General features: G+C 39.7%; 3 protein-coding genes, 1 long non-coding RNA gene and 3 other non-coding genes across 16 annotated transcripts; 5 read left to right on the top strand and 2 right to left on the bottom strand.

The window, feature by feature from the left end:
• Positions 1-16,654: 16,654 nt before the first annotated feature.
• Positions 16,655-130,296, top strand: MTHFD2L (methylenetetrahydrofolate dehydrogenase (NADP+ dependent) 2 like). Of its 6 annotated transcripts, XM_059668568.1 has the most exons (10): positions 17,324-17,375; positions 17,412-17,443; positions 19,539-19,627; positions 32,914-33,098; positions 34,293-34,415; positions 51,138-51,290; positions 53,188-53,295; positions 70,394-70,486; positions 107,808-107,933; positions 128,958-130,296. In XM_059668568.1, the coding sequence occupies exons 4-10, from the start codon at positions 32,945-32,947 to the stop codon at positions 129,068-129,070; spliced, it is 870 nt and encodes a 289-aa protein (XP_059524551.1). In that variant the 5' UTR covers positions 17,324-17,375; positions 17,412-17,443; positions 19,539-19,627; positions 32,914-32,944; the 3' UTR covers positions 129,071-130,296. The 6 variants fall into 6 exon arrangements, with proteins under 6 accessions (XP_059524537.1, XP_059524545.1, XP_059524520.1 ...); XM_059668576.1 differs by lacking the exons at positions 17,324-17,375; positions 17,412-17,443 and adding an exon at positions 16,942-17,224 and having other exon boundaries at positions 19,539-19,572; XM_059668545.1 differs by lacking the exon at positions 17,324-17,375 and having other exon boundaries at positions 17,426-17,443; positions 19,539-19,572.
• Positions 130,297-135,623: 5,327 nt separating this feature from the next.
• On the top strand, positions 135,624-144,208 carry EPGN (epithelial mitogen). 4 transcript variants are annotated; one of them, XM_059668602.1, is made up of 5 exons: positions 135,730-135,846; positions 136,359-136,448; positions 139,337-139,451; positions 140,126-140,278; positions 141,695-144,205. In XM_059668602.1, exons 1-5 carry the CDS (start codon positions 135,804-135,806, stop codon positions 141,747-141,749), a joined length of 456 nt encoding a protein of 151 aa, XP_059524585.1. In that variant the 5' UTR covers positions 135,730-135,803; the 3' UTR covers positions 141,750-144,205. The 4 variants fall into 4 exon arrangements, with proteins under 4 accessions (XP_059524601.1, XP_059524609.1, XP_059524585.1 ...); XM_059668610.1 differs by having other exon boundaries at positions 135,753-135,846; positions 136,316-136,448; positions 141,695-144,206; XM_059668618.1 differs by lacking the exon at positions 136,359-136,448 and having other exon boundaries at positions 135,624-135,846; positions 141,695-144,208.
• A 15,208-nt stretch (positions 144,209-159,416) lies between these two features.
• Positions 159,417-185,952, bottom strand: LOC132218019 (uncharacterized). 2 transcript variants are annotated; one of them, XR_009449078.1, is made up of 4 exons: positions 185,753-185,952; positions 173,584-173,688; positions 163,319-163,554; positions 159,417-160,465 (listed from the first exon to the last, which is right to left on the bottom strand). It is a non-coding gene; the product is annotated as an uncharacterized LOC132218019 (long non-coding RNA). The 2 variants fall into 2 exon arrangements; XR_009449077.1 differs by lacking the exon at positions 163,319-163,554.
• Positions 184,808-202,427, top strand: EREG (epiregulin). The gene is made up of 6 exons (XM_059668588.1): positions 184,808-184,986; positions 185,096-185,223; positions 196,764-196,850; positions 198,669-198,792; positions 199,414-199,563; positions 201,582-202,427. The coding sequence occupies exons 2-6, from the start codon at positions 185,169-185,171 to the stop codon at positions 201,661-201,663; spliced, it is 498 nt and encodes a 165-aa protein (XP_059524571.1). The 5' UTR covers positions 184,808-184,986; positions 185,096-185,168; the 3' UTR covers positions 201,664-202,427.
• LOC132224800 (U1 spliceosomal RNA) lies at positions 188,854-189,017 on the top strand. The gene has a single exon (XR_009450734.1). It is a non-coding gene; the product is annotated as a U1 spliceosomal RNA (small nuclear RNA).
• Positions 202,428-213,869: 11,442 nt separating the features above from the next.
• LOC132224750 (small nucleolar RNA SNORA28) lies at positions 213,870-213,994 on the top strand. The gene has a single exon (XR_009450724.1). It is a non-coding gene; the product is annotated as a small nucleolar RNA SNORA28 (small nucleolar RNA).
• A 24,331-nt stretch (positions 213,995-238,325) lies between these two features.
• On the bottom strand, positions 238,326-238,444 carry LOC132222937 (5S ribosomal RNA). The gene has a single exon (XR_009450338.1). It is a non-coding gene; the product is annotated as a 5S ribosomal RNA (ribosomal RNA).
• Positions 238,445-249,789: the final 11,345 nt, after the last annotated feature.

Raw genomic sequence — 249,789 nt, 5'->3', positions numbered from 1 at the left:
TTAGAATTGTATTTCAACCAATAGGATGGAGACATTCCTTGTTCAGTCAGAGCTGCGCAGCTCCAGCCCCATCAGCATCTTCACCAATCAATTGGAGCAGCTCCGTTATGACCAATCAGGACCGTGCTTTTTGGGCCAAACAGTGAGGATTTGGAGACTTTATTTGCAATCAGGTCCAAGGGTGAATACTTCTGTCTTGATTAGTTAGGTCCCCTCTAGCTCCAGAAACACACTTTTCCTTTCCATAGAAGACAGAAGATTGCTTTTCCCTTGCCAGAGAGGAGCAGTCCAGCACCAAACTGGAGCAGGTGGATCAGAGCAAAGCTCTATAGCTGAACAGGAGTCCCAATCCCAGGGCCATCACAGCCCCAGGACCCCTCACAATCATTCTGTGCTGCTTCATAATTAAGCTGTGACATTATTGAGCTGCTCCACAGCTGAGCTATTCTCACAGCCCTGCTGTATCATAATTGAGCTGTTTGCACTGAAGAAATTTTCCTTCTTCACCACACCTCAAACTGGGGTTGCTGTTGGTGTTTAAATGGTGCCAAGGACCTTGGTCTTATGTTGACAAATGCTACCTCTCAAAGTATTTACATGTCAAAAAAGATAAAACACAGAATTTAGAAATGTCTAAGGTCATAAAAGTGAGACTGGGGGCTATGTGGCTCTGGTAGAGATTAATTTACTGCAAAGGGTTGGAGTTAGAATTTAGGTCTGTTGTGTTACCAAGGAGACCCTTTCTGGAGAGGAATATAGGGCAAAGGTCTCCTTCTTTCCCCTTTATAAGCAGAGATCACCCCCACTAATTTCCCCCCCACCCCCCATTTGGCTACTGGAATAGGACAGTTGATGTGTCTTTTATTGCATCACCCCAGGGTTAAGACCTGAGGCAAACAGGAAGTGACATACATTCACTGTGAAATGTGTCTTTGTCCAGAACACTTCTTGTGTGGATTCATGATAAAATTTTAAAATACAAATATTAGAAACTTAACATAACTTGGTGAATGCAGAAAAGGATGAAGGAGATGGAGTTATTCATAGAGTGATTAAGAACATAAGCTATGAGGAATTAGACTGATTGGGGAGTTGTTTTCAGTTCCAACACCTTCTAACTGTGTTAATGTGAGGTTATGTTTTTGATTAATTTAAACTTCATTTCTCCTTTTGTTATTGTCATAATTAGCTGGTTTATTATTATTAATAATTGGAAGAGAGCAAAGAGGAGGCCAGGCATTGTAAACATGGTCATCTGGGCAGCTTCACCAGGAAGCTACAGCTTCATTCTCCTCAGGGAACCACCAGTCCATTCCCTGCAGATCACTGGGGAAGGGATTGAACAACGGGGGAGATGGGTGCATACTCAGTGAAGTCAGGGTGACTAAAGAAAGTGTTTGCTTGTCAGTCTAGTCTCGGGAACAATGGATTGGCTAGGAGGTGGACCCAATCAGATGTGAAATTTTATAAAGTTAATTGGCTAATTTGAAAAAGTTCCTATTTAAAATCCCCAAAGTGTTTCTTCTTGCTCATTCCCTTCCTTTCTGTCTTGTTCTCTTGCTCTCTCTGGCTCCGTGGCTGGCACTCTCTCCATAGCCATGTGGGCTTAAGCATCAGCATGGTCCATGGCCATTCGAATCCCACACGCAATGGACGGCAGCTGGGAACAAGCTAAGCTATCCAGATGGTGGACTGGACTGTATTTTAATATGGAACCAAAATTCTGGGAAGTGGCCTTAATTTTGGCCCCGCTGAAGACAAAATTGGACATCTTCCATGGCAAGGTGGACAGAGATGAAGCCTTGGAGGGGAACCCCCTTAATTTTACATCATCAATAACGCTTTCCAAGAAACCTCATACTCCCATGGGGGCCTCAGGCAATTCTTTTCTCAAAGCACCCTAAGAACTCCACTTCCACCGATAACACTTTCATAACAGAGGTGGGTAATAGAATCTCCTTTTTGTACTTTTTCCTAGAATTGTGAGTTATCCTATCTAATAAAAGAGAAACATGGTAATTGGCGTATGACCCCTACCCTTCCCATTGGCTAATCAGCAAGATATGCAAATTAACTGCCAGCCAAGATGGCAGCTGGCAGCCAGGCAGCTTGAAACTAACATGAGGCTTGCTTGCTTCAGTGATGGAGGACTGCAACGTTCCCCACCTGCCTTGCTGGCCTCTGAGCCTGCAGTTTAAGAAACATTGTAAAAAATATAGAAGCTAAACAAAACCCCAGAAACCAGCTTTCAGCAAGCTGGGATCTCAGAGATGGAGTTATACATTGTTTTGATTATAGAACCTAAACAAACCAGATACCTTTTTTCAGCAGCAGAGGCCTCAGAGCTGGAGCCAGAGCTAAAGCTGGCCCAGAATAAAAAAGAAAAAGAAAAAAAGGAGCAGTTGGGAGCTTCAGTTCCAGCCTGAAAAGAGCCCTCGGCCCCTCACCCAGACTGGCCAGGCACCCCAGTGGGGACCCCCACCCTGAAGGGTGTGTGACCAGCTGCAAACAGCCATCATCCCCTCATCCAGGCTGGCCAGGCACCCCAGTGGGGACCCCCACCCTGATCCAGGACACCCTGCAGGGCAAACCAGCCAGCCCCCACCCATGCACCAGGCCTCTATTCTATATAGTAAAAGGGTAATATGCCTCCCAGCACCGGGATCAGCGGAGCCACGAGGCCTCCAGGCACCCGGATCAGCATGACAGGGGGCAGCGCTCAAACCCCCTGATCGCCCTGCAGCTCTGTGTGTGACAGGGGGCGGGGCCACAACCTCCCTATTGGCCTTGCTCTGTTCCTGAAAGGGGAAGGCGCCCCAACCCCCTGATCAGCCCTGCTCTGTGCCTGATAGGGGGGAGTTCCCCAACCCCCTGACCTCCCTGCGGCTCTGTGTGTGACAGGGTGCGGCGCCCCAACCCCCTAATCGACCCTACTCTGTGACAGGGGGGAGCTCCTCAACCCCCTGATGGGCCCTGCTCTGTGAGTGACAGGGGGGAGTTCCCCAACCCCCTGATGGGCCCTGCCCTTTGCTTGACAGGAGGGAGCTCCCCAACCCCCTGATCGGCCCTGCTCTGTGCATGACAGGGGCAGCGCCCCAACCCCCTGATTGGCCCTGCTCTGTGCATGACAGGGGGTGGTGCTGCAACCTCCCCATCGACCCTGCCTTGAGTGTGACAGAGGGCGGTGCCCCAACCCCCCAATTGGCCCTACCCTGAGCGTGACTGAGGGTGGCATCGCAACCTCCCAATCCGCCCTGCTCTGTGCATGACAGGGGGCGGCACCCCAACTCCCCAATCGGCCCTGCTCTGATCCCGACCAGGGGCTGCACCTAGGGATTAGGCCTGCCCTCTTTCACCCGGGAGCAGGCCTAAGCCAGCAGGTGGTCATCCTCCGAGGGGTCCCAGACTGCGAGAGGGCACAGGCCGGGCTGAAGGGTCCCCCCTCCCCCCCCCAGTGCAAAGTTTTGTGCACTGGGCCTCTAGCAATTTGAATAAAGACCTAGACAGTTCCTGAGAGATAATGGTTTGCTCCCTATGAGTAAAATTGTAAACAATTCTTTAGTTTTGTTGGTTTATTTGAATGTGAATAAATGAGATGATATATAAATGACTTAATTATCTCACTGTAGAATATATTTGTAAGTTTAACCTAGGATGTTTTATAGATGGCTGCTATTCCATTTTATGACAACACTAACATTTACTGATCTACTCCACTATTAGGTTGAAATTAGGATGGCTTACAGTTTTGCTATTATGAAAAAATACAGCTCTCAACATTTTTGCACTGGTCTCCTGCTACACATGCCAGAGATAATCTAGGATAAAAAATATAGGAGGGGAATAAATGGCTCTCAGGGTATGCACATCTTTAACTTCACCAAAGAATACTATTGTCCAAGTGGTTGTACTGATTGATTCCTCCCAAAAGCAATTCATGCAAGTTCCTCTTCCTCCACCTATTGGCCAACACTGGAATTGTCAGACTTAAAATTATTGCCAAATTCTATATAATGCTATCTTATTATGGTTTTAATTCAGATTTCCCTTTTTGCTTGCTTAGGAGCCATTTTTATTTTATTCTTTGTGAAATTATACTTATTTTTCCCATATGTTCTGTTATTTGCCATTTCATAAAAGCTTTTTTCAAGACAAACATTTTGTCTATTAATCATTTGTCGTTTACATATGTGGCAAAATGTTGCATCTGTGGTGTTTTTTTAAAATAAAGTTTTATAATTTTTTGATGGCTAGTCTCTTCTCAAAGTAGTACAAATATTTTCTATAGTGTCTCCTAAAAATTGAGTAGTTTGGTCTTTTATATTTAGAACTCAGAATTGATTTTTGTCCTCTAAAATATGAGGTAGAAATAAATTTTTTCACACATAGATAATCAATTGTCCCAGCACCATTTATGAAACTTCATCATTTTTCAATTCCTGCCATAAATTAAGATAAGTATGTATGATTTTGGGACTCTGTTTTCTTCCTCATTGGTCAATACATTGGGACCTACAGTGTCGTACCTTCCTAATTACTACGGGGAGGGGTGGGGGGCAGGAGGGAGGGGGGTAAGTGATCAACCAAAGGACTTGTATGCATGCATATAAGCATAACCAATGGACATAAGACACTGGGGGGTAGGGGAGGCCAGGGGATTGTCAAGGGCGGGGGAAAAAAAGGGACACATATGTAATACACTTTGTAAGACTGTAAGCAATAAAATAAAAGAAAAAAAGAAAAATAAAAAAATAAAAGTAAATAAAAATAAAATTATTGATAAGTGAAAAGGCAAATGTCCTGACATTATTGTCATAGCTCCTCTTAGTTCTTTCATATATACCTTAGAATCAGCTTGTAAATATGAGAATTTTGAATAAAAGTGCCTTGAATTTATAGATCAGTTTTGGTAGGAGTAGTTGATGCATCTCTACAATAGTAAATCTTAAATTTTGTGAACTGAATATAGTTAATAAACTAAGGTCTTTAAATAATATTAATTTTTTTTCTTGTACCTTATTTAAAAAACTTATTTCTAAAGTCTTTTGTAGCTGGATGCCATTATAAATGGCATTTTAAAAACTGCATTTTATGTTTTTTTATTTATTATTATGCATCCATCAGCCCTTTAATTATTAATTATGTAAATTATTTTGCATTTTCTACGTAGACAATTATGTCATCTGCTACTAAGGGCAATTTTGCTTTTCTATTCATTATACATTTTAATATATTTTCTAGCCTTCTTCACTGGATAAAATCTTCAGTATAAGCTTGAATGGAAGTGATAATAGCAGATACTCTTGTTTTGAATTGCATAGACAACTTATAGCCATTTTAAGCACTTACATGGTTAGTGGTAAGTAAAGCAGGTAAATACTACATTACATAAAAGGTACATTTATAATTCATTCAAGTCTTCAGCAGTCTTTTTTTAAATATCAATCTACTTTGGAAGCAAAATTTTGCTTCAAGATACCTTGGCATCTACTGTACCTGTCTTTAGTCTGTTTGATAATGATTATCATTCATAAATCCTCAGGGAAATCCTCAGGGGCAAAGCAAATTAATTTCCCATCTTTCAATGTGGCTCTGAAAGGAAACCATTTGATTAGTAAAAATGGGAGTGCTGCCTTTCCCAAAAAATGGTTTATTTAAAATCCCAAAGTGATTTCATATTATTTACTAGGTTTTAAAAACAGCTACAAAATATATGTATTTCTAAGCAAATTTGTCTGAGATATTTATTACACTAGCCATATATTTAGGATACAATATTCTGTATATACTGCCACAATTTTCTATCATTGTCTGTGAATAATGTCAGTTAAAATGAAAGATAGGACCTTTTCAGCGATAAACCAGTCAGAAAGCATTAATTACTATGTAAATAATATGTACACAATACATGCAATTCTATGTACAAGGTTCTGTAGGTTTGGTAACCTATATGTTATCTCCCAAGCTGCCACCATAGAATATTTGTCATATATTGTTTAGCAATATCCCTGGGCATATTGTTAATCTACTTTTGTTTGTTTGATTTGCTTTCACAATCTTATGAAAAGCTCATTTATTATTGGGTGGGGAGAGAATATGTTGTCCAAATCTCAAGGACAATGTTCAGTGTTCTTGTTTAAGTTCTCAATTAAATTAATTCTGAACTTTTCAACTGCTGTTCCCATACCACAGGGCCCTACCTTCATCTCCAGGACTCCTTAGAAGTTCATTAGGTCCAAGCATGACCATCTCACCATAGTTTGAACTCAGAGTGGAAATTCCAGGATTAAAAAAAAGAAAAGTGTAATGCAAAGAGTATTGTCAATGGTCTGTTGTTGGGAGGTTGTATATGACTAACAGTTTAAATTCAAGTCCTGGTGAAGACATGCTCAATAATGAATAGCATTACTAGCTATGCATCTTGAGATAATTACTTAACAGCTTATAATTTAGGTTTTCTCACTTTGACCCTATGAGACTCTGCTCTAGTCATAATAGATCACTTCTTGGTTCTCTGAAAATACCGTTTTCTGTTTCAGCTCAGAGTCTTATGGAACATCTTTCATCTCCTCCCCACTTCCTAGCTCATTCATCTGGTTAATTTTTACTTATTCTTCAGCGTGTAGTTCATTAATCACCTCCTCCGGGAGGCTTTTCCTGAGCTCTGTAAGTATTAATTATCCAATTAAGTGTCACAATAAGAATCATTTCATTTTCACCCTGTTTTTGCTAGTGAAAGGAAATGAAGCAAAGAGAAAGCAACTGACTTGCCCAAGGTTAAAAAACCTCTTAAAGGCAGATCCAAGGCATGATGCCAAGATTGTTATCTCCATTTTCTTCCAATACTTCCCCTTCAGCCAGCAGGGCCAGCTCCACCCTGGTTGCACCCAGCTTCTGTGGAATGTTCACACATAAAACCTCCAGAAAGGGACCCTCTGTTTATTTCTGGGTGAGGTGCATTTCTTCGCCATGACACGGTAACGCACCAGGCTAAGACATCCTGACTGCCACTCCTTGCCAGCTCTACCAGCCTCCCTTCACTGGGTATCAGATTCTATGATCTTAACCTGGATTTAAGCCTGTCTCTGCATTTTCTCCTTTGTTGCTGATGTTAACATGTAACTAACTACTGAAATTTCATTAGCGCTCCCCAGACTTCAATGGGGACCCATTGTTTCTCTGTTTTTTGTTTTGTTTTTTCCCCCCGTTTTACTTTATAAACAATTCAGTCAGTTGCCTAAGCCAGGGGACTTGGCTTCATTATAGACTGACCCTCTCCTTCTGCTTTGCATCCAACTGGGCTCTAGGTCCTGCCATTACCACACCCTTAACAATTCTCACATGTAACACCTTCTCTCCCTTCCCTGTGAAATTGCCTTAATTATGCTTTTTATCAGCTTTTGTTGCGGAGCGCGAGTGACAGAATGACCAGAATTCCAGACTGATTAAAATTTAGAGAGCCTTTATTGACTGGCCAGTGTCCGCTCCTCCACTCGGGAAGCCCAAGAGAGAAGCGGCCACGACCATCTGCAGAGTCCAATATTTAAAGGGGACAACTGCCCTAACCGGTTTGGCTCAGTGGATAGAGCATCGGCCTGCGGACTCAAGGGTCCCAGGTTCGATTCCGGTCAAGGGCATGTACCTTGGTTGCGGGCACGTCCCCAGTGGGGAGCGTGCAGGTGGCAGCTGATCGATGTTTCTCTCTCGTTGATGTTTCTAACTCTCTATCCCTCTCCCGTCCTCTCTGTAAAAAAATCAATAAAATATATTTTAAAAAAAATAAAGGGGACAAATACATTCGTGTTCAGGTTCCCATACCAAGCAAAGCCAAGTTACAAAAGCTCATTGGGAAGTTTTAGCCAAGCTATTCATCCTCCTCCTGTTGTTCATTTCTGGGTCACTTAAAGGTCAGGACTATTCTTAATTTTGATCTGTCTGCTCTTTGTGGGCCGTGGCTCAGGTGTGTGAGCTCAGTTCCTAGAAACTTTGCACAGGCCGTCAAGCTGCTGAGGTGGCTAGGGAATTAAGCAGGCCTAAAAACATTTTCTACTCTGTAACACTTTCACTAGCCCATTGGCATAACTTTCTACCAGTCCCCCAGACTCCAGACTGTCCCCTCCTGTCAGTCTTATTTACTGCAAAGTGATTGTTCTACAGAGCAGATCTCATCAGGTCATTCTTCTCCTTCAAGGGCTGTCTACCACATAGCCAGTGTCACTGGTTTAGGTGGTGTATTAGTTTGCTTGGGCTGCCGTAACAAAGTACCACAATCTGAGAGGCTTAACAGAAATTTATTTTCTCATAGTTCTGGAGGCTAGAAGAAGTCTAAAGTCGAAGTGTCCTCAGGGCTGGTTTCTTCAGAGACTTTTCTCCTTGGCTTACAGATGATCGTCTTCTCCATGTATGTGCACAGGGTCTTCCCTCTGTGTGTGTCTGTTCCTAATCTCCTTTTCTATAAAAACATCAATGATAGTGGACTAAGGCCCACCCTAGCACCCCATTTTAACTTAATTCCCTTTTAAAATAGCATATCTCCAAATAAGGTCACATGGTGAAGTACTGAGGTTTAGAACTCCAACATATGAACTGGAGGACAAATTCAGACCATAACAAGTGGCTTACACAATTGGGATATTTATAAATTTCTTATTATTTATTCTCCTGGTATGCCTCAAAACATACAAAATACTATTAGTTGGCCCAAGAACTATCCCAGTCTTCCTTGAGCCTTTCAAAGTTTAATAGCCCTTTGACAGAAAGATCCAAACTCCTAACTACCTTTATGGTCATTGCATAAGCACTCTACTCAACAGACTGCTAATCATTCAGAAGCTAAAACATACACCATCAAGTAGGTAAACCAGTTATACTTTTTTATTGAAGGAAAAGTATGTGCACAGTATAAAAATTCAAATGGTAAAAACGGTTATACAGTAAAAAAAAAACAACCCTCAATTCTCTCCCTTCTACTCCAGATCTTCCTTTTTCCTTCCCAGAACCTGTGAGGATTACTAATTTTCTGCATGTGTGTATCATTCTTGGAATAAAATAGTCTACAAATAAATCAGCATATGTTTTTATATGTGTGTGCATGTTGTAGACTGTTGTAGTCTTTTTTATGGTATGCATGGAGAAATACCATGCATATTGTTCTGCACCTTCTGTGCTTTGTGTAAAAATATGTTTTGGTGAATATTCAATTTCAGTGAGTATTTTCATGTATTTCCCTATAGGTAGAGAGATGTGGGGCACAGTATTTTATTGCTGAAATGTATCATTTGTTATTTAAGAAGTTTCATATAAATATAATTAGGGTGCTTTTAATATTTTGTTTCTTTTGCTCTAATCACTATATCTCATTTCTTTTCCTTGTCTAATTCCATTGTCTAGTACTTCCCCAAACCTGTTATATAATAATAGTGGTTCTGGACATCCTGTCTCAGTTTTAGCTTTTTAAGCCCTTCCTTCTATTTTTCTACCATTAGACACCATGCTGACTTTGGGCTCCTGCTATTCATGTAGGTTTGTTAGTGTTGTTATGTTTTTTAAGATATTATATATATATATATATATATATATATATATATATATATATATATTATTGATTTTTTACAGAGAGGAAGGGAGAGGAGATAGAGAGTTAGAAACATCGATGAGAGAGAAACATCGATCAGCTGCCTCCTGCACACCCCCCACTGGGGGTGTGCCCACAACCAAGGTACATGCCCTTGACTGGAATCAAAGGTGGGACCCTTCAGTCCGCAGGGCAAAGCTCTATCCACTGAGCCAAACCGCTTAGGGCAGTGTTGTTATTTTAATAATTTATAAATATCTGTTGGAAGAATACTTTTCCATCACTCATCTTTCTTTTAAAATTGAACTGGTGAAATTAAATAACATTTCTAGTCTTTAATGATTGTCCTTTTAATGGCTCTGATCAGAGGAGAAATAACTTACCTTACTTGGGAAGAATGAATCAGGCATGCTTAATTTAGCACTTCCCTTTTCCCCTTTGGCACCAGGCTCTCCATGTGTGCGAGGCTCCTCTGGTTCAACATTTACCGTGACTTGGTGGCTGTCTGCTTATTTGCGGTATTCAGTGGCAGTCTATTTGACTCACATCTTAAGATATCTTCCAATGTTTATTTTTAGCAATATTAAATTCTGGGTTTAATTTCATTTGCCACTCATCTGACCATTTTTTTCCTGTATTTGTTTTAGTGCTGAGATATTTTCTTGAGTTCTTTCGACATCCCAACAGTAAGTGTGTAGTCATATTTTATTAAAGAGTTTTTAAATCTAGAATGGATGTTTAATGCAGTTAATCCATTACCAGTTTATTAATATAGGCACATAGTATATGCTGAATAAATAGTTATTAAATTAAAAAATCTCTGTATTTGTAAATTTATAAGTAAATGCAAAACTGCCTTTACTGTTATGTGTTTCCAGGTATGATTCTCAAATTTATTCCTTTTTACACCATATCAGTTAAAAACTTCAGTAAAGTATATTATGGGGATGTTATTTATTCTTTTCTAGTTTTAGAGGCTAAGAAAGGACTTCATTTCCACTCAAATATAGTACCAGAAAGGTGTCTTATAAAACCAATCAATATAATATAATAATCTGTGCACATAAATGTTATAGTTACCAAAATATACTAGCCCCTACCAGGGGTGGGCAAACTTTTTGACTCGAGGGCCACAATGGGCTCTTAAACTGCACCGGAGGTCAGGAACAAAAGCATGGATGGAGTGTTTGTATGAACTAATATAAATTCAAAGTAAACATCATTACATAAAAGGGTACGGTCTTTTTTTTTTTTTTTTTTTAGTTTTATTCATTTCAAACGGGCCAGGCCGCATACGGCCTGTGGGCTGTAGTTTGCCCACGGCTGCCCTAGACAATGAAGGAAATAAAGTAATCATAAGCCAGCCACTCCCTACATTGTTATTTGATAAAGTAGTAGAATTAAACCGAGAATATTATCTTTGGTTTGGGTTAGAAATGAAATTGCCCTTTGAAGTTCTTTCCTGGGACTGAAGTAATTATTTCTTTTAAGTTAATTCTTTAGGCTGAGGTTTCTTCAAATACAACATCATGAAGGTGATACATCTTAAAGTGAGATAAAAAAAAAAAAGTTCTGCTTTGAAAGGGTTTTACATACACGGAAGTTCCTGGAAATAGAGTATGTAGATTAAAGGTATGGCTGTGATAGCCAGATGGACTTATCTGTGAACCCTAACTTTGGCACATACTAACTGTGTGACTTTGGAAAAGTTATTTAACCTCTTTGAGCCTCAGATTCTATATCTGTAAAATGAGAGTAATTCCCCTTCATCCCTATAAAACTGTTGTAAGGATTAAATAAAGAAAAGGTAATAATGTAACACAATACCTATTCCAGGAATATAATAATGTTTTCCATAAATATTAATAAATACTATTTATTTTTAACATTGTTAATATGTATGTTAACTTTCTTCCCTTTATCTCCTCTATCAGTTAAAATATACATTTGTGCCAAGTGGATTTTAATAAATGTACAGGTAACTTCCACAAACAAGGCTCAAAACTATTTACTCTTTATTAGCCATTTCATTGTCCTCTCTACTTAAACATGAATATGTTTTTGTTATGTGGCAAGGTACAACTGAGTTAAATGTGTGTAGTTTCTTTTTCCTTGGAAATATATCATAAGCCTAATATGTAAATAATGCAAAACTGTTCTTTTTGTCTGAGATTTTTTTTTTCCTGGTCATAGATTACAATTTCTCCTCTAACAATTTAAGTGGAGATTATTTAGAATAAGAAGAAAAGATTCTGCCATCCACTGCCCACCCCTTTCTAATTGTAATGACTCAATTAGATTTTCCTGCCTAAGAGTTAGTGCCACCAAAGAAATACAAACAATTTAATGTGGCTATTAAATATTAATAAGCTTTTAGTATAACTTTCTTAGGTGAGTACTATTAAAAACACTTCAAAGAAGCATAATTAATATAATTATGAATATTCCACATTATGAACAAATATTAATTTTTACTTTATTTTAGATACCAAATAGTGGTTAAATTCTATCATGGGTTCCCTGTAGTGGCCATGTTATATATGATTACAATCAAGTAAAATTAATGTGTAAATAAAAGCTCTGGGGGCAATACACCTAAATATTGACAGCATTCTTATTTGTGGACTGTGTATCTTATGACAGTGGCTTTTATAATTCTTCTCTTTCTTTTCTTTCATTCAGCTTTTCTACAACTTTCAAATTTTCTATAATGAACACATATAACTTTTGTAACCAAAAGTATGTCCTTATTTAAAAAATATCCCAAGGTACCCTGGGTGGATAGTTCAGCAGTTGATTAGAGCATCATCTGGATACAGCAAGGCTGCAGGTTCAATCCCCAGTCAGAACACATACAAGAATCAACCAATGAATGCATAGATCAGTGGAACAAGTACCCCCGCCCCCTTCATATCTCTCTCTCTCTCTCTCTCTCTCTCTCTCTCTCTCTCTCTCTCTCATCAATAAAAATATTCCAAGATTATGTTCAAATGACTCACAACATTTAGATGAAAGTCAAGATTGGGTTCACTATTTCAATAAACTAATGAAAGGAGCTTCATCCCCTCCACAAGTAACACTTTTATTTTCTGTTTTTAGGGCCAAAAAGAGTTTTATCAAATTTGTTAGTAAATTCTTACAAATCTGTTAATGAAAATTTTCACATATATTATTCTTTTCTGTGCATGTATATCCAGAGATGACATGATATTCAAATCATTGCAAAGCTTTTGGGTTTATGAAACATGGATTCCCTCTAGTGGCCAAATTAATTATGGGAAATAAAAGTGATGTAAACACCTACTCTTAGAAAAGAGGCTTGTGCCCAGAGTGGCTCAGTGAGCATCCATCTATGAACCAGGAAGTCACGGTTCAATTACTGGTCAGGGCACATGCCCGGGTTGCGCCCGGGTTGTGGGCTTGATCCCCAGTGTGGGGTGTACAGGAGGCAGCCGATCAATGATACTCTCTCATCATTGATGTTTCTAGCTTTCCCTCTTCCTTCCTCTCTGAACTCAATAAAAGTTATTTTTTTAAAAAAGAAAAGAGGCTTCTTAGTGAGTGAGGGATGTGCATTACATATGAAGAAAATCAACAATGCTTAACTCTTGTGTTTTATCTATTTTAATTGAGGTATAATTTACATACAATGAAATGTTCTCATTTTAAATGTGTGATTTGATGAGTTTTGACAAATGCATAAATTATGTATCACACCATAATTAAAATTTAGAACATCTTATCACTCCAAAAGTTCTTTTGTACCCTTTTTTAGTCAGCCCCAGATGAACTGTACAATATAAAGTAGAAATGGTGAGAAAATACCATTGTTTTTAATCTTAGGGGTCTTTCACCATGAAGTATGATTTTATTTGTGAGTATTCATAGGAGTCATTTTATCAGCTTGATGAATATTTATAGTTTTGTGAAAGTTTTTATTTTTTTTTTATCATGGATAAATGTTGAATTCTGTCATACTTTTTCTACATCTACTGAGATCAACATTGTTTTTTCTTCTTTAATTTGTTGCTATCGAGAATTACATTAATTTTTGAAGGTTGAACCACATATGTTCCCACTTGTTAATGATATATTACCCTTATAATATATTGCTTTATATTATTTATTATTGTTTTGAAGATTTCTGTTATTATGTTGAGGAATATTGGTCTGTAGTTGTTTTTTCTTGTGATATTTTGATATCAGGGCAATGGTGGCCTCATAAAGTGAGTTGGGAAGTGTTCCTTTCCTTCTATTTTCTGAGAAATTTGAATAGGATCCTTATTATTCTTCTCTTAATGTTTGAGAAAAATCACCAGTGAAGCCCACTATGTCTGGAAATCCTTTGTCAGAGATTATTAATTACTAATTCACTTTTTAAAATTTATATAGTTACAATATTTTAAATTTCTTCTTGGGTTAGTTTTTTATGGTTTCTATTTTAAATTTTTATTTTATTTATGTTGTCAAATATATTGCATTATTATCTTATTAACATGTAAGCTTTTTATAGTATCACTTTATCAACATTATAATGCCTTTAGCATCTATAGTGATATCCCCTTTTTCATTCCTTATAATTTGGGTCTTTATGATGGAGTTAATTTTGTCCTACTTACAATCTAATAAACTAGCCTTCCACAGTTTCATGAAGACTTACAGAAGACAAGAGACTCCTGGACAGAGACAAAGAAATTCATTACAGCAAAAGTAGTTGCAAAAAATGACCACTTGAGAAAGAATACGAACAGAATAATTCCATTTACAATAGCATCAAAAAGTATAAAATACTTAGAAAGAAATCTAACCAAGGAGGATTTATACACTGAAAACTACAAAACATCGCTGAAGAAAGTTAAAGAAGACACAAATAAATGGAAAGACATCCATTTATGAGTTGGGAGACTTAATATTGCTAAGATGTTAATGTGACCCAAAGCAATCTACAGATTTAATGAAATCCCTATTAAAGTCCAAATGGCATTTTTTTTGCAAAAATAGAAAAATCCATTCTAAAATTAATATAGAATTTCAAGGGACCCTGAGTAGCCAAAACCATCTTGAAAAAGTACAAAGTTGGAAGTCTCACACTTTCTGATTTCAAAACTTATTTCAAAGACACAGTTATCAAGAGTATGGTTCTGGCATAAGGCAGACATATAGAACAATGAAATGGAAAAGAGAGCTCAGAAATAAGCCCTCACATACATGGTCAAATGATATGACCAAAAAAACAAAAGAAGTAGTTGCCAGAGTATTAGCATCTTATTAGCATTACAGTTTCTTGAACCCCATGTATCACAGAGTGGTGTGGAGGACCAGATAAAGTCCGCATGTGTAGTGGGTTGGGCCACAGAAGAGGAACTCTGAGTTTAAGGAATCCATCACTTTTATGGCAAGCAGTAAGGAATCATTCATTCCCTTTGTACAGAAGGAATCATTACCTCACCTCTCATACAGAATCTCAAGGGACCCTGTCATCTCTCAGGCTTATCAGCTTCATGAAGACTCCTGAGAAATGGTTCAGGTCAAAAGGGGTTAAGATAGTGCTAGGAGATGATGTCTTTGGTAAAGGTATTCACATGTCTGCACATTAGCAACATTAAAAACCTCTCCAAATAAAAAAAAAATCATTGAGCATCCTTTTAACCAGTGTTTTGAACTCTCTATGATAGAGTGTCCAGAAATCCCTTGTCTGAAGCTCTGTACCTCGCTTGGAAGTAAAGGCTGCTTCTTTGTGTCATCCAGACAAGAGTAGGATGTTTCATTCTTATTGATAGACTTTAAACAGCAAATTTTCTGGCAGTCTATGATTTTAGAGGAGAAGGGTCTTATTCGGCGGTTCTCAACCTGTGGGTCGCAACCCCTTTGGCGGTCAAACGACCCTTTCACAGGGGTCGCCTAAGACCATCCTGCATATCAGATATTTACATTACGATTCATAACAGTAGCAACATTACAGCCATGAAGTAGCAACGAAAATAATTTTATGGTTGGGTCACAACATGAGGAACTGTATTTAAAGGGCCAGAAGGTTGAGAACCACTGGGCTAAGTAGAAAGCGGCGGTCAAAAGGATTGTGATGACACTTCATACCTACAGTCAGACCTTGGGAGAAATATTGTTTCCTTTAACTTTGCAGCTGGTTTTATCTGTGTCTGTTGTTATAAAACAAGACAACATACCCAAAATGGCTTATGCTAAGCCTCATGTCACCAAATGAAGACTTACTTACATTTCTGCTCTACCAGAATCAGACTCTTAAACCAGTCAATCAGGAATCGCTCAGTCATCACTAGTTAGGTAATCTGCCCCACCATCCCCTTAGTAACTGCAATAACCATCCTGCTCTTTTTTTAAAAAAAAAAAATAATTTTTTAAAAATTGATTTCAGACAGGGAGAGGAAAAGGTAGAAACATCAATGATGAGAGAGAATCATCAATCTGCTTGCCTCTTGCATGCCCCCTATTGGGGACTGAGCCCATAACCCAGGCATATGCCCTGACCAGATATCGAACCCTGACCTCCTGGGTTCACGAGTGGATGCTCAACCACTGAGTACAGCAGCTGGGCCCAACCTGCTTTTTGCCGGTATAATTTCCTAGTTCCTTCTCCCTTCTATATAAAAGACTTTTATTTTGTACAGCTCCTTTTTATCTGCTAGATTGAATGTTGCCTGATTCAAGCCAACTTGTGCTCAACTACACACTTAAAATTTTAAAATACATGGCTCAGTTTATCTTTTAACATATCCCAGCGTCATGAATGGCCAGTCTTGATTTTCCAAAGGGAGCTGATAGTTTGCTTTCTCAGTGCAAATGCCCCATACACCACAGCGCGTTCCTAGGCTGTGTTAACTTGATCATAGACTGGAAAACCACACACAGTGTTCAGTTTTGTTTTGTTTCTCTCCCAAGAGTGCAAATGATAAGGTGGAGCCACAGAAACCCTAAAATTAAGGCCGTGTTCAGTCAGGTCCCCCTCTTCTCTCCACACACTCACACCTTTGTTTCTGCCTCCAGCTCCCAAGGTGTCCAAAGGTCGCACTACGGAAGTCAGAAACAAAAGAACCAGTGAGCCCCTCCCTGCTTTAAACCGAGTTCCTCGTGGCCTCTGCGAGGCTGTGGGTTGGAGCCCCAGCTTGGAGAAAGGGGGGTGCTGAGGAGCGGATTCCTGTCGCCGCCGTCCCTGTGTCCCCGCCCCGCGGGAAGATCTGAGGCTTGCGGAGTAGGAGAGAAGCCACGTCGCCAAACCACAGGGCCACCCACCGGGCTTCCAGATGCAACCCCCCAGACCACGTCCAGCTCCAGCCTTGGGTCGCGACCCTGCCCCCTGACGCTGGGGAGATCTCTCAGCCCCGCCCCCCCCCCGATCCCGGCCGGAGCCTGGCTCCTGGCCCCGCCCCTGCACTGCTCCCCGGAACCCGGTGGTGGTGGGAGCTGCTCCCCCGCCGGGCCCGGTGGGGGCGGACCCCGTCCAGCAGCTGCGGGACCGGAGCGGCGGGGGTGAACTCCGTCCGGAAGCCGGGGGTTCGCGGTCATGGCTCAGTCCGCCCGCGCCCTCTCGCTGCTCCGCGGTCTCCTGGGCCGAATGGGGGCGCCGGGAGCGGCCGGGCGCTCGTTCCGGGCCTTTCGGAGCAGTGGCACGAGGTACGAGCACGGCGGGACGCGTGGTGTCCCCGGTGCTGCGCGCTCCGGGTGGAAAGGCGCGGCCGGCGGGAGGGGCCGCTCGGTGCGGGCACTCGTGGCGGGCGGAGCTCCCGCGCTCCGGGCTCGGGGCTTCGGGTGGCAGCGCGGCGCAGTTTAAGGAATCCATCACTTTGATGGCATACAGTAGGTTTAAGGAATCCATCACCTTGATGGCAAACAGTAGGTTTACGGAATCCATCCCTTCAGGGCGGGGCGAGGCCTTTCTGGGCTCCGAACGTGGCCTAGGGACCGCGGGGCCTGTCCGGTTGGCCCGGAGTCGGGCGGCTTGGACGCGTTTGGCTCTGGGCTTCGGCACCACATTGTCCCTTCTTCGCAGCTGGCGCCGGCGAGTTATCTGTGCAGGCATTTGAGTCCCTCGGGAAAGCTACCGTGAAAACGCGTGGTCTGCGCATTTCAAACATTTCTTTTTGTTGGGGTGATTGTAATTTGTCAACAAAGGAGTGGGCTCTGTCCCACGTGGGTTGTTATGCGTGTTTGGATTTCTGAATTCCTTCGTTGGCAATACGGAGTTAGGTCTCTCCCAGCCCTAGCATTCTTAATGACTTTCAAAATCAGACATTCATCTTGAATTCTCCGTCTTTTTCTGCGTGACACTTCCCAAGCCGCGACTGAAGTGATGAGTCCTCTATTCGCTGCATCTCTTCGGACCTCGCGCTGACTAGTTTGGAAGCACAGAACAGCGGGGTTTTCACTCTGCGCCAGGGGCCCCTCAGTCACTGTGGTGGTTGCAAACGCAGACCTCAGGGGTTTAAATTCTATTCTTCTGACCCCAAGCCAGTGAGTTGAGAAGAGATTCCGTTTCCAGGCTTGCAGGGCTTCCAGTGATGCGCCGCTGTCACCGCCGGTTCCGTGGCCAGAGATGGTGTCTCATTAGTCTTTTTGTATCTCCATTGTTCAGCACAATACCTGGGCGACAGCAGTGGTCAGTAATGTGGAAATATAGCTGCTGCTTATTTAGTGTAAGTCCCCATTGCATGCATTTGGACGCAAGTCTTGAGTAGCTGAAACGAAAATGATTTCCTGTAGGGTGTAGTTGGGAAGGCAGTTCTTAGTGACAAGGTCTTCCACAAGAATACGTGAGAAAATAACGGGTTCAGAGTTCTGGTTGTGTAAGCTCTGGTAGTGTCTGGAAGAATTTGCCAGTTGTTTGGAATTACTAACTTTATTACCTAGGAAAAGGAGATTCTGGAGAATTCTATTTGCATTACAATATTGAAGGAATTATCTACTATAGTTATTTTATCTACTTATTTAGATTTCAAAAAATTTTAGTGTTTCAGGGCTTCTTTCCGGGATGAGGATAACTTTTTTCAAATTGTACAAGTTGATTAATTTCTTGTAGCCAGCTTGATGTAAACAACCCCATTCACCATATCCTCTCCGTGTGCATTTAATGGGAGTCACAACAGTTACAACCCAAGTATTTGGTTGTAGCCACTAGGTTTGTACAGATGCCCCCCCCCCCGCCCCCCCACACACGGATAATTTAGATATTTAAAATTTTTTATTTAATAGTCTCTTTATAATTGAAAACTAAAGGCCCAGTGCATGAGATTTGTGCACTGGGTGGTGGTGGTGGGGGGGGGGGTGGTGGTTCCCCTCAGCCTGGCCTGCATCCTCTCACAGTCTGGGAGCCCTGGTCGGGGGGCGGTATGTCCGACTGGCGGCTTAGGCCCGCTCCTGCAAGCCGTCAGTCAGACATCCTTAGCAGTGCGGCAGAGGAAGGAGAGGCTCCTGCCACGCCATCACCCCTGTGCTCGCCAGCCGTGATCCCAGTTTCTGATGGCACTCCCCCTGTGGGAGCACACTGACCAACAGGGGCAGCTCATGCATTGAGTGTCTGCCCCCTGGTGGTCAGTGCACACCATAGCGACCGGTTGTTCTGCCGTTTGGTCGATTTGCATATTAGCCTTTTATAATATAGGATAGGATAATCTAGTGCAATAATTTTAGAAAGCTTTTCTTAATACAGATGAGAACTGTTATTTCAGCCCAGCTGCCTTCTGCCCCATTTGATGCAGATTATAACTGTATAAAAATAAACAATACTTTTGATAGTTTTTATTTTTTTAAGGCAGCGCTAATTAAGTTCAGATAGGGTGGTGTCTTTTATATTCTCCTGTTGGCACTGAATACCACATATAAAGGTGAGGATGGCTGTAAGGTTGAGAAACACCTGTGGACTGGTGGGTCTCTGGTGGGGAGGAATTCGGACAGTGTGTTGATGCTTATTGGTGTCTCTTTTCTCTTCTAGGGCCAGCAGAGAGAAGAGATTCCATCTTCCAGAGGTCGCCACTGTCTGCCTCCCCACTTATCCCCATCCTCAGTCATCATTTTTTAAATGTATAGTGACACATTAGTTGTCTAGTTCTTCATAGTGAATGTGGTCTAAATCTGACACCATTCCCATTGACTTAAAATTTGAACTTTAGTGTTATTCTTATTGAAAATTGTCTTTGAGTGTGATAAACTCTCCACTGAAAGATATTGACTGTTTGATATGAACAGATTTTAGTATCAATTTGAGTTATATAGAGCTTTAAATGAAGGATGAAAATGTATTTTTTATTATTTTTTATATTTTTGAATAATTAGATACCTGCAATAATGGATATGTAAATACAGTTTTGGAGGGTTTTGTTTGTTTTTGTGACAAGTGAAATTTCAAGTGATATGTTTGACAGAATTTGAAAGTTACAAAATCTTGAAGTATCATTTAACATTTTTCTCTCAATGGTTTTTCCTTTAAGATTTGCAGGGTCCCGCCCCCACACCCCATTTATTTGTGAGAAATTACATCTTATTAATTGGAAGAAAATATATTTAATGTCAAAGAAATAAATTAACTCTTCTATTTGTTGCAGCTTATTGTCTCTAAAATGAATTCCCTAAACAGCCCAAAAGTTAAAAAAAAAAAAAATTGTTGGTGATTAGAGTTTTCCTACTTTGTCTTGCTGTGTGAGGAGTTTTTTACAAGTTAAAAATGTCTTTGGGTTGTGAACATCACATAAGTCTGTCTCAGTGCTTTTCAGTATATGGAGCCGGGCAGGAACCGATCCCATTTGAGTGGGAGGTCACACACAGACCTTTCAAATTAAAGTCTTGCTCAAAGCAGATTTGCAGGTATCCTGCAACAGGGACTCCCACAAGCCCTGCTGTAGATAATCCTACGTGAACTAAGTTCAGTAACTAAATGGATATCCCAAGTTGTTGTTTTGTGTTTATCCTGTTGTTCTATTATTCCTAAAATCATTAATTTGGCAGATTTTTTTTCTTCCCCCTGCTATGATTCCTTTTAGCATTTAAAAAATGTGTGTATTGGCCTATAGCTCTTTATAGAAGCCTCACCTTTCTTTATGTCTCATTGCCAATGGCTTTATAATTTTTGCAGCTAGGGTAACATTAAAAAAAACAAACCAAAAACCCTACTTTTTGGACTTAGAAAAAGATACTGGTTTATGTTATTTAAATATTAATGTCTTATAAAGTGGGTAGTTGAATTTAATAATTAAAAATCAAGTTTTATCATGAAGGCTGTTCATTTTTCTTCAGATTCTCCCCTCTGGACTTACTCAATATTTATATCTTTATAGAAGAATTACTTAATTAAAGATCTTTTTATCCTCATGTGAGGCTGAAAGGACCCAGACTTTAAAACCATTACTTAAGTTGATTTTCCACAGACTGACTTCAGCCAAGATAGAGTTAGTTCCAATGACTAGCAAAGACAGTTTCTCAAAATCATATTTTGTTTTGTTGGCAAATATACAGTGTGGTTTTCCCATCTGAATGCTTTACCTAGTCTAATCAAAGTGAGATATGATAGCTATAAGGCTACAGTTTTGATTTCTCAGCAGTTCTTATACCATTTTCAATTTAGAACTTAAATATTTCACCATTTAACATCTTATATCTTAGTTTTATGTCTGTCCCAGTTGTTTGGAGATAATATGTTCTAATGTAATGAGTCCAAAATTAAGTTTTCTGGTTAAAATGAATTAAATGCAAAACATAGACTAATATTAATCTCAGAATTTGTTACTCATGGGTTTAATTTCTATTATATTGTTCTAATTTAAAATCTCCAAATTGTGCCCTACAATTCAAAGCAATTAAACTACCTTAGGACCTGAAGAGAAATTTGACTTGTTAATGATTATATTAGGCTTTTTCATGAAACAGTTCTCATAAAACAATTCCTGCTTTAAAAGCTGGTTTAAAATGAGATTGAAACCTATCTGCTGAAGCAAGATGCTCAGTATTCAAATTGAAGACACTGTTAATCTTGGGTAGATTTTGGCATGGTGAAGGAATTTTTTATATACAAGTTAAGTCATGATTTTTTCTGTTTTCTATTTTGCTATAGTTAATTGACACTTCATTTAGTTCTAATAACCAGAGATTAGAATAGTTACAGTTTATTTTCTGGGAAGTATCTACACTAATAAAAAAGAAAGATGCAAATTGACCATACCTTTGTGGTGCCCACCAGCCTATTAAAAGTATTATGCAAATTAACCCAACAAAGATGGCAGGTTAATTTGCATATGCAGGCACCGAGCGGCCAGGGGTGGGACAGGATGCTTGCGTAGTCGCCATGGTGAAGAAGCAGGCGTTCAGCACTGCCCCAGCCGCTCCAGGCCTCTGGGCAGCATGGGAAGGCGGAAAGGCGGCTCCACCTGAAGCGAAGGCGGTGCTGGCAGCCAGGGGAAGGAAGGCCCATTCTTGCACGAATCTTCGAGCATTGGGCCTCTAGTAGGTAAATAAACAAGCTCATAGAAACAATACTAAATGCTGATGGCTTTCTGGTCCCATATTATATTGCTACTGATTATCTGAATATGTCTCCATCTGTTACTTAACCAAGACTAGGAGAGAGAGAGCCATTTTTGCAAATCAGCCAATCATCTCTTAGCCAAATCTCTTTACTCTTTATGTAAGGTCAACAGAGAACATTCCCATTATACAGTTGAGGAAATTGCATGCCTTTGAGTGCAGTTAAGTCACTTGTTCAAGCTTGTAACTGCTCATTAGGGCTGAAACACAGGACTTCTGGCTTAGGGTGAGTAATTAGTACTGCACTGGGCTGTCCTATACTCCTCTCCCCCATCCCCATGATTTATTGCTTCCTAAGGAATCCACATTTAGTGCTAGCCCAGCAATGTGGGGAGAAAAAGGACTGAGAGAGCCCTTGCTCTGCTTTCTTTGTGGGTAACTTGCAATATGTCTGCCTTTTCAGGAAATGTCACCTGAGCAAGTAATGATAGGGCAGTGATGGCGAACCTGTGACACGCGTGTCAGAGGTGACACGCGAACTCATCTTTTTGGTTGATTTTTCTTTGTTAAATGGCATTTAAATATATAAAATAAACATCAAAAATATAAGTCTTTTTTTTACTATGGTTGCAAATATCAAAAAATTTCTATATGTGACACGGCACCAGAGTTAAGTTAGGGTTTTTCAAAATGCTGACACGCCAAGCTCCAAAGGTTCGCCATCACTGTGATAGGGTAAATTGTGTGAAAGATACCTCAAAGGTCAACTTAACTTGATGTCTATTTAATGGCAACATATCTCAAAAAAGGTCAACTTCACTTTTGATGTCTATTTAATGGTAACGTGACTATGACTTTCTGACCAAACCAGCTCATTTTTTTTTTTTTTAATACTAAAAAGAGATATCCAAGTAATGAAAATGACATTATTTAGAACTAGAGGCCCGGTGCATGGATTTGTGCACCGGGGGTCCCCCGGCCTGGCCTGTGGGGATTGGGCAAAACTGGCTCTCCAAAATCCCCCAAGGGGTCCTGGATTGCAAGAGGGCACAGGCCAGGCTAAGGGACCCCACCAGTGCACAAATTTGTGTACTGGGCCTCTACTTTGCATGTAAGATCTTTGGTTAATCTCTTCCCACCCCCCCCCCCTCCTCCCTTCTTCCCTCTGAGTTTCACCAGTCTCTTCCATGTTTCCCTGCCTATGTATTGAGCATCTGCCCCCTGGTGGTCAGTGCACATCATAGCTACCAGTCGAATGGTTGAACAGTTGAATGGTTGCTTAGGCTTTTATCTATATAGACTAGGGGCCCGGTGCACGAAATTCGTGCACTGGGTGAGGGGTGGGGGGAGTGTCCCTCAGCCCAGCCTGCCCCCTCTCACATACTGGGAGCCCTCAGGCGTTGACTCCCATCACCCTCCAATCGCAGGATCGGCCCCTTGCCCAGGCCTCATTTCCCCCCATCACTGGTTCTGCCCCCAGCCCAGGCCTGATGCCTCTGGCCCAGGCATCAGGCCTGGGCAGGGGACCCCCAGACCCCTCCGATTGCTGGCTCTGCCCCTTGCCCAGGCCTGATGCCTGGGCCAGAGGCGTAGACCCCCATCACCCTCCGATCGCCTGATCGGCTCCTTGCCCAGTCCTGACGCCTCCGCCAGAGGTGTCAGGCTTGGACAGGGGACCCCCATTCCCCCCCCCCGATCACTGGCTCTGGCCCCCGCCCAGGCCTGAGGCCTCTGGCCCAGGAATCATGCCTGGGCAGGGGACCCCCATCTCCCTCTGATCGCTTGCTCCACCCCCCGCCCAAGCCTGATGCCTCTGACCCAGGCTTCAGGCCTGGGTAAGGGGACCATCATATCCCCCCAATCCCCGGCTCCGCCCCCCCACCCAGGCCCGATGCCTCGGCCAGAGGAGTTGACCCTCATCACCCTCCGATCACCAATCACCGGATCGGCCCCTTGACCAGGCCTGAGGCCTCCGGCAGAGGTGTCAGGCCTGGGCAGGGGACCCCCCAGCTCCCCGCGGTTGCAGGCTCCGCCCCTGCCCAGGCCTAACGCCTCTGGCCTAGAGGTCCGGCCCGGGCAGCGGGGACCCGCAGCTGCAGCGGCCCCGCGATCGTGGGCTTCGCTTTAGGCCCAGGCAAGGAACCCCTAGCTCCCGGGACTGCCAGCTTCGACCGTGCCCAGCTCCCATTGCTGGCTCCACCCCTACTTCCTGCTATCACTGGCCAGGGCGGCAAAGGCGCCTGATTCTCCGATCATGGCTGGGGGGCAGGGCAAAGGCGGTCCCAGGGCCGCCTTTGCCCTGCCCCCCAGCTCTTAGCTCCCCCCTGGGTTTCCGATCACTGTCAGTGGCAGGGGGCTTCTTCCTGCTTTCCCTTTTGCCTCCCTGCATTGTGCCTACATATGCAAATTAGCTGCCATCTTGTTGGCAGTTAACTGCCAATCTTAGTTGGCAGTTAATTTGCATATAGCCCTGATTAGCCAATGAAAAGGGTAGCGTCGTACACCAATTACCATTTTTCTCTTTTATTAGTGTAGATATTTATTTGACTAACAAATATATTAGTGGACCTATAAAAAAGTTCTATTCAAAACTATTTTCTAAATTAACATTTTAAAAGTAATTAATTTATATTCTTATACATTAAAACAATTTAAAATTTTAATCTTAATGTTATATTCATATTAATTTTTTGTTATGAACTTTTCATTAAAAGTACAATGGACATAAGACACTGGGGGATAGGGGAGGCTAGGGGACTGTCAAGGGCAGGGAAAAAAAAGGACACATATGTAATACCCTTTGTAATACTTTAAGCAATAAAAAAAAAAAAAAAGAACTTTTCATTAAAAGTAACCATAAAATAAATCCAAAGGAAGCTACGCACTGGTCATATTTGATACACTGATATAAGATTGGTGTTCATAATATATAAATAATGACTACAGATTAGAATAATGATCTATTAGAAAAATGGTCAAAAGAGATGAAAAGTCACTCCATGGAAGAGGAGCTCTGCATGGCCAATAAGCCTTTAAATTGTCCAGCCACTAGTAATTAAGGAAATGCATGTTAACACCACAATAAAATGGCATTTAATTAATTGGTTAAGTTAAAAACTTTGACAATATCAAGGAAGTAGAGCAATAAAAACTTATTATACACCACTGATAGACTTGTGAACTACTTTGGAAAACCACTTTGGAAAACAGGTTAGCATACATTGAACACACATATGTATCCTATAATCCAGCAATTCCATTCCTGGGTATATGCCTTAGAGAAATATTATTATACATGTAGTATATAATGTATGCTACATCTTTAATGTTTAAAATAGAAACAGTAGATTGAATTATAAAGGAAAATAATGGAATTATTAATCAAAATTTCAGGATAGTGTTTAATTATTGGAGAACATAAGGTTATTTGATAGGGGAGAGTTACACAGATGATTTCAGTGATTATAATCTTTTTATTAAACTAAGAGGTAAGGTTAATTGTATTATTTTCCCTTTTCATATGTTTTATAAATATTTTTCATCTACTCATTTTTTTAAAAATATATTTTATTGATTTTTTTACAGAGAGGAAGGGAGAGGGATAGAGAGTTAGAAACATCGATCAGCTGCCTCCTGCACACCCCCTACTGGGGATGTGCCTGCAACCAAGGTGCATGCCCTTGACTAGAATCGAACCTGGGACCCTTCAGTCTGCAGGCTGACGCTCTACCCACTGAGCCGAACCAGTTAGGGCACATCTACTCATTTTTAATATAATTCAGGAAGACCTATTTTGATGACATTGAAAAATATTTTAAAATAGATAAATAGATAGGTAGGTCCAGAATACTACCTATCTCGCCATTTTAGTTTGCATATTTCTTTTAAATCTTTAGCCAGATGCATGCATATTTTAAGAGTCATGATAATCTATATACCTACAATTTTTCATTTCATACCTTCACTTTATACAATGGATATTTTCCCATTTTACTCTTTTTTATAATTATTTTCAGTGGCTACATAATTTTTTAAAATTATAATACAATGAACATTTTAACTCTGATAACTTCACAAATATTTAATAAACACATACGATGTGCACATACTCTGCTAAGTGTTAAGAATATCATAGTAAACATTCACTTGCTGCCCTACCCAGCAATTTTAATAAGGAATTACAATACTACAAAAGAGGGGGAGCTGGGTGCCGTGGGAACTCATAGGGGTAGTTCCCCAGGGTAAAGGGTCAGAGAACATTTCCCAGAGTACCTAAGCTGAGACTTGAGGAATATATGTGGAGGCGAAGGAGGAGCAGATATGGAAGGGAGGTTAGAAAAGTAAGGAAGAGAAGGAAAAGTGTTTCAGGTCAAGGGAACAGGGTATGTGAAGATCCAGAAATAAGAACCTGGTGCAGCAGATACATTGAAATACAGCTGTGAGTAGTGTGGGACTTGGTGAGCTCTGTGTTCTTTAGCAGTGATGCTAAAGAAAGCTCATGCATGGGCTTGAAGGTACAGGAAATTTAGATTTTAGTTAAAACTTCCTTTTCTCAGTTTTTCAGGTTAAAAATTTTGGCATGTAATCTGATTTTTTTTCTCACACGTAACACCCAATCTAAGTAAATCTCAGTGGCTCTATCCTCAAATTCAGAATCATACTGCTTAGCACCCCCATTGCTACCACCCTTGCCCAAGCCACTGTCATCTTTTGCCTGAGATGCCACCCTAGTGCCCCCACTCCCCTTGCTCCCAGAGACTGTCCTCCACCTTTTAACCAGTTATGATTGAATAATAAAAATTGGGTCATGGCACTCCTCGGAATCTCCAAATGGCTTCCTACCTCACTCATAGTGAAAACCAACATCCTTTCAAAGGCCTGAATGGTCTTATGTAATCAGACATCCCTCCTTCTTGACTTCATGCTCTCTCCTGGTCCACGTATTCTTTCCATGGCAGCCACTGACCTTATTATTCATTGAACATGCCAGGCACGCTCTTGCCTAAAGTTCTTTGTACTTGCTGTACAGTTTCCTTGGCTTGGAATTCTCTTCTCCACACAACATTCCCTCATTTCCTTCATTTATGCTCAGATGTCACCTGGATAATCAGAGAAGTGACACTATCTCACCTATATAAAACGATAACCCTGTCCTCTCGATAGGTCCTTTCCCTCCATTTTTCACACATGATATATTCAATATTTGCTTTTTTCTTTTTTAAATTGCTGTTCTTTTTCAACTACAATATGGTTTCCATGAAATCGGAAAATTTATTTTGTCCACTATTACTTATGTTCCTGGTGCATAGAATAGTGCCTTCTATATAAAAGGTCCTTAATACATGTTTGTTAATTTAATAAACAGTGGGCATGTAGTGAAGAGTTTTACCAGGAAATCGACATGATTACATTTGGAAAATCACTGGCTGCAGTATAGAAAATGGATTGGCAGAGATCATTACTTTAACCAGGGAGTTAAATTCTTGCTGATATCAACAATGTGCATGTTGAAAAATTCATTTGTTTATGCACTAAGGATTATGTGAGTTAGATAATGTGTGTGTTTACCAGTTTTTTCAGTACATGGACTGATACAGGCATCATCCCATTGGGTCTCTATTAATTCCAGGTTACTTGATATATTCTTACTAGAGGCCCTGTGCGTGAAATTCGTGCATGGGTAGGGTCCCTAGACCTGGCAACGATCAGGGCCGATCTGTGGGGCGACTGGTGGGGCAATTGGGGGGCCCCTGCTGGCACCCGCCTTGGCTGGCCTAGGGCCTGCAGGCTGGGGCAGCTCCTGTGTTGAGAATCTGCCCCCCGGTGGTCAGTGCATGTCATGGCAACTGGTTGTTCCACCAGTTGTTCTGCCGTTTGGTCAATTTGCATATTACGCTTTTATTATATAGGAGAGTGTGTCTACCACAAAGCCAGGCTTATTGAGGCTCTTCAGTGACTGAGGAAATCAAGAGGATGGCTCAGGTGCTACTGAAAATGCTCAAAGTCTGTACTCATAATTGGGTGGCAGTCTTGTGGATATTACCCATAAACACAAGCTAATTCAGGCTGTATCATCTATATATATGAAAGCTTAAGTGACCGTTAGGACCAGTCAGCCAACTGGTCGACTGGTTGCTATGACACGCACTGACCACAGGGGGAAGACAATGCAGGAGCTGCCCCCTCTGGCCAGTGTGCTCCCACAGCCAACCTCCCGTGGCTGGCCAACCTCCTACGGTCTCTCCCCCAGGGCAGTGGCCCCAATTGGCCCCAGTAGGGACTGGGCAAGATGGCCCCAATTGGCACTGATCGCGGGCCAGGCCGAGGGACCCCACCCTTGCACAAATTCATGCACCGGGCCTCTAATTTTAGCTATAATTAGCAAACTAACTTAGCATCTCAGTGCAATAAAGTAAAGTAGGCACTGTCACTCTCTCAGACCCCAACGTACAAACTGCAGTGAAGTTTAATCTGTATATTGTCTCTTCGGAAGCCAGGAATCAATTTATGCCATTGTTGACTCTGACATTCTCTTTGTAGTTTCTTGACTGTAATTATCCTGAATTATTTTCAGTGATTGTCTGTTTCACAGTAGCCTATGAACAAATTATTCTGTTGAACAGAGAATCAACTATAAGACATATCAACAGCAGCACTGCTATTCATATGCTATAAAATGCAACATGCAGTTTAGGTGGTTTTGTGTTTTAAAATATAAATGTTCTTTACTATAAGAGTGAATTAAAATTTATTAGCATATAAAACTGTTTCTGCAATCCAGTATTTTACCCTAACTGAATATTGCTGACACAATTTAATTTATGGAAAGTATTTATTGTTTAACTATCTTTTATAAATGAGCCATACTGGAATTAGTTGCTGTATCTGCAACCTTAGTATTATTTACTAATATAGAGGTCTTTGTTCTCTTAGTATTAAAAGGCCACTAAATTAATTAATAAAAAATGAGCTCTAGAAATTCATAGTAAATAGTGAAAAAAGTTTGTAACTTAATCTTGAAAAATAAAATTTAAACTCAAAAGTAAGTGTATTTTATCTTAACTTGATTTAGTCTATCATTATAATTATGTACTAATTATTAGGATGTACAAAGACATAAACTATAAAAACTCAAGGAAAAATGAATACCCTGAATAGCACTGTATATTAAAAAGTTAAACTTATAGTTTTAAACCTCCCCATAAAGAAGCCTCAAAGATCAGATATTTTCACAGGTGAATTCTACCAAATATTTAAGGAATAAATAATACCAATTTTGCAGAAACTCTGAAAGAGGATGGAGTACATCCTAACTCATTCTATGAGGGCATTATCACCCTAGTACAAAAACCATATAAAAACATTACAAGAAATGAAAACTACTGACAAATACCTCTTATGCACATAGATGCAAAACAAGTAACAAAATTTTAGATGAGATCCACAATATCTGGAAAGGATAGTTGCATTATGACCAAGTGAGGTTTATCCCAGGAATGCAATGTTGGTTTGACATTTAAAAATCAGTCAATGTAATTCACCATATTAACACACTAAAACCAAAAGTCCATGGGATTATATATGATAATCTCAATAAATTCAGAAAAAAATTAGATAATATTCTGATATAAGCTCTCATCTAACTATGAATAGAGCTAAATCATAGAACTAAATGTATAACCTGAACCCATAAAACTTATAGAAGGGAACACTGGAGAAAACCTCTGTGACCCTGAGTGCGGCAAAGATTCATTATACCAATACCAAAGGCATGATCCATAAAAATAAAATTGATTGAAGTACATAAAAATTTAGAACTGATATTCCAAAGACACAGTTAAGAGAATGAAAAGGTAAAGCACAGACTAGGAGAGGTTATTTTAAATCACAAACCTGATATAGGACTTGAATCTAGGATATTATGAATAACCCTCACAACTTCAATAATAAGGAAATAATCTATTAAACAATGGGCAAAACATTAAATTACACAGTTCAACGAAGAGGATAGGCAGATGGTAAATAAGCACATGAAAAGATGCTTAACATCAGTATTCACTATAGGGATGCAAATTAAAAGCACAAGGAGATACCAACATACAGTATAGGCACTAGTATGTCTACAATGTAAAAGACTGGCAATACCAAGTGATGGCCATTATGTTGAGCAACTGGAACTCTCATATACTGCTTGTGGAAATGTAAAATGCTACAACCACTTTGGAAAGCAGGTTGACAGTTTCTTAAAAATTTAAACATATACTTACCATATGTTTCAGCCATTCTGCTCAAATTTTGTGCAAGAGAAATGAAAGCATATGTGTATACAATGACTTAAAGATGAATGTTCCAGACAGCTTTATTTATCATGACCACAAGCTGGAAACAATCCAAATACCCATCAACAATTGAATGGATAAACAATTTTCTGTATATCCATACAATGGAAAACTACTCAGCAATAAAAAGAAATGAGCTATCGATACATGCAACAACATTAATGAATCTTAATTATGGTGAGTGAAAGTAGATAGATAAAAAGGAGAGTGTAGTGCATAATTTCATTTTTATAAAATTCATGATGATACAAACTAATATGGAGTGATAGAAAGCAAATTAGTGGTTGCCTGGTGATGGGGGGGCGGGGGGGGAGGCGGTGGAGGTACATGGCAGGGACATGTAGAATGGTGAGATTACAAATGGAATACCAGGAAATTTTGGGGGGTGATGGCTATGTTCATTTTCTTAATTGTAATTGTTTCCCAGGTACATACATATATTAAAACATCAAGTTGTATACTTTAAATGTGTGCAGTTTATTGTATTTCAATTATCCTATATAATCAAAGGCTAATATGCAAATTGTCTCTTCGACCAGGAGTTCAACCAGGGGACAGGGCTGGCCAGCCAACTGACCGTGGCCCCACTTCCTGGCTGGCCTAGCCCTATTGGCCCCGATGGGGCAGGCCGGCCAGACCACACCCATTCATGAATTTGTGCACCGGGCCTCTAGTACTTCAATAAAACTGTTATAAATTTAGGACAGTGAGCAAATGTGTCACACTGAATTTTCCATGAACTTCCATGTCTTGAAAGCTATTAAATTTTTAGTGAAAAGTCCACAAAGTTAGAATCAAAAGTAGTTTACTTATAATTATAAGGTCTAGTTTTAATTGTATTGTCTAACCAGTTTATTCTCTCAGTCAATTATTTACCCAGGGTTATGATTATTATTAAAATGTACTTTTGAGTTGAACTGCAGAAGTGGCTTTCAAACACTGTCATGCACAAGAACACTTGTGGGAACTTGTTAGACATGCAGATTCCTAGGCTTTACCCTCTAAGGACTGAATTGTGGATGTGGTCTTGGGGTCTGCAAGTTTAGCAGGCTTCTCAGGCAATTTTAATGTATCTATCCATAGGCCACATTTTGGATTCACTTCTTCCCAGAACAATGTTTACATCAAAATTGTATGAACTTGGATGAGCACCATGGACCACTGGAGCCAGACTGAAATGGAGTATTCTTGATCTGGTTCTACCTGTATTTACACCACCTATTAGAGAAGGCAGCTGACTTATTTGGAAGAGGCAGCAAGTTTGTACTTGTATGTTGGCTGATATTCATTGTGCCCACATTTGTTAGAAAATAAAAAGTGTACAGACATTAGAAAGAATTAAGGTGCTATAAGATTTTTCTTTCCTCCTTTTCTTCTTCTGCTTCCTCCTCTTCCTCTTCACAATATTCATTGGCCTGCATTTGGCATTTTGTGTAATAATAATGGCAGCATGAAGAAGGAACCATCTTATACTTTACTAGAGGCCTGATGCATGAAATTCATGCAAGAGTAGGCCTTCCTTCCCCCGGCTGCTGGTGCCGGCTTCCCTCTGGAACCCCCTACCTAGGCTTCACTCGTAGCTCCGGCTTCATCCGGAAGGCTGTCCGGAAGGACGTCCGGTCTGATTAGCATATTATGCTTTTATTATTATAGATCAGGTACCTTTAAGAAATAAACACACAGTGAGAGTAACAAGATTTATCACTCTTAAGTTTGGCATCATGGTGAGCTGGCAAGCCTTCCCATAATGCATTTCTTTGTGCCGTTCCAGAGACAGATTTATGTTACCTATCAAAGCATAGCATTTCTTACCTTTTAAAGTACTTATATAAACTGGCAGGAAGTAATGTTCTGTGCAGTTTTTTTTTTCATTAGAAATGATGCCATGGTATGGGGAACAATTGGCCATTGTTACTGACCTGGTCCCCACAGTAATCACTGACAAGCATGACAAGACTGGCAGCTGTTGTCATGGAGCTGTCCTAAGGCTGTGGAATAAAGTTAAAAGAGTTGTGCAGTACAGAGCTCATAACTTCAGGTCCTGTATAGGGTACAGTAACTAACAATGAACACACTAGCCTTAGGGTCGCAATACTGTGGGGTCACATACTACATGGCACAAGGCTTTGAAGATGGGTGTCAGTTTTTAACTAGACTGTGCTGATCTGCTGCTTTTAAAAAATAATAGAGCTTTCAACAGAGCCAGTATTATAGTCCAGATCTGGAGTATGTGGTTTGATAATTTGAAAAATCCACATGGTAGTTATAAAGAAATGTATACTATAGATATAATGCAGATGTAAAGCTAAAAAGCAGAGCTAGAATATTTCACAAAATTATAAATATATTTATGAACCTGAAGAATTGGGTGTCATATATACTTGGAAAATCACATTTTGGATGCTCACTTGGAGAACCACGAATGTTTTAGTCGTTCTTGTATCTTAAACGTATGTTGTTGAATACGCCTTACTGTCGTCTTCAGTACTACATTTAATCTTTTATTCCCCATAGACATGATGCCATTATTATCTCAGGAACTGAAATGGCCAAACAAATCCAAAAAGAAATACAAGAGGGTGTGGAGTCCTGGATTTCCCTTGGGAATAGAAGACCACACCTCAGTATCATTTTAGTGGGAGATAACCCAGCAAGCCACACCTACGTCAGGAAGAAGATCCGAGCCGCCTCTGCTGTAGGTAGGGATGCTTTAGTTGTGCTTGTTATTAAAGAATGTTTCTGGTTTTACTTCAAAGTGTAATAATGAATGATCATTGTCAAATAAGTGTTATTTGAATAACATTTATTATTATGATAGATTTTTTTAGTTACCAATGTTTATGTTCATTTCTTACCCCTTGTCTTAAAATTTCTTATTGAATCAATTCAATGTGATTTTAGATGCTATGGTGAGATGTGAGAGGAAGACTTTACATTTAAAAGGACCATTTTTAATACATTTGCTTTAATGAGATAATAAATCTGGCTAGTTCACTCTGTCAAGTTTGACCCGTCAGTGGTGGTGATGCTATTGATGTTTTTACTGTATTCAAATTCACTAATAGTAGCTTATCACAAATAAGGGCAATTTGCCACATAGGATCCTGGGCCAAAGAATGCATGTGAATCCTGTTTGAGAAATCTCTTCTGATGATGCTTAGAACACCATTTTTGTAGAAGGGCCTTTCCTTCCTGTGGGACAGGAGCAGAGAAAATCAGTTACACAAAGCATGTCAAACTTGCGGACTGCATGTGGCCCAACCAATATAATGGTATCTAAGAAACATTTTAATAAAAATTTCATAACTTAACTTTTACAGTATCCTTATATACATAATTATTAATAATGAACTACAGTGTTTGCTAATGACTGATTACTATAATCATGTTGCATTCATTTCCCTTACACGCCTTACGTGCAGGCGCACCATTTCTCTCCACTAATACTAGCAGCGAATATTTTAGCAGCCCATTGCCACTCATTAGCCTTGGACTGACTTGTTTGGTGTGCGCAACAGGAAATAGTTCATTTTCGGAGAACAAGAGAAATAGGTTTATTTGCATTACGCTTATTAATTTGTGCAGTTATTCAGTGTCTGGTAAGTTAATGTTCAAGAAAAAATATTAATTTTGATTAAAATGTTCTATTTTATATTAATGATTACGCGTTTACTTCAGCCCTTTGTATTCAGCATTTCTCTATCAAAATAAACCTACGTTTCAATGAAAATTGAAGCTTTTGTTTTTTTGTGGCCCACATAAACTTAAACCTTGTTTATTTGGTCCATGTTAGCCTTTGAGTTTGACATGCTTGAGTTACACATTGTGTAAGACACCACTAATGAAAAGCACACATCGTTGTTAGCCAGGTGACTGTGCTTGTTTTCTTCTAGGTATCTATAGTGAGATCATTCTAAAGCCTAAGGATGTTTCTCAAGAAGAGCTTTTGGATATAACTGATCAATTGAACATGGACCCGAGAGTCAGTGGCATATTAGTTCAGTTGCCACTGCCAGGTATTTAATGCTTTTCTGTATGTCTGCTTTGGTTAGGATAAAGGGTACCTTTCAGCATTATGTCATGATACTGCAAGTAATTTATATAATTTGTTCAGAAGGGATCAAGCTATTATACTGTCATGTAATAGTGACAATTTCTGAATGACTTATGCTTACAGTGACTGAAAATTGTGAAAGAACAACTTAGACATTGACAATACATGCAATCCTTGCTTTGCACGGTATTACAAGACCGTAAAATGACTGTGTAAGCTGAAATCAGGGGAAGTGATCTTAATAATCAAGGGTAAAAATGACAATTGTTCCATGACTCTAAAATGTTTTCTCAAACCATTATAAATTTACTTACTGTGGTTTATAAATGTATAGGGAAATGAAAAATAGTAAAACTAATATTTATTTAGTACACTGTAGTTTAAAACATTAAAACATTGAGAATGAAAGTATTTCATTTCTTTACAAAAAACTTGTCAAGAGTTTGAACAGAACTTACTGTCTTCTCATTGTATGACTTACAATATGGAACAAGCATCTTTTCTAAGTCTTGGTGACTTGAACTTTCATATTTCTTTTTAAGTTTTGATCAGCTTTCATTTTTTTCTTTGTACTTTTAAAGTTGTAAATATTTCTGAGTTTCTTCAAAGTGAGGTTTTATGTCAGTGTCACTTCCTCTGGGACATTGTCATTCTTTTTGTCATAACTTTCCTCATTGATGTTGGTAAGTTCACCTTCTCTGAATTCCTGTCACTGCCTAGCTAAGTTGCTCCAAAGGGCGCAGTGTCAACATTCCAGTCACCTATTTCTTGTACAGTTATTTATATTCAATTAGCACCCTGTTGAAGCAACCTGAGCTTGTTTAGGTTATAGGTCTTACGTTCACTTTATGAGGGCCTAGATTTTTCATGTCTTTGCTTGGCTGTCACCATTTTCAGATCTATTCAATCCACTTTCAGTTCTAGCAACATCACATTTTGACTCTGCTGTACTTTTCCTCTTCATAGGCTAATTCCCTCTGTTGATTACTCACTTTGGGGAAATGTCATGTGAATTGTGGCATTACACTTGGAGTCAAGGAGGCAACATGCTTTGCTGTCTATGTTTGAACTGAATACAGATGTGCAGTGGGCAATCATCGATGGACTTTGAAAGAAGTGATATGTTGGTCACTGCTCCTGATGCTACATCTATTATTTAAATAGGGATTTACAGATCAAAGAGCCAGCAACTCTGACATAATATAGTTAATATACCATGGTCACTGACATGTGAATTGTGTTATTGGAGGGCTGGTGTTATTTAATTAGTTGTGGCTCTAAAATTTGTGCATTTTCAATGAGCAAAGGAAGGACTGCTGATATAGTATAGGTTACATTAGTTTTGTGCAGTTTCGCACCTTCTGTAGGTTTGGACTTGCAGAAAATAAAGATGCATGATGCTTTGCTTCGCATCTTTATATGGTACTAGGGGCCCGGTGCACGAAATTCGTGCACTGGGTGTGTGTGTGGGGGGGAGTGTCCCTCAGCCCAGCCTGCCCCCTCTCACATACTGGGAGCCCTCAGGCGTTGACCCCCATCACCCTCCAATCGCAGGATCGGCCCCTTGCCCAGGCCTGATGCCTCTGGCTGAGGCATCCGGCCCGGGCAGCGGGGACCCGCAGCTGCAGTGGCCCCACGATCGTGGGCTTCGCTTTAGGCCCAGGCAAGGGGCCCCTAGCTCCTGGGACTGCCAGCTTCGACCGTGCCCAGCTCCCATCGCTGGCTCCACCCCTACTTCCTGCTATCACTGGCCAGGGCGGAAAAGGCACCTGATTCTCTGATCATGGCTGGGGGGCAGGGCAAAGGCTCTTAGCTCCCCCCTGGGTTTCCAATCACTGTCAGTGGCAGGGGGCTTCTTCCTGCTTTCCCTTTGGCCTCCCTGCATTGTGCCTACATATGCAAATTAGCCGCCATCTTGTTGGCAGTTAACTGCCAATCTTAGTTGGCAGTTAATTTGCATATAGCCCTGATTAGCCAATGAAAAGGGTAGCTCTTACGCCAATTACCATTTTTCTCTTTTATTAGTGTTGATTAATATTTTAATTTCTCCAACAATATATCCTAACATCTTAGTATGTTATAACTTATGTGCTGCTCAAATTATACCAAAAATTTATATGTCTAATTACAATACGGCTGCATTTTAAAAAATAATAAAGTTGGAAAGGATCTTGGAAGTTATCAAGTCATCAAGGTTTCCCTCTGAGAAAGTGCTTCTGATAGGTAATACTATGGATTCATCCTGTTAAAATTAGTATAGTAATCCATCACTTACTTTTAGAACTGGAAAGAAATTCAACATGTACAACACCTTCATTTCATATTATAAGAAACTGAGGTCTAGATATTATCAGGGGTTTGTAAGCATCATAAATCTGTCCAAAAATATTGGCAATGGGTTTAAACCCAATTGTTTGGCTCATGCAAAAAAAATAAAATAAAAAACTTTTTTGTACTGTATTTGCCAAGCAATCTATTTATAGTTTGCAGTTTATGTAATTTCTCTCATTTGCTTGTGTACTTCATCCAAATCCTACATAATAAAACCCTAATAGGCAAATTGACCGAACGGCGGAACGACTGTTGCTATGATGCACACTGACCACCAAGGGGCAGACGCTCAATACAGGAGCTGCCCCCTGGTGGTCAATGTGCTCCCACAGGGGGAGTGCTGCTCAGCCAGAAGCTGGGCTCATGGCTGGCGAGCAAAGCAGTGGCAGGTGGGTGGACTGAGAGAGAGATGTCTGCCTGCCACCTTAGGCCCAATTCCCAGGGGGATCGGGCCTAAGCCAGCAGGAAGACATGGGGATTGGGCCTAAGCTGGCAGGCAGACATCCCCCCAGGTGTCCCAGACTGTGAGAGGGCACAGGCCAGGCTGAGGGCCATTACCCCCTCCCACCCCCCCCAGTGCATGAATCTTGTACACTGGGCCTCTAGTAGTTATATAAAATGTTACAAATTTCCAAATAACAACATTCAACTTAGTCTGTCTTAAAAATTAAATTTATATCTGTAGAAATTTTACCCTTTTTTGGGTAATATCACTCATTTGGTGAATTTGTTAGCAATACCACTAGATGGCACTGGTGATCTATCTGTATAGAAATAAATTGAGTCCTGTTTATTTTGGAGGGTGAGAAGCATGGAGCCAAAGGTGGTAACTAACATCTGGATACTTGTAGAAAGAGCAATTTTCAATTAGCTGAAAAGCCAGTAATATACAAAATAGTAGTGGCTAACATTTATTAGATTAAGCAGTTAATCTCAGTCACTAAATTTATTAACTTATTGAAATCCTCACAATAATCTTGTGGGATTGGAGCTTTTATTATGCACATTTTACTGATGAGGAATTTGAGGCCCAAAGAAATTAAACTTTCCTTAAGGTTACAGAGCTGGAAAGTAATTGCACTGAGATGTGAATCCTCGTAGACTGGTCACTCATGGCATTACTTCCAGCAGTTCTCAACCTGTGGGTCATGACCCCTGAAAATACATCCTGCACTTCAGATATTTACATTATGATTCATAACAGTAGCAAAATTACAGTTATGAAGTAACAACAAAAATAATTTTATGGTTGGGGGTCACCACAACATGAGGAACTATATTAAAGGGTCGCGGCATTAGGAAGGTTGAGAACCTTATGTTATCTGGTGAATAATCTGTGCTTACTATGTTGCAGACACTCTTTTATGCAGCTTATTTTATTTAATCTTTAAGACAGCCTTATGCCGAGGAGTTATCGTCTTCATTTCACAGATGAGGAAACAGAGGTTAAATGAATTGTCCAATGTTACTTGATAGTCAAAAGTAGAGCCAGGACCCAAATTCAGGCAGTCTGATTCCAGAGCCTGCTGTTTTCACCTTTATTGACCTACATATGCTGACTCTGAACATTGCAAGCATGTGTTTCAAACATTCACATTCAGGTTCCTAGTGCATGTAACTACCATCTCCTCTAGAATTACCTCAGTGATCTTCCGTCTGTTCTACTTGCTCTCCAGCCCTGTAACCTATATTGTTATGGCTTTGTCCTGCTCAGTAATGATATTTCTATCATTATACATAATTTGTTTTTGGTAAGGGTAAAAAATGATAATAGCAAGAGTAAAAACTATAATATAATTATAAAGACTATAAATATTAAATAGACTATTCATCCTGAAGTGGCCTATGTCTTACGTTAGTAATCGTATACTGAGTGGTATGTTGTTGTCAGCAGAAGATACCATTCAGCTTTGGATATTTGCAGTCTGAGTTTATAATCTGACCTTCTGATTGTTATTTAACTGATGACTCACTTTTTTTCTCTTTGTAAAAAGAGGATTGAAACTATATAACTCATTTGGATCATATACTTTGTTGGTTAATACAGAAAGTTGATTAAAAAGGAAAATCATAAAAAATAATGCATATTTAGCTTAAACATTGTATTATAACATAAAACTTTTAAATAACTCATTTACTCATCAATTTTTTGGTGTGGTCCAAGACTCTTTGGAACCTACTGATTAGAATTTTGTATCATCTTATAGCATTAATAATACCTATGATTTATTGGCTATAATTTTCAGTTGGAGGTGAAGGTGAGAGAAATTTTGTCTAGATTTAGAAAATATCTCCCTAATTTCATAGTTGTCTTGGTTTTATCTAAATTATTACTAATTCTTTTTACTTCTTAAGTCTTTCCAGAACATTCAGCTTAATTTTCATAAATATAACTGTTTTCACAGTCCATTATTATTTGGTTATATCATTTTAAAATTAAATTACATAATTTACTGCAAAATAATTGGCAAAACCAGATTGAGGTAAATGCACAATTATTTCTTGATTATCATGAAATTCAACTGGTAGGAGCAGGAATAATTTATTAACTACTCTCTGATATCCTTTTGGCAAGTCCTGGACATCAGCCTGCATGTTTTACAGAAGCAGTGGAAAACATTAGTCATTTTGGTAGGGGGCTATGTGGAAGTGGGTTGAGATAGCCTCTCCTGTACAAGTCTGATAGGATTGTTATAATGAACCAATGAGTAAATGAACAAATGAAACAATTCTATTCATTACACCTCCAATATTCTATCATTTGGTTAATAATCTGAATTCAAATTATTTCATGATTTAGAAATCTGAGATTAATTTTTACAATTGTGGAAATATCTTAAGTAAAAAAAAATTCAAGTTAGGATTATAATTCTGATGTTGGAGGACAAGTTTGCATAAGGATTAAACAATGTACAAGCAGTTTCCATGGACTCATTTGGATAGAAAGCAAAGAAATGAGGTAGATTTATAGCTAATAACTCAACAAAGGAAATAGAATGGAATTATTAAAGACATTTAATTATTCTAAAGGGGGAAGAAAAAAAGGAAATGACAATAATGAAAGCATATAACAGTTGATAGATTTGGTTAAATAAAATAAAATGTTGTAAATAACTCAAATATCAGACTTTATCAGATTGAATAAAAAGCAAGGCCCAACTATATGCTGCCTATAACACACACACTTCAAGTATAAAGACACAAAGAAGTTAAAAGCAAAATGATGGAAAATACATATTATGCTAACACTAATCAAAAGAAAGTGAAGTGATTATGTTAATACTGGATAAAGTATATTCCAGAGTGATGAATATTACCAGGGAGAAATAAGGTCACTTCAGAGTAATAACGGAATTGTTTATTAAAAATAAATGGCAATTTAAATTATTTATATATCCAAGAAGAAAGCTTCAAAGTAAATTCAATAAAAATTAATAGAATTAAAAGGAAGACTAACTAAAAATTATAATAATAGATTTCAGTACTTCTCTCTCAATAATTGAAAGAACATGTGTACAAAAAATCAGTAAAGATAGAGATTTGAAGTACAGTTTCATCCAATTTGACCTAATTGACATTTATAGAACAGTCTTCTAATAAAGAACAAAGTACACACTTTTTCTAAGTTCACATAGAACCTTTATCAAGATATAGCATTTTCTAGGTCATAAAGCTTTACATTGTTTAAAAGGTTCATGGTACCTAAAGTATGTTTTCTCACCACAATGGAATTAAATGAAAAATATACAATACACTTTAAATAACCCACATGTTAATATACTATAGTCATGGATTGGAAGACTAAATATTGTTAAGGGGTCAGTTATCCTCAAATTGATTTGTAGATTCAAGAGAGTCCTAATTAAAATTCTATTATACTATTTTTGTAGAAATTGACAAATTATAAAATTTATATGGAAATGTAAAGTACTTAGAATAGTAAAATAACTTTAAAAATGAGTGACATAGTTGGAATATTAATACTGCCTGATTTTAAGACTGATTATAAAGCTGTGTAATCAAGGCCATGTGGTATTCCAACCAAGTTAGAAACACAGATCAATGGAACAAGATTGAAAGCCCAGAAATAGAACCACACTTATATCGACAACTGATTTTTGACAAAAGTAGAAAGATAAATAATATGCTTTCAACTTGTGGTGCTGGAACAATTGGATTTTATGTGGATATGAAAGGAGAACTTGATAAATTAGACTTCACTGAAATAGAAAACTATGCTCTTCAAAAGATACTATTAAAAGAATGAAAAGATGGGAGAAACTAAGATGGCGGCATAGATAAACACCGGGAAATTGTCGCCTCACACAACAATTGAAGAATGCCGCAAGGGTCAGAGCAAACATCGTCCAGAACAACAGGAAGGCTGGCTGAGTGTAATTTCTACAACTAGAAGAAAAGAGGGGCACACTGAGAGCCAGCGGAGCTGCAGAGGTGAAGTGCAGAGGTACGGCGGCGGCTCGTGTGCGCGGAAAGGGGGTGGCGCCTGAGGACGCGGCTGTCTTTTTGAATCACAAGCTCCGGACTGCTCTGAACTCCGGTTCCAGCGGGTCTCTGGGGACCCAGGGCTCATACGGGGAGAGGCTGGTCTATCAGGCGGCAGCGGGCGAACTTGAGGGCGGCTTTCCCTCAGAGGCGCTTGCAGCCGTTACCGGGACACTGAGACGCGCGACTCCGGGCACGGAGAATCACCATAGCTGCTTTCACCGCCCTTTGACTCCCTGAGACCCCGCCCCACCCAGGCTGCGGCAGAGGCTTTTGCATGTGAATGTACCTAACTGCAGCCCAGCCAGGCAGACCCGGAACTTCCAAGAGAAGGCCCAAGGCCCCGCAGCGGCTTGCATTGCTTCACAGCTGAGCCTCTTCGTGGCTCCTGCTGTGTGGCCTCAGGCAGGGGCTGAATTGGCACCTCCTTAGATCCAGGAGCCACTGTACCCAGTGGTCAGAGGGGGACCATTCTCCCACTTCAGACACAGCTGATTCCCACAGCCAATTGGCCTGGAGGTCAATTCCTCCCAGTGATCCTACAACAACCAAGGCACCAAGAGTGCACCAAGAGTGTCTACCCCAGGTAACTGGGGAGGCTGAGCCACTGGGCCCTACAGGACACCTGGCGCGCAGGGCCACTCTATCAACACAGGGAAGCAGCCAAAATGCGGAGACAAAGAAAAAGGTCACAAATGGCAGAAACGGAGGAAAGCAAACGACTGGATATAGAGTTCAAGGCCACGTTTATAAGGTTTTTCAAGAATTTTATGGAAACCGCCGATAAATTTAATGAATCCCTCAAGGAGTATAGTGAGACCATGGAAGACATGAAAAAGGACCAACTAGAAATTAAGCATACACTGACTGAAATAAAGAATAATTTACAGAGATCCAACAGCAGACAAGAGGATCCCAAGAATCAAGTCAAAGATTTGAAATACAAAGAAACAAAAAATACCCAACCGAAAAAGAAAAAAGAAAAGAGATTCAAAAAATATGAAGATAGTGTAAGGAACCTCTGGGACAACTTCAAGCGTACCAACATCAGAATTATAGGGGTACCAGAAGGAGAGAGAGGGCAAGATATTGAAAACCTTTTTGAAGAAATAATGACAGAAAACTTCCCCCACCTGGTGAAAGAAATGGACTTACAAGTCCAGGAAGCGCAGAGAACCCCAAACAAAAGGAATCCAAAGAGGACCACACCAAGACACATCATAATTAAAATGCCAAGAGCAAAAGATAAAGAGAGAATCTTAAAAGCAGCAAGAGAAAGACAGTCAGTTACCTACAAGGGAGTACCCATTCGACTGTCAGCTGATTTCTCAACAGAAACCATGCAGGCCAGAAGAGAGTGGCAAGAAATATTCAAAGAGATGAATAGCAAGAACCTGCAACCAAGATTACTTTATCCAGCAAAGCTATCATTCAGAATGGAAGGTCAGATAAAGAGCTTCACGGATAAGAAAAAGCTAAAGGAGTTCATCACCACCAAACCAGCATTATATGAAATGCTGAAAGGTATTCTTTAAGAAGAGGAAGAAGAAAAAGGAACTCTTACCATTTGCCACAGCATGGATGGAACTGGAGAGCGGATAAATACCACAGGATCTCACTCATTTGTGGAATATAATGAACAACATAAACTGATGAACAAGGACTGATCCAGAGACGGAGAGGCATTGATTGGACTGTCGGGCCTTGGAGGGAAGGTAGGGGAGGGTGGGGGCAAGGGGGAAAGATCAACCAAAGGACTTATATGCAAGCATATAGGCCTAACCAATGGACACGGACAACGGGGGGGTGAGGGGATGAGCGGGGGGGGGGGGGGGGGGTAGAGGGTACACATATGTAATATCTTAATCAATAAAAAATATTAAAAAAAAAAGAATGAAAAGATAAGACAGACTGGAGGAGTATATTTGCAAAGCATATTTTGATAACATGTACATACAGAATATACAAAGAGCTCTCAAAAATCAGTAATTTAGTGAAAATAAAAACAACCCAATTAAACAAAGACCACTCCTAGCCAGATTAACATAAATCCTCTTATCCTAACAACAAAGAAAAGTCGATAAAATTAAGAATTAATTTTTTTTCTTGACCCATGAAAGAACTGAGGTTGCAGGGAAAACCACCACTCAAAAATATGGAGAGAGAGAATCAAATTCAGAGTCACAATCAATATCTACTTAGTTGAAAGAGAAATTATGGGAGCCATAGATAGATAAGAACACTTAGATGGTAAATTTGCTGAATTTCTGGAAAACAAATAAATGCAATAAAACTATATGAAAAGGAAGACATGGGAATACTACACACAGGATTCAGGATAAACTTTACATCAGGTTGGAGTAAGAAAGGAGATGGGTTAATGGGCGGACTGTATGGTTAGGTATAGATGACTGTTAAAGCCATAACTTTGTTTGGGGTGGTGGATTTGCATATGCCTACCTTATGAAAAATAGCTATTTATATATTTTGTAATTGGATTGTGCTTAGATCAAAATTGATATTTTATCTCAAGCCATAAATTATGATTCAACCATTTTATGCATTTGAAGTTTGTTCAAAGAAAAAAGGCCAGATTTTGAAAAGAATATTTTATTCCAAATCTTTTCAGACAAAATTTGAGTATTCACATAGAAACAAAGCCATCCTCACAATACCATTCATCCAGTTAAAAAGAAATTCTTAGGTAACATTTTAATCAAAGAATGTATGAGCAAGGGGACAAAAATGCAAGGTGAATCTCCTGCATGTGGAATAGTTAACCACATGATGGCAATGTTGAGAAAGTAGTGATTTTAAAAAATGTTAATGGTTTATACTAGAAGCTGAGTAAATTACTGAGATATAATTGACATATTAGTGAGATTGGCAGGTCTCTGTACCCACTTATGTCTCTTTCCACTCAGACCCAGGTGAAATCCATCTCAAGAGTTTTTTTAGTCACTCAAATCTATATAATTACGTCTTTCTGAGTACTTGCTATCACAAACAGGTTATCCTATATAATAAAAGGCTAATATGCAAATTGACCAAATGGCAGAACCACTGGTTGCTATGATGTGCACTGACCACCAGGTGACACTCAACACAGGAGCTGCCCCCTGGTGGTCAATGTGTTCCCACAGTGGGAGCACTGCTCAGCCAGAAGCCCTGAGCTGGGCTCATAGCTGGGGAGCGCAGCAGCGGTGGCGGGAGACTCCTGCAGTGGCGGTGGCAGGAGAGCGGGCCTAAGCCATCAGTCGGACATTCGCTGAGGGCTCCCGAACTGCAAGAGGGCACAGGCTAGGCTGAGGGACCCCCTGAGTGCATGAATTTTGTGCACCAGGCCTCTAGTATCATAAAACTTGAGATGATATACTTCTCAAAGTATATTTAAAATCTGGAATTCTTGAACTACAGAGGTTACTTCTTTTCTTTTTCACCTTTTTTCTTTTATCATGATATTCTCATATTTTTTCTAGTGTATTCATCTTGGGTCAAGAATTTATCAAAATCAAAAGACCTTTTAAACTTCTGGATTTTTTTTTTTGGTAGAAAGTCTTTTAAAATATACATTTATATGATTTCTTTGTGACCCTCTTCATTCATTTACCAATTCAACAACTATTTATTTAGAGTTCAATCTATATACAACTCTGTGCTAAGCACTAGGGGAAAGTGGTAGTTGGAAAAAAATTTGGACTAGCTGTCCTCGAGATGTTTGCAAGCAAGATCCTTCAAACACAGCATCTCTTCTTTTCCCTTGTGTGTAAAAGAAGCTCCTTAGAATAGACATGCTCACCTACCTATGTGTTTTCTTCTATAGAATATGCACTGCTTCGAGTGCTGTACTATATATTTGATAGGAGTCTCTTAGTGTAGTGCCTAGGAAACTGAGGACTTAACAAACCAAGGTGTCTTCAATACTCCTTCTGAAGAATAAGGCTATTTTTGGAACCCCGTGTACTTTTCAGGTCACTTAAGAGATACATGCAGGGCAGAGGTAGTAACTTTTGCATGATGTGTAGGTTTCCACTCCATTCATCGGTTTTTATAGCCCGTGAAGTAAGCCTGCCTGGGATGTTGCTGCAGCTTCTATGGCCTTATACGAGAGAGAGGGCAAAGAAGGGTGGAGAGCCGTACCTCCCACTCTGCCTCCAGGCTCTACTCTGTTCTCGAATTTGGGGATGTAGAAGTACAGTGAGATGGCAGTTACTCCACATTCTTTTTTCATCCCCTCACTCCTTGATGATGAAACAACTCTTAAATTATATTGTGCAAGTGGTAAGCACCTGGTAAATATTTCCTGTCTTGAAACCTTGATGTAGAACCTATAGGGTGTAACTTAAATATTATTTATTATTATTATTTTTTTAAAATATATTTTATTGATTTTTATAGAGAGGAAGGGAGAGGGATAGAGAGTTAGAAACATCGATGAGAGAGAAACATCGAATAGCTGCCTCCTGCACACCCCCTACTGAGGAGCCAGGCTGCAACCCAGGAATGTGTCCTATCAGAATCAAACCAGTGACCTCTTGGTTCATAGGTCAACACTCAACCAGTGGGCTATCCCAGCCAGGCTAGATATTATTCTTTGTGGTTGGAATACACCAGTGACAAAAAAGTTGAAAATGTCTTCCCTTATGAAGTAGCAGGAGAGACAGCCAATAGAAAATAAACACAGCAAGTAATTATATTTATTAAAAGTTGATATGCTGTGGGGGAAAAAAGAAATGGAGCATGGTAAAGAAGATCGAGATATTGGGGAACAGGTTGTCTTTTTGTTTTCCCCTCAATATTTTATTATGACAAATTTCAAACATTCAGAAAAGTTAAAAGAATGGTACAGTGAACACCACATGCCCCCAACGTAGATTCTAATTATTAACACATCACATTTATCCATTTATCCATCTATCAGTCCATCTTATTTTTGAAGCATTTAAAGGTAAGAACACTGAATGTACTCCTAAACATAAGTGTGCATATTATTATTTACAGTATTTACATTTTCATGTGAAATTTACATGCACTAAAATGAATAAATCTTAAATGTACTTATCTGTAAATTTTGAAAAATACAAACTCTCATGTAACTAGATACTTTCAACTGAGAAACTTTCCTCATTTTTGAGATTGCTTTGGATATTTTTAGTTCTTTGCATAGCCATATAAATTTTAGAATCAGTTTGTCAGCTTCTACCAAAAAACCCTCATAGGATTATGATAGAGATTACATTGAATCTAAAGATCAATTTGGAAGAATTGACATCCTGTGATGTTTTGTAGTTTTCATTATAGAAGTTATCTTCCATACTTTAAAATTTACTTCTACATGTTTTATGATTTGAACACTATTATAAATAGAATTTTTAGAATTTAATTGTCTAGTAGTTGCTGTTTGTATAAAAAATACAATTGATTTATTTGTATGTTGACTTTGTATTCTGTGATCTTGTTAAATTCATTTTATTCTTTTATTTTTTATTTGTAAACTAGAGGCCCAGTGTACAAAATTTGTGCACTTGGGGGATCCCTCAGCCCAGCCTGTGCCCTGTTGCAAACTAGGAGCCCTCAGGGGATATTCAACTGATGGCTTAGGCCTGCTCTTCATGGGGAGAGGGCCTAAGGGGGCAGTCGTACATTCTTAGTGCTGCCGTGGAGGCAGGAGAGTCTCCCTCCACTGTCGCTGTGCTCACCAGCTGTGAGCCTGGCTTCTGGCTGAGCGGCACTTCCCCTGTGGGAGTGCACTGACCACCAGGGGGCAGCTCCTGTTTTGAGCATCTGCCCCCTGGTGGTCAGTGTGTGTCATAGTGACCAGTCATTCCACCATTTGGTCGATTTGCATATTAGCCTTTCATTATATAGGATATTTAGGATATTGTGCATAAGCAACCATGCCATCTGTGACTAGGGTTTTACTTCTTCATTTCTGATCTTCAGGCCTTCCCCCGCCTCATCTAATCACCACCTGGGATCTCCAATAAAACATTGAGTAGAAATGGTGGGAGTGGGTACCCTTACTTACTTCCAATCTTAGGGAAAAGATTCAGTATTTTATTAAATACTAGGGGCCCGGTGCACGAAATTCGTGCACTGGGTGTGTGTGGGGGGGGGGGAGTGTTCCTCAGCCCAGCCTGCCCCCTCTCACATACTGGGAGCCCTCAGGCGTAGACCCCCATCGCCCTCCGATCACCTGATCGGCCCCTTGCCCAAGCCTGACGCCTCCGCCAGAGGTGTCAGGCTTGGACAGGGGACCCCCATCTCCCCCTGATCACTGGCTCTGGCCCCCGCCCAGGCCTGAGGCCTCTGGCCCAGGAATCATGCCTGGGCAGGAGACCCCCATCTCCCTCTGATCGCTTGCTCCACCCCCCGCCCAAGACTGACGCCTCTGACCCAGGCTTCAGGCCTGGGCAAGGGGACCATCATATCCCCCCAATCCCCGGCTCCGCCCCCCGCCCAGGCCTGATGCCTCGGGCAGAGGAGTTGACCCTCATCACCCTCCGATCACCAATCACCGGATCGGCCCCTTGACCAGGCCTGAGGCCTCCGGCAGAGGTGTCAGGCCTGGGCAGGGGACCCCCAGCTCCCCGCGGTTGCAGGCTCCGCCCCTGCCCAGGCCTAACGCCTCTGGCTGAGGCGTCCGGCCCGGGCAGCGGGGACCCGCAGCTGCAGCGGCCCCGCGATCGTGGGCTTCGCTTTAGGCCCAAGCAAGGGACCCCTAGCTCCTGGGACTGCCAGCTTCGACCGTGCCCAGCTCCCATCGCTGGCTCCACCCCTACTTCCTGCTATCACTGGCCAGGGCGGAAAAGGCACCTGATTCTCCGATCATGGCTGGGGGCCAGGGCAAAGGCAGCCCCAGGGCCGCCTTTGCCCTGCCCCCCAGCTCTTAGCTCCCCCCTGGGTTTCTAATCACTGTCAGTGGCAGGGGGCTTCTTCCTGCTTTCCCTTTCGCCTCCCTGCATTGTGCTTACATATGCAAATTAACCGCCATCTTGTTGGCAGTTAACTGCCAATCTTAGTTGGCAGTTAACTGCCAATCATAGTTGGCAGTTAACTGCCAATCATAGTTGGCAGTTAATTTGCATATAGCCCTGAGTAGCCAATGAAAAGGGTATCGTCGTACGCCAATTACCATTTTTCTCTTTTATTAGATAGGACTAGGGGCCCGGTGCACGAAATTCGTGCACTGGGTATGTCTGTCGGGGGGGGGGGCAGTGTCCCTCAGCCCAGCCTGCCCCCTCTCATATACTGGGAGCCCTCAGGCATTGACCCCCATCACCCTTAAATCGCAGGATCGGCCCCTTGCCTAGGCCTGACGCCTCTGGCCTAGGCGTCCGGCCCGGGCAGTGGGGACCCGCAGCTGCAGCGGCCCCGCAATCGTGGGCTTCGCTTTAGGCCCAGGCAAGGGACCCCTAGCTCCTGGGACTGCCAGCTTCGACCGTGCCCAGCTCCCATCCCTGGCTCCACCCCTACTTCCTGCTATCACTGGCCAGGGCGGAAAAGGCACCTGATTCTCCGATCATGGCTGGGGGGCCCCAGGGCCGCCTTTGCCCTGCCCCCCAGCTCTTAGCTCCCCCCTGGGTTTCTGATCACTGTCAGTGGCAGGGGGCTTCTTCCTGCTTTCCCTTTCGCCTCCCTGCATTGTGCCTGCATATGCAAATTAACCACCATCTTGTTGGCAGTTAACTGCCAATCTTAGTTGGCAGTTAATTTGCATATAGCCCTGATTAGCCAATGAAAAGTGTAGCTCGTACGCCAATTACCATTTTTCTCTTTTATTAGTGTAGATAATGTTAGCTGTAAACTTTTTGTAAATGTCTATCATATTGGGGACTTCAAGCTTTTCTTTTTTTTTGGTGGGCCATAGCTGCGGTCTGTTTAGTTCTCTTATTCTTAGGTGGGCTTCTTGCAGTTTGCCTCCCAGGCGTGTTGTCCAGGGGTCAGTCAGAGATTCGGGCAGAGTTTGTAGACAATTTGAATCTCCCCTGTGTCACTCTCTTCTTTCCTGGGTGATATCCCTTCAATTTCCAACTGACATAGTAGCCCCAAACTGTGTCCTTGGATTCCTTATGCAAGCAAGACTGCACATTTCTATCCAAATTCCAGCTGATCTGAAAAGCCTCCAAAATGGGAAACTCTTTCAGTACATTTTTTTCTTTCAGATGTCCACTCTCTTCCAAATCTGTCTACTTCTAGTGACTCTCCAGTGTTTTCAGATAGTTGCTTTTTAATATAAGTTTTCTAATGTTTACAATTATTTCTTTGTGAGAAGTTTGGTCCAGTGTAAATGACTTCAACATTATCAAACATGGAACTTACGTTTTTAAATAATGTGGTCAGAATAGCTTTTATAAGGAATGTGGAATTTAAACAAAGATTTGAAAGAAGTGAGAAATTAACCAAAGTGACAGTTTTTTGTTGTGTTTTTTTTAAAGGATTCAGGCAGACAGAAGAGAGCTAATCAAGACGGGAAAAACCTGATATGTTAGCTCAGGGGTGGGGAACGTCCAACCTGCGGGCCACATAAGGCCCTCGAAATCATTTGGTCTGACCCTGCCTAGGCATTGAGGATGAGTTAATTAAATGTTTAACCAAATATAACAGGCTAATTTTTAAGATGATAATTTTGTATGGCCTATGAATGATGTTATAAATATTCAAATGGCCCCTGGCAGAAAAAAGGTTTCCCATCCCTGTCAGAACAACAGTAAAAAGGGCAGGGTTTTGAAGAGAGTGGTGTGAGCTGACATGCCTTTCAAAACTATAACGTCTGCTATTTTGTGAATAGATTGTATGGATGCAAGAATAGAAACAGGGAATTAATTAGGAGGCTGTTACTAGAATTCACAGGAGAGATAATGGCCTCTCAAACCAAAGCAGTATCAATGGACACAGCGAGAGCAGTGACATGCTCGGTATGTTACGAAGGAAGAGCCAACAGATTTTCCAGTTTATTGGATGTTGTATATGAAAGATAGGGAGGTGTTCAGGATGACGCAAGGTTTTTTTCGGCAAGTTGTACAAAAGGTGGGAACTGTCATCAGCTGAGATGGAAAAGGCAATGGGTGGATCAGTTTAATATGACAAGGTTGTGCCCTAAAACGCTCACACTCATGAGTGAGAGATACAAATAGCTAATGTGATCAACGAAATGAACTAATGTACTGAGAACTTTTTATAGCAGTTTTGTGGGAGAGCAGAGGAGAAAAACTATTTCAATTTGTGATGAGCGAATAGGTAGCAATATATCAATGAATCGAAGCATTAATTTGACCTCATATCTCATTTGATGAGTTCATCCATTACCCAAGTTATGTTCTTTTCCTTTCATACAGGAAACCATGATATTTTGGATTTCAGTGTGCTAGTGCTTCAGGGAAATGGCATGTGCATGTGTGTTTAATATTTTCTTTTTTATGTCATTTGGGATGAAGCTTGGCACTAATGACTATTTTTAACACTAACCAAGCCCTTTTAATCTGTAATGCTAGAAATATTTAATGAAAGCCTATTTGTGAAAATATAGTAAAACATAAATTTAAATATGCAAGCTTATTGAGGCAAAGACTTATCATCTGGGTGTCCCCAGATCTCATTGGTATTGTTTTATTTTATAGACTTTTCCCGTACACCAGGCCAGCCACTCTGGCCCTGTACTTGTCTATTCTCTTACAGCAGTTAAATGCAGCCATTGGTCAAGAGCATTTTGTCTTACTATTTTTGTGTTAAGAAAAAGAAAAGAATAATGATTTATAAGTGATCTGGTTGTAGGTCCTCACATTTCATGTTCCATACCTCCAAATAAAAAAACAATTGTAAAATTAGACCAATTTTATTTACTTTTCAGATCATGTAGATGAGCGAACTGTATGCAATGGAATTGCCCCTGAAAAAGATGTAGATGGATTTCATATTATCAATATTGGAAGACTGTGCCTTGATCAGCATTCTCTCATACCTGCCACTGCCAGTGCTGTTTGGGAAATAATCAAAAGAACAGGTTGGTAATTTGTGCTACAGGACGTGGGTGCTAAGAGCCAAACGGAGAACTTGTGCATTGCCTTGATGGAACCCCTTCAATCCCACTGATTCTGTAGAAAGATATAAAGTTCTGTAAGGCAAGGAATAATCCAAAAATAAGATATACTGGGCTTACAGGTAACCACTCTTGCATCTTTCTTTTTTTTTTTTTAAAATATATATTTTATTGATTTTTTACAGAGAGGAAGGGAGAGAGATAGAGAGTTAGAAACATCGATGAGAGAGAAACATCGATCAGCTGCCTCCTACACATCTTCCTATTGGGGATGTGCCCGCAACCCAGGTACATGCCCTCGACCGGAATCGAACCCAGGACCTTTCAGTCCGCAGGCCGACGCTCTATCCACTGAGCCAAACCGGTTTTGGCCACTCTTGCATCTTGTAGGGAATTTTTTAATAGCAGGCTTGCCTCTCTACTTTTAATCTAAAAATAATGTATTTTGATGTACATTTTCTAAAATGTATTATATTTTTCCCTACCTTTAAAAACAGAATGTGTTGAATATATTTGAATCATCTGTAATGACCTAGGTTTTTATTACAAACATTTACCCTTGAATTGTGCTCTAAATGCCATTTGTAAATTGACCCCTACACCAGTGGTTCTCAACCTTCCTAATGCCGCGACCCTTTAATACAGTTCTTCATGTTGTGGTGACCCCCAACCATAAAATTATTTTCGTTGCTACTTCTTAACTGTAATTTTGCTATTGTTATAAATTGTAATGTAAATATCTGATATGCAGGATGTATTTTCATTGTTACTAATTGAACATAATTAATCACAAAAGCAATATGTAATTATATATGTGTTTTCCGATGGTCTTAGGCGACCCCTGTGAAAGGGTCGTTCGACCCCCAAAGGGGTCGCGACCCACAGGTTGAGAACCGCTGCCCTACATTAACTGACCCCTAAGGCCATGGTCGGCAAACTGCGGCTCGAGAGCCACATGCGGCTCTTTGGCCCCTTGAGTGTGGCTCTTCCTAAGCCTTAGGAGTACCCTAATTAAGTTAATAACAATGTACCTGCCTATATAGTTTAAGTTTAAAAAATTTGGCTCTCAAAAGAAATTTCAATCATTGTACTGTTGATATTTGGCTCTGTTGACTAATGAGCTTGCTAACCACTGCCCTAAGGCAATATGGTGTCAATCAGTGTAGAGGCAAATATCTCTGTACACCTGTGAGAGCTCTGCCACTGTCACTTCCATTTCTGACAGCATCTCCTTTCTAATCTACTGTTTTCCAAACGAAAGAGAAAATTTCCAAAGGAAAGCAAATCCTAGAATTATACTCTGATAATGTTAGTATTTGAGAAAAAACAACACCCTTAATTCTAACTTCTTCATTTTACTTATGAGAAACTATGCCCTAAAGTGGTTAATAGTGTTAAATCTGCAAGTTTTATCTTTCATACCTCTTAAGTCCCTAAGTTTAGTGCTGCTCTCCTGTGAAGTAAAGTGCATGAGCTTTGTGGAAAATACTGCCCCCACTTTATTTTGTTCCAGTTGTGCTCAATGAAACTTGACATTGTTGTACTTTACTTTGTAATTAGCAGTTAATATATTTAAGTCTCAGTTCTTCTAACTCTTCATGTAAACCTTAGTATTTAAAAAACAATTTAATGGCAACTTGAAAATATTTGTGATTTTTTTTCATGAGGACATAATCAGAGAGGAAGTGACAAATCCAAGAGGTATAAAATAAATATTTATAAATAATGAATGTGGACACATTATAGACAAGCCATACAATAATCCAAATTCAATTAGAAAATGTTAAAGAATGTTTCAGTTGGCTGTTCAAATGTGTATTTGCTTCTTGTTGATTATTTAAATCATACTCTGTGTTTTAAGGAATTGAAACATTTGGGAAAAATGTGGTTGTGGCTGGAAGATCCAAGAATGTAGGGATGCCCATTGCCATGCTTCTACATACTGATGGAGAACATGAACGACCAGGAGGTAGGTGGGACCTTTGAGATTCCATATACCTTTACAACTTTTTTACTTCTTAAATTAATAAAAGCTAGATATTTGAAATTGTGACTTAGTGTATTTGTAGGTTTTGCAAATGAAGGTGTCCTTTATTCCTCATCTAATGACATGAGCACATTGAAAGTGAGGAAAGGAATTACTGGAAATATGTGGCCTCTTTGTTTCTATTTTTTCTTTTGGCTATATATACTTTCTTCAGATCATTAACAATGTAGATATTAAGAAAAGTGGGAAGCCAGTAGCTACATAAAATCTCATGATGGACATCTGTATGCTCTCTTTCTCTCTCTCACACACACACACACATACACACATGCACAACAGCAATGCATAGATATATAGATTTCTTATTATTAATCTTAGAGAATTTCAGTTTCCTGATCTCAAATTTTCAAATACTTGTTTTAGGATCTGGATTGACATAATGCATATGAAATAATTTTTTAAGCTACAAAGGCCTCTGAAAAAGTAAGCCCAATGATAATACATTACTTATCTAAAATGGTGAATGATAAAGATTTTAAAATATTGCTTTTTCTTCCTGGTTCTAAGGATTTAAATATTGCCACAAAACAAAATGTGTATGTGGATCACAGTAAATTAGAGCCTGAGAGTGACTCCAGGTAACTTTAAAAAGCCTTAGTTTTGAAAAGCAGAAAGCTCTTCAATAAGAAAGGCCAAATCTTGTGGTATGAACAATTTTCATGATAATTGTCTACAAAGTTACATTTTAGTTTTGCTATTCACTTCTAACTTAATCTATTGGGGCTTATCTATTTTTTTCAGTATAATAAAATATTGATTCATAGTTGCCTTTATGTGATAGTTTCTACATTAAGCAAGGTAAAACAACCAGGAAAGTTCACCTAGGTATACTATTATTGTTGGAAAATCCTGCCCAAGAGCTAATAAGCAGTTTTTCATTTTCAACATTTCATTTGATCTCATCAGTAACATAAAAATTACATAGCTAACATAGCTTAAACTTGCACAGAACCTTCTCATAAACTATCTTATTTAGTTCTCAACAATTCTGGCATCATGTCTAATAAAAGAGCAATATGCAAATTAACCATCACTCCCTCACTCTGGCGCAAAGATGGCGACAGCCACGGAGCTGGAGTGAGCAGAGGCTTGGGTTGCCCCCGGTGATGGAGGAAGCCAAGCTTCCCACCTGCCCTGGCCGGCCCTGAGCTCCGCTTAAGGCTACAGAGTTTCAATTATAGAAGATAAATAAATCCCAGATACCTATTCCAGCTGGTGGTGGCCTCTGCTCAAGGAGGGCCTTGGCAACCCAGGCTTCGAGCCAGACCAAGGCTACAAAGTTTCAATTATAGAAGTTAAATAAATCCCAGATACCTGCTTCTAGCCCCCGGGTGTGGCCAGCCTGAAAACAGCCATCAGCCCCTCACCCAGGCTGGCCACACAATCATGGGGTGAGGGTCCCCACTGGGAGGCTTGACCAGCCTTCAAACAGCCATCAGCCCCTCACCCAGGCTGGCCAGGCACCCCAGTGGGACCCCCACCCTTATCCAGGGCAACCTTCAGGGCAAACCAGCTGGCCCCCACCCATGCACCAGGCCTCTATCCTATATAATAAAAGGACAATTTGCAAATTGACCCTAACAGCAGAACGACTGGGAATGACTGGTCACTATGACACACACTGACCACCAGGGGGCAGACGCTCAATGCAGGAGATGCCCTCTGGTGGTCAGTGCACTCCCACACGGGGAGCTCTGCTCAGCCACAAGCCAGGCTGATGGCTGCCAGCATAGCGGTGGTGATGGGAGCCTCTGCCGCCTCCTCAGCAGCACTAAGGATGCCCTACTGCATCTTAGGCCTGCTCCCTGCTGGCAAGTGGACATCCCCCGAGGGCTCCGGGGCTGCCAGAGGGATGTCTGACTGCCAGCTTAGGCCCGATCCCCTGGAAAGCGGGCCTAAGCCAGTGGGTGGACATCGCCTGAGGGGTCCCAGACTGTGAGAGGACACAGGCTGGGCTGAGGGACCCCTCCCCCCCGAGTGCACAAATTTTTGTGCACTGGGCCTCTAGTATATTAATATAATTTGCATTTTGCAGCTACAGGAAATGAGCTTTAGAGACTTCAGGTGACTTACCCAAGGTCACTCTGGTAGGGAAGAGCTGGGAGCTGAGTACTGACTGTGTGTTTTGGAGGATAGACTTGGAGTCAGACCCTTCTCCTGCCAAGCCCTGTGTCCTTGGACAAGTCATTTAATCTGTGTAAGCCTCTACTTCCTCATCTGTAAAATGTGTATAATATTAATATATCCTTCACTGGATTATTGTGAAAATTAAATAAGATATGAAAGCAAAGCACTAATTACAGTACCTGACACAGTGAGTTAAATAAACCCTTGGTATAAATGAACTGTGGCTATTATGATTATTCCCATTATTATGCTCAAGTTAATGATCTGTGGCCATACTAATCATAAAATTTAGAGTAACATGATCCAAGGTTAATAATGTATTTTTCACCTTCATTTGAAAATTTTTTTTCTCTGTCAAGTTTTATGTTTGCTTTATTTTAGATCAAATCTAGTCTTTGTTATAATAATTTCATAAATGTAGAATGGGAATTTATAAAGCATATAAAGTATTTTATTAGAAATATGACATCATTATACTACAAACCATACTTTGTATACTTTTTCTTATAGATATCAATATATTGTATGCTAATTTCTTTATATATTTTAATTTTTAATTATTTCTTTAAGAAAATCAATTTACCTTTTATTCATTTAATTTTAAATTAGACACTCCTATGTCATAAAACATAGTAAGTTTATAAACATTTTATACTTTGTGTTATGAAATATTCTCACTTGAACGCCTGTTAAAAATTGAATTAAAGTGGAATTAGTTATATAATAGTGGTTACTTACAAACCAGTTGATTGAATTTGCATTTATTATAGTGGCACCTAGGTGCCGTTATAATTACAGTATCTAAAGAGTAATAAATTATATTAAAAATTATGTTGGACAATTTGTAACATGAGTGGTGTTTAAGCGCATGCATATTTAACAGGAGTGTGCTGACATACATGATTAATATACTGAATTTTTGAGAGCTGCTTACTGAAGATTTGGAGTCTGTGGGAAAGTTAATATTTCAAATGCCCGTGTCTGTTAGAGCAGTTATTATATGTAATAACTACGTGTGCATTGTTGGCTAATAGCAATAATGCAGGAGGATTAGCTTGGCCAATTCAGATCTATAGAACTTGTTCTCATGACACTCACGATGTTGAGCATTCAGCTCACACTGTACTTATTTGCCAGAAGAAATTCAGGACCCTAATGACTCATTGTATATTAAAGCCATAGATAATTGCACTAGAAAAATGGCCATACTGCAATTTAGCTTGATATAATATGTGTCTACTCGGGGCTAGTTTTTAGTTCTTGATTATTTAGGACATGGGTTCCTGCTGTTTTGCGAGAAATCGCTGCTTTTAATTTATCAAGGGCTTGAAATATTTAGAGGACTGAGCATGTGCTAAAATTGTGAAATAAATGGGTAGTGCTGGTACTCGATGCAGCAGGGTATTAAAGGTGAATTCCTTCTGCTGAGCATACATTACCACAGAAGGCTTTGCAGACAATATGGCATTGGAGCCACTATGCAGTTTATAGAGAGTAGATGAGAAATAGTTCCTGTCCTCCAAGAGCTTATAGTCTTGATGGTAGTGGTGGGCGTGTTATATAAGTATGGATGATTTAAATTATATTCAGTGGCACAAAATGAAATTTGGCATCCATAAGCGAACATTCCAGTTGCTTAGGGAAGAGTCTGGTTAATTGGGGAACATAAAGAGACTGAGGATGGAGAGTTTCTTCTCATGAGCCCTGTTCCTTATTAGGATGTTTGAGTACCATTGTGACCACGGTATATTCTTTTAACTTTTTTGTATGGAGTAACCTCCTTTCAGAATGAAAACAAAATACCATTGGCTTTAGCATAGTCTTTATTTTTAACTTTACTGTGAGGAAGTGAGAGAGTTCTGCAATTTCTCTAAAACAGTTTTTTTTGCCCTTCAGATAACAAAGAGCCATAATGACCAAAACATTATGATTCTGTCACCAAATGGATACAGAGTATGATTTTATTTCAAATTCTTTTAGAGAATTAGCAATTTTCTTCCTGCATATGTTTATATTTTTATGTAGGACATCTCACCAAATAGATCCCTAAATTGCATGGCCACAACGAGGGTTATATGTGCGTCCTTTAACTAAAAGGTTGTGGTATCATTTGAGTGGCATTGATGCTGGGACTTTTTGAAGGAGCATTTTAAAAGGGCCAGCAACCAATTGCTGTTGCTTACAGTTCTATGGACCCAGGCCTGTTATTGGTTTCATTCAGGCAGCATGCACTTGGTGCTTATTCTCTGTGATGTTTCCTGGACTTGGTAGTCAGCATTTTCAGGGTTCATCTTTGGACACTGTTTTTTCAGACACTGCTTCTGCATTGTTGTTCAGCTTTTGCACTCAAGCTGCCCTTTGGTTGCAACTTTCTGTATATCAGGTACTTTTTATTCAAGGAGCACCCTGTGCCAATGGAAAACCTCAAGATATTTTGCTAGTAGAATACCTTTTCTTTTTGAAAATTGGCTCCAGATGGGAAAATGAACAGTTTTGCCAGCCAAGAGCATTATCTCCGACCTACAGGAGGTGCCTTCAGGCAGCAAGACAGGGGTGGATGTTCAAGGCAGTGCCACATGCTGTGTGTTGTAAGTGTGATTAAGGTCCGTTCAGTGCCAGGTGGGGCCGGGCACTCTAGGGTTTCAAAGAGAGGAGCCAAATAGGATCACCTAGAAATGCAGAGGCCACGCAGAGCGATCACTACTGAGACTCTTAGCCTTGGCAGTGGAGTGGGATGCTGCCTCTGTGGAATGAACCATTGTCAAACTGGGGCAGGGAGGTTGGCAGGCATTTTTCTCTGCTCCCCCCCCATCCCATGATGCTAAGTTAGAAATTCTCATGATGAGATACTAGGATATTATGTTTTGTGATGCTTCTATGTTGATTAGACTTTACTGAATTGTAGCTTTGAGTTTGCATAGTGGAAAGCAATAGAAAAATACAAATACTTGTTCAAGTCTCCTTTTCTGAGCTGCACAGTAAGAGTACTGTCCCATTTCAACATCTCCGGAATTCAGCCAGATAGGATGTGAAAAACACGATACTTGGAAAAAATGTATTCTCACATCAAACAATGGAGACTATTACACTGTTGAAACTAGCTTTAAACATTATTTAAAATGTAGAGTGAAGTCCAAATCTTTCTCTTTCCCTTTCATTTTCTTTTTTGCCATGGCCTCGGAGGCATTTATTATATTGCCAGCACAAACCATCCTTTTTCTAAAATCTGTATGCCTAATTGTTGGAGGCACCACTCATAAGGCTATTGTGGTCTGCTCCAACCTACCTTTTCAGCCATTCCTCCTGTTATTTTCTCTCTGGTACCTTATGCAGAAGCCCCATAGAACTACACATTGTTTCCCAAACACAGTATCTCTTCCATGCCTCTTTGCTATTGCACACTCCATTGCATGCCAATTCCCATTACGCACCAGCTTTCTTCTCACGTCTCACCATCTTTCAACATGTGGCCCAAATCTTCTAAGTTTTGCACATTGTCTATGCTGTAGACACAATACTAGACCTGTTGTATATTAGTTATCTATCTGTTCCCCTTTCTTACACACATGGGAAATGTGAAATTCTCAATTATTTTTTTGTATCTCTGAAATTTAGCACAGGACTTGGTATGTTATAATATAACTAGTCAGTTAATAAAAGTTTATTTAGTGCCTCCTATGTGCCAACAACTGTACCAGCATTATAGAAAATATGACCACAGGCAAGGGTTTTAAAATAAAATATTGTCATTTACTGAAAAAAAATTCCTGTATAGAAGCAAGGAGGGAGAGAAGCTAGGTACTTACCACACACAAATTTCTTAATATTCTAAAATTATAGGCATTTATGTAGAAGTATTACTTAAAATTCCCTTTCCCCAAGAATCAGCTCACAGGGGTGGAGGGTGCCTCATCACCATCAGGAATGGGAGAGGAGATGTCAGGACACTGGGAAGGGAGGGCATGTGGTTGCTGACGGCATTCATTGACAGAGGTCACAGTGTTTTCCAGTAAAACATCTAGAGTCTATCATTTTGTTTAGACTAACTTGTTTTTCCTCGAGCTGCTGACATATAATGCTGTATTCTTATAGATGGACTGATTTCTTGGTGACTAAGCACGGGGCATATTATGGTGACTAAGTCAAATATTGCCCTGTCCTCTTAGGCTTATAATCTATTAGGAAAGACAGCCATTAAACAATTAGCTATGAATGGTTAATCATTGTAATTGTGCAAAGTGCTGCAAAGGAGTAGAATCTATACTAATAAAAGGGTAATATGCTAATTAGGATGGACATCTTCTGGATATCCATCTGGACAAAGCCACAGTGGCTGTGAGGCCTGGGCTCAGGCAGCTGTGGGCTCAGGCAGCTGTGGGCTCAGGCAGCTATGGGCTCAGGCAGCTGTGGGCTCAGGCAGCTATGGGCTCAGGCAGCTATGGGCTCAGGCAGCTGTGGGCTCAGGCAGCTGTGGGCTCAGGAAGCTGTGGGCTCAGGCAGCTGTGGGCTCAGGCAGCTGTGGGCTCAGGCAGCCATGAGCCCCGGCGGCTGTGAGGCCCAGGGCTCAGGCCTAGCAGCCACTGTGGCCTGCAGTGGCAGCAGCAGTGGGGTGATGAAGGTGGCACCTTCCCCTGATCAGCCCAGTCACCTCCCACAGAGGAGTGGGCCTGAGCCATCAGTAGGACATCCCCTGAGGGCTCCTGGACTGTGAGAGGGGGCATGACGGGATGAGGGATTCCCCCCTCCAGTGCACAAATTTTCATGCACCAGGCCTCTAGTTTTCTATAATAAAAAGCTTAGTTGAAGGAAGGGATGAACAATTTCTAATTATAGTTATATATGAAGGTTAGCCCCCTTTTTTGTCTACCTTCTGTTACTGTTGTATTTTTATTATTTACCTTCTGTTACTAATTTTCATTTCTTACCTCACAAGCAAAAATAAAAAATCTCCTACTTGAAGTTATTAAAAATATCGAAAATCTAGAAGAAAAATATGTACTCTCTACCAAAAAAATAACTCATGCCATAATTATAAATGATGATCTGATGACTTAAAATTTTTAGTTAATGCCAAACAGTGTTATTTTATGTTACTAAATGCTAAAAAAAAAGAGTGTAGGCCCCATTTTCTTTGATCAATAAATATCTCTGAAGTTTCTTCTGTTTTATTATTCTTGTAGTTTGTTGCTCTTCTTTCATCTAAGGTCTTTTTCTGTTTCCCCGTGTAAATTTTTCTGTAGATTCTCAGGACTTCCCAGAATTGCTTTCATTTTCTCCTCCCCTCATCACAGTTCTGATTTAACCTCTTAACTACATCATCCTTCAGCATCCCAAATAATCATTGTTCCCTCCTACTCACCCATTATTTCTCAGCTCAGGTGGAACTCCCATTAGCAGGCTTCTCTGATCATCCCTCCCACCCCACCCCACACGCCACTATAGCCATACTGAAGAACTTTTCTTTACAACATTTATCAGTTTGTAATTGTCACTTATTTGTGTCATTATTTGATTAATGTTCACCACACTCACTGGACAATTAATTTCACAAGAGCGAAGACCAGATCTGTGTTTCTTCCCATTTTATCTTCAGCACCTAACTGTCTAAAAAGTCTGTGCAATAAATGAATGAATAATTTACCTTAATTGTAGGCCAAGGATATCATAAAAGGTTTAATACAGCTATTTCTAAGTTGTATTATTAAGAACACTGACATACCACAAGATCTTAAATAGGTTTTAATTTTTAAAAAGAGGAGAGGAATTTGTCAAATTGGTTTGAAAAATCTGTATTAAACAGAACCAAACTTAACTTGGCTGTGGCTGTTCCCAGAGGCTTTGCTATGGTAATATAGGAAGGACTGCATCTCTGAGAGAATAATAATATTTAGTATTGGACCCTGGAAGTATTTGTTTTTTCCCCAAAGTTATATATTTGCTGTGTTTGTACTAGTATGCCCCAGAGGAAGGATGACTGAGAGGGCAGTAACAGCAGAGAGTTCTTGAAGATGTCTGCATTTTCTCTCTCTCAAATGCAAGAGCCTTGGGAATGCTTAGTAGTATTTAGCTTTAGACTATGACCTTGTAAGCATGTTTACAGAATCAGACATTCTAGTAAGATTCCTGAGTTTATTTTCATCAGTTAATCTTGAAAAGCAGGAAATAAATGCAAGAATTAAATAAAACTTTAACAAACAGACCCCATACACACACCTTTTAGTCAGAACTAGAAAAGGAAGAGCAGTACTTTGGCTCATGCTCTCACTTGCCCCCTGTCGCATGGCTGAGCTGGCTGGTTCATTTTGTCTAGGCTTCAGGGGGGTCTGATTGCTTTAAAATTTAGTTGATTTTTTTTTTTTTTTTGTAGCTAAAATCTGTTTCATAATCATGAGTACTGCCCTCAACCCTGACCTGGCAATTTGGTACCATGAGCATTTGGTCACCTGGGGAATTTATTCATTTGGATACCAATACATTTCATTCCTATTAATCGAAGAGAATGATCCTAAAAACATAAGACTTTAAAACTCCTACTTTCATGTATAACTGCCAAGTTGCTCACACCACAGTTGCAGTCCAGAGTGGTGAAGATTGGCGCCTGGGGCATGAAAGCCTGATATGAAGGAGCACAAGTTCTCTGGTCACATTGCCAGAGGTCACATTCTGCTTCTGCATTTTTCTGTTTGATAAGGATATAGGAGGGTCTTGGGAGAATTAAATGAGCTAATATCTTTAAAGATCTTAGTGTTTACATATAGTAAGTACTCAATACATATTCGCTGCTATGGTGCACTTATTCTAAAAAGTATTTAAGGTGGGCCATAGTAATATCTAAAACACAATGCCAATGAGAAATAGGGAAGAAAAATTTAAAGGAAAGCTGGGACTGAAATGGAGCCAAGAATATGGCTACTGCTAAAACTGGACATATCATTAAATCTTCACAGGTAAATTCTTAGTGCAAATCACATTGTTTTTTATATACTGGTGCTGAATATATATTTGGTGAATTTATTTAATTAAATATAAATTATGCTTGCTATATGATTGGATCAGTAATTTTATCCTGAGAGCTTTTTAGCAGGAAAAAAAAATAACTAGTTACTCAATAAAGTGTCTTTAAGATTAAATATAAACACATGCTCAGGACAAATAAAACATATTCTGATATTAAGACAGAAGAGTAATTTCTCCTGAGGGTCCTTTTAATCAGGAAACTATGTAATGGACTGAATAATATGTATAACATGCTTTAAAATTTAATTAAATGGCAAAATTTTATAGAGCTATTTTTTTTTTATTGTTTAAGCACAGATTAAAGCTAACTCTGGCATGAATTTCTCTTATTTCACTAGACATTTCTTCTCATTCTCTGTGTCTGGGTCATTTTCTTTTCCCAACTTCTAAACCAGTGTTTCTCAGCTCCTGCTCCCTATTGGGATCATCTGGGGCCTTTTTAAAAAATATAGCCCCCTGAACCCAACACAGAACAGTTAAATCATAATATTTACAAGTTGGACTTGAAAATTAGTATTTTTTTAAAAAACAGAAGATTCTAATGCTCTCAAGGTTGAGGATGAGTGCTCAGAAGATTGGAATGAGCCCAGAGCTTCCTGTTTCATTCCAGAGCCCTTCCATGATCAAATCTGGGCTTCATCTTCTTCCTCATTTCCTACCACTCTCACCCTCCATCTCTGACCCGCAGCCACTACTGCCTTTTGCATTTCTAGAATATGTCATACCTGCTTGTGTGTTAGTGTGTTTGCACTTGGTTTTCCTTCTACCTGGATGCTCTTTTTGAAGTTATTTACGTAGTTTATTTGCTCACTTCTTTCGAATTTCTGTTCAAATGTCCCTGAACACTTTATTAAAATATCACCCATGTTATTACTCTATTCACATATTCTGCATTATTTTCTTCTTTGCACTTATTACTATGTACAATTTTATTATCTACATACTAGAGGCCCGGTGCACAAAAATTTGTGCACTGGGCGGGGGTGGGGGGGAGGTCCTCAGCACGGCCTGCGCCCATTTGCAGTCCAGGACCCCTTGGGGGATGTCCAACTGTCGACTTAGGCCCATTCCCCAGGGGATCAGGCCTAAGCTTGCAGTCAGACATCCTTCTAGCAGCCAGGGAGCCCTCGGGGATGTCCGACTAAAGGCTTAGGCTCCCATGGGATCAGGTCTAAACAGTTAGTTGGACATTCTTAGTGCTGCCACGGAGGTGGGAGAGGCTCCTGCCACCACCACTGTGCTGGCCAGCCATGAGCCAGCTTCCGGCTGAGTGGAACTCCCTATATGAAAGTGCACTGACCACCAGGGGGCAGCTCCTGCATTGAGCATCTGCCCCCTGGTGGCCAGTACGCATCATAACAACCGGTCATTCTGCCGTTCAGTCAATGTGCATATTAGCCTTTTATTATTATTATTATTATTATTATTATTATTATTATTATTATATAGGATGTCCCTATTTCCCCCCTTTTGCCCCCTCTACCCAGTTCTTGCCCCCCACTTCTCTCTGGCCATCACCATCCTGTTGTCTGTGTCCATGGGTTGTGCATATATTTTCTTTGGCTAATCCCTTCTTTAAATTCACTTATTTAAATTTGTATTTTCAGATAAGTGCTTATAACTGCACTATTATATATTTTCTATTATATCATTTAGAATTAAGATATTTTTTAATTGAACCCTTGTATATTTTAGCGCAATTTAATAAATTATGCTAGAAGCAATTAGGAGATTTTTCATGTAATGCAGATACATTTCAATTAATATTTTATTAATTTTTAATTTTTAAATATTTCAATTTGAAATAATCTCATACATGTAAAAAAACTATAAAATACTACAGCAGGGGTCCTCAAACTATGGCCCGCGGCCCACATGCAAATACAAATATTGTATTGGTTCCCGTTTTGTTTTTTTACTTCAAAATAAGATATGTGCAGTGTGCATAGGAATTTGTTCATAGTTTTTTTTTAAACTATAGTCCAGCCCTCCAACGGTCTGAGGGACAGTGAACTGGCCCCCTGTTTAAAAAGTTTGAGGACCCCTGTACTACAGCATATTATATGTACCCTTCACCCAGTTTCTTAGGTGTTAATAATTTAAACATAACCATTATACAACTAACAAAATTTGGAATATATTTTTCTTATAATCTCTTTAATGTTACTTAATCCATTTACTTTGTTTTTGTTAATCTTCATCCAAGGATATTTTTCCATTGAATTTTAGAGAGAGTGAAGGGAAAGGGAGAGACACATTGATTGGTTGCCTCCTGCACATGCTCTGATAGGGACTGGGGATCAAGCCAGCAACTGAGGTACATGCCCTTGACTGGAATCGAACCTGGGACCCTTCAGTCTACAGGCTAATGCTCTATCCACTGAGCAAAACAGGCTGCAGCTTAATTCATTTACTTTTAATCTATATGTGTCTTTATATTTAAAGTGGGTTATGTTTTTGATTCACCCTCATAATCTGGCCTTTAATTGGTGCATTTATGCCACTGACTTTCAGAGTGCTTACTGATAGAGTTACTGCCATATCAGGCAGCTTCTGGGTCTTCTGGGTCCGGCCCTGCCTTGCCTTTTTTTTTTTTCTTTTTTTCTAAGACATTTCACTTTATTTAAAAGAAGCCAATATACAGGATATAAAGGGTATGATATTTACAACAGTACAGTAAATAGGTTGGTTTCCCGGTAGGATCCGTAGTCTTTCAGTGAGTATAAGCCCCCCTTCCCCTTGATGCTCGACCCAGCTGGCAGACAAACAGCAACAGTGGGGTGGTATGAGACTGCAGGATAGAAAGTCTCCCTGAAGGGATTAAAAATCACGTAGATGCTAAAATGTCCACAAAGGGGTCTTGGGGGTGAGGGGTGCCTCTGCCTCATTCCTTTGAAGGCTTGGCAGCAGGAATGCTGAGGGATTTGCCCCAAACTAACACACGGCCCACCCTGAGCCTGTAAATCTTCCACCTATGGAATATTCCCTTCCTGAGAGAATCAGCCCTAATCCCTCAGCCAGGGCCTGGAGGAGAAGCCCAGGCTATGGGCACAGCCAGGACTGTGGAGATTTCATGGCCTTTCCACTCCCACTCCAGCTGCCTAAGAACTCTGCACTGCTCCCCTCGCCCACCTCCCCCGTCACCCCATCAGGACGCCGTGCACAGGAGGGGACACTGGTTTTCCCATGCCCATTGGGAACTGGCTGTTTCTGTTTTCTGGAGTAAAAAGGTTCCTGTGGGTCGGGTAAGCTCTCTGCTTGGCAGGAAGTTCTGAAATAGAGCCACTGACCACACCCACCTCCTCTGGGCATGGAGCAGCTTGGGCCCTCGAAGCTCATCTCTCCGGCAGAACTGAAGGGAAGACCCGTGTGTACCCTTCTGTCCCTCACCCTTCACATGCCCAGAACCATCAGTGTCACACTTCCTAATTCCTATCACTGTATTTCATTAGTTTCATACTGTTTTACTAATCCTGAATCTAAACAGATTGGTTCAAAAGGAGATCATTCTATTTTTAAAGTAGCTGGGGCTTCTGGGGGTGGGCTTTGCCTTGAGGCCCGGACCCGTCTATGGGTGGGCCCCGGGCCGCAAGGCAAAGCCGGCTGCTGGGGTTTCTGGGGACGGGCCTTGCCTTGCCACCCTGGACCTGCGGATCGGCGGGTCCCAGGCCGCAAGGCAAGGCCGGCTGCTGGGGCTTCTGTGGCCGGCCTGCCCTGGATGGGGGTGCGCCAGCGGCTCGCGCTGTCCCGCCCTGCCTGCAGTATGCAAATTAGCCGCCATCTTTGTTGGTGGTTAATTTGCCTATTGTGCTGATTGGCCAGTGGGAGGCATAGAGAAGGTACGGTCAATTACCATGTTTGTCTATTATTAGATAGGCTATAAAAGCCTAAGCAACCGGATGACCGGCTGGTAGCTATGATGTGCACTGACCACCAGGGGGCAGACTCTCAATGCAGCAGCTCCCACAGCGGGAGTGCTGCTCAGCTGACAGATGGGCGCCAGACACCGGGCTCACGGCTGGTGAGTAGCTGCAGTGGTCTGAGCCTCTCCTGCGGACACTCCCTTTGTATGCCTGAGTAGTGGCAGCTGCGGCAGGTGCAGCGGGGCCAGGATGAGCAGGAGCGGCACAGCGTCCAGCCCAGACTCGGGCTCCTCCCCAGTCACCTTCTGCTTCACACACTACTTTGTGCTGTGTGGGATCAATGTGGACAGCAGGCTGGAGCCCGATGAGCTGGTAAGGCTGGGCTGTGGCAATGTGGAGGTCCACTCATCCCTGCAGGCCAGGCCGAGGGACCCCACGTGTACCGGGCCTCTAGTGTATGTGTGTGTGTGTGTGTGTGTGTGTGTGTGTGTGTGTGTGTGTATGTTTGCTCATTTGTATATTTTCTTTGTTGAATAAATGCATCCACAATTTCAATTCAATAATTTTTGGCCAAAACTAGGGCAGATTTTAAAATATCTACAGACACTGATGGTCAGGATTCAGTCAGTTGTCCATAAAACTCTTTCTCTCCAAGGAACAATAGGTGTTCAAAAGGACTGAGCTTGAAACTGTATTTGACTAGTTAAAAGTGAAACAATTGGCCAAAGTGTTTGGAAAACAACTGGAAGACTGCTAAACAGCAAGTCAAACCAGCCAGGTCTTGACCAGATAAAGACAGCAAAGCCTACCCCATTTAAAACTCGGACAGAAGACTTAGACCTGAGTGTTCTGCAACAATATCTAAAATTTAAACAGTTTAATCCAGAAAAAGCAGCTGAAGATGAGATAGAAAGCATGCAGTAACTGGAATTCAGAGTCAAGAGAGTGCAGTATTATTTTAAGACTCATTGAGTGCTGTTCTGTTGATGAGTACTGAGTTTTCCTCAATGATTTTTTTTCCCTTTAAACCAGACCATAGAGTGAGTTAATGTGTTGGGAATGACTTAGTTTTTCCTTATATAGAGAAAGTGACAAAAGAAACCCTACACATGAGATTCCAGCCCTTACTGGGTTTGCCATTTTGCTGTATTTGCTGATGTAGGCACAGTAGGTATTTGAAGTTTTCTAGGCTACCATGATCTATGCAAAACTGCAGAAACAAATAAGTTCTTAAGACTCTGCTTATAAATTTTTACCTGGGTCTGTGGAATGCTTAGAAATATTAGGTTCTTGCCAAGGCTATTATCATCTGAGCAATAGGACATGAAACTGAGTGAGGGGGAAAAAGTCATCAGAGGGTCAGAGATACACACCATTCTAAGGAGTAACTGTTGCAACTCATTAGTACTGGTTACCTATGGAAAAAGCTGAGGAGATAGAACGGATTAGGTGCAGCAAGCCAGAGGATTTGTTGAAGAAAAGTAGTGGGAAACCAGGACTGGAAATAGGAATGACAAGAGTTTTCACTATGTCAATTAAAACAGGTTAAATGAGAATATAGTTAGCAGGCATCAAAAGTACAGACAAAACATAATCAGTCACTGAAGTAGTAATCAGTAAAAGTTTATTGTTTATACACTAAATAGATAGTTTGCAAACTAGGAGCCGTCAAACCGAAATATGGATGAGGCTCAGGAGTACTGTATATTGTTCTAAGACAGCTTATATTAGTGAGAAAGCAGGGACTGTTTATTCTTCACAGTGATTGGTTATAGGATTAGAATTTTTTTAAATGATAGGGAATTGGTCAATGGTTATCTCATATGAACCTTGGGAAACAGTTCAAATTTTGTTTATGATTTTCAGAGGCATAAGTAAGAAATGATCCAGGTCAAATTAACCTTGTTAAATAAGCTAAGTTAAACTTTGCTTATATGACTAAACTGGTTTTGTCTGCTCAGAGAAATTGCAAGGTTAGTCTCCATTTTTATTTATTATTATTTTTTATTTTATTTTAACACTGGATAGCTAGCCCTCGTGACCAGGAACACGTGTATTTGGTTTCCCATGCCCCACTCCCTCAGTTTGTTCCATGCACCCATGCCTCTGGACCTATTTTGTTTGTGAGTTTATTTTGTTCATTAGGTATCACATATAAATGAGATCATGTCATATTTGTCTTTCTCTGACTGGCTTATTACATTTAGCATATTAATCTCCAGGTCCCTCCATGCTGTTGCAAAGGGTAAAAGAGCCTTCTTTTTTATTGCTGCATAGTAGTCCATGGTGTAAATGTACCATAGCTTTTTTATCCAATCATGTACTGGTGGGCATTTGGGCTGTTTCCAGATCTTAGCTATTGTAAAAAATACTGCTATGAACATAGGGGTGCATATATTCTTTCTGATTGGATTTATTTATTTTGCTTTTTTTCTTGGGCCTGCCAGTTTTATTTTTTTTTTAAATTTCCTTATTGATTAAGTTATTACATATGTGTCCTTATCCCCATATTAACCCCCCATTCCCTCCACTCATGCCCTCACCCCCCTGTTGTCTGTGTCCATTGGTTAGGCCTATATAGGGCCTGCCACTTTTAAAATTTATGCTTTTATTTACTTAAGAAAACTGCATATAGTAAAATTCACTCTTTTAGGTATACAGTTCCACGAGTTTAGACAAATGCATATAGTCATATAACTACCAATAGAACCTTGAACAGTTCTGTCACCATTCAAATTCCCCGGGGCTGATCTTTATATGATATGCGTCCAATGCTTTGTCAAATGCTTTTGTAAATTACTTATTGAAGAGGTGGATGTCTTGGATCTGCTATTTGCAGGATACTTCTGCTAGTGGTTGTAAAGGAGGTACTGGGCAGCCTTCAGATTCCTCCTTCACTTCACAGAATTCAACTACTTCCTTCCTGTTGAAATCCTTCCCTGTGTAAGTCTTTGTGTTTCTTACTGTTGAACTATACTGGGTCTCAGAAGACTTCTCCAGTCTTTCTTCCTATTTTATCTGCTACAAATATTTGCATTTTCATGTGAACTCTTCACCCTCAGGAAGTATATTTTTGCAGTCATTCTCAGAGATCTGTTGTTGCCGAACATCTTGTTATTCTGCCCCTTTCTTTGCTGTCTTTCTCCCTGTGGTATGTCTTCTAGTTTTCCTAAAAATAGAGACTATGCCATTTTTGTTGTATGTTATGCAGAAAAGGAAAAGAGAGAATACTGTCTCACACAGCCATGTTCATATCGGGAGTCCTTCCTTTGACCCATCGTCACTGCCTCTTACTCTTCAATGGCTCTCACTTTAAGCACTGAAATCCCGCAGTCTGCTAACCTCTCTTATTCATACATCACTTTGTTAAAGCATGTATGCATACTTTCCCTTATAGCCTAGACTTCTTCATCATTTCTTAAACACATAATTTCAAAGTTGGTTCATTTTTCCTTGCCATTCTTTTGCCTTGGAATTCCTTTTTTTCCCTTCCCTGATTGGTGTACTACTACTCATGCTTTAAGAACTAACAAAGTATATTACCTCTTTTAGGAACCCTTTTTTGACACCTCCTCAAGATGAATGTGGTACCTGCCAAATGAGGCAGAATTAATCTCTAACCTGTCCTGCTACAAGATGTTGCCCCATTTTTAGTGCACTTGTCTTGCTGTTTTCAGTATTTATAAATTTTATTATCAAGCCAATGAGTGACTGTGTATTAACTTGTTAATGCAGAACTTTCAAGTGCTAGGTTTCTAGGATCCTACTTATAGCTGTCCTATATGATCAGCACATACCCTCATTTGGACTATTTGATTTTCCACTGGTCAGTTGAAGGGTACAGTGATATGGGTCATCTATATTTTCATATCTAGCTTTTGTTTTTAAAGTGATTTAATTATTTCAAAGCAATTTTTCACTCTTAGGATGTAACTGGAACTCCTCTAGAATTGGAGCACTCATAAATTATGAATAAGTTAAGTAATCATTAATGGAATTCTTCTGCATTCCAGGTGATGCAACAGTGACAATAGCTCACAGATATACCCCCAAAGAACAACTGAAGATCCATACTCAGCTGGCAGATATTATCATAGTCGCTGCAGGTAAGCCTTTAGTGGGTGTTACTTGGTGGAGTATCATCAGCAGAGTAATTCCTGCCCTAATTGCCAGCATGCCGGTAAGAACCACTTCTTCAGAGAATTAAGATATGTATGATTAACTTCCGACAACTGGATTCTGTCTCTTGGCAATCATCATATTGGTCATACTGGTCCACTGTGCCTGTGTTAGCATTTGTCACTTCATTATAGAAAACCTGAATAACCTTTCGAATGAAATATTAAGCACAAGAACAGATGTACACTTTGCCAATTCTTTTGACAGTATGATTGCTTCTAAACATGAATGAATTATGGGGAGACTGGTAGGAAATGCTGTTGAAGGGATAGCCATGGCTGGTACATGTCGGAATTCGTAGGCCATGGTAAAAACTTTCATATAAGATATGATGGCTGAGATCAGGTGATTGACATGGTCTGGCATACATTTTTAAAAGATTACTTACACTGGGTCAAGATTTGACTTTAGAGAGACAATAATAGAAACAGAGAGAACAGTTATTATACTTTCATTTAATGGGTCTAGCTTTTCCTAATTTGTTTTACATTTGAACATACCAAATAATTCTACCCTTTACTTCTGCCTTTACCCTTTACTCTTGCCACATAGTATTTCTACGGTGTAGACACTGTGACTGTTCTTTATCCAAGGCTGGAATGAGAGCCCTTTTAATTTTATCAATTAAATATTATTGATAATTTCTACACTTTACAGTTGAATTGCTGAGTATTTACAAATTATGAAGGGAGAGTAAATGTTTCATAATAAATTGAGTTTAATGGAAAATAATGATAATTTAAATTAGTTTTAACAGAATTTAATTCACTTTCTTATTCTATAGGCCCTTTATAGGAACTCAAAATATATATGTGATAACTTTAGATGGAGTAATTTGCCTCTTCATAGAATATAAATAGAAATAGTCCCATTTTAGAATCAACAATAACCTTCTAACTACAGTTCCTATTTTTCTAAAAAATTATATTCAGGGGGTATACCAAACGTAAGAGTTTGAGCTGAGTTGACAGAAGTAAGATGGATGTTTAGAAAGGCAATGCACTTTGTCAGACCACAGATATTAGGTGAAATACTGCTGCAGCAACTGATAGATTCATGTAAGATAACTATTACATTGACTTTTTCTTAGAAACACTTGTAGTCACGCACAAGACTGAGAATTTGGTGAGGAGAAAGGAATTTAAGTGGTCGTCATTGCTAATCTCTAATTTTAGACAAAATGAAATGTTCATTATCATTAAAATTTGATTTGATTCTGATGTTAACAATATATAAAGAATATTTCACAGTTGATCTTAGTTCTCATTTATCAATTATAATATCGAATGCATGTTTTCTTTATTGAATGCATATTTGGAGCAAAATCCCTCAGTATGCATTCATACTCGTGTTTTTCGTATTATGAGAAATGACAAATGGGTAATTACCATCCTCTTTCAAGAACCACTGATATTCTGTTGTGACTAAATCAAACTTTATGTCACAAGTCATTATGCCAACACTGTCATCATCCTTGAGTTTCTCATATAGACTCACTGTATTGGCACTGTGATCAAGGAGTTAAAAAATAAGAAAGGAAGGGGAAAATAAAGGGAAAAGGGACCAATTCTACATAAAGTTAACAAAATAGGAGTCTGGAGGTACCCAGGTCTTTAGGTGATGAAGCAGTATTGAGGCTCTATATCTCAGCCATTCTACTCAGGGTATCCTCTTACCACCAGAGGGCGCCAGTCCCGTATGCAGGCTATTTTAGACAGCCAGTTGGCCATGCACAGTCTTAATCCTGGAAGGAAGACAATTTTGAGTGAAGGCAGTGCAAATAGGTATTGTTCCTTGCTTTGTATTCCAGCTCTAGTGCCTCAAACTAGATACACATGTATGCTGAATTCTGGAATACAGCTCTGTATGTAGCCCTGCAATCATACTTAGGAAATAAACATCTGTGTAATGGGAAATTTCAGGGAAGGAAATTGAGAATTTGTAAGAAATAACTAAAGATTACTACATTTTTACTTCCTTAATAATCACCTGGAGAATTTGAGGATAAAATATGTAGATATTGGTAAATTATAGTGGAATTTTAGGGAAGGCATAAAAAACAACAACAACCCACTAATAATGAATAACCACATCATGCATTCTGTGTGGGAAACAAACACATGCGATTAGCAGTGGGTATTACAAAAGGATATAATGACCTCATGGCAGAGGTATTGATTATTGTCATAACTAGAATGTCAGCATATATGGAAGCAGTACCATCTCAAAGTTAGGAGTAGAGGAGGAGTAGTGGGTGATGTATCAGGCACATTGATAATGTCTGAAATGACAATAAAGAATGTGGTGAAGAAACCTTGGAATGGGTTTACAGAAGAAAGTATAAGAGGAAATGGCATGTGATGATTCTGGTGCATGACTAAAATTAGCTTATGTTCATATTAATCTCACTTCTCCAGTTTCTCAAACTTTCATAGGTTTAACTATATAGGACTTACCTTTAAAGCATCTCACCAAAATTTGAAAAGTAGACTAATATAGAAGTTCAAATTTGAAAACCAAATCCTGTCAAACTATGCTGTTAGAAATAAAAGGCTCTAGGCTCCTACTTAAAGCTATACCCCTCTGCATTCCCAGAGAGAAATAATCTGTTTCTAGGAACTTTGCTGTACCATGGTTATAACACATATATATATAAAAGCCTAAGCTACAGTTATGACCGGCTAACCAGCCGGTAGCTATGATGCACACTGACCACCAGGGGGCAGGTGCTCAATGCAGGAGCTGCCCCCTGGTGGTCAGTGCATTCCCATAGCCAACCTCCTGCAGTTCCTCCCCCCAGCTGGCCCCGATCACCAGCCAGGCCAAGGGACCCCACCCGTGCACAAATTTGTGCACCAGGCCTCTAGTTCAGTGGTTCTCAACCTTCCTAATGCCGCGACCCTTTAATACAGTTCCTCATGTTGTGGTGACCCCCAATTTCATTGTTACAAATTGAACATAATTAAAGCATAGTGATTAATCACAAAAACAATATGTAATTATATATGTGTTTTCCGATGGTCTTAGGCGACCCCTATGAAAGGGTCGTTCGACCCCCGAAGGGGTTGCGACCCACAGGGTGTTTAAAGTTGTCTATACCCTTCTCTTTACAATTGCAGAGACAGAATTTTTTTTTACTGGTGCTCAAAACAGTACCTGATGCATTATGGGTACTCAATAAATGTATGCTGCATTGATTTTGAGACGACAACTGGAACAAATACTTCTTCAAATTATTACAAATTCAGCTGGTAATTTTTTTAAAAAAAATTAAATTTATTTAAGGATGGGGGTTGGAGTATCCAAAGGAAGGGCTGCATAGCAGCAAGCCAAGGGGTCATTGGGTCAATGATGACAGCACCCAGGAGCCAGAGTTTCATCCTTATATGCAGTCACTGGCAGGAAACTTGTCATCAGTGGGTTTGGGGGCTAAGCTGGTGGGCTTGGAATGTGGATGGAATGCAGGTGTGCAATCAGTAGCCTTCAGAACAGTTTCCTTTCCTTGTATGGTCTGACTCCTGGTGTCTAGTGAGTTCTTCTTGGTCTTTTGTTCTCCTGTGGTGGGAAGCTTACAGATGGCTGCTAAGGATTGTATTGTCCTATAGGCCTAATGTTTCCCTCCTCTTTCTGTTTGTTAATAATTATTCTTAATAAACAGTTATGCCGCATATCAGGAACCAATCACCTAGCACCTTAGTGTGACCATTATTATAAGGGAGGGTGAAATTATCAGATACTCAAGGAAACCAGTTGAATGACTTGAGAGGTAAAAGCTGGTCCTGAGGCAGCCACAGCACCACGTGTCTGGTTTTGCTGCTTTTCTGGGCCGGAAGCTGAAATACAACTGAGGCCTAGATGTTAATCTTTAGGGAGGAAAAGGTCAGGGGGTATAAATCGCCTGATTAGAGATATGAAAGATCTGGAGTCCAAATCACACGACCAGTGATATGCTAGGGGAGGATAGGTTACCCTGGGGGCGAGGTTCTTGTTTTCCCAGTTTTGCCCCTTGCTAAGCATCTAGGTCTTTCTGCCCTAGTGAGTTTCTGTACCTGGTCCATCATTCTTGCTCTGGGTTCTGTCTAACATTCCCCCCCGCCCCCCTCAAGTATCTTGTCACTGAATTCTTCAGAGAAAAGAGGGTGTAAGGTCTCTTCGATAGCTGCTTCCTGCTGAAAGGGGCAACATTTTTCTTCAGAGCCAAAAATCCTTGCTCTCTGTTAGGGACAATGAGGCCTGGCCACAAAAGGAGATTGTGATGGTGTTGAGGAGTTGTATTTCCTGAGTACAAGCAGGGCTTATTACCGGATGGAGACAAACTGTGCTATAATCTTACTATTATTGGGACAAAAGCTAGAACAGCAAGAATTATGACAAATGATCTGATGGAAGGAAAGAAAGAATAGTTTGGAGGGTTGTAGCCAAATATTTAAGATTAATTTAGTATCCAATTCAAATCATAAATGAAAAATAAAGCTGTGAGTCTAATATTCATAACTGTGTACTATAAAGTCTATGTAAACATAATTCCCCCTTCCTAAAATCACCCTCATTTTTATTAAAGAGCCAAATTAAGACCAATATATTTACTGTATCACGCTAAGTTTCTATTTGGTCTGATTGTTTGCATGAACACAATAAGAATAGCAATAGATTCTATAGGCTTTTAAAACCCTGCTTTGCTGATAAATTTTTAAGAATATAATTTTATAAAGATGAATTTGTTTAACATGTTAAGCACCCAGCCTGTTTTGTCTTCCGGACGGAAAGTATAGTGTCAGTCACCGGTGACTGACTGGGCATTTAATGTGTTAAAATTTATTGGTCATTGTAAAGTAATTGATAAAGCCATCTAAGTGAATTATATTTTTGAAATAAAAGAGTAGTTTCTATCATTATGTAGAGGAGTAGACTGATCTGAGTAATAAATGTTAAATTAAGAAATTAGCCTGGCCAGTGTGGCTCAGTGGTTGAGCATCGAATCAGGAGGTTCCTGGTCAGGGCACATGTCCAGATTGCAAGCTTGATCCCCAGTGTGGTGCATGCAGGAGGCAACCTATCAGTGTTTCTCCCTCATCATTGATGTTTCTATTTCTCCCTCTCTCTTCCTCTCTGAAATCAATAAAAATATATTTAAAAAAAAGAAACTATGAGAAGAGTGAAGAAAGAGACTACTATAGACAGTTAAAATTGAGGGTATTAAACAGTTGAATAAAGGAGTAGCCACCCCTTGTCTGTGGGGATATATTCTAGGACCCCCAGTGGATGCCTGATACCATAGGTCAGTGGTTCTCAACCTTCTGGCCCTTTAAATACAGTTCCTCATGTTGTGACCCAACCATAAAATTATTTTCGTTGTTACTTCATAACTGTAATGTTGCTACTGTTATGAATCGTCATGTAAATATTTGATATGCAGGATGGTCTTAGGCAGCCCCTGTGAAAGGGTCGTTCGACAGCCAAAGGGGTCGCGACCCACAGGTTGAGAACCGCTGCCATAGGTAGTACTGAGCCCTATGTCTTTCTTATACATACATATTTATGATAAACATTAATTTATAAGTTAGTCACAGTAAGATATTAACAAAATAATTAATAATAAACTAAAGCTTATGTGACTGTGTGCTCTCGCATTCCTTCCCTGTCTCTCTTTCAATATTTTATTGTATTTTATAGCTTCTCTTTAGCATATTCAAATTTCCAGCATGATTACTCTGGTGCTTTGAGACATTATGAAGTAAAAGCTTGAGCACAAACGTTACATTACTGTGACAGGTGATAACTAACATGACTGCTAAGTGACTAAGGGCAGGGGGCGTATACAGAGTGGACACACTGGACAAAGGAATGATTCACATCCCAGGCTGAATAGAGCAGGGTGACACACGGTTTTATCCCATTACTCAGAACAGTGCACAATTTAAAAGTTATGAATTATATATTTATGATTTTTTTATTAACATTTTGGATCTAGGTTGACCACAGGTAACTGAAACCACAGAAGGTGAAGAAACTGAGGATAAAAGGAGACTACTCTAGTTTTGGGGAAGGCTAAATTGGCTTGTGTAAGGCTAATGATAAAAAGGTACTGCTGGCCAGAAGAGAGCACAGATTCTAAGATTGTATTAAAAAGTCCTTTGGTTCTTCCATATCTCATGCTGGGGAAATACTACATTTGTAAAGGGTCTAGGAATTTTCATTATCCAGGCAGGATTGGCAATTTTTTTCCAGACATTGTCTAAAGAACCCTCCACCCATCTGAGTAAACTTTTTGGAACTAGCTTCATTCAGAAGATGAGCTGCTGAATCAATGCCACTTGCCTATTATTATTAACCTCTGGATACAATGTCATAGTTGGGGAAAGCTGGCATTTAGTCCACTAAGCCATCCCTTCCAGCATGATGAATGAACCTTCACAGTCGTAACTCAAGCATCCTACTGCAACACTTTTAAAGATAGACACTGTAATATAAAACAGGATAAATGGGCAATTCAGTAGAGTAATTGGGAATATTTATACTTACTCTTCATAAAATACAAGGTGACCAACCAACTACTTTTCACCACTTCTTCCATCATATTTTCAAGTTTTAGAAACACACCCATCAGACATCATCCTAGGTTCTCAGTACAGTATTTCCTCTTCTTTTGAGCAGGATTAGTAATTTTCAGGATGCCAGGACACTAAGAAGTTCCAAGGGATGGGGCATGAAAATAGTCTATGTCACCATTTAGAGCTCATAGCACTTGGGTGTGGAACTTATTCCTTTACAGCTCTGGGTGCTTCCTGAGCCAATGTCAGCACACCTTATGGTTTCACTAATGCTATTGTTTTTCCCATATTCTTCTTCTCATTCTCCATCTTGTCCCCGTTAGTCTCTGCTTCTCCACTAGAATTCCTTCTGCCTTCCTAAATTTTTTTTTAATTAAATCTTTATTGTTCAGATTATTACATTTGTTCCTTTTTTTCCCCCCCCATAACTCCCCTCCTCCCAATTCCCGCCCCACCCTCCGCCCTCACTCCCCACCCACTGTCCTCATCCATAGGTGCACGATTTTTGTCCAGTCTCTTCCCACATCTCCCACACCCCTTTCCCCCCCAAGAATAGTCAGTCCATTCCCTTTCTATGTCCCTGATTCTATTATAATCAACAGTTCATTCTGTTCATCAGATTATTTATTCACTTGATTCTTAGATTCACTTGTTGATAGATGCATATTTGTTGTTCATAATTTGTATCTTTACCTTTTTCTTCCTCTTCCTCTTCTTAAAGGATACCTTTCAGCATTTCATATAATCCTGGTTTGGTGGTGATGAACTCCTTTAGCTTTTCCTTATCTGTGAAGCTCTTTATCTGACCTTCAATTCTGAATGATAGCTTTGCTGGATAAAGTAATCTTGGTTGTAGGTTCTTGGTATTCATCACTTTGAATATTTCTTGCCACTCCCTTCTGGCCTGCAAAGTTTCTGTTGAGAAATCAGCTGACAGTCGTATGGGTATTCCCTTGTAGGTAACTGAGTTTCTTTCTCTTGCTGTTTTTAAGATTCTCTCTTTGTCTTTTGCTCTTGGCATTTTAATTATGATGTGTCTTGGTGTGGTCCTCTTTGGATTCCTTTTGTTTGGGGTTCTCCGCGCTTCTTGGACCTGTAAGTCCATTTCTTTCACCAGGTGGGGGAAGTTTTCTGTCATTATTTCTTCAAATAGGTTTTCAATATCTTGGTCTCTCTCATCTTCTGGCACCCCTATAATTCTGATGTTGGTACGCTTGAAGCTGTCCCAGAGGCTCCTTACACTATCCTCGCATTTTTGGATTCTTTTTTCATTTTGCTTTTCCGGTTGGATGTTTTTTGCTTCCTCGCATTTCAAATCATTGACTTGATTCTTGCGCTCCTCTGGTCTGCTGTCGGGCGTCTGTATAATATTCGTTATTTCAGTCTGTGTGTGCTTAATTTCTCGTTGGTTCCCCAATATAAGATCGAGGGTCTTATTAGTTTTCGTGTAGATCTCATTAAGTTTATCGGCAGCTTCTAAACAGTTCTTGAGAGACCTTAAAAGTGTGGTTCTGAACTCTATTTCTTCCATTGACAATTTTGTCCTGTTTCTTTGTCTCCGCATTTTGTTATGCTTCCTTGGTGCACCCCCTAGTGGTCTTTGTTCGCAGTCTTATAGATAAATCTTGATTGTTGTAGCTAATTCCAGGGAGGGTTTGACCTCCAGGCCAAGTGGCTATGAGAATCAGCTGTGTCAGCACTGAGAGAACTTCTGTCCTCTAGGGAGGTGCTAATCTAGCCTTTGCCTGAGGCTATCCGGCAAATGCCTCTGTGCAGGGCTTGGGCGGGGCGGGTCGCACAGGATCAACAGGGTGGGCCGGAGAGAGCAGTTATGGCGGCTCTCAGTCCTGTCCCCAGGGGCTCTGCCTCTCTGAGTCCCAGCACCCGCTGCAAAGCTCAGAGAGAAAGCTGCACTCGCTCTGACCGAAGCCAGACAGTCCCGCTTCTCCCGTTTGAGTCTGGGTCCCTAAAGACTCGCCCGGATCTGGTGCTCAGAGTCTGCGACTCCCTCCCGATTGAAAACAACAACCGCGCCCTCTGCCGCCAGCCCGCTCCGCGCACTCCGCACCTCAGAATTTGACTTCAGCACTGCGCCTCCTCTGAGTGTCCATATGCGTTTCTCTTTCCTCCTAGTTGTAGGACTTCCACTCAGCCAGCGTTCCTGTGGTTCTGGGTGATGTCCCTTCCGTTTTTTGGTTTCACTTTTGAAGTAGTTGTTCAAAGCAGCAAACTCCGGCGTTAACCTATGCCGCCATCTTGGTTCTCCCTGCCTTCCTAAATTTGCCATTTATCTTAATTTTGTCAATTATTGTCAATGGTATGGAGTGGTGTAAATACACAGACCTTGCTAGAGTAAGTATTTCAGAATTTAAATCCCATCTCTGCCAATTGTTAATTGTGCAACCTTGGTGAAGTATCCCATCTCTCTGAGCCTCAGTCTCTTCAGTGTGAAGAATTATAATAACCTCTAACATAGGGTTGCTAAGCCAGCCAGTCCATGTAAAGAGCATAGCACAGTCCCAAGCATATTGTAAATACTCCAGTAAGTGATATGCTAATATATGTTAGTCCTTCTTAGGCCACGACATGAATATTTAAACAATAATTTAGAAATAACAAATCAGTTGATTATTAAGCTGCAACTTGATATAATTAAAGGAATATATTTTTGGTTACTTTGATACAGATATAGTATCAAAGTTAACTGATTATCATAAACATAAATAAATTAATCTAAGAAATGAACACTTCATACAAGCTTAGTTTTTATTTAAGATTTGTAGCTTCTCAGGATGATAACAGCCATTGCTAACAGCTGTGTATTCAGTTGTCCCCAGACAAGTCTCTTGTTGCCTCTCCTTTTAAAAAAAAACTTTAATGAATAGACTTATTTTGAGAATGGTTTTAGGTTCCCAGAAAAAATGAGGGGAAGATAGAGATTTCCCATGTACCCCCTGCCTCACACATACACAGTCTCACTCACTCTCAGTATCCCCACCAGAGTGGGACATTTGTTGCATGAATGAACTCCCATTATCACATCATTATCATCCAAGTCCATTGTGTGCATTAGGGTTCATTCTTGGTGCTGTATATTTTATCAGCTTGGACAATGTATAGTGACATGTATCCACCATTACAGTATCCTACAGAGGAGTTTCACTGCCCTAACATCGCTGTGCTCCGCCTGTTTATCCTGTCCTCCCCAAACCCGGGCAACCACTGATCTTTTTATTGTCTCCGTAGTTTTGCTCTTTCAAGAATGCCAAATAGTTGCAAACACACAGAATGTAGCCTGTTCAGATTGGCTTCTCTCACTTAGTAATATGCATTTGAGGTTCCTCTCTGTCTTTTTATGGCTTGATAGCTTATTTATTGTATCACTGAATAATATTTCATTGCCTGATGTACCACAATTTATCTATCCATTCAGTTCCTGAAGGATATGTTGGTTGTTTCCAGGTTTTGGTGAGTCTGAATACTACTATAAGCACCCATTTATAGGTTTTTGTGTGGATATAAGTTTTTAATTCATTTGGGTAAACACCTACGAAGTACAATCGCTGATTGAAAAAGTATTTTTACCATATTGGATTTTTAAAAGTACATGATTAAAATTACTTTTTCTTATTTTTTTCTTGTTTTAAAATATGACTACTAGAAGATTTAAACTCACATCTGTGCATCGCTTATACTTCTACCTGAGAGCACTGGTCTGATGCCAGGGAACCCCTTAGGGCAGTGATGGCGAACCTATGACACACGTGTCAGAGGTGACGTGCGAACTCATTTTTTTGGTTGATTTTTCTTTGTTAAATGGAATTTAAATATATGAAATAAATGTCAAAAATATAAATCTTTGTTTTACTATGGTTGCAAATATAAAAAAATTTCTATATGTGACACGGCACCAGAGTTAAGTTAGGGTTTTTCAAAATGCTGACACGCTGAGCTCAAAAGGTTCGCCATCACTGCCTTAGGGTAAGGTGATGGTGACTGAGACCTGGTACTCACAGGACCCACAACAGGCAGACAAACTGACAGCCCCACTGGCTCCCAACAGCCCATCTCCTCCAAACCAAAGCAACCTCCACAAGCTTCTGACAGATCATTCTTGAACTGTGTGCATATTCTGGAGATGAAGGGGAATCCAGAGAGGACTGCGGTTTAAGGTTTTCCCTAGTGGTAGGTTGGGCGTTTGAAATAAAAAGGAATTAGATAAAATAAAACAAGATCTTGCTATTTCTTGTGTATCTGAGCTGTCACGGAAGATAGATACTAAACACATTCGGGCCTGGGCAAGTCAGGGTCAGGTGCTTTCCTTCTGCCTCACTCCAGGCTGGTTCCCTGTGCGCCTTTATGAGTGAGCACGTTTATAGGAGCACATGATGCATGACCTTGGCACCCACCGATGTGTGAATTTATGGTGGACAAGAATGCTGCCATTTTTTCACCTGCAGTTGTCAGAGCAGGGGCACAATCCATGCTGTTCCACTGGACGTTTTGTTGTGCCTTGTCCGGAAGTGTCCTTCCTATGAAAGGCAGGGCTGTTTAGAACTTGCTGTTGAGCTGTGCTGGTGGGATGCGGGTTGGGAAATCTACAGAGAGACCTGCAGGAGCACCGGGGCAAAGTTGAAGTTCCACAACTTGGAGAACTGCTTAGGATGTCCAGTGAGTGTTTCAATGGTGCCATTTCCAATGGACAAGACATCTGACCCAGGGAAGGGACCCAGGAGAGGGGCAGCTGCTGCCCGGCAGAGAAGCGAGTGTAGACAGGCCGCAGGTGGATGGGGGCACTTCACAACTCTTCAGCCAAGCTGGCCAGTGTTTCACCAGGTTCCTATTGTGAACAGACCTCTGTGTACAGTGTGTGTAGACTGATGTTGTTTCCTGCCTCAGTTTCCTCTTCTGTAATGGAATAATAATAATGGTCCCTAGTATGTAGGGTTGTCGTAAGGCAGGGGTCCTCAAACTTTTTAAACAGGGGGCCAGTTCACTGTCCCTCAGACCGTTGGAGGGCCGGACTATAGTTTAAAAACAAACTATGAACAAATTCTTATGCACACTGCACATATCTTATTTTGAAGTAAAAAAACAAAACGGGAACAAATACAGTATTTGTATTTGCATGTGGCCCGCGGGCCGTAGTTTGAGGACCCCTGTCGTAAGGCCTGGTTATCCTGTGGAGAGAAGTGAGCACACCTCTGGCATATGGTAGGTGCTGTGTAAGCAGTAGCTAAGCAGTCCACTTTTGTTATCTTGATTAAATCTGATTGACTGGAGCCCATCAAGGCAGAGGGCACACATACGTGTAGTTAAGAACCAGATGCCCACGGGGGGCATTTTCATGGAGCAGCCACCGAACGAGGCTTGTGTGTTGTTGCTCGCCCTGCAGAGTGTAATCTTTAGCAGCATTTTTCTTTGGGAGGCTCCTATTTCCAGTGATCATCGACATCCCTAATAGAGTATAAAATAGGCTTTTTTCAGCTCTTTTGCAGGGATTAGTAGGATGTGAGCAAAATGAGAGCAACAAAACCTTTTAAGCTGAAAAGGCTTGTTAGACATGATGTGCCTGAGACCTGTGAATACTAACTGAATTTCTCGCTTTTGGGCAGATATTTTAAGGTTATGCAGTTAGAGGCAGAATGAAAAGAGCTGAGCATCTGTAGTTTGCTTTGCATGCAATGTAGATGCAGGACGGTCATCATCATTGGGGCTAAACAATGTTCTTGATTTCTGCATTAGGAGTCTAAGTTTCTTATATGGTCCTATAGTCCTGACTTGCTTTGCACGTCTGTCCACCCCCTTTTGTGGCTTTAGGCTCCGGGACACATTTGAGATGTAAAAAACAATGTCTTTGATATAATTACTAGGAGCAGAACATGCAATTCTTTGGCAAAAAGAGAAGAGCTCCCTGTTCCGAGGGCTTGAAAGTGCTTTCATGGACCAACACAAAACTCAGCGTGAATCTCTCCTCATTGTCACAAGGCTGGGCTCCTCAACTAGCTTGCTACCCTAGGGGCCTGAGGAACCTCACTTTGCTGTGAACAGTGGGCTTGTATAGATGCTTGACCTTTTCCTTCCCTCTGGGTTAGGGAGTACAGTTAAAACTTTACAAAGCCTTAGGGGAGAGAGGTTACTGGTGAGAGCTTGATCCAAGGCATAGTGGCACTTCCAAATTAGTGAGTGTTGACACGTTGACAGAAGAGTGCAGACAATGAACAAAATAAAAATGTACACAGTCCACCTCTCTTTCTTTTGGAACAATCTGACTTTGTGAAAGGGGAGGGGAGGTAGAGGCACTTAGGTGAAGGGGTTTGTTCTCTCAGACTTTGACCCAATTGCCTCTCTATACTTCCACTCTCCTCCCCATTCCAGCCCCCACAACCCATCCTCCGAGCCTAAGTTACCAAGTAGGCAAAGACTCCCTGACCCACAACAAACAAGGTTTATCAATGTACAAGAGAACACTTAACTATAGGTTTTTTTTCTGATGTTAGTAATATATCCTTACTGTAAAAATATAGAAAAAGTGGACAATAAGAGGGAAATAATTCATATTCCCAGCCAAAGCCAACCAAAGTTAATTTTATGTTTGGTCTTCAACTGTTTTATATTTACTATATGTAAACACAAATATCATACACCTTGTTCATTCGTACGTAGTATTCGTATTTTATAGCTCCACACCATGTACATTGCCTCATAAAATGTGTTCTTCTAAAGCACAACATGTACTGACTCCATAGTACTTATTCTGTGCTGTAGATATACTACAATTTATTTAATCAATTTTTGATTATTGGACAGTTAGATTGTTCTTTTTTTTTTACTATTGTGAATAATGCAATGAAAAACTGTGAACATTACTATAAACACCTAAGATTATTTACACAAGGTCCCTTTAATAATTATTTTATTTGTATTAAGTTCTTTATTAGCTTATGAATGGTTACTTATAGTCTCAAACATAAAATTAACCTGTATAAATTTAAGCTTTATTAATAAATGTTTCTCACAACCTGTATTTTCTGTTCATACTTACATTTCTGCTCTGTTTGTGTTGGATTTGTCATGACCATTTGATGCTTTTATCATCAAATGCATTTTATTTCCTTTATATGACTTTTCCAGGTAACCCAGTTGACCTGCTTTTTCCGCCTTAATTCTCACAGCCTATTATATCTTTGTAGTGGGTTTTTTCTACCATAGAAAGCCTGGTTTCAGTAACCATATATTTCTCATGCCTATTTTTTATTTTTAGTGCTTTACAAAACAAGAAGAAATTGTTTTCTCAGTCTTTTATGATCTGATTATTTGGTTTCTGACCCTGGGTTGCCTAGTTTTTGCTTGAAACATTGGTTTATTCATTCTTATTCTTTAAAAAGTATGACCTAAAAACAAAAGTGTTACATGCTTTGGATGTGCTCGGTAGTTTTTCCTGGCCATCTAGTCTGTTTTTCTGGTAACCCCATCTATTTTTTTCTTTTTATTCTTCCACTCCTGTGCTGTCCGTTCATCTCTCTTGAGGCTTTGATCAAGGCATAGATGGCCATGAGATTCAGGGTCAACATGCTAGTAGGGATTAAAAGTCCACTATTTCTCTGTTAGCAAATGAGTTTATCTACATTAAAAATAGGATAGGATTGCCTAGCCGGTTTGGCTCAGTGGATAGAGCATTGGCCTGCAAACTGAAGCATCCTATGTTCAATTCCTGTCCAGTGCACATGCCGGGGTTGTGGGCTTGATCCCCAGTAGGGGTGTGCAGGAGGCAGCCAATCGATTCTCTCTTATCATTAATATTTCTATCTCTCCCCCTTCCTTCCTCTCTGAAATCAATAAAAATATATTTAAAAAATAGGATGGGATCTAAGATAGCTAATCCATCCTAATATATATAAAGAGCTAGGTGCCGTCATGAAGTGCATGGAGCACCTTTCGGTGCCCCCCCCCCCCTCCGGCCCGGAGCCACTCACCATGAGGGGGACTGGTGGCGGGGTGGGACTGGGGACTGTTGAGCGACTGTGGTGGGCTGGCCATGAGCTTAGTGGAGCAGTCACCGGGTGGCAGCAAGTTTCACGAAGCAGTCGCAAGGGCAGGGGAGTTTCAGGGGGCAGTTACAGAGTGGGGGGAGGAGGAGTTTCGCAGAGTGTCCAGTGGTGAGCTTCCTGGGGCGGCAGCAAGCTTCGCAGAGTGTCCTGGGGCGGGGCAAGCCTCGCGGAGCAGTCGTGGGGTTCTCAGAGGGTCCGGAGGAGGGGAGCTTCGCGTAGTGTAGCAGGGTGGCAGAGGCCAGGCGACAGAGGCCAGGCTAGGGACCCTAACCGTGCACGATTTTGTGTGCGCTGGGCCTCTAGTATCTAATAAAGAGTGTTTCCTACAGCCATTATTTTTTTCCTGGTATATTAGTAGATGATTTAAAATCAAGTGTAAGGCTCTGAGCTCTTTTAAAATACGTATTTTAAATAGTATTACTCATTTCAACTAGTGACTCCAATAAATGTTATCTGGTCTACACTGGAGAGGAGGTTTAAAGCATTGTTTTCTATTATATCTTCACTGGATTTATACCTTTATAGTTTATTAATTTTCAATAGACCTTTCTTTATATGAGGCTTATCAAGTGATAACTTATAGTTGTACAAAATATCTGCCTAGCCCTAGCCAATTTGGCTCAGTGGACAGAGTGTCGGCCTGCAGACAAAAGGGTTCCGGGTTTGATTCTGGTCAAGACACATGCCTCCTTTACAGGCTCCTCTCTGGCCTGGGCCCTGGTCAGCACGTGGGCATGAGGCAACCAATCGATGTGTTTTCTCTCACTTCGATGTTTCTCTCTGTCTTTCCCTCTCTCTTCCACTCTCTCTAAAAATGAATGGGAAAATATCCTTAGGTGAGGATTAAAAAAACAAAATATCTGCTTAACAACACCCATGCAAGTCATAAAATATGCTTTAATATTATGTGAAATTTGGCTACATCACACTAACAGGGGATGGCATTGGGTGCCTTTATTTAAAGTAGAACAGTCCCCTTTTAAGCATCACATTGCTAATTCTGAAATGTAACAAAATAAAAGGGAGGAGAATGGAAATACAGAGGACCTAGGTGAGATATGAGATGAGTCTATAAAGAACAGCAAGAATTATGGTGGGTCAGTATGAAAGGTGACCACGTGGAGGGGGCGGCATTGAAGTGATTCCGAAGGTATTGTGACCTCCAGTACCTAGGACCAGGTTTTATTTATTTTTAAATATCTAGTGAAGAATCTTGTACTGGGGATTAGAAAACTCATTGCTGAATGAATATACTTCCTTGTTTAGAATTCAGGTGTTTATCTTTGTTAAGCTTTTTTCCGAGAAGTTGAGGGGGCCTTTATAAGGGTAGATGATATCTCTAGGATCCATTCAACCTTAATACCTTGTTTGGGCTGTTCCACTTCACGAAGCTTAATATGGCATTGCATCAGCACCCTTGACTCAGCGCTTGCACCTGCAGAGTTCAGAGGTAAGGTAGGGAGGAGGCAGAGAAACAGCTGAGAAATGATGACCATCTTCAATGAAAGAATAAGAAAATACTTTGCTCTACTGTCTAGTGTGGGTAGGCACATGAGCCCTTCTTTGGTGAAGTCATTCCTCTGGTGTATTCTGAGTGTGTGGTATTGCTGAATGACTCTTCCAAACATGTGTTGACTGGAAGAAAGTGAAATGATTCCATTATCTATAGTCAGTTATTATTAGTTGTGGTTTTACAGTAACATTCACACATCTAATTAAAATACAGGAAAATTGAAACTTTAAAAAAATCAGGGATCAAAATACCACACATCAACACTTGCGTAATCCATGTAGAGATAGTGTTTGAAATGGGCTGTGGAGAATCTGACTGTGCACCTGGCCGCCTGCTTCAGGTGTGGTTTTGGTTCTGAAGGACAGTGATGAGAAGAAAGGGATCACTGGTGCCAGCATATATCCCATCAGACAGCTTTGTATGAAAGCCCTTACTTTTTGCCTGTATGCATAGGCAAGGGAAGGTTTCTGTCTCTGTCCCTTCAAATTTCACCTGAGTGCATATCCTCCAAATTTATTTCTGATTTGGTTAATTAATAATTGCCTATTTTATATTTATTTATTTATTTTACATATATTTTTATTGATTTCAGAGAGGAAAGTAGAGGGAGAGAGAGATAGAAACATCAATCATGAAAGAGAATCATTGATCGGCTGCCTCCTGCATGCCCCCTACTGGGGCGTGAGCCTGCAACCCAGGCATGTGCCCTTGACCAGAATCAAACCCAGGACCCTTCAGTTCGTAGGCCGACACTCTAGCCACTGTGCCCTTTAAATCAAGATGGTAATCTATATCAGGGATCAACTATTACATTGCAGAAAAGGCAGGTACATTTCCATAATGTTCTTATTATGTTTTCCCATAACTCATAGCTACACTGACTTTAAAGATAACCAGGAATTTACTCTTTGTAAAACACACACACACACACACACACACACACACACACACACCACATTATGATATACATTCACCCTAGTATAGTTGGTCTGAATGAATATTCTTAAAAATAATGTGGCACACCATATCACAGTAAATGAAATTCCCTTTGTTTTTATTAAGAGTAACAAATTCTTTTAGGTTACTAAGCTATCACCCCAAATTTACTTTTTGGGGGGATTAAAAAACTATTTGAAGGGGTTTTCTCCTTACTTTATAAGTTTTCTGACTTTTTACTGGAAACTCTGCAAAGGAATACTGAATGGCTTGGAAATAACTCAGGACATGGTGTTAGTTTACCTAGGGCACTAGATGAGATAGTAACTTGACTACATTTCTTCAAATAAAAATACATAGATTTAAAAACTTGGATATATGCTGTGAACACACATTATCTCAGTTCCCAAAATACTACATCCAGGAATTTATCCCATTGAGAACTGTAATGAGCTTACAGAGATAACATTCAAGGATATCCACTGCAGATTTACTTATGATAGCAAAGAGTTGGAAACAGTCTAAGCACCCAACAACATGGGAACATTTAAGGAATGATGGCATATCTACACAAAGGGATGCTTACAGCCAATTATATTCTGAAGAATACTTGCATTAGATTACATGTGGTAGAAATCCAAATATGTGTTTAGCTTTGCAGAGCTTGCAGATTGTGAATACAATTCTCTGTCTGCCAATAAGTAGTGTTTCACATTCATCTATTTTAACAGTAAAAGACTTGGCATTTTCTTAGCTGAGTAGAGTATTACTACATTTTTATTCTAGTTCTGCTTTTACAAAACACAGCCTGCCATATGTGTCCCTTTCATAATGTGCGGCAGTTTTAAAGAGCATACCCTCACAGAGTGATGCTTTAGGAATTAATAATTTATTGAAAGGGCCCAAAAAATATTCATTTCCATTCCTTTTTGTCATAGACCCATATTTGTTTCTGCAAAATATGTAGTCCAACTGGAAAAACATAAACTTCTGGGACATTTTTTATATGATTTTGATGGCCAAGGAATTTGTAAATCAAATTAAAACCGCTTTCTACCTGTTACATATTTATTAAATTTATTAAATATTCTTGCATAGTAAGTTATTTTTTCATCATCAAATGCACTTTAGGGATTCTGGCCTATAAACTCTAAGTGGAAGCTAGTTAATCCTAGAATAATTAATCCTATTAATCCTTTTACACCATTAATCCTAGAATAATTATGTAAAGAAAAGACTCCTCTCTCCCCCTACTACCAAAAGACAAAATTAATCACTCACTAGTGACATTATTTTCCTGGAATCAGCTGGAGATCAAAGTCACATAACAATAGTGGCTAACACAGGTAAAATCAGGGCATTTTTAGCTCATTTATGCATGGCCTTTTAAGCTATCTATTTTTTTTAATATACTAGAAGCCCAGTGCACAAAATTCGTGGATGAGGCGGGGGCGTCCCTCAACCTGGCCTGCACCCTCTTCAATCTGGGACATCCCTCTCACAATCTGGGACTGCTGGCTCCTAACTGCTCACCTGCCAGCCTGTCTGCCTGATTGACCCCTAACCACTCCTTTGCTGGCCTGATCACCCCCAACTGCCTCCCCTGGCTGCCTGATCACCCCCAACTTCCCTCCCTTGCCAGCCTGATCGCCCCCAACTGCTCTCCCCTACCAGCCTTATTGCCCACAACTGCCTTCCCTACCAGCCTAATCGCTCACAACTGCCCTCCCCTGCTGCAACCCACCTCCTACGCCGGGACTGGCCTCCTCCACACCCCACAGAGCCACGGGACCCCCAGGCCTCATGGCATGGAGTGGCCACCGGGCCCCGCCTCTGCTGTGAACGTGGCCATTTTGTGGTGGCCATTTTGTGATGACTTCACGCGAGGGTGTGATGCCACCTAGGCTTTTATTATATAGGATTTTTTTTATTGATTTCAGGGAGAGGGAGAGAGAGAAACATCAGTGATGAGAGAGACTCATCAATCAGCTGCCTCCTGTACACCCTTTACTGAGAATTGAGCCCACAACCTAGGCATGTGCCCTGACTGGGGATCAAACCATGACCCTCTGGTTCAGGGCTCAATGCTCAACCAAGCAAGCCATCTTTGTATTTTGTTCTAAAGAAATAATGGGATATTTGCAAAATAAATTGAGTTGCTAAAATTACCCAAAGGTGATTAATGGTGGAATTTTATTTATACTTTGATTTTTTTTTGAAAAAAGAAGTTTGAAGCAACTTACTTAAAAAAAGAGACATTTTGTTACATAGAAAGGCCACTTAAAGTAACTTAATACCACAAAACTGTATATAACACAATATTCATATTGTATTTGACATTTCAATTAGAAAACTAAGAAGCCAAAGGCAACTGTCATTAATTGAATGCTACTGTTTGCCAAGCACCATGCTCTGTGTTTTCATCTACTTAGCATTATTTTTACAGCAAACAGAGGGCAAGGGGTGGGGAGTGTTACTGTGTTTACTTTTATAAATGTGAAATATAGTCTTACCATTAGTATAAGATCACATGAAGCCCAAGTTCTCTCCGTGACTCAGACTGCACGCCTGTGCAGACCTAATGGCAAACCTTATTCCCTACTGGGTGTCTGCTAGTTCTCCACGTAGAGCTGTCAGTGTCATCTGTCTTCCCACATGAAGAATTCCTCAGACCATGCTTTGTCCTATTATGCTACTTGGAACAGAATGACTGCTGTATGTCCATATTCCCCTGGAATCTGTGATTTGGACATTTCTGGAATTTCTGCTCACCTCTCTTTCCCCTCCTGCCAATTCTTGCTACTACTGCCAGGTAAGACACTCCCAAGACTTGCAGAGGCACAGCTGTTTCACCTTCTCGTTTCTTCTTAACAGCCCTACAGTGCCAGCCAAGCTAATTAAATTATAAGGCACAAATGAGAGAAACTACTCAAATAATGTTCTGTCTCTTCTTAGAAGCTCTTTCCTCCTCACTAGCGTGGGGCTAGGGGAGGGGGGAGAGTATGTCACAAGGAAAACTTTGAATTTCTTAGTCAGAATTCTGAGGATTTATTTGTTACCTTAAGATGTCTGACAGGTGCTTACTGAACTGTATTCAATTGCTTTCTCACATGAACACATTTCCAACTTAAAGTATATAGAACAAGAGCCTTGGTGACTCTTGTTTTCATATGGGATGCTTCCTTTTGTCTTTCTCCCCGTTAGACTAACAGTGCCATTTTCCCAGGACTGGCCTATTAAGCTAGTCTAAAGCTACACTCTCCCTCCCTCTCTTCATTTCCTCAACACATTTACTGAGCACCAAGTAGTGCCAGGCAATGGGTTCAGTGCTGGGTGTCCCACAAAACTGACTTAGTTACTGCCCTCATGGAGCTTGTAGTCTACTTTAAACAGGCATTAGTCAAATAGCAACATGCAAACAGAATGCAAAAATTAAAAAAACTTGTGAGAAAGGAAAGTGCAGGGACTGGGTGCATATATAGAGGGGCACTTGGTCTCCTATTGGGTTTGGCGTCACCACAGAAGGCATCTCAGAGGAGTTGAATGGCTGGCATAAGCTTTTCAAGGGTTCATTACTAATAGACAAGAAAGACCTTTGCAGTTTCCTTTCCTTTTATCAGTTTTCACTGGGCACCTTTTGTCCATCTGGTGTGATTTTATTGCAGTGTGTTTCAGTTGCACCAGTCATCTTCCACACAGTAGGGACATTCAAGTTCACCAGGACAGGGCTCTGTCAGCTACCCTCCCACTCCCAATGCCAGCCTACTGTGTTTACACCCCCATTAGGCTACATGGGAAGGGTGAGTTATGGTCAGAGAAGAACTCTACCACAAAGTCTGAAGCTTTCCAATCCACTTTGGTGAATTTTGTTCGTTTTTAAACACAAGTTTTAGCCTTTTATGGTAGCTTTATTGTTTTGTTTTATTTATTTGCTTTTAATAATCATTTTCTTAATTTCAAACAATGTATTCCCTTGATTTCCTTGCTTTTATCTCAGGTCTTTTTAGAGTCCCATGGGTTATTTCAGTGTTTCCAAATGAATATGGATGTGTTGCCCTTATTTTTTGTTTGGTTCTTGTGTCACCAAACATGTAATAAGGAACTAGTAATTCTCACAAAACACAGCTTGTAGGCAAGGTAACAGAGCCAACCATTAAATCCCTGAGAGAACAGAGAGCTTTTCTCATTCTCTCAAAGTGCCCGTTCTTTCCCGACTTTGGCTCATACACTGACCTCATTTATGACAGTGAACTCTGTGAGATTTGGTACCGAAAAATGTTTAATAATATTGTTTTGAATGTTCTACAGAGAACCAAAATTAAAAGTAACACCGCTCATTTTGTTGGTAGGTGTTACTATTTGTTTCAACTGTTGTTACATGATTATTACAGTTCAAGGTTGTGCCACTCCCTGTTTGTGGGGGTGGGGTCTCAAATGAGAGTGAGATTATTCATTATATTTGTCACCACAGTCTCTCCAGTCTGCTGGGAATTGATATTATCCTCAGACCAAAAAGGTGGGGTGTGGGGAGGTCTTTGCTTGGTGGTAGAGATAGATCCTTATTGGCTTTGAAGGAAAGTGTCAGAGTGCCCAATGAACTGCTTTTGTCAGTGGGAAGGAAGATATGAAAACAAAGACTGGTAGTGGCTACAAAAGACATCCAGATGAGTTGTGGTGAACTTGTACTATCACAAGACTATAGTTTGATTCAGCGATCTTAAAATTCTGCAAAAGCAGTGATCCCACTGTGAGCTTGACAGCTTCCCAATACGTTCCCCCCCTGAGATTGATGGTGATATTAACAAGTATGATTTTTAAGTATTGTATAATGATGTGTGACAACATTGGGAAGATGTGTACAGCTCAGTGAAGTGATATTTTTCAAATAAGTAATGCATGATATCACTATATCCACTCAAAATGTAAGGTAGACCAGTATTGGTTTTAATACTATAGACTATGGAAAGCTCATTGAAATGGCTTCAAATTACACATTGCAACTACCCTGTAGAAACGGTTTCTTGTCTAGTTTTGATGTAGATTCAAAGAAAGATGACCACAACTATCTTAGAAGTCTTTTAGAACACTTCTCCCTTTTCCAACTACATGTGAGTATGATGCTGGATGCAAAAGCAGATTGAGAATCTAGCTTCTTCTATTACCTGGACATTAAAAGATTATCCAAATTGTAAAACAGTCCCTCTCTTCTCATAATTTTTTTGTTGTCATCTTGGGATATGTGGTTATTTTAATTAAAATCTATAATTTTAACATGTAATGGGATTATTATTGTCTTTTTTAAAAGAATTAAATAAATATTTAAGCAGTTTGTCAGTTTTGATTGCTTATATGATAAAGTCAATGGACATAAGCCACATAAAAAAAGTTCTTTTGGGTCTTCAATAATTTTTAAGACTGTAAAGTAGGCCTGAAACAAAAAAATTTGAAACCCACTAATTTGCATAATGACACTGTTTTCATTCATGTCTGTACAAATGAACATATGAGAGGCCTATCTAAAAATAGCAGGGTTTTATTTTGTTTTCTGGCACTTATCATTGCCAGACACTGTGTGCAGTATTTTATTTATTTATTTATTTCTTAGCTACCTTCCCTATGAAAAAGTCGACTCCATAAGGAAGAGATTATTGTCTATCTTGTTCATTGTCTTATCCCTTTCACTTTCTCTGATACCTGGCACATAATAGCTATTCTGCAAATATCTGTTGAAATAATGAGAATATTTCACATCTGGATATTTTCCTTATAGTGCTAAAATTTTAGAGATTCTCTGTATAATTCTTTTTAATTATGCCTCACACCTTTGCTGTTATTTTTACATCTCTCATGGATGTTTATACTCCCTAACAAGTCCAGTCAGTTTTCACATAGTGTTCTCTTCTGCTTAAACCCCTCATCACCGTCTCTTCACAACATACACTCATATAGAGATGAGTTTTATTTTTCCTGCCAACAACGCTGACCACTGTGGCCAGATACAGTCTCTTAGCTGCACAGTCCATCCTAGGTGTGCTGGAGCCCACAAGGTAAGAATGAAGTTCTGTTGCAAAATGGGAAAGAATGCCTCTCCATCATGGTAGTCTCTCTTAGAATGGCGCAAAACATAATACAGAATTTTTAAGAGCTGCCAATTCTTTATTTATTGGAGTCTCCGCTCTACATTCCTAAATGGACTCATGGGAGCCTGGAGTAAAGCCCGATCTGAGCTATGAATACTGAGATCTACCTAGACTCACCTCTCCCATATCAATAAATATGATGCTGCCTTCAGCCCATCACATACAACTGGTCCCCTCTTTCTTTAGGGCAGGATCTCAAACTTGGTCACACATTTCAATTAATTGAGGAACTTTAAAAATGCTGATGCGTGAGTCCCACACAGAGAAATTCTGATTTAGTTGATTTGAGATGCAGTCTGGTCATTGAAAGTATTCAAAGTTCCCCTGTGCAGACCGTGGTGAGATGTCCCTTGGAGGCTCCTCTGCCCGCCCCATGGGGACTTCTGTGATGCCCATTCCTCCAGCTCATTCTGGATACACCCAGCCGTGGTGTTTTCAATAACTTAATGCAATGTAAAACTGGCTATTTCCAACATTTTCAATGGAGAAACTATGTCTTTAGTAAATTCAGGATACACATGAACTAGAATGTGATCCATTGAAAGTGAATCGGCCTTTCTCTGAAGTGCATAGTGGGAATTGAGACTCCAGCTTTATCTCCAGCCACTGCCCTAGGCATGCATCCTAGACTCTAACCATCTCAAATTCCTTTCGGTTTCCTTAAACCTACAAAGTTCATTGGAAGTTTCTATTTTTGTTCCTGATGTTGTTTATATACTCTGGTTTTTCTGTTTAGAACAGTTTTTCTGACCTTTTCATCTACTTTTCAAGGCATCTCTTAGAATCAACACAGTCCTTTGGAAAACAAGACCTCTCTGCCGCAGGCTAAGTTAGCACCCCCTCCCTAACTCATCTTCCTCTACATCCTGGACATTTCTACATCACAATGCCATACTGTAGTATAATTGTCTGTCTTTCTGGTTTGACCATGGATTTTAAAAAGTACACTATGTTTTTAAAAAATATATAGCTTTATTGATTTCAGAGAGGAAGGGAGTGGGAGATAGAAACATCAATGATGAGAGAGAATCATTGATCGGCTGCCTCCTGCACACCCCCCACTTTGGATTGAGCCTACAACCTGGGTATGTGTCCTGACTGGGAATTGAACCGTGACCTCTTGGTTCACAGGTCAAGGCTCAACCACTGAGCCGCAATAGCCTATGTTTTGTTGTTGTTGTTAATCCTCACCCAAGGATATTTTTCCATTGATTTTTAGAGAGAGTGGAAGGGAGGAAAGAAGGAGAACAGAGAGGGAGAGAGAGAAACAGAGATATGAGAGAGACACACTGATTGGTTGCCTCCCATATGTGCCTCCACTGGGTCCAGGGATGAACCTGCAGCCCAAATACCTGCCCTTGACCAGGAATCAAACCTGCAATCCTTCAGTACACGGGCCAATGCTCTAAGTGGTTCTCAACCTTCCTAATGCCGCGACCCTTTAATACAGTTCCTCATGTTGTGCTGACCCCCAACCATAAAATTATTTTCGTTGCTACTTCTTAACTGTAATTTTGCTACTGTTATAAATCGTAATGTAAAAATCTGATATGCAGGATATATTTTCATTGTTCGTGATCCACAGGTTGAGAACCGCTGAACCTGCCAGGGGTACTATGTATTTTTTTAAATTTATGAATTATCAGTTATCTAGACAGAGCCAAATATACAATTGAACAATAAGCAAATGAAAGATGACTTGATGTCACTAATAATCAGACAAACATAAACTCAAAATTAGATAATTTTTCATACATTAAATTAGCAAAAAATAAAAAATCTGATGAAATCAAATGTTGGCAGGGTTAGTAAAAGTGTAGGACAAATACGTATGTGTATGATATAACACATACAAAAGAATACTTTAGTATGTCTTGCTCTTTGATTTATGCCATGCTACATCATCATGTTGTGCTATTTCTTTGAAACAAATGCTGATTGCCACTGGATTATTTTATGACCCAGTAATGTATCACAACTAACAGTTTGAAAAATGTCAAATTATAACACAACATACGCGTGCACAGAAATTTTCTTTTCTTCTAAATGTTTTGTCCAGGCTAATATGTAAATAACTTTGCTATATTGTAAGCAAGTATAGGGTAATTTTTATGTGCCAGGCAATGTGCTAAGCACTTTAGCACAATCTTTAATCTTATATAATAAAAGAATAATATGAAAATTAACTGACTCTGCAACAAATAGGGAGCCTCCCATAGTGGCCAGGGCAGGATGCTGGCAGCGGCGCCCCTGCAACATGAGCCCAGCATCCGCGCCCCAGCCACTGGGAGGGAGGGGAGGGGCCTCTGGCCAGAAGCCAGGGTGAAGGACGCTAGTCTGGATGCTTTTATAGAAATAAATTAGAGATTTATTTAAGGGTCTTAGAGTTGCAAACTGAGAACACAGGCAAATACACAGAAGTATTTCAAAGAAGAAAGATTTAAAGTTCTTATAGTATAAATTACATTCTTGAGAATTATTCATCCTGTATTCTTACCGCTAGGATTGGTCTAAGGATATCAGCAGGTGTCAGGCAGTCTGGCTAATGGATGTCAGGTAGATGTATGTGTGAGTCCTTCAGAGGGTAATCAGGTGGCCTGGATACAGGAGTTTGTCAGTGGGTAATTAGAGGGTTAAATGGAAGTCCAGATGTGTATCTAGCATTTATACAGGATGTGGAAAGTTCAAAAAAGCTTAAGTTCCCAGGATAGTTAGAAGGAGAATGAAGTCTTTCCTCATGCCCTAATCTTCATAATGTTAATAATTTTAACAGGTTAGTTAAAATGACTTCATTTCATATATTCCCTATTTTCCTCTCTCTTCAGTCTCTATGGATGGAAAAATCATTCCCTTCTTCCCATCTAGGTTCTTTGGTCTGATAAGCAAATTGACATACATAAACAGGAGAAAAACAAAAGTTTAATAATATGTAACATCCTGTGTACATGGGACAGAACCAGGAAAACTGGGTAACTCCTTAAAATGGCCAAAGCCATCACCTTAAATACTGTTGTTACCAGAGAAATGAGTGGGCCAAATTTACCTGTCATTCGTGGGAGTCGAATTCTTGGGGCACCACTGAAATAAGCATTTTCAGAGGCCCCCACAGGAAAATGAGATATAGTAAAATACTTTATTTGCATGGAGTTACATTCCTAGGGTCCAAGATTCCATGTTCCTTAGTCCAGTCTTAAAAACCAGCAAAACCAGAAGCAGGGCCAATGTCCAGAGTCTCCATTCCATGTTGCAGCCGGGTCCAATTCAGCATCAGACTAATTAAAGTCCATCAGTTTATTGTATGGAGTCCACATGGCCAAGGACCACATGGACAAATGCTGGAGACTGTTCCCCCTGCAACAACAGGAATCCCAAGACAGCTAGAGGGGCAAGATCTAAAAGTCAAGAGCATTCCTTTGTCCAGGAGTTTAAATATTCCGGTTTCGTGCCCTTGTGGTGGCCATGCCTGTTCTGGCCACTGACTTGCTCCCAAGTGTGACTGACCAAAAAGCACCTTCCCATGTCACCCAGACCTTACTGGGCATGTGTCTATTGTCCAAGCCCTTCCCCAACAATATGAGGGGAGAATGTTAATTGCAACTTCTTGGCAAAGCTGTATAAATGGCATTTTTATATTAACTAGTCTTCCCTTTACACCTTTCCTGCTAAATAACCAGATTATTATAACCATATAAATTCAATTTGAGTCTTATACTCTATATACAGTATAGCATGGTGGTTGGTAATATAGATACTTGCCTATTTCCCCCACAGGCGCCTGACCTCCACCCATGCCTTAAATGCACCATTGTCCATTTGAAGGGAGCAAGGTTAAGTTGATGGGAGGAAGAAAAAAGCAGCACACGTCTTGCCCTCACATGTCCACTGGACTTTACAGAGAAAAGGTTCCAGGTAGAAGCTGATGGAAATATTCAAGAGTGATCTCATAACTTTCTGAGAACAAAGGAACCTAGTACTATTCTGGCACCTGATGGATTAGAAGCTTTGGAAGCCTCCAGAAATTGTCCTTGGTGTGGATATTATTCTCATGAGAAACATCATAAACCAAACAGGTATCAGATGGATACTGAGCAACCAGGGAAAGAGAGAAAAGGGGATATGCCCTATGGTCATTGCCACTCACTCACTGGTTTATAAGCACTTCCAGAAGATGTTTAGAAATAGCAGGAAGACCCTTGGGGGAAGACACTTACTACTACTGTAGGTTGTGTTTAGCTAGGTTGCATATAGCTGTTATGTAACTGCTTCCGGAGCAATAATGCTGAAGGAAAAACTTCTAATCTAGAAAGAAACGTGTGCATTAATACAAATTCCATTGCAATTACTCTTGTAATTTATGTAGTCGGACAGCTTCCAGCTGGAGGAGCCAGCCACCTGAATAAGCATTTTCATGGTGTTACTTTTACATCCAAACAGGAGTTCTGGTTTTGTTCCCAGTCTCACCTCTGACTCATCATTGTGAAACTAAGAAATCACTTAGCCTCTCAGCACCTCAAAATCTCTCTTCTGTGAATGAAGATAATGGGTCAACCTTCTCTTGCTTCACTGAATTGTTGTGAAGTTTAATTAGATAATGTTTCCATAGCTCTTTGAACTATACTAATTAAATTTATGTGTAAATATGGAACTTCCTTTTATCAGGATGCCTTGACTGGGCTTAAAGACTTTAAGATGACTATGATAGGAGGATTCATCGGGAAAGGATTAATGTTTTTGTAATTCATGTGAACTTAATTCAGACATTGTCAAATAGGCATATGAATATTGGGTTCTAAATGGTAAGAATAAAGATATAGCCTGACACTTACTCAAGGGCTAATGGTTGTACCTTCCTATCAGTAAATTTAGGTCTTAGGGTGTAGAATCATGTTTGGTGTGTACTTTAGGTATTGGTATTGTTTTTTAAAACATTATATTTATTTAGTTTATTTTGCTAAGATAGCACTGGTGATTAATTTCTTATTTCTCATATAGGAATTATAAAGTAACAGATTTGCAATCACTTAACAAAAAAGTCATAATTTTGAAATAGTGTAATTCTGTGTAGATCATCCATTGGTTAGGCTACTTATCAACCCAAGTAATTTCACCCACAGCAGATAGATCTTAACTGAATCAGAAATCTATTTTACTAAATTTCCTGTTAAGAATACTTCACCCTGAAATATTTATTTTTGAAAATATGCATTCATAAAGGGCTTTTTCTACTGCCAGAAATAAAATCATAAATGGATTGTCTTGAAGAAAAAAAACACCGTAATTCCATAAAATTATGTTGGACTTTAGGGTATAATTATATATATAAGCTAGAATTTTTTAATGTTGATATTATAAGTGTGTAACAACTAAATTTTATATATTACTGGATATCCCTAATTCCTCTGCAAAATTTATTTTTCTAACCTTTGCAAAATGTTCAATGTGGCTTTTGGCTTAGAACAAAGACTAAATCTTAAAACCTAAGAGGTTTTCTCTACTCCAGGGGGAATTTAACTTTCTGAGGTAATTGTGCTTGGAGGTTTTGGGCCAGCCAGGAGGGAAAAGGAACGAGTCAGAAGGAAATGGAGAAACATAGCTGGGGGGGAAGAGGAATAATAAGATAAAGACTATTAGATCTGTGCTAAGATTTGAAAGGAGCTAGATGAGGGAACATTTTTAGTTTCTCTCTCTCTCTCTCTCTCTCTCTCTCTCTCTCTCTCTCTCTCTCTCTCTCTCTCTTTTGCCTTGGCCAAGACATCTTTTAAAGGAATAATTTTGGCATCTGAATACCTTTGGATATGCCCTCAAAATCATTTAATAATACAGACCATTGAATGCTTGGAATTTTATTCCTTTACTAGTGGCCCAGTGCACAAAATTTGTGCACGGGGCAGGAGGGTGTTCCTCAGCCCAGCCTGCACCCTCTCCAATCTGGGACCCCTCAAAGGCTGTCCTACTGCCGGTTTAGAGGGATCAAGCTTAAACCGGCAGACAGATATCCCTCTCGCAATCCAGGACTGCTGGCTCCTAACTGCTCACCTGTCTGCCTGATTGCCCCTAACCACTCTGCCTGCTTGCCTGCTTGCCCCCAACTGGCCCCCCTGCTGGTCTGCTTACCCCCAATGGCCCTTCCCCCCACCAGCCTGATCACCCACAACTTGGCCTCTAACGCCCTCCCCTCTTGGCCTCTAACTGCCTCTACCTCGGCCCCGCCACCATGGCTTTGTCCAGAAGAACATCTGGAAGGTCTCCTGGAAGGTCTTCCAGTCTAATTAGCATATTACCCTTTTATTAGTATAGATAGAGTCCTGGTGCACGGGTGGGGGCCAGCTGGTTTGACCTGAAGGGTGTCCCGGATTAGGGTGGGGGTTCCCTTGGGAAGTGGGGCAGCCTGGGCAAGGGGCCCATGGTGGTTAGCAGGCCAGCCATGCCCCCATGGCGTGAGGGTCCCCAGTGGGGGGTCATGACCAGCCTGGGTGAGGGGATGAGGGCTTTTTTCAATCTAGCCACACCCCCTTCAGGATGGAGGTCCCCACTGGGGAGTCTGGCCAGCCTGGGTTAGGAGCTGATGGCTGTTTGCAGGCTGGCCAAGCCCCCCAGCGGGGACCCTCACCCCATGAGGGTGTGGCCAGCCTTGGTGAGGGGCTGATGGCTGTTTGCAGGCTGGCCACACTCCCTTCAGGAGGGGGTCCCCACTGGGGTGCTTGGCCAGCCTGGATGAGAGACTGATGGCTGTTTGCAGGCTGGCCACGGCCCCGGGCAACCCAGGCTCCCAGACCCTCCTTGAGTGGAGGCCAGAGTGGCTGGAAGCAGGTATCTGGGATTTATTTATCTTCTATAATTGAAACTTTGTAGCCTTGAGCGGAGCCTAGGTCCGGCCAGGGTAGGCGGGAAGCTTGGCTTCCTCCATCTCTGGGGGCAACCCAAGCCTCCTGTTTGCTCCAGCACCATGGCCGCCGGCATCTTGGTTGGGTTTATTTGCATACTCGCTCCTGATTGGCTGGTGGGCATGGCTTGTGAGCGTAGTGGAGGTACAGTCAATTTGCATGTTTCTCTTTTATTAGATAAGATTTTCTAAAAGACCTCTCAAATGAACACTTTTGTGTACATCAAAAGTTCATCAGAATGGCTACTATAGTTCTAAATTATCCTTGGTAAAATGATGCCATTTAGAAGGTAAGTATAAGAATTTGGGATATGGTCTAAAAATACATGTAAGATGCAGTAATCTACCTCAGAGGGGCATAGTCTTAAGTTTAGACTGAGGTAAGGGGAGTCTAGGACTGGTCAATTGAAAGTGCTGCTTGTGTTCCTTGTGCCTCAGCCCTCCCCCGCCCCCCTCCACCCACACACACAACCACCTAATTTCTAGCCCATCTCCAGCTGCCAACCGACTCTACTTATTTGCAGTTCCCAGCAGATAGAAAGGACTGGAGAGATTTCACAGAAAATAAAAGTAAGACAAGACTGAAGAAAGTTCTCATAAAATCTTGCTAAGGGACTTGAGGCAAAATTTTTCTATAGGATTTTCCAAAGTTCAAAAGACACTGAATTCTTTGGTCCTTGGGGTCATTTTGAAGAGTAGATTCATTCAGTTTACCTCCATCCCCTTCCTGTGAAAATGTCCCTTATAGATATGGAATAAAAAATTAGAGCAACAAAACCACATTGTGTTGTAAGTAATAACACCCAATCTCTATCAAGGATAAACATTTTTTAACTGTGTAATTAAAGGATTCCTAAAAGGGACTTCTTATTCAGAGAAACAAAATAAATTCAGCATTTGGGGAGCTGTAATGAAAATAGGTCAGTTCAGACTCAATGCAAAACTCATCTTCCCAATTAGAGAGACCAACAGCTTCCTGTCCCAGCAAGAGGGTCAAGGGGCCACAGAGGGCATCCACGGTTTCCAAGTTGAGGTCTTGGATCATGGACAAGAGAAATTCTTAATTAGATCTTTGTGGATCCCCAATATTGTTGAATACTGGCTCTTCCCAAATATCACCCAAACAATCCATTGATAAGACAGATCTGAGTTTATGGTTACTGAAGTATGAAGGAGCACCTTCGGAGCCGCGGTGTGCTGAGCTAGCTCCGATCAGCTCAGAAGCTGGATCCTGAGCATTTCTTTCCAATTCCCTGTTCAGTGATGTCACCTTGGTAACTTGAAGTTAGCCAATATAGGAATATTTCTACCAAACAAATCATTAAAGTCCACAAATCAGGGATATATTTTTATCTTCAGGGTTCCAGATTGCTTTAGTAGCATCTTAAGTTATAGAAGCAAAGTTGGGATATTTAGGAAATGTTGAAGTTTGCATTAAGGCAAGTCTTTTAATGCAGAGGCTTGATTAAGATTGGGTAAGGATAATAATATACTGTAAAAGTTTAGGATTGGTAGACAAAGAGAGGGTTTTGAAGCAAGGTTTTCTAACAATCTTGGAGAATAGTCATGTGATGCTATCTACTGAAAAGTCAGACAGTTTGATGTTAATTAAAATGAATTTTTCTCTAAGTTCCTGATATAAAATTACTTGCAACTTCTATCTTCTGAGTGAGAGTTTCCTGGAATACTAGTAATAAAGTCATGTTGGTGAAGACAGTGGAATAGTAAAGTCAAGTTAATGTACACAGTAAGCTAATGGGTGTGGATGGTTTCGGTTCTCACATATAATACTTGAGCCTTCAAATTATATAAGAATTAAGGAGAGGCTTCAATGGAATTATCATACATAAACATAAAGCTCATTGGAAATATTCTCTTGAAATAATTTTCAACTTTATAAAAAGAAAGAAAAATCTGACTCCACATCCTAATGATATGTATGTCTTTTCTTTACCAAACATTTAAATAGCTTTTGATGCCCTTTCACTATTATCAAGTGATAAGGATTTAAATATATTGCACTTATATACTTTGGGAACTAACTACATCAATCATTTGCTTCTACAAGACAATAATGTAAGTGGATGACTTAGGATATTTAACATAAAAATCTCTATTTTTATGTCCGTCATCCTTTCAATCATTAAGTGAATTTTTAATATCTTTCTTTTCTTAGTTGGACCTTTTATTTGGTCAGAAGTCTACAAGCGTTCAGAAATGAATTAATTGTGAGAAGAAACATTTTTTTTTCCAGTATGACTAGACAAAAGAGAATGTTTAAATCATAGAGTTGGAAGGAATCACTTACCTTCCCAATTCTATCCCATTTTTACCCTATTGTAAATATTTGTAATGAAGGATAAACACAATATAAAGTTTCTCTTTGTAGCATATTTTATTATTCTTAAGACATGCTGATCTCTATGTTGATCTAAAATCTATTACCTTCCTTTGTTCCCTCCTTTCTTAATTCTTCCCTCTGAAAACATACGGAATAAATATATTTTCTGTTCAGTTTAACATATTGAAGACATTGCCACAATTATTGAGTTTTGAACTTGGTTGCATTTTTTTCCTGAGATAGTCAGCCTGAGTTTATTGAACCGCTCCTCTATTTCAGAGGTAGTCAATATGTGGACTAGGACTGGCCCATGATTATCTCTCACTCTTTGAGAACTATATGTTATAGGTCCTCAGGGAGCTGTGCCAGAATATAAATCAACATCCTCTTGCCTTCATTGAAAAAGTCTTGCTATGGAAAAATAAAGCTAGCTGAATTAAATAGTGCTAAACAGTGTGGTTAATGATATAGTTGCTTTACGTTGTGGCACAAGGTTTTTTATATTGTTGCAGATAAACAGTTGAGCTAGCTCATTTGACAGCATTGGTTCTTATAACATAAGTTCTAGATCCTTTCTAATTATTCTTCTCTAGATTACAGCCAATGCTTCCAGAGAGAGAGTCTGCTAAAAATATAATGGAAAATATTACTTCCTTGTATCTGGACACTATTTTTCTTAGCATCATAGCCTAATAGTTTTTAATGAGTTTTAATCAAGTACAACACCTCAGAATTATATATTTATTTATTTTCAAATTCATGCTACTTATAGTTCACTAGAGGCCCAGTGCACAAAAATGTGTGCACTCAGGTGGGGGGGGGGGGTCCCTCAGCCCAGCCTGTGTCCTCTTACAGCCTGGGACCCCTCGGGGGATGACTACCTGCTAGCTTAGGCCTGCTCCCCGGGGGATTGGGCCTAAGCTGGCAATCAGACATCCCTCTGGCAGCCCAGTAGCCCTTGGGGGATGTCCACTTGCCAGCGGGGAGCAGACCTAAGCTGCAGTCAAACATCCTTAGTGCTGCTGAGGAGGCAGGAGAGGCTCCCACCATCACTGCTGTACTGGCAGCTGTCAGCCTGGCTTGTGGCTGAGCAGAGCTCCCCCATGTGGGAGCACACTGATCACCAGAGGGCATCTCCTGCATTGAATGTCTGCCTCCTGGTGGTCAGTGTGTGTCATAGTGATCAGTCATTCCCAGTCTTTCTGCTGTGAGGGTCAGTTTGCATACTACCCTTCTACTATATAGGATAGAGGCCTGGTGCATGGGAGGGGGCTGGCTGGTTTGCCCTTAAGGGTGTCCCGGATCAGGGTGGGAGTCCCGCTTGCGTGCCTGGCCAGCCTGGGTGAGGGGCTGATGGCTGTTTGCAGCTGGTCACACCCCTTTAAGGGTGGGGTCCCCACTGGGGTGCCTGGCCAGCCTGGATGAGGGGCTGATGGCTGTTTTCAGGCTTGTCAGCGACTGAAGCTCCCAGCCTCTCCTTTTTTTCTTTTCTTTTTTTAATTATGGGATTTATTTACCTTCTATAATTGAAACGTTGTTGCCATCCTGCTTGCTCCAGCTCTGAGACCACGGCCTGCTGAAAGCAGGTATCTGGGGTTTGTTTAGCTTCTATAATTGAAACTTTGTTGCTTTCGGAGCTGTTGCTTTCAGAGCTCAGAACCAGGCCGCGGCAGGTGGGGAACCTTGGCTTCCTCCATCACTGGAGCAAGCAAGCCTCCTGCTCGCTTCAGCTGCGTGGCTGCCGGCCACCATCTTGGTTGGCAGTTAATTTGCTAATCACCCTGAATAGCCAATGGGAAGCGTAGCGAAGGTACGGTCAATCACCCTTTTGTCCTTTATTAGATAGGATTATTTCAAAGTGGCTACCTACAAATTATTCTATCCAATTTTGTATTTGTAAATGTAGGGTATGCAGTTATTGTCCTGTAAAACAAAACAACAACAAAAAAAACCCCACCAACTCAGTCACTTTAAACAATAACATTTAAAAGGAAATTCTCATGAGGCTCTGGTTCAGCAGGTCAGTAATGGTGTCTTTGGCTTGTTCCTCTGATCTTGACTGGGCTCTCAAGCATTGGCTGGGGTCTGACTGGTCTAGGACGGTCTCTGCTGAGACAACTCAGCTCTCTTCCACAGGATTTGTATCCTCCAGTAGACAAGCTGGAGCCTGTTCTCATGGCAGTGACAGGGTCCCAAGAGTGGTAGGAAGCACACAAGACCTCTGTAGGGATCAGCCTCAGCTCTGCATAGAGTAGATCAGAGAAGGGTAGAAAATGGACCTGGAGGTGGACAAGGAGAAAATAACTATCACCATGCCAATGTGTTCTTCAAAGTTCTTTATAAAAAATTTGAAAATGTCACTGACAAATATTTTCCATGGAATACCTAATGGACCTTACGGATGCATTGATCAACAGTTTAGAATATTTTATTTAAACAGCTATGACTGTACCAACAAGAGTTTTCATCCAATCCATGTTTTTCCATGCTGTTAATAAGGGTTCAAATTTGACGCTTCAATTAAGAAATCATCTGTAGTTTCCTGAACATAGGAATGATCATCACTGCATTATTTATAGCAAAAAAATACTGGAACAAATGCAGGGCTGAATAATTTAATATGGTAATCCACATTATAAGTTATTCCATGTGGTTTTTAAATTTTAAATAATTGATGAAATGGGAAAATGCTCACAATTTAATTTTAATGACAAAGTGTTAAGATACATAGTGAAGCACAATATATACAAAATTACAGACATCATATTTGATACCCAATATAGAAATATTTTGAAATCATAGAAAGAAATGCAATAAAAATATACTTATTATCTTTGGATGGCAAGGTTATATTGATTTTTGTTTTTATCTTAACATTTTTAGATATTTTCCAGATTTTCTACAATAAACATACATAACATCATATCAGAAAAAAATAAACATACATTTAATATTTTTGTATTTTGTAATTTTCCTGGGAATTAAAATAAAGCTCACATTTCCCTCTACTTTGAAAATTGTGCATTTGTCCATTGCCAATCTGATATTTTCTGAAAATTGTTATGAACAGTTATAATTGGAAAGGAGAGTATAGTAGCTAGAATTTAATAAGCATTTCAAAAGCATAATAGCAGATTTTAATAAGTATTTTAAAAGCATAATAGTTAGATTTTAATAAGTATTTCATCAACATTTTCATCTTAAAAATATTTCCTGCAGTCATACGAATGCATGGTGTTTTTTTTTCTATTGAATGCCAAAAAGAAACAGGACTTTATTATTATCTTGGAGCAATATTAAATTTCTATTCTAGAACCAGTAAAAAGGAAGAGGTCTGTGGGACAGAATGGGAAAGCAGGAGGAAAATATCTCCATTGATGCTTCATTGGTTATATCATTATGTGACTGAGGGACCTATGAGATAACTATATTTATTTTGACACCGATTATTTCTTTATAGCCTTTAAATTCTTACTAACGCTGAAAATCATATGTCATGAGGCTACATTTAAGCCATCTGGAATACTTAAATGAATGCATTCAGATGCTAGAATAAAGCCTCTGAAAACACAACAGGTAACTCTTTTCCTGCAAAGGATGTAGAATGTGAAGGTGAGTAAATCACCGACCAGACACAATGTCTACCAGAGGCATTGTAGTAAAGTTGTCCACAAATTCTCTGATTCTCCTCCCACTGAGAAGTGGAGTCTCTACCCCTCCTCGTAAATGTAAGTGGATTCTGTAGGGTAGAATATAGCAGAAGTGACACTGCGCCAGTTTTCAGGTTTCAGCCTTAAGTGACTGGCAGCTTCTAATTCCTGATTCTTGGAAAACTCATTCCACGAAGTCACCTGCCAGGCTGTGAGAAGCCTAAGCAACCTGGAGTATTCATACCTGTAGGCCCCAGCTGACAGCCCCAGCTGAGCTCAGCCAACTGTGAGCATCAATGCAGACATGTGAGTGAGCCTTTTTGGAAATCGGCCAGTCACATCTTCAGGTGACCCCAACCTCAGCCACTATGACTCCAATTATATGAAAGACCCTCAGGAAGATTCATGCAGCTGAGCTCAGACAACCCCCAGAACTAAGAAACATAATAAATTGCTGTTTTAAGACACTAAGTTTTAATGGTTTGTTGATTACTAACCAAAAAACTAGAACATTAGCCATTTGCTGGTATAGTACTTGAGATAAAATGTGAAAATACAGAAAATAGATGGTGACATAAGATCTCTGTAAAACTATCTTTCAAGCTGGAATGGAGACATATACTCTAATTAATCAGAGAAACCAAGAACAAATAAAAGGAAAGCTCAAGATAGCATTTCACATTTGGAGTATGTTTATGGCAATTTACAGTTTACCATAACCTTGCGGAATATGAATTATTATCATCATTATTTGTTATACTTTTCTTCCCTCCCTCCCTTTCTTCCCTTTGTCTACCTCCCATTTCCAAGTTGTTTTCACTCCACTAAACCTCAGAAGGAGCCTCATTCATCTTCATATTCTCCCCATGCCATTTATAGTACATGAAATACTAAAGAGTGCTGCTCAAACAGGTACCCATTTGGAGAAGTCTGGTAGGCAATCTTAAAGGTGAAAGGATAAACTCTAGCAGGGTGTTATCCACAGAAACCCACATTTTTTCTGCTTGATCAGAAATGATCAATACAGTTAGGAACAGTTTTTGTTGTTGTTTTAGAAAAAGTTTTTATTATGTATTTTTTTAAAGCCATGACAACAAAAATATTAGATGTGTAAACCTTTTATATACTCATCACCAAGTTTAAGACTTTTCTAGAGTGTTTTATAACTCTGTTTTGCTTCTAGGTATTCCAAAGTTGATCACATCTGATATGATTAAAGAAGGTGCTGCTGTCATTGATGTGGGTATCAACTATGTCCACGACCCAGTAACAGAAAAGATAAAATTAGTTGGAGATGTGGACTTTGAAGGTAATAAATTATATCATTCTTGATAAGTAAAGGTAAAGAAAGATTGTATTCTTCATGTTTTGATAGTAGAAAGAGAAAGCTTCTATTTGATGGCGGCAATATTATTAATCAGTGTGACTCTTTCCTCTGAGGGCAGCATGGTGAATTAGAGCGAAGTACAGTTGGAGCTTATCAAACCGCACACTGTTGCCCTCCTAGGCTGTCCTAGGCTCCCTGCATGGATGGAGCTCCCAGTCCAGTAAGCTGGCTCTCCAAGGGAACATGTGTGTCTGTCTGTGTATGTGTGTGTTATGTGTACCTGTTGATCTCTTGAGGAAATGACCTCATTTCTTTATTTCACTTTTCATGCTCAGTCACTAATGTCAGATAGCAATAATTTATTTGAATGTCTCAACTTGAAAGAATGAGAATATATTTCAAGTCTTGACCCTATTTCCTATTTTTCTTACACTGTCATTCTGCTTCTTGATAACATTACAGTTACCCTGTGTTGATTGTAAAAATCACCACACACTTATGATGCACCAGATGGCATAGACAGCACATGATAACCAGCCTGAGGCAAGAAAAGCTGGGATGTTTTCAGTTCATAACCTTGACTGTGCTTGTGGGATAAACTTACCCAGCTGTTCACCACATCTTATAAGACCCTTCTCTTATATGATAATGTGTTGGTCTCACATCATTTCCATGCATGCTTATGATTAGCTAAGAATATTTTTTTGCTCATGAGGATATTCTGAAAATATTTTAAAATGAGCATTTGGGGGTGAGTGCATATGCTTAGTGCACTTCAGCTGGCAAACTACTCCACTTGGTAGAATCTATTAAATTCAATTGCAGTTGTGTATCGAAGTATATAACGAAATAAAAAAAAAAGAAATGACAATGAGAAACAAGCCATGAAATGGACAGGAAAGAGCATTTGTCTGGGACTCTGAAGAGGTGCTTTTAGACCTGGTATTCTAACCCACTAACTTCGCAACCTCTCTGGGCATTGGTGTTATTATCAGTTAAATGATAGAATGGCTCCTTCTAGTCCTAATGCTTGGTATATATTGTACATTCAACTGAGTGCTACCAAATGATTGTGTAAAACCCCATACACGTTTGTAAGGTCAGATTTTTCTGATCCTAATATAAAATACACCCATCTGATTGAAAAATCTCACTCTTGCTGGTTCATGGAGCTAGAGGCCTAAAGAAGACCTGTACTTACTAAAGAAGACCTTGCCATGTAGGCCATGACTCAGCCACCCAGAGGAGCAGGCAAGTGGTAGGTTTTGACATGTCGTTCTTCATGTTGTTCTTCAGGACTTAACCTGAGGTGAGGGCTGATCCCTTGACTGAGAAGGAGGAACTTTTAACTTGGGTTGTGACACAAAACTTATAAGGTAGCATTTGGCTGCTAATTGCCACAGGGAAAGTGTGGCTGCCTTGTGAGTATTGGTGAAAGTTTCACTAGAACTATAGCCAAGATCAACAAAATGGATGTAGATAAAATCAAGTGCTGAAGGAAATTGTCCTTGCTGAAATCTTTGGCTTACTAATAAAGGAAACAGGACAACTGACGTCAAGTAGATTACTTTGATGGGAATAATTTTTTAAAGAATAATTTCATCAATGACCTATTAGAGGAATATTAAAAGTATATAAATAATTGCAAATTTAATGATTTATAAAACCAGGAATCATTTTATCTATTTTATTTCTAAGAAAATTCAGATGCCTATTTGTAATCATCATTATTAGATGTGTTGGCCTCAGTTTTGAATCACTCTCTCAAAAGAGTGATATTTTATAAAGCTTGTATTAACTATAGTTCTTGACAAAAGGAAACATAAAAATACCCTTTTTTTCTTTTTTACTGTAATGTCAGGTTTGTGTTTTGGTGTAGGTATTATTTTCTCTAGAGCACATCTTTCTTCATCTACGTAGGTTTCCTGTTCTCAATTTTCCTCTGCTTCATTCTCTTCTTCCTTCTTTTATTTTTCTCCTCCTTCTGAGCCCAGAATAGAATAGAATAACCGTTTTTAGGGTAATGGCATTGTATGGTGTTCATGATTAAAGGTGACATTGAGAGAAACAATTTTCCATCTCTCCACTACTGCTCCAACAATTCCCTACCACCTCAATCACAGATTTGCCAATATTCTTGAAGAGGTGACAGGAAAATCTAGAAGAAAATTATATTGAGGGAAAAGAAAATATGAGAGGCTTTTCTACAAATGACCTGAGAAGATGGTGGCACCATCTTCTCAGGTCATTTGTATTGTTCTTCATTTAGTAATAACAGGAGCTACTGTTTGAGATTCTTTCAATGTGTCAGGTACTGTTCTCATCCTCTTACATTAATTATTATTTTTTTATGAACCCCATAAGGTAGGTGTTATCACTATCCCTAGTTTATAGAGGCACACAGACCCTGAGCATCTTGCCTGAGATGACATAGTCATGTAGCACCATTTGTTCACAGCCAGACTCTTGCAATTTCTACCCTCTATTGCAGGAGAGGGGAAACATTTTTCTGTCAAGGGCCATTGGGATATTTATAACATCATTCGAGGGCCATACAAAATTATCAACTTAAAAATTAGCCTGCTATACTGGTATTTGGTCAAACATTAAATTAACTCACCCCTAATGCCTTGGCAGGGCCAGGCCAAATGATTTCACGGGCCTTATACGGCCCACGGGCTGGACATTCCTCACCCCTGCTACATCTCCACTATTTTGTACTTCACATGGTTAATGCATAAAGTCACTTTTTAATTTAACCCTAGGATATGTATATATCAAGTTTCAAATGCGCTTGGACAGTGCTTTGGTGTATAGCAGTCCTCGGTTTGCTTGGTTCTTGTGTGCAGAGATTTCAGTTACCATGATTTAGCTGCATAACACCAGTCTCCCAACAAAGAAGTTTGAATTTTAGTGGTATCCTATCTAATAAAGAGTAAATATGCTAAGTGACCCTCACACCATCACAAAGATGGTGGCACCCACAGCCAATAAGGAGGGAATATGCTAATTGGCTGCCCTTCCTTCAAAGATGGCGGTGCCCACAGCCACAAGATGGCCGGCAGGAGAGGGCAGTTGTGGGCGATCAGGCCAGCAGGAGAGGACAGTTAGGGGCAACCAGGCCTGCAGGGGAGGGCAGTTGGGGGGGACCAGGCCTGCAGGGGAGGGCAGTTAGGGGAGACCGGGCCATCAGGGGAAGCCAGTTGGGGGCAATCCGGCTGGCAGAGGAGGGCAGTTGGGGGCAATCAAGCCGTCAGGGGAACAGTTAGGTGTCAATCAGGCTGGCAGGGGAGTGGTTAGGGGGTGATCAGGCTGGCAGGCAGAAGCAGTTAGGGGCAATCGGGCAGACAGGCAGGCAAGTGGTTGGGAGCCAGCAGTCCCGGATTGTTAGAGGGATGTCTGACTGCCAGTTTAGGCCTAACTGACAACCGGACATCCCCCAAGGGGTCCCAGATTGGAGAGGGTGCAGGCTGGGCTGAGGGACCCCCCCCCCCCCGCCAGGTGCACAAATTTCATGCACTGGGCCTCTAGTGTTAACTATAATTGCATAAAGTGCAAACTTCACTGCTAGGTCCTCAGTCCAAAAAGTATTATGTAAATATCAAATGTGGATTATGACCAATCATGTCACAAGTTTCTAAGTGTGTTGGTGATTGGCTGTGGCACATTTAGTTCAGATAATAAAGTGCACAGTTCTGTTGACTCCTTGTCCCCCAGTGATAGACCTCATGATATTTTACAAACATAGATCATGGAAAGAGGGAATTACTAGGAAATAAATGAACAATGATGATACTGAAGGGGAAATTTGAAATAGCTGATCAGGAGATATTGACAATGTCTGCATTTGCCATTTAAAAGACTCTAAATATACAGCTAGAGAGAGTTACTGAAGGCAAACTTATGAACATGTATAGAATGTCCCAGGACAGGTTAGGGGTGAGGCTGGGATGCCAGACAGATGGGGTAGCAACAGAGGGCAGGCCAACCACAGCTGAATTGGGCCATACTATTTGATAGGTGGGCCACAGAGTGGGAGTCTGCTTTGAATCCAGGACCCCTGGCCTTGGGAGATTGGGCTATTGCCACTGCCATAGTCCACAAAGTCCCCAGTAGTTGGGGCAGTGGTACACTAAGGCAGCCCAAGGCAAGAAGGCCTGAGTCATATTTTCAGGAACCGGGGACAAATCTACAAAAAATGCCTTAGTTTCTATTCCAGAGCCCAGGGTTGCTCTCAAGACTTTGCATATTTCCTGATTCAATGCTAAGGTTCTTGTGCGTATGCCTCCCTGAGTGGGGCAAGTTACCTGCTGTTAGAATACAGCCCATGGATATATCCAGAGTGGGACTGCTGGATTAAATGGTAGTTGTATTTTTAATTTTTTGTGGGACCTCCATACTGTTTTTCATAGTGGCTATACCAATTTGCAATTGTGGCTATACCTCAGACAGTGCACAAGAGTTCCCTTTTCTTTACATCTTGGCCAACATTTATCCTTTGTCTTTTTGGTAGTGGGCATTCTAACAGGTGTGAGGTAATATCGCATTGTGGTTTTGATTTGCATTTTCCTGATGATTGATGATGTTAAGCATCTTTTTATGTTCCTGTTGGCCATTTGGATGCCTTCTTTGGAAAATTCTATTTGGCTTCTTGGCCCATTTTTTAATTGGATTGTTTGGTATTTTGTTATTGACTTGTGTGAGATTTTTATATATTTTGGATATTAACCCCTTATCCATATATGGTTTACAAACCATATTCTCCTATTCTATCAGTTGCTTTTTAATTTTGTTGTTTATTTTTGCTGTGCAGGAACTCATTAGTTTAATGTAATCCCACTTGTTGTTTTTTGCTTTTGTTACTTATGCTTTTGGTGACATATTCAAGAAATCATTGCCAAGACCAATGTCAATGAGCTTTTTTCCTATGTTTTCTTCTAGGAGTTTTATGGTATCTTATGTTTAAATCTTTAATCTACTTTGAGTTAATTTTTGTGAGTGGTGTGAGATAGAGTCCAGTTTCATTTTTCTACGTGGGGTTATCCACTTTTCCCAGCACCATTTATTGAAGAGGCTGTCCTTTTCCTATTGCATATTCTTGGCTCTCTTGTCAAACATTAATTGTCCCTTTATGTAGGGGTTTATTTCTGGGCTTTCTCTTCTGCTCCATTGGTCCATGTGTCTATTTTTATGCCAGTACTATACTGTTTTGATTCCTGTAGCTTTGTAGTTTGAAATCAGGAAGTGTGATGTATCCAGTGTTGTTCTTTGTCTTCAGGATTGCTCTGGCTACTTTGGGTCTTTTATGGTTCCATTCAAACTTTAGGATTGTTTTTTTCAATTTTTGTGGAAAATACCATTGGAATTTTTTATAGGGATTGCATTAAATCTATAGATGGCTTTGGGCAGTATGGACATTTTAACAGTACCACTTCTACCAATCCATGAGCATGAGCTATCTTTCCATTATTTGTGTCTTCGATTGCTTTCATTAAAGTCATGTAGTTTTCACTGTGTAGATCTTTCATTTTCTTAGTTAAATTTATTTCTAAGTATTTTATTGTATTTCATACCATTGTAAATGGGATAGTTTTCTTTATTTCATTTTCATATATTTCATTGTTATTTTACAGAAACACAACATATTCCTATATGTTGAGTGTATGATCCAGCTTTCCTATTTCTTGATTAAATGGTAGTTGTATATCCTATATCCAAAGGAAATGAAAATAGGATATAGGAAAAATATCTGCACTACCATGTTTATTGCAGCCTTGTTCACAATAGCCAAGATATGGAAACACTCTAAGTGTCCTTTGATGGATGAATGAAATAACGAAGATATAAGATAGATAATAGATAGATAGGGAGATAGAGATAGATAAAATGGAATATTATTCAGCAATGAGAAAGAAGGAAATCCTGCCATTTGTGACAACATGGATGGACCCTGAGGGCATTATGCTTAGTGAGAGTAGCCAGAGAAAGATTAATACTGCATGGTCTTATTTATATGTGAAATCTAAAAAAGCTGAAATCATAGAAACAGAATAGAGTGGTGGTTACTAGGGCCTGGAGGTAGGTGGATTTGGGAGATGTTAAATGGTATGAACCTGCAACTAGAAGATAAGTTTTAGAGATATAAAACACAGCATAATGATTGTAGTCAACAATACTATATTATAAACTTCAAATTTGCTGAAAGACTAGATCTCAATTGTTCTCATGATAATTATGTGCCATGATATAATTGCAATATGTAAATGTATCAAATCAATGGGTTATACACCTTAAACTTAACACAGTGTTCTATCTTAATTTTAAAAACCGACACTGCACAGGATTTTAGCTTCATGCTGGGAAAGTGGGGGCAGGGATAAGGACAGAGTCTGTCTCTCCTGGTTCTCTGCTTTTCAATGCCCTGTGTGCCCTTTGGGTCCTCCTGTGAGGCTCTGTGTGCCGCTACTTGCAGGGCACCCTTTCATGGACAGTGCCCTCCTGGAGCTGGCTCACCTCACCCTTTAGGCCTCAGGGGATAGAAGGATGCAGGACCAGGACCAGCTCAACTGAACAACTGGGAAGATCAGTTTTCATGATGGAGTCTGCTTGAACTTGGAGAGGGATGTGTAGATAAAAAGGGGCGGTCCTAGAGAGGGAGGAAAAGAGGGTCCTTAGCCCAGCTTCCCTGGAAAATGAGGGGAAAAGAGAAGGCACAGACCTTGAGCTAGTCTGTCTGTCTACTCACCGTCCTACAACTCACTCTTTTCGGAAACTGTACGAGAAATGAGACACCCCAAGCCTTGGAGGGGACACATAGCTGAGCCCACTCCTATTAGCAAATTCTTCCTGAACCATAATTCCCAGCTCAGTAGAGGCCCAGGGGCTCCTCTGACCTCTCACAACACTCTTTTGCAAATAGAGTTGAGGAAGACAGTGGGAAGAGGAGGGGTTGCCCAAGGCCCTCTCAGGAATCCCTAGAGGCCAGAGCAGGGCTTGTGACTGGAATACTGGAAGGGGTGGGAAGATGCTATGTGTCAGACATTGTTATAGGCACTTGGGACACAATAGTGACCTAAATAGGCAAATCCTTACCCACGGGTAGCTTACCTTCTAATTGGAGGAGACAAATAATAAATACATACATATTAATATAATATCTTAGGCAATGTTTAGTGTTACAAAAATTAAACAAAATGAGGGGGGTTAGAAAATTGTGGAGTGAGGTTGTTTAGAAAGGGTAGTCAGGGAAGGCTTACTGCTGACCTGAACAAAATGAGGGAGAGAGACGTGTGGATATGTGGGAGAGGAGCATGCCAGGCATCTGGAACAACAAGAGTGAAGACCTCGAGGAGCAGCATGCCTGGTGGAGCTCAAGAGGTAGCAGCAGGGGTGCCATATCATGTGGGGCCTGTGGACCATGGAAAAGAATTTGGGTTTTCTAAGTGCAATGGAAAGCCACTAGAGGATTTTTTGAGGGAAAAATAACAGTGGACTTGTGTTTTAGCAGGATCACTGGCTATTGAATAGCAAATAGATGGTAGAGAAGTAAGGGTATAGATAGGGTACCTATTAGGAGGCTATTGTAATTATCCAAATAAGAAATTATCCAAATTGAGCTTGGTAATGGATGCCTGTGTTAAGACGTGGTTAGATGGTATTACAATTTAAAAGGAGAGTTAGAATGATTGGGTAAATGATTAGATAAAAAAGAAAGAGAAGAATCAAGTATGACTCTTAAGAATTTTCAAATACACAAGAGGGAAGGTGGCAATTCTAGAATCCTTTTGAGATGAGTCTGAAAGGATCAGTGAATTTCACCTAAGTATGTGTAATTACGTAAAGAATTGGCAGAGGGAAAAGGGACTCTTTTCAGGTAGAGGGAACAGCAGATCAAAGGCAAGGAAGAAAAAATTACAGAAAGTCTTTCATACTCAATAGTAGGCCCAGCATTGCATGTTAAATGAGTAAAGTATAATATTATAACAATTGTGGCCAGAATAGCTGGAGCCTTACCTTGCATCCTTCCAAAGGATCTCCACTGGACAGGAAACCTCTCCTACAGCAAAAGGGACCCTATAATTTGGGACTTCATTTGGTCATATTTATTCCTCAAATTTGAAACCCAATAGTAGAAACATGAGGACAGAAGAGGATCTAAAATTATGTGGAAGCCTAGTACTATGTTTCTGAGAAAGTACTAGAAATGGAACTAAAGCACCTGGAGTGCTCTTAAAGCAGTTTTCATCTATATTTTCTCTTAGTACAGTTGCTTCTAGCTGTCTTGTATATGCACAGTGCTCCACATTTGAAGCCTAAGCGTTACCTTTCACTCCATGCTTTTTTATATTATGTCCAACCTTTCATAAAAGATTATGGAGTCAGGCTGACTGAGGTTTCAAGCTTAGCTCTGTTGCTTAAAACAATTAGGCAAATCACTTCACCTCTCTGAGACTTGATTTTATCATCTGAAAACTGAGGTAATAATACCTATCTTAAAAAGTTGTTGTGAAGATTAAATGAAATAATCACCTCACATGAGCTGATGTATGCAACTTGCTAAGCATATGGCTGGTAGAAAATAGTTTGTGTGTGTTTATGTATGTACACACTACTCACCTTTTCTCTCCATCCCCACTATAGTACTAATCTAGAAATATATAACTTCACATTTCAGTTACCACCCTGCTCTTCTTTACTTTTCTGGCCTCAGCTCTCTTCTGTGTAATTACATCAAGTCTGTTCTTTACCCAAAAGTCATATGAATCAACTTAAGAGACTCATACTTATCCCCATCTTCTCCTAACTCCTAAGCAGATCCCATCTAACTTACTCATTTTGCTCTTAACCCTTTACTACCTTGAACTTTTACTTAGTTCTTCCCTACTATACGTTATGCCTCTGTAAGGCAAACTTCTTGCCCTGCATTTCTTTTGTATCTCCATCCCACATCAGTTCTCAGTCATCTTAGTCAGATCATTGGTCATTTGTATGACCATCCTCTGCACTTATAAATGTCAAGTATTACTCTTACAGAGATAATTCTTTAAAGTTGCCTTAATGTCAACAAAACTCCTACTCAAGGTAACATTAAACAAAGTATTAATCTATAGCAACCCAGATCTAATAATGATACATACATTGAGTCATTGTTGATTGACTCAACACATATTTCTCATCCAACACACCTTCAAGGTACCAGGCATAGTCCCTGCCTCACAGAATTTATATTCTCTAGATTACATGTTAAAACAAGCTTATTTTGAAGTATTTTCAGCACTATTTACTCCCAAGTGTGTGTTGTACAAGATGGAAAACTAAGAGCCTATTACCAAAATCTAAGGACATGGGACTATTTTTTAACTATATCACTTTTACAGAACTATTAATTTGTGATATTGTAAAAACAAAAAAACACACAACCAAAACAAAACAAAACAAAACAAAACAAAACAAAACCCAAAAATTAAACTTACTCCCTACCAACTCAGTTTTCAGTGTTAATCATTTTATTTGATGACTAGAGGCCCGGTGCAGATTCGTGCATTGGTGGGGTCTCTCAGCCTGGCCTGCGCCCTCTCGCAATCTGGGACCCCTTGGAGGATGTCAGAGAGAAGGTTTCAGCCTAATCCCCGCAGGCCAGGCTGAGGGATCCCACCGGTGCATGAATCCATGCACTGGGCCTCTAGTATGCATATAAGATTTTTGGTTAATCTCTTCCCACCCTCCCCCCTTCCCTCTGAGATTCATCAGTCTGTTCCATGTTTTCATGCCTGTGCATTGAGCATCTGCCCCCTTGTGGTCATTGTGCATCATAAATACTGGCTGCACAGCTGGTCAGCTGGTTGGCCAGTTGCTTAGGCTTTTATATATAGATATATGTCTTAGTCAGTTTGGCCTGATATAGTAAATTACCATAGCCTGAGCAGCATAAACAATAGGTTTTTATTTCTTATAGTTGGGGATGTTGGAAGTCCAAGATCGGGGTGCTACCATAGTCAGGTGGTGGTGAGGAGCCACAACTGGGTTACAGACAGCTAACTTCTCATTCTATCCCCACATGGCACAAAGAGTGAGAGAGCTCCCTAGGGTCTTTAAAAAAAAAGCATTAATCCTTTTCATGAGGGCTCCACCCTCATGGCCTAATCACCACCCAAGGCCCCACCTCCTAATACCATCACATTGGAGATTAGGATTGCAACATATGAATTTTGGAGGGACACAAACATTGAGTTCATAATAATATAGTTGGTCAGTTTGACTCAAAATATCAACTATTTATGGTAGATGATTACAAGGTAGCCCAAAAGTCCAGCTTTGGTATAAGGGAAGACCTAACACTTAAACCCAGAAGTGATCTTGCCCAATCATTTTGAAAAAGTTGATGGAAATTTGCAAATGCCTCTGTTAGAGACGCTGTTACTGACACTGTGGTCATAATACCCATACAGGTCATTTCACAAAACAGGTAGAGCCACTGATAGTCACTACAAGATCCCTGTCATCAGTGAGCAAACTATCTCCATTGTTGCTCATTATGGACAAGATGCTCATTATGAAGTCTAGGTCTTTTTTCTTTTTTTTTTTAAGAATAGTTTATTGATTTTTAGAAAGAGAGGGAGAGGAAGAGAGAGAAACATCAATGTGAGAGTGTAACATCATCCGGCTGCCTCTTGCATGCCCCCTACTGGGGATTGAGCCTGAAACCTGGGTATGTACCTTGAGCTGGAATCAAACCAGCAATCTTTTGGTGCATGGGACAACACCCAACCAGCCGAGCTTCACCTTCCAGAGCAGTATAATATATTTAACATTGACTGATATACTCTTACAGTGAAGAGTTAAAATTGGAGCACAAAAAGGGCATCCACAAGAACAAGAGAAGTGCCTGAGCCCCTGCAGGTCCTTTTATTCTTATACTTTATGATGAGATTTTTTTTGCAGTTGTTTCTCAGGGTCTCATATTAAAATACAAAGATCTATGAGAGGGAAATTTTATGTTGTAGTATCTTGGGTTATGATAACTATTGAGATCAAGGCTCTGCCAGGGGATTTTGAGGATACTCCAAACAGACTATGTAGCTTACAGATTTTCTACCATAGAATAGGAATATTCATTGGCTTGAAGGAAATGGATTAGAGAGAATGATAGGAGTAAATGATGATTTTGTTTTTTTAAGAAAGTAATGAAAGAAAGATATTTGCAGTCATTTTGATAGAGTACTAGAAATATCATAGCAGTGATCACTACTCCTGATTTCCAAAATAGAAACTGGCAGTGATACCCAGCAGCCTCCGTTGTCAGAGAGGAGGTTCCACTAGTGGATCATAGAGTTCATGAAAAGAAATTTCGAACTTCCATGACGTTACTGATTTGTTATTTGGCTCCACTGAACGCCTTCTATGTGGTGTGAGCAGTATTTGTATGTATTCACATCTGTGAAGCAGGTAACTAGATATATATCTATTTGATTTACTATAAAGAGAAAAGTAATTAAAGCAAAAAAAAAAATTGCTTAGCCACCCTACACATACAGATAGCATGGGAACTAGGGGAAGGAACTATTTGTAAGTACAGATCACCAGCCTAATGAGGCCAAAACAATCTATATCCTCCCATCTAATAAAAGAGAAAAATGGTAATTGGTGTACGACGATACCCTTTTCATTGGCTAATCAGGGCTATATGCAAATTAACTGCCAACTATGATTGGCAGTTAACTGCCAACTATGATTGACAGTTAACTGCCAACTAAGATTGGCAGTTAACTGCCAACAAGATGGCGGTTAATTTGCATATGTAGGCACAATGCGGGGAGGTGAAAGGGAAAGCAGGAAGAAGCCCCCTGCCACTGACAGTGATCAGAAACCCAGGGGGGAGCTAAGAGCTGGGGGGCAGGACAAAGGCGGCCCTGGGGCCGCCTTTGTCCTGCCCCCCAGCCATGATCAGAGAATCAGGCGCCTTTGCTGCCCTGGCCAGTGATAGCAGGAAGTAGGGGTGGAGCCAGCGATGGGAGCTGGGCACGGTCAAAGCTGGCAGTCCCGGGAGCTAGGGGTCCCTTGCCTGGGCCTAAAGCGGAGCCCATGATCGCGGGGCCGCTGCAGCTGCGGGTCCCCGCTGCCCGGGCCGGACACCTAGGCCAGAGGGCTCAGGCCTGGTCAAGGGGCCGATCTGGTGATTGGTGATCGGAGGGTGATGAGGGTCAACTCCTCTGGCCGAGGCATCAGGCCTGGGTGGGGGGCGGAGCCAGGGATTGGGGGGATATGATGGTCCCCTTGCCCAGGCCTGAAGCCTGGGTCAGAGGCGTCAGGCTTGGGCTGGGGGTGGAGCAAGCGATCAGAGGGAGATGGGGGTCCCCTGCCCAGGCATGATTCCTGGGCCAGAGGCCTCAGGTCTGGGTGGGGGCCAGAGCCAGTGATCAGGGGGAGATGGGGGTCCCCTGTCCAAGCCTGACACCTCTGTCAGAGGCGTCAGGCCTGGGCAAGGGGCCGATCAGACGATCGGAGGGTGATGGGGGTCTACGCCTCTGGCTGAGGCATCAGGCCTGGGCAAGGGGCCGATCCTGCGATTGGAGGGTGATGGGGGTCAACGCCTGAGGGCTCCCAGTATGTGAGAGGGGGCAGGCTGGGCTGAGGGACACTCCCCCCCACACACACCCAGTGCACGAATTTCGTGCACCGGGCCCCTAGTATATATATAAAAGCCAATATGACCATTCGACCATTCAACCTGTAGCAGTGATGCACATTGACCTTCAGGGGGTATATGTTCAATGTACAGGCATGGAAACATGGAATAGACTGATGAATCTCAGAGGGAAGGAGAGGGGAGAGGGCAGGAAGAGATTAACCAAAGATTGTATATGCATACTAGAGGCCCGGTGCCTGTGCACCGGTGGGGTCCCTCGCCCTGGCCTGTGGGAATCAGGCCAAAACCAGCTCTCCAACATTCCCCAAGGGGTCCCAGATTGCAAGAGGGCACAGGGCAGGCCGAGGGACCCCACTGGTGCACAAATCTGTGCCCTGGGCCTCTAGTTGGTATATAAATGTGGATCCAAATGTCATACTCTTGTACCCCATTAGGGCATTAATCCTGCCAATCCCATTACTGCACCACAGGGGGTCATGATAATGAATGCCTTAATATATGTGGAAATCTTACAGAAACCCCAGGAATCAGGCAATCAGATAAATGCAAGAGAGAGCATAGTAAATTGCCTCTAGGGCACCTGATTCTTGTTGCCTTGCAAGAGTTCAGTGGTGAGCCATTCACTTGTCCAGGAGCTCTTTCCTCCCTCTGGCTTATCATGCTCTTAAGTGTCATTTTTATATCAACCACATGAGAAAGTGGAGTGGTTTCCATATTACCTCCTGAGTCATACTATTTCTGTAGACCTATGCCAGACAGGTTTTTCTGGTTGATATTCATGCACTTCATTCTCCTGAAGCTTGTCTCCCCTTCACTGTACTGGATATGTTTAAGAGGTCATGCCTTAAATGGCCTGCGTTTAGAAGCATGGGAAAATTCTCCAAGCATTTAATTTAGACAATTACACATATATACTAGGAGGCGGAAATTTACATGAGAGGAACAATAAACTTTTCTTCTTCTGCCTTGCCATGGGTAAGGAATCATCCCTTTTCCTTTTGGGGAAGGGAGTTGGTTTTCAAAGGGAGTTGCAGCATTGTTGGAAATCTGACATGGGCCATAGAGAACTTCCTTCAAAGTGACAGCTGGGCAGAATACAAAGGGAAATGAAATGTTCCTATAGAGACTTGAGACATCACTTCCTCCTCCTCCACCCAGAAATAGATGTATGAAGCACAAATATATTCTTTGACTTTGCCAGAATATACAAGTTGTAAATTGTATTAGCAAAATTAATTCTGTTTAGATACACCTGGAAATTCCATTATTTGGGACCTCTGGGTACATACTGTGCTGATGCAGAAATGCACTATCTGTCTGAGAATCAGTGAGTTTTCTTAACAAAGAAAGCACTTTGGTGAGAGTTTGCACTATTAAGCCCAGGCCCTGAGAACTTGGGAACATAAAGTTTCCAGAGAAAATAATGGCATGGAACACACAAGCCAGAGACACCTGTCATGAAGCATGGGTTGTCAGGGCCAAAGGTTCATGATCACATACTTCTTCCTTTTTCTTATCAAAACTGTGAAAGGGCGTTTTAATGTCCCTTATATTTCTGTTAGTGAGTGTTCTTTATGAGTAATATTTCTAAACCTTGTAACCATGTGTCACCCCTGGATTTTGGAGGCACAGATGAACACTGAACACCTAGTTTCTTCCATCATCCTTGCCATCACCTAAAATTAATAACTTCTCCTAAACTATAGTTCTTGTCCTGATATTGAATAGTGCCTGTCATCAAGTAAGAATAATAAAATGATGTCAAGCTAATTCTTTCTTAATTTTTTCCTTTAGAAATCTGAAGTCAATAACATGAAAAAGAATAGCTGTCCACATAGTGGATAAAAGGGAACACAAAGATTAGATATATATTCCAGGCTGAAAAATGATTTCTTGAATAAAAATTTAATAACATACAAGAACCTGAAACTTTACAAAAATGCAGCATGAGTTCTTTATTTTCATTTTCTTCTGAAAGTTGTTTAGTATTCATTTTTCTATTCAATTTCTCATCTTGCAAAACTTGCTATTATTAAATACTAGAGGCCTGATGCACAGGTTTGTGCACTGGTTGGGTCCCTCGGCCTGGCCTGCGGGGATTGGGCCGAAATCAGCTCTCCCTGAGGGGTCCTAAATTGCAAGAAGATGCAGGTCAGGTGGAGGGACCCCACTGGGGTACGATCAGGGCCGAGAAGGGATCACGGGAGGGCTCCAGGTCGTGTCTGGCCCATCTCTCCCAGTCCCGATCTGTTGGACCCCAGCAGCAAGCTAACCTACCAGTCGGAACATTGTCCCCCTGGTGGTTAGTGCACGTCATAGTGACTGGTCAAATGGTCGAACAAACAGTTGAACTAACGGTTGGACACTTAGCATATTAGGCTTTTATTATATAGGATATAAATGACCAAATTCATTCACAGAAGACTTTCTTAAAAATGTATTTACCTTGAACACAGTAATACAGCTGTAGTAACTCCAAAGCCCTCACTTCGGGGTCATGCAGCCATGACCTCATCTCAGCTCCATCTCTTTCTACTCTCTCTTTTCACCGTATTCTTTGGTCATAATGAACTTATTTCAGCTCTTCTATTGCATAAGATTCATTGTTATGTCCAAACCTCCTTCACTTTTACTATTCACTGTGTCTGCATTGCATTCGCTTCTTTCTTACTCCCTCTGGCATCCATGAGATCTTGAAACTTTTCTGTCACTTTACAAATATTTCTCTGACCCATATATCTGATTTCTGTTCCTCTTTGAAGTGCTCATACAAGTGCCAGAACTTATTTCAATCTTAGCACATTTCACTTTATGTTGTGTTCCTCATTCCCTCTACCCCAGATGATAATCTAACTTCATTAAAGAAAGATGCAAAAACAGAACAGGAGTTTAGTTTGATCTTATCCTGCCTTAGAATATTTATAAATATGTAAATACTTTAACCAGTGCTCTTAATATCCAAAATGTTCAACATTATCTGCTAGTCTCTGCATGAACTGGCCTTTCCTTGTCATCTCTTGCAACTCTTCCCCTTCGCTCCTATGTGTCAATCACACTGGCCTTCTTGCGTGTTTCCAGGAGTTCATGCTACCTTCCACCTGCAAGAAGCTTCTTTCCACCTTCATCGCTAACATTGTTCCCTGACCAGAAGCACGGTCTACTCCTCACGTCTCCATTTCACTGGGAAAAGTTTGATTCATCAGATTTCTGAACTTGACATAGATAAACCCCACATGTGTATACAAAGCTCAGGCTCAGTTAGGTCTTCTAACATTTACAATGCAGTGAACATTTCGTTTGTAGCACATTTCATAGCCTAGATCAACTGTTATTTAATTCGTTGTATTTGTAATATGCATCTCCCAACTAGACTAAGTTCTAAGGGACAGTGACTATGGCTGTTCTCAAGGAACCTTTGCTATAAATCTATCTGGGCTGGTTTGTAGCTTGTGTGGGAACAGAGAGTAATTGAGTTAGGAAAATATGCAAGGGTTAGGAAATAATGCAAAACAAGATGCAGGGCCAGGCTATTAAAGATCTTAATTACCATGACAGAGAATTTATATTTTATTCTAGAGACAGTGAAGATTCATCCAATATATATAAACTGAAATGATCTAATCTGTGTTTTAAAGACTAAATCTGGCTGCAGGTTATATGTCTAATATGGTAGAGACTGGAAACCAAGAGACTATTATAATGGATTATAAAAAATGACTGCACATATCTCCAATCTCTACATGAACATCCCATTGGCATTGTGACTTTACTGTTCTTTCTATTCCAAGTCTTCAAATTTGAGTTTGACCATGTGAAATCTATAGAATTTACTTTGCAGGGTCTAAAGTTCACAGAGAGGTCATTCAAATTGTCAAGATAATTATTGCTTTTCCTCAAAATAATCTTTTTTTTCTTCTTCTTCTTCTTTTTTTTGGGGGGAACCTGCTTTAAACATGGCCACGTCATTTCCATCTAAGTCTCATTCCTTAGAGCAAGTTCCAGGCAGATAATAGGATTTGATGATTGTTTTATTTGCTTAAGAGTTTTAGTGACTTTAAAATTATGTTGACTTTATGAAATTGAATTTAACCCTGGTTTTTATAATACTGTTCATGAGTCTCTTATAAAAGTGCTGATATCAATCAAGGTCTAACACCTGATTCACATATAAACAGAACTTTGGGCATTTTCCTTAAAACACACATATACTCCCTTACACCTAGACACACTCACAGGAAGTCTCTGAAGGAAATTACTACCTTAAAATGCTTCTGTATTTCTTTTCAATGGAGCATATAGAACACTTTTGCCCACACATTATAGGATTAATCTTTAAAAGCATCAACTTCTATAAGCAGGTACAAACCCTTGTCTGCCCTCAGGGAGAGACCGGCCAATAAAAGGTTATTCTGGAGAAGTAATGCTTGTTAACTTACTCTCTTGCACATACAATTGGGGAAGATGCTTTTTAGAGTATCAAACATGTATTGAATTTAACTCTTTCTCACATGACTAATTTTAGTCATAAACCACCTCTGATACTTTATAAACTCATCACTTAAGACAGCTATGAAATAGTTATGCAAAATCATTAGACTAGAGAATTTTTTTAAGCATTGGCATCTGTACCTACTGGCATTTGCCCATGATAATCCCCTATCTTTCCTGAGAAATCACTTCCATATCCTACTCCTTATATAAATAGACAAAGAATGCAGTAAGACTAGCCAGCAGCACATCAATTTAAGCAGATGTGGACAAAACTAGGTTTATAGCTGTGAGTATGCAAAACACCAAGTTTATTATTGCATTATTATTTATTAATTATATTATTTTCCATATGAACAACTGTGAACCTATTTTTGCCCATCTCTGTATTTCCTTCTCAGACATAGATTCCCATGAAAATCAAATCCAAAGGAATGAAGACCTTGTATATATTATACTAGAGGCCCAGTGCACGAATTCATGCACAGGTGAGGTCTGGCCATTCGGGCCAGACAGGGGAAGGGGCTGTGGGGAGTTGGCCAGCCAGCCCCGCCCCCTGGTCGAACTCCTAGTTGAACTCCCAATCGAGGAGACAATTTGCATATTAGCCTTTTATTATATAGGATATGTTTTTAATCAAATTCATTACTGTCTGCCTTTCAGGATTATGTACAAATTTCATTTTCATATCTATTCACTTTATTTTAAAGATAAAATACATCTGAAACAAGTATTTGAGTAACCAGGGGTATTCACAGTGATAAAAACTTCTGCCTCATTAATAATCTACAAGGCTCTGTTGTTGCTAAATGCTTATGGATGTCCAGGGAAGCCCTACTCTGGTTCAGGTGAAAACTCATTACCCATCACATAGTCTAATTCTATGAAGTGATAGGTAGGACAGGATAAATGTGTGTTAGTTCCTACCAGTAAATTGTGGGAAAATGCAAAAACCAAGCTACACATTTTGGGCAGGTATTATTTCAGAAAACAGCTCATGTCCATTCCCTCTTCCTTCCCCACAAAGATTACTTTTTGAGCACAAGAATGCGATAGTAACCATGTTATGAAAAATGTAATTTGGTAAAGAAGGGTCATGACACCTAAGCAGACCAGTGCTTTATCTGTCTTGACATCCAGGAAGAAAGCAACGCAGACCGCTGAGCCTGCTGTATAACTTGAAGTGTTAGATATAAGCCAAAGATGATAAGCTATGAGCACCTATAGTAAAAATGCAGGAAAACTACTAGACTAGAATTTTTTCCTCTTATTTCTATTTTCAGGATGTCCTCCTAACCCTTTAAGAAAGCAGTTCATTTTTGGCACATGAGCCTTTCTTGGGACTTTTCCATTTGTTCAGGTCATGGTAATACAATTGTACTGGGAAGGGGTGGAATGATGCAATCATAGAACTTTTCAAACCTGGCTTTGAACAGTGTCTCTACAAGAGAGTAGTAAGTCAGTGACTTCAGTGAACACATTTTCCTCATCTATTAAAATCAAATAATATTTAAATATTATTAAAATAATGTATAGAAAGTTATTGGCAAGTAGTAGGGGCTCAACTGATAGTAGCTATGGTTATTTATTTTTTCAACATATACATAATTTAAAGCCACTTTACTTTTCAAAGTTGAAAATTAAATTATATAAAAATGATTTCATACCCACAATAGATTCCCTGAGATAATCAATTGTATCTACCTTTTTAAAAAATTATTGATTTCAGAGATGAAGGGAGAGGGAGAGAAAGATAGAAACATCAATGATGAGAGAGAATCATTGATCGGCTGCCTCCTGCATTCCCCACACTGGGAATTGAGCCCACAACTCGGGCATATGCCCTGACTGGAAATCAAACTGTGACCTCCTAGTTCATAGATTGGCACTCAACCATGCCAACCTTGCTTTTATTTACCTTTCAATTGTGAAATAAATCATTTTGTTATCTATTGAAGATTTAATTTGTATTTGATTATTAATTTACCATATTATTCAGTATTTTATTTTCATCTATTAATATTTCAAAGTTAGTGTTTTACAAATCAATGATTTTATACACTTTCAGTGTAAATAGTAGTAGTAGTCTATATAGTACTTTTTTGCTACAGACCTGCTAAAATATTTGAAGGCATTGCTTCTTCAATCATATAGAAAGGTCTTGGGTGGCATTATTCATGTCATCACGTCAGTTTATTGGAAAATGAAAAATGCAGTTTGTCACCCTCAGGAAAAATGAGTAGTTTGAATTTTCCAGGAAATTAGCTTGAGCTAAATTATTTTGATATTGCTTGCATCCAATCAACAGCACTGACATATTCCTGCAAATTGATTTTAGATTTTAAATTTCAAGGGCTACTTAGTTCATTTTATCAAAATGTAATGAATACCTAACATGTGCATGAAGTTCGAAGATTGAAATGACAACCTCCACCACCACAAAGACTTGGTTCTGCCTTCTAAGTCCTGGTGTCTAGTGAAGGGAGCGGCAGCAAAGTGTGAATTCCATGATGGGGGTAGCTGTAAAGTTCCTGCAAACGTACATAGTGGAGCTCCATGGTGGAGGGGTGAATTTTTGAGAAAAATTAGAACCAGGTGACATTTTATTGGCTTTTAAAGACTAATAAAGTGTCTCTTAGTTGGATATGGTAGAAGACTATTCCAGATAGAAGGAATAGTGAGAACAAAGGACTCATAATTCATAGCTGTTTATAGAATGGTTCTGGACCTAGTGTAGGGCTTTTACTAGTACAGCATAGGGTGGGATGGAAGTATGGCAAGGGCAGGCTTCATGTAGAGAGTCATTTTGGAAAACTAAAATATTACCTTCCGTATCACAGTATTCTTATCTTTACTTCGTTACATATCATAAGAAGATTTATAATACACACTAGTTGGATTTTTGTGTGTATGTGATGTCTTTAAACTTATTTGGACTTTTCTTCAAGTAACATTATTCCTTTGCTTTTCCTATGATTTTAAAGAATTATTGCCCTCTGATACTATATTTCAAATAAGGTAAATATAAATTTTATAAGCCATATTTCAAGAAGGCAATATAAATTGTACAAAAATAATACTTAAGATCTAGAAAACATCTGCTGATTTTGATTGATGTAGAAGTATATATGAGCCAACTTGTGAAAGGCTATACATCTAAATAGCATGTGTTTAATAATATCAGGTTATGCATTAAAGACGTATTCTTTCCACATTAGATATCGTACACAGGAGTGTTTGTCTAAGTGTGTGTGTGTATTATAGCCTACTTTATTATAAAAATAATTTGAAGTTGTTTTGTTTAAGTTATATGTGTAAAGCAGAAAAATCTACAGTATTCTGTTAAGTTAATTAAATAAGGAGGCCAGTAGGCTGAGGTGGCTCTAATGCCATGGCAGCCCGTGGAAGCAAACACAAATCTAAGCCTATCAATGAACTCAAGTTATGAAGTACAAACCTAAAGACCTCTAATCATAAAAATCCAGCTAGACTCAAAGTTCTATCCATCAATAACTTGCTGAATTTGCTTCCCCCTTTCTCTATGAAGGTCTCTGCCCAATCACTTCATAAGTTATATGAATGTCTAATTACTTTGTGGTATACCTGAAACTAACATAATATTGCATGTCTACTGTAATTGAAAAGTCAAACACAATTTTTTAAACAAACAAAAAGCCTCTCCCGAGTTCCTGTCAGTGGAGCTTCCTAACCACTTCCGGTTTGGCGCTGCCCAATTGCAATCGATAAATGCTCAAATAAACTTACATTGTTTTTTAGTGCCTCAGTTGATCTTTTTAACAGTTCAGTATGTTTAAAAATATAAACTCCCAGAAAATGTAAGAGTAAAGAGTACGTTGTGTTTCCTCCATTAGCTGTGAAGAAGAAGGCTGGCTTCATCACTCCAGTTCCAGGAGGCGTGGGACCCATGACGGTGGCCATGCTTCTAAAGAACACACTCCTGGCGGCTAAGAAAGTCATTGACTAGGTCGCATGAAAGAACGAAGCAAGCTGAAATCATGCTATTTATTTACTCGACAAGGGGGAAATTCCTTTCTATTTTACTACAAAGCTATTTATTTCTACATTGTATTTATTTTTTCATGGATGGAATCACTGTGGATCAGAGGATTCACACAACTTTATGCATTTCCTGCTAACAGATTTTGAGTTTTAGGGAAAAAACAAACAAAACAATTCCAGTGGAAATATTGGTAACATTTATTTTATGAATAGTATTTGTTCATAATGTTAAAACAATAAAGGGCTCATAATAAATAATATATTTTGACACAATTAAATATCACATGCCATATGTTTCAACAAATATTTTGTCAGCCAAATGGACACCCATGTAAAATGTAATTCAGGTTTTGCCATAAGCTTGATCAATTTTTAAATATTTTAGTTCTATATCATATGCTAAAAAAGAACTAAGTTGCTAAAAGAAAGATAAAAAATAAAATATTGATCTTATATATCTCCTAAATGCATCCCATGAGGCATCCTAATAATAAATAATGTTTAATCAAGGAAAGAGAAATATACAAGGAAAACAAAAAATGCAGTGCTGCTTGAGAAGATAATGATTATGTGAAATGATAAATGACTACTTGTTATAGTAAAAATGTAATAAGAATGTATTGGGTTTACATGTAATTTCTTTGTTGTTCTAGAAAAATATGTGGACAGTGCCTTCTTTGAGGAATAATAGAAAATCCAAAAGCAAACAAATGCATAAAACAAAACTAAGGTGGTCTTTCCCCACAAAGATCAGGAAAATATGACATACTATGAGTGAGGCCTTCATTAAAGAACAAATTATGTTTTTTCACAAATGCAGAAATCTATTGGTAAAACACACAGTGTGCCAATGTTAAACATTAGAATATGACTAAAAATCTACTGTTTTCTTTCCCACAGTTCTATCCTCTTCTCTTATAGCATTTCGTTCTCAAAGTAGATGCCATGCTTCTAACACAATTTAAATTTAGGAAATACATGGGACTCTCAGTTGAAGGTATCTTGAGACTGCTCTAGCCACATAATTGTATTGTTTTCATACTCAAATCCCAGTACATTTATGTACCAATAATAATTCTTACCCAATGCATGTTTTTAATGATGTGTATACTTATTATTTATGTGAGAATAGACTAGATGTTTATGATTAATAGTATTTTAACTGTATAATAAAAGCAATTTGAATAAGAATACCTGTCTTCTTTTTTCCTTAAGATATCTATACGTTTCTTTGTTCATAAATTTGTTATCTATTTCTTTACAGCATGCTGAGAAATGTACAAGTTTTCTAAGCAGGAAAGTAAAGGTTCTATGGCCCATTCCACAATCAGCCTAGATCATCATTGTCTGATAACCCTGACAGAAGTTTAAATTCAAAGCTCTCACACAAGCACTTCAGAAATGGGCCTTTTTTAATTTTTAAGGCTGCAAATTCTCAAAACAAAATGACCGAAAATACATGTACACTGAAAAGGTGAAGTCTGTCATGTTGAGCCCATCCTGCTTTCCCCAAAGTGCAGGAGGGGTTATTTTTTAAAGGTTTTTGCCCCTATGGCTAGGCTAAAATTCAGGAGTGAGCCTTTCCAGAAACTAATTAAAATACTGTAAAAGGATAATTATTCTGATCTTTGTTAAAAATGGTAAGAAATATTTAAGGCTATAGCAATAGAGGAGATTGAACGCAATTCCCACTACAGCGACAACAGCTAGGGATTTATAGCCAATGAGCAGAAGGAGGAGGGGATCAGTGGATAGAAAATTATTAAGAGGAACTTGATTGGTGTCAAGGGTTGGGGGACTCTTGCTAAACTAGCTTACTACCATTATTGCTAAAAGACAGGCCAATGACCTATGATATTAAGAAGTGGGGGATGAGCCCTAACTGGTTTGGCTCAGTGGATAGAGCATCAGCCTGCAGCAGACTCAAGGTTCCCAGGTTCGATTCCAGTCAAGGGCTTGTACCTTGGTTGCGGGCACATCCCCAGTAGGGGGTGTGCAGGAGGCAGCTGATCGATGTTTCTCTCTCATCTATGTTTCTGACTTTCTATCCCTCTCCTTTCCTCTCTGTAAAAAACCAATAAAATATATTTTAAAAAAAAGAATTGGGGGATGAGAAACTTGGTCAGATATGGGGGTGGTCCATATACTGACTTAGCAAGATTCTTTTCTAAAACTGGGCCAAGCATGCCAAGTCGAGACCTAGTCAAGAAGAGGACCCACAGGAGACTGATTAAAATGTGGTCAAGGAGGCAACCTTTGTCAACACATAAAGGAGATAAAATTGGTTTGTTGTTATCATGACTTTATTTTTAAATATTTGGAGTCCACAAAAGATAGACATATGATGACTTTGTACAGAAGCTTTGGAAAAGTAAATTGCCTTCTCCAAAAAGTGTCTGTAAAACTGACCATACAGAATTAATTGGGATTGAACAATAATACAAAAATATGGAGGCAAGAATGAGCTTAGCATATCTCTCTCTCTCTCTCTCTCTCTCTCTCTCTATATATATATATATATATATATATATATATATATATATATATATATATACTAGAGGCCCGGTGCACAAAAATTTGTGCACTCGGGGGGGGGGGGGTCCCTCAGCCTGGCCTGTGCCCTCTCGCAGTCTAGGACCCCTCGGGAGATAACGACCTGCTGGCTTAGGCCTGCTCCCGGGTGGCAGAGGGCAGGCCCAATCCCTAGGTGCAGCCCCTGGTCGGGCTCAGAGCAGGGCCAATTGGGGAGTTGGGGCGCCGCCCCCTGTCACACTCAAGGCAGGGTCGATGGGGAGGTTGTGGAGCAACCCCCTGTCACACACAGAGCAGGGCCCATCAGGGGGGTTGGGGCTCTGTACCCTGTCACGCACAGAGCAGGGCCCATCAGGGGGTTGGGGTGCTGCCCTCTATCACCCACAGAGCAGGGCAGATCAGGGGGTTGGGGTGCCGCCACTCTCACACTCAGGGCAGGGCTGATGGGGAGGTTATGGCTCTACCCCATCACACACAGAGCAGGGCCCGTGGGCGGGGGGGAGCTCCCCCCTATCAGGCACAGAGCAGGGTGGATAGGGAGGTTGTGGCCCCGCCCCCTGTCACACACAGAGCCGCAGGGCGATCAGGGGGTTTGGGTGCTGCCCCCTGTCACGCTGATTCCAGTGCCGGGAGGCCTCACGGCTCCGCTGATCCCGGTGCTGGGAGGCATATTACCCTTTTACTATATAGGGTAGAGGCCTGGTGCACGGGTGGGGGCCGGCTGGTTTGCCCTGAAGGGTGTCCTGGATCAGGGTGGGGGTCCCCACTGGGGTGCCTGGCCAGCCTGGGTGAGGGGCTGAGGGCTGTTTTCAGGCTGGGGGTGACTGAACTCCCAAACGCTCCTTTTTTCCTTTTTTTTTTTTTTTTTTTTTTTTTAATTCTGGGCCAGCTTTAGCTTGAGGCTTGGCTCCAGCTCTTAGGCCTCCGGCTGAAAGTAGGTTTCTGGCCTTTGCTTACAATGTTGCCAATCTGCTGGCTGAAGTTGGGCGTATTTGTTACAATGTTTCTTAAACTGCCCGCTCAGAGGCCTGCAGCCGCAGGCGGGGAACGTTGGTTTCCTCCGTCACTGAGGCAACCAAGCCTCATGTTAGTTTCAAGCTGCCTGGCTGCCGGCCGCCATCTTGGCTGACAGTTAATTTGCATATCTCCCTGATTAGCCAATGAAAAGGGTATCGGTCGTACGCCAATTACCATGTTTCTCTTTTATTAGATAGGATATATATATATGATACAGTCATACTAAAAATGAAAAGTGTGTGTTGGAGAGTGGTGGAAATACAACTGGATAAGTATGCAGAAATAGATTAGGGAAAACTTCAATTGAAACTTATCCATGGAAACTGCTGGGAGAGTTTAAGTCCTACCCCTGAGCTCTCATAGTCTATGTAGACGTTCATAGCAGTTATCAGTTCCTACCCTTACAACACCCATGTATGTATTTTCCTTGTCTCCCTTTAGTTCCTTGAGGTCAGAATCCACACATGATTTGTCTATTGTCCTGCATACATCATAACATCCAGCCCAGTACCATGAACGATGCAGACATTCGATATTTCATGAATGAATAAATGAGCGAATGACAACTGAATCCATAAGAATACCATTTCCTGCCAATATCCGGCATCAAATTTTGGTTGAGTTAGTGAAAGAGCAAGAAAAAAAGAAAGGGAAGGAAATAAGAGAAGAAGAGAGAAAAAGGAAGGGGAAAGAAAAGGAAGGGAAATGGAAGGGGAGTGAAGACACTTGCAGAGATGCTTATAACTAGAGGAACAAGATGAATAAATTTAAAAAGGCACAAAGTGGTAGGAAGGGAAAATGGTAGTGGAGTGTTGCAGCTCTTAGCTTTCTCCTTTCTCCCTCCAACCTGCTCTACTGTGTATCAAGAATGAATAGATATCAATGAAGCCACCTTACAACACCCATCTCACCCATTTTTCAGGATTGGAGAAAGGACTTGCTGAAGAGAGGATTGAAGAAGTGAAGATTGGAGTCTCTCCTACAGAGAGTGTAAGTGGGATCCAGCAGGATCCAGAGGAAAAGAAGCATGTGGATGACTCAGAGCTATGTTCTGATATAAACCTTAAGCTGAAGTGGCAGATGAGTTTCTAAATATTATGTGGCCCAACTCACCAGAATAGGGAAACATCTGGAGAGACACTGATCCATTTCTCTAAGCCCAAATGTGTGTGAAAGTCACAGGTAATATTTAGATTCCAATGATAAAGGTAATTATGTAAAGCTTGATTTTAGGAGATAATTAAGAGAATTCTTCTGAGAGCAGTATACCCACTCCTACCAGAGGACACAGCTGGGGAAATGGAAAGTGCATATGTCTGGAATCAGAGCACAGATTCAAGTCTTAACTCTGGGGCATGGCCTTTGGCAAGTCACTTAATTCTTTTGAGCCTTCGTGTCTTATTTGTAATATGAGAGTAAAAACAAGACCTGTTGTTAATTTCTTTATTCACTTAAGACAGATTAACTATATAATGGATGCTGGAATTGTTAGGGCCGGGATTACTAAACAAAGAATTGAAATGTGTGCAAAAAGCTTTAGTAAAATGTAAAGCACTACGGAAGCAGCAGTTCATAGTTATTACAAAGATGGTTGGCTGTGCTTCCATGCCCCAGTCTTAAAAATAAAAATATCTGACATTAATCCTAGCTTCTTCCTCTAAAAACTGCAATAGGTTGTGACAGTTCACTGAATCTCTTGTAAATGATTCCTTCTTAAATTCTCACCAGTGGTTCACAAGATGACAATTTGACTTATAATTCAAATAATATTTTCCCGGGAGAAATATTATCCAAAAATTATCTTAATAAATAGTTGAAAAAAACTCCGCAGAACTAGAAAACAAAATGTAGGCACATCTAAAGTGAGCCAGGGACTATATATTCTTTTAACTTTAAATAATGACGCCTGTGGTAAGTGATTGCCCAAGTTATAATGAGTTCAACAAGCTCATTCTTGTGTGCTTTTTAAAGCCAAATTCATGTTTGAATAGTAATAGGGATCCTTTCTGGTAAATTGAATGTGCTGGGTGGACATGATGCAAATGATAACCTATCTTGACTTAAACAGCTTTTTAAGGTATAGAAAATATGAGCAACTGAAATTCCAGAGAGAAAGTCACGGCAACTCTGCAGAACATATTTATAAATTGTTCACAACAATTGGGGCAAGTAAAAGCTTATGAGAAACTCCTTATAGTCACAATATGTACTAACATTAATTGCATGTTTTGGCCTTTTAAACGGCACTTTAATAATCATAACTAGATTAACAGTGAGAAAATTTTGAACGTTGTGTTAAGTTTTAAAATTTCTATTCATTAAATGTACCAACCTCAATATTTTAATTTTATCTCAATGAAAATTTTATTATATTATTATTGTTGTTGTGATTATTATTATTGTGTTTTCCTGGTCCTCTCTAGTCTACTCATTGGGGCACAAATTTAAGCAATGTAGTTCCCATAACTTAGTAGCCCATTTTATTTATTCAGAAAAATATTAAATGGCAGAATAGCATAATGATAAATGTTATACAATTAAAAATAATTATTTGTGCAAAACTTGTATTAGTAAAACTAGATAGCAAAAACTAAAATGGAATATGAAACCTCTATTATTACACAAAATGAAATTGTTCTCCCATGCCACTAAATGACAAAATATCTTGATTTGCAATGAAACCCAGTTTGTACTGAAAGGCAGTGCAACTGGCAGGAATATTTCTTTTATTAACAGGTTATGCTATTTCCTGGTTTGCAAATATCAAAACTCCCTTTATTGGGATCTGATAGAGGTTGCTAGGAGCATTGGAGCAGGTACAAGTCTCTTTACACCAATGGGGCCTTTTCTGATGTCAGATTCTTTTTTTATTGTTTTAAGCACTTTTACTTTCCCGATTATGCCCACAGGTAACAGGAAATAAGGGTTTCAAAGGAAAACTTGATCATGTTGGGAGATAACACAGGAATCCTCACCCAGTGTGTGAGCGCCTTGAGGCTTTAAGTCGCTGCCAGAAGTACATATTTTTTTGATTGGTAACTGCCAGATGACGCTTCATCAAATATAAATGCAAGAAAGACTCCGAGAGCTCCATAAAAGCCTTCCACCATCAGGAGGAGAGGAGCAGACACTGTCAACAAGGACAGGCGATGGCTTTCAGTGTTTCAGTGTCAGTCTACCTCTTATTCAATGGTAGGTGATTTCTTCTTCTTTTGTTAACTTGGTGTCAGTGTAAAATGTGAAAAGGATTTGTTTTCTCTGAATTAGGGAGAAGTTGGCTTTTCGGAGTTGTTTTTCATGACAAAGATTAGAGCAAGGAATCTGAATTAATTTAGTTTCTTATGTAATGTATGTTCCTCTCCTAATACATATTTGAAACCTTTAAATATTTGTTTTGTAAAACTGAAAAGAGGTTAATACATTTTAACTATTATATGACAGCATCCTTATGATTAAATCAGTATATAAATGTATTCACTTTCTCTTAAATATTAATGTGTCCCTATTTTCTATAATTATAATATAGTCAGTAGATGGGATATGGATGAGAAACTGTCAGGAAGTTGCCCTACTTAGGTGATGGATCTCAAATGTAAATGGATTCAAAATAAAACATAAAGGAAATAAATAGAATAACTTTCAATCTGTTGCTTATACATAGAAGGGGCTCACCTGCTAAAGATACCTTTCCCCCCTTCATACAGCAATGGCAGCATTAAGTGAAGAGGTGGCCTTGAACTTGACACTCGCAATCACAACCCAACCAAGTAATTGGACAGTTAACAAAACAAAAGGTATTTTCTTTGCATTTTTGTATTTCAAGGGACTTCCTCATTTTTAAGAGAATTTGGATTATGATAAGAGCAACTTTGGAAAATGTTTAATATATATTTTATGATTAGATAATCAACTCTTAGCATGATGATGTTAAATGGAAGTGACAGGTAAATGTGTCTGAAAAGAATTAGCTTTCCAAAAGGAGGAAGTGAGGAAATTAAAGAAATGTCTCCAGTTACTTTTCCTGAATGTTAATTTAAACATGCCACATTTTCTGCTTGATTCATGCTTGGTTCCCTGTAACTCACACGTGTCCAGGGACAATTTGTCACCATTTGGCATTATATTTTGTTCTGTGACTATGAGCTTTGCAGCCAAAGAAATTATGGCTCCAAATGAAATCTTAATTCATGTCCCCTATCTTTAGAAATATTTTTTCCTGTGTCTTTTGAGGGGCTTTTGTTGTTGTTTTCACATAGGCTATATTTTCTAACTCCTCTACCCACTTTTTTTTCTTTCCTATCATTATTATTATTATTATTATTATTATTTATTATTTGAATAGCTTCCCACTGCTGTTGAGCATCAGCATATTTTCAAACCTGTTTGAACTCTTAGAGGTGAACTTGGAAAGCTTGTAACCTGCCAAGACCTGTGTGCTGCATGGTTATGATTGTCACACAAATCGCATACTGCCCCCTGATGTGGGGATCAGTGATGTGACACAGGACAGAGGAAATGCCATATCATGCTCTCAGAGCCAGGCAAATAAAAAAGATTAAGGCAAATATTTTGTTTCTGAATATGAGGTAGTAATAATTAAGAATTCATTTCACCAATAGTTTTAAATTTAAAAATGTATTTAAAATATTTTTGCCGATTTGAGTTTTAAAAAATTTATCTTTATTGTTGAAAGCATTACAGATGTTCCCCCCCACCCACCCATTAACTCTCTCCACCCTGCTCCCACACATTTGAACTTGTAAATATCTATTAATCTGCAAACCAAAATAAGTGTAAGGCTTAGAATGACTTTTATAGCTCCCTGTCTTCTGAGCTTTTGAACAGAAAGGGAAGGAACTATGTTTAGTAGAAAATAATACTGCAGAAAAGTAAAATATGGCTTCTCTCTATGACTGAGTTCATAACATTATGCCCAGACCACTATTTTCTTTCTTAATAGGGAACTGCAAGTAAAATTCTCCAAGTTACAGGTAATAACAATGGAAAATGAATATATCTCTATCATTTTCCCTTGCTTTCTTGATGGAGAACTTTAGTTTTTCCTTGCTTTTTACTTGACTTAAAAACCTGAATCCAGATTTTTATAGGAAAGATGAATCTCTCTAGCATACCCTTTCTTTGGCAATGTCTTCTCTCAGGTCTAACAAATCTTGATTCAGGCCCTAGTCTTGAAGTAGGAAGAACCTAGCCCAGTTTATAATGCAAAATTCTCACTGCTTCAGAATTAATTATTAAAATGAGAAAATAGATCCATGACTCCACATGAATGTGAATCTTAAGATAATATTGTGTGTTCTCAACCAAAAGGAAGTTCTACAAGAAGAGATCTTGTTGGTGTCTTAGTACTTAAAAATTTAGTATTTTCATTATCAAAAAAAGTCTGCCTTTTTAGATCTGAACAAATAAATAGGAGTGTCTTAATCTGCCTGGCAAGACAAATAGTGTGTAACATAACTAAGGATGCGGAGATATTCATGACATATTTATTCATAACAACAACAAACTAAAATGCCACTAAATCTACTGGAGAAAAATTTAAGAATCAGCAATGAAAGTATAGCAAAGAGGACTCAGTTATACAGTTTTACCACTGTGCTCCCCACTTCATAAACCCCAGGGATTATATAGGCGTATGTCCCGAGTACATCAGGAGTGAAGGGTAAGCGTCCTGAAGGAGATACATTTTGCCACATCACAGCTTCCGCCAGGGGGCTTCCCATAAAGAAGCTTCCGGACACGTGGCCACAAAAGTTCTGTCAAGTGTGGTCACTTGCACAGTATAAGAGTTAGAAATCAAAACCCAGGTTTTTAAGTTCTAACTCCAAGGCTTTTCCCACTATTTTGTAGTGTCTCTTAAGTGAATAAAATTTCTAAATGATATTTCAAAGTATTGTCTTAGCTATGTTAAACCTGGGCCGTAAGTTGTTTCTGGCTTCTTGTGTAGGTCATAACCACACCTCTTCCGAAATCAGTTAGGGAAAATATTCCCTTTTCATTTAGCCACGCATGGCAGTCCACATAAGAGGGAGTGCTCACCTCATGCCCCTCTGGGAAAAGAGAAATCAAGTTCATTATCTCACAGTTATAAGCCCAAATCTTTCTAAGCGCTGACTTCGTAGGTGTAAAGGAGAGAATGAGAAAGTTGTGTGAGACCTTTTATACTTACTAGCATTCAGGCACACATTTGGGAAGCCTCGCTCTGGAAGGCTGCTAAAACCAGATTTGATGCTGCCACCTTATGGCAAACTTGTACCTATCCTTATTATGTGGCTTCTAAAGAATGAAATTTACCTCCATCCCCTAATTAATGAATGATATGTCTAGGTCAGTGGTCGGCAAACTGCGGCTCGCGAGCCACGTGCGGCTCTTTGGCCCCTTGAAGGTGGCCACGAAGTTTCATCGCACTGTACGTGCGTGCTTGCACGTGGTATTTTGTGGAAGAGCCACACTCAAGGGGCCGCAGTTTGCCGACCACTGACTCTAGCTGATATTAACCTAAGTTTTGTGACTATAACCTGCCAAGGGAACCGATCAATAGTTTAGTGGACAGAGCACCCAAAGAATATTAAAATTACAGGTCTCTTTAACACGTTATAAAACGACTATAAAAATATGACCTACTTCATCTGTTAATATTGTTTCTCCTTTTTCCTTTCCGAAGGCACAGAAGGACCCATAGCCTTGAAGTTCTCACACCCTTGCCTGGAACACCACGATAGTTACTGCATCAATGGTGTTTGTGCCTTCCATCATGAGTTGAAGAAAGCCATCTGCAGGTAATTTGCAAAGAACTGCCCAAGTCCTGGACACAGGAGGAGGAGAATTTATGCCTCTGGTGCTTCACACAGTACATTTCCCACACCTCTATCTTATGGGGCTAAAAGAGTACATGATCTGATCGTGACTCACCAATCCTCTTTGTAGTTGGATATCTAAGGAGTCTGTTTCTAAGCTACCTAATCCTCATTACTCAAAAATATGATTCCCAGATTAGCAGCATCTGTGAACCTGGGAGCTTGTTAGGAATGCAGAAGCTTATGCTCCACCTCAAAACTATTGAATCCATATCAGCATTTTAGCATCATGCAAATGTGATTAGGATGAAATGAAATAGGGTATGGCAAAAACACTTGGAGAATAGAGAGTTCTAGAGCAACTAGAATACTATTTTGATAATCATTGATTTGCTCAGCATCTTCCTATATAAGAGAAAATAATTTTCTAGATCAAGGCATAAAGCACACGTACTATCTTCACTTCGTCAATGAGAAAAGGTACATTGATATGCGGTCTTAATGAAATGATTATTGTAAAATACATAGCTTCTTCGGTACTTGTAACAGATTGGCTTTCATTTGGTATTTGCATCTTCATTCTTTGAAACTGGTCTTTTCTTTGTATTTCTGTCATTGTGAATCTTAAAATTATTCATTCTTTTCTTTTTGTAAAGGTGTTTTACTGGTTATACTGGAGAAAGGTGTGAGCATTTGACCTTAACTTCATATGCTGTAAATTCTTATGAAAAATACATTGCAATTTGGATTGGCGTCGGAGTATTATTAAGTGGTTTTCTTGCTATTTTTTACTGCTACATAAGAACGAGGTATGGAAAAAAAAACACAAAATATGAAGTCAGTGGGTACTCGTTCATTTGAACAATAGTTATTGAGCTCCTACAATGTACTAGGAATTGGCATGTTTAATTTTTTTAGTGAAAATATGGCTGCAAATCTGATAAGTTCCTACATATTTGTTTTGATACCTTTCCTCATAAACCCAGATTAGCAGTAAAAATTTACCTGCAATTGCAATAGTATAGCTCCAATTTACAGCTTCCTCCATCCTTGCTTCTGTCTGCCTACATCAAAGTTACAAATGAGGAGGCCAGCAAGCCCCACAAGGGTAGTGAAAAGTGTGTCTTATTCAAAATTATATATTCAGTGCCAAATACGGTGCCTGGCACACAATAGACACTCTGTATATATTTGTTGAATGAAGAAATCAAGAAATGAATATTAAATGAATAAAAAGTATGGCAAACATGGGCCATTTACTTCCAAACAATCAATTGAAGGTATATTCAGAAGATATTATCTACTGCTAGAAGCTTAAGAAGATAAGCTGGATCCACTAAGTATAAGTTACTTGTGTATTAATTCTTATTTCTAGTGTATCCACACTGGTAAGTTTTTCCCTTAAATTCATGTAGCTAGGGAAACTCAAGAAACAATGTGAGCTAAATTAAAGAAAAAAGTATAAAAACATTTCCCTGGCATACTCTATTAACTTAGTTTTCATTTTAAAAATGATCAAGACTGACTATCAAAATAAGAAAAATTTTGGTTGCTTAATAATTGCATCTTAGAGAAAATAAAATGTTATATCAATTGTAGAACAATTCATATAAAATATGTTATATCAACTGATTTATTATGCCAATTGCCTAAGGAGCCAAAAAGAGGGGGGGAAAAGAAAGTAGACCTTTTAATGTTAATAATACCGCTGTCTGAGGTCAGGTTTCCTAGAAGCAGAACACAAAATGGGGATTCCTGTGCAAGTGATTGGTCAAGGGATGCCCTAAGGTAGTTAGTTACCTATAAGGCAGTAAGGAAAGCTAGAGCAGAGGAAGAAGGTAAGCAAAGATGTGGTATTAGCTAAAGTCGAGCCTCAGCCTGACTCCACAGGATGATCTCAAATGTGAAGGGCGTAATAGACCTATCCCAAGAAGGTGAGGGATCTTGGTTTTAGTGCTCTGTGTCATCAGCCTGGGTAGTGGGCACAGGCCAGGGGTCTCCCAGGAATTCAGGCAAAGTTCTCTGTGGGCCCAGGGGATCCTCTGGAGAAGGATACTGTTCTGGATCTGTTAACACCCATAGCTGCCGGGGATGGATCTACCAATGGGTAAAAGGGATCTGGGTGGGGCACCAGCAACAATGGCTACCCCAGAACATTTATATAATCTGCAATAAGGTATACTAACAGCATTCACGTTCTTATGGAAATCAATACTCTGTTTTAGGTGTCTAAAACTGAAATCACCTTATAAGGTCTGTTCCAGAGGAAGACCACTGTGAGGCCTGTATAAGAAATTTTCATGAGGCATTTGTAAAGATCAGGGGACCCCACATTGACATCTTCAAATGAAACAACTAAACTTCCCAAGCTGACTAGACTCGAACGTGTTGGAAGTTGGGATCATGATGACATGAGAGAATACATTTCAACAGAAATCACTAGACTTTGTCATTGTTAGGATACCAAGAGAGCCAATGGAGCAAGCTTACAGTGACAGAAGTCAAGTTCATAGTACTACTCTGGGTCTGTTGTTGTTGTTGTGTGGTTATTGTTCTTACTGCAGAGAGTCTGAGTGCCATGCATCTGACCGTGTCAGATGTGAGTTTTCATGAGAAGGATTATCAACTTTGCAATAAGTCAAAGCAATACCAAGGTTGGGATCTTCATGGACTAGCTACCAGTATTTTGGATCACTGCTCAATGGACCTAATCCCAAACATGCTGCTTTCATTAGGTCTAAAAGAATGTGATGTCAACTATTAGGATAAGATCAGTGCTGTGGCACCTTCAGTGATCCAAACAAGTGCCTGGAGTCTAAGCCAGAGACAAGAAAATGGAAGGTCCAAGGCAAAATACATTATACCCAGCTTGTGAGAACATTGTGGAGCTGTTATCTGTGAAATATGGAATAAGCTAAAGAGTTTCTGATGACTGGAAGCTACTGGATATCAAGCTCTGAGTAGACAAAACATCTCTTTTTCTGCATGGATTATAACATGTTGTGTTGGACTCACTGGTATCCTACTGCTTATGTTTAGCACTTCCTCGTATTGTTAGTGGAATTACCTGGTGACTATTCATTTGGGCTGAAATTCTAGAATTCTACTAATACATGAAATTCTACAACTGATCCTGAAAGAAAAACTAAAGAGTTGGACACAGGAATTTTTTCATCAACCAGAAGCATATGGGAAATTTATTATCCACTTCTGAGTACTTGATAGCAGATTTGCACATAGAGTGAGAAAATGCAATAGTTATTCTAGAAATAGCTATTTGGGAATTAGGGTCCTTCCTCTTTAGTCATATTTTTTTCCATGTAATTAGAATAATCTTGGGCAGGACCACTGATATTGTTGGGCTTTAATTTCATTTTCTACAGAGCCCTTCTAGCTCTAAAATTTGACCAGGGGAGAAGAAAGCAATTTTTCCACAACTGAAAAATTGGGATATTCTCAACCATACCTCAAATCCAAAACACATCACCATCTATCATCTTTGGTGTATATTTTAGTGTTTGTTTTGTAAAATAATAATTTTGTTTAAAATTTTGTTTTTAAGTGAAGCAAAACATAATTTAAAAACAATGTCTATAACTTTTCTTTTAAATTCAATCTATAACTCTTGACTTTTTTCCATTGTAATTTTAATAAGCAAAACCATTTTGATCATGAGATGGGCTAAAACAGGATCAATCGTGAATATTCTTACCATGATTGCCTAGTAACAAGCCTTTCTCTTATATTGTTATGACTTTTCATTCACTATAAAAACTTTACATTCTGCTTTCCTTTGAGTAGAAGGTATTTCATTTGCTTTGTTTTGCCTTCATAAGGAATTTAAGGCAGGTCAATAGCGTGTCAGCACTTTCTGATTGTCCTCACAAAGTATGTAGAGGTTACATCATACCAAGGAGTGGGGAGGTGAAGGTTCCTCCCAGTGACTCCAGGGACCACACCTAGAAAGCTATGCTCTCCCTAAGCATTTCAAAGACGTGTTAAAAAGCTGGGGAGAGTCCAGGAAGAAACAATAAAGCTTAATTAAGGACTGCCTCCTGATGAAAGAGGAATTAATGCTGGAGTCTGGAAAGGTTATAACCTAAAAAGTTAAACATATTTGCTGTCTATAAATATTTCTAAATTATAAACACAATATAATTGAAATTAAACAACATCAGGCAAAAATTAAAATGTCCATATTGCCAAACTGAAAAGTACACCAAAACAAAAAAGCAATAGAGATTCCAATTTTTTCACCTGCGGAACAGTATGCATTAACAGTATAAAATCCACCCGGTGAGACTATAGAAAGTTAGAGTGTGACTCATAAGAAGACACCTGTTTATGTTCTGTCCTACACATGATCTTGTGACCCCCTAACCCCAAGAGTTAAATTTGCAGGAAGGAACCTCTGGCATTCCTATGGAGCTAGAGCTTCCAATATTTATGTATGGAATCAGGATTTAAATTAAAAAAGTGAAGAAATACAAGATGTTCTGCAAATATTTCACTATTTTTCCCATGTGCAATAAAGCCCTGAAAGAAGTCTACCAGTGAGTCCCTTGCATCCAAACTACATTTCCTCTATCCATCTATGGATCATTAGGTGGGTGGCTCCTTTAGGAAAGAAATGGAATATGTTCTGGCATTTTTTTACTAAATTAAACTTGCGAAGGGATTCATTAATGTCTTTCATTCCCATTTTGTCTTCTTCCTGGGTCTACCCTTCAATTCTTTGAGAATACATGCTGGGACTTCAATATTCATGAGTTAGCATTTTGAAGCACGATGGTGTTATCGGTAGAAGTGGAGTTCTTGGGGTGCCAAGAAGAAAATAAGTTCCTGAGGCTCCCACAAGAGGAAGGGGTTTCATGGAAAGCTTTATTGATGATGTAAAATTAAGGGGGTCTCTTCCAAGTTTTCATCTCTGTCTCTCTCGCCCTGGAGAAGTGCAATCTTGTTTTCAGGAGGGCCAGAATTAAGGCCACTGCTCAGAATTTCTGTTCCATTTTAAAGTCCAGTCCAGTCCAGCATCTGTTTAGTTTAGCTTGTGTTCTCAGCTACAATCCACCAAGTGGTCCCATGGCCATGGGCCATGTGGTGGCTTAAGGCCACATGGCTATGGAGAGAGAACAGGCGAGAGCATGGGCGAGGGCGGGTCATGGAGCTAGAGAGCAAGTGAGAACAAGCACTAGCAAGGGCACAGAGAGAAAAAGCTTCTTGGGGGATTTTAAGCAGGAGCTTAGATTTCATGGGCTTCTGATGGGGTTCACCCTCTAACCAACCTATTGTTCCCCAGGCCAGACTGACAGACAAGCACCTTCCCTGCATCACCCCAATTTCACTGCACATGTGCCCATCTTTCCCTTTGTTGGACCCCTTCCCCTAGTGACCTGCAGGAAATGGACCAGGGGTTCCCTGGGAGTGTGAAGCTGTAGCTTCCTGGTGAAGTTGCCCAAATGACCTTGCTTATAATGTCTGGCCTCCCCTTTGCTCTCTTCCTATCTATACATATAAAAAGGCAGCTACTGAATGGCCATAACGACCTAACAACTGGTTGCTATGAAGCCCACTGTGGCCAGCAAACTGGCCTGATCAGGGGGTGGGGCCGGCGGCCAACCTCACAGTCCCTCCCCCCTGCCAGCCTGCCCCTGATAGGACTCTCCTACCCTGATCAAGAGCCAAATGCCCCTTCCCTCCCCCACTCAGCCTCTCCCCTGATCAGCCCAACCCACCAAGTTAGGCCTGCAGCTCCTCCCCCTGGACATCCCCGCCCCTGATTGCCACCCCACCTCAATAGGGGGTGGGGCTGCCCGGCTGACCTCCTGCAGCCCCTCCCCAAGCTGGCCCCACCCCGTTTGAAGTAAATAAAATTATAACATAGTTTATCTTTTAGTGTTTCCCAGAACAATGCAAATCTAATCCTTTCATTTTGAAATGTCCTTTTTGGAAGATTTTTATTCGCTATATGTAATTGGAAAAAAAAGTCTTAAGAAAATCACAAGGCAAACACCAGCAATTTAAGCTTTTGGTGTTGAACATAAAAACAATTCCTCTCTGCAGGAGATCATGAGTAAGTTATCTAACTTTTGTGAATTACAAAAATGTAACACACTCTCTGTGGTATAATGTAAATATTGATATCCTGCAGCTCACACTCATGGGGAGGGTTCCCAGAATCTCTCTATTGCAAAATACCACTCTTTGCGGCTTACATCATGGCTGCATGACATCAGGACACTAGCATCTGCCAAGATGAACTGGAAGTGTTGAAATTCAGTGTGTCAGAGTCTGGCACTGCTAATCTGGGTGAGTCCACATTTCTGTCCCAACCTTTGGCACAGCCCTATTCAGTAGCACATGCAGAAGCATATTTTCCAAATTCAGCTCTAAATGTCTGTTAATTATTCAACCAATGAATGTACAGCTCAGAGAAAATTGCTTAAGAATTCAAAGACTAGACCCCGTAAGAATATCCACCTGGATAAATGCATTCCATCATTATATTTCACTCCTCTGCCCAAAATCAACGTGATGGTTGTTCCAGATTGTGGGCAACACCCACAGCTTCCAAAGAGCCATCTCGTAAAGATTAGCAACGTTATTATACAGTAACAAGGAGGACTGAGTCGCTTAGTCAGGGCTTATCTACACACTTTATGTCCTTTCTTTGTAGTTTTTATGTCTCAGATATTATTGGAGCAAAATCATTTACATTGAAATTAGGCGAAGATCACAGTCAAGCAAGTGTCCAACTCGCCATGCTTCTGATCTTTAAGAGGATGTTAATCAGGCCTCCCAACTTTCTGGAAAGAATGGTATCTCTATATCTTTAAAGCCTCACAAAAATATTGACTTAATATAAAGTCCCTTCACAGATCAAGATGAAGCACTTGTGTGATAGAGCTACCCTTTATGAGCACTCACGATGTTTGAAAAGCATTATTAGCATGGTTTTAATGAATCCCACACCCGTGTATATTTGAGATGTAGAAAAGACCTGAACCATGTAGATCTGATGCCAAAGTCTCTCATCTAAACTCTATCCAATAACACTTTGCAATATTCTATGGAAATATCATTATTGGGAGTTAATTGCTTAATAAGCTTAGAAATATACCCAAGTGATTTATTTGCAAATGAAACAGGGTTTTTTTTTCTTCTATAAAACATATAAAATAATAACTTTTGTCATGGATCAGCCACAAAAACTCCCTGCTGTCAGCTGCAGATTATGAAGCTATGCATACCATCCTTAGGGTGCGGCCAGAATAGGCCTGGAGTGCCTGCTGACAGTTGACTGTACAGGCTGGGGAGAGACTGTAGACTGTAAAGTAATCCTGATTTAGCCTCCGCACTCAGGGTACAATAAGGTCACTTGGGAATACTTGATCCCAGCTTGAGAACAAGGGTTCTCTGGCACTGATGCTATTGGAACCGGGACATACCTGGCTCAGTTGATGATGGGGTGAGGAGTGAGTGGTTTTCACATCTACAGTAAAATCTTATCAGCTGCCTTTTCACTATAGCACCCTCAATCTTACCCCTAGCTTCACAAACACCTGAAAGCAAAACAGTCACCTTCAATCTTACCCCTAGTCCCACAGACACCGTAAAGAAAAACAGCCACTGCTGGTGGGCCAGCTTGGGGCAAAACCTGTAAGCAACATTAAAAAAACTGCGCGGTGGGTGGGCACCTTGATGACCTGCGGTCTCATTCAGCTGTGGGATCATTTAACTTGGCTGGGACCCTTTGGACATGATATTCCTGTCTGGTAAGTGGAGAAGTTGGACTCTAAAGATGACCTCCACATTCCCTTCCTGGTTGGAAGCTGTGTGTTCAAAATGTGCAGTTCAGAAGGCAGAATCAGCCCACAGACATGTTTATTTTGGTGCCCACAGTGTTGTTGCTTTTTGTTTGTTTGTTTTAATCAAGACCACCTCTAGAAATCAAGGTGTTTATCTATGAAAATCTAGGTTCTCCACCTTCTTTTGAAAGCTAGAAGTATAGAGCACTTGCTCTATATTCTTACGCAGTTTTGGCTCAAAGGCGTGTGCCCGGGACACCCACCTATTTCTATCACCATGCTAACTGGTCAGGCTTCCTAGGGGCCTTTAAGTCTGCAACCTCGGTTCTTTGACTGGATTTTACTATGAAGATCCTGCCCCATCTGCATTCCGAGTCTAGTCATCACGATGCCTGCAGAGGGCCTCGTTGGACTACAAACTGCCCAGGAATGTGCTCTTTAGGAGAACCCACATTCACCTGGAGGCTGGCAGGGCAGCCTCGGGGAATCAGACACGCCCTGCCCACGCCCTCAGTCACTCCTGCTACAATCTCCGACAGATTTGTTTGCTCAGTGTTCACCCCTACTCATATTACCGCCTTCCCTAAAGCTGGTGCTAGCTTCCCATTGTATGCCATGTTTAGGGCAGGCTCCTCTCCAGCTGGCCGGCTCTCCCCCAAAAGGCTCATGGGTCTACCCTCCCAGGGCTCCCTATGCAGAACCCACAGTTTCTATCTGTGTTGGGGTCTCTGCTATTTCCTCCATATATATTACCCTCAGCTCTGTGGGCCAAGATCCTACACATTATTTTTTTCTAATGCTGCCTTTTCCTTGAAGAATCATGTTATTTACAAATGTCATCTTTCTCTCCTTTGAACTCCCTAGACATCCCTTTTTAAAAAAACAAGCAAACAAAACTCCATGGTGCTTACATTGTTTTGTATTATAATGATTTATGTTCTTGGCTAAGTTCCAGTGGTAATAATATTAATAATGGACTTCATTTATTAGGTTTATACTGTAGACTAGGCACAGTGCTAAGTAATTTCTATACAGCATCTCTTTCAATCAGAGACAGCCACGAGAAAGTTATATTAGGGGCTGTGATGAATAGTGGTTAAGGAGACAGTTCTTTGGAATTTAACAGACTGAGGCTTGAACCCCACCTCTGTCCTTACTGGTCTGCTACCTTGATCAAGTTTCTAAGCCTGAAAGTTGTCACTTGTAGAAAGGGAATAATATTTATCTCCTATAGTGTTTTGAGGGTAATAGTAAGTGATCAATCAATACTCTCCTATATAATAAAACCCTAATATGCAAGTCGACTGAACGGAGGAACAACCAGAGCAACTACCGGTCACTATGACGCACACTGACCACCAGGGGGCAGACGCTCAATGCAGAAGCTGCCCCCTGGTGGTCAGTGAGCACCCACAGGGGGAGCACCACTCAGCCAGAAGATGGGTTCATGGCTGGTGTGTGCAGCAGGGGTGGCGGGAACCTCTCCTGCTTCCCCTGCAGGCGGGCAGTGAGGAGCGAGGGGTCGGGCCTAAGCTGGCAGGCAGACATCCCCCAAGGTTGTCCTGGACTGTGAGAGGGTGCAGGCCGGCAGAGGGAAACACCCCACCCCAAGCATGAATTTCATGCACTGGGCCTCTAGTTTTATTATAATGGCCTTCCATTTTACAGATTAGGAAACTAAATTTATAAAGTGTCAGTCACCTGTTCAATTATAAGCAGCTGGTAAGTGGTGGGACCTAGATTTGACCCTGAGAATGCCCAGTTCCAAGGCAGGCTTTACTCAGCACAGCTCTTTGACTATGGCTGTTACTTGGCCAATGTTGTTTGAAGCAAGATCTGCAATCTCTGAGAGCTGGGTGTTTGAATCCCAGTTGTTTCTTAGTTCTGTGATAGAGAATAAATTATTTAACTCCTCTAAATCAGTGCCCTCTGTTATACAATGGAGATAATAATTACACTTAACCCATAGGGCAATTTTAGGATCAAGCTAAATTAGATAGCTAATGTATGTAAAATATCTAGTACTCATTCAATAAATAGTACTTATAACTAGTAAATATTTAAAAGTGTGTGGAAGCTCTTATTGGTACTAAATGCAGTCAGTTATATCATAACATGACATATGTGTTCCTAAAAATCATCACTTTGCAAAACCAAGCAATAAAAACCACAGGGCTTATAATAAGGAAAGCTAGGGTTAAGGGGTATAATCCTCAAAAATTTTGTCAAGGACACATTAAAAGAATTTTAAGTAGCACAGTCTTATACATTTAAAATGGTTCATAAATAAGTAATATGTATTTATAAGTCGACATGGCACTTTATCTTGAAAAACACCTGAAATTTGCTTATGAAAGTTGGTGTCCAAGGGTTGTAGCTTGTATGTTATTGTCAAGTGGTGAAGGGTTATAGAAATTGTATAGAAAGTTAAATCAGCAAATGTGAGTGTAGCTCATAGCACAAATGTGAGCCGAGGTATCTGGTGTATGTTTGAGATTTGTGCTGATGTGTGCGTTTGGTACAGTTTATGCTGCTCAGTTCAACAGCATTATGCATTCATCTAGCCCAGTGGTCAGAAAACCACGGCTCGCGAGCCACATGCGGCTCTTTGGCCCCTTGAGTGTGGCTCTTCCACAAAATACCACGTGTGGGCGCGCATGTACAGTGCGATTGAAACTTCGTGGCCCATGCGCAGAAGTCGGTTTTCAGCCTGGGCGAGTCTATTTTGAAGAAGTGGCGTTAGAAGAAGTGGGGGTACATTTGCTGAGGTCGACCCCTCAGATTGAGGACGTTTTTAGCAAAGGCCAGCTTAGGAGTACCCTAATTAAGTTAATAACAATGTACCTACCTATATAGTTTAAGTTTAAAATGTAAGCCACACTCACAAGAAATTTCAATCATTGTACTATCGATATTTGGCTCTGTTGACTAATGAGTTTGCCGAACACTGATCTAGCCGATCTATCAGATGAAATCATGCATAAGCAAACACAAAATGCTCAAGTTGTTCCTTTATGTTGGAATAAATTCATGTTTTCAAAACAAGCCTTAAGTCAGAACTGACTGTACCTTGAAATTATCACAACCTTTGTCTCTCAACCTAGACCTCAAGTATACCTATTAAACACTCTGATTATATTAGGCACTCAAGACCTTGGAGACCAGGATTATGATGACTCATTTCTCCACCTAAATTTTAACAGTGTATCAAGAACTTAACTCCAAAGCCCCATGTTACTGTGGATTCATATTCTCTGAGACAAACTTATCATAGTGTGTTTGTTCTTTTCCATTGTCAAGCTACAAATAGTTAGAAAACTTCATGACTATATTTTTCTGTCCTAAATTGATATCACTCTATGAAGAATCCAAATTCTTCCTCCTTTCATCTTGACTTATTCCCTTCCTCTTTTTTTATTCTCTGAGTAAAATATTACTTTTACTCAAAACTGTTTAAATCATGCAGAAGTTAAAAAAATGTCTCCCTCAATAGTCTAATATTAGGCAATAAATCATGTCAAATGGCAGACCTTCCAGAAGCAAGAACTTACTTAAGCATTTAAAAACATGTAATAGAGGGAAGTCTGTAAGAAAGAAGAGAGTCGAAGTTGGTATCTCGTAGGGTCTCCTGCTTGAGCTTAACAAACATTCCTGTCTGGGTCCAGTCTCATCTAGGTAGGCTGGGAAAACAGGTGTGTTTGCAAACTGGTGCTTTGGTTCAGTCCATTAATGTGAAAGACTAGAAAGCCTCTTATGAGTCACTACACCTTCTGATATTTCTCAAACCTGATCCAAATTGGATTATCCCCCAATGGTTTATGGTTGCATAGTTAGGAATATATGTATGAAATGTAGTAAAATGTAGTAAAAATTCATTTATTTCTTTGCCTTTTCAGCATCTAATCCCCTTCTAAAAACAGCACCCAGTTCTGCTCTGAAGTACCATTTTCTGTCACCTTTATTGCACCTGATGTAGGTGTGATTCTCTCAGGTCTAATCTCAGGGTCAATCAGAACTTTCTATCATACCCAATTCTAGGATTACCTGAGAGGCAGGCATGCAACTTAATCCAGATCAATGAAAATTAGTCCTGGGATTTTTATTGGAATTTTTTTGGGGAAATGTTGTTTATTTCAGATTGTATTGCTAAGGTAATGAGATGAAATTTAAATTTTTTAAAAGGCCATTAGAGGAAATCAAAGTTTTTCTACCCTGAAACTGCCCTTTTTGGATATTGATTTTAGGCTATTTATTAAGAAACTAGAGGCCTGGTGCACAAAATTCATGCACTTGGGGAAGTCCCTTAACCCAGCTGTGCCCTCTCACAGTCTGGCAGCCCTCAGGGGATGTCCAACTGATGGCTTAGGCCCACTCCCACCACCACTGCTGCACTCGCCAGCAGTGAGTCCGGCTTCTGGTTGAGTGGTGCTACCCCTGTGGGAGCGCAGTAACCATCAGGGGTCAGCTTCTGCTTTGATCGTCTGCTCCCTGGTGGTCAGTGCATGTCATAACGAGCAGTCATTCCACTGTTTGGTCAATTTGCATATTAGCCTTTTATTATATAGGACAAGACTCAGAGAGAAGCTTTGAAACCTCCCCTCCCCCCCTCCTGCTTGAAAAATTCAGACAGGAAACCCTGCCTTAAGAAAGAGATCTTAGAATGTTCATCTTAGCCTGATTTGATTTAAGTATGGTCAATAAAAGGGCATCGAGCAGGTGCATATTAGCTAGATACCCCCTGTACTCCATTGTTTCTGAGTTGTCTAGCACTAATTTTCCTGACATATATGGTCTGCTCTTCCTCAACTACCTGCAAATTGCCCGTTCTCACTTCTGAAATCTAATAGCCCATTCCCCTCCTTTCTCTGTGTCCAAAATGTCATAAATACCCAATGTTGCCTTGCTGTCTTTAGAATTTTTATGCTTATGTGAATACAATGCAATGACATCACAAGAATTCCACCCCTATTAGCAACCCAGGAAGATGAGATGAGGCTATCTCCCTCTGTTAACATTTTGTGTTTTATGTTGTTTTAATCAGGTCCTTGATTTCTTAAGAAAATAATTGTTTCAATCCCAAGAGCTAAAGTTTTACTAACCTATATTTTTGTTTGATACTTTGGGTAAACTTTTCATAATGATATATGATCTTTTTTTTTAAATTAAATCTTTATTGTTCAGATTATTACATTTGTTCCTCTTTTTCCCCCCATAACTCCCCTCCTCCCAGTTCCCGCCCCACCCTCCGCCCTCACTCCCCACCCACTGTCCTCTTCCATAGGTGCACGATTTTTGTCCAATCTCTTCCCGCATCTCCCACACCCCTTACCCCCCCAAGAATAGTCAGTCCATTCCCTTTCTATGTCCCTGATTCTATTATGATCACCAGATTATTTATTCACTTGATTCTTAGATTCACTTGTTGATAGATGCATATTTGTTGTTCATAATTTGTATCTTTACCTTTTTCTTCTTCTTCCTCTTCTTAAAGGATACCTTTCAGCATTTCATATAATGCTGGTTTGGTGGTGATGAACTCCTTTAGCTTTTCCTTATCTGTGAAGCTCTTTATCTGACCTTCAGTTCTGAATGATAGCTTTGCTGGATAAAGTAATCTTGGTTGTAGGTTCTTGGTATTCATCCCTTTGAATATTTCTTGCCATTCCCTTCTGGCCTGCAAAGTTTCTGTTGAGAAATCAGCTGACAGTCGTATGGGTACTCCCTTGTAGGTAACTCGGTTTCTTTCTCTTGCTGCTTTTAAGATTCTCTCTTTGTCTTTTGCTCTTGGCATTTTAATGATGATGTGTCTTGGTGTGGTCCTCTTTGGATTCCTTTTGTTTGGGGTTCTCTGAGCTTCCTGGACCTGTAAGTCTATTTCTTTCACCAGGTGGGGGAAGTTTTCTGTCATTATTTCTTCAAATAGGTTTTCAATATCTTGCTCTCTCTCATCTTCTGGCACCCCTATAATTCTGATGTTGGTACACTTGAAGCTGTCCCAGAGGCTCCTTACACCATCTTCATATTTTCGGATTCTTTTTTCTTTTCTTTTTCTTTTTTTAATATATTTTATTGATTTTTTACAGAGAGGAAGGGAGAGAGATAGAGAGTCAGAAACATCGATGAGAGAGAAACATCGATCAGCCGCCTCCCGCACATCCCCCACCGGGGATGTGCCCGCAACCCAGGCACATGCCCTTGACCGGAATCGAACCCGGGACCCTCCAGTCCGCAGGCCGACGCTCTATCCACTGAGTCAAACTGGTCTTGGCTCGGATTCTTTTTTCATTTTGCTTTTCCAGTTGGGTGTTTTTTGCTTCTTCGCGTTTTGAATCTTTGACTTGATTCTTGCACTCCTCTGGTCTGCTGTTGGGCGTCTGTATAATATTCTTTTTTTTTTTTTAATATATTTTATTGATTTTTTACAGAGAGGAAGGGAGAGAGATAGAGAGTTAGAAACATCGATGAGAGAGAAACATCGATCAGCTGCCTCCTGCACATCTCCTACTGGGGATATGCCCCCAACCCAGGTACATGCCCTTGACCGGAATCGAACCTGGGACCTTTCAGTCCGCAAGCCGACGCTCTATCCACTGAGCCAAACCGGTTTCGGCTGTATAATATTCTTTATTTCAGTCAGTGTATGCTTAATTTCTAGTTGGTTCTTTATCACAACATCGAGGGTCTCATTAGATTTCTTGAGGATCTCACTACATTTATCGGCGGTCTCACCAGTCTTTTCGAGGGCCTTACTAAGTTTATCGGCAGCTTCTAGACAGTTCTTGAGAGACCTTAAAAGTGTGGTTTTGAGCTCTATATCTTCCATTTCTGACATTTGCATCCTGTTTCTTTGTCTCCGCATTTTTTTATCTTTTCTTGGTGCACCCCCTAGTGGTCTTTGTGCCCAGTCTTGTAGTTAAGCCTTGATTGTTGTCGGTAATACCAGGGGTGATTTGACCTCCAGGCTAACTGGCTATGAGAGTCAGCTGTGTCTGCAGTGGGAGAGCTTCTGTGCTGGATCTCTAGGGAGGTGCTAATCTAGCCTTTGCCTGAGGCTATCCGGCAAATGGTTCTGCGCAGGGCTGGGGCGGGGCGGGTCCCAGGGGATCAACAGGGCGGGCAGAGCGAGCAGTTATGGCTGCTCTCAGTTCCGTCCCTAGAGGCTCTGCCTCTCAGAGTCCCAGCAACTGCTGCAAACCTCGGAGAGAAAGCTGCCTTCGAGTTCCGACCGAAGACAGACAGTCCTGCTTCTCCCGTTTGAGTCTGGGTCCCCAGAGACTTGCCCGGATCTGGAGCTCAGAGTCTGAAACTCCCTCCCGATTAAAAACAACAACCACGCCCTCCGCCACCAGCCCGCTCCACGCGCACACTCCGCACCTGAGTATTTCACTTCAGCACTGCGCCTCCACTGAGTCTGGGTATGATATTCTCTTTCCTCCTAGTTGTAGAATTTCCACTCAGCCAGCCTTCCTGTGGTTCTGGATGATGTCTGTTCTGTCCTTTAGTTATATCTCTGAAGTGGTTGTTCGAGGCAGCAATCTCCCGGCGTTAACCTATGCCGCCATCTTGGTTTCTCCCATAATGATATATGATCTTTTTGGTCAAATATGTTTGACGATCTTCCCAGAGTTTAAAAAAAAAAAGGCCTTTTCTTAACCTGGAAATTGCTTTGGGTTATACCAATGGGTCCCTGGAATACCGCAAAGATTTGCTTTTTCTCTCCTCATAGAAGATACATTTTATTCTAATTAGACCTGTGTGATATGCTAAAATTGCATGGGAAGCTTTGACAAATAAAGAAATAATAATTATGTTGTATTAGTATACATATATTATTACTAAAGTAAATTTTCTAGAGATTATATCAAATCTCCAGAGTCTAAAAGTTCAGATATAATATTTTCAATTGTAATAATGTTACCATGGTTAGCTAGTTATTGAAAGGAAGAAAGCCAGGGAAGTAAAAAATTGTTAAGCAAGGTCAGCTGGGGACACTGAGCAGGTTTGCTCCAACAGGAAGTTCCAAGGGAATTAACACCCTTCTCTGCCCCCCTCCAGAACCCGATTGTGTTTGGGGGGTGGAGCAAGGGGAGATAAGGAAATGTGTAAAAAAGTCAAAATGGCAAGTCAACGGATGCAGGGGAAGGTATTTAACTATAGAGGACTGTCAGTTTAACCTGGGAAGAAGGTCTTTGGTTAGGGGCTGGACTCTAATGCAAGCCCACAAAATCTTGGGAAGCTAATTGGTTATTTTGAAAAAGCTCTTGGTCATAAGCCCAGAAGAAAAAGAATTCTCTCTCTCTCTCTCTTTCTCTCTCTCTCCCTCTCTCTCTCTTTCTCCCCCTCTCTCTCTGTTTTTCTCTCTCTCCCCCAGTCTCCCACCTGTGACCCACACTCTTCCCATTCACTCATGTTATTTCCCACCTGATAGCAGGAGACTATGTGGGTCTAGTGGCAACGTGGGACCTGCAGCAGACTGCACGGGCTCCGAAGGGCTACGGAACAGAAACTCTGCACTGGCATTTGCCTTGTTGCAGACAAGGTTGTACTTTTTCCATGGCAGGACAGACAAAGATGAGACCTTGGGAAGCCAGGGGGAAAACTTTTTTGATATTATATCACAAACAAACCATGTGTGTGGGTCCTTGGAATTCTTTCCTCATGATCCCATGGAAGAGCCTAATTTCCATCACCAACATTCTAATTGTTATGTTCAAATGTTATCTATCTATCTATATATAAAAACCTAAGTGACCGTTTTGATGGAATGACCGGAACAACTGGACAACCAGTCACTATGACATGCACTGACCACCAGGGGGCAGATGCTTAACACAGGAGCTTCCCCCTGGTGGTCAGTGCACTCCCACAGTGGGAGCATCGCTTAGCCAGAAGCTGGACTCATGGCTGGTGAGTGCAGTGGCGAGAGAGCAGCGAGAATGCCTGAGCACCAAGCCAGGCGGCGCCCAGCCTGGCTCGGGCTCCTCCCCGGCCACCTGCCACTTCACTCACTGCTACATTCCTCAGGGATGTCTGACTGCCGGTTTAGGCCTGATCACTGCAGGGGTCCATGGCCTGAGGGGATTGGACTTAAACTGGCAGTTGGACATCCCCCAAGGAGTCCCGGATTGTGAGAGGGTGCAGGCCAGGCTGAGGACCACCCCCCCCCCCCCGCCTCCATCTGTGCACAAATCCATGAACAGGGCCTCTAGTATGTTACAGAAAGAAAAAAGGCAAAGTTCCTTGTCAGTTGCATTATAATCAAATCTATAACCATGTTATTTTAAGTTTTATCATTTGTAGTCATTAAGTTTGATGCTTTTGCAAATATTTTTCATTTTGAGAAAGATACAGGTAAAGAACTCTGGTTTATTTTAAAGTACAGCTTACTGAGAATACATCTTCAGATCACACCTTAAAACCAGATGAAGATTTATAGAACTCAAAGAAATAACTGGATTCATGGACATGCTGGCAAATGATCAAGATAAACAATTAATTATATTACGTAAACTGAATGAGCTGAGGATAATTATGAGTTTTGTAACATTTTGCTTAAAATATTGCTAACTTTTAAAATCTTTTTTCCTTTTTAAATACATTTTATTGATTTTTTTACAGAGAGGAAGGGAAAGAGATAGAGAGTTAGAAACATCGATGAGAGAGAAACATCGATCAGCTGCCTCCTGCACACCTTCCACTGGGATGTGCCCTTGACCGGAATTGAACCTGGGACCCTTCAGTCCAAAGGCCAACACTCTATCCACTGAGCCAAATCGATTAGGGCTAAATCTTTTTGTTTTCCATGTATAAGGAAACTTGGTTTTATTAGAACAATTTGGTAAATAATACATTTGTAAGCTGTATTGAAGCATTTTTCTTTCTACCTCATCCCTCCAGAATTTGGAAACTCTTAATGAGTGAAGATTATTATTTTTCTGGCAATATGATTATCTAATTAAATTCAATAAGAATCTGTTCTCTTTATGACAGAAAACAATTGGAAACTGATATTATTATCAAGGCTTTGACCTAAGAGCTTTAAGGAATTAAGATTGGCTTTGGAAGCCAATAAAATTTTCTTGAAAAACAGCCTGGTACCTTACTTATATGGTTCACAGCAGGCTTTCCAGCTAAGAAACAAACACTGCTTTCTTGGGAGAAGGCAAAAAACAAACAAAAAACACCTCAAAAACAATTTGTGGGATCTCAAGAACCCGAGGAGCTCACCCAAATCTATTGGCATTGCAGGCAGATGTTGATGACAACGAGGTGGCTTGGCTTCTGAGCCTTGAGCAGTTAACTAAAGTTCAATCTGGAATTCCTTAAGAAATTCCAGCAAAGCAGATTCTTAAAAGAGCCTACGTTATCAATTGCTATTCTTACTGTATTTATACAAATAATCAGACCAAATTCATTAAAACTTGACCTATGCAGTAAATAAGATGGTCTTAATTTGGCTATTTTTGAGAAAAATAAGGGTCAAATGAGAAAAGTTGCTTTTTAATAAAAACAATAATATATGATGTGGGTATTAGAATCCAGCTAAGTTAATTGTCTTTAAAGTTCTTTTTCATCTATAACCTGGACTAAATCATGTTTCCTTTTCCTACTTTTCTTAAATATTTGTCTACAACTCTCCAAACTAATGTTTTATTTTTCTCCCACCCATTGACCTGGAATTACTGAGAACTAGGACTTCTTTTTTTCCTGAGACTTGCAATTGCAAACTGCAGCTAGACAACATAGCATAAACGTTAGAGAAATCGTTACAACAGCTCATGCTTAACTGATCCAGTCACTGATGTTGGATAAGCCACAGAGAGTTACCTGAGCACCTGATATCATCATAGACATTCAACTGCAGGTCAGGAGAATCTATCAGATTGTCTGCCTTCATTCCAAAAGAAGCTTTAAGTCTTACATCTAGAAATCTTCCTGATGGACAGCCTTACAGACTCAGAAACTGGTTTATAACTTGCTGTGATCATTAGCCTTTGTTTTATTTTGTTTTCATAGACACACCTCTTATGAAATATCAGATTGCTTGCTTATACTATGTAGGCCTCATGATGGGTGCCCATCTGTATCACTGCCTCCTGAAATGAGACTCACCTACTTAACTGAACTAATTCACCCTCAGGACTAAATGATTGGGTCAGTGAAATATGGAGCAAGCTGCCAACTTCTCTTCTGGAATGTGAAACTTATTTAAGGGAATGTGTACCATTATTTCCGAGTTGCCTAGCAAGAATGTTCCTGCCACTTATTGTTCTACTCTTCCTCAACTCCCTTCTGAAATCTAAAACCCTATCTAGCACACTCTTTTTCTTTTTTTCCTAAATGTCTTATATATCCAATGTTGCCTCATTGTCTTTGGAATTTTCATGCTTTTGTGAATTCCCCTTGAGCATGAATTAAAACTCAGATTTTCTCCTGTTAATCTGTCTCTATTAATGTAATGAATAGCCCAGACAGAAGAACTTAGAAGATGGGAGGAAAATATTAATATTTTTTTAGCCCCACACTAAAAGGCACCTGCCTGAAGCACTCTGATTTACCAGACTTAATATAAATTAGGCTAAGGGGAGCATTCTAAGATCTCCTTCCTGTAACAGGTTTCTCTGACTGAATCTCTTTTGCAGGTGATAGGGAGGGTCAAAGGTTCTTTCAGAGTTTTGTTTCTTAATGAAGAACTTAAAATCAACATCCCAATCAAGGCAGCTTCAGGATGACAAAGCTTTGGTTCTCTTCAAGACACAACTTATTCTTTTTCAAATGAAAGCTCTAAGACTAAAATACAGTGAGTGACGGAATGCTATGCCTTTTTTTAAACTCGAGAGGATTTGATTTGTATGTTAACACTGCAGTTAGTAACCCTCATGGCTATGCTGGAAATTACGCTTTCTAAATGCATCCATCCAAAGGCCCTGCACAGATAGATTTTTCTAAAAAATTAGTTTTTAGCCTCATAAATTAGTGGCAGTTTTAAACTTTTGATTACATAAACCCCTGGCTCTCATAAACCAGTTTCATTATTTGTCAGATTTGTTCTCTAGCAAATGTTTTTCTTGTTAAATGTACAGAGTTCCACTGTTGTGCAAAAGTTCCAGATAATACAAATGGACTAAAAATTCTGCTTTTTATTTTTTAATGTTTTAAAATAAACCTTTATTGTTGAAAGTATTACATATGTTCCCTTTGTCCCCATTGCCCCCCAACATAGTTCTTGATATACTTAAGACAATATATTTAAGTCATATGCTTATAGAAAAAATATTTGTGATGAGAAAAATTCAAAACAAGCTAAAATCATGTTGAAAAAGAGTGATTGTCCATTTAGGCCTCCTGCTTTGAACTTGAAAATGAAGTGGTTGAGAACAGGCCTTGGACCACAAATAGTGAACAGTAGTGGCCAGCAGCAGCAGCAAATCTATAAATTCTAACAGGTACTTAGATGCTTAATTAAAGATCAGTTTTATTGCTGAAAAGCTGCATATGATACCAAATATTATTTCTTTGGTGAGAAAACCCCAAGATAAGAAATTCTTAAAATGTTCATTTTGATAATTTAAATTCATTATACACATTTGAAAAAAAATTATCAGTCTCTTTTGCAACTTCAAAAAGAGAAGTCTTAACTAGGTAAAATAGAGAACCCAATCAGAGGGTCAAATTAAAATCCTTCAAAGTCAATATCAGAATCATTTTGGGCAGTAAATTGGAGACAACTGGAGAAATCTATACGCAACCCTTTATTATAGGTGAAGTCAAGCTGAAGGTGTTTTTATACAACAACTCAAATTTTAATATTAAACAAATGACAAAGATTGAGCTCATTTCAACATTATTTAACCTTAAAAATGGATGGAAACAGAGAATTTACTTGCATTTTATGTTATTAAATTTACAGATGATGTTAGTGATGACATAAATTTGTGAATTGAATTATGGTATAACAAACAAAGACTTTTTAAAGAGTCTTTTTTTTTTTTGCAGGGTGGGGGGAGGGTACCCTTAGTATTGCTTGGATAAAAAGGTGCAATGTTTACCACGAGTAAAACTTATTACACAAAACGTCTGATGAAAGAGCCCACTACAAAGCCACGATGACTGTAGTTGGCCTCTCCTTATGTCAAAGAGTTTGCTTCATAATTTTCTCAGTGTGTCTGATGGGTTGGTATTGTTAACCTAAAAATAAAATAAAAAGCCAAAGTGAGAGACAACTCACATTTCTTTAAGATACAAAATAATAGCTATTTTGGAAGCACTGATTCAGATAGAAAACTAAATAGTGTTCATATAAGGATATAAAGGTAAGGGGATATTTATGAGAAAGGTCAAGGGAATAATTACATAAATAAAGAAAATTTCTATGGGTATTAATAACTTAAAGAAGCAATTTCTATAGGTTTAGATAAGCTAAAATGACCATGCTAACCTTATGGAATGCCTATAATTTTCAGTCTTGTAGTCATAATGTCTGCTTTTCTGTTATCTTTGCAAACAGTTGTTTGGAGCACAGTGCAGCTTTAGGCCCAGTCCAGAGGTTATTTTTCCTAGTTTTAACATCCCAAAGTTTGAGGAGTAAGATGTGCAAGGTTGTTTCTCTAGGATGGCGGCTCACACTCCATCTTGAAGTGGCTCATTTATATTATTTTTTACAGTATAAATGTTAATATTTATTAAAACAAAACAAAATAAAAATTATCATAGTTTGAATTTTTGTTTTACTTAAATGTCTAATCAAATGAGAATAAATTAAGAAGCAATAAAATAAAAATACTTTAAAAACTTGTTCTATCTATAGGCTGGTATAGAGGAGCATAGGTGCTTAAACATTTTCAAACCTAAAATTGAATGATTGTTTTCTATAGGAATATAATGATTGGAAAGTAATAATTTCACAACAATAATAAAAAAACTAAAAAGTAAAACTTATTTAAATTAAAAAGTTGTCTTATTTAATAAGTAATATTTTTAGTCTCTTATTTAATAGGTGATATATTTTAGACTCAGTTCTACTTTGAAGAAACTTTAAAACTTTGAATGTAAATGTTTTTATGAATAATACATTTGTGTGTAGTTTCAGCTATTAATTTTGTGGGTTATTTCTACCATTTTCTAGTAATCAGATTACTTGATTTAAAAATTCTAGTAATTTGGCCTGGCCAGCGTAACTTAGTGGTTGAGCATCGATACATGAACCAAGAGTTCACTAGTTCAATTCCTTCTAGGTCGGGGCACATAATTGTATCATTTTATGCTTACATTTTAACCTGGAAAATTATGTAAGTGTCAGAAATTGCTACTGTATGACTAAACTCAGGAGAAAGAAATGGATATAACCAAAAGGAGAATGATCCCAGAATCATAGCGCAGAAGTTGAAGCTATAAAGTAAAGAAAGGAATAGGGTAGTTGGAAACTGTAACAGAAATACGTGTTAGGGCCTAGATGTCAAGATTTCATGAGCAGATGTTTAGAGCCCTGAGCTAGGAAAGCTCTGCTCTACTTATGATCAGAGATGGAAAATCTCCACCAGACACCCAAGATCATGGTGCAGATACACTTGAATTTACAAGGTGATTACATCCAGATAAACCCATTGTTACATTTAAAATACAATGAGTTGAAAACAAAATACAATAAATTGAAAATGCATTTAATACAGCTGACCTTCTGAGTACCAAAGCTTAGCCTTGTCTACCTTAAAAGTGCTCAGAACACTTACATTAGCTTGTAGTGGGGTAAAATCACCTAAAAATGAATACACTGTGGGGTATCACTGTTTATCCTCGTGATTGTATGACTGACTGGAACCTGCAGTTCACTGTGACTGCCCAGAATCATAAGACTGTAATGCTGCATATTGCTAGCCTAGGAAAACATCAAAATTCAAAGTAGTTTCTACTGAATGAATTGCTTTTATACCATAATAAAGTCAAAAAATTTAAAGTCAAGTCATCAATTGGGGAGCATCTGTAGATAGAAAAATAACTACCTTGGGCAGGCAGTGAAGAGAAACAGAATCAACTTCAAGAAATCAGAGATTAAAGATACACTGAGCCAGGATACAGGGACCAGAAATCACACACTCACATGGAATGGGAAACCGAAGCTGAGAAATGGAGTGTAAGACAAGAGGGAATAATTCAGAACCCATGTCTCTTGTTGCACCTGAACAGGGTTAATCATAGAGCCTGATAGAGAGGTCTCCATCGCCAATGGTATGTGATGGCTTTTCATAGAACATATTTCTCTGGAACTAACATGAGTTTCAGAAGGAAAGAATAGGTTTAGAGGAAATATAAAAGAAATAATGACTAAGGACTTTCAAGAATTAAAGTAGGACAAGAATCTTCAAACTGGAGGTGTTTGCTTGGTCTTGAGACATGTGAGTTAAAAACAAGTCTACACCTAAACAAATCACAATGACACTGCAGAACATGAAGGGTTAAAAACTCTAAAAAGTGCTGGACCCAGAAAGGATGCCCTCTGTGGGTGGTGTCTCAGGGAGGGGCTCAGTCTCTCTCCTTGAGCCTCCAGTCCACGCTGGGCCTCCATCCCTCTGCTGGAGCCCAGGTTTTCCACTTCACACTCGGGCTAGACAAAATCCCAGGAAAGTCAGCCCCAGCAGCAACCTTCCTTCTTTCACTTGCTCTAAACTTGCAGTTCAGAGCACTTTCCTGAAGACTGCGAGGGCTGGGAGGAAGAAGGTTCTAAATGTTGCCCCAGGTCAATTTTAACCTCTACTACTCAATATTTATTTCTTTTTATCAACCTATATCTCAGATTTCCTTCTTTATCATTGGTACTTGCATGGCATTTTTCCTCCTGTCATCTTTTCTCATTTCCTTGAAGTATATTCATTGGCAGTCCCTTCACCGTTGGTTTAGAGATAATAAACTCTTAATCTTTTACAGAAATGGAAAATTGTAAGTCCTACATTCTTTGATTTGAACTTTGCTAGAAAATACAGTCATAGATTGTAAGCTTTAATTGGATTTGATAAGAAATCTTAAAAAGAATGAGAACACAATTACCAGCAGTCCTTGGAAAGGTAGAGAGGCGGTTTAAAATAGCCTAGGAATGAGTCCAGCATTTGGATCTGTTTTTCCCTTGGGGTCCTTTGTCAATTCCAGAGGAAAAGTGGAAGGTTGAGCAGATTTCTTCATGGCTGCAAGGTGTTTTGTGGACATAGATTTGAGTTCGAGTACTACTATGATGGTGTGGGAAACATCATCCCCCTTGCTCTGAGTTGGAACTTAAAAGTCTGCACCTTAAGAGTGAGGGATAGGTCAGATATAGATCCTTATAAGGACTGCAGTCCTTGAAATTAGGTTAATGAGATCCTAAAATTCCAAAACTGCTTCTCAGGCACCGGAGAGAGGCAAATGTGAATTAAAAGGAAATTAAATTATCCTAAGCCCCAAATTAATTTGAAAATCATTTTCAAATGTTTTGTAAATAAATTTCAAAACAACTCTGCAAATACATAATTAGCACACAATTAAAAATAAAGAGACACACAAGAAAACAAGACTGTACAAATAAAAATTTGCAAAAACTACAGGTAATACAAATAGACCCAGCCAGGCTCCAGATGTTGGAGCTCTTGGACACAGACTTTACAATAACTTACTATTCCAAGGAGATGAACTACAATTGAAAATGATGGCAGAGAACAACAAAGAAAGAGAAAGGAATATATATGTACATTTTGAAATGGCTTACACATACGTGAACCAGAATTATTTATTGTACATGTATACACACAAAGTTTACGGTAGTGGGTTGCTTCGAAGGAGGAGGAAATGATGGGGATGAGGAGGGGATAGGATGGAACAAGGCATATTGGGAGGTGAGCACACTCAATTATTAGTATTTCCATCCAAGATTAGGGTATATCTTCCAATTGGTTCAAGTCTTTTATCTCTCATAATAGCATTCTAATATTTTGTCCATGGAGATCTTGCTCATTTCTTGTTAAATTTATTTATAGGTATTTACAATCATTCTTGTGTTACTGTAAGTTGGATCTTTTGCCATTTTGTATTCTAACTGGTTGTTGATTCTATACAGCAAGGCCATCAATTTTTTGTATATAAATTTTATTTTTAGCCATCTTCCTAAAATTTATCTTTAATTGTAATAGTTATGTAATTCTCTTGTTTTAAAGATATAAAATCATTTCTTTTGTAATAATACTTTACCTCCTGCAGTTCAAATATTTTTGCCTTTTATTTCTTTCATCTAAGGCTGACAATTATACGAGCTAGTAATAATTTGATTCATTATCAACTTTAGTGTAAATACATATAGTGTTTTCCATCAACATGACTCTTGAGTTGATCTATGTATAATAAAAAAAATTTTATTTCTATTTTAGTTAAAGTGTTTTAAAATCAGGATGGATATTGAATGTTATCAAAATAATTTTTAATATCTAGATATTATGATTTTGTCTTTTATCTATTAATTTGCTGAATCAAATTAATAATTTTCTCATGGTAAATCCTCTTTGCACTGTTAGTATGAATCACATCTGCTTTTGTTATATTGTTTTCTTAATGTGCTGCTGTATTTTATTTACTGGGTTTTCCCCCCAAAAATTATTGTATCAAAATTCATATATAAAATTGGTCTAAAGTTTTATCTATGCTCTCTTTGTTGGATTTAGTGTCAACATCATGCAGATTTAATCCTGTAACATGATGAGAAAAAGCCTGCATTCTAAAGCCAAATGGCCTGGTTCAAACCGTAGTTCTGCTACTTGCAACTATACGACCTTCAGCAAATTATTTAACCTTTCCATGAATTGGTTTTTTTGGATGTGAAATGAATGTGAGGCATCTTCTACTTCTGGTTCTTTTTTTCTTTCAAGATGTAGCTCTTCAAGTCCTAAATGAAAGGCTGTGGATGTGGTAACAAGTACACTCTTTTTTTGGTAGGATCTAAATTCTAATTTTTGCCCCTGTATTTGTCCTCGTACCAATTAAAATATGTGTATGTTTATGTGTGTGTTGGGGGGGGGGGCGGTCAGTGGTTGGGTGTTCCCCACAACAAGTAATTCTCAGGATACTAGTTGGTATTTATAATTCAACTCATCACTGACACTCTCTACCCAGAGATAGCATCAGATTTCACAGCTTAAAGGTTCAGTCTTACAAGACTGTCCCCCAACTCAAACAACCATCAGATGCCAGTAGCCAGTTGTAAGCGCAGGTTGTTATCTGTGCTTCTACCCAACTGACTATAAATCACAGATTCCAAGGTCCCCTCCTCGCATTTGATTAATTTCCTAGAAGTCAGAACTCAGAGAAACATTTTACTTACTAGATCACTGGCTTATTATTAAAGGCTATCCTATCTAATAAAAGAGAAACATGGTAATTAGCCGTACATCCGCTACCCTTCCCATTGGCTAATCAGGGTGATATGCAAATTAACTGCCAGCCAAAATGGCAGCTGGCAGCCAGGCAGCTTAAAGCTAGCATGAGGCTTGCTTGCTTCAGTGACGGAGGAAACCAATGTTCGCCACCTGCCTTGCCGGCCTCTGAGCGTGCAGTTTGAAACATTGTTACAAATATAGAAGCTAAACAAAACCCCAGAAACCTGCTTTCAGCCAGCCTGGATCTCAGAGCTGGAGTTGATACAGTGTTTCGATTATAGAACCCAAAAAAACCAGATACCTGCTTTCAGCAGCAGAGGCCTCAGAGCTGGAGCCAGAGCTGAAGCTGGCCCAGAATAAAATAAAAAAAAAAGGAGCAGTTGGGAGCTTCAGTCACCCGCCAGCCTGAAAACAGCCCTCAGCCCCTCAGCCAGACTAGCAAGGCACCCCAGTGGGGACCCCCACCCTGAAGGGTGTGTGACCAGCTACAAACAGCCATCATCCCCTCACCCAGGCTGGCCAGGCACCCCAGTGGGGACCCCCACCCTGATCCAGGACAACCTTCAGGGCAAACCAGCCAGCCCCCACCCATGCACCAGGCCTCTATCCTATATAGTAAAAGGGTAATATGCCTCCCAGCACCAGCATCAGCGTGACAGGGGGCAGTGCCCAAACCCCCTGATCGCCCTGTGGCTCTGTGTGTGACAGGGGGCGGGGCCACAACCTCCCTATCCACCCTGCTCTGTTCATGACAGGGGAAGGTGCCCCAACCCCCTGATCAGCCCTGCTCTGTGCCTGATAGGGGGGAGCTCCCCAAACCCCTGATCGCCCTGCGGCTCTGTGTGTGACAGGGTGTGGTGCCCCAACCCCCTGATCGGCTCTGCTCTGTGTGGGACAGGGTGTGGCGCCCCAACCCCCCCTCCCCCATGGGTCCTGCTCTGTGTGTGACGGGGTAGAGCCACAACCTCCCCATCGGCCCTGCCCTGAGTGTGACAGTGGCGGCGCCCCAACCCCCTGATCGGCCCTGCTCTGTGGGTGATAGAGGGCGGCGCCCCAACTTCCTGATCCGCCCTGCTCTGTGTGTGACAGGGGGTGGTGCCCCAACTCCTCTATTGGCCCTACTCTGTGAGTGACAGGGGGGAGCTCCTCAACCCCCTGATGGGCCCTGCTCTGTGCCTGTAAGGAGGCAGTGCCCCAACTCTCTGATTGGCCCTGCTCTGTGCATGACAGGGGGTGGCGCCACAACCTCCCCATCGACCCTGCCTTGAGTGTGACAGGGGGCGGTGCCCCAACCCCCCAATCGGCCCTACGCTGAGCATGACTGAGGGTGGCATCGCAACCTCCCAATCCGCCCTGCTCTGTGCATGACAGGGGGTCGCGCCCCAACTCCCCAATTGGCCCTGCTCTGAGCCCCACCAGGGGCTGCACCTAGGGATTGGGCCTGCCCTCTGCCACCCGGGAGCAGGCCTAAGTCAGCAGGTCGTTATCTCCTGAGGGGCTCCAGACTGTGAGAGGGCACAGGCCGGGCTGAGGGAACCCCCTCCCCGCTCGAGTGCACAAATTTTTGTGCACCGGGCTTCCAGTCCTATATAATAAAAGGCTAATATGCAAATTGACTGAACAGCTGAACAACTGGTTGCTATGATGTGCACTGACCACTGGGGGGCAGACGCTCAATGCAGGAGCTGCCCCCTGATGGTCAATACGCTCCTACAGTGGGAGTGCCACTCAGCCATAAGCTGGGCTCATGGCTGGCAAGCCCAGCAGCGGTGGTGGAAGCCTCTCCCGCCTCTGCGGCAGTGCTAAGGATGTCTGACTGACAGCTTAGGCCAACTCCCTGCGGACAGCTGTCAGTCAGGCATCCCCCAAGGGTTCCCTGACTATGAGAAGGTGCAGGCCAGGATGAAGGACAACCCCCGCCCGAGTGCACAAATTTGTGCACCGGGCCTCTAGTATATAGTGTATATACCCTAGGAACAGCTAGATAGCAGGAAGATCTTAATGACAATATATATCTTTATAAATCACAGTATCTCAGTCCCCATTGGAAGTCTGTCAGTAGTTCTGCTCAGCTTCTCATTCCTCATCTACTACTTTCTCCACTGCGAATTCCCCAGAGGAAAAAAGCAGCCATAGCTGGGCTCACACTCTCCCTGCCAGATGAAAATACTTGATTGCTAACTGCTTTGCTAGCTGTCTGATGCCTTGAATTAATGATTTCTTTTGTTTTATTTTGCTTCAGTTTTTCTAAGTTTTCTCAGTAGAAAAGTTAATCCCAAATACCAGTCTCCTTACTTTTTGTCATTAATGTAATATTTAAATAAAGATTTTCTACTATGGTAGTTATTTTAATTTTGTTTATATCTATTATTCTACTTGCTTTTTCTAAATTCTGTCCTCAATGTTTCCTCTGTGTTTTAAGCAATGTTTGTTGTCTTTTATTTGCTATTTAAACTGTTCATTTATATAAAATTTTACTTCTCTTCTATATTTTTTTGAACTTTTGCGTGCCCCTGGTCATTCTGTTGCCTCATCACAGAGCTCTGAGATCTTCTATGTTATCTAAGAGAACTTTGGTTTTTATTCTAAGCAGTGCAAGTTTGTGTCAAGTGTTGTCATGGTTTTTATCTCTTCAGTCAAAATGTAGTAGGTGCTTAGATAGGACAGGTGCAGAGGGTCACCAGGGCGGAGATCCTCAGGTGCCTAACAATGGGCAAACCGTAAGTCCCTGTATGATCCCTCCCTTAAGCATTAAGCCCTAGATGATGACCTCTAGGCTTCTTCTTTGTGTTAGCTCCAGGCCACAGCCAGCTGAACCACAAGGGGCTCATCTGGAAAGCTGATGAATGTGCCATTGGGATTCATCCCTAAGGTCTCCACATAAAAGTCTTTAACCTTTGGATCTCTCTCTGTGGAGCCTTTCCCACCCCCTCCCCCAGGCAGGTTTTCCTTGCCTCTCTCTTTCTGCTAAGCTCCAAAAGCCCTTCCTTGGCCTTGGTAACTTGTTTCCTGAGCCCATTTCTTCCAGGCTCACTTCTTCTACCTCTGTGACTTCCTAGATAAACTTTCTCTTATAGTTTGAGTCTTTGCTCTGAATTCTTTGTTAGTCTGAACTCAAGCATGGAGGTTGCTGAACCAAGGTCTGGCCTAATCTGCCATTTTTTCTTTTGTCCTTCTTTCCAGTCATAACTTTTAAGTTTGTTTTCATTAACAATGTACTCAATTATACAGTAAAAGAAATATGTATAATGTAAGTATGACTTTCATGACGTTGTATATAATATTCAGTAAAGGGAGCAAAAAAGCTTGGTGGTCAGAGGCAAGTCTCTGATTCTTTACTACTAGGTTCAAATCCTGGGTCCTTGTGCTTAGTTTTTTTTTTATTGTTTTTTCTTTCTTGTCTATAAAATAATAATATGTAAAAATAATAATAGTCACACCTTTGTCCTAAGAGTTTGTAAGAATAAAATATGTATTAGTTTGCTAGAGCTGACTGACATTACAAAATACAACAGATTGGATAGTTTAAGCAACAAATTTATTTTCTCATAGTTCTAGAGTCTGGAGTGTCCAAGATCAGTGTGTTAGAAAATTTGGTTTCTTCTGGGGCCTTTATCTGGGCTTACCTTCCTGCCATTTATTCACGTGTTCTTGGCTTATATACTTGCATTTATCTGACATCTCCATGTTTCCAAATTTCCTCTTCTTATAAAGACTCCAGTTAGATTAAATTATGAACCAACCTAATGGTCTATTTTAACTTAATCCCATGTTTAAAGATGCTGTCTCTTAATTCAGTCACATTCTGAGGTACTAAGGGTTAGGACTTCAACATAGGAATTCTGGGGGGACAAAATTAAGCCCATAAAGGAAATCATTATCCATTCTGTTTTTTTTTTAATTAAATCTTTATTGTTCAGATTATTACATTTGTTCCTCTTTTTCCCCCACCATAACTCCCCTCCTCCCAGTTCCCGCCCCACCCTCCGCCCTCACTCCCCACCCACTGTCCTCATTCATAGGTGCATGATTTTTGTCCAGTCTCTTCCCGAATCTCCCACACCCCTTTCCCCCCCCAAGAATAGTCAGTCCATTCCCTTTCTATGTTCCTGATTCTATTATTATCACCAGATTATTCACTTGATTCTTAGATTCACTTGTTGATAGATGCATGTTTGTTGTTCATAATTTGTATCTTTACCTTTTTCTTCTTCTTCCTCTTCTTAAAGGATACCTTTCAGCATTTCATATAATACTGGTTTGGTGGTGATGAACTCCTTTAGCTTTTCCTTATCTGTAAAGCTCTTTATCTGACCTTCAGTTCTGAATGATAGCTTTGCTGGGTAAAGTAATCTTGGTTGTAGGTTCTTGGTATTCATCCCTTTGAATATTTCTTGCCATTCCCTTCTGGCCTGCAAAGTTTCTGTTGAGAAATCAGCTGACAGTCGTATGGGTATTCCCTTGTAGGTAACTGAGTTTCTTTCTCTTGCTGCTTTTAAGATTCTCTCTTTGTCTTTTGCTCTTGGCATTTTAATGATGATGTGTCTTGGTGTGGTCCTCTTTGGATTCCTTTTGTTTGGGGTTCTCTGCGCTTCCTGGACCTGTAAGTCTATTTCTCTCACCAGGTGGGGGAAGTTTTCTGTCATTATTTCTTCAAATAGGTTTTCAATATCTTGCTCTCTCTCTCATCTTCTGGCACCCCTATAATTCCGATGTTGGTACGCTTGAAGCTGTCCCAGAGGCTCCTTACACTATCTTCGTATTTTCAGATTCTTTTTTCATTTTGCTTTTCCAGTTGGGTGTTTTTTGCTTCTTCGCATTTCAAATCTTTGCCTTGATTCTTGCGCTCCTCTGGTCTGCTGTTGGGAGTCTATATAGTATTTGTTATTTCAGTCCATGTATGCTTAATTTCTAGTTGGTTCTTTATCATAACATCGAGGGTCTCATTAGTTTTCTTGAGGCTCTCACTACATTTATCGGCTGCTTCTAGACAGTTCTTAAGATACCTTAAAAGTGTGGTTCTGAACTCAATATCCTCCATTGACAGTTTTGTCCTGTTTCTTTGTCTCCGCATTTTTTATGCTTTCTTGGTATACCCCCTACTGGTCTTTGTGCGCACTCTTGTTGTAGTTAAGCCTTGATTGATGTCGGCAATACCGGGGGTTATTTGACCTCCAGGCTAACTGGCTATGAGAGTCCGCTGTGTCTGCAGTGGGAGAGCTTCTGTGCTGGATCGCTAGGGTTGCTAATCTAGCATTTGCCTGAGGCTATCTGGCAAATGGCTCTGCGCAGGGCTTGGGCGGGGCGGGTTAGGGATCTACAGGGCGGGCAGGAGCGAGCAGTTATGGCTGCTCTCAGTTCCGTCCCTAGGGGCTCTGCCTCACAGAGTCCCAGCAACCGCTGCAAACCTCGGAGAGAAAGCTGCCTTCTAGTTCCGACCGAAGCCAGACAGTCCCGCTTCTCCCGTTTGAGTCTGGGTCCCTAGAGACTCGCCCGGATCTGGAACTCCGAGTCTGAAACTCCCTCCCGATTGAAAACAACAACCGCGCCCTCCGCCACCAGCCCACTCACCCGCACTCCGCACCTGAGTATTTCACTTCAGCACTGCGCCTCCTCTGAGTCTGGGTATGATATTCTCTTTCCTCCTAGTTGTAGAATTTCCACTCAGCCAGCCTTCCTGTGGTTCTGGATGATGTCCGTTCCGTCTTTAGTTGTTTTTCTGAAGTGGTTGTTCGAGGCAACAATCTCTGGCATTAACCTATGCCGCAATCTTGGTTTCCAGCCCAATGATTCTCCTCCATTCTGTTTTAAATGATATTGTTTTTATCTTGATAGTGCAAAATTATTCTCATTCAAACTAGTAAAATTGACACAATTTGTTTAACCAGGTAAACAGATAGTAAAAAGTGGTTTAAAAGGTGAAGAAAAATAGTAGTTCTGTAAATATAAATAATTGTTTGGAAAATTTGTTATTTCTAATACCAACAATAAAGTCACATTGTCTGTGACTAATATTTAAATGAATAAATAATGTTAGGAGTATTTGCAGCAAATATTAATTGACCTTCAGTTTTACAGATAACTACAGAATTATAGATTACTAAATCTTTCAGGTTGCCTACAATGTTATTATTGTTTATGGTGATTATCAAATGTGTGCTTTCAAGAGCCCTCTATTCTAAGTTGTATTTATTTGTATTTAATAACGTAGCTTCCTTGTGTTGACTTTAAACGGTTGTTGTATTGAATGAGATATTAATTGATGTTAATTATATAAGCTTTTAGTAGTTAGCACATTGTAAATGTATCATAATTTTTAGCTTTTTTTAAAAAAATTAGGGTATGGGACAAGCATTTTCCTGGTCCTTATAGTGCTTATTACAAAAATAAATAATGAATATGTAAATACAAGAAGTGTCAGGTACTGAGGACAAATTTTGAGGCACACTCTCAAGAGAAAAGATTTGTCTTGCAAGCAAGTCTAACAGTATTGGTAATTTAAATTGATACAAAAATAAAATTACAAGTTACTCTAAGTTACAACCTTTAGGACTAATGATAAACAGTCAAACTTAAAATATTAGACACTTGAATGTCATGGGTTTATTGTGTTGCACTTGCCTTTCATCTGATCTTCGTTATTTTAAAAACAATAAAAACCTTGTATGGTTTATAGTTTCTAAGTTTCTAAATTTCATTTGGCTAAAGTTTACTGAACTCTTGCGATGAGCCAGACATAATTCTAAATACTCCCTGCTTATCTAACCACAACATTCTTAAGAGATAGAAATACTTTTATTTTCATTTTATAAGTGGGGGGAAAACAGAGCACAGAAACATAAATAACTTGCCCAAAGTCACACAGTCAGTAGATGGGATAGTCAGAACTTGAAACCAGGCAATCTGGCTCCATACTTTTAACCCTGCACCTTCTTCAGCGCGTTCACACATCATCCTATTTCAATGCCCAACCCATCCATTCGCCTAACGAACATTAATAAAGCACGGATTATGTTCCCGGTATTGAGCCAGGTGGTGGATGATAAGAAAAAAGTTCGAGACATGAGACTCGGTTCACCATCCAGAAAAAGAGAGAAACTTAGAAAGTGTTGCTTGGCCTTTCCAGTGTGGCCTGGGGAAATGCAGACCTCCCCATGTCCTTCCCTCAGCTACAAAAAAGGAGGGTCTTTTGGGAAATTCTATACACCAGAGTTCTCCAGATTGTTCAGTAGCAGCAAACCTTCCTGGCTGAGGATCTGTACTTCACTTGAAAAATTTCTTGATTGTTTTATTTTTCTCAGGCTTAAAACCGAGAAGAAAACCTTCCCCCCCACCCCCCCCCCCCCCAACTGCAGTGTATTAGAAATACGAAAAGGGGGAAGCAGGGGAGGAAAAGTTCCCCTTCCCCACACCCTCCAAGCCCAGACCTAAATGTTTTCTCACCAAAGCCGGAGTTACTATCAAGTGAAGTCTCTGCATCTGTATGAATCTAATTTAAGGTCCAGCCTAAACCGAGGCGATGTGACTTTCTTGCAGGAGACATCCTCAAACCGGGGCTCTGGGACCGTTTTAAACCCAGAGGCTTATTCTGAGGTACCCGAGGCTGTGTAGTCAGAAGTGTAAATTAAACTGGGGTCAAGTGAAGCTAAGAAACAAGGGCGGAGGCAGAGTGCTGTGCCTGAAGGGTGAGATGGGCCCCCAAATGGAAGGAGTAATCACGAAGAGAACGATTGGCCATAAGAGGACTGAGGAGAGGAGAGCAGGAGGGATGAGGCTCAGGGCCAGGCACGGTCAGTGAGGAAACCTGTGCTTGGGCAGCAGTGAGGAGCGTAATTACAGGGACCATGCAGAAACAGAATGGTCTTTGGGAAGCAAAGGGAACATCAGGAACGACTAGGGATTTGAATGGAAACAAACCTAATTTCAAATTCCAGTTCCATCACTGCTTGAACTTGGATGTGTTATTTAACACTCAGGTCGTCATCAGTGAATAGGCAATGTTTACATCGACTCAGTGGATTGCTGTGAGGATTAAAAGAAGGAAGACGTGTAATGCACTTAGCCTAATGTTTCACACATCGTCAATATTCAATAAATACAAGTTGTCTTGTTCTTCTGCTTTTTAATCATCTTCCCCTCACCCATCTACATCCCAATCTTGATTCTTTTTTATTCTTATTTTTTTTGGTATTTTTATTGATTTTTAGAGAGACAGAGAGGAAGGGAGAGAGATAGATACATCAATGAGAGAGAAATAATCATTGATCGGCTGCATGCCCGGTACTGGGGATCAAGGTCTGACCCAGAATCAAACCATGACCTCCTGATTCTTGGGTTGATGCTCAATGCAATGGCTGAGCCACATCCGCCCAGCCCAATCTTGATTCTTCTTTATAAGTTGGCTTTACTGTTCCTTTCCCAAACAGATGTGATTTTAGGAAATCCTAACAACAATTTAAAATTCTTTCTAATTAGCTTAAAGCTGTGAATTATCACCTTTGTGCTTAAAATATTACATATTTCTCTGGGGAAAATGTGTTGCCATCCCTGACAAACAGATAAAGTCTAAAAAATATTTGAATTCTCCCTGTCACTGAAATAAAATATTTATCTGAAAGATCATAAAGAGTAAAGCAATAAATAAATGATTTAAAGAAAAAATATAGAGCCACTTATCAGAAACAAAAACAGTGACCACTCAAAATTAAGCATAGAATTTTAAGCGAAGGGTTAAATTCCATGCAAATTATATAAAAAATTAACACAATTTTATAATATAAACTTGAAAATGCTAATGCCAGATTTAAAGGATGTAAGGAAAACTGCATTAGAAGAAAATCCTAAGAACCTAGATAAACACTTTAGAGTTATTTTGCAACTTTGTTCTTGGAGTATTGCTTGAAATAAACAGCACATCATATAAGAAATATTTTATTTTAGTGATTTTAGAAGTAGTGATTTTGTCATAATAAGATTTGTCCTATAAGATAAGGAAATTATAATGTACAGAGGTAACTGCCAAACTTTTAAAAACCAATAATAGGTTTCTTTAAATGAAATTTTATATGGGAGACTTGTATACATGCAACACAAAATAGCAAAAGTGGGAGTGAGAACCTAGAACCCACCTGCTCCAGGAACACATATTGTCTCTCCCCTCTAACCTTACAGACACTCTGGGTCCCCCACGCCTCAGAGCTCCTCAGGTTACTACTGCTCTGAAGAATCATTGATCTATTTGGTTGTTGTTGTTGTTGTAGTTGTTTTCTAAATCGCATGTTGTATCTGTGGTGGTTAAAAAATATAACGATGCTTTTTTCTCCTACCTTCTAAGTTCTTCTAGGCTGGACTAATAATCAAATTAACAAAGATAGATTAACAGGAGAAAAATCAAAATTTTAATAAATGCACATTCACATAAGCATGAAAATTCCAAAGACAATGAGGCAACATTACATATATAAGACATTTTTAGACCAAGGAGAAGGTTGACAGGAATGAGATATTAGATTTCAGAAGTGAGAATGAGAGATTTACAAGAAGTTGAGGAGGAGCGGAACATACAGGAAAATCCTTGTCAGGCAACTCAGACACCGTGAGACACAGTGGGTATCTAGCTAACAGGCACCTTCCTGAAGCGCTCTTGTCTTTCACACTTAATTCAAGCTAGGCCAAGGTGAACATCCTAAGATTCTCTTCCTGAATCTCTTGGGCAGAAAAGTGGGGAAGGGTCGCGCAGTCCTCATGGCTCAGTGGTTGAACATCGACGTGTGCACCAAAAGGTCATGGTTTGATTCCCAGTCAGGGCACATGCCTGCAGGGTCATGGGCTTGATTCCCAGTGTGAAGCATGTAGGAGGCAGCCCATCAGTGATTCTCTCTCATCATTCATATTTCTATCTCTTTCTCTCTGAAATCAATAAAAATATACTTTAAAAAAAACAACAGGGGGGAGGGTCAAAGCTTCCTCCTTAATCTTTGTTTATTAATAAAGAGCTTAAAAATCAATATTCCAAAAGACAACTTCAGGGTGGCAAATCTTTGGTTTCCTTCATAATTAGTTAGTGTGTCATTCAGTAAATTTTAATCAATCTCAGTTATTATTTTATCTTGCATATGAAATAAAGTACATCACAGTGCATTTCAATAAGATAAAGTATTGCTTTTGAAATATTTATCAGGTATATATGAGTATATATGCCTGGGTACACTGTGTCATTATGTAAAGTGATTTTAAGCTCTAGTCAAGAAAACTCTGAATGCCCCCCCGCCCCCGCACCCCACCTCTCCACACACTACTTCATAAGGTTGAGAAAACCTCATGAAAATAACACTAACACTTTGGTAAAATAATTTGAAATTATAAACTTCCGACCCTAATAAAATGGAGTTCTACTCAGAATAAAATGAAGAACTTCAAAGAAAGAATTTTTTGCTAGCAATGAAGAAAGTAGCTGGATCTTTTTAAATTTTTATTTTAGAATTTATTAGTTATGAATTCCATGTTATTTTTTTCCTATCAAAAATGTTTTAGTTTTAAGCCTAAGATTGTTGAATAATGTGTGCTGCCTTATCCTATCTATCATAGTCACTAAGTCTTTCATAAATCAGGGATGCATATATAAAAGTATTACAAATGCCTCAAATGTACAAAGTGGTAATAGTAATAACTAGATTAAATCATTACATTGGATGATGTTGTTTCTCTTAATGCATTATAGATATGTTTATCTTTTAAGTCTGAGTGTCATTCTTATGTTAATTTTCATATTAATGATCATCCAAATGTGATCAGCTCTTTTTCATGTGGCGCAGAAGGGTCTTCTGTTGGTTGAGCTCCTAATCACTAGGTTCCCAATAGAATAAGTCCCTTGGCCTTAAGCTGCACAGTGTTTTCTCAGAATGATTCATCTCATCTCTGACCAGGTCTCAGGATGATTCAAGATATTATGGAGTCTTCAACAAACAGCATATGATAAAGATTGCTTAAAGGATTTCTTCTGCGCAACAGGCTTTTAGTCGTCCACACCAAGCCCATCTCATGACGTAGTGACGTTTAAGTGGTACTGGCCAATGCAGAGTATTGTTAAGTAGCCTGCTTAATGGGCAAGACTTCTTTACCACTGGCTCTGAATTTGGTCTGTAGGTGTCTCACAAAACCGGTCCAGGAGCTAGTTGAACTAATATGCATATCATTAATGTAATAGGAATTACAGTTGCGATAATTATTAACATTTTAATGTCTGATCACTACCATATATGGGACAACTGAGTCCCAATGCAATTTCCTTCCCTTCCTATAATTTATAATATGAATTTACCTTTTGTAATCCACAAATTCATTCAACAACAATATATTTAGTGCCTACTATATGTAAGACACTACACTAGAAACACCATGGCATCAAAACTCAAGGAAGACATCACTTTGGCTTCAAGAATATTGGAATATGGTATTGAGATGACAACTTCTAAGCTAGCAATAACAATAGTCAATTCCTATTGTATAACTTATGTGCCAGGCAAGTGTCTAAAATTTTTAACTTCATGTTTTAGAACATTGCTTGGCACATAAGTCACTCAATAAGCATAGTTGTTGATCCTTCCTCCTAGAGCTTATCTTTCAGTGAGAAAAGCAAAGAAGCAAATGTATGAACAACTGATAAGTTTCATGATAGAGAAAGTTCAGGATTTATGCACTCAGCAGAGTGCCTAACAGGGTCTAGGGAAATCAGGAAAGGCTATCAGAGGAAGGAATATTAAAATTGAGACTCACTTGAGTGTTAGCCAGAACAAGAAATAAGCAAAAATATATAAATAGTGTCTGATGTGTATATATCACAGCCCCCCACCACTCCATACACGTATGCAAATAGTGAAATAGGGACAGGAATAAAAGGAAAGAGTAATGCATTTAAATAAGGAGAGATGATAAGGGTAGAGCCTTAGCATCTCAGAAAATCACTTTGTCCCTAACTCCTCTCCTATAATGGATAAGAATACCTTCTTAGAGCTACGCACGTAGTATGGAAGAAAATTATTTTTTGAATATTTCCCTCCAAATTAAATAATAAGAAAGTAAGAAATGCATGTTATAATAAAGCCCACCACAAGCAGCTTCCCTATCTCGTTCATTTGAATATAGTACGGGTTAAACAAAGGCCTACACAGAAGAATGACTCATCTCTATTGCGAGAGTTTTACACTTAGTGTTGACAATTTATGAGAGGCCTGTGCTATAAACATCCCCTTGCTGAGGACCACGGCTGACTCATCTTCTTTTATCATAATATTTGGTATTAGAAGAAATACAGACTATTCATGTCTGTAATTTGACTTCCATCTTTTCCATTCTACTGAACTTTCTCCTGGAAGGTTACCAGTGACGTCACTATTGCCAAATCTCTGCCATCATTCCTCTTGTCTTGACCTCATTGCTCCATCTGCTCTTGGTGACGGGGCCTCCTCTTTGGAACACCTACCTCTTCTGACTTTGGAAATCCAGCACTGTCATCATTGCCCTTTTATGTTTTTTTAACTCTCTTACGTATATCCTGGCACTAAATAAATATCTGATATTCATTAATGTTAACACATATCTTATCGTTCTGTCCCATTATTTTATTAAACATTAATTTGTGTTCCATAAAAATACTAAGATGAATGAAAGACAGGAGCACTTATAATTGCTAAGTGTTACAGATGAGGTGATTAAAATTTAAGTAAGGTCATAAGGTCAAAAGAGTCAACTACTGATAGGAGCCAGGATTTCAACCTATAGCTTCTGACTACTATTTTAATATCAGTTTTTGTCAATTGATTGCTTTATTTTCTGATTTTTAGGACATTTAATACCTATAATTTTTTTTTCATCAAAAAGAGTGAAACTTTCCTTATAAATGTGGTTTGGGTCATACAACAATGCAGTTTTCTTTATGTGTAACAGGATCTACTGGTAGATTTCCTAGTTGCTAAAGCCCCACTTCCTTTTACTTTTGGTAGAGTTCGTGATTCATAACTTGTGAGCAAAGGAAAGAAAATGTGAACAGGCCTAAGCAAAGATCTTAAGGGTGATGGAGGTAAGATTCTAGAACAGTGGAGAAGCCTGGATGTAGAACAAACTACGTTTTCATATCCCGAGGACATTATCTGTGCTGTAACTCTAGCATATTTTAGTCAATACCTTTGTATCCTTGTCTAAAATTGTTCAATCTTACAAGACACAGGATCAAGAGACAGTAAAGCTGTGGTTCCATATTAGTGCCACATTTCAGACGCCATAGAGAGAATTTCCATGAAGGATTGTGTAGTTTAAACTTGCACTTTAAGGATGAGAAGAGTCTGGCCCAGAGCAGTTCAATGACCTCTATAAGATCACACAGTTACGGTCAGGACCAGACCTTGGATCTGAAATGTGTGGTTTTGTGTTCTCTCCCTCTTTCCATGTTTTAATCAAGACATCAAGCTGCCTGTTTGTAAAAATACATTCATTTGAGGCCCTTCCCAAACCAAGTGAATCAGAATCTCTGGGAAGGTAAGGACCAGTTTCCCCCCCTGAAGCTGACCAAGTGATTTTAAAGAGCAGCCATAAATGAGAACCAGTGTCTAGCCAGCCAAATAACAAAATGTTAACAATATACATGAATAATTCCTTATAGAGTAAGATGCATTGCAAGATAGAGTATTATCTTCTTTATGTGTAATTTTATTGAGGGATATTTTCCAAGTCCATTATTACTAGTAATATCCAATATAATAAAAATAAAGACTTTAGTAGCTTTTTGTTTTGTAGCCTTCATTAGCAAGTTTTTACTTGTCTGTTAGTGCTAGTGCTAAACAGAGGAAAAAAATCAATCATAAAATATTCCTAGAATTTGGGGGGCATCCCACTCTGTCTTGTAGATACTTTTACCCCCAGTGTCTACATAAATTAGACTACACCAGGTAATGTTTATTACCATTTAGATTTAGAAAGTAATTCACAGGTACCTTTGAGAAGATTAAAAGATATGAAAGTTTCAAGCTTAAACATTTATCACATATGTTTTGCCTTTTTATATACCAGAAAAGAACATGAATATTAAATACTTGTAAAATTGCATAAACCCCTATGTAATCATGCCATAATCACGCAAATGATTTAGCAATAAAACACAAAGTTCCCCAAAGGCTGATTGGTGGTTGAATGAGACATAAAATGACTGTTGAATGCCTAAGCATAAAATTATTGTTGAATCAATAACTTTAAGGAGGTTAACATTTTAACTGTAAAGTGTTACGTAAGGAGTAGCAGCCTGGATGGAGGTAATGTGCAATTACATGCAACTAGGCGTCAGTTAAACATGAAATAGTACTGCTTTAAATAGGGATGTTAATCTGCCTGCATTCCTAATTCATCATCACTACGTGTGAAATTAATGGTCTGTGGTTATGCATAAGTGACCCAGGAGGCGCTTCTAGGGCACAACTCATGGCAAGTACAAGAAGCAGCAGCTTCAGAATGGCTCAGGTTCCTAGGAGTTTCAAATGGTATCTGCTCTTTTTACATTCCGCGGTTACTGAATGATTTTTCAGAGGATTCTGTTGATGAAATCCACAAAAAGCATGTTTGATGTGACATTTTTAGAATAAAATGCTTTTCATAAACACAAGGAACAATAAAAAAGATAGACAACTGCTCTGATAGTGGAAGGTGGAAGACAGGCACACACAGTTCTCTCCTTCATAGGAAAATAACAACATAGACTGCTCTTCTCAAGGAAAGAGTGTAAAACTATCTGCAAAGGGATGTGAATGCTTTTAGCCAATAATCTGAAACTAGGGAACCAGAAATGTGGATTTTAATGAGACTGTATGAGAGCGCCGCACATATAACAAACTTTCACTAAAGTGTACTGCATATTATAAGTAAAAGCAATAATACAGTGCGGTGGTGAAGAGTATAGTGCTGGCTGGAATTAGGCTGCCTGGTTTGAATTCTGTCTTTGTAAAATGGAAGTAAAACGGTACCTATCCCAAAGAATTATTTTGAGGAACAAGTGAGCAAACATTTAAAACTGCCAGGTGAATTTAAAATATTAGATATTAATATTAGTTGCTATAATTATTGTTATTAAGCACATCTCATTTAGATTTAAGAACAAATATCAAGTGCTTTCATGTTCCTTACCACCTACAGTTCTGAATCTAAAAGAAACCACAAACAGCAGATATTGTTTTTTAATGAGTCCCCTCATCCAACCACTTAATCACTCAGCATTCAAAGAGGATGTGAATTTTCAAATGTGTTGTCATTTTTAATTTAAGAAAAACCTTCAAATTATGAAGTCAATCAATGACAAAATATAATTTACTATTTAGGAGACTTAAAAGCATTATCCATTTTTATTTTCTTCTACATCTTTGATTATATGCTAAAAGAAAAAGAAGATAATTTTACCTTTTGAATTCTTGAACCAATTCTCAATTAAGAATGGATTACTCCACAGAGAAAGACTCTTTTTAAAAAGTCTATGATAGAGGTTATTTAAATAAAAGAGAGTACCATAAATTCAATATATGTTCCTCCTTCTCTCTATTTTGTTTCTTACTGGATTAAAAGTTCCTTGGCTTCAGGGATGTACCTGTCTTATCTGTATCCATATAACAATGTCATTACAAAGACACTCCATAAATATTTGATGAGCATATAAACTAAAAGAGAGATTTGTGTAAATAGCATTGTAGTCTGTTGATTTTGGTCAAAGAGAAAAGCAAAACAGTTATTATCTTATAAAGGTTATGGGTAAACATGGAGCCCAGAATTTTTCTTGGAAATGTGTGCTTTTTTTGTATTTCATAAGACTTTATCTAATTTAAACATATATTTTAAAAATTATCATGAAAGACATAAATTCTTCATTCAAGGTGAACTTGTTAAAAAGGCCCCATGTAGTTAACATCTAACTAAAGTTAGAATAAAATCATTTTCCCCCCAAAGTTAGATCTAATAGAACATAATTATGTTTAAGTTCTTACATATTGAATATTAAACATAACAGTCTCATCTTGGACACTTTCCTTATTTTTCAATGCCTTCATTGGCAAAAAGGGATCCAATATCATTCCAACTAAGGATCAACTAAATGAAAGACTTTAAACATTTGTGGTATAAAAAAGCTGATTCACCAGGTGTGCTCTGTTGTCAATTTTAAAAGCAGTGATTTCAAAATAAGCAAGTGTCAGTTGCAGTCCCAAAGAGCCCCAACTTGGGGCCGGGCATGGGGGGTAATGGAAGAAGAATTGTGAGGTTTTATAAGTTCTTGTCTGAGGCTGGATGGTGGCTCTTTAGGGTTGGCTCAGCGATTGATCTGGCTGCGGTCTGTAGGGCTGTACCAGTTTAGGGCCTGAAAGTGGATGCTGGCAGTCCAGGATTCCCTCACTTCTCCTAAGAGAACCCACTTTAATATAAAAAGATTATTTTTGCAGCATTTACCTGCCTGGTAGTGGTTACATGTTTGTTATGTATCAATTACAAACATAGGCCACGATCCACCTTGAGTTTAGTATCAATTTAAAATGAATACATTTTAATAATCATAATAGCGACTCAATGAATTTTAAAGAATAGCATGATATATATTTACTAACCTTTTAAAAGAAACCCCAATACCTCTCAGACGTGGAATTGCTCATCTAGCTAATGTGTTTAACTCACTTCCTAGTAGGAAAATTCCATATGACTTGATTATTTTCTTCCCAAGTTGTTCTATCTTCAAAAATGTTTGTGCCTTTAAGAGGAATTATAATTGTAATTCATACTATGGGTATATATTTAAATGAGCGATTAATGAAAATAGTCCTCAATTATTAAAAAAAAAAAAAAGTTGCGGAGGCAGTGGCCAATCTTCCCCGATGCGTCATGGTGGAGTCATTCTCAAAAACTAATGGCTACAAAATTGAGTAAACATAGAACCAATAAAGAAAAGATTTCTTCACACCATATGAAGAGTACATTGCTGTGGAAACTTTTGGGAGAAGCACAGCATTTTTTTTTCACAATGATAATATCTCATGCTTGCAAACATCAGCCACAAAGTAAAAAATTCCTCCCCACATATCAATACCATAGAGCTGACTGTTGCGGAATGACCCCATTCGCCTCAGTGCGTTCCACCCCATCCTTCTTTTGAGCACGAAGCACAAGACCGTATTTGGTGAAACAAGCCATTAATTAGGACTAATATATTCTTCTTGTCACTCCTTGCAAGTAACTCCCCATCATCGTGCAGAATAAGGAAACACTCCCAGTTGACACCTCATTCTTTCAAATTCTGCCTTAATTTTTCAAACGCTTGAGCTATTTATTTTCCAAATCTACTTTGTAAAACAAAAGCTATTACATAGCCAGCAGTCCCTTTTCCTAAATCTAATTTACCAAATTGTGATCTCTATCAATGCTCAGTAAAACTTCAACCTAGTCCCAGGATCATATTTCTTGTTTTCATTTTTTCTTTACAAAAGAGCAGTTAAGTGATAAGTCACTTTCTGCTTGATTTCTTGGTAGATTCAGAAGCTAGATTTGGAGCCCATAATTCTACCCCTCTCCCACTATGCATTGATTCATGATTATTGACCACCCACCAAGTACCACCATCCTACCAAGTGCTAGCATCAATGTTTACATATAATACTAGGTATTTTTAATGAGTGATAAGCTTGTGGTAGGCATTGTGGTAAGTACCTTCATTATCTTGATTTTTTTTACTATTATCCCTATTTTACATATGAGAAAACTGAAAGAGATTAAATTACTTGTCCAAGGGTTCAAAAGCAGACTTACTAAATCCATGATCTTAAGCATAGATGGAAGGATTTAGTAAGCATTTGTTTCCAACATGAAAGTTCTGGACATTAAAGGGCACCATTCGGGGTGAGGAAGAAAAAGGTGGGGGAAAAAGAGGATAATAAGAAAACAATAAAAGGTCAGAAGGTAGGAGTTATTAACATTCATCAGATGTCATTTTCTATTCAAATATGTTTTCAGTAACATTGAAATGACTCACTGTTCTTAGGCCTTACCGGGGGATAAAATAAAAAAGTAAAATCAGTTATGTATTCATACAAATTTGAATATATGACTTACAACCAATAACATTTAAATAATACCAAGTAGTTTCATCAGGTGTGAAGTACCAAATCTATAATTCTATGAGTCTAGGTGGAAGATAAAAAATAATGGCTGTAAGAAGTCAGAATGAAAAGAGATATCTGGAAGGTCAAGAAATCCAGGCCTTTGAGAAGAACTGAGGAAATAAGTAGGACTTGAGTAGGTCCACTAAGACTCAGCCATTCCCCCAAACTGTGAATCCATCAGCACAGACAGGAAAGTGGGAATAAGCAAGGGTGCAGTGAGTTTTCCAGCCAGGCTGGGGTGAGACGATTTGGTGAACTAGTGGGAGCTGAGATTGAAAAGACTGGGTTCAGGTTTGTGGCAGGTCTTGTCCAAAAGGCAATGAGCAGGCACTGAATAATTTTGTGCAGGGAAGTGATAGGATTAAGACAAAATTTGGGGAAGTTCAATCATAAGCAGCAATCTGATGGGTAGCAAATAGGACGGAACGAAATATATAATTTAGGACTTTCTTCATACTTCCTCGCTACATTGAAGCGGTAAATGCATGTAGTACCATGGAAACAGAGGCACCGAGAAGGAAGATGTGGACACGAAAGGCACCCCTGAGGAGTCACACGTGTACACACACACACACGTACAAACACACGTGTACACGCCACACACACACACACACACACACACACACACACACACACAGAGTTTTGGCAGAAACCAGACATCGTTTCCACTATTGGGAACACCAGCACTGGTTTGGGTTCAAGTTATGCCTGTCACCCAGAGCAACTAAAGCCACCCACTATTCAGGCAAATGACCCCACAAAGCAAACCAATCCATCTGGCCCATGCTTCCCACCTCCACCCTGAGGAGTCAGAGGGGAAGATGGAAAAGTTTGGGGAGTAGTCCCCGGCTCACCCAAAGGGCATTTTTTCATTCCTCAGCCACTGTCAGGTGTCAAGAGAGGGAGGAGGACATCCGGACTGCGCGCGAGCCACTCCTCCCCTGCGGCCCATTATGAAACTCCGGACACTTTGCACCTCACCCCGCTAGGAAGTCCTCCAGCCCCAGGCTCTTATAAAGGTCTCGTTGTGGGGCCAGTGAGCTCAATTGCTGGACAGACCAGTGTCAGAGGAACGTGGCAGACGGGCGGCCCTCCGGTCTCTCCACCGCGCTCCAGCCGCAGCCCGGCCACCCCGCGCTCCCAGCCGCAGCCCGGCCACCCCGCGCTCCCAGCCGCAGCCCGGCCACCCCGCGCTCCCAGCCGCAGCCCGGCCACCCCGCTCCAGCCGCAGCCCGGCCACCCCGCGCTCCCAGCCGGACCGGTGAGCTCCCTCCCCGCGCCGCCCGCCGCCCAGCAGAGAGCCCGACCGCCGCGTCCCCCCGGGACAGAATGGAGCCGCGCCTCGCCCCCCGCGCCCGCGCCCGCGCGCTGCTGCTCTGCCTGGGTAAGCCCCCGCCCGCCGCCAGGACACCCGTGCGCTTGAGTGCGTTGCGCTCGTCCCTTGACAATCGGGGGGTTTCCACCGGCTACCGTGCACCCTTGGAAAGGATGTCTCTTGCGTGCCAGTCCGTCTTTCCCTCCAGCCCGGGAGGAGGGGAGTCATCGGCATAAAAAAACGCTTTTCTTTGATAAATTAACTATTGGTATATGTGTCATGCATGGATTTATACAGCTCCGTATTAGGCAGAATAAAAAGTCGGAAAGTTTGGGGTTGTTTTGCTTTTAAATTTGATGTTCTAGAGACCCAAAGACCTCGATGCGCTCTGGCACTTCAGGCCGCGTTCTTTCCCATAGGGGCCGGGGTGGGGAGGGGGCGGGAGGGGATGAGCCCAGGGCGCGGGAGACCCTTTGGAAAGTAGTGCTTTCCTGCCGTTTGCCCTCCGTTCTCTAAGTCAAGCCTGGTTGAGCTCCCGGGGGCCGGGTGGCAGGTTTGCTGGAGCCCCAGACCCCCGGGATGAAACCGCTGTTCCTACCTGGAGCTGAGGGACGCGCCCAGGTCCTGGAGCTCCTCGCCGCCAATCGCCCTCTCACCTGCCCTTTCGGGTTTGTCCCTGAGCCCTCGTGGCGGAAGGCTGGGCAGCGCTTTTCACTGGCGGGCATGGCACCCCACAGCCTGTAATCGCTGAGTGTACTTTGATGCCTATCATCATCCTATTTGAAATGAGTTAATGTTAGTCGATGGGGGGGGGGTTGAGGGGGGGGGGAGGAATCTAGCGTAAGCTTCCTAGTTTGAATATATATATATATATATATGTATGTGTGTGTGTGTGTGTGTATATATATATATATATATATATATATATATATATATACATATATATATATACATACATATATATATATATATATATATATATATATATATATATATATATATATATATATATAGCTTCTCTCCATTTCTTAAAGTTGAAGAGGAATTTGGAGTTGCAAATGAAGATTTAAATAAGGAAATAAAACTTGCCAGTCTCACATTCTTTCTGGAAGCGCAATGAGGCGAATTCCCCTACCTACCTACCTACCTACCTGTGAAGGATGTGACAGTTAAATTGTTATTTCGACACACCTTATCTCAGGGGTTGAGACCTAATGAAATGCATGCTACGCATAGTGGAACTTGTCCAAGTTCAGGAATGTAAGTGGAAACTGGATGTCTGGTTTCTACCAGAACTGTGCTAAGGACTTGGTAGAAGATTCTCTAGTAAATAATGTGGCTTTGCTGTCTTTGTTTTTAAATCTTTGTGAAAATAATAAAATTGGAAAGGTGAGAGTCTTCCTAGAGTTAGAGCTTAACCTAGAGGTCACAATGTCTTAGCGCTTTCCCCCCTCACCTGTAAGGTTGCATGCGAACAATGCCAAGTGTCTGTTCAGGGACAGTCATTAAATATTCTAATTTGAGACAGCAAGAGCCTATGAATAACCTGGTTACTACCCACCTATGTTGTGTGTGTTTTTGTTGTCATGAAAGTGCTTAACTCCTTTATTGCATTACTTAATTATAGTTCACTTATTTCATCAGCTGCCAAGCCCATTTCCAAATGAGCTAGGTCAGTTTCTGTTTCCCCAGTGTGTTCAGATATTTGTCTGCCACTAGGAAAGTTCCTGTTTGAAGTTCTATATCATTTCTCCACACTCTATGCAGGCATGCAAGTCCAATAGTTCTATTCTAAAGCACCTGGGGGAAAACGTAAGGTCATCTGTAAATTCTGAAATTGCCCCCTCCCCAACAAAATATAATCTAGAAAAACTTTTCCCAAATGACTTTTCTCATTTATTTTAGATTTCAGCAAACTGTTTATTATTTCCATTTTGTGGAATTCATATGTCTCTTTGATACTTAGGGGCTCTTGATCTAAAATAAAGCATTTTCATTGATACCCAAATGGACTTTTGAGCATATTCCTGAATGATATCTCCAAGACAATTTCTGCGCACCTCATTGCACAATGACAGAGAATTGAGCGGAATAAACATTTATTTTCTTGAAAATATGGGAAGCGTGGATCTCAATGAGACATTGGCTCTCCTCAGATCTTTTCTGTTGATCTGAGAGTTCGTGAGCTGCCTGAATGTTAGCACACCTGAGATGACACCTCTAGGCAGAAAACATGACGACAGGCCTCTCCTGTCTGGGTTTTGACCCAGGGACCCAGCTGCCTTCCACATCACCTGGCCATATGAACAACTTGGGTAATTGGGGTGTGTGGTTCCACATTGGGGGCCAAATCTAGGAGTTTGGAAGGGAACTAACAGTTACCAAATGCCTACTGTGAGCCAATCATGTTGTGTGGTAGGTGCTTTACACACATCATCTCACTTACTTCTTAAAGTAACTGTATGAGGTTGGTATGAATAGCCCAGTTGGACAAATGAATAAACTAAGGCTCAGGAAAGAAACTAGAGTAAATGGCAAGAATAAATGTCTTCTGTCCATTTTTGCCCAAGAATCTCCCATTTCCTGGTTAATAGTCACACAAAAGATACAAATGTCATGTAAGAAATCCTCTTCAGAGAGACTATAAATTAAGGTGTGGTTTCCTCATCTGCAGGACTTCACCCTGAACATAGACTTATGCAAAGTGTCTAACTAATAAGGTTGTAATTTCTGCTGGGAACATTTCTTAGGAAGGAAGACAATGGTGAGACACCCCAAAGCTGTGATATCCTTGGGGAGGAGCACCCTGACAGCCATCCTCTTGGTATAGCAATTCTGGAAGCTTTAACAAGTGAAGTAATATGGCAGACTCAGTGTCCTCTGGCAATGTGTTATGAAAGACTGGGTGTCTACTTACAGGGCAAACAAAAGTTCTGTGACATTCTAGGTTAAAGTAATGACTTTATTAGCTAGGATACTATCTATAATACACAAGATGACTTGATAATTGTCCAGAAAAAATGTTAACCCTTAACTTTTTTAGGACAAAAATTCTGAATTTTAAATTTGAGGCATGAAAGTGAGTTAAATGCAAATCCTCTTGCAAACCCTCCAGATCAGGGAAAAAGTCTCACTCTCATATATAAAAATACACACATTTATATATGTCAAATTTGATAGTTTTGAATCAAGAGACATAGATAGTACATAGAATCTAGGGTTCACACCCAGGTTTTTTATTTTTTGATACTTCCAGAAAGATTTATTCCATTGTGAACTTCAATTTTCTCATCTGTAAGATGGAGATCATAATAACTATGTTATCAGGTTATTGTACATGGAATTAACAAATTGAATATTAGAAAATAATAAAAAAATACTTTTAAAATTAGAGCTATTTTCATCATCATCAAGTGCTTTCTTATAAAACACCTCATTTAAACTTTTTAACTCCCTTTTAACCAGGAAAGGTATTATTATTCACATTTTTTAAACAAGAAAACAAATTTAAAAAGAAGTGTTATCCCTATATATAAGGCTTCATTTTTTAATGTGCGGACCCTCTGCTGGGGACGACCTTAACTCACTCTTCACTTTTGGTGAAAGTTCTACTCATTCTTTAAGTCTGGAGAAAAGTGTCAAGCTTTCTCTGATAACCCCCTCCACCTTTCTTCTCCCACCACTCAAAAATAAGTATGTAGATTTACACGACAGGGAAGAAACCATGGTCACAAAGATGGTTTTCTCAGGACCAGGGGTATCTATTACACTCCAGACGTGCTGACCCCTGAGACTTCCCCAACTGTGGGAAACTCGATTGCACAATTTGTGGAAGTGGGGGACTGTGTTCACATTCTCCCCTGGCATAAATAAATAATATAAGATAAAGTAAAAATACATGAATAAATGTGCAGCTTGTCCCCCAGTCCCTTTATACCCCTCCCATTCCTGTGGTCCTGCCCTTTTCAAGTAATACTGTGCTTCTAGCCCTGTTCCTCCTTACTGGTGCTGCACTCATCTGTTTTCACTCACACTGTGATACACTAATATTAAACACTCAGTAAATTTTAGTTGGATGCATGATTAGCTTGATACTTTTAGAATTATCAGCACTATGTTTTGACTCAGCCAGCTGTTCTTCGGAAATGTATTTGAGAAGCTAAATATTTTGAGACTAAGCAGTAGTTCTTTAAAATTCAATTTTGTTGTTTATGATAAAACCTAATAATTGTTCTTCCCAAGTTTCCCCATTCATGTCTGTATTCAGTGATGATATGCCTAAAAAAATTTAAGCATATTTTAAATTACACACACTGTGTGTGTGTGTGTGTGTATGTGTGTGTGTGTGTGTGTGTGTGAGAGAGAGAGAGAGAGAGAGAGAGAGAGAGAGAGAGAGAGAGAGAGAAAGAGAGAGAAAGATAGAGAAATTGAGCAGTGATATGACTGAATGATGAATAGTCAGTAAAAGAAAGAAAAGTATTGTTTTAGTAATGAAAGGGACCTTAGAGTAATTTAATCTAAATTCCATCCCCCTCTCTAATCTACTCCTTTCCTAGGTCTCTATTTTCAGAGAAAAGGAATCTCAGCTGCAGGGAAATAAAATTAGTTTCTGAGCTACAACTAGACTCCATCCCTCATGTCTCTAATGCAGAGTTTGGGGGCCTTGGCCATATTCACATTATGGACTGGATAATCCTTTTATGGGAGTTTTCCTATGAATTGCAGGGTGTTCAGCAGCAATCCCTGGCTTCTACCCACTAGATGTCAGTAGCACCCCCCCACCCCAGTTGTGACACCCAAAAATGCCACCAGGCATTGCCAAATGTCCCTGGTTGACAAAATTACTCTGGATTGAGAATCACTAGCCTGATGGGTTTTCCACTGGCACTCATAATTCAAAGTTTGAATAATCAATGCTTGAGTTACCAAGACAAATAAAATTAATATTAATGGTAAGCCAGATGCAAACATAAAACCAATTCTAGTGTTAAAAATGTCAACTGAGCAATTTTTATTGCTGATTTTAGCACCATTTGCCCTGAATAATGATGAATCCCTATTTATGATGGTGTCACTCATACTTTCTTCATATATAATTGCTTTGCTGACTACCCCATGCCTCCTTTTATAATTCTACCTATTGGTTCATACAACACTGAACTTCCTTTTTTTGTGAATTTCCTTGGCCATTTCTAATCACTCTTGATTACCTATTTCCTGAAGTTCTATCATACTCCGTTTCATACTAGTTCCCTTGAGACATCTGAATGGCTCCTATTCCTTTAAAGGTCACATTCCCTTATATGAATTTCAAATAGACTCCATCAACTCAATTCTTACTCTTTTATTTAAGATTTGTATCCCTAAGGGCCTAATAAGTGTAAATAGGTGACATATGAACTACATACTCAAATTCCTTCATTCATTATGTTCTCCCTTCATGTCTACCATTTCCAAGTGCCTCCGCAAATCTGCTGGCCTGCCTGTTTCCTACTCTTTTAATGGCACCACCCTCCTTGGTATTGTCTAGCCAGGAACTTGACATCATGTATGAATTCTCTCCTGTCCTCTTCCTCCCCAGGTATCCAGCCCATTAACTCTATTTAGGACAGGAGTTATATCTTTTCCACCAATTTTCCTTTCAGCATCTTGTTCAATATCTCACAGACAGAAAACCCTCAATAGATACGTATTGAACAAATATAATTTGAGACATGTAGTTACTAAAAATAAATATAGGCAAAGCTAGTCTCCTTTTTTATTTATTGGGTGTAACTAAGTTCTTCCCATCCTAGCATTATACTACGGTTGCATTTGTGCTTCTTACTGAAGCTGAAGTCTCCAATTTAACAAAAACATATTTTCACAAAGTACAACTTTTTTGCAGCTTCTAATGTGCTAGGTGCAGTATGCAGTCTTGCTGAATGAAAAGCAATTAGCTTTGAGACTTTAATGTTACCTTTGTGTACTTATTTTGTCCTCTCTTTTTTTTTATGCTCCCTGATTAAAACTCAGTTCTTTTGCAAATTCATTTTTGGCATTAGGTCTTTAGAAAGAATGCATGTGATAATAATCATTGTTTCTAAAGATGCCATTACATATTCAAAGCTTCAGGCCACATACAATATGACCACAATGAAAAGAAGGCAAATGACAAAACACTCATAATCTAAACTGTGGCCCCTATAGGAGATGTTTCTTTTGAAACAATAATGTAATAGTAATTTATATTTCTGAATTGGCTCTATAGGGATAGGTGTGAGAAACAAGATGGAAGGGAGTCAAGGTAAAAAAAAAGTTATATAAAGATCCTTCCAAATGACATTATCTTGGAAGGAAAAAATTTACAATAAAACATTTGAAATAATATTCGAGAAATATATCTGGCTTTTAGGGAATGCATGCCCCATATTAGGGGGTCTTAAGTCACAAAATTCCAAACACTGAGATTAATAGCATTGTACCCTTTATACAAGAGGTGATATGCATCCACCTGCATTCTGAGAAGATTTCTATCATGAATAAGATATATCTTAAAATCTATTTTAGGGTGAAATAAACTAATCCCTTATATTTTGACACACTGATTCTTGATTTGAATGGCTTTAAGTATAGTATTGTATGACCAATTATGAGCACTTTGAAATATGATTTAGAAATTACTACCAAAATTGAAGGGTATAATGCCTCTGAATTGAAAAAAAAAAAGATGGCCTATGAAGTCTTTCCTTTTCCCTTGACAAATAGGATCCTATGGCTATCTATTAATGTCAAAATTAAAAGAAATACTTATTTGAAACCATTATCATATCCACCTCTGGTTTCATTCTGTTTGGTCTCAAATAATTTTAATTGATTTTTACATTTAGTTTTTAATGAAGTTTAGTTGAAAAGTTAACATTGAAAACCTGTAAGAAGAGAGTGGTTGCTTGAAACAAAGACAAAATTATTTATAAGTATATGAAAAGTAGGATGTTACTGGAAAGTATTGACAGTAGTGTTTTACATTATGTCATGTAATAAAGATTTTCCAGTTATTTTAACCAAGGTGCAGCAAGACCTCATCTAATAGTGGAATGTAATTTAAAACAAAAGCATGTGGAAATGGTGAAGGTATAGTCACTCTTTCAAAGTGTACAAGACATAAGGTGCCTACTGTGCTACACACATATGCTAAAGTTATAGACCACCATGGAAGAGGTGGAAATCTAGCAGTCCATGAGTAGATTGACATGTGACCAAAGCAAAAATGTGAATAAAACAGGTTTTACTACCTGTCTGGGCTGGGCAAATACTACAATTTATTATAAGTTTGGTGTTCTGTTCTAAACATAAAAGGTAAAATTAGGGAGAAAAAAATTGCATTCCTTTCATTCTGTAACCCATTTCATTTTATTTTGGGTCATTTTTATGTGCTTGATTTTTTTTTCAAAGGGAGAAAAAAGGGAAGCCAATTTATTTCCGGAACTGCAATTGATTTTGCTGACTTGATTTGGTAGGCTAGTCACCAAGTCCCTGCCTTCTTCTAGATGAGCCCCTCAGTGCGGGCAAAAAATGCAAGGTCAAAAGAAACCAGATGTAATTAGACACGTTTGACATTTGGCATTCCTCCTGCTATTGGGCAAGCACTTCTTAATGCTCCAGGGCCCACAACATTTAGTGCTACCCCCATTCAGGTAATGGCACTCAGCCTCTCCCACGCGTGCGGTCCCCAATATTGTGTAAGGGTGTAGGCCCAGGTCTTGACTCACAGGGTAGAGGTGGTTTGTATCCTGTGAGTCACCAACACCACTTCCTGCTGGCGCAGTTGAGATTTCACTGAGACACAGTCTTTGAAAGGTGAAGGTAGAGAGATGAATAGGTGAGCTTCAGGATCCTAAAACCTATTTGGAAGTTTGACAGAAAAAATGGCCTCTAAAGGGATTGTGATTTTTATAGCAGTAATGAAACAGACATTTCACCTGCTAATTTTGAGTTCACAAATCATTTACCCCTTTTCACCTTGTGCAGAATTCCTCGTGTTTTAGTTACCAATGTGAACTTGCCACTAGACCTGTTTTTCTGACACACGGACACTATCCAAAATCTTTAGTATCATAGTGAATTATTTTCTTAGCAGGACCCCTGGTCAAGGATCCAAACCCAAGTCGTTGTATCTTAGAGAGATCATTATGTTCAAACTAGAGGCCCGGTGCATGAAAATTCATGCACTGGCAGGGGTAATCCCTCAGCCTGGCCTGCCCCCTCTCACAGTCTGGGAACCCTCAGGAGATGTCCTACTGATAGCTTAGGCCTGCTCCCCAGTCTGGCCTCCCTCTGTGGGAGGCGACCAGCTGATCAGGGGAAGGCACCACCTTCATCACCCCACTGCTGTTGCCACCGCTGTGGCTGCCGGCCCTCAGCCCTCACTTCTTAGTGCTGGCCCCACCCCCCGCCCACCTGCGGGAGGGAGGCGATCTGGGGCCAGGCCAGCTGAGGGAGGGGCTGTAAGAGGTTGAGGCACAGCAGGTCGCACCCCATCCAGCCTCTGTGGAGGTGTGGCACTGGGACTCGGCCCGTGCCACTGCCTCTGTGGCTGCCTCTGCAGAAGGGGCAGCACTGGGACCGGGACCGCACAGCCCCCTTTCCTGCTGCCTCTGCGGAAGGGGCCCGCTGCGCTGAATCAGCCTGTGCCGCCACCTCTCCTGTGCCACTGGCCCTCAGCCCTCGTAGCCGCTTCAGCTTTGTCCAGAAGGACATCCAGAAGAATGTCAGGAAGACGTCTGGTCTATCTGGTCTAATTAGCATATTACCCTTTTATTAGTATAGATAACACTAAAGTTATGATGCTAAAGTCATGAAAAACTGTCAAATTAAAGAAATATATGGGTATGACGTTAGCATCTGTTCCTTTCCTGTATGACTTTAAAATAATGAGTAGTGATTCTTAAGGGTACAGGATAGTAGATATCAGAATCTTTCATGGTGGAGTTTTTCAGGGTTTTTTTTTTTTTATCACCTCCACTTACTCCTTTACCCCAGTTTGCAAGGGTCTGGGGCAGAGGTGAGGTAGAGGGAAGCTTCAGAACCACTGTTTTAAAGCAATAGAGCTGTGCAGATGGACACATGATTGAGAGTTAGTTTTGCTATCTTACTGGTTACATACATTTGCGATGGAACTGGAGTCTACACACTTGCTTTTGAGAGTAGCATTTAAAATTATTTACAATTTCTTCTGTAAAACACCCGGATGTTGGATTAATGTCGTGAGTCTCACAGAAACCATCCTGAGTGATGGACTATGTCCAAGGGAGTGTCACAGGTTAGGAGAGCCCAGTTTTTGTGGAGGCACGCCCTGCACTGAACATTCTTTAGTTCACAAAGACAAACATTTCACCTGTGGCCTGACCAAGTGGAACGAAGTGTCCAACAGTGGAAAAATTAACAACTGCTAAAATCCTTTAAAAAAAAAAAAGGCCGAGAAGCAACACCCCCAAACCATTAGCTGGGTTCTAACATCGTCGCAGGTTGCAGCTGGAAGCAATCCTGAACAAGAGATGCTAGTTTCTGATTCCTGCAAAGGATAAAAAAATGAGCTTCAATGAGCCTGGCTGGCCCTTTCCTGGTGGGAGAATTAGTAACGTTACCTCCCAAGCACTCTTCAATTGGAGAAATATGGAAGAATAGGAGGGTCAAGGATGTAAAAATACTCATTTAGAACTTCAGTTTGAGTTGAGCAGACTGTATACGTTAAAGGGTTCAGTTCTTCAGTCGTTAAAGTACATGGCAAAATTATATTGAGATGTAGAACAAAATGGACTTGGATGAGATTCTAGCTCATTCTCCATGAAAAGCTAGGTGGACAAAGTAATCTTTTTTCATCTCTGTTCAACTGGCAATAAAATCCAAACTTTAGCCCTTTCTGTTTTTCTCATTTAAGAAAGATGGTTTCCTCCTTCCCCCTTATCATAGTAATTGAAGCAGCATTTACATTGTAGAAATACAGAAGGGGGGTAGCTCTAATATTAAAAAAGTATTTTCAAATCATTGAAAGATTATGAGGCTTGATGTCAAAAGGAACATTTCTGATTCTTATCTTCTATGGTCACTGGATAACTGGTCTTGGACAAGACATTTAATTTAACTGCACTAAGGTTGTTTGGGGCTAATAACGACTTCACAGAATTGTTAGAAGTGTCAGTTGTGAAACATTAAATTACAAACTATGATGCTGATACAGAAAATATGCAATTTGCTTAACAGATACATGCCTCCTTGGAGAAAAAGGAAATAGTCTTGCCACAGACCAGTAGAGGGCACTGCCTGTATATACTGCTAACGTTAGAGACTAGATGTGACTCTGAAGGAACATCTCTGGTGATCTCTGCTATGTTAGGCATTATTTCAGAAAAATACCGTTTTATTTAATTCTTCCAAAAAACTCTAAGGGAGGGAAATACATTGCTCAAGTTTTCTCCCAGGATTGCCTTTTGTTGTCTCCCTTTGGGATTAAATAATCTGCTTCAATTACATTTACACTTGTTTGTTCCATGTGATGTCTATTATACGCTAACATTGTTGTCTGTTTCCAAATTCTGCAAGTGCCCCGTTCACAACAATACTATGTACTCTTAGGAAAGTTGCTTAAACTCTTTATGTTTTAGTTTTCTCAATAGTAGCAACAATAGTATCTTCCTCTAAGAGTCCATAAGGAGATTAAATGAGATAATAAAGACAAGGAGGATAGAATCATGCCTGCATGTAGTATGTGTTCAAGAAATGTTAACTGCTGCCAATGTTACCACTAACACCACCATTTATATTTATATAATCATTACTCATAAGAATGGGAAGAGTGGTTGTAGTACAAATACCTGACTATTAAACAGATGAGACTAAACTCTCTTTAGTAAATACCTATGCAATTAAAAACATTCATTTTATGCTTTCTACTCAATGAAGAAACTACCTGAGTCACTCTGGTGCCTGTTTTCCAATATTTGCCTTTTTATTGGAGATACAGGATGAAACGCTATGTTCAAATGCTTCCTGGGCTGACAGAAACTGTGTTCCTACGGCTCGGTGTATGTGTGTGCATTCCGAGTTAGATAAGATATACCCTGACTTTGCCTAGCTTACATTTTACAATGCAAGAGTAATTTAGAACTTAGGCACTTAAGTCAACAAGGAATATATCTTAGGTAGAGAGTTCTGCATAGTTGTTATCATAAGTAGAACCTAATTCTTATTTGCATCATTCTTTTGTGATAGGTTCTATCTTAGAGCATTGCTTCAAGCATAACATGGAATAAAACATTAGAAATCTTACAATTTTTGAATTTCTAAGCTTCTTAGGATATCAAACTTCAAAATCAAGGTCTTGAAAAAGGTTCCTATGAAAGATTTGAAGCAGGTTAAATCTGTAACTAACTATGAATACAATGCCAAAGCTTTTACCCTTGGACCTAAGACCTGGGGGTTCATTTTCAATTATATGCCTGTTTCCAGGAATGATTTTCTTTTATGGTTTCAATGGATCAAATTCTAAATGCTGCATTATTGTGAAAATCTGACTAAGCTTTTTTTCCTTGAAGCATTAATTACATATTTGATTTTTCCCCCATAAACAGGTTTTTATCTTCTACATCTAGTTCTTGGAACCACTGTGATCCCTTTGTGTATCCCGGGAGAATCTGAAGACAACTGCACAGCTTTAGGTAAGCCCAACTTTATCAACAGCGCTTCAGAGGATTACATATTGTTAACAGAAATGCAAACTCAAAGACTATAAATACATATGAAAGTCGGGGGGAAAGGAAGGAAAATAGCTACTGTGTTAACAAACAAATTTTTTAACTCCCTTATGAACTAGCAACCTGGAAAACATACAAAGAAATAATTGAAGGAAGAGGGACTGTGTTTCTAGTTACATGGAAAAATTTGATCTTGAAGAGATAAGGAACAAGAAAATTAGATTCCCTAGAACAGCGGTTCTCAACCTGTGGGTCGTGACCCCTTTGGGGGTCGAACGACCCTTTCACAGGGGTCGCCTAAGACCATCGGAAAACACATATATAATTACATATTGTTTTTGTGATTAATCGCTATGCTTTAATTATGTTCAATTTGTAACAATGAAAATACATCCTGTATATCAGATATTTACATTACAATTCATTACAGTAGCAAAATTACAGTTATGAAGTAGCAACGAAAAATTTTTATGGTCACTACAACATGAGAAACTGTATTAAAGGGTTGCGGCATTGGGAAGGTTGAGAACCACTGCCCTAGAGCCATTCCCCAGAGTTTTGCTGAGAAACCATTGTTACAGGCTGGATCCCAGGCAAAACTGTCTTCACAGTTAAGACAGAAAACAATCCACGTGTGGCTCAAGCTGAAACTTTGTACACAGTAGATCATCAATGTATTTTCATTTTATTTTTGTAAGAGGAACAAGTGATGTTCTGTCTTTGTAGTCACAGCACTCATTCGGAAACATTCATGGATTACTTACCATGTGACAAACATAGGCCTAGGGATGCAAAGACAAGTGGATGTGCAGCCTCTCTCCAGGACCCTAGAGGACTCTGATGGGGGTTCAAGAGAGACTTGTTTTATATTTAGTCAAAGGCTGTTGAGTCATTGAGTCAAGGGTTATCCTGAGCTATTGAGCCCAGCGTTATCTGAGGAACCAAGATATTTTCCAAAAATTCACCTTCTCTCTTGTTGTCCTTCATCACGGTGCTCTCTGGAGGTCTGGTCTGCCTTCTCCCTTTTTTGATTATTTGAACTAGAGTATTACAATCAAGATGCTATTTAAAAAAAAATTATGTCATGAGCATTCTTCACATTTTAATCACTAAAATATTCTAAAGTGAATTGTACATGTACACTGCAACACTGTCTCTAACAAAGCTCCTATTTCCATTGCTGTAACTGGCTTCAGTAACTCGGGGTTTATCCAGTTCATGCTCAGGACTCATTGTTAGAGATGTTGGGAGGCTTTGGTTGATTTCTTTGATGGTAACCTCAACAATTCTGGAATGCACACCAGAGCAAGCCTTACTAGCTTACAAGCCATTATAGAATTAAACTATTTAAAATGAATTAATGTATTCAGTTTAAAATTGCTTTTGGAATAATGAATTTCAAAATTATTTTGGGATTTGAAAAAATTGGACTAATTTTGGTTAAGTGAATAATTGTGGAGGGTAATAGTGTGTGTGTGTGTGTGTGTGTGCGCGTGTGTGTGTCCCTCAACTTACCTTTTCTACCTTTACATGTTGTCATTTGAGAATTAAATCCCCAGGTTTGTCTGGTTTAGTCTGTTGGCCACTTTCTTTTGGACTTAGGTGTTGTTTCTTGATAAGGGAGTGCGATAATAGAGTGACTCCGTGTTCCTGAAAATTCGTCTCTACTGATTGGTACCTGACCTGCTTCGTCACAGCAGATCAGTGGTTACTATTATGAGAGGATGATTCATGCTTCCAAGAAGGCAACAGAATATGTTCAACTCTCCATTTTCTTCACAGTTAAGACAGAAAACAATCCACGTGTGGCTCAAGTGTCAATAACACAGTGTAGCTCTGACATGAATGGCTACTGTTTGCATGGACAGTGCATCTTCCTGGTGGACATGAGTGAAAAATACTGCAGGTAATATCCCCAAACAAACAAACAACATTTTTTTAACCTAGATTTCCCTATTTTTATTTATTTATTGAAGTTACTCTATATTTCCATGGGGAGCAGTTTATATGTACTATGAGCATACAGTTTATATGTCCAATTAAACACTTTATTAAGTTTTTTTTTTAAAAAATTAGGGGGCAAATAGTAGTAGTTATCAAATTGTACAGATACTTCAGGGGTACAGACTGGGGAGGGCTTCAGATGCCTCCCTCTCACATGTGCCACAATAGCAGCTCAACTTCTAATCTTGCCCTTGGACGTATATTCATCAACCACTGTTTTAGGAATTGATTCCACTGATATAGACAAAAAGCACTTCAAACCTGAAAAACTTACAAAACCCTATTCCAGATGGACAGTCACCTGGCCGCTGACCTGGACTGTCATTGTCATACCACAATTTAGCTTGAGCGCAATATGGGGCTCTTTGTATCTAGCGGCCTGGTTCTAGGTCAGGCTTTGAATTCATCTTTTGCCAAACCTTGTTGATTTCTTGCATCATAGTGTGAGATTAGTTCTTACAAAACTAAGCCGCAACCACAATTTGAGAACATTCATTGATCTTACTCTTGCATTTCCCTTTAGGTGTGATGTGGGCTATGCTGGTGTCCGATGTGAGCACTTCTTTCTAACGGTCCAACAGCCCTTGAGCAAAGAATATGTAGCTCTGACTGTGATCCTCATTCTCTTCGTTCTTCTCGTCGTCGCTGGCTCCATGTACTACTTCTGGAGATGGTAAGACAGCGCTTTTACACCGTCTTTATCAGTCACTTTTAGACAATACAGACTTTTAAACTGGGTAAAAACATGGACAAAGTATTCTTTAGAGGGAGAAGATAGACTCTGCACTGATTTTATTTAGGAAGAAGTTGTAGTAGAAGAACATCTCGATTTGATTCTATGATGATCTCTGTTACTTATTACCTATGTGACCTTATGCATAGGGAGGGTGAAACTTGGGAGTATCAGTTCCTTATAAAATACAGAGAGAATTCCTTATCCTAAATTAGCACAGAACTCAGTATTGAATATGATAATAAATATGAAAGTATGCCATAAGCCATGATGCCAGTGTTATACTTAGGCACTTGTATTTAATTTATTGGGTCAAGTTTTGTATTTCATAAAATACAGCATCATAAATTAATAACCCCAGAAACTTAAGGTCTTAAAATTTAAGGCAGACTAATAGAAATGAGTTTCCAGGCAATTATAAAAGCTTACTTTTAAAAGTGGTTCAGGTCAGTTCGCAGAACAGTCCCACCCATCCTCATGGACAATGCCATGCTGCTAGGACCAAGGTATGGGAACAGTGTGAATTAGATCCTAACAGATGCTATTAAAATGTCTCCATGAAATCCTTCTTATTTTGGAACTGTAAAAATCGCTCCATGTACATTTGAATAATTTTTTATGAAAGTAGTGAACTTCTACTGTTGATGGTCTAAAGTGTGCTACTTTTATAAGATTAAATTTGTTTTGCCCATGTTTGATTTTAAGTATTCACCAAATAATAATGCCTTCCTAATTAGTTATGACCACAGAACTAGATATGATTAAATCTGAAATACACATGGAAGGTCTTCGACTACAGTTCTTTCCTTAGTAAAGATGGGAAAATGAAATCTAGAGTGGCCACCTGACATGCCCCAGGTCATATAGTTGACAAGTGGCAGGACTGAGTCTAAACAAAGGCTTTTTAATGTATTCTTCCACTAAGCATAGGCTATCTGCTTCATTCCAAAATGGGTAGAAAATAAACTCAAAATATTTGGAAGATAGCTTGAATGAAAGATGATTCCAAATTGTGATAGCCCTAGCTGGTTTGGCTTAGGGGATAGACTGTTGGCCTGCAGACTAAAGGGTCCTGGATTCAATTCTGGTCAAGGGCACTGCCTGGGTTGCGGGCTCGATCCCCAGTAAGGGTCGTTCAGGAGGCAGCCGATCGATGATTCTCTCATCATTGATGTTTCTATCTCTCTCTCCCTCTCCCTTCCTCCCTGAAATCAATAAAAGTATATATTTTTAAAAACCCACAAAATAAATGGTGATAGATTTATGACACCTAGCTAGGAGATCTTGGCCAGGTTATGTGACCTATTTATACTTCACTTTCTTCATCTGTAAAATGAAGATGGCAATGTAAATGTGAGGATAAAATAAATAATGAATGTATAGCACTTAGAACATTGTCAGTAACCTAGTTAGTGCATGATAAATCCTAGTTATTTTAATTTTTATTGGTGATAGCATTATATCATTGTGATGGGTAGAATGTAATAATATAGTGTGATATTCAAAATACTAGTTTTTAAGTAGGTACGTAGAGATGAAGGAAACAAAGATGAGAGAGAGAGAGAGAGAGAGAGAGAGAGAGAGAGAGAGAGAGAGAGAGAGGAAGAAAAAAACAAAAACAAATGAGGCTTAAATGTGGTCACATGTTCTTGAAATTTTACAATTTTCAAGATAATGTTAAGGTCTCTGAGGTCTCCTTTAACCATGTTTCACAATTTCCTTCCCCCAATTTTTAAGTACTTCCCCCCAAAAAAATTGTTTGACCACCGAAAGCTATTTCTTCTTCTCCCTTTTTTATTTTTTTTTCTTGTCCAACCTAAACCTATTCACCTTTGTCATTCTGGAAACACCATGCAGATGCACCTTTTGAGTCCATATACGTGTTCCTTTTGTTAACATACTTTGTTCTCATTACTGTTAATTGCAGTGCTAACAGTTTCATTTCTGAATATTTCCAGGTACAGAAATCGAGAAAGTAAAAAGTCAAGGAAGGAGTATGAAAGGGTGACCTCAGGAGACCCGGCGTTGCCACAAGTCTGAGTGGTGCCACCAAGCTCAAGGGCCGGGATGCACAGCAAGCCTGTTGATGTTAATATTCCTATTTTATTATTAATATTTATGTTGGGTCATGTGTTAAGTCAACAATGGTACATTTTTAATATATTTGGAAACTTTTTTACCTCTATTTTTGACAAACTATTTGTAAATGTACACAAACTAATATAGAAAGAAAACTGATATTTGTTTTCTTGAGCTAAGTGCTTTATTGAAAGCTTCAAACTTATTTGTCTGCTACAAATCAGTTGCTTGGGAAGTGTCAGCAAAGGACAGATTGCTGTAAGCCTAAACATATGGTCAAATCAGTTTAATAAGTACATTTTTCCACTCCTCAAAGCAGTGATAATTGGTTTGTTTATACCGTAGTTTGATGTGTAACTTGACTCCACTGTGTCATATACTGAAACAATGATGTAATGGGAATTGGGGAGAAGCAAATACAGATCATGTGCTAAACACTATACATCTGAAACAAACTAAACTGGGAGAGCTCTGCTCCCTCCAGGCCCATCCTCAGCTATAACTCTGTTTACCTGCTTGGAGGGGAAGTGGACAATTCCTTATTCCAACCCACAGCTCTTATGGATACTAGTCACCCGTCTAACAGATTCTCCTTAAGGAAAACGAACCAATTTATACCATCTTTTATGCAAATAGTAGATATTTTTATAGCTTCACAAAGTTCCTTTTTTTGTACAGCATTTATGTGAGGCAACTCTTGCTTCTGAGACAATTTTTTTTTTAAATCCACACTTAGAGCTTCTTTTTAAGAGTATTTATTTATTTGCCCTAGACGGTTTGGCTCAGTGGATAGAGCATCAGCCTGCGGACTGAAGGGTCCCAGGTTCGATTCCAGTCAAGGGCACATGCTCGGGTTGCAGGCTCGATCCCCAGTGAGGGGCATGCAGGAGGCAACCAATCAATGATTCTCTCTCATCATTGATGTTTCTATCTCTCTCTCCCTCTTCCTTCCTCTCTGAAATCAATAAAATATATTTTTTTAAAAAAGTATTTATTTTTGTAAGGATTTTATTGAATTCTAAGGTTAACTCATAGTCCAAAATTTGATGGACTAATCATTATTTTAAAGTACAAGACAATAGTTATATATATTGTCTAAAGACAGAAATAATTGTTTTCTACCGAATAAATTTTTAACTTTAGAAATAAAGTAAGTAGCTTCTTGTAGAATTTGAAATTATATATTTAAAATTATATCTTGATACAGAACATGGGGAAAACAAGAAAAAATAAGCCATAATGTATTTTTCCAAATGAACACATTTGAAAGTTTTTACAATTTAGACTTAACCATTCATTCCTTCTGATGAAGGCTGGGATAAAACCAGGGCCTTATTTTCTGTCTTTTGTTTATTTTGGGGAAGAGACTGTGGTTTCTCCTGTGCTCAGAGCCTATGGTCTCAGTGAGTTAGTAAGGATGCTTGGGGCAACTGCATAAGGAGTCACAGCTGTTACCACCTGGGGGTCACAGGGAGACTATCTTGCTGAATGTAGACCTTTAGTTTCTCAGCATCACACACTTGATCAGAGAGGGTCTATTCTTTTCCACTTGTTGTCCTGACATGTGCTAGGGCAACAAAGATAAAATAAGTGATGGCTAACCTCTGAGGTGCCAGGTGCCAGGATTGCTTCCACATGTACCCCTGCATTATATAGCCTGGTGCATTCACATGATGCTTATCCAAAGTCCTGAACTGGTTCTTTACTATTAGGAGAACAAATTATTTGTGTATGTGTGCATATTCACATACAAACACACATGTACATGTAAGCTCAGTTAATCAAATTATAATCACTTGTTACTTTATTAAAAATATATAAAACTTAAAAAAAAGATAAAGAGAAGTAAAATAAAATTCAGTGAGCTCAAAAAGGATATTTCTGTTTGCCATCTAATATAGCTGAAGTCAAATGTGTAAGAACACATTTTAAATCCTATACATACTTATTGACACCTGTAAACAAAGTCTGCCAGTTTTAAGTGATCTGCATTGCTTCAGAGTATTTATTGACTAACCAAGAAATCAGCTTCAATTCATTAATTTTACTGGGAGTCATATTGGTTTATCTGAAGCATCTCAACTCATATTGCATCACTAATTGTAAGTAGTTAGGTGAGTTTTTAATCTTCATTTAAGGATGTTTATAAAACTAGCCCCCGTAAAAGTTAAGTCTTTATTTAGAAATACATGTTAAATAATAAAAGGTAGGGCCCAGATTGCTTTTTGTGGATGAAAAGTAAGTAAAAAATAATTGCCTTAATGAGAATAATGCTAGGCAAAAATAAAAGTAAAATTATTACTATCAGCTCATGTTTCCTATAAGCAATGGAAATATTTTGGCTCACATTTAGTCTATCTTCCTTATTTTACAGATTTCTCACTATATTTCTAGAAGGGGCTATTCATAGCCAAGATATTGAGAACAAATGTAAATCCAATGTATATATGATAATTCATGGCTTCCTACCAAGACCACACAATAATGTAACTCAACATACTCTATAACCAAGAACATAAGTACTATGATTAGTACTAAAGGTTTTACCTCAAAATTGAGATATATGTATATATATGTATATATATTGAACATGTATAGTACAATAGATCACTACCATTCTAGACATTTTTTATTTTGCTCTCATCTTTCTGCCAATGTCAAAGCAATGGGAGAAATGGTGCACTAGCATGACTAGTCAACTCAGATTTTTATTTTTGTGTCTGGGAAAAAGCTAAAATCAATTTCTGTCAGATAATATATTTTCATGCAACAAATGCATAATACTAGTTTCTAATTTCTATTGATTTCAATAATGCAGTTTGTAAAAGCTAATGTCTGATCCACTTTGTCATTTTTGCTGCCATATCCATTCTATAGACTTGGAAAAAATGCATTTATTTTGTTTCCTAATATTTTCAGTTTTTTTTCTACTCTTACTTATATGGGAGAAAAGGGAATAACAGCTTATATAAACAGTGTTCTGGAGTACTTTGTAATATTTTAATTTGAGAAAAATTTTACCTAAAACATAGCTGTTATTCAAATTGGTATGATGTTAAAAGTATATTTCTCTGCTTTTTTTGTACTCTGTAATTGCACTTTTTAAAGTTGAAGAGCCATTTTGGTATACAGTTTATATTAAAGGTGCTATGGAACATAAAGTTGTATTGCCTGCGAATTAAAGTAACTTATTTGATAATGAATTTTATCAGAGTACTGAATTGTATCAATTTGTTTGTGTTCAATATCAGCTTTGATAATTGTGTACCTTAAGATATTGAAGGAGAATATAGATACTTTACAAGATATTGTTAATGTTTATTTATTTTTGTTGAGAAATGGAAAAAAATTTGAAAAATAAAGACATGCATTAAAGCTTTACCAACATAGTCTCTTTCTTTTTCCTCATAATGTATGCTAGGACTTAAAAGCAGTGACAGGACTACAATGTGGTTAGATATAAAGACATATGGTCTTAGTTTGGGAAAGCATTATATAACTTTATCATATTTTATTGCCCACCATAGTAAAAAATTTCTTTGAAATATAAAAAGTCACATTATTTATAAAATTCTAGGTGTTAGTATTTTAAAAGAGTATTTAGAATATTAAAGAAGAATATTTCAAACAAAATAGATACCCTAATTTAATAAAAAATACTGATATTATTTTGAAGAACATTTTTTTTTACATTCGATATTATTTGGTATTACTTTCAGGTGTACAGCATAGTGGTTAATCATATTCTTTACAAAGTATTCCCCTGATATTTCCAGTACCCACCTGGCCCCACACATAGTCATCACAGTATTATTGACTATATTTTCCTATGCTGTACTTTACATCCCCATGACTATTCTGGGACTACCAATTTGTACTTTTCGATCCCTTCACGTTTTGCACTCATCTCCTAAACCCCCTTCCCCTCTATAAACCATCAGTCTGTTTGTATGTTTGAGTCTGTTTGGTTTGTTCATTTATCTTGTTTTTTTAGAATAAACATATAAGTGAAATCATATAGTGTTTGTCTTTCTCTGACTGACTTATTTCACTTAGAGCAGTGGTTCTCAACTGGGCCCAGAAATCAGGATTTTTAAAAGATTCCCAGGTGATTCTAATGTGCAACCAAGGTTGAGAACCACTGACTTAGAGCAAAGTAGTGGCAATATGCTGAATTCTAACATAAATAACTTCATTGAACAGCTTCTTATTTTAAAAGAGAATTTTTGTGCTCACAGAACATTTATTTTAAGTAAAGACTTATTTTTCCCTTTAAAAAATATATGTATGTGAATAACGATGTATAGTGTCAGATGGGTACCAGACTTCTTGAGGTGACCATTTTGTAAGTTATATGAATGTCTAGTCACCATGTTGTACACTAGAAACTAGCATAATATTGTATGCCAACTGTAATTGAAAAAAATTTTAAATAAATAAAGTGAAAAGAAATGAAAAGAATAAATACCTTACTAAGGAGTAACTTTTGAAAGAATGCATCAGCCAGAACATGTATCATGATGCCCTCAGCTTCTACCAACTAAGAGGCTTGGCTTCCCCAGGCCTTTCAAGCAGGAAAAGCTGGTCCCTCTGAACTCCATCGCAGTAATGGCTTTCTTCGCTCATGCTTCAGCAACCTGCAGAGTGCTGTACCAGTTATTAGCTCCTTGGACCATGTCACAGTCTGAAGATAGGGCAGGGAGGCATAGCTGTGACCATTTTACAGGGAGGTAAAACCATTTGTCCAGGATCACAGTGATAGTAAAAGGTGAAGACGGTATGAGAAACAAGGTCTTCCGATCCCCGATTCCACTGTCATCCTGGCCCTGTAAGAAGCAGCATAACACTCACGTGGAGATAATCTGAAATCTAGTTTAGAGTTTCCTTTGGAGAACCAGAAATTTGTGTAAAATAAAATTCTTGGGTTCTCATAGAACCATTAGATTGACTCTGTTCATAGTCTGAGAGGCCAGAGAGTAAGAAAAAGGTCTCTTTTGGAACACTTTCCTCTTGGCTGGTTTTCCACCTGCTTCTCAGTCTCGTGCTAAACATTTCTTAATACCTCCCATCCCCTACCTCTGATTATAAATGTTGGAGTGCCTCCACTTCATGATCTTGAAACTTTTTTCTCTGTATAGCCACTCCCTACTTTATTTCATACAGTCCTATGCTTTTAGTTGCCATGTATATACTGGTACTCCCAGCCTAGAAATTTCTCCTGATTACCAGACTTCATTATCCAACTACCTATCTAACATCACTTGGATACCCACTAGACATTCAAAGGTAACATGTTCAATCACTCATATCACCCTGAAAAGTTGTTCCTTCTACAATGTTCCCATCTCAATTAAATTCAGCCTCATCCTTCTTATAACTCAGGCCCAAAACCTGATACAGTGGGGCCTTGACTTACGAGTTTAATCCGTTCCATGATGGAGCTCGTAACTCAAATTACTCGTATGTCAAAACAATTTTCACCATTACAATGACACATGATGCTGGGCTGATGTTGTGGCGTTCACTGTGACGTTCGCTGCGCCAACTAGCGGTGGGGTATCTGAAGCTGGCTCATAACCCGAATTTTACTCGCAACTCAAAGCAAAAAATCGGCCGAGAGACGGCTCGTATCTCGAAAAACTCGTTAGTCGGGACACTTGTAAGTCAAGGCCCCACTGTATCATCCTCTGGGAGGCGCTGAGGGACTCACTTTCAAGTATTTGAGGAAGGATTACCCTAAACTTTTTACAACAATGGCAGAATTGGTCATTTTGAAGAGATTATGCAGAAGAAAGAAAATTCCAGGGAACCAGAGTTAGATATAATATCACAATTTTCAAAAGGAAGATATTACAGGCACTGAATTTGACTTTGATCAATTTTCAAACATATTTTATCCCACATGGATACAAAACATTATAAAACATAAGTGATGCTCATTAGGTTTCAAGATGGATTCATTAAGAAGGAGACATAAAACATGGGTATCTATTAAATATCCTGTTTGGTTACCAGCTAATGGTAACTACCCCTCATATAAAACCAAACACAGATACTCCATTCAGTTTATTTAAATATCTGAGAGATATTTGGGAAAAGTCTTCCAAAAATTTCATATAAGCACAACCTAGGTTCATTTAATGAAGGCATTTGGAATGAATCCATTGTGATAGGATGATAGACAACTTTAGATAAGTGTTTTTATTGCACTCATTGGGGATATAGGAAACATACATAAAAAGCACTGTCAAAGGAATGGTGACTTTTCCATTCAATCTCTCAAGAGAGATCAATGATCTCCATTATTCTGCGGATGGCAGAATTAATACCAAGGAAATATATGTCAGATTCCTGGCCCTCAATTTGATATAAAGAGCAATTCACATTCTTCAAAAAGATAATAAAAATCAATACTTTATTAATTAGTCAACCATTAATTATTGGAAAGCATTTTTGTATCTAGTAATATATAAGGGCTTGTGGAATATTTAAAGAAAGGATAAAATATATTGCCATTTTCAAGAAAATTAGAAGAGAACTTTGCAATTATGGAGACATTTAAAGAACAATTCAAGGCTTTAGTAGTTAGGGCTCTTTGATTTTTATAGAATATAAAAGAATTCTAGCTTAAGAAGAAATTTTTAGGAAGGATATGGGAGGTTAGATAGAATTAAAGTAAACGCCAAAGAACCAAAGAAGTCCTGGTGACTTAGTTAGCTATGTTCTGTGTTTAAAAGGTGAAGTTTTAAAAATCATAGCATTATTTTTTCTTGGGTGCCTGTGGTCTGAGACAGCATCTGATTGCCTCCCTGGGATCATGGATTCACCTCTTGGTCAGGAAGGCAGTGCATTTTGCTTGAGAAGCCACTAAATTTGTATCTAATGGGAGAAAAATTTCCCCTAAAGAAAAACCAGAGTGTCACTACCCGAGGAAGAATAAATGAATTCTGAACAGATAAACAGAAGTCCCCCATATATACTAAATAGTATCGTATCAAACAATTTAGAGGAAGATTTCCTTAATAGGGAAACTTTTATTGGGGAGATAGAACTTTCACTGGACCTTGGAAAATTGACAGGATTTTGATATGCAAAGGAAAGTCTGTCAGATAGGGAAGCATAATCAGCAAAAACACCAGAAAAATCCTAGTATGTTTAAGGTATGCCAGGGTGACCATCTTGACAGTAGTATAGGATCTCTATTTGGAAATAGTTAAGTATTGAGTTTGAAGGATATTCAAAGCCATACTGAGAAAATAAACCTCACATTAATGGAAAATGGATATCATTTAAAGCTCTTGGTTAGAAGAGCAACAGCATAAGTTGGTGTGGTCAACAGAATAATGCCTCCTCACCGCGCGTCTTCCAAGATGCCCATGTCCTATTCAGTGACTGGGTCATCTTACATGGTAGAAGGGACACGGCAGATGTGATTAAGGTTACATATCTTGAAGTCGGGAGGTCCTTATAACAACACTATGAAGTATATAACTATTTTTATGAGACTAATTTCTCAGATGAGGAAACAGGTACACAGTAACTTGCACAAGATTGCATGGGTCGTGATAAAAATAAGATAGTAACACATGCATGCTTTAGCTTCAGGGCTGCTTCATCTGGGGTGGTCAGGGAGGCATGTCTGTGGAGGTAACATATGAACAGGGACATATAGTGGTAAAGTGAAAGCCATACAAACACGTGGAGTCAAAAATATTTTTTATCTGGAACAGCAAGTACAAAAATGCTAAAGTTTAAGGGGTAGTAGGGTCAGTGTGGCTGGAGCATGCTCAATGGTCAGTGGCAAGAGAAGACAGAGAGATACACAAGGGTAGGCAATTTAGGGAGCATAGACTTTGGTAGTGTTTCTTTTATTAAAAAATGCAATAAGCTATTAGATGATTGGGGATAGGATGTTGGTATAATTTGTATTTTGAAAAGGCCAGTTTATTTGCTCTGTGGAAAGTAGACTAAAGAGGGGCAAGACAAACCTGGAAGAAAAGGTAGAAGGTTATTTTAATCACCTGCTTAATAATATGGCTAGGAATAAAGATATATTAGTACAGGTGATGAGAAGTGGTTGAACTTGGGCTATATTTAGAATACACTTCATACCACTAGGATTTACTGATGGTTATAACCAAGAAAACAACTAAAGTAACCCAATGGCATGAAAACCAGGAGAAAAAAATAAAACAAGATTGATAGTAGTAGTCAACACTGTCAAGTACAAAAGCGATGTAGAAAAAACTGAGGTAGGGAAAAAATGCCACTGGTTTTGACTTCTGAATGTCATGATGGTTGGAAAAGTGTTTTAGTGGATGATGGGTTAGATTACTAGATTAAAGGAGTTGGTGGTGATTACTGTTGGAAAATACTTATCCTGAATCTTGGCTGTGAAGGAGAATAGAAATGAATAGCTCTCAACCTTTCAATAATTACATAGTTGTTCTCTTTGGACTTTTCTGTGTTTGTTAAAATCCATAGTAAAAGAAAGTTGACATCAGAGAGGAGAGTATGGTTATTTGTTAAAATAGAAGTTGGGAATAACCAATGGATTTCAGTTCTTCAAGTTGTCTCTGGCATTCATACCACAGATAACTGAGAGTTGGCTCTCACCCCAAGTTTCAGGAAAGCGACCAATCAATGCATGTGAGTCATGTGCTTACATAAGATGAAGTCAAGATTACAGGAGGAGGATATTGCTGTGGGAATATAAATAAGCCCCTTATCACTGGGTAGGGCCTCTTTATAAAACATGGGTTGGGCTGTGGAACAGAGAGTTGAACCGAAGAACATGCTCAGGAGCTATCTTGAGAATTTGTTCCCCCTCCGATGCACACGACGGCTCCCAATCTGTTGCTAGTGACATGTGATTCAGAAATCCTGGGTAGGAAGCTTCCGTTAATGGGCATAAATCACAGTTGGCTTCTCAGAGGTGACAATTCACTTCCCGTGTTATACGTCCTGGGAAACCTAATGAGGGCTTGGAGCCAAAATAAACTGCCTCATTATAACAGTGTTTCTGCCATTTTAATTTGTGCTTCAGTCGCCAATAGTCCATAGCCTCCTTGTACTATTCGGTAGGTTGGGACCCAACCTCTAGTGGTTTATATGCTTAATATATATTTGTCATTCTGTGGTACTTAATAGAAGAGCTCAATATTTATTACTAATATGATAATATAAGTAACTAGAGGCCCGGTGCATAAAAATTTGTGCACTCGGGGGGGAGGAGGGGTCCCTCAGCCCGGACTGTGCCCTCTCGCAGTCTGGGACCCCTCGGGAGATAACGACCTGCTGGCTTAGGCCTGCTCCCGGGTGGCAGAGGGCAGGCCCAATCCCTAGGTGCAGCTCCTGGTCGGGCTCAGAGCAGGGCCGATTGGGGAGTTGGGGCGCTGCCCCCTGTTATGCACAGAGCAGGGCGGATTGGGAGGTTGTGATGCCACCCTCAGTCATGCTCAGGGTAGGACCGATTGGGGGGTTGGGACACCACCCCGTTACACTCAAGGCAGGGTCGATGGGGAGGTTGCGGCGCCACCCCCTGTCACACACAGAGCAGGGCCCATCAGGGGGGTTGGGGCTCCTTACCCTGTCACGCACAGAGTAGTGCCGATAGGGGATTTGGGGCACCGCCCCCTGTCACCCACAGAGCAGGGCCAATCAGGGGGTTGGGGAGCCGCCACTCTCACACTCAGGGCAAGGCCTAAGGGGAGGTTATGGCTCTACCCCGTCACACACAGAGCAGGGCACGTGCGGGGGGGGGGGGAGTTGGGGCGCCGCCCCCTGTCACACACAGAGCAGGGCCAATCAGGGATTTGGGGAGCTTCCCCCTATCAGGCACAGAGCAGGGCTGATCAGGAGGTTGGGGCGCCTTCCCCTGTCAGGAACAGAGCAGGGTGGATAGGGAGGTTGTGGCCCCACCCCCTGTCACACACAGAGCTGCAGGGCGATCAGGGGGTTTGGGTGCTGCCCCCTGTCACGCTGATCCCGATGCCTGGAGGCCTCTCGGCTCCGCTGATCCCGGTGCTGGGAGGCATATTACCCTTTTACTATATAGGATAGAGGCCTGGTGCATGGGTGGGGCTGGCTGGTTTGCCCTGAAGGGTGTCCTGGATCAGGGTGGGAGTCCCCACTGGGGTGCCTGGCCAGCCTGGGTGAGGGGATGATGGCTGTTTGCAGCTGGTCACACACCCTTCAGGGTGGGGGTCCCCACTGGGGTGCCTGGCCAGCCTGGGTGAGGGGCTGAGGGCTGAAGCTCCCAACCGCTCCTTTTTTTCTTTTTATTCTGGGCCAGCTTTAGCTCTGAGGCTCCAGCTCTGAGGCCTCCGCTGCTAAAATCAGGTATCTGGTTTGTTTCGGTTCTATAATCAAAACAATGTATAACTCCAGCTCTGAGATCCGGGCTCACTGAAAGCAGGTTTCTGGGGTTTTGTTTAGCTCCTATATTTGTTACAATGTTTCTTAAACTGCAGGCTCAGAGGCCGGCAAGGCAGTCAGGGAACGTTGGTTTCCTCCATCACTGAAGCAAGCAAGCCTCATGTTAGTTTCAAGCTGCCTGGCTGCTGGCCGCCATCTTGGTTGGCAGTTAATTTGCATATTGCCCTGATTAGCCAATGGGAAGGGTAGCGGTCGTATGCCAATTACCATGTTTCTCTTTTTTTAGATAGGATAATTCCCTATTGAGACCAATCTAGATTGTAAAAATACCCAAACCAAGACTACCATAGACATAGTATTTGCCTTGTTAGTGCACACACACACACACACACACACACACACACAAGTACACATTATTTTTATAGCAATACACAGATAAAACTACAATCAATTACATTTAGAGTTGAATGACAAAGAAAATATCTTTTTTTAAAAAACACAGAAATCATTTCTAAATCCAGGCCCATATGATCTGAAATTTAGGTCCTTAAAAACATGTAAGAAACTAAACTAACCTTGGAAATCCAATCACGAGAGAAATCATTGAATTTCTTTATAAGTCCAGGACATTACATTGAGAAAATATAAATTTATCAAATGATAAAAAAGTGTGCCTTTTTCATAGATTATAATATATCATATTGCGTTTTCTTATCAGAATGCACAGCATTTAGGTTCAGCCTTGATATTTTCATCAGGAAACAAACCCAACAGGCTATTCCCCTTTATAACAGCCACACATTGGTCTATAGCAATAGTAAAAGGATTTCTTGGTAATGGTTTGCAAACTGACCCTGGTATACAAAGGGCAAGTAGAGACCTAAGAAAGATGCAGACCACTCCAGATTGTAGGTGATAATTTCAATAAGCAAGGGACTTCCATAGAAGGCTCCTCTTGGGCAGCCACAAGATGAGTTCTCTGTGCCACCCACCAGAATCATAACAGCTTGTATAGCTTATATAGAGGTGCACTGTCCGGATGGTCTCAGCAACACCTTACTGACTCAAAGCTACATCCTTGAAAATGGCTCCTACCATGGGAACGGAGGGCAGAACTACATTTCAAGAACAGAGAGGAAGGATGTGAGGCTAGACTTGTCATTGGTAAGGAAATAATAGCTGCGCATCTTAGCCAGGGGAGGAGGGCATTGGGTATTTTTGTGATTGCATCACACCCTGTCTCTGTGTTGACACATGATTGGAAAGTGGTTTATTTTTGTCATGTATCAGGGCCCTCTCTGACTCTTCTTGATACTCTGTGGCTATAGTTTATTCTATTTAGTCCTAGCTATGAGTTTCCAGATGCCAGGGCTTTCTTATATTATTTTATTTTATTCTTACTTTAAAAATATATATATAACTTTATTGATTTTAGAGAGGAAGGGAGGGGAAGGGAGAGATAGAAACATCAATGATGAGAGAGAATCATTGATTGGCTGCCTCCTGCATGCTTCCCTTTTGGGATTAGAGCCCACAACCTGGGTATGTGCCCTTGACCGGAATCGAATCCGGGACCTTTCAGTCCACAGGCCGACACTCTATCCACTGAGCCAATTGGCTAGAGCTTATTCTTACTTTTTTTTGGAAACTAAGTTATTCTTACATTTAACAAGTATGTATGAGTTTACAGATGCTTCTGGCACTGTGTGAAGTGCAAAGTATGGATTAGAAAAGAAGACATGCAGGTGAAGCTCAGGTAACAGTAATGATTCCGAGTATGGCTTTGTTGCAAGTAACACTCTGTGGCAGATGGTCAAACTGTCTGACAGAATTTGAGCTTGCGATAGCAACAAAGTCTAATCTATTCCAGTGCTCTCTCCTCTATGAGACAAGCCTTTATATAAACTTAGAGAGTATTAAAAAAAAAAAAGAATATGGGTTTGGAGTCCAAAACCCATGTTTAAATCCTGGCTTATTCCTTGCTGTCTTCTTGGGTAAGTTATTCAATATCACTAACTCTCAGTTATCACATCTGTAAGTAGGAATAACAGCTCCCTCAGAAAGTTGTTACTGACAATAAATGTGTTAGTTATTCCCTTAGACGAAAGAAGACAGATATTAAGTATGAAATAATGAAGCTCCTAAGTGTTACAGAAGAGGAACCAGAGTGTGTTATGGCGGTACGTTCCAGACCTACACAAATCCGAGGGAATCAGGAGAGTGTTCCACAGCAGCAAATGTTTAAACTGAGCCCTGAGCACATTTGAGCTAAGTGGAAGGAGTGAGAAGAATGGTTTCCTGTCTGGGTAGAAGAAGAATTTGGGCAAAGACTGAGAATGAAGTGAACCTGTCACATACGAAGCCTGGGGGAATGCCTGTGTGTCAGAGTCCAGACTGCAAGGAGGTGAGTGGGGGGAGATCAGACTAGTGAGGTGGGCAGATTAGGTAGGGCCTGTGGTCCTATTAAAGATTTTGGTCTGTCCTAAGAGCAACAACACACCGCCACCAATAGCGTCCCTCCTCCCCAACACCTTTTACAGGAACCACTACTCAACAGCTACAATAAGGAACTTGAATTTTTATCTATTTATTCCCATCTCTGGCTCCAGATAGGTTCTCAATGAGGGGGTTTGAGTTACCAGCTCAGACAACTAGCATGGCCTTAATTTGTGCCCCCCAAAGTGTATTTAAAATGAAGAGGAAAGAAAGAAGGATATCAATGGGCAAGGTAGCTTTTCAAAGATTCAGATAGTAGAATACATGACACATTCTTCTTAAAATCCCTTAATCCAAATATAATTGACCGAACATTTTAGGTTTCTATTTGAGAGTCCAGTGTTTCACAGATTTTCTTTTTTCCTATGCCTGTAATTTTTTTCCCCAATGCCTGCAATTCACTTAGCTGCCAACTAGCTTAAGTGGTATGGGATCAACTGAATATAAATGAATAGTCTAAAATATGGATGTAGACCTTTTCAAATTACATATTTACATCTATAAAAATGAACATGATAAAATATTTTAAAACAAATATTAGTTATTTCTAATAATTTTTGTTTTCTACTCTTAAAATTAGTATAATTATCTACCATGACTTCTATCTAGGATTGTGGTACAAATTACATGGAGTAACATATCCAATGGATATTCCGTACATGCATGTTACCTTCTCTTCTACCAAAAGAAGGCATATTCTGAGGAGAAGCCAAGGTTAGCCAGAAGGAGTAGACCCTTTACTGAAGTTGCTATTTGAGCCTAGGATCAGTTAGACAATCTGCTGGAAAATTGAACAGAAGCACATGAATGCTGTCTTAGATTCCATTTCTCATCAAAATTGCTCTCCTCAAAGAAGAGTTTTGCAGTTATGAATCCATAACTTGCCAGACTTTGTTCAGGTGAAGCTGAACAAAAAGCAAACAAAAAAAACTTCTAACAAAATAAACTGTGATTCATTTGAATGGAAATTTGAAGTTTTATGAAGGCATAAGGAAAAGTTCATATTAAGTGATCTAAGTAAAATGAATTAAATGTCAAGAGATGAGTCAATTCTTTTCTCCGAAAACACCAGAATTCCTGCCGACTTTACTTAGAATCATTAGTCTTCCTGTAACAATTTCACCTTTTCCTTCACCTTGCCCTCACTTCTTTCTTGTACATTTAAATCACACAGACTCTCTCAAGACTGTAAAACCAGCATGCTGTTATTTAAATTTTGAAATTAAAGTTGTATTTTTGCCTTTGATTGAAGGTATATGACTTTACCAGTAAACTTTCAATTTGTAATCCTTTCTTTATATAAATAGTTGATACAATGCGTCAGAAGGATCCATTTATGTCAATAGTTCTGAGTAACTGATCATCCAAGAAGTTTCCAAACTTTATCATGGATTACACAACAGAAGTATTTATAAACAAATCACAGTTGAAAAAACAGAATGTTTTGTTTTATCCATGTACGATGTGCAGGGGATAAATAAGGTTCCTTCCCAGATGGTGGCTCCTATGGGTGGTGACATCTGTGTTGAAATGATCACACAGGCTTGCACGCTATTCATGCCCAGGCTTTTTCCATCAAAGAGAAATGACTAAGAGTGACCATACCAGCTCATGGGGCCAAGAATTTCAGGACAGTCTATGCCTGCCCAGGCCTAACCAGTCATAGGTTTAGGGATAGAAACCCTTTGTGATTTTTATCATAATCACTTAAAACTGGGAAAAATTAGTAGAATAGTCTCTTAAACTTGCTATTACTTATTACAGATGATAAGTAACAATAGACAATGACAAAAATATATTTTCCCCACAATTAGATATAATTTTTGTTATTCCCTAACTCTGTTCATATCAACCCTGATTACATATTACTATTAAATTTAAAAGATCAAACAAATATATCTATGCCTAGGTCCTATTCCAGACAAATTAATCAGCATCCCTTGCGGTGACACTTGGTTTTTACTGGTAGTAGCTCCTCATCATTCTTATGAGCAGACAGGATTTGGAACAATGGTCTTAACCAATGAGATCCCTTGGAGAGCTTTATCAAGTGGAGATGTGTGGGTCTACACCCTGAGATTCAGACTTGATTGGTCTGGGTGTGGCCTGAACATTGGGAGTTTTGAGAACTCTGAAGGTGATTCTAATGTGCAGCCAGGCCAAGATTATGATCTTATAAATTGTCTGCATCTTTGGTTTAAACATCTGTAGAAATCTAGGAAGAGGAAGTCTCTTAAAGCAGTGACTCCAACATTGGCCTCTTCAGAGAAAACAGCCATTTAGAGCTATAATAATCCTTCACACTTATTTAGCATGCAGCACATTTCAGAGTGTTTTTCCAAGGCATTAAAGTTGGTATGGGGAAATGTCTTTAAAATAATTTTAAAAAATACAAAACCAATACCTCTCTAATATTGCCTATCATTTTCTTCTTTGTATTATCATCCTTAACTCCTCTAATAAACTAAAAATCCCTTAAGGTTAACTTCTGTATCTTATTTACCTTTGTATTCCACACAAGTATTTGACAAATGGTTTTACTTGGTAAGTGTTCAATAAATTTCTCTTCAATAAATGATTAGAGAATTCCATTTGCGTTGATTAATACTATCCAGAACTTCTGTGGCCACCTCTGTCTAGGCCTTTGAGATACAGTGAACCTTATACTTACAGCTCCTGCTGTCATGAAGCTTACATTCCAGGGAATGAATGAAATGCTAAGATTTAAACTTGGGGCTGCTGTATATGCCTTACATCATTAGTGACATGCCACAGCACAGCTGCAGACTGGCACAGTCCAAAACACTCAAGAGATATGTGCCTTTTCCTTTGCTAACTGGCAGTCAACAATCAGCCCGTCACATTGTTGCAGTCCTACTATTTTAAATGAACAACTACCTATTACTAGTAAGTGCTGTACTCTCAAAAGAAATGTTGCTTTATCAGAGGCAGCTGGAGACTATAGCATGATCTGAAGAAATCAGGCTCTCAGGCCTTTCTGATCAAAACTGCCCTTGGGAATCTGGATGGCTTCACTGGGGAGTTTTATCAAAGAAAAACTAACACCAGTTCTCCCCAGACTATTCCAAAAAAAATCAAGAAGAAGGAACACTTCCAAGCCCTTTCTATGAAGCCAGCATTACCCTAATCCCAAAACCAGATAAAGACACCACAAAGAAAGAGAATTACAGGCAATTACCCCTGATGAACATAGATGCAAAAACCCTCAACAAAATTTTAGCAAATCACATCCAGCAGTACATTAAAAAGATCATACACCATGACCAAGTGGGATTTATTCCAGGGATGCAAGGCTGGAACAATATCTGCAAATCAATAAACATGATACATCACATAAACAAATTAAAAGACAAAAACCACACGATCATATAAATTGATGCAGAAAAAGCATTTGACAAAATCTAACACTCTTTTTTGATAAAAACTCTCAGCAAACTGGGAATAGAGGGATCATACCTCAACATAATAAAAGCCTTATATGACAAACCTACAGCTAACATCATACTCAGTGCACAAAAACTAAAACCATTTCCCCTAATAAGAGGAACAAGATAGGGATGCCCACTTTCACCACTCTTATTCAACATAGTACTGGAAGTGCTAGCCATAGCGATCAGACAAGAAGAAGAAATAAAAGGCATCCAAATTGGAAAAGAAATAAAACTGTCATTATTTGCAGATGACATGACATTGTAAATAGAAGACCTTAAAGACTCCATCAAAAAAACTACTAGAGTTAATAAGTGAATTTGGCAATGTAGCAGGATACAAAATTAACACCTAGAAATCTATGGCTTTTTTATATACACCAATAATAAACTCACAGAAAGAGAAATAAACAAATTTAAAAATCCCATTTACCATTGAAACAAAAAAAATTAAGATACCTAGGAATAAACTTAACTAAGGATGTAAAAGACCTACATTTAGAAAACTATAGGATGTTGAAAAAAGAGATAGAGGAAGACATAAACAAATTGAAGAATATACCTGTCTTTATGGATTGGTAGAATCAACATCATTAAAATGTCCATACTACCCAAAGTGATCTATAGATTCAATGCAATCCCCATTAAAACCCCAATGGCATATTTCACAGTCCTAGAACAAACTCTCCAAAAATTTATATGGAATGAAGAAAGACCCCAAATAGCCTCAGGAATCCTGAGAAAGAAGAACAGAGTTGGAGGGATCACAATACCAGATTTCAAGCTATATTACAAAACCACTGTTCTCAAAACTGCCTGCTACTGGCACAAGAACAGACACATAGACCAACGGAATAGAACAGCGAAACCAGAAATCTACCCAATCCATTATGTTCAATTAATATTTGACAAAGGAGGCAAGAGCATACAATGGAGCCAAGACAGTCTCTTCAATAAATGGTGTTGGGAAAATTGGACAGATACATGCAAAAAAATGAAAGTAGACTACCAACTTACATCATACACAAAAATAAACCCAAAATAGATAAAGGACTTAAATGTAATATGGGAAACCATAAAAACCTTAGAAGAATACATAGGTAGCAAAATCTTTACTGATACATCTCTTAGGACAATGGAAACTGAAGAGAAAAAAATCATATGGGACTACATAAAAATAAAAACCTTCTGCACAGCAAAAGAAACCAACAAAACAATAAGAACTCCCACTGCATGAGAGAACATATTTGCCAATGTTACATCTGATAAGGATTTAATCACCAAAATTCACAGGGAACTCATACAACTTAACAAAAGGGAGATGAACAATCCAATCAAAAAAAATGGGCAAAGGACCTAAATAGATACTTTTTGAAAATGGACATACAGAAGGCCAAGAGGCATATGAATAAATGCTCAAAGTCACTAATGATCCGAGAGATCCAAATCAAAACAACGAGGTACCATCACACACTTGTCACAATGGCTAACATCAACAAATGACAAGTGCTGGCGAGAATGTGGAGAAAAAGGAACCCTTCTGTACTGCTGGTGGGAATGCAGACTGGTGCAGCCACTGTGGAAAACAGTATGAAGTTTCCCCCCAAAATTAAAAATGGAACTGCCTTTTTACCACTTCTAGGAATATGCCCCAAGAAAACAGAAACACCAATCAGAAAGGATATATGCACCCCTATGTTCATAGCAGCACAATTTATAATAGCTAAGATTTGGAATCACCCTAAGTGCCCATCAGCAGATGAATAGATTAAAAAACTGTGGTACATCTACACAATGGAATACTATACTGATCTCTTACCATTTGCAACAGCATGAATGGACCTGGAGAGCATTATGCTAAGCAAAATAAGCCAGTCAGAGAAAGATAAATATCACATGATCTCACTCATTTGTGGAATATAATGAACAATATAAACTGATGAACAAAAATAGATCCAGAGACAGAGAAGCATCGATCAGACCATCCAACCTATGAGGGAAGGCAGGGGAGGGGGTAAGAGATCAACCAAAGGACTTGTATGCATGCAGATAAGCATAGCCAATAGACACAGACACTAGGGGGGCGAGGGCATGTACTAAAGAGTAGGAGAAGCTGGGGAGAGGTCAATGGGGAAAAAAGGAGACTTATGTAATACTTTAAACAATAAAGAATTTAATTTTTTTTAAAAAAATCCTGCCTTGGGAAGGAGGAAGGAAAATGAAGAAAAATTATCATAAATGGCCCTACTTTACTCAGAGTAGCATCCTGGCTCACTGGCACACAGGCATCCAGACTGTGGGCTGAATTGGGTTGCTCTTTGGCCAAAAATTTAACTGCTTCCAGCTATTAAAATTCTGCTGTGGATTTTAGAATCCAAGCTTATTGGATTTTGTGATCAAATGTCTTTTTAGGAATGCTGAAAAGACTAATGGACAAATAGCAGTGATTCTGTTCAAAAATCTCTTTGTGCTTAACTAAGAGCAGGATAATATTCAATGCAGACAACTGATTAAAGAATTACCAGTATACTGAGACTTGAGGTGTGGAGGTGGGGGTGGGGAGAAGAGATATTTTGAATTTTAAGTATACATATGTGTGATGCACATGGATGAAAAAACAGTCTACTTTCAAGTTCAACTTTCAACTAAAATTATAATCACAATAATCATTATTATGTTAGAAAGCACGTTGAAAATTATTTACAAAAGAATAGTAAATCATCTGAAGGTTAGAATCTCAGTGTCTGATCTAAAATTAGTTTTCTGTATTAATATCCTCTATGTTTCTATGAATGGTAGTCTCAGGGTTATGTTTTCAGGAACAGATGTCTCCTAGCCCCTTATTAACATTTTGAAATGAGATAATAAAAAGAACTAAGTAGTAGGGAAGAAAAAAAAGCACACTTCATACCCAAACAGCTGACCCATATTAGGTGTCACTTTCCTTTTCTAAGGCAGAACAGGATGATGCTCCAGTAACTACTTTTAAAGACTGGAAAATGAGATAATCATCTTGGCATGAAGGTTGTGTAGAGGACACTTTGACTACTACCAAGTAATTAAGCAAGATGAAATTATCAATTGATGCTTGACATAAAGGCAAGAAATATTTTATAGGAAGCACAACATTTCTATGTTGCAAATATTGGTATTTGAAGGAAGGAATATAGTTACATCAGTTTTCTATTATCCATCAGTTTATTAACCAAAGTTCTGTATTAATTGGGACTCCTTAAAATTTTCAATACATTGAAAGTTTTTATTCATTATTGTGATAATAAGAATGGGGTATTGAAATATTATAAAGAATTATTTAAAGGCCACCAATATTTGTATAATCTACTACTTGAAAATAAATAATATTTATGTAAATCATCTTTGGCATACCTTAATTAACTATGAAATTACTCTCTAGAAATGTAAGGTGCCAGACCTTTTATAAATAGCATCTATTTGAAGAATTCCTCATAAATTATATTAGGAGTAAAAGATTTGTCATTGATGTCAATTAGAAAGTGAAAGTACATTAAAACAAAATTATTATTGTCATCAGTGTCATAATTCAAGTGACAATGAATTTTAACTCCTTGGTCTCACTTCTCCATCATTTTTTAGATATTAGATGTTTTCTCATTAAGGTTGGTTTGTCTTGACTTGTCTGTCACTTTTGTGATTTGGAGAACAAGATTTTAGGTCCCCATTATTGAGTTCAAGCACAAATGTGCAGTGATGAAAGTGATTTTAAACTGTAAAAGTTGTGATATTCTCAATACCTAAAAAGACATTAAAATTGAATTTTTAAAGCATAGTCCTTAGACCACTTGCATCAAGAAACCAACTAAAATGTTTGTTGCACATACGGATTCCTGGGGCTCACTCTAGATCTAATAAATCAAGATCTTTATACAGTAATGGCACTTTTAAGTAGCTCAGTGGATACTTACTCATGCTAAAAACTGAAAATATCTGCCTAATTTGTTTTCCTAACTTTTAAAATCCCAGTGTTATAAAACCTGGGCATCCTTAAAGATTTAGACTTTTGTTGAGCTCTATGTTCTGCCTAATGTAAGACTATCTTTATGGAGCCAAATCAAGAGCATGTCCTATGAAGCCTTGAGAAAAGTTTCCCAGTGTTACAGGATGATCATGATGGTGGTGGTGGTGGTGATGGTGGTGGTGGAGATGGTGATAATGCTGAGGGTGGTGGTGATGGTAGTGATGGTGGTGATAAATATGACAATGGTAGTGTTAGTGGTGGAGATGATGCAATCATATTCATTCTGTTTCTTTTTCTTTTAAATTTTTTGTCTTTTTATTTAATTTATTTGGGTGACATTGGTTAACAAAATTATATGGGTTTCAGCTGCACAATTCTACAACATTTCATCTGTACACTGTATTGTACATTCACCATCCCAAGTCAAGTCTCCGAGTATCACTATTTGTCCTCCTATACTTTCCTCCACCTCCCTTCACCCATCCTCCCACCTTAAGCACAGCACTCATCTCAGGGCCTTTGCATTTACTTATGTTTTTCATGCTTGAAATGCTCTTTTTGGATTTTACATTACCTAGTCTTCATTTGTGCTCAAAAATCACCTTCTCTGAGAAATCTTTTCTGACCTCTCTAAAATTCTACCACCCTCCTTTACTCTCGATCCTCTCACTTGGATTTATTTTTCTTCATAGTGTTATCCTATTATATATTACCAGAGGCCCAATGCACGAAATTCATGCACTCAGGGAGAGGGGTCCCCTCAACCCAACCTGCGCCCTCTTGCAGTCCATGATCCTCAGGGGAGTGAGCCTAAGCCAGCAGTCAGACATCCTTAGTGCTGCCGTGGAGGCGGGAGGGGCTCCCACCACTGCCACTGCGCTCATGATCTGGGCTCAAGTTGTGATCTGGGCTTCTGGCTGAGCGGTGCTCCCCCTGTGGGGGTGCACTGACCACCAGGGGGCAGCTCTTGCATTAAGCGTCTGCCCCCTGGTGGTCAGTCATGTCATAGTGACTGGTTGTTCAGCCGTTCAGTCAGTTTGCATATTAGCCTTTTATTATATAGGATGTATTTATTTGTTTACTTGTTTAAGTTCTTCTTCCATTAGAATGAAATATTGATGGAGCAATGTCTTCATGTGTTTTGTTCCCAGCTCTATTCCCAGGGCCTAAGATGGTAAGTGGCACATGAGAAACCTTAATAAATATTTGTTGGAAGTGGATGAGCCAACATAGGCAGTTTTAGTTAATCCCTCAGCAAATACATGTTCTAAGCTAATCTAAAAGGGAACTGGAATGTGAACTTGTAAAACCCTAACTTGCCCCATGCTTCTCATTCTACAGTAAAGTTGCCTTACACAGAGAATGTGTGAAAGGTATATTCAGTTTCCAGTGTTTTAAGATTTTCCCTTAATAAACTAGTCTCCTGCCTTCCACTATGATCACATTCTAATACATCCACCACACTGAAGCCAAGGTGATCAGACCACCTCTGCTTAAAACCTTTCAATGGTAGCCCATGTGCTCAGGGTAAAAGACCCCCAGGGTTTGCACCATTTCCCACCACTCTGCCAGATCAGCTCTTCCCATGGTGTAAACTCTGTCAGACAAAACTGCATCTTACCGGGACAGCTCCTATATCTTCTTGCCTTAGCAAGCTCCTCTCCATTCTTCATATCTCAAGTGAAATGTCACTTTTGCTCAGAAGCCTCTCCTGACCTTGCAATTTAAGTCCATTCTTCTTGATATACTAGTATATTCTGACAGCATACTATAATTTTCTTCCATATTGATCACAATTCATATAGTTTTTGATGGTATAATAATTACTTTAAAAATCTCATCTCCACTAAACTCCAAGTTGTACTTTACAACTTTTTTGTGTACTTTTTGGATCCTTAGTAATTGTCATAATGTAATGTGGATTCTCAGTCAATATATGTTGAATGAATGAATGATTTGGCCAAAGCTAGCCACTAGTAAGAATGGTGTTAAGATATAGCCATTTACGAGGGGAGAGAAGATGGCGGCGATATAGGCAGACGCGTCCCAGGTCGTGTCCCGGAGCAAATGGAGTCAGCAGCTGAAACTAATAACGCCCACCCCGAATTGGCGAAATTGCTCAGCTGGTGAGACGGTTTGCAGCCGGGAAGAGCAGAACTCCCCTGGAAAGCAGATCCAAGCAACAGCAACCTCCTGAGCACCACACCCTCTGCTGAGGAACAGCAGCTGTATGTGAAACCTCGCCCCACCAGCCAGAAGAGCCACCACAGCTGTGAACAGCACCCACCAGAGGAGCTGCTGCCAACTGAAGAGCAGCCGCTACCACAACCGCCTGAAAAGCAACCACAGACCAAGGAGTCACTGCCACCAAGGGAGCAACCACTGAACGACTCAATGTCTAGATATGTCAGTGAGATCAAACATGGGTAGACAAAGAAACCCCCAAAGGAAAGAGAAGGAGGACTCTCCAGAAAAGCAGCTAAGTAATACAGAGGCTTGCAACATGACAGAAAAAGAATTCAGAATAAGGGTCCTAGAGTGCATAAACCGGATGGAGGAAAAAATCGACAACCTCTGCAAGAAGCAAGAAGAAACAGATGAAAAAATCAATAACATATGGAAGAAGCTAGAAGAAACAGATGAAAAAATCAACAACTTAAGTAAGACCCAAGAAGAAATGAAGAGTGATATAGCTGCAATAAAAAACACCATTGAAAGTATCAACAGTAGACTAGGAGAAGCGGAGGACCGAATTAGTGAATTAGAAGACAAGGAAGCAAAACACACCCAAAATGTACTGCAATTGGAGAAAAAAATTAAAAGACAGGAGGAGAGCCTAAGGGAGCTTTGGGACAACATGAAACGAAATAACATACGAATAATAGGGGTACCAGAACAACAGAAAGATGAACAAGGATTAGAAAACCTATTAGAAGAAATAATATCAGAAAACTTCCCTGAGGTGGGGAAGAAAAATGTCACACAAGCCCAGAGAGTCCCAAACAAGGTGAACCCGAAAAGACCCACACCAAGACACATCATAATTACCATGGCAAATGTTCAGGACAAAGAGAGAATCTTACAGGCTGCAAGAGAGAGACGGAAAGTTACATACAAGGGATCTCCCATTAGATTGTCAAATGATTTCTCAACAGAAACACATCAGGCCAGAAAAGAATGGACAGAAATTTACAAAGTGATGCAAAGCGAAGGACTGAATCCAAGAATACTCTATCCAGCAAGGCTATCATTCAAACTAGAAGGGGAAATAAGAAGCTTCACAGACAAAAAGAGGCTAAGGGAGTTTAGCACCACCAAGCCAGCAATGCAAGGAATGCTAAAGGGACTGGTATAAAAAGAAGAAATAAAAAGCTCAGAAAGAAAACAGCCACACAAAAAAAGAAATGGCTACAAACAAATACCTTTCAATAATAACTTTAAATGTAAATGGACTAAATGCTCCAACCAAAAGACATTGAGGTGGCTGAATGGATAAAAAAAACATGACCCATACATCTGCTGTCTACAAGAAACCCACCTCATTAGAAGGGACTCACACAGACTGAAAGTGAAAGGATGGAAAAATATCTTTCAGGCAAATGGAAAGGAAAAGAAAGCTGGGGTAGCAATACTTATATCGGACAAAATAGACCTCAAAGTGAAGGCCATAACAAGAGATAAGGAAGGCCACTTCATAATACTAAAGGGATCAATACAACAAGAAGATATAACCCTGGTAAACATATATGCACCCAATGCAGGAGCACCCAAATTCATAAAAAAAACTCCTGGAAGATATCAAAGGAGAGATCGACAACAATACAATCATAGTAGGGGACTTTAATACACCACTGACAGCACTGGATAAGTCCTATAGACAAACAATCAGCAAAGATACAGCAATCCTAAATGACTCACTAGATCAGATGGACTTAATAGACATCTTCAGAACACTTCACCCCAATGCCACGGAATATACATTCTACTCAAGTGCTCATAACACATATTCAAAAATAGACCATATATTGGGTCACAAGCAAAGTTTCCCCAAATTCAAGAAGATTGAAATCATAAAAAGCGTCTTCGCAGACCACGATGGCATAATATTAGAAATAAACTACAATAAAAACAACCCAAAATACTCAAACAACTGGAAGCTGAATAGCATGCTATTAAATATTGATTGGGTTACCAATGAGATCAAAGAAGAAATTAAAAACATCCTGGAAACTAATGACAATGAAAACACAACAATCCAAAACCTATGGGACACAATGAAAGCAGTCCTGAGAGGGAAGTTTATAGCTCTACAGGCCTATCTCAAAAAACAAGAAAAAATGGTAGTAACTCATCTAACTCTACAAATCAAAGAATTAGAAAGAGAGCAACAGGAAAACCCCAGAGTGAGCAGAAGGAAGTAGATAATAAAGATTAGAGCAGAAATAAATGACATAGAGACCAAAAAAACAATACAGAAAATCAATGAAACCAAGAGCTGGTTCTTTGAAAGGATAAACAAGATTGACAAACCTCTAGCCAGACTCACCAAGAAGCAAAGAGAGGGGACCCAAATAAACAAAATCAGAAACGATAGAGGCGAAATAACAACAGACCCCACAGAAATACAAATGATTGTTAAAAAATACTATCGACATCTCTACTCCAACAAACTAGACAACCTGGAGGAAATGGACAAATTCCTAGAAAAATACAACATTCCAAAACTCAATCAGGAAGAATCTAAAAATCTCAACAGGCCAATAACTATGGAAGAAATTGAAGCAGTCATCAAAAAGCTTCCAGCAAACAAAAGCCCAGGACCAGACGGCTTCACAGGGGAGTTTTACCAAACATTCAAGGAAGAACTATAACCTATCCTCCTCAGACTACTACAAAAAATTCAAGAGGAAGAAAGACTTCCAAGCTCATTCTATGAAGCCAGCATCACCCTAATACCAAAACCAGGTAAAGACAACACAATGAAAGAGAATTACAGGCCAATATCCCTCATGAACATAGATGCCAAAATCCTCAACAAAATCTTAGCAAATCGGATCCAGCAGTACATCAGAAAGATCATACACCATGACCAAGTAGGGTTTATCCTAGGGATGCAGGGATGGTACAATATCCGCAAATCAATAAACGTGATACATCAAATAAATAAATTGAAAGAAAAAAACCACATGGTCATATCAATTGATGCAGAAAAAGCATTTGACAAAATTCAACACCCATTTTTGATAAAAACTCTCAGTAAGGTGGGAGTAGAAGGATCATACCTCAACATAATAAAAGCCATATATGACAGGCCCACAGCCAGCATCATACTCAATGGACAAAAACTAACACCATTTCCCCTAAGAACAGGAACAAGACAGGGATGCCCCCTCTCACCACTCCTGTTCAACATAGTACTGGAAGTGTTAGCCATTGCAATTCAGCAAGAAGAAGAAATAAAAGGCATCCAAATTGGAAAAGAGGAAGTAAAACTGTCCTTATTTGCAGACGACATGATATTATACATACAAAACCCTAGAGACTCCATCAAAAAGCTACTAGACTTAATACATGAATTTGGCAATGTAGCAGGATACAAAATTAACCCCAAGAAATCTGAGGCATTTCTATACACCAATAGTGAACTTTCAGAAAGAGAGATTATAAAAACAATCCCGTTTACCATCGCACCAAAAAAATTAAGCTACCTAGGAATAAACTTAACTAAGGAGGTAAAAGACCTCTACTCAGAAAACTACAGGATGTTGAAAAAAGATATAGAGGAAGACATAAACAGATGGAAGAACATACCATGTTCATGGATTGGTAGAATCAACATTATTAAAATGTCCATACTACCCAAAGCAATCTATAAATTCAAAGCACTTCCCATTAAAATACCAACGGCATACTTCAGAGATCTAGAACGAACTTTCCAAAAATTCATCTGGAATAAAAAAGACCCCGAATAGCTGCAGCAATCCTGAAAAAGAACAAAGTAGGTGGGATCTCAATACCAGATATCAAGTTGTATTACAAAGCCACTGTTCTCAAAACTGCCTGGTACTGGCACAAGAATAGGCATATAGATCAATGGAATAGAATAGAGAGCCCAGAAATCGGCCCGAACCAATATGCTCAATTAATATTTGACAAAGGAGGCAAGAACATACAATGGAGCCAAGATAGTCTCTTCAATAAATGGTGTTGGGAAAATTGGACAGATATATGCAAGAAAATGAAACTAGATCACCAACTTACACCATACACAAAAATAAACTCAAAATGGATAAAGGACTTAAATGTACGACAGGAAACCATAAAAATTCTAGAAGAATCCAAAGGCAACAAAATCTCAGACATATGCCGAAGCAATTTCACTGATACAGCTCCTAGGGCACTTGAAACTAAAGAAAAAATGAACAAATGGGACTACATCAAAATAAAAAGCTTCTGCACAGCAAAAGAAACCATCAACAAAACAACGAGAAAACCCACTGTGTGGGAAAACATATTTGCCAATGTCATATCTGATAAGGGCCTAATCTCCAAAATTTATAGGGAACTTGCCGGAAGCCGGTCCATCCTTGCTGCTTGACACAGTCGCTGCAGGAAAGAAACATCTGCACAGCATATGTTTCAAGGGACCTGGCGTATATAGCATACTGTTCTTAATATGTTTGCTCCCCTTAACGCTGTGTGTTTTAACCAAGGTCACCTCTCCGAGAAAGGTTGTTTCCCCAGGTAGGAATTTTTCCCTGAAGTCAGGGAGGGGATGAAACTCCTTAACTAAGTGCCAGGCGGGTAGTTAATCACTACAAACAATCATGCTTAAGCTACATAATCTTTACTCCCTGGAATGGAGATAAGAAACGCCCTAACCTTTGTAATAGAAATTGACAGGATTAAAATCAACTGGTATAAATACGGATGTAACAAGGCAATAAACAGCAGCAGAACCTCTCAGGAGATCAAGACCAGAACTTGGCTGGAGATCCTGGCTAGGCTGCTGATCAACTGAACGCTGTCTCCGTGTCATTCCTTCTTCGCCGACTCCGTCCACACCTTTGGGGACCCCTGGACCTGCTGGGGCTGGACCCCGGCAGGAACTCATACAACTTAACAAAAGGAAGATAAACAATCCAATCAAAAACTGGGTAAAGGACCTAAATAGACACCTTTCAAAAGAGGACATTCAGAAAGCCAAGAGACATATGAAAACATGCTCAAAGTCACTAATCATCCGAGAGATGCAAATCAAAACAATAATGAGGTACCATCTCACACCTGTCAGACTGGCTATCATCAACAAATCAACAAACGACAAGTGCTGGAGAGGATGTGGAGAAAAAGGAACACTTGTGCACTGCTGGTGGGAAAGCAGACTGGTGCAGCCACTATGGAAGACAGTATGGAGTTTCCTTAAAAAACTGAAAATGGAACTCCCATTTGACCCTGTGATCCCACTTCTAGGAATATATCCCAAGAAACCAGAAACACCAATCAGAAAGGATATATGCACCCCTATGTTCATAGCAGCACAATTCAACATAGCTAAGATCTGGAAACAGCCTAAGTGCCCATCAGTAGATGAATGGATTAGAAAACTGTGGTACATCTACATGATGGAATACTATGCTGCTGTAAAAAGGAAGGAACTCTTACCATTTGCAACGTCATGGATGGAACTGGAGAGCATTATGCTAAGTGAAATAAGCCAGTCAATGAAGGAAAAATACCACATGATCTCACTCATTCATGGATAATAGAGACCATTATAAACTTTTGAACAATAATAGATACAGAGGCAGAGCTGCCTCAAACAGATTGTCAAACTGCAGCGGGAAGGCTGGGGAGGGTTGGGGGGCAGGAGGTAGGGGGGTAAGAGATCAACTAAAGGACTTGTATGCATGCATATAAGCGTAACCAATGGACATAAGACACTGGGGGATAGGGGAGGCTAGGGGACTGTCTAGGGCGGGGGGAAAAAATGGACACATATGTAATACCCTTTGTAATACTTTAAGCAATAATAATAATAAAAAAAGATATAGCCATTTACACCAGTGCTTTTGAAGTTCCCGGAAAGCTTAAGATTTTTAAAATAGTTTTGTTTTAATTCTGTTGTCCTATTTTAATTGTTAATAGTAAATTTCATTCATTGTCTGATTATTTGACTTAATCGTTAAAAACCTTTCAGAGATAACTCTTATCATTGATCCATAGGTGAGGCTTACTGCAAGTAATGGGCATCAGGAGTTGAGTCCAGTCCTATGACGCCAAAGCCTATGCCTTAGCCTCTACTGTACCACCTCAGCAATATCAGAGCCCCCCACAGGTCTCTTGGACATTTCTGAAGAGCTTTGGACACTTCCATACTTGGGCAGTGCCCTGAATTCACCTTCACCAGAACTTAGTTCTTTGTCTCTGTTCATTTGGGTAGTTACAGAAGCTAATGGAAGTAAGCTAAAGCACCCCATTACACTAATAGATACGGCAATAAAATATTCAATTTAGTAATCCATGAATGGTCTTGTGAGTTTAGGTTCTGGGTTTGGGGTCTTATAGGACAAATTAGTATCTTACCTTATCTTTTCAATACTATGAGTCAAAAATTTTAATGAGTACAATGATAATTATCAATTAAATTTTGCTTAGTATGCAAGATTTTCATTTGGCAGCTACCTCATATGCTAAATGTGAAGCGTAAACACGCCTTGGCATGCACAAATGCATTTTCTCTCTCTGCCCTTTGATAAAGAAGTCTCCTGAGTTGAGAATGTCAGAACAGCTATGGAACTTGTAACACTGTTTGCTTTGAATCAAAGTTCATTTGATCACCTCTGGCATTCCGGATATTGGCCTGGGTCCTTCTAAATTGTCCTAGTTTATTCTAAAATAAACCTCAGTGGCATTTTCAAATCTTGATTAACAGGAAATCAATTGACTCTGCTGAAGTAAGTAAAAGGTAAAAATTCTTTTTATGTGAAAGTCCACTGAGCCTTTGAAGACATGCATGAAAGATATGTGAGTCACCAATCTGAGTGAGTTTCTTATGTATCACTATGATATTACCTTTATTCACTCATATTTTTTAAATGAGATAATTGTACTTATTTAAAAACCACAGTAGAATTTCAATACTCTGTATACCTTTATATTTTAGATTAGAACCCAAATCTAATTATATTTGCTTAAATTAAGACAACATGCCAAGACAAGAAATCATAAACTTTCTAATAGAATTCATTATTTTATTATATGAGTTATAAGAAATATAGGAGGTAGTATGTACAGATTTTAGAATAACTGGCAAAGTTTTCATCCATATTTAAAATAGGAATTGGCCCATTTGGTAGGCCATGGAAGTTGCTTAAAAGTGAAGAGTATGAGTAATCAGCTTCTCATTGATTGGCTGCCTCCTGCATACCCCTACTGAGGATCTAGCTATAGTCTGGGCGGGAATCAAACCATGACTTCTTGGTTTATAGGTCGAAGCTCAACCACTGGCCATGCTGGCCAGCCAAGTAGTCAGCTTCTTATTTGCCCATGCTTAGTACATAACTGTAAACTGTTGCATTTTGACTTTAATGTGCAATTGGAAGCACCTGAGTATCGTGTTCAATAGTAGATTGTGGCTCAGCAGGTTTGTACCTGAGATTCAGTATTTTTATCAACCACCAGCTGATTCTGATGGTTCCTGAACTGCTCTCTTCATGTCTGACAACGATAAGAGTTCAATAAAGGCACTATGCAAGGCACTCAGTATCCATGATGGAAAAAGCAGACACACAGCACCCATGCCAGGCTACAGTAGAACCATCAGAATATCAGTCTTGCTCTTGCGTCAGAGTCCTGTGGAGAAGACAATATTAAAAATATAAACATAAACTTAAATAAATCATTGCAAATCATGACATGTAATCACTTACTATACTGGGATATACAGAAGTGAGTTTCAGCAGACTCAAAGGCCTAAATGTTTACATGAAGAGAAGAAATGTGTTCCAGGCAGGAGGGAGGGACATTTTTGGCAGGGGTAAAAAAATAAGATTGGAGTTGAGTGACTACCTAATTTATTAACAATATTTTTTAGAGTAACAGAGTACATTCTTTATTACTTTAAGACAATTAGATACAGAGGAAGGTGCATGGTGACCACCCATACAGGCAGGCAGAGGCCAGATCACACAGGTGCTTTGGGCCGTAATGAAATTATTAAGTGTGTATGTCTTTTTTCCTTCTTATGGGAAAAATTCCTAGTTACTAGAAGTAACATAATCTTATTTAATAGTTTAATAGATCATACTGGAAGCTGTAATGGTGAAATTGAAGGTATTTTATGGTTTACTTCAGAAGAAAGTGTCAAAAAGTTAGAACATTAATTTGAAAAGACTAAGGCCATACTTTTATTTTGTTCATTTACTTGCTTCATGTGGGTAGCAAATTTTCTTAATGCCATATGATATAGTGGGGATGACAGCAGTGGTTCCATTTGTTTAATTAAAAGTGCATAGGTATTAAGTAAGAAATTCCTGTAAAAAAATTTAAGATCCTCAGAATATCAATATTACAAAAATTCAAATAATTTTTAATGCTAGGAATGTAAATATGATGAACAAGATCTGATAAAAGACTTGGTCAAATGTCAGGTCTATGTGCTAGAGGCCTGAGCTGCAGAAATACATAGATATTCACAGAAACAAGGGTCCTTCACCTATCCATGTCCACTGGGAAGTGAAAATACCTCACACAGATGCCATAAAGAGATCTCTGGGGTGCCTTAAACACCTAATTTTACCACAACTAAGTGCCACCAATTTTATTTGCATTGCTTCTCCTCAAGAATTGACTTCTCATTTCCTTCCCAACCTGTCTAAACAAAGGACTGAAATGTTGACAATTTACAATGCTCTTTCTTCTACTGTAGAGATTCTTCTACTTTCATCACCTCCCTAACTTTGGTGTGTCAGATTCTCCCCCAGAGCCAAGCCGGTTTGTGGAAGTGATTTGGTTGCTTGGGGTACACAGTCACTCTTTGAAAATACTAAGGACTTATCATCGTATTCCCCAAGAACCTGGTGTGTGTGCATGGGTGTAGGTGCGAGGGCGCTCCAAGGCCCCACTGCTTCCTTTCTTCCTTCTTTCCAATCCCTCACTACACACCCTCTGATGCCTGTTGACTCATTCATTCTCCATGACCCAACATCTCCTCTGGAACTGGGCCATGTTCTCCCGCCTTCCCATTTCCTCTGCCTGGAGCTTTAACTCTAAGACAGAGAAATGCTTTCCTAAAGAGATGAGTGATATCATATCCTTTTCAAACTGTTTATCTTATCCAAAGCCATCATACACCCAGCAAGTTTAATACCTTTTGTACTAGAGATGTCCTTAACATTCCTGACTGAATCAAATGTATTTTAAATGCACTACAACATCTTTGCTACTGAAAATAGTTCTCTGAAGAATGCTTTAAAATAAAGAAAATTAAGTTAATATTTAAATCTATCCACCCATCATTTTCTTGTTCTATGAGATGACGTATCTTCTAAAAATAAGAAAACTATAACTTTTTATATTTACTGCAAAAACCACACAAAACAACCCACAGTAGAATACAACGAAAAAAATCCATCCTTAACATAATCACCCAAGAATAAGCAAGGTCAAGTTTGGAGACCAACTAGATCACATTTCCCAAAATGAGTTTCCATGTTCTCATACTGGATAGGCAGGGCTGGAGATGGGGGTGGGGATGAGGGAAGAATATTCATAGCCAATGACACCAAAGTATTTCTAAGTGGGTGGCAGAAGATATACATCATTTCCTTATCCATGCAGGATGTCACAGCTGCCTCTGTAGAGAGTAAGAAAGCAAGTGGAGAGAAGAAGAAAGCAAGTGGGGGTAAAAGCAGAGCAGGGTATGTGGACAAAACTCTTTTATCTCTGCATTCCTCTGGACACTTCCTTGAATGGTAGAAAAGGTCAAAGAATAAAATTTAATAGAACTCACTACATCAAGTGATTCAACAAGTTTCTTATGGGGACACACAAGCCTGGTTCTTCTGTGGACAAAAAGTGATCATAGATTATTGACTTAGATACTGGAAAATTTTAGTTCATTCTATTAATTTGGGAACAGGTGGCTGGAAATGTTTGTAACTACCTTCTCACAGATCATAAAATTCCATATGATTACTAGTCCTACCACATGCTTGTCCTTAGGTCTCCTAAGGAAGTATATTATCCCTGAAAACAATTTCAGCCTCAGGATTTTATGCTTTTTATTCCCTCCACCTAAATCTATACATGGTCCAAGGTCAAATGCATAGTGGAAGAGAACTCCCTTGACCTTTTCAACATGCAATAGCCATAATCACCCCAGCCCTCTCTTACTCATTTTATTTTCTTCACAGGCTTACCTACATTTGAAATTGTCTTTATCTATCTACTTATTTATTTAGTGTCCCAAATTATAATGAGAGCAGAGACCTCATATGTCTAGTTAACTGCTAATCTCCAATGTCTAGAAAAGCAATTGGTAAATGTTATTTTAAAATATATTTATTTATATTAATAGATTTTTATTAAAAGAATGAATGAATAAAACAAACAAGTGATGCAAATTATACTGATAAAATAATTTTATTGAAAGCAGTAAAGCAAGCTTATTTGTTGCAATGGGCTAGTCAATTGAAAGCTGAAGCGAATAAAAGTAAAACATTCTGAGTATAATATGAGAATTGGTCCTTCTCTGAGCAAAAACTCAGAAGATGAATATAGGTCCTAGGGGTTCCCTTTATCTGCTTACTCATTTCTTTTTCCCAGATGCTCTTAATTTATGTGTGTGAAAACTTTGTACACTGTGCAGCCCTTTATAAACATAAAATATTTTAATTTGTATTACCAAGGGTCATCTTACATGCATCTACTTCCTTGTTGAAGATGAGGAAAACAACCTGTGTTATGTGGGGGAGAACGAAGACATAAACAGTGTGAAGTTGCAGCACAGGGAAGGGAGCCAACCTTTACTGGGAGCCTAGAAAATACTCCTTAGTCCCCATTTATCAGATGAGGAAACTGAGACTGAAAGAGCTTTTAACAGCCTGTTCAAGATCATATAACTTATAAGTAAAGCTAGTTCTGCTTCCAAAGTTGATGCTTTCTGCTGTACCATGGTGCTCCAGAAGGCCGAGGACATGTGGAGAAGAAAGCCAACTCTATTTCCACTGTCTCCACTCCTCCCTCCCCATGACACATGGTATTTAAACATGACAGCTTGTGGCAATGGGAGAATTCCTTGAAATATGGAGGAAAAACATAGATTATTCACTTTTGCCTCATGTACATGGTTCTCTCCCTGAGATATCATTTCCATTGTGGCTTTGACTCAATTTACCATCTATGAAGAAGAAAAGGAAGGAAAGGGAGAAGGAGGAAAGGGAGGAAGAAAGGGATGGAGGGAAAAAGGACAGCAGGAAGATAAATATATTAAGGCTCTTGGCAGCAGGATTCTGCCTGTCATTTTTTAAAAATTTTTGGCTTGTTTTCTATAGACATTTATATTTCCTATTGCAGAAAATGGGACTAAACAGAGAGCCACCTTGCCTGCATTTATGCCAAAATATCTGGCTCAGCATCAGTATAGATTTTGTGTTTTTCTCTTTCCACAGGTATCACTCTCCTCTCACTCAGTTTCTGGCCTCTAGTTTGCTTTTTATGGTCTCTGCTAAATGACCTTTAACAGAGAGATTATTATTATTATTATTATTATTATTATTATTTTTGCTATCTTTGTCAGTTTTTTTTTTTTTTTGGAAATGCTCATATCTTAAAGTATGGTTGGCGAGAAGTTGGTGTATAGGAGGTGGAGAGGGGTGAGATAGGAGGAGAATAGGTGCTGAAACTTAGCTTTTCATGAAAAACTTTGGGAAGGAGTATACAGTAACCTCACTCCTCCCAACTCAATGGACTTGCTGGGTCATAAGTTAGATGTAAGCTTAGCCTTATTAAAGCCTGCAAAAAATTCTCCAAAGTAGTTGCACCATTTTACATTCACACCAGCAATGAAGGTGAGACTAGCTGTTCTGCATCATCACCAACATTTTGTGTTGTCAGTCTTCTCGATTTTAACCATTCTCGTGGTTGTGAAACAGTATCTCATTGTGGTTTTAATTTTTATTTCCTCGATGACTAATGATAGTGAGTAACTTTTCATTCATGTATTGCCCACTCACATAATCTTTGGTACAATGTCTTTTCATGTCTTTGCCCATTGTTTTACAGGATGGTTCATTTTAGTGTTGTCAGTTTGATTGACTTTTTTGTATAATCTAGATGGAAACTCTTTGTCAGATATATGTGCTATAAATATTTTTTTTTCTAGTCTGTGGCTTGTCTATTCACTTTCTTAATGATGACTTTGAGACTCAGAAATTTTGAAAAAATGCAAAAGATAATTTTTTCTTTTATAGTTTAGTGTTTTTCTATCCTGTCCAGAAAATCTTTGTCCATGCCAAGGTCATAAGATTTTTCACACTTTTATTTTTAGTCTAATAGAACTTTCTTTGATGATGATACTTCTTGCCATGGCTACACTATTCAGTACAGTAACCTGGAGGCATACCCAGCTATGAAGCACTTTAAATGTGCCTAGTATGACTGAGAAACTGATTTTTAAATTGTATTTAGTTTAAGTAGACACATGTGGCTAGTGACTACTATATGTGACAGAATAATTTAAGAAGTTTTCAAGTTCTGGGGTTTAGATTTAGGATCGATCTAGAATTAATCTTCATAACTGGAGTGAGAAGGTAACATTGTTCATTTATTTCCATATGGATATCCAGTTGTGGCAGCAAGATTTGTTAAAAAGACCTTCCCTCCCCACCCTCCCTTAAATTGATTTGGCATCTTGGTAGAAAAATCAACTGAATGTATAAGTGTGGATTAAAAAAGATTTTTAATGAACTATATAAATATTAAATAATTATTCATTGAGCACTTTCATGTGCTAGGCAATGTTCTAGACCCTGGGTGAGTAAAGGGTCTTCCACTGAAGATTCATTCAAGATACTATTGACCCTGGTCTCATGAACTTCTCAGTGCAATTTGGAACACAGGGCAGTCACTAGGGATTGCAAGATGGTGGGGAAAATACAGGTTGCTTTGGCGATATGTAGGAAGGGCATGCACTCTGGTTTAGGGGGCAAATGTCATAGACGGTTTCCTTAGAGGATTTAGTTTCTAACTGAAGGCTGAATAAATAGTGGTCAATGAGTGAGAAAATATGTGTCAGGGAAAGAGAGAGAGGTAGCGAGAGAGAGAAAGAGAGAGATGAAGAAAAAAAGTAGTCTTTGTGTGCTTCAATTAGCCAAAAACAGTGCTTTACGTGGGTTATTTTAGTTAACCTTCACAGTTGTCTATTGAGACACAGTAACCCTACCATTTTGTAGATTAGCAAATTGAAGCAATCAAAGATTAAGTAACTTTACAAGTCTTATCCTATCTAATAAAGAGGGAATATTGACCCTCACACCATCACAAAGATGGAAGCACCCACAGCCAATAACGAGGGAATATGTTAATTGACTGTCCTGCCCTCAAAGATGGTGGCAACCATAGCCACAAGATGTCCAGCAGGGAAGGGCAGTTGCAGATGACCAGGCCAGCAGGGGAGGGCAGTTGGGGGCAATCAGGCTGGCAGGGGAGCAGTTAGGTGTCGATTGGGCTGGCAGGAGTGTGGTTAGGGGATGATCAGGATGGCAGGAAGAAGCGGTTAGGGCAGCCGTGGGCAAACTACGGCCCGCAGGCCAGATCTGGCCAGTTTGAAATGAATAAAACTAAAAAAAAAAAAAAGGCCGTACCCTTTTAGGTAATGATGTTTACTTTGAATTTATATTAGTTCACACAAACACTCCATCCATGCTTTTGTTCCGGCCCTCCAGTCCAGTTTAAGAACCCATTGTGGCCCTCGAGTCAAAAAGTTTGCCCCACCCCTGGGTTAGGGGCAATCAGGCAGGCAGGCAGGCGAGTGGTTGGGAGCCAGCAATCCTGGATTGTGAGAGGGATGTCTGACTGCCGGTTTAGACATCCCCGGGGGGGTCCCAGATTGGAGAGGGTGCAGGCTGGGCTGAGGAACACCCCACCCAGTGCACGAATTTTATGCCCTGGGCCTCTAGTATGTAATAAGTAGAAATATCAAGATTTGAAAAAAGTCTCCAAAAGCCAAACTTTCATCCACTACTTAATATGCTCATATTTTTTGATATTTATTTTATTATTCTGTATTTTTGGCGATCAAAAGCCTACAGCACCCGGTATTCCCAGGCGGTCTCCCATCCAAGTACTAACCAGGCCCGACCCTGCTTAGCTTCCGAGATCAGACGAGATCGGGCGCGTTCAGGGTGGTATGGCCGTAGACAATTATTATTCTGTATTTTTGTATTTTAATTGTTTTACTAATAATAGTCAGCTTGTCATGAATTAGGTCTCCAAAATGTATCCATCTTATAACTAAAAGTTTAAATGCTTTGACCAACATCCCATTGTCTCCACACTCCCAACTCCTAGCAATTACATTTTAATCCCTATTTCTGAGTTCAGCATTTTTTGATTCCACACATATGTGAGATCATATAGTACTCATCTTTCTCTGTCTGACATATTTTATTTAGTACAAGAGGCCCAGTGCATAACATTCTTGCACTGGGTGTGTGTGGGGGGGTCCCTCAGCCCAGCCTACACCCTTTGGCATACTGGGAGCCCTCAAGGGATGTCCGACTAATGGCTCAGGCCTGCTCCCCTAAGCTGCAGTCTGACATGCTTAGCGCTGCCACGGAGGCAGGAGAGGCTCCCGCCACTGCTGCTGCACTCCCCATGTGGGAGCGCACTGACCACCAGGGGGCAGCTCCTGCATTGAGCGTCTGCCCCTGGTGGTTAGTGCACATCATAGCAACCAGTCGTTCTGCCGTTTGGTCAATTTGTATATTACGCTTTTATTATATAGGATAATGTCCTGAAGGTCCATCCATCCATGTTGTTATGTTGTTTCAAATGGTAGGATTTCCATTTTCATGTATGACTAATATTGCAATATATATCCTATATAATAAAACCCTAATATGTAAATTGACTGAGTAGTGGAACGACCAGTCACTATGACATACACTGACTGCCAGGGTTCAGACGCTCACTGCAGGAGCTGCCCCCTGGTAGTGAGTGTGCTCAGCCAGAAGCCAGGCTCACAGCTGGCGAGCACAGTGGCAGTGGCCAGAGCCTCTCCTGCCTCCACTGCAGGTAGGTGGTAAGGAGCGAGGGGCCCTGGACTATGAGAGCCCTGGACTGTGAGAAGGATGTCTGACTGCCAGCTTAGGCCCGATCCCTGGGGTGGACATACCCCCTGAGGGCTCCTGAACTGAGAGAGGGTGCAGGCCAGGCTGAGGGACACCCCCTCAGTACCCCCCCCCCCCAGTACATGAATCTTGTGCACCAGGAGATTATATATATATATATATATATATACTTTCTTTATCCATTTACTTATCAACTAGAGGCCCAGTGCACAATTCATGCATGGGTGGGGGGCCCCTCAGCCTGGCCAGCATCCTCTTGCAATCTGGGACCCCTGTGGGGATCGGGCCTAAACCGGCAGCTGGACATGCCCTGAAGAATGTAGCAGAGCACCAAGTGGCAGATGACCAGGGAGAAGCTTGAGGCAGGGCTGGTTGCCGCACCACTCACACTCATCCTGCCCCACTGTGCCTGCTGCTGCTGCCTGGTAGTGTGCTGCAGAGTTGGGAGAGGCTCCTGCCACAACTGCGCTCACCAGCTGTGAGCCCAGCTCTGGCTGAGTGGCGCTCCCCTGTAGAGCGCACTTACCACCAGGGGGAAGCTCCTGTGTTGAGCATTTGGCCCCTGGTGGTCAGTGTGTGTCATAGCAACTGGTCATCCAGTCCATTCCGGTCGTTTAGGCTTTTATATATATAGACTAGAGGCCTGGTGCATGAAATTTGTGCACCAGGCGAGTGTCCCTCAGCCAGCCTGCACCCTCTCCAATCTGGGACCCCTCGGGGGATGTCCAACTGCCGGTTTAGGCCCGATCTCACAGGGATTGCTCCTAAACTGGCAGTTGAACATTCCTCTCACAATCTGGGACTGCTGGCTCCCAACCACTCACCTGCCTGCCTGCCTGATTGCCCTTAACCACTCTCCTGCCAGCCCGAATGACACCTAACTGCTCCCCTGCTGGTCTGATTGCCCCTAACTGCCCTCCCCAGCTGGACTGAGCCCACAAGTGCCCTCCCTTGCCGGCCATCTTGTGGCTGTGGGCACCGCCATCTTTGAGGGTGGGGCAGTCAATTAGCATATTCCCTCCTTATTGGCTGTGGGCACTGCCATCTTTGAGGGCAGGGCAGTCAATTAGCATATTCCCTCATTGGCTGTGGGCACCACCATCTTTGAGGGTGGGGCAGTCAATTAGTATATTCCCTCCTTATTGGCTGTGGGCACCACCATCTTTGCAATAGCATGAAGGTCAATTAGCATATTCCCTCTTTATTAGATAGGATAGGCCCTTAGGTAGTTTCCATTTCTTGGCTATCGTGACTAATGAGGCAGTGACCATGGGGGTGCAGATATCTCTGAGAAAGTGATTTCATGTCCTTTGGATACACATTTAGAAGATTTGCTGGATGCTATGATAGTTCAATTTTCAATTTTTTGAGGAAACTTTACACTTTAACACTGTGATAAATGTCTGATTTTAAAAGGTCTAATGCTCAGGACAAGGCCATATTCCAGTCCACAGTAAGAAATGAAACCAGTTCAGAGTACATGAGTCCCTAAGTTATCAAGAGCTAATGGTAATAAACTAAGAATAGTATGTAACTCACTTCCAAGTCGTTGGTGTCAGCTCTATAGTGCTGACAACAGGGAAAGTAAACAGTCAACAAAATGGTTATGACTCAGACAGTACACAGTATGTTTATAGAAAGTCATCTGCCTCTTTTTTGCATCCCACATAGTTCCTCTTGAAGTCTATTAAAACTTTTGGATGGAAATGAATTAGAACAAAACCATAAGTGGGAAAGACAGTGGCTTAAATAATAATCATTTGGAAAAAAATCATTACATCTGATTAGGAATCAACCTCAAATGATTTCCTAACATCATGCAGGTGAAAGTCAATTATACCGAACTTAGAGAATGGATAATACCCAAGTGTTTTTTCCTCTAATGAAGAAAAAGAACTATAATACCTAACACTGTTCCCAATTCCATTTGGTTCCCATTTTTTTGTAAGTTGCAGCATAGTTGTATTTTTTCTTCATTCAGTTGCCTTTACAAAAAGACTTTAAACAACATACTTTAAACACTGTTTTGGATTTATTGAGTTTACATAGAACATTTTTACTTTCTCTAAATAAAAAATAGAAATGTTTATGCTACTGTTTTTCTTTTTTTCACTTTTTACTTTGTCACTTTAAACTCAATAAATCAAAAACAGTCTTTTTCTTCATTAGAGAAACTTAATAATGTCTAAAACTGAAGTCAAGAATAGAGCTACCACTGTATTATGTAAAGTTATAATAACTACCAGAAGAACCCAAAACAAATGGATACCAGTGACTACATCTGAGAAATGGCACTGAGGGAAATAGTGGTGGAGACAGAGGCCTTTCTGAATTATTTCATGCACACTTTTACTCTTGATATGATTTAATCATGTCCAAAAATTATTTTGGAAATTTAACAATGAAATGAATAAAACTTGTTTTAAATTCTGTGACCTAGCCATTTATTTTTATTCATTGACATTCCAAAAGTAATTTAAGAAGGTGCCGGGAGCTGGTCCATCCTTGCTGTTTCAAGAGACCTGGCATATATGGCATACGGTTCTTAATATGTTTGCTCACCTTCTTGGTGCTGTGTTTTAACCAAGGTCACCTCTCCGAGAAAGGTTGAATCCCCAGGTAGGGATTTTCCCCTGAAGTTAGGGAGGGAATAAAACCCCTCAACTAAGTGCCAGGCGGGTAATTAATCCCTTTAACTACGAACAATCATGCTTACACTACATAATCTTTTCTCCCTGGAATGGAGATAAGAAACGCCCTAACCTTTGTAATAGAGATTGATAGGATTGAATCAACTGGTATAAATACAGTTGTAACAAGACAGAAACACTCAGAACTTAGAACACAGAATTCAGAAGAAGACAGAAAGAGACAGAATTTAGAACACAGAACTTCAGACAGAACTGAGAACACAGGGCTTGGAAGACAGGACCAAGAGAGACAGAGCCTAGGCACAGAACCTACACAGAACGTTCTCTAGAGACAGAAGAACTTCGCTGGAGAGAGCATGCCGGAGGATCCTGGACAGGGACTGGCCTCGGAGCTTGGAGGCAAAGCCTGGCGAGAGAGCATGGCAGGGGATCCTGGACTGAACCTGACTGCGGAGATTGGCAGGAGAGCCTGACTAGAACCTGGTGACTGAACCTGACTGGAGATCCTAGGCAGAACCTCTCTGGAGATCCAGACCAGAACTTGGCTGGAGATCCGGGCTAGAGATCCTGGCTGGGCTGCTGATCAACTGAATGCTGTCTCCGTGTTATTCCTTCTTCGCCGACTCCGTCTGCGCCTTTGGGAACCCCTGGACCTGCTGGGGTTGGGCCCCGGCAAGAAGGCTCACTAGATTTTTATATTTATTAAAAGTTTTTTCTCTCATAAAGAAGACATTTGATTTTTTTTTTTTCTCCAAGGTATGTTTTGGACATCTTAAGCATATAAGAAGTTGAAGGGAAATGTCCTTAAAACAAATACATGGTTGCTATAAGGCAACATGTTAATGATTTAGATGTTAGAGAAACACATCCTCATTCTCCTATTCTACCACTGTGCTTAAAATGCAGATCCACATTAATTGACACACACCTAAGCTTTCATATGTAGGATGTGTCTACATTCTCTATAATTCTACACTATTCCCAATATTATTCTATACTGAAATTTGCTTCTGTGTTGAAACCCTTAAAAATGTTATCTTCAGCTTGTACTGTGAAAGTTATCCTTTGATTCTACAAAATTTTAAAGAATAATATTAGAGGCTTTCAACTGCAGGCTCCAAATCCCTAAACTATGTGTCATTTGCAAATAGTACTCATATCGAGAACCCTTGAATGCATGAAGGGTGCTACATGTGCTAAGGTCTCCAGAATGATTCATGTTTAACAGACCTGCCACAGCAAAAGTTCTTGGTAGGTAATAGTCCTTCTCAAAACATGAGGAAACAAAGCAAGCTGATGTCATAGAGGATGAAGTCTAGAGGAGCCCCACTCACTGCCTGGGCTTTGGTTTCCTGTCTATGTGGCTTATGACAAAAAGGTCAAAGAAGAAGAGTACTTGTTGTTACAAGGATGAGACACCACATATGTCTCAAGAGTTAGATCTGTTTTACCGTAACTTTGTAAGGCTGCTGACAGTGGCCCAGTTAAGTGGTAGACAGAGCTGTATCAGCAGATGGTCCCCAGCTCCTGGTTAAATATAGGCCTTTACAAATATGGTTTCCTGTGCCTGAAACACTAGTGTTTTCATCCTCACCCCCACTCTCACAATAAACGTGCATACACTGTCACCTACTCTCCATCTAATAGTCCAACTCATCTTTCTCAGATGTCATTTCTCCCCAGAAGCCTTGCTGAACTGCTAAGTCCAGGCTTCATTCCCACACTATGTAGATCTGAGGATAATACGTCATTTATATAGTATCAAGCCACTTAATACAATGCATTATAATTGTCATCTGTAGCTAATTGTGCACTATAAACTCTGTAAAAGAACTGTGTTGTTCAATTTTGTGTCCCTAGGGATTATCACAATGCCTGGGATATAATAGGTAATATATAATAATACATACTAATATGTAATAGGTAATGGGTCTTGAATGAATGAATAAATGAATGAATGAATGACTTGCAGGTTCAGAACACTGCCATGGCCATTCTGGAAGGATAAAGCTGACTTTTAGGAGTGGTCTAACCAAAGTTGCACTGAGTGAAGGTGGAAATCCAGATGTCAAGTTAATAATTTATAGTGAGAATATGACTAGTTACAGGAATCCCTCTAGCCTGCACTGACATTGGACAACTAGAGAGAAAGACAAATTCTAATCAGAAAGTTGCAATGGCATGAGACTGAGTGAAATGGATATATCTACATTTTTTCAATAATGACTTGTCAGCTACCAAAATAAAAAAGATGGACTATGTAGGCCAGATATACCCTTCTTGGAAATGTGTTTGGATGGGCAGAATGAGCTATAGCCTTCTTAAATCTCCCTTATAATTAGTACATTTGTCCTTCAGTATGTCTAGTAGGCTTATGAATATTTTGGATCTTTAAGAGTTATTTCACATGTCTTCTCTGCCCTCCCTATCAGTTATAAAGTCATAGGTCAATTTATTACTAGATTCTTTTACACCAAACATGTCAAACTTGCAGCCCGTGGCCACTTGCAGCCCATAATGAATATATTTGTGGCCCAGCCAATATAATGGTATGTAAGAAACATTTTAATAAACATTTCATAACTTAATTTTTACAATATCCTGTTATACGTAACTAGAGGCCCGATGCACGAAATTCGTGCAAGAGTAGGCCTTCCTTCCCCTGACTGCCAGCACCAGCTTCCCTCTGGTACCTGGGACCTAGGCTTCCCTTGCAGCCCCAGTCATCTGGAAGGATGTCCAGTCTAATTAGCATATTACGCTTTTATTATTATAGATTATTAACAAACTATAACATTTTCTAATGACTGATTACTATAATCATGTTGCATTCATTTCCCTTATGTGCCTTATGAGCAGGTGCACCATTTCTCTCCACTAATACTAGCAGCGAATATTTTAGCAGTTGATTGCCAGGTCATTAGTCTTGGACTGACTTGTTTGGTGTGCGCAACAGGAAATATTTCGCTTTCGGAAAACAAGAGAAATAGGTTTATTTGCGTTACGCTTATTAATTTGTGCAGCTATTCAGTGTCTGGTAAGTTAATGTTAAAAAAATTAAGTTTTATTAAAATGTTCTATTATTTTATGTTAATGATTACTCATTTATTTCAGCCCTTTGTATTCAGCATGTCTCTATTGAAATAAACCTACATTTCTATGAAAATTGAAGTTTTTGTTTTTTTGTGGCCCACATAAACTTAAACCTTGTTTATTTGTCCCTTGTTAGCCTTTGAGTTTGACATGCTTGTTTTACGCTATGGAATTATTAGTATTTCAGTTTACCACGCAAGTTCCATTTAAAAGAAATTTTGAGCACCTACTATATATCTAGAACTATACTAGACATTATATGTAATAGTGACTAATGCCTGAACTTGGGATCATAGAAACCTAGATTTGGATCCCACTTCTATCACATAAATGTGTGACCTCTAGCAAGTGAATTGCCTAATCTGTTACTTTGGGTTGGTAACAATTACTTTATACAGTTCTATAAAGATCAAGTGAGGTAATATCTATAAAGTATTTAGAACCTAAACTCCTAATAAATGCTATCTAAATTATATGATAATTTTTACAGCTTGAAGATACTCTTTCCAATCAGAGGCTTTTCTTACTATAAAGGAAATGGAAACCCAAACTAGTAGTTTCAGAGTTAACAATAAATTATGAGTATTTTTTTTAAGTATAAAAGAACACTTAATGGATTTTTCAGGACCTCTATATACAATGATAAATACTATTATTTACTAAGATCATCCAATGTATATAAAATTGAATTAAGGGTGATGAACAGATGAAGAGAATAAAATTCCTGCCCCTATTCTTACAAATTATCCATTTTGAATATAGTTAATTCTCATTCTCAGTAGCTTTTTAAAAATATCTCGCTGAACTTTGGAAATAATTTTAATCTAATCACCACACAATTTTCTTATTTAAAAAAATCATTTAAAAATAGTATAAGTTCATTCAAATGATATAAGGCTAGTTTATATATGTATATGTATGCAATATATGAATATCATATATATTAACATTAAATATGGAATATATATGTTCATTGTTCTTTAATATCTAAACACAAATAACTAAAATAATTTCTGTGAAATAAGCATAGTAACTGTATATTTTTGATAAACACTTGTTAATTTGTTCCATTCATTCAACCAACATTAAATGAGCCCCTACCCTGCACCAAGCATTGCTGTAGGTGAGAAAGAAAAGGCAGTCCCTGGCATCCAGGAGCTGGTCTAGTACTTTGGCCTTGATGTTCCCTGTTGAACATAATTTCCCAAAACATGCACATTGAATAAGACCACTGCATGGCCATGATGGATTATGGCGAAAATCCATTTTATAATCATGTCTGAACACAGACAAAGCATGAGCTTTGTCCAAGGTACAACAGTGACTAAATGCCCTCCCATACCAACTATTATGGTGACTGCTAATTCTTTAACAATTATGGCTTTAGGCTCTCTCCTGTTTTAGAAGATTTATTAAGATTCTCATTGAATTCTGCCTGATTCCTGATAGCATCCAATCCAAAATGTTGTTCCTTCAACCCTCACCTAAATCACCTAACACAAGCCCAAATCCCCTGTGTCCTTTCTAACACTACACTGAGACATTCATAGTTCGCTAGAGTGTGATTTCTCCCTCAGTGCAATGCCCCGACCCGCGGGGCATGCAACGTGGGTACCGTGACGATTCTTGTAGGGAATGAGAGGATAGGAGACGCGGAGAAATGGAGGCAAGACAAAGTTCTGATCAAGCCTCAAATTTTATTTTTACAGCGGCAGAATATATACTGTTCCAGGGGCGGGGGCGGGTAGCGAAGCTTATGGTAATAGCCTATCAGCAAGTGGCAGCTGTGTGACGGTTATTCTTAATTGTTATTCTTAATTGCTGGCCAAACCGCAGGACACACGTGGTTTCTAGTAAATGGGAACTAGAGACTTGTAGTTTCTAGTAAATGGGAACTAGAGACTTTTACTTCTAAGATGGAGTTGCTTATGCCATGGCTCCCAACAGTGCAATGTGTCAACTGTGTTCCTGGTGGTTTTTGGCTGGAGGACATTGACATAGAAAGGAATAGTGTAATGAATACAATCTAGTGTCTGATTACCAAATCATTCAGTACTGGGCTCAGGTAAATGATTTATATCAGAAAACCTAAAACAACACTGACTTAAACAAGATAGAAGTTTTTCTCTCACATGTGAAAGAAGTCTGAAGGTAAAGAGCCCAGGGCTGGTGTACAGAGATCCGGGCTCTTCTTGTCTTTCTCTTCCACCATTCTGGCACAGGGTTAGGCCCAGTGTGATTTCTACAGAAGCAGCCAAGGGTCCATATTTCAGGCACCTGGAAAGGAGTAAAGGGAGAAGCACTGTAACAGTGTGGTCCCCACCTTCATCTGCTCCCTTCAGAAAGACACCCAGGAAATTCTACACATCACATCTGTTTAAATTCACTGGACCTCACTGGCAAAGCTTAGACACATGGTCAGCAATATCTTTGAGGAACCCTGGGAATGCTATATTTTATTTGGGTATATTTCCAGTCTGAATAATATCAAGGTTCTGTTATTAAGGAAAGAGAAAGACTGGATGTTGAGTAGAATCTATGACAAATTATTGATATGGTAGTTAGTACTAAAAAAATAGCTTTCCCTTTTACTTTTATATCAGTTGGGTTAGTTTGTAGTGAAATGAAATTTCACAAGCAACGTATTTACGGCAAAAATGGCCTGATTCTATAGGAAATTTTGGTACAATGACATCACAAGATAAGAAAATATTACACAGCTAAGGTAAAGTGAGAAAAGGAAAAAAAAATTAATGGTTTAGATGTTTAAGAACAAGCAATGCTCTGGAAATGTCTTATCTCTTGAATCAGCAGTACAAGCTATTTGAAACAAGACCTAGATAACAGGTCTCATTCTGTGGTTTTCATCATTCTAAAAAGTTTTGAATTTTACAGGCTATGTGTCACAATAAACAGAGGCTCTCAAATTAGGAAATCAGTTAAAAGAATTTTACTCCTCCCTGGCCATAAATATTCATTAGAAAATTTTCCATTGGCATCCCTAGTACTCTCTTCATTGCTCTCAATATTAATAATAGAAATATCCTACATAATAAAAGCCTAATATGCTAAGTGTCCGGTTGTCCAGTCAACCAATCAAAGCGTAATGTGCTAATGATATGCTAAGGCTGCTCAACTGCTCACTGTGATATGCACTAACCACCAGGGGACAGACACTATGACTGGTAGGTTAGCTTGCTGCTGGGGTCCTGCAGATGGGCACTGAACGAGACAGGCCAGACATGCCCTGGAGCCCTCCCACAGTTCCTCCCCAGCTGGCCAACCTCCTGTGTCTCTTCCCGGCCCCCCAATCTTGCACTGGTGGGGTCCCTTGGCCTGGCCTGCACCCTCTCACAACCCGGGACCCCTCAGGGGATGTTGGAGAGCTGGTTTCATCCCAATCCTGCAGGCCAGGCTGAGGAACCCCACTGGTGCACAAATTTGTGCACAAGGCCTCTAGTTTTGAATAATTATGAAACCAAATATTGTTCCAAGTGTTGTATGCATTATCACATTTACACCTCACCAGGACCCCCTGATTTAGATACTGTTATTATCATTATCTTTTTTTTCTAAAGATGAGAAAACTAGAGCCACAAAACATTTAATAATTTACTCCGGTTGGTAAGGGGAAGAGCTGTATGAAAATCCAGTAGTTTCAATCTCAGATGCTACAGACTTAATCACCTCACTCTATTCCTCACTACACCACATGGTAAAGGCGAGCACAGATGTGAGGGAAATTGTACAAGAGTACAAAAGGTCTGGAAAAGCAGACAACTTAAGTCATCATTTTCTTTTAAAATTGACATCCTCATTGGCAAAACAGATGTATTTGATTATAAAAAGCATAAAAAAGAACCCTTGTGCACTGTTGGTGAGCTTTCAAATTGGTGCGGCCACTAAAGAAAACAGTATAGAGTTTCCTCCAAAAATTAAAAATAGAACTACCATATGCCATACGACCCACACATCTAGGTATATGAGAATCTAAAAACACTAATTTGAAAATATATACACCCCTATGTTCATTCCAATGTTATTTTCAATAACCACAATCTTGAAGCAAGATGAATTTGAAATTTAGGCAATAACATCACATCAAAAGAAGATGTGGCACATATATACAATGGAATATTACTCATCCATAAAGAATGAAACCTTGTCATTAGCAACAACTAATGGATCTAGAAGGTTCTATGTTAAGTGAATAAGTCAGACAGAAAAAGATAAATATTGTATGATTTCATTTATATGTGGAATCTAAAAACCAAAACAAAAGGTAAAAACAAAACAGAAACATATTCATAGTCATAGAGAATAAATTGATGATTGCCAGAGGGGAAGGGAGTAGAGTGAAGAGCAAAAAAAGGTAAAAGGAAATAAAAGATACAAATTTCCAGTTACAAATCAGTAAGTCATGAAGATGTAATGTATAGCTTAGGAAATTTTAGTCAATAACATCATAAATATCCCTGTGTAGTGTCAGAAGATTACTAGACTTCACGGTGACCACTTTGTTACATATGTAAATGTTAACTATATTGTACACCTAAAACTATTAAATACTGTATATTAACTCTAGGTTAATGAAAATAAAAAAAATTCAAGCATTAAAAAATGATGTCATCAGTTCGCTTGAGAAATCATCTTTTTTCCTAGATTGGATT

The sequence above is a fragment of the Myotis daubentonii genome, chromosome 1 (assembly GCF_963259705.1).
Source record: "Myotis daubentonii chromosome 1, mMyoDau2.1, whole genome shotgun sequence".
NCBI classification, from domain to species: Eukaryota; Metazoa; Chordata; class Mammalia; order Chiroptera; family Vespertilionidae; genus Myotis; species Myotis daubentonii.
This window is presented reverse-complemented; position numbering and strand designations above follow the sequence as displayed.

Coding starts and splice junctions, on each gene's coding strand:
- MTHFD2L (XM_059668537.1), top strand. CDS start 17,115: ATGGCTCAGTCCGCCCGCGCCCTCTCGCTGCTCCGCGGTCTCCTGGGC. Junction 33,099..34,292: donor CCGAGCCGCCTCTGCTGTAG/GTAGGGATGCTT, acceptor GTTTTCTTCTAG/GTATCTATAGTGAGATCATT. Junction 51,291..53,187: donor GGAAATAATCAAAAGAACAG/GTTGGTAATTTG, acceptor CTGTGTTTTAAG/GAATTGAAACATTTGGGAAA.
- EPGN (XM_059668602.1), top strand. CDS start 135,804: ATGGCTTTCAGTGTTTCAGTGTCAGTCTACCTCTTATTCAATG. Junction 136,449..139,336: donor GACAGTTAACAAAACAAAAG/GTATTTTCTTTG, acceptor TCCTTTCCGAAG/GCACAGAAGGACCCATAGCC. Junction 139,452..140,125: donor TTGAAGAAAGCCATCTGCAG/GTAATTTGCAAA, acceptor CTTTTTGTAAAG/GTGTTTTACTGGTTATACTG.
- EREG (XM_059668588.1), top strand. CDS start 185,169: ATGGAGCCGCGCCTCGCCCCCCGCGCCCGCGCCCGCGCGCTGCTGCTC. Junction 196,851..198,668: donor AGACAACTGCACAGCTTTAG/GTAAGCCCAACT, acceptor TTTTCTTCACAG/TTAAGACAGAAAACAATCCA. Junction 198,793..199,413: donor ATGAGTGAAAAATACTGCAG/GTAATATCCCCA, acceptor ATTTCCCTTTAG/GTGTGATGTGGGCTATGCTG.